At 41.7% G+C, this 279,114-nt stretch overlaps 1 protein-coding gene across 19 annotated transcripts; it reads left to right on the top strand.

Annotated features, from left to right (window-relative positions):
• Positions 1–45,019: 45,019 nt before the first annotated feature.
• DTNA (dystrobrevin alpha) lies at positions 45,020–278,891 on the top strand. Of its 19 annotated transcripts, none has more exons than XM_080381478.1 (24): positions 89,200–89,489; positions 176,619–176,686; positions 181,649–181,729; positions 206,959–207,172; positions 214,958–215,043; positions 216,602–216,756; positions 221,180–221,285; positions 223,756–223,922; positions 226,415–226,539; positions 231,843–231,923; positions 233,828–233,917; positions 239,479–239,556; positions 240,184–240,276; positions 247,320–247,407; positions 249,892–249,989; positions 251,342–251,455; positions 254,732–254,828; positions 256,332–256,352; positions 260,387–260,546; positions 263,395–263,484; positions 263,995–264,163; positions 264,916–265,048; positions 268,326–268,372; positions 275,345–275,484. In XM_080381478.1, the coding sequence occupies exons 1-23, from the start codon at positions 89,473–89,475 to the stop codon at positions 268,341–268,343; spliced, it is 2,349 nt and encodes a 782-aa protein (XP_080237604.1). In that variant the 5' UTR covers positions 89,200–89,472; the 3' UTR covers positions 268,344–268,372; positions 275,345–275,484. The 19 variants fall into 19 exon arrangements, with proteins under 19 accessions (XP_080237616.1, XP_080237611.1, XP_080237612.1 ...); XM_080381489.1 differs by lacking the exon at positions 268,326–268,372 and adding an exon at positions 167,139–167,182 and having other exon boundaries at positions 89,201–89,489; positions 275,345–278,891; XM_080381488.1 differs by lacking the exon at positions 268,326–268,372 and adding an exon at positions 136,039–136,745 and having other exon boundaries at positions 89,201–89,489; positions 275,345–278,891.
• The last annotated feature ends 223 nt before the right edge of the window (positions 278,892–279,114 follow it).

Genomic DNA, 279,114 nt, shown 5'->3' with positions numbered 1-279,114 from the left:
ATGAAGTCTTCTTCATTGACTTCGAGGGTGTAAGAAGGAAAGGGAATGGCTCTTCTGGAGGCTGGAAATGTACACACTGGAAGGGTAGATAGCATGCAGATTTGCAGAGTGTATGTTTTCCTCTATGCTACTGTACAACAGAGCTTCTGCTGTTGCAGTGAAGTAGTAGTTTCTGACAGGGAACATGGAAGAATTCAAGCCCGTATATGCCTGAAGTTACCAATAGCTTAACTGTACTTTGGTTATAGTAACTTTAAACTTGAAAATGTGGATGAAGAACTTTTCTTCTTTGCTCTCAACATATATACACCCATTTTGTTATTTGTAGTTCTCTCACCAGCATTCATTCACAAGGCACATGGGTCGAACAGCCCAGACCCAGACACGGAGATTTCATGCTTACTGCAAATGCCTGTTTCAGCTTTATAACCTTATTTTTGAGTGCAGACCAAGCTGAGTTTTGCCCTTTTCATTATCCTAAACTCCTCAGCATCTCAAAATAGCTATATCCTATTAGAAAAGCAAACATCACCTTGTATCATCCACCAATTGCCCCAGTTCAAAGCCCCTAGCTACCCAGAACTGATCCCTCTCCTCCAACGAACGCGTCATTAACCTCAGTCCCTTCTAAAGCCCACCAAGTCCCCTGCCACTGAGCCAGTGTACTCAGCCCACGGCCAAGGACGGCCAGGAAGGTTAATGGTGTTTCTCGCTTTCTTCAGCTCCCTTGCTGGCACGGTGGGATCCCCACAGCCTCTCACACCACTTGTTCTTGTGCCAAAGCTGCCCTTTAGCTTAACTTAAATAGCCCTTTTCCCTTTCTGCTACTAATTCTTCTGAATTACTTCTGAAGAACAATCATATAAGCTCTACAGCCTTTTGCTGAGATAATTAATCTTGTGCGTATTCCCTCATAGGAGAGTGACTGTCCCCAGACATCACCTTTGCCTCTGCTCCAGGCTGGCCATGTCTTTCCTGACAAAGAGCTACTGGTTTAAAGCAGCAGGGATGAGATCCCTCCAGAGACTTCTGTGATAGCATTAATAAGTCTTGCTCTCTGTAGGTAGTACCTTGCCTAATAGATTTTGTGGTCACCTTTTTTCTTTTTCACAGCCAACACATCTCAGTGGCTCATTGTCACCTTGTGACTAATAAAACACAGACTTACTCCTCCTCTGTCATTCACAGCTGATGAACTCAAAGAAATTTCCATGATTAATCCTGAAACACTGAGACTATTACTTTGCTGTTAGATAGATTTCCATTGCTACCCCACTGGTCCTCATGCTCATGCATTACGCCTTCACATATTATTCCAACCCTTGCTTTGTTGGCAATGCCTCCCAGTCTGGTGTCAGCAGTGTGTTGCTTTACCTCCTGCCTTGCACTTCTGCCACTAGAGCAGAACAAGGGCAGCGTTAAGTCTGATCCCAGAGCAGCCCCACCACTGTTTTCCTTCTTCGCTGATAGCTTTTTCTCCAAGAGCATGCATGGCCATCAGCCTTTCTGAAGCCAGAGGAACAACTGGCCCCAAAACCATGAACCTTTTCTTTCATACACAACAGCATGGACATGACATGTTCTGTGGGTGAAAAAATCAGGCAAATGCCAGACCAGGTGCTGAGGCTCCCTAGCTGGACTCCAGCGCTGGCTCACCGCTTGCCTTGCCTGGGGCCATCAACGGACCCGGCTCTGCCTGCCACGGCCAGACCCTGGGGGCCTGTGCCCCACTGCTGAGGGCACGGCTCATGCTGTGGTTGCCCTCACCATGGAGGCACCAGCCCTTGCTGTGCCCTGGCCTCTCTGCCATGAGCTGAGTTGCTCCTCCTCAGCTTTGAAATACACATGGCACCAGGAGAGCCTGAGATTAGCTTGGTGCCAGCTTCTGCTTCACCTGCCTTCCTTCCTATGTGCAGAAAAGAGGGATCAAAGGTTTTATCTCAGCCCCAGTAAATTTATCCCTTGGTTTCAAAGAGTGATTTTCAGTGATAGGGAGAATATCTTTCAAGCAGCCAAGTGAGAAATCTGCATGGGCGTCCACGTTTCTAAAACATCAATTAAATTAGATGTTGGGAGAGAGGGTAGGTTAAAGTCAGAGAGGCTTTACACTGACTATACATTTTATGAATGTATGGGTGTTGAGCATTACCACAAATTTTTCTGCAGCTTGCTTTCTTTAGTCTGTCCTTAGTAGAAGCACCTCCCATTTTAAGTATCACAGTAATCTGTGATAACTGGATGCAAGTCATACTCTCTCATTGTCCACAAAGCTAGAAAAATTACCTCTGTGCATTTATGCATTTTGCATTTTCTAAACACCAGTGCCTTTCCTTGCTCTATTTAAAATGTCTAGCAGCATATTTTTGGCCATTGTTTTACCCCCCTGCTCTGTGTTATTTCAAGGTTGATGTGATGACAAAAGCCGCTTAAGGATGGCAGCTAATAAGACATCTGCTTTCCCCTAGTGAGTGTGAGGGGAGGCTTGCAAGGCAGCGGTCAGATGTGGATCAGTAATAGGATGCATTATCTTCTGACTCCAGGTCACTGCTTCACCTCTGATCCTTGTCAAAAGTGACCATAACTTGTTACCCGTCTGTAAATCACTAACCTAGGAAAATGAGTTGATGCTTTTGCTTTAAGTCCTGCTGACAACTATCTATACCACAATTAGCCAAAGTAGCAAAGACAGGCCGGAGTGAGTTGCCTTCTCAGCCTGTGACAGGGGGTCTGGCAGGTCAGGAGTAAGGCAGCTTGCGGGGCCAAGGCTGGGCAGGCATGCTGGCTGCAGAGCTGCAGTGCTGCCAGTTCTGCAAGTGCAAACCACATTATGATAGAAATAAAAGTAACAGTAAAGCAAGGCAAACTGGCACAGTTTAACTTTCCTGTTGTTTTCTGGAGTGCCAATAATAAGAGAAGTCAGTGCCCATTTAGTAGAGTGTACTTTAAGGGTGGGCTAAAGAAAGGAAACTGTAGGATAAAATATGGCAATTTTTTTTGGAGTCACAACATAAAGTGATGGTTAACTGTTTGTCTGCAGTGTATGCAACCCTGGGCTTTGTGTTGATTTTGGCTGCTTTGTGATGTGACTCCACATATATCATGTCAAAAATGCCAGCCAGTTGTGTTACATTTGCGATATAAAACATCATACATTTCATTTTTACTTACTCTCTGTATCTTAAGATAAGGCATAGGTAAGATTAAAGTCAGCAGGAGTTTTATTAACTAGTGCTGTTAATCAGTGAAATGTGCAATGCTATCAGGTGGTCAACATCAGCCATTTTCACTACATATAATTATCAGTATCTTTCTCAATTTCAAGTCATCACAATTGCCATATTATGCATATAGATCACTTTTTTTTTTTTTTAAGTCTTTATGGATGTCAAAATGTAACCAGAACTTAATCCAAATAAAAGGGCATACTGAAGACCTCCATTTGTGGTGATTAAATCATACATTAACCCAAGAGAACAGAAGGTCTGACATCACTGCCAGGTAGTCAATGATTATGGCTCCTAGTGTCTCCTAATATTATCTTGAAAATGGCCATATCAGGAGGCCTAGGTATCCCTCAGTGCACCTTATGCTCTTCTATTTTCAAGCGTCCAGTTGTAGTATATGATCAGAGAGAGAGACAGACATATGAATTAGCTAAATGATCTGTTAGATGTAAAAAATGAGGGCCAAAATATGCTTTTTTTTTAGTCCATTCTCACTCAGGCAAATCTCCAAGTACTTTTAAGGTGAGCATTTGCTGGAGAAGTTATTTCAGAGCAAAGCAGGAGCGAGCAGACTGAAATATGCCACAACTAGTAGAAAGATATTTGTTTCAAGAAGGTATCCCATGGGTTTTGGTGGGAAGAGCACAGGGAGAACCACTCAGGCTTTCCCCTGCTCGCTGCTGTGACGGGGGTCACAGCAGATGCTCAGGGAGGGACAGCAGCAAGAGGCAGGCACAGCGAGAGCCTTTCTGCTCCCTTAGTGACTGAGGCCTCCAGAAAAAAAAAGGCTCCTGTAGTCAACCTGTATGTGAATGTTACTCAGTCTTACTGGTGCTACACAAAAGGGCATTTGGGTTTTTTTTGCCCACACCTGATCCGGTGTAATGGCTATTCTAGGTCAGGCACTGGCCATCTGTGTGTGCGTGCCCATGCCATAGCCCAGCTCCTTGGGGCTTTATCCCAACAACAGGCTTAAGCACATGCTTCACTGTTCATGGTGGTGGTAAATAAATGCTGAGGGACTGGAAACTTGGGTCTTAAGACAGTGCTTACCAGCCAAACCGTTTACAGGGAAACCTGGAGAATTGTGTGTTTCACACCCAGTAAGGCTATTTGTAAGAATGAACAGAAATGGCCTTTTGAAGATTTTATGGACTGGGAATTTTGAGCTTGGGAATCAACCCGTCTTCTTAAACCAGGGTAGTTTTTTAGCTTGTAGCTCCCATACATACTTGTTTTTACAAAACACTCTTTGGGGTGGGGAGCTAACTGCTGGGTGCCCTGGCTGCAGCAAGTCTCTGCTGGGATGTGGGAGTGTGGCTGGAGCCTTCCTCACCCCAGGAGGATGCCCACAATGTGAAATAAAGACAGCAGAGAGGCTGGGGGGGGGGGGGGGGTGGCGAGCTGGAACACCTGTAATGCAATGCAACAGGGCTGGGCAGCCACGGACACAGGTGAAGCAAGGAGAAGGCAGGGGCTCTCAGGGAAGAGAAGACACCAGCACGTCGCTGTGGCACATCTCTGACTTGGCCAGTTCTACAGAATTTAAGCTGTTGTTTAATCAAGGTGCTTGAAAAAATGGATACAGTTTGATAAAGTGATGTTTAATCTTCATTATACTGCTCTGTGATCATCACAGCAAAGAGCTACACTTGTATGTCTGCTTATCATCTCCTCTGCAAATTTTACTGGTAAAGAAAGACTTGATTGGGGATTAGATTTTTGTCATCAGATCCCATTTTTGTTCACATGCAGCAAAAAGGAAGAACTCGCTTTTGAGGGAGAAAGGAAGTAAAAGGAAAGGACAATTGCTGGGCAGTTATCTCTGACATTCATATAATGTAGTGTATGTCGTTATGTGACATTTCTGTAAGAGGAAAAGAAAAGCATTGGCTGAAAAAGGTTACAGAAGTTCTTCAGGCATGAAGTCATGTCCAGGCAGCAGAGTCACTGCAGTTTATAAACAGGTTCTGCTCTCACCCAGCTGCATCCTTGGAGTTAGGGCACCATGTAACCATTTGCTGGCTGACACTTTAATACCCAGCTTCAGTTTTCCTTTCCAGGAAATTAGGAATTAAACCAGGAAATTAGGCCAACTTCTGGGTTTAGGAAAGACATTTGCAGCCACTGCCCTTGCCACCGTGTCTTCCATGAAGGAGAAGGGCACTGCACGGAGGAGGTGGGAATTGGTGTGGGGAACTTTCTTTTCTGTCTGCTGGGAAAGAGTGGCTGGTGCTTACAAGGGGCTGTCTTCTCCCATCCCTGGGCATGACTTTCTGTGAAACTGGGAAGTCAGGCAGATGGGCACAGGATGCAGATGCAGGCAGAAATGGCAGAGTGAGGACCACCACCTGAACTCTGTTTCATTTTAACTTTTTGAAGAAGAAAATCCAAAGCCTTCCCTCAAACAACCATTGCATCATCTATTTCAGTAGCAGTCACTTTACTTTCTGTTTATCTCCGGTTTCTAAGCATTGGGACTGACTGAGGACACATCTTCAGATTCTTTTTATTTCTACAGGCATGGCACCTACAATATTATTTCTATTGGTCTCAGAGCACATCATCCTGGAAAAAGCTGTGCAGACGTCCTCACAGTCCCTAGGCCTGGTGGATCTTGCACAGCCAAGGTTTCTGAAGATGGAGATCCAGATACAGAAGTGTAACCAAAGACCTGTGGAAGAACTGGCATTATATTGATAGGAAATGGTGGCGTAGAGGCGGAAGCCTCTTTGTTTCCCTACCCTTGCAGTGCTGTCTAGTTTCCTGAGGTGGCCTGGGGCATCAGGCAGTTCTGCCTCATCGCTTGCTGTGGAAAACAGCTGTTTTTTAGAGAATGCAACACTCCTGGGCAAGGGTGGCCATTTAGCAGTGCTGGAGCTGCTCCTGCAGTTTCTGGGTGTTGGCATGAACTTACCAATAGCACAAAAGTTCTGGAAGCAGAGCTGCCTCCTCTTTGGACTCCGAGGCGTAGTCTGCCCTGTAATACATGCGGATGAAATTGTCTTTGTCACAAGATATAAAAGACGTGTAATAACACGAGCATCTTCCAGCATTTTGAATTGATTATGAATGTAAAAGAAATGGTAACCATGTAAACACAGACTGGATGCTTTTACATGGCACATAGGCAATGCAGAGACATCTTACTCCCCAGGGCAGGTAACGATGAAGTGCAGTTGTCATGGGCTCATGGAGTGGTCTAAGTTCATATGATCTTTAGTGTCTTTCACAATGTTGCTTTGCAGTGTGTGATAAAGCATTACTTGACCAGGGTGACCGCTGTCCTGCCTGAACGTATGTGAGCACTGCCAGCCACAACAGCTTCCCTTTCAGAGATTGTGTGTTCTGTGCAATTTTATTTTAATTAGAATCTAGAACAAGAAAAGCTTTATATCCCTCACATCACAAAAGAGAATAATATAATGTGCATTGTGTAAAGCTGTGTTTAATTGGGGTTGTACAACATAGCATTTGCTACTGCAGACAGCAGCACAGGTATTTGTTGCTGCATTGTTACTTGAACCCAGCTGTCCTCACATTTTTCTTGAAAAATCTTATTTCCTCTTGCAGGTGCTGTTTTTCCATGATCTTTCAAATACATTCCCATTTCTCTTTTCGCCCTTCATTCCTGAATTCTGTGCATTACCTTCCGCTTGCTGAAACTAAAGATGTGTAACACTTCTCCTTCACATACTCCGGACAGCCGATCCCTGACTTCTTTAATTTCAGGAATTCTTTTTTGAAAAGGGAACACCCAGGTTCCAAGGAAATTCTTTGTGCAACTCGGGATTACGAGTAAGGGTGGCAGGACTGTGTCTAATGGCTCACAGGTGCAAAAGCGCACAGCCACTGGAGAGCTGCTTAAAAGCCACTTGTGTGCCTGCGTGAGAAAGTCTCTCGCTAACACGCATCCGACTCCGCAGTTAGGAAAACCTGGAGCTTTGCGAGGCTGTTGAGAGGTTGAACAACAGCTCCGGGGGATGTGCAGGTACCTGCTCCCTCTCCTGGCAAAAAGGGCAAAGCACCAGCGAAGGGCCCCCTGCCCTGCGCATCCCTCCCGCTCCGCAGCCTGCGCAGCCCGCCGGGGCCGGCCGGGGCTGGGGAGGGGGGGTGGTTCTGCTCCCCTTTGTCCTCCTGCCAGGCTTGGTGGCGAAGGGAGATGGTGGCAGAAGCAGAGATGAGGGGACTTGGGTTAAGATCCAATGGGTACCTCCACAAAGCTGCAGCGCTGAGCAGCCTGAGGCAGCAGGAGCACCTGAGGGATGGAGGGGGCACGGGAAGAGGGGTTGTATCCTTGCTGTGAACCCACGCAGAGGCAGTGGGAAGCAAGAATTCATATTGGGGATATTATTCTCAGTGGTCTGATAAAGGAGATCAACCAGAGTTCGTAGTGGAATGGTATTGCATCCCTAATGTGCATAGGTGGGTTTGCTGCTGGTTCCTCCCTCTTTATAAGGCTTTCTCCTTACAGGGCTTTTGAAGGCTTGTGAGTTTGGGAGCCCTTGCCAGTCTAGGTGTCTGCATACAGGCTCTCGGGTGTCTCAGGAGCTGAATAAACCGATTTCATTGTCCTACATGTGATAAGCTTACGCTGCTGAGCACTGGAATGAACAATTCCATATATACATAACCATCACAAGTATTCACAGTCATTTCTAGAACACCTGCTGCTTTAGTATCTGAATTTGAGGGGGGAAACTAGCAACTAGGCAATGATTTATTACCACCAACACTCCAAGGAATAGTTTAGATAAATTCCAAAGATTAATCAAAGCTGGGAAGATAAAGGTAACTGCAGAAACAACAAGGAAATGTTCAGTACTCTAGCTGTAATGCTAGAATGGATACAAAGATTCAAGTTAAATGAAAGAGAAACCAAACACTAAAAATAATAATTCAAACCAAAAATTTAAAGGGCGTATTTGGGGGAAGATACACTTGGCTGTATAAATCTTCTGGTCAATGCCACAGCAGTCTTTAGGAGATTATCTGGTAGGAGTGCCCTTGTGCTCGTTAGGCATGCTCGCACCCCTGGGCACCTCCTAACGGGCACCTCCTTGAGTGTAATATTGCCTTCTCCACACATGGGCAAAACATCTGTCTGGAAGCCTGTGCACCCGGTCTCTTCACTGGCTCCCTAACTCCTAGTTTGACCTCCTTTGGAAACGTACAGGCAAAAAGAGTTCTTGGGAAATAAGGGCATTGCACTTGTAATTTTAAAATGGGTGTAGCTGATTTTCAGAAATACCACTCAAAGGTTATTCTTATTCATGAATTTCAGTACAGCAGGCTGACTTCTCTCTTGGTTGTAACGTGTTAAAGAAGATAAGACTGACTTGGTACCATAACAGTGTGTCAGAATATGTTATCATGGTAAGAAATAGAAAACAGTTTCATGTTGAGACCCATGTTCAGCAGTCTAGCTGCATTTGGCAAAGTACTTAAATGCTTGTTTAAAATTATATTTATGTCCCACTGCTTTCAATGGGACTTAAATAAATCCCAAATGCTTCACTTAGCTGAGAATTCAGGTTTAGTCTCATAAAGATCCCCCATCACTACTGAATTCAGTGGAAGCTGAGGGAACTTGTCATCCAGTAGGAAAACTATCATTTCATGAGGTGTTTTCTTAGTGAAGCAAATGATGTATCTTTTCCAATGTGAGTGGGAGAAGCACAAGTCCATAATGTGCTTAGTTGAATAAAAGAGCAGCACACTGGAATGCAGGGGTTGTATTAGGAAAGCCCCTAAATTTTGCATGTCACTAATACACAGTGTTATTGTAAGATGCAATTTCTGGAGGCTGGGAGCTGATCTAAGTTAAAAGAGGTAAATTAGTGAATAGAGCAAAGAAATCATGAATGTTGGTTTGGTATAATACATCTAGTAGTAGTTGCATGTTACGCAGTACATAAATTCAGAAACAATTCAGTAATACTTACGTTTCTGAGAGCAAAGGGACTGGAAGTCCAATGCTTCTGTTTGTTCAGCAGCTTAGCAGGCTGCAGCCAGTGGTATAATGTGTATTTGTCTTACAGGTGACCTTCTTTTCGAATGGAGTTAACCATCATGCTTGTTCAGCCCTGGTCATTTCATCCCCAGTCTGGTTCTGCTGGATAGTTTTTGCACACTGACCTAAGGTGTGGAAGGAACTCGGCTGAAACCACAGCTTTTATTATAGTGATGGCATCAGGGTGGACAGGAACCACAACACCAGTGTTAGCCCTGAGCCATCCTGAGGCACATACTTTCTATTTTGGACTGACCTGTTATGACTGTGCCCATGCCCTTCCCAGTTTGGAATGGAGAATTCAATGTGACAAGATATCAGGAAGATATTCTGAGTGTGATCCCACCGCTAAGCATTTCTATTGTCTCAATTTGTATAATTTGTGCTGCAGAGCTATGAGAAAGTGTGGACCAGAGCCTTAACTCACGTGTGAAAGATACATTATGAAACAGAGTGAATTATGGATTCGAGGAATAGTAACTGCTCACCTCTACAGATCACTAGATAAAGGTAACCAAAAGAAAACAGCAAGACTTTATTCAGTTTTTTTCTTTCTTTTTTTTTTTTTTTTTTACTGTTCTCATGCCAGTTTATTGCTGGGCCACTGCCTTGTTTCTGTTCCTGTCTCTCTGTAAAATTAATTGAAAACATCACCTGGATCGAGCATACCAGGTGAGCCTCAGACCACAAAACAAGTCTGTGTTGTGAGAAAGGGGAGTGAGTTCAAGTGGCCATGAGTTTATGGGAAATGAGCTGTCACCTACTCAGGTCCCTAGGACTGCAGATTTATATGGTGTAAAACTGCCATTGAGACTGGCCCTTAAAGGCTAGCCTGATTTTGACAGTTGGATGAACTGGTGGAGATGTGAAGAAGGGAGTGCCATGAGTTACATTTCACTTGGTGCCTTCGTCTTAAACAACGGCCAAAACCCTTGGGGCTAGCTCTCCTTTCATGTGTGAGTGCTTGGGGCAGGACGAGCTTCCCTGCAGTCACCCAGGACTCACCAGAGTAAAATCTGCCGTAGGTCTGCTGAGCCAGAGGAGGAGGGTGACCGAAGGGGGCTTTAGCCCGTACATTAGCACCACCTGATACAGTATATCTCCTCTGGGGCAGGATGAGGAAGATGCCACAGACCGTGACCATCACAGCTGTATCCAGCCGTATCCAGCTGTATCCATCCAACAAACCCCAGTGAAGAACAGGGCCACAGGGAAACACAAATCCTTCAACAACCTGAGCCACGCATTCTCTGTGCACAGTCACTGAGCAATTCATTTCCCGGTGCTATCGGTCACAAAAATTGTCATCCTGATTAAAAAAGCTGCTATCTATGGCTATATATAGGCTGTTCTGTGTGTGGTTCAGCACCCAGCTCTTCACACACTTTAATGTCTCATTGTGTTATGCAGGGAAGTGTTAGCATTACCCATCGGTTAAAGAGTACAGCACACAACTTAGGGCCACAGTCGTGCAAATGGGGATACACCTGCTTCTCTGTCTTAGAAGAACAGTCCCGTGAAATCAGTGGGACTTGTCATGGTTGTCTCCCGGGTGCCTCTGTGTCTGCAGGACTGCAGCCTGTGCGCTGTGCCAGGAGAGGAGCCGTCGTGCTGCATGCAGGTGAAAACTACAGTCACCGACGGAGAGGAATTGGATGAAGCTTGGATGTGTTTTTGTGAATGAAGTATGTCCTGGTGACCCACCTCAAGCAGAGGGGGAAGAGAGGGAATGTTACCAAACATGCATTCCTGGAGGCAAAGAGAGTGCAAACTCATCTTTCTCTACAGAACACACATGCGTAGAGTGGCCTGGAAAGCACCAGACGCTGCCTGTTAAAAATTGGCATCTCTTCAACACAGCTACCAGTGATTTTTCCATAAAACACATTAAGATTCAGTATAAATGCCTTTATGGATTTCACACCACATTAAAAGGAGTGAGTGATTGACTACATTCCCAGTAGCTTATTTTTCATCCTTTGACAGCTGTTAACCAGACAGAGGCATTATTAGTTTAATTTCTCATGCTGTAAAAATATTTGGATATAGGAATTTGGCCAAATTTTTCCTTCTTGTTTCTGGTTTCCTATCAGAGTTGGTTAGATTGTTTTGACAAATCTAGAGTGTAACTAGCACAGCATCTTAACACGAATGCTGGTTTTAGAGCCAAGCCTCCAGGTTTGCTAAGCAGATTTGAAGCTCAAAGTAAAGAGACGCAAGCTCTAATTACAGCACTCCTAAGCAAAGTTTCAGGGTTGTCAGGGCTTGAATATGTTTTTGCTCTTCACAAAAATAAGAGCTGCTTGTGGGTTGTGGGGTATCTGGTTCAAAAGTAGGATCTCCCTGCCACGGTCAACAGATGGCATATGAAAAATAGATATTGAGTGCTAATGCTAAGTCAAATCTGTTTTTTCCTTGTGTAGACTACAGACAAGAGAATATCATTCCTGTTCACCAGTCCCTTCAGTCTTTATTATTAATTGTCTGAGAAAACTTCGGTGCTATCTGTGCGTCTTCTGGAATTAGCAGTCTCTTAACACAAACTCTTTTGCAATCAAGTGTCGAAGTTCTTGAAGCACAAAGTGTGGAAATAAAAGAATTTCCCAGATGCCTCAATGTCACTGGCATTTGATAGCATCTGCCACAGCCCCTGGGGAATTTACACTACCCAGGCATTATTCATTGTTTCAAGCAAAATGATTGTGCAAAATCAGCAAGGTGATGGTTACACAGAACCAAGTCATGCTCTCAGTCATTCAGGGGCAATGCAAGGCAGCAGCATCAAAGTCAATGAGTTGCTTTGCATTTAATCCAGGGGACCTAAGAGCAAAGCCTGAGCATTTCTGAGACATCAGGTGTTACAAACAGTGCTGCTTCCCTCCCGTGGGCTCTGGGCCCCACCAACCCTGTGATGAGAAACTGAGGGACTTGGTGAATACCAGCTGTATCTGAAAGAATTTCTGATGTTGTGGGAAGCAAAAACCTGAACACTTCTCAGTGTATTCATCTGAATATGAATTACACAAGCTTGTAGAGCATACAGAGAGAGACAGTTTTGGACCGAACACAGAAGCAATTTTAACACCTACTTTCCTGGAATATGGTTATTTTCAAATCAGGTTGGAGTTTTGAAATGTAAATGTTACTGGTCATAGCTAAATTACAAAGTGAGTTCTGTTTTTCAACGTTTAAATGTGTGTGGGGGGTTTCTTACTTAATAGGCACACTGGAAATAGGCACATTGCAGGAGCATAAAGCGTTCACTGGTGAGCAGCGTAAAATAGCCATTGCAACTATTAAGTTCGCAATTTTAGCATTCTTAAACAATACTAAGTACTCATTTCTTGTTCCAGCTAAATATTTATGATTTTATATGTAGTTATATAATTTTCTAAGTAAGCTAATAGCAGAGAAAATGTACATTTACTTTTCCCTCAGCTTAGAGCCAAGTTAAGCTAATACGATTCAGGTGCTTGTGTCAACAGGGAAGTCCGTAGCTAAAAACAAAACAAAGCTGTCGTGTCCATCTCAACGATAAAGAACATGTTAGCACTGCAGAGCATTCACAGTTCCATTTGCTGGATCAGAAAAGGGGTCCTGTTTATCCAGGAGTTTCAAAAAAAGCATCATCTCAGACTCTGAGGCTCCCCGCTTGTCCAAAGGCTCTCTGCTGGGCTCTGGTATGTGTGGGACATAGCTACATCAGGCAGGGCAGGGCAGACGTCCCCAAATGATCACCTAGTGAGTGAGCTCTCAGCAGAAAGCAAGGTAGCAACATATACTTCACTAAGCCTGGTCTAACTGACTCCTGCAAAGCTAGGCTGAACTAACTCCAGAGCAGCACTGCACGAAGAGGGTGGCGCTGCGGCCAGGACCTGAGAGGGTACGTGTGCCCACCACAGCAGCGCTCCCTGTGCAGCACTCGCCAGGAGCCAGCTGTGGTGTCCCACCATGCACGTGCCTCACCGCCCTGTGCAGCTCAGTTTCTTCTCTGCATCTGCCCCCACCAGCTAGGGCACTACGGAGCAGTGGACCAGGTCACACAGCACAGTGACCACTGGCAAGCTCCACATATGATGCATTAGCCCCCATTACTTACATGAATTAAGACAGAAACCTACTTTTATTTTCCTAGGCTTATTCGTATAATTAATTAATATCTCAATCAGCCAAGAACAGGCAAAGACATAACAGTATTTCAGTGCGTTCCTTGGGGAAACACTACACAGAGACAGCACAATTAATTTAGACAAGATCCATTTAGATAGCGAGTTAATTTTAAGGGATAGAAGCAGGCAGAAGAACCATTTTTCAGAAGAGTATGAGAAAATCAAATTTCTTTTCCCTTTACCTGTTGTCTATCTCCATTGAACACACTTTTGTTTAAAGGTGAAGACATGCAGAAAACATAGCAAAACCTGTGTTGAATTTCTACAGGTTTCTGGGGCATTCAGGCCAGGTAACAGTTATGACTGAGAAACTCATTGGTGCTTTACCTGGTAAGGGAATTTGTCCCCCAGCTCATCTACACAATGAAACTGTATCAAAACCTGAAACAACGCAACAATGTCTGGCTTAGCTATATTAAAATCAGTTCTCTTAAGCCTTGTCAGCATTAGAAATACAGCTTCACAGAGCTAAGTCAATCAATTAATTAATTAATTTTAGCAAGCCTTGCAATGATCTGACTGAAGATGGGGGGGGGGGGGGGGGAGGCGGGGGGAGGAAGTGGCCCCTCTTATAAACTATCCAGTTTATAAGCTATAAACTGGATAACTGTAAAACTAACCAGTTCATAAGTGAGCTAGGTTACCGTACGGGTGTCCTTGACACCGAGTGCCAAAGTGCAGTATGCAGTTCTTGCCTCCTTGTGGGTTGCCATCTGCCATTACATCTCCCTCTACTCCCTCTGTCTCCCTGTTGGGGTAAAGTTGGACTGCCAGGGGCTTTGGCAGGCGGTGGTAAAAAATCCTCACCACTGAGTCTCCTACAGGCCAGTGCAGTCTGCTTCTAATATTACTTCAGTCTCTGCCTGCAAAAAATGAGGTTAAACAGACCTTATGCTGATCTTGGGCTCAATCCTCAAATTGCCGTAAAACAAGTGCACTGGAGAGCCTCTGTTCTGCCCAGGAGATGGGGTTTTTGCAGTGAAATGTTCTGTGCTCTCGCACAGCACTGCAACAGTGAGTGACTGTACCACATCGTAGCACAACAGGGCTTTTAAAGTTTGAATAATGCATCTTTGAGCACTTAAAAATTACTTCCAGTGTTTGTTTTCAACAACTGCATCTCTTAACAGCTCATGGGAGGCTCTTTTTTGCAGCACGAAATTCTGCCTGTGTTTGCACAGGTCATTATACCCAAGCACAGATTAGGCTCCACTCAAGGAGAATTTCACTTGGAAATCATAAGGCAAAATGGGATCTACTAATTGCCATGCAACAACCAATAAATCAGAAACAGAGAAAATACTTGCGTTCTGCTTCAACAGTCCACTTGCATCCCAGGCTGCTTTTGCAGCACACAGTAAAAGAAAGTCCCAAGTGTTTCCGACCAAGATCATGCATTCTCTGAAATACAAAGCACATTTTAATAACTGTTTTCTGCTATAGCTGGCCCCAGCTATGGGGCTTATACAAGAGGAAAATTCACCGACCATGAATAAGGAGCCTGTCTCTGCCCAGAAAATCTCTCCTGTAGCCATTTCAAACCCTTTTTATGTCCAGATGGGTATTTGCGTTCCTGGCTTTTCAGGAAAATGAAGCAGGACACAGTGTAAGCTTAATAGTTTATGAAGTGTTAGTTATAATTTGGTTTTATGCTTATGCAAGACAATTTGGTTTTATGCTTATGCAAGACAAAGCTTGAACTTTTTGGGGAAGATCTGTTCTGCGAAGACCATGATGTTCATGTGAAATATAAGGCCAGAATGTTGGGCAAAGGGAATGTTCAAGAGAGGCTCTTTTATACATGTGACTCCATATCTGCCATCGTTGCATTCTCTCATCACACTACAACACAGAGAAATGGAGTCTAATGAGTTTTTAGGCAACTCTTGCTATAACCTATATTTTATTCTATTTTAAGTCGTAAGTTTAAACAAAATAGCCATGTCCAGCTCTTTTGGAGTTAAGTAGGCAATTAATAGAAACCAGTGCAATCTAAGCACCCAGACTCATTCCCTGAGGCGAAGAGCTGCTGCTGCGGCTTAGGATGCTCTGTTTTGCAGATTAGTTCTCTCACAGCAGTGCCAGCAATAAAAGGCTTGCACCTCAGCCACTGCAATTCCAGAGCATACATATCACTGTAAATTTATCTTCATCAAAGGTTTAAAACAGTATGCCCACACCAGACCATGAACAAATGTTTTCTTCTTCCAGCTTCTCTATACAAAATATTATTTATAGTCACTGGGGAAGAGGTTGACATCTGGGGAGGACAGGACTGGATTTGCCAGAGCTTCTGTGTAGGTGCTGTGAGGCCAATAGGTGTCCTGGGTGTCCTCCTGCATGGCGGGATGTTTCTCCAGGTACCTGCTCAGTATTTCTGGCAGAGCAGGGATTAGCAAAGGAAAGGCAGGTTTTTCTCTGAAGTCCACTGAACAACTGTCCATTTTTGCCTCACAAAAGGCAGCACTTAGCCCTATCAGTGCATTGAATGTGAATATTCTTGCATCAACACTCCCACAAAAGTGGTTTATTTTATGTGAGGTGTAAAAAGATTTCACGCTAAGATGAATTAACAATTATTTGCCATGATGTGATGCAACAGCCTTCTCCTTTCAGAGTCATTCATGCAGTTTTATCCTGGACAACATATATAGATCTACCTGTCCTGTGGCCATAAGACTTCACACAAATCTGCTAGGCATTCAGCTGTAATACCCTTCACATGAGGTTACTCGTTCAGCTTGTATCTATTGCTTAATCAATGAGAAATAAAACTCCAGTCACTGCCAAACTGGTGCTTCAGCTAATAAAGGCTTGGTCTGTTTTGCCTGAGTATCCTAATTAATAATAATGAAATAATGTAAGTAGACCTGATATATATATTGGAAGTTTTTGTTGTGGTGTTTTTTCTTTTTTCTTTCTTTCACCAAAATAGGAATTCAGTAATGCCTGGAGTTTTATTTGTCACTGAACTACTCTTTAATTGGAACTGATTGCCTGAGCTGCTATATGTAACTGCAGCTCTCCCTCCACTCTAGTTTAGGGAGAAACTTTTAACATCACCACCGACAGGGCCGCAGTGTTTGCTGTGACAGGGTGTAAGATACTCTAAAGCATCCCTGGGTAGAGACAGATTTAATATGCATCCTTTTGCCCTAGTGGGTTAGAAACACTGACTGGTGGTGCTGCACCTTCTGATGAAGATAACAGCGGCAGGCTTGGTTTGTGAGAGTTAGCAGGCTGTACAGGGGTGGGCAGCAGCCTCGTAAACTCAATACCAAGTAACTATCAGCAATTTGCCATGTGTTTCTGTTCCCTGTACTTCTGCCCCGTGGAGGGCACTGAGCTGCTGTGTGCTACAGAACTGTCTGCCTGGGCTGTAAAAGATCCTTGGACCTTAACACACAATAGTAAGATTAACAGAGACAATTAGGGGAATCTGCTCTGAAACGTTTGGATGCATGTCCTCTAGGGGCCTGAAGATTCAACAGCTACTGGACAGCCAGAAATGCTGGAGGTCTGTTGAGACAGGTGAGCATACTTCTACCTGCTCTGCAAGCAGTGTTTTCTAAATTAGCTTCCAGAAGGGGTTACATGGAAAGAACTGCAGTGACACAGTTGTAAGAGCTCTTACAGAAGCATCGCTTAGTGGCTGAGGTGAGAAGATCGATCTCCAAATGAGCCAGCAGTGAAAAATCCTATGTTGCTTTATGTTCCTATGATCTGAAAATATGCAAGAATCTATAATGCTTTATGAAAAAAAACAGTTACCCAGAGTAACACCATTGGTGGTTATAGTGTAGGAAACATGCTAGCGAGAATTTTCCTGTATCATATCATATAGCATTTTTTCCTTCTATACTTTGGGGGAGAAATCTCTTTGCAGCGTGCAAAACATGCACCTCCTTTAAAAGCCTGATAAGATCCTTTCTGATTGGTGGCTGAATTATGTCCTTTGTAATGTGGTGTGCAAATGTTAGGACACATTTAATGTGATTTCCAGTCACGCTCGTGAGAAATACTTTATTCAGGAATGCCTGTTTTGTCCTCTGCAGAGCTCTGCTTCCCATTGCTGATGGGGTAAATGGAGAAGTAGCTGCTGTCCTCTAGTTTGGGTGAGACCTGGATCTCAGTGCAAGGTATGCAGGAAATACCAAAGATGGAATCATAAGGAAAAGTGCATACATTGCATATACGTAGGTCAAAGATGATCTTCCAGACTATGTTCTTCGTAGAATCATAGAATGGACTGGGTTGGAAGGGACCTTCAAAGGCCATCTAGTCCAACCCCCCACAATAAGCAAGGACATCTTCAACTAGATCAGGCTGCCCAGAGCCCCATCCAGCCTGGCCTTGAATGTTTCTAGGGCTGGGGCATCTACCACCTCTCTGGGCAACCTGTTCCAGTGTTTCACCACCCTCACTGTGAAAAATTTCTTCCCTGTATCTGGTCTGAATCTGCCCTCTTTTAGGCTTTTGCTTCACCTGTTAAACTGCTTTTATCTCAACCCATGAGTTTTCTCACTTTTCCTCTTCCAATTCTCTCCCCCATCCCACCAGGGGGGAGTGAGCGAGCGGCTGTGGGGGGCTGAGACGCTGGCTGGGCTTAAACCACAACAGCCTGGAAAATAAGTTGTACTGCATGGGGAATGTATAAGGTAAATCTTGTATTGTCTAGCGCAGTGAAAACTCAAGGGAGAAACAAGCAGGGTTTGTAAATACTATCAAGCCAACAGCATAAATGAAAGAAGGGAATTATTTAGTCTCAGAAAATAGCAGGTCGAGAAGAAAGGGCCTCAAGCTAAGAACAGGAAAGCTTAGATTACTAAAAGCTCTTCATGGAGCAATTAGATGGTCATATATGTACCTAAAAAAAAGTTGGGAAAGATGTGTTTCAATTTTTAAAGATTTCCCATTAGAATAACTGTGTCAGAGCAAATCCCTGTTGAAAATCAGCCACGCTAGCACAGAATCGGACTTGCTCTTGGTTCATTGAATTAGTAAAGGCAGCTAATCGGGAAATATCTCTGGTGCCCGCGTCACCCTGTACCAGCTATATTACAACTTTTGCAAAATAGATATAAAAATGCTAATATTCAGTTAGAATAAAATGCCATTATTCTGGCTGCAGTGAACTTTGCACCTATTATATTGTAATTTCTGCATATGGCAATATCAAATCCACTTCTTTTGCTGTAGATATTTAAGTACAGGTTAAAGAAATCAGAAAAATTATGGCTTTGTCAGAAGGCAAGACTGTCCTTTAAATATGTGGGAAAAGACTAATCTAACACTGTTGATCTATTCTTTCAAGTACCTAATTCCTCTACCTGGTAAAGTCAATAGGAATAACTTTTTCTCCCTTCTAAACATTTTATGGATTATATGCCAAAAGCATGAGATGTGGTTATTTTGGGTTTTGGTTTTGTTTTTTATTAATATCTGCAGTGTAATCAGTAAAGTCAACAGTACTCTGGAGACAGGATATACAGTCTCATCTAAGTATCTTTACTCATCCATAGAATAAAGAACTGGACTGGAATACCATTTCTTAATTCATTTTCTCCACATGGACAACTCTTCTTTTGCAACACCACTTCAAATATCATGCATCTAAATTGTTACTCTGTTAAAGCTTAATCATTTTTCAGAGAAAAAGTAGTAGATGTTCATTTTCTTAAAATAAGAAAAAGGTTAAAATGTGATTTTAAGATGAAAACCACATTTCTTGTCATAGCAAAATAATTTTAAGGCAGGTCAAGCTTTGAGTTCAAACTAATTGGTAATATCCCTTCAAATTGGTTATGGACTGTCACTGTCAAAATCTGTTTCTTTAGATTAGCATGACATTTTTCATCCCTTAAATTCTCATGGGAACATATGTAAATTTTGATGACAGCATTTTTCAGAAAACCTGTAAAATACACAGCTGAAATGTGGATATAGTCTTAAACTATTTTTTAGAACTAGAAAATAAAAAATGTAACATTAGGCTATTTCAAGTTAGCAAAGCCAATTGCTCTAACTTGTCCCTTAAAAGTCTCAGAACTGGGAGCGATAAGGACTGGTGAACTTAACTGGTTCCAGAAAACTCCCAAAGGTTTCTCATGAGAAAGAAATAAATCTCGCATCTATTCCTACTGTCCTACATTCATGGAAAAAAAAGTATATCTAGAGTTCCTTCTGCTCTGGAAATGTTACTGGAGAGTGTATTCTACAGTTGGAAACATAAAGTACCTGATACTGCACTTACTCCAAGTTTATGCTGATGTAAATAAAATCTGGAGAATCTCCTCAGCATAAAGCCTGTCTAAATGAAACCCAGAGTAAGGCTTTAAGAAAGTCCTTCCTCCCATTTAACTTACTAGGACAATTTTCTATTAACTTTCAGTTCAGATTAGTCAGTGCCTTGTTCTAATAAATAATTTCTTAATTGCACTCATTAAAAATCAACATGACTTTACAACATTATATGAAAGACTGAAAGTTAATATATATTTCAGTCACGTGGAGTTCAAAAGAAGGAACAGCCTAGGGACACCATGGGCATCCATGAGACAAGTGAAAAAAGACAAAGGATGGTATGTAACTATCCATTTAAGTGCCACACCCCCATCTATAAACTAACGAGAATTCATTACAGAGATACTAGAGAAAAGCAGATTACCTTGGATTTATGGTGAGGTAAATCTGGATTTGCTTATTGTCTGTTTGTTTAATGTCCTTACAAATGAACATCCATTATCTTCTTTATTGTGCTTTTATAGTTTTCCCCTCTCTGTGAAGTTGAAAAGATTAGTATTAGAAACCTGATTCAGATCTGATCCAGTCTATTGATCTGCTTTTTGAAACACCTGAGCTTGAAGCAGGAATGCTTCTTCATCTGCATTCTCACACAACCTTTAGCAAGCATCAGCCAGTCACACAGGAGAAGATTTTCAAGTAGCCATTCATTATATATTTCTTTTAACATGTATGATTTTTCTGGAAGTCTTTAGCATCGACCTTCTGAAAATTACAAAGGGCTGGAAGAGACTGTGGTAGGGGAAACCGACTACTGGGATAACCAGCAACAATAGTCTGGAGAAGGAGAGGAGGGGGAAAATGTACTGCATCTAGAGAAGAGGTGCAAACAGAAATGAGTGAAGAGTCCAGTGTGAGATGGCATACAGTACCAGCACTTCTCAGAGCAGCCAGCCCACGTGCCAGCATGTCTTAGACCAGGTTAGATAACAAGTGGTTTCGCAGTGAAGATTCTAACTCTTCGTTTGATCAGATGTTGTAAAGTACAAATAAACATACAACGTAAGGATACAGGAGAAAGTGTGTGAGTGAGGAGGGGAGGTGCAGGGAAAGGTATTTCCATCCTCTTCCTGCCCCCGCAGGTCTCACATCTTTACATTGATCATTATCATGAAAAATGAGTTTCTTTTGAGAGAGACTTGCTGAACTTTGTGGATTGTTTTGGTGGCTCAGGCCAGGAAGAGGAATGTGATGTCCTCTGAGGCAGGTGTTTCTATGGGAAACTGGGAGCCTACAGACAGCTTCTGAAGTCAGAAAGCCTGAGTGCTGACCTCTGTGCTGGTAAGGCATACGTAGCTTGTGTGTTCATACAAAAACTCCCCGCTAGACAGGAGCTCCTTACTTTTGTTAGCATTCTACCATCTAGATGCGTAAGGTGTCCATCAAGGGCCATCGGAGTAGACCTCATTTCAGTAATCCCTGCTGATGCACAGTTAAGAACTTTAATGCAATGCTGTAAATTACAGCAGTCTGGCAGCTGCTGCAAATTGTATCTCAGTTGTGTTGGATCGATAAAATCCAAAGTCTCCTCATATTCTGCTCTTTCTTCCACCCGGAAGAGGCTCTAATACTCATTATTATTTTTCTGTCTTAAATAGAGACATCATGGCACAGAGAAATAGGACATTATCCCTTCCATGTAAAGCATGGAAACGCTCACCCGCAGCATATTTATCCCATCAGGTCTAAGCCTGTACATGTTTCCTGCTTGGTTATGACTGCGGTCAGTCCCTTCATCTCCACCCCATACCGAGGTGTCCTGCTAAGAAAGAGGACAGCTCAGCGGTCTAAGTCCTCTTAGACAAAAACATAGACATTTTTGCTGTTCCCTGTTAAGGTTTGTTGTACACAAGGAATAAATTCTCTTGCCTGTAATGTTCTGGCAATGAGTACTTTCTGGAGATTGATTAAATGCTTCAGCTTTGCTCAGTCTATTAATCTCAGCAGCCATTTATTGCTTCATATACTACAGTGCATTGGGGATTATCCCTTAAGCACTGTGTGTAGAAAGCATGTAGCGGCGAGATACAGATCTTGTGTCTTGGAAATGCTTCTCTGGAAATGAAGAAAAGGAGCTGTTGGTAAAAGCCGGGATAGCTTATATTGGCACTGGATGCCTCAAGCTTTTGTTGTCACTACTGCAAGTCCCATTTCCTACATCAAGTAAATGATACTAACCCAGAATCTGTGGTGTAACCTAGTGTATCACTGCTGCTACACCCTCACTTGTCTGTTACTTCCCAGTGATACCTGAGCCAGTGGAAAGGGGACTTAAAACACTGCAAGCTTCTGAGAACAATATAAGCAATTGCTGCTGTGTATTGGCTGGAACATTCAGCCTCTTAATCCAGTGAACTGTTACAGCTGCCATTGCAAGTATTATTATTCTGCATATTAAGCATATAGTTAAAGGTAATACATGCACCCTAGTGGATGAAGCAAACGTATATCAACTATGTTAGCACTCGGGCTACCAACATGAATAAACTATACTAAGAAGTCTCTTACTTTATCCTGGGTCTTTGACTACTTCTTTTTCTTTGTCTTGCACAAGTTGTTGGCTAGCTAACATTAGCTTCAGTGGAGCTATGGCCAGTTTGCAGCAGCAGAGGGATGGGCTCTTCGCTGCTCAGCCACTGTTACTTCGAGAAGTCATGTCAGGGCTGTCACTGTCTAAATCCTTTTCTTGGCTGATTGCTTGTCTTTCATTTCAATAATGTAAAAACAAACAGGCACATGCATCAGGATGAATTCCCTCTGCACTGAGTTTACAGTATAGTTAACCAGGTTGTGTCTTCCCTTCTCGTTATTTGAATGGGTTTGTATAGTACTTACTTTCAAGAGTTTGATAGCTAATGAGTAATGAGGCACAGAGAAAGAAAAGACAATGTGACCAGAATGTTTTGATGCTTCTTGCTTTCTGGCTTCTCTGTTTATCCTGCTCTAAGACATCAGCATTTAGATGTGTCTCTGTTTATGGTTATCTGTTCTCCCTTTGTGCACTCCTAAGTCCTTGAATCATTGCCTTGCCAGCTCAGCAGTGTTTTTTCCTACCGTGCCTCTAGACCATATTTCTGATGGGACACATTTTCCAGACTTGAACCCCTTGACTTATGGAAAAAAGTGGTGTAAAAGATAGAGAATAGTTTTGAAGCTGAACATCGCATGAGAAGGATGATTTACAGGGCCGTATGGAGTCATGGGATTTGAAGTCCTCTGGAAACAACACAGACAAGACCAGTGATTCTCAGGGCACCTGGCCAGGCTGCAGAGACAGCTTCCTGACATGCTACTCTGGCAGTGACATGGCAAGAGTTTAGGACATCAAGGAGGCTGTGATGCCTTCCAAAAGCGCATACAGGAACTGTCTCCCAGAACAGTGACCCGGTTTCCTCTCACACCAGCCTGGGCACTCAGCCCTGCATCTCTGTTGCCTGAGCATTCAGGTCACCAACAGCCCAGGTGAGAATTTTGCTCCTCTCCAGCTACTTGCCACCCTCATGTTACTGCTTCCCTCTGAGTCTTCCAAATGCTTCTTGACAACAGTCAAGAACCACCCCCACCCCCGCTTGCTCCTATTTTCCTGACCAAATAAGCCCCAAATCCATATTCCATCACATATGTATTTACCACTCAGCTGACTTCTCTTTCTCAGCAGTGGAGGCTGTCCTTGGTCTCAGTCCCTTATGCCAATTATTCTGGTCCTTGTCATATTTATCATCAAAATTATTTTCTAGGTTCCTTAACTAAAATTCTAGTTTATCAAGAGAAACCCATGTAGGATTATTGCACGTATGATTTGATGAGGAGGATACGAATACAAAAAAATTACTGCTGTCTTCTTACAGCATCATGTTAATTTTCAGTAATGTTTTAAGAGCAATTTTATAGAAACAGAAATCAGTCTTACATTTTAGCATCATTCATTTCCTTGCTTTTGCACGCATTAGTTCAGCGATGACAAAGGTCCAAGTTATTTTTTTTCAGGAGCTTTCTTCCTTGTACCAAATTTATGATTTGATTTGTTTTAAAATTGTTTTGTTCTTTTAACTGGGAACAGCGAAAATGAATTTTGCTTCCTTTTCCCTTCTTAGATGAGCAGGAGTCTTAAGTGGCTACTTCTGGTTTCTGCCTTCACCAGTGCATTTTAGAGTTTTACGTGGTGGTCACATCCACAATAGAAACAAGCAATCAACTGCACAAGTGCAAAGCACAAACCTCCCATGATCATTCCCAAGTGCAAAACAGTCAGAGTGGCACACCAAAGAGCAAGTGCTGCAGTAAATTCCTCATGATAAGGTAGGGTCACTTTTTCTCTGTTCCCATGCCGGTGACCCAGCATGAACCTCAGTAGTTTCATGGGTCAGAGAAGAATATCTGTGTTAAGAAATCTCAGAGGGAATCTGGAGAAAGACAGCTCTCAAAAATTTCCCAAGATTTTGAGCAGAACCATAGATCATTGACAACTATAGGATGAAAAAAGACCTACAAAAAAAACCACACCCCAAACTCCAAACCCCAAATACATGAACCAGCCTTCTTATTTTTGCCAATTCAGCACCTGTAACATCCCTCAGAGGCATCAGACTGAACCACCACACAGTTTTGAGTGAACCGAAAAGTAAAAAGTGAAACAAAGGTCAGGGACCTCATGGGAGTCTCCAGCTCTGTGGTACACATAGAGTTTCTCAGACTACAGAAAGTGAAACACAAGCAGAAGTAAAAGGGGTGAGAGCAAAGAAAGGAACGTAGAGATGTTCTAGAGAAAGAAAGAGGGTCTTACCCTGGCAGCTGCCACAAAACAGCCTCAAGATAGTGGACCACAGTTTGGCCATAACAGGGAAACCAACTAGTGGCTATGGAGGTTGCCCGGCAGCACAGGGGCATTATTACTACTGTAAAGAATGTAATCTTCAATCAAATGTAATCAAAGCTGCCATCTCTTTGCCTCCCCTTACCTCTGGCATCTCTAAACTGAGACGTATCACAAAACTTTGCAAGCCTAGACGCTACCAGTCCCTAGTACTCATTCTACCAGGAGAAGGCATTTGGCACTTGGCTTTCCCAGCCACCGTATAGCTCAGTCTGACAGAGACCAAACTGCTCCCAAAGATGCCATGAATCTGATATAGACCTTCAATATATGGGTGATCCCCAACAAGAAAGGCTGTTCGCCAAGACCCTATGCCTTTCTAGAAAAAGTTCTTATCTTAAATTTATAATTTATAAATATATATTATTTTATAAACATATATAAATGTAATTTATAGTATAATAAATTAAATCCTTAACTACAACACTATATTCCTTCCACTTACTCCCTTCATTTCCCTCTTTGCAAAGTTCAAAATGGTCTCAAAAATGTGTGCATGCACCTTTGGTGATACGTGTTTTGATGCACATCAAGGACAGCAGTGTCTTATTTTATTTACTTGGCGAAGCCACATCTTGTTTACTGATTAAGCATCTTCTACTTTTTTCTTATCAGCTGTTTCTAAAATTCACAACAAATCCATATAGATAATGAAGCTGCTAATTCTGAAAGGTGAAGCATTCGCACCAAGTACACAGTTTGAAATAAAAGAGTAAAATCTTATTGAGGGAAAAATTCTGGACAATACACAGAAAACTGTTCTGGGCCTGTTGGTGAAGGCTCTCACATAGATCATCCACTCTGTGCTACAGGTAAACAACAATCAACATTCATGAAAGCACATGCTGGCTGCAAAATGGTCCCTCTGATCCACCATGCAGAGCCCCTCGCACCTGATGGACTGGTGTGCACTATTCCATTTTAACACTCGCGTGGACATGCAAAGCACACAAAAGGAATGCTTCGCATCTTAAAATTTCCAAGCAGTATTTCAAAAACAGTGTGCTCCCTCTTCCTGGGAGGTATGCCAGGCATTTCAGATTGCGTGCTGCTAGCAGCTGTTGTTCAGGAGGCATCTTGAGGGCTGCTCAACCTGTCCTGAAAGTCTTCGAACCTCTGTTGAGCGACCTTGAGCTGTAGCCTTTGGTCTCAGTGTGTAGAGGAATGAAGCTGGGTTTGTTATCATTGATAATATACAGCTGTGGGCTGGCTTCAGGGGCGGCGGGTTGGCTGATGTAGATAAGGTGCAGCTGTGGCTGGTTAAGTGGTTGGGCAGCCAAGGAAGATAGAGGAGGAAGAAACAGAGAAGAAAGAGCATGTGCCCTGGGTGAATAGGGAGTGATAGGGAGAAGGCAGCAGAGGGACTGGCATGAAGGGTATGTTGGTATGAGCTGGTAAAAGACCTCGTTGCAGCTGGCTAGTTTGGAGAGTGCTGTAACATCAGTGCATATGAGGTTGCATTCTCACTGCAGGGCATAGCACTCAATTATAATTCCTAAAGAGAAAAGCTACTGTCGTGCTGCAGGCACTTCAATAATAGTGACATAGGGTTATTTTTTTCTGTCCAAGGAAAGGTTTCCTTAGCCATGGTTGTAGAGGGCTAAGAAGACAAATGCTAATAGCATTCATCTTCAGACTAGTAACCATGTTGGAAAACTTCTTGTTTTTAAGTTTTTAAAGGAAAACTTTTAGAGTGGGTTTATTTTAGTTTTCATTAAGGAAAATAGAAAACAGTTTATGAATATTTACTCAGAATCTTTCCCAAAAAGATTCACCAGATTGAGTTAGCAGAGAAATATTCCTTTTGTTTCTAAACTCAGTGGCTTGGTATGGAGACAAACAGTATGTGCTGAAAACAGGGAACAGCATTTTTGCAGAGGTGTGTTTGCTTTCCGTGGCTGGACAACCCTTATGATAGACAGAGAAGATTCTTCTTCATGGCAGCATGCAACACAGCCACACTAGTCCATTCAGAGTCTTTGTAAAAGTAAATGAGCATGTAAATAAAAGTGATTTATTTGGTAAGCATACATTGATTGGCAAAGTTTTGCCAAGCTTCTCAAAGAAGCTAAGCCTCTTGAGAAGAGAGGAAGTGTCCTAATAAACTGTCACACACATGCACACACACACAGAGTTAAAATGTGGGAAATAAAAGACAGGAATAAACTGCCAGGGTCTGCAGCAAGAGGTTGATTACCAGATACTACTATGGAAATCTATGCTATGGCTTGTACCAGATGTTTACAAGTTACATAGCAAAAGGGCAGAGAGTGAAGTTGCAATGTCTGCAGATGGCACAGATGTTCAGAGTAAAGCTGACTGCAAAGATGTACGAAAAGGATTCTTGCTGTATTTTATTAATTGGTGGCAAAATAGCAGATGAAACTCAGTGTGAATACATACAATGTAACACACATGGGAAAAGTCATATGAATTATATGTACGTAGTGATGGGAGATAAGTTAGCTATTACCACTCAAGAAAGTGGACTCGGAGCAATTTTTGGTGGTAAAAAAAAGAAACAAATTGCATATCAAGCATTGTTAGGAAAGAAGCAGAGAAAAATAACAGTAAAAATGATCATACCACTGTAAAAATCTATCATCCATTCCCATCTTGAATATGGCAGATATTTCTGATCACCTGCTTTCACAAAGAGCACAGGAAGGAAGGAGAAAGATGTCAAAATGATAAATGCATACAGTGGCTCCCATATGATAGCAGACTGTGAGAATCTTCAGCTTCCAGACGGTTTGTGAAAGGTGAGCAGGGAACAGTCTTTCACGATTTTTCACAATTCAATAGTCAAAGGGCTTCAGGGATTTAATTTCAAAAAAAGAAAATGAAGGGTTTTTTTCCATTTGGAATTGAATGATCAACCTTAATGGCACAGGATATTGTGCAGGTTAAAAGCATAAACAGTTTTAAAAAGGAATTACAAAGTTAAAACCAAACAGACATATTGATGTTACTAAGCAAGGTAGTCTGAATACAGTCTTCATCAGAAGAAAAATTCCTTATAAGGCCTTTTTCAACATATGTGCCCTATTTCAACATTTCAGATACACAGTACTGAGCTAGCCAGACCTTTGATGTGATCTACCACAGAAGTGCTTCTGGTTTTGCATTCCCGCATCCTGTAAAGAGCCATACCCAACGTGAAGTTTTTCAGAGATAAGTGACGCTTCTTACTCTTTGCTTTCTTATTCTGCTGCTATGGAGTTTTCCCCAGTGCTCATCTCTAGAAGGCCTGAGCTAAAACTGAAATAGGACAGTTGAACCTGGGTGCAGGGGGTAGCTTGGATGAAGTTTGAGGTCTCTTCCAAACTTTTGATTTGGTAAGCTCCACTGCAGATAAGCTAGGAAATGCTGTCATTGTCTTCCCACTTCTCAGGAACAGGGTGCCTAGGAGAAATATGTCCTGTCATTATTTTGTCCTTAGCCACAAATTCAGAGTCAGACAGAAATGAAATCTTATGGCAAAAGACAAATCATGGTATTTTTACAGTTATATGAGAGGACATGAAAAATGCAGATTTACAGTGTCCACCAACAAAACATGCTGCACATGTTGCAGTGGCACAGTCCCAAATTGCACTGTTGTCCCCCATCAGCCCCAAGGAGCACAAAATTCTAGTTCACAGCACTAAGGGAGTAATCACCACCACAACAAAACAATTATTTACAGCAAGATGAAAGCCCACTCCTTCTTTACTTATTCCAGAGCAGATAATGTGAAGCAGTTAAAAAAGAAGCATGTAATTTCTGTGGAAATTCTCTCATGTGGAGAAATTCTGAGTGTGAAATTAACCTGTGGAGGTTTTTTAATTCCAAAATTTTCCCTTCTGAAAGTCTGCCATGAAGCTTAAGGCTATCTAGCTGCTTTTATTATCATCATACAGTTAGGATAATACTGTAGAGTCAACTTAGAGATCCCCATTAGGAAAGATATCCCCTACATAGGTGGCAGGACTGTACAAAACCAGGGTCTATACTGTGCTAAACTTGTAAGCTAGGAAGACGTGAGGCAGAGGTTTTTATCCAGGATGGCAAATCTAGTCCGGTCTTCAAAGACAGACATATCATACTGCAGAAAAAGGGGACAATCTAAAAAAAAGCCATCAAATTACTGCAGGGGAGTTTCTAAACGTTCTTCTGCATGAATGAAGTGATCATGCTCTTGCTATTTGCCCTCGTATCCCAGTAGCCGTTGTGGCTGCTAACTACATTTTGTTCTTCATTAAAATGGCACCCCTTTGCTAAAATCTTTGCTGGGTTAGTGGGTCAGATGATCAACATTTGGTGGGATTAATCACTCCAGGGTATTCAAAAGCATCTTCAGTATTGCCCAAGGACTCTGTTTTGGGATAGAAAAGCAAGAGATAGGGAGAAAGATTTTGTGGAATCCAAGCTGGAGATTGTCTCTCCGCTGGCATTATCTGAGCTGCTCTGTTATAAACCCAGAGAACATGGCTAAAGTTACTTACCTCCATACCATTACATTCACGTCCCTCAGGTGACATGACCGTATATATTCATGCCAATAATGCCAACTCAACAAACCACCCTGTAACTGAAAGCACAAACCCCCTCTTATTTACCAGTGGGCTCCATTTTACTGCCTTAAATCCACAAGGTAATATAATAGCTGCTGATTTACTGTAAACAAAACAGCTTAAAAGTGGTTAATCTGATGAATGTGGTACAAACCCTAATAACCTTTTGCCAGCTGTTTACTGCACTTACAGTTATTTAAAGTAATAGCTGATAGGAAAGCTTGGATAGCTAAAGAACAGGAAACCAAAATTGATTTAAGCATGTATCTTTACACAGTAGATGCGTGCATAGATACAGTGTCACTACTCAGGCTGAGAGCACTGGCAGCAGCATTCTTCTGGCCCCAGCTTTGTCACCTGAAGATGTTATTGTGGCTCCCTATGTGTAACCACTCACTGTCACGAGGGTCCCATCCAGCCTGGCGCCAGGCACAGTCAAATACGTGAGCATTTCTCAGTCGGCTTTTATGTAACATCACCAAGGTTAGCACCGTCCAGCTTCAAAACAGCTGCACGTAGGTGCCTTTGCACGGGTGAGTCTGAGGAGCCCTTTTGCTAGCTTTGCTGTCAGGTGGAAACCTCCAGCACAGGAGTAGTGGTGTCTTGGTGAAAGGAGTCACCTGCAAAGGCCGTGTCCTCAAATCCTGTGGCCTCCGAAAGACGCTGCAGTAGCACACTACCTTCATTTAGGTACAAAGGTGTTTAGGAGCAAGCAAGCATGACCAAACAGGTGCATCGCGTCAGTGCACAAACTGGCCAAATCCCTGAAAAACTGTGCATGCACAAGAAGATGATTCTCACAGCTTTCTATGAGGTCTGCCTTTTCTGCCAAGTCTGTCACTCTCCGTTATTCATGATTTAAGTCAGCAGTGTTTATTCAATTACAAAAGCGCTGGAGGGGGTGAGGAAGGGTATGCTTTGCATGGACACTAAATGCAATCTACCTGTACTCAAGAATTAACATTCATATGTAAGCAGGTCAGTCTTTAAATCAATTTTGTTAGTCTGTTTGAGTTCTGACACTTTAGAAAGTACCTTATTTGTGTTAGACTGCTGCAGACTCTAACAGTTACGTTTTTAATGGAGAGATCACAGAGCAATGTGACTTAATGTTCTGAAATCTGTGCTCCCATGTAGTTCGACTTATTCAAGTAAGCCATGCTAAGGTTTTGTCTTTGTGTTAATATGATTCTAATAAGAGGTGGACTAATACTAGCTTAGGCCTAATGTTATTAAAGCCTGTTATTTCTTTGCTTTTCCTATTACCAAATTTGTAACTCACGCTGGGTAGTAACCACAGTGCCTGCTGGGAGACTTTTTAAGTAGGTTTTCTTTGCTTTCTCATTTTTGCTTTCTCATAATTGAACGAGGTGGGGCTGAATCTGCCAGACAGTTTTGAAAGGCTTTTTGTAAGAATGTTATGAGCTACCACCTCATGTTTAGAGCTGTGATTGCTTTTGAAAATGACTTTCTTTTCAAAAGAGGTCTCACCTTGTCAAACGTTGGAAAAGTTTACTTGTTTTCTTGAAATACAATTATCCCTGCAGTCCTAGAAGTGGTAATGGTGAAAAGGCTAAGTGAAGCTGAAATCATTTATATCATTTATGTCAATTGATCAGCTGAGACGAAGAGTCTCAGCCTTATTTTACCACATCAGAGTATTGAAACTACTGTGCCCAAATTCTGTTGTGATTTCTGGTGGGCTGTTATGTACTCATTTGTTAAGGTTACTCAAGCTGTTCGTTGTCTGTAAGGCTCTGGTTCCATGTTAATAATATTGGACCACTACAGCACTTGGGAAAAGAAAGCTGATCAGGATCAGGAAGGAAATTACATTTCTGCCCAGTTAGCTGGAGCACCCAAAATAAGACTCACGCTGATGATGCTTTATACTGCCTCTCTGAGTTATTCCTCACCCAGTACCAGCACTAAGAGGACAGTAAATACCTGATCTGGCATACAGTCTGTGAAAACAAAGTTATCCCTTCAAAATTTCTAGAACAAATCTGAAGCAGCCAGGCAAATTGTACTGCTTCAGTGCCTTTCATCATCCAGCTGCAGCACTTCAGTTCCCCATTGCTAGGTACCTAAAGCCTTGTGTGATTTCACAACTTAAGACAATTAGTCCCCAATTCTTTACAGTCCATCTGCGTTACTATTAAACTGATAAACTGTGAAGTCTTACGCTGTGCGTACAATCTGTGTCCTTCAGAGCAGCTCAGCTGAGGCACCAGGGAGGCTGCCCAGCAGCAGGCTGTCCATGCTCCTGCTGCGCAGTACAAGATGTGTGTCCTCCGCAACTTGCTGCTGCTGGACCTGACCCTGGCTGCTGTGGAAGTGTGAATAATATAGGAGTCTGCAGATAAGAAGGGCTTTGTAAATAACATAAGGCCACTGCTGGTGGTGATAATGTTCTCCCAGTAGAAGCAAAACTGTGTACCACAGGTCTGGTATCTCAAGTGGTATCTCTCTGTTGAGACATGACAATAATAGGGGTTGTTTTGTAAGTTTTAGCAAACAAGTTTAAATATTAGCTAAAAAACCTGGGTCTTACTTTCATATCATCACTGGGACTGGTAAAAGCAGGTATCTCACTGGTGACACTGTTTTCTAGCTGAACACACCACATATCACTGGACTGCTACAAAACTCATTACCAGTCATGTTTGAACTGATGGCTTAGATAGCCAACACATCTGGAGCTTGGTAATGCATAATTATAACAGTAGCTGAAGATATCTTTCTCCTGTTGCATGGTGCTAAGTGTCCATGGTGTCTTCTCCACACAAGAGGCAGTAGTCCCTGTAGAGCATAGCGTCACCTATTCAGTCTGTCCCAAAACTGTTTAGGAAAAGGAACCCCGATCCAGCTGGAAGGCTGTCAGCACAGTTTAATCACAGCTACTTGCTCCCTTACCATTAAATGGGATTCTCTCTTTAGTTCTCCCCCCTGTCAACAACGCACAGAATATTTATGGTTCTACTTTAGTGTCCTGTGAACACCTGAGGGCTGAAATGAAATGTATTTTTTATTGCCTCAAAAATATGCACAGATTGGTGGACAATTTTTCATGAATATGTGTTTTTTTCTTTCTTCTATTGCTATCTCCCAAGTTTTTTGTTGACATTATTTGCTGATTGTACTTTGGGGCCTGCTTTTAACAGCATTACATGGCCAGGACAGGTGCTAGGACAAGTTCAGGGAAGATTTTCCTGTAAGTGATCTCACTGCCGTATAAACACCCAGATGATATCATCTCAGCAGCATGGATGCCACAGTGAAAGACCTTTTACAATCTAGATGCTATCAATGCGGTACATAAACCTTTGACATCCACACGTATGCTGCTAATTCTTCACCACCCAGGCACTGTGAGGTTAGGAAACTTCAGAAAATGGAAGAATCCAACCCCTATGTCTTTGGCTGATAACAATGGAGATAATACTGCTGCTTCCAAATCTAACCTTTACTATAGCAGGTCCAGCTCAGCAGTCTAGGCAACATCTCCACCATTCCTCCTTTTTCAAGAGCAACGTATTAGCCCCCATAGCAGGGCAAGTGAATGAAGCTGGCTCAGCTCTAGAACAAGGATAACCATCCTTTCACAGGCCTCCAGCCAAGCCAATTAAGACCTGTAGTAGCTGGCAGTACAAGGAATGAACATCTGAGTGGCTGCAGAACATGCAGCTAGATTCTAGCAAAGTTTGTTCACTTGGCCCAGTAGTGCATAAACATGGCTATTGTCACTCTAGAGAGAAGCTGGCTCTGGGCGCAATCCAGTAATGTGTATATTTGTCCCCACTTTTCCACTAATGAACTCTTGAACGATAGTAAAGGAGGAATAGAGGGGTCTTGGAACACAGTACTTGGAAAACTGTGTAATCTAGTAAGGGAGAGCTGAGTGTTGGCAGTAAATGAAGAGTTTCAAGGTGCAACATTTTGAGGGGGGGTTCATTGGGTGATAGTGTAAATCCAAAATTTCAGGTGTGATTTCACTGAATAGAAAAATATCATCCAAAAGGAAAAGAAAAAAAGGGAGTGGAGGTAGATATGCTGACTTGCAAAAAATACAAAGGGGAGAGTGTGAGAAGAGTCCACAGGGGCCTCTCTTCTTGTACCAATCTTTGATCTTCTTTCTGCCTGGTAGAAGATATGAAAAGGTTAAAACGCTACTATCAAGGAATAAACATTTTGTGTATTTGCTTCTCATGCTGCTCCCCTGCTATCAGATATCCTATTTGATTTGTTGTTGCTAATTCCTTAAAGTGCAATTATTATTTGACTTTATTTTGTACTTTGTAATTTCTGTTCAATTCTCAGAAAAGTAGCCTATGACTGGCAGTTGAATGTTACACGACTTTCTGGACTACATTATAATTTGAGCAAAATCTGCCTTTGGGGAAAATTCTTCCCCACAGGATGAAAGAAAAAGAATGATATTTACCATAATTTGTCACTGGACTGGTACAGAGTTCAACAGAATACATGCACTGTATACTAAGTATTTGAACTAGTTGCTGAGTAATTGAAAAAAAAAAAAAAAAGGGATATCATAAACATTTTTTAAACAGAACTCTAACATTCTTCAATTTAGTTAGCTTTTCAAATGCTTCTGTCCCGCAAACTGAATAGCTCAACAGAAGTCTTGCAGATGGAAGGCACAGATACAAATACAGAAGAGATATAAAAAACAATGTATTTGATTCATAGTCTCTTCCTACTTCTTTGTCTTCCTGTAGCTTGAGAAACACTTCGCTGGGTGAAGTTCTACAGTTCTTTATTTTGGAGAAATCAGGGCCTTCCCATTGCCTTCATAAATCAAGGAAGTGAAGAAATCCTATTACTTTTCTTCCATGTACAGCCAGATGATGGAGTCTCCACTTGTCTGAGCGTTATGACTAGAGTCACCAGTATTATCCATAAAAAGTTGCTCTTTCAGATGAGCCTGAAGACCGGTTCTCTTCTGTGGCCAAGCCGGTGTGCACTTGGTGTCACACAGCAAAGCAGGAGAGGCTGGAATCGCTGCTCTCCGCCGAAGCTGCAGAGGGCAGCTGGAGCTATTCACTGGGCTAATACTGACCAGCTCCTGTGTGACTAGGTGTTAACCTCTGTGCTTGCTCCTTCTGCTGGCAGGCATCAATGAGAACCAGTCCCAGAGCTCTCTTTTTGTTTCTGTCTCTGTTTCACAAGAGGAAATAGGAAATGCTGTGCACCTCAGCTGACCTTAACTTTGTAAGATACTGAATGTATCCTGTGCCGTTCACCCCATTCTGTCGTAATTTTAATGCCATTTGTTAGAGAAAATAGAGCCGCCTTTCCACTACCAACTGTACCGCACACTGGCACTAGCACTGGATGGGGAATACCCTAACCATGACTCAGAGCAGATATCACTATCCAGTCTTTCCCCCAGTCAACAGTTCTGTGTTTCTATCAGAAGCAATCTCTTCATAAAATTAAATGCACTTTGTTCGGTCACCGAGACAACTGCTGTCCAAAGCCAAATAGATGTTGATACTAGACTCTGATATCTTGCTGCTGTTCTCTTTCTTTCACAGTTTCAGAGTTCAGATGACTTTTATCTTAAGTACTTTATGATTGTAACGGACATAAACGTTGGTTAGAAGATTGGATAAGTAGATCTACAGCAGCATTTACCACCTGCACTTAGCCGGAGCTGTCTTTCAAGACTACCGTAAGCAAGAAGGTCAGAATGAAGGAAGAGAAGCAGAAGACTGAAGAGGCAGAGGCAGGGTTGAAGGTAGCCCCAAGGTACCACCCCCAGGCTGTATAACTGTTTGGGGTGGAGGTTTGCTGTGGGGCTAGAAGAGACATGAGAAGAGGAAGCTGAGATGAGAGCTGGGCTCCAAAAGAGCCAGCACCTTGTCTGTCCTTTTCGCTCATGTCTGCACAGCCCTCTCTGCCAGCCTCTGTTGTCAGGGTTAGAGAAACAGTGCAGGGCAGAGCCCAGGTTCCTGCAGGATTTTGAGTAACCTTTGGAGCTAACTGCAGGCTTCTGCTTAGAAGGGACTGGTCATTCCTCCTTTGCAGAGCCCCCGTGGCCACCTTACCCCACCCCCAAACCCCACCCCATGAGGCTGGGAGAAGCTCAAGCCCGAGCTCTGGGCTCTTTCCAGCCGCTCTCACATTACTACTTCTTCCCAGTCAATCAGCTTTGTCCCAAGAAGCTGGGTTCTGGTGTGCACCCTCTCCTGAAGACCAGCCCCAGCCCTCCCAGAGCACTCTAGGGCTAGGTTTAGCTGTGCCCCAGACAATAAATTCCTCGGCAGAGAACTCTTTGCAGCCCTCATCTTCCTTTGGTAGCTGCCTGCCCACCCCACCTCAACTATGACTCTGCTGCTCCTTTTCTTCTCTTACCCTAACCTGAACTCTAACCCATCACAGCCCCAGCCTGGCTTCCCCCACAGCAGTAGGTATCTCTGTGCTTTCCCCTGCCTGAACCTGGAACCTAAAACCCTAACCCCAACCCCAGAGTCACCCTTCAGCCGGGCACCCAGCCATGGCTCAGACTACCGCAAAGGAGAATTGATTTTGCAGCTCTCAGTTTCTGTCCCTAAATTAAAATCTTTCTCATTCCCTATACCTACTCACAGGCAACGCTTTCCCACCTGAAACTTTCCCAGGAGACAAGAAAGGGTAAAAATTAAATTTAGAGTAAGAACAAGGCTTCATACTGACCCAAGAGTGCAGATCCTCTGGGCTTGTCCCTAGCCCAGTACTCTACATAACTGACTGGACAGCTCAAACCTCTGCAGAGGTCTCCAGAGACCTCAAGTATCTCTTGGTACACATACTTGGTCTCCAAAACCAAACAGCTGGTAATAGAAAAAGGAGAAACCAACAAGTGAATGAATAAGCAGCATCTCATTGCAGGTTGCTTGATAGCACAGCATTTCTTCTACCCTAAAGTCAAAGACTCTGGGAATACAAGGAGGCAAAATGCTAGAACAGAATGTACATGGCAAAAATAAGTTATGTCCTTTCTGATGCTATTTCCAGAGCTGCAAAACAGTACTCTAGAGATGCTGCAGGCCAGATCCTCAGCTGCTACAACCTGAGCGAGTCCTGCACCCAGCCCAGCTGTGCAGAGCAGGGTGAGCTGCCCACCCAGGCTGCCCTCCCTGTGCGCAGCCAGCACCGTGCCGTTCTGCACAGCAGCAGCCAGCGTGAATTACACGAGTACAAAAGCAAGTGTTCATACTATTTCTTGTCACACAGGGAATTGGATCAAGATTTCATTTTAGATGGACTCAGTCCACAAATACCAATGAAAAAAAGCCAATGACATATATCATCAGGCTGATAAATGTTTTTGCACTGTGCATACCAGTAATACATAAAGAAGCCCAAACCTTCAATTTCATACAGACCTGAGTAGCTTTTTTTCACCCGAGTAAAGGTAACTTAATTGTACAAAGAAATTTGTGAAGATTCTTAGGGCTGATCCCTTTAGTAGAAGAAACTGTGCCATAACAAAATATTATGGTGTATGGCTTTTTGGTTCTGTACACCGCTATCTTGCAAGAGCTCAGAACTAATTGACTGGTATTGACCACACACTTTAATACTGAACTGCAGAATTAGATTATTAAGACTACATGCTTTAATACTGAACTGCAGAATTAGATTATTAAGAACTATGTTATCTCTCGTGATTTAAGCTGTTAGACAAAAATCTCAGATACATAAGGTTGGAAGAAACATGTAAGTCCTATCTCCTTTGAGAAAGAATCAACTCTGTGTAGCATATTCCTGAAAGAAGTTTGACTGTCTTGTTCTTCTAAAATGTTGACAATGGGAATTCTTGAAGAAACCTGTTCAAATGCTGAGGAAATTATGATCTAACATATGTCTCTCTTGCTGCAAATCAATTCTCATTTTAGCATGGAGAAGGCTTGATTTTCTCTACAAGTCTTTTACATAGGTGAAGAATGCTACCAGGTAATTGCTCAGTTTCTATTTTTTCTCGATTAAATGAATTCCATCACTCTTTTTCCTCTTCTCTAGTCATTCTTGATTTATTTTTTTATTATAGTATTGTGGGCACATAACTGTAGTAATTAGTGCTGAGTAGCACAGAGTAATTATCCTTACATTCATCAGAATTGCATTTGTTCAGCTGATGCAGCAGTGAAGTCGTTGCAGGAGTGAGTGTGTTTTCAGCAGTATTATACTGCTGACTCGTCCACAGTTCATGACTGACTGTGGGACCCAGAGCCTTGCCTCCAGCACCACTGCCTAGCCAGCTGTTCTCCACTTTGCACCTCTGCATTTGACTTCTCCTCCTTAGGAGGGGTCCTTTGCATTCTTTATTGAATTTGATCTTATTGATTTCAGAGCATTTCACCAGGGCAGCAAGATCATTTTAAATTCTAATCCTGTTCGCCAAAGTGCTCACAAACCCTTCCATCTTGATGTCATCCACAAATTTACTCTCTATACAAATCATTACTCTCATCCAAGTCATTAATGAAAGCATTGAGTAAAACTGACCCCAGACAAACCCTTGTGGGACCTCACTTCAACATTCTCTCGGTTTGACAGTGAATCATTGATAATTACTCTGGACAAGTGGTATTTCAAGCACTTGTGCACCTACCAGACTGCCGAGTGATTTTAGCCTGGCCTCATGGTTTGTTTTAGTTCAGCACATAACATCATGTGGGACTACATCAAAAGCTTTTAAAAAGCCTTGCTCACATCTGATGCTTACCATACACCAGCTAGGTCAGGGATGCCCAGTGTACACAGCTTACAGACTCTACCTTCCAAGTCAATTCATGCAGCCCATACCCAACTGCCAGGCATCTGCCTTACCTATGTAGGCAGCAAATTACCTTGTCCTAACAAAACAGCAGCAGGGTTTCAGCTGACCACCTTCCCTCAGACACAGTCAGAGGGTATGGAGGGATTAACTTGTATGCAGGATCTTTGCAGCTCTTGCCCAGTAAATCCAGCACCCACAGAAAGGGATGGACTTCTGCAGACATGAAGTGTTTTGTGGGTGCAGAGTTTCCATAACAGAAGGGGAAAGAAAGGCACCTCCTGAATGCTTCCCAGAGTTATCATATCATCAGCAGCAATAGGGGTAGGTGCCTATGGCACTAGGCTGCTTGTCCTAAAGAAGAGATTAGATCCATTTAACAGTATTTGTTCTTCAAAAGTCTTCGTTGCCTGACTGTATTCTACATGTTTAGAAACAAACTGTATTTGTTGTAAAATGTTTCTCAACGACAGTCCTAGCCTCACTCCCCTGAAAGTCCCTATTTTCTTCATTTCCCCCTTTTTAATGACAGGTACTATGTTTATCCACTGGGATTTTTCTTCTAGTAGAAATTCTACATTTCTTAAATTCTACATTTCTTAAACATTTAGAATGTAGTCTGTTCTTGAGTTTGGACTTCTCTACACACCTGTTAAAATAAAGCATGCTAAGTTTCTGGGTACCAGCACCTTGTTTGTGACTAAAATCCATTGAATATGTCAGTCTTGGTGTCACCTGCTTCTCTTCTCGTTCTGCACTAAGTAAGTTCTGCACCTTCCTTCAGCCTTCCCCCATTTCTAACATCCTTTCAAATTTGTCATTACAATTTGTCCCTTGTGACTCATTTTGTCCCTTTCTGCATCCTCCTTGGTCAGGCCCCCTTTGTCCCTGTATCCCTTTCTGTACAGCTGCTTTTGTGTGATCCCGGTGCTGTTTGCAAGGTGAACTGGGAAGTGCAGAAGGATATTTCTATGGTCCAGGGCTCATTGAGGTCACAAGGGCAGAAGGGAGGCTGTGCGGTCACACAGTAGCTCCCTGTCAGGCAATATGGTGTGTATACAACTGACAAAGCACCTTTGGCTTCTCTAGAGTAGTAGAGCCAACATTCATGGACATGTTATCCTCTCAAGACCATACAGCTTTATATTCACATCCTGTATGTGCCCATGTTTGAAGCGTGGGACTCTGTTCTTTCAAGTGTCTGCTTCTATAAACTTTCCTTATAACTATTTTAGATGGAGGGTGTGGATATACCTAGTTACCATAAGGATAGCTCCCATTTTTCCTTTGCAGATCTTAAGGCATTTACAAGGGACCCCTCCTTTTCCTTCTGCAGGTGGAAGAATGGAAAGGCAAGGGCTGTGCCCAGGGCAACACTGGGCTCAGGCTGGGCTGGCAAGGGAAACCCAGTTGCCGAATCCCCACCCTGTGTTCCTGCAGCAGCATCACATTATCTCCACAGATACACCACTGACTTCCTCAATATTTGTAAAGGTCTTGATGATACACATGTTAAACTTCACTTTCCATTTTAAAATGCTGCATACTATTTAGCTGTTTGGCACAGACAGCAGTGATATGCTAATAAATTAAAGTCTCTGTAAAGCCCTACATTGTTCCAAAGTACCGTTACAATATCCAGCTTCCAAACTCTTTAAAGTTAAAGCTTTTGCATTTGCAAGATGTAGAGCACAGCAGCACAGTAATACACTATATACTACATTAATGCAAATAACAGTCATAAACTTGCATATATCAGCTGACGATAATTTTGTAGCATAAAGTTTTCACTCTCTCATAAGATGACTGCCACTGCTAGAGTGTATTATTTAATGAAGGAAAAAAATTAGAGGGAATTAAATCTTCTACTGTTGTAACTGGCGACCTTTACAGTTTCATCCTCTCAGACAACCTGAAATCTGTTTGTTTGAAAGAATAGCATTTGGTGAAAAATCGCTCTGCTTCCTTGCAGCCTCCTGTGGTATGCATTTGTCCGCCTTTCTAAAACAGTTGTGCTCCTCTCAGATTCCCTTCAAGCCCATTATTTTCTCTGGTAGACAGACCAGACTCGTACGGAGAGGGTGGGAACGCATCAGAGCTCAGCTGAAAAGCAGTCACACCATGGCAGCATCAAACCAAGGGAAGGCAGATGTCTCCTGGTTTCACCAGTGCCAAGTAATGGCTAGTAACAATTGCCACTAAAAAGGTTTTAAACTCCCCTTGGAGTAGGTAAGCAATACTCCCAGAAGGTGCTTTAGAAGTGTTAGATGTGAATAGTCCCCTCATTTTGCAAGCAAATAAACGTCTGTTGCAATGTATTTCTGGTACAGCGTGACCTCTCTGGGACTACCATCCTATTCTGAATAAAATTCACACAGTTACCACAAAGCTACTAATTTAGTAACAGACTTAGTCACAATTTTAACTTCCAGGTCATTAAGAAAGCTCAGAGTTACACACATAATTTGATGCTGAGTAGTCAACACCATTTCCTTCTTCTAAGGAGTGAATAAATAAAATTATTAATGAAAAAATTACAATAATACAGCATACAAAGTGTTTTGTAGTTTTCTGCCAGCATATTTCCCACTAAATTATTTTATTTCTATGTACTAGAAATCCTGTTTCTCTCTGTGACATCTCAGTGTCAAGCACGGCATTTTTCCAGAGTGCAGTATGAACTTTATTCTCTGTCCTGTAATGAGTCAAGGCAACGACTAACATACAGTGTCCGTATTTTTACTATTATTATCTGTATTCTGGCATTTCCGACAAGTCAAATATCATAGTAATGATGATGTATCCAACAGTCCAGTTTGGATAATATACCCAAATGGAACATATTAAGTTTATTATTTGATTTCACAGGCACTTAATCGTACAAAAGGATGCCTGCTTGGCACAGTGATAGATGAACTAGGGAAAGATTAGATTTGTTAACAGTGACATTAAGATCAGCACTGTCTAGTGTGATTCCTGCTCTCCTCACACTCTCTTAGATGTAGGAGGTGTGATCTTCTCTCATTTTTCAGCAGCGGGTGGAGCAGGGAGATGTCAAATTAGGAACTCCAGAAGCTGACACCAAATGGTGGGAGAGCTGCTTGGTCAAAATGTGTCGTTCTCATGTCTGTCATCTTCAATGTTAGAGAACCATTTCTGTTACCCAAGAGGAAATTGGCTACGTATGGAAAACTTGAGAGGGCTGTTACAGAGCTCATAGCTTTTAATGTTATTATTAAACGTAAAATGCAGGAAAGCTAGTAAAGGGTTTGTAAACTCCCTTATGAATTGCTGGCTGGAAAGAGCAGCTGGTCAATGTGTGATAGGACAGCTTGCTTAGATGGTGCAGCAGAAAGGTCAGGAGTGCAGGAACTACTTTGAACTTCAAACAAAACCACAGCTGGTCACACTCTTGTGCATGGAGGGAACAAGCCAAGCCACACAGTACAGGTGCAAATTAGGCTCCTGTGTTTTTTCTGGATGAGACATCTTACAAAACTCAAGGTGCAATATAATAGGGCAGCAAAGGAAGAACCTGTTGTTACATTTGCCCTAGAATGACGTTTTTAGTTTAAATGACTCCCAGTCATTCTTGTTTTCCAGCCTTGTGATCTGGAGCTTGACCTTGCACCTGGCTAGAATGAACCTTTAATTTGATTAATGCTTGCACTTGACTAGAGTTGATGACAAACCCAGGTGAAGCTAACAAACTTCAGAGTATTTTCTATCTTGTGACATTATTCAAATGCTTCCCCATAAAGGGACATGAAGAGGCAGCTCCTAGAGGAACTGCTCTAGATCTGTATAAAGGATCAGCAAATGGAGTGTGTTGCTTTGCAGGTACAAGAAGGGACAAAAGTTTTCAGGTGTGTGATTGCAGAGAGAAGCCTGCTCTGGTAGACACAAGCCAATGCCTCTCCTGCAAGGAAAAGATGTCTGAAATAGATCTTAGAGTTGCAGGCAACCCTCAGACTGCCCCGTAACAAATCTGCATTTGCATTTGTACCATCAGCATCTCCATGAGACTGGCTAAGAAGCTGGATTTTTTTAGCAGAGCCTTTCACTTTTGGTTTGGTTTTCATTCATTTCAAGCAAACCAAATAATCACATTGCTTTCCTACAAACTGGACATTTGAGGAAAACTCTTAGAATACATTGATGTATGGTGCACCCTGAACAAAATAACTTTCCTTATGTGGCAGCAGCTCCATCATGCAGGCACAAATGTCTGTTAGCAGTCCCAAGACTTCTAACAACACCTAGAGGAGCATAAAGCCCTAATGTCCTGCTTCTGCTGTGCTCTGCCAGGAATCAAAGCACTTCTCTATGGGAATTCTGCCTTCTAGGCAATGCCAGTTTGTTGAAAAGCAGTCTGCTAACTCTGGTCTTGATCCCCCTTGAAAATATTACCTCTCCTGCCACGCAAAGACCATCACAGCTGGGTCTGTGAGCCATAGAATCGGGCATCCTTTGGCCACTTAGCCTTGGAAGGGCATGTTGTAGCAAATGAAAGATTATGGTGGAACTGCCCGTAAGTGCAAATAATTTAGTGCCATGTTAAAACAGTGATGAGTTTAGTCCGTAATTTCAAGAAATGAAGCGACACTCCCTGACAAAGCCTCAGAAGCTATAATTTACAGCAGCTTTTCCTGGGTTAGCAGCCCAGAAAGCTATGAACGTCCTCAGCCCCGTTAATGTCTTAACTGGATCCCTACTGAGCATCATGGTCTGCTAGCATATTCTCTGGTGAGCTGGAAACCGAGATTTTAAGGACAGATTCTCCTGTGCTCTGATCCTCTTCATGTGTCACTCTTCCTTTCCAGTAATGTTACTGTTGTTTAAATGTCTCTGTTGAAACGCAAGTCTTCCCTTACCTCATCACTACAGTGACAGAATCCCTTGCTGCAGGCTCACTCACTTCATCCTCTGTGATGCTGCCTTTTCCCTGCATTTTTCTACTATACTCTGGTAATAATAATCAGCTTCCACAACTGATACACTCTGCAGGTACACAGACTTCCCTGCCGGCTTTCCATCACCCACTGCGCTTCATTTCAAGCTCCCATTTCAATCCCCTTGTTCTCCCCGACCTCACACCTTACTTCAGCAGCTGTGTCACCTTACGCACTCCATCCCTACCACATTCCTGGTGTGTCTTACCAAGACAGAGGGTACCATCGGGCCACTCTGTAGTAGCTACTACACCTCAATCGCATTCTCATCCTCTTCTCACTGCTTCTTCCCACTATGTCAGCAGCGTGAGGGGGGCAGTTACTGCAAGTGGTGTAACAAGGCATCGGTGTGAGAATGCAGCGTTGCCTGCACAATGCCCTTCTGTGCTCAACCCCTCACACTGCTTTTTAAATGAGGATTATCACGTTCTTAAGTACTTGCACGCAGCTGGGTAATGCAGTGCCCTAGCTATCTTAACAAGGCACACTGGGGCCTCCAGCATGATCAGACCTCCCCCCTTTTCCCTTTTCTGCTTCTCCAGACAAATCTGGGGTCTCCTCCTGTTGCCTTCCAACTAGTCAAAGCATCAGTCCCGACACAGGACTGATGTTGTAGCGCCTCAAAAGCCTTCAGTCCTCCTGACACCATGTGATGAGCAGGATCCAGACCCTTAAGCGTTACCTGAGCTCAAGGTTAAGTATTGTAGCTAAACAGTTGTACATACAGTTAGTTGTCTCTGTGAGTGGGTCGGAAAATCTGTGAAAGCTGAAGAGAAAACCCCCCACCCAACTCCTAAATATCATTGTTTTAAAGACTGTACATCGCATTTCTAATGCGGATAGCTGTGTTTTATTTTCAGGTAATACATGATGGAGGAAAGAAAACATGGGGCTGCTTTTCTGAAAGGTTCCCAATTTTCTCCTCGGGTACCTGCGCGTTACAGCTCTATGGTTAATCCCGACGGTTTACGCGACCAGCGAGGGGAACCCCCCCTCCCCCCCCCCCCGGGCGGGTCAGAGAACTTCAGCAGCAGAGACAGTTCGATTCCTTCGCCAAGCCTGAACGTGCTGGTTTCGAGACCGGCAGCTCTCGCTGCTCATCCCTTTCCCAGCCGGACGCGCTGGGAAGGCGCCCACACACTCGCGCGCCAGCCTCGCGGCCGTGCCCGCGCCGAGCGCCCGCAGCGCCGCGCGCCCCGCACAGCCCCCCCACCCCCCGCACGGCCCCCGGCCGGGGGAGCGGCCGGCTTCGGCCGCGGCTTGGACACAACGTGCGTTCCCCGGTACGTCACCGCGCCGCGCGTGGCGGTGCGAAAGCGGCGGTCTGCCCGGCGCCCTGCGGCCTCGGGAACCAGGGACCGGGCGCGGAAGGTTCCTCCCCCCCCCCGCCAGGGCACACGGCTGGGCGGCGCACCACCCGCGGGGACGGTGCCGCCCGGCCCGAACGCACCCGCTGCAGCACGGCCGGAGCCACCGCGCGCCCCGTACCGCTTTCACACCGCCGGAGGGCCGCAACCAGCCAGTACCCCCCGCCCGGCCCCAGGGGAGGCGCCACCGCGTCGCGCCCCCCTTCCCCGCTCCGCTCCGTCCCGCCCCGCGCCGGGAGAAGCGCCGTCCCCGCCCCGCCCCGCCCCTCCCCTCCCCAGGAGAAGAGGATGACATCATCCCTCCCGACCCGACCGCCGCGCCGCTCCCCCGGCCCGCCCGCCGCCCCGGGACCGAGGGGGCCTCGCGCCCGCACCCCCCGGGCAGAGCCGCGCCCCAGCGGGGGGCTCGGGAGGGCTGGCGGCGCCCCCCGGCCCCGGCCCGCCGCCCGCCGCCCGGCCTCGCCCCTGCCCCACGCCCCACTACGTCATCCCTCCCGCCGCCCCCTCTCCCCCGCGCGAGCGGCGGTGCTGGCGGGGAAGCGTCCCCCGAGGGGAGCGCCGGGCCGGGCAGAGGCTTCGCGGCGGCTTCAGCCGGCGAAGGGCGCAGGCGCAGAAGCGCCGCGCCGGCGCGGTGTGGCGGGCGCGCATGCGCAGCGGGGGGGGTCGGGCGCGGCGGGCGGGCGGCGGGGCAGCTCCTGCGCTGACACCTGCAGCATGTGCCAGGAGCTGCAGCGGCAGCGGCCGCCTCTGCCTCTGCGCGGCGCGGCCGCCCCGCTCCGGCGCCGTGCGCGGCGGCGGCGGCGGAGAAGCAACTCCCGCTCCCGGCGTCCCTCCTGCCTGGCACCGTGTGCCGGCGGGTGCACGGTGACCTTACGGAGCGTGCATTACCTCACAGGTAAATATCAGCTGATCCGCCCCGGCGGCGGCAGCGGCGGGAGCAGGCGGCGGCGGGAGCTCACAGAGCCTGCCTGAGGTAGCGATCCCGGCCGGGGCAGCCGGTGCGTGGTGCCGGGCGGGGGGCGCCGCCTGTTGCCGTTTACCTGTGTGGGGCAGCGGGCGGGGGGCGCCCGGGGTTTTCTCCCCCTCAGCGCCGCGGGGGCGCCGTGTGCGGGGCGGGGGCGGGGAGGCCTCGGCGGGAGGGGGAGGGCGAGGAGTGGGGTCGGCGGCCCGTGCCCCCCGGTCCCGCCGGGGCCGCCCGGGTGGGTCGTGCCGCGCTCCCGCTTGTTCTCGGGGCGGGTTCGCGCCGCCTGCTGAGGCGCTCCGGGCCCCAGCAGGTGTGTGAGTGTGCGCTGCCGTGCGGCACGGCCGGGCTATCTCCTAGTGACCCACCCAGCCGCTCCGTGCGGCAGGTCCTTGGTCCCTCGGCAAGGCGAGGGGACCCGGTGGGCCGCCGGGCGTCCCTGCGCGGCTGCTGTCACGTCTTACGGCCAGCTGAGGTAAAAGGAAAGAAAGGATGGCACCCCATAACGCAGCAGCCCTGCCTTTACCTGTGCGTTCACTGACTCGTTGGCAAAGTTTGGTAACTGGCGGTGAAAATCTTAAGTCATTGCAGCCAGACTAGCTTGTACTACGCTCCCATGCTAAAGAGTAGCTGCTTCCTAAAATTAACTATTGCTGGCGACTGCAGCGGTCAGCTGAATCCGGTAGTTATTCACTGGATCCGCTTGCCAGCATGGGTGATGTTTTAGATAGTACTTTAAACGTTGGTAGGAATCAGTGTTGTCTGATAATCCTTGCTAGTTACTGGTGACCCAGAAGATGTTAAAATGAGAGTTTCACCAATCAAAAAGCAGTATCACAAACTTGGTGCTTGTCGGCTGTCAATATATTGTGTTGCGTTCGAAGTTTTGTAACTTACTGTTCACTTCTGAATGCTGCATCTCTGCTCCCCCCCTTGTTGTTGGGATATAAAAGTAGTTTAATAATAATGGGAGGTAAAGGCATGGATTCTGTGGTTTAACCCTAACATAGCTGTGGAGCCGTTTCCATAACTTTTACCTGAACACCAGGTTGTCTCTCGCACCTGTGAACGCACACATGACTGGACACCTCTTTACTAAAAAAATGATGGTAACTAGAGTGTAGTGAGTGCTAGATTTTGGAAGTCATACTGGTTTCTGGTTGTCAAAGGGTAAATGGGCAAGAGATAAAAGCCAGTGCCATGTCCATTTTAAGTTCATGTCTTTATGTTGCTCCTCAAGAGTATGATCCTACCAACACATTTTTGGGTTTCACCCTCCTGTTGCAGTCACCAGTCAAGTTCTTATATATATTCAAAGTTGGTATTTAGTGCACTAGATGTTTTTGTGGTTTTATGTGAGTTCTGGTTTTTGGTTTTGTTTGTTTGTTTTGTTTTGTTTTGTTTTGTTTTTTTAATCACAAGACAGAGTTGAAATTCAAGGAACCGTATGCTTACAAAGAAATCTTTCCTTCCTATAAAAAGTCACACATAAAATATCAGCTCCTGGCTTGACCTCTTAATAAGTTATAACTTTAATCGAATGAGGTGCTGTAGTCTTGTAGCGGTAGTAGTAAATACGAAATTACAAATGTGTGCACGCTGTGATTGCAAGCAAGTGGATAATTCATGCATGTAATACTCTGTGTATGTGGCTTCCCAATGGTGTGTTATCATTTCCACTAGCAGTTCTTGGTGTGTTACTGATTGTGTGCACCAATGCTCAGGATGGCTAAACTATGCAGGCTCAGCCATGGCAGGTTCAGTGCTCTCTGGGAAGCACCTCAGGACTCAGTCCTGAAAACAAACATGTGGCTGTGATGTCTGTGTGCTAGGGTAACCTACAGATCCCACAACGGAAAAGAGGAGAAAAAGCACAAAGTACGTTATGGTAAGCTGCTGGATAGCGATCTATTAAGGTTTAGAGGAAGGTGATGGATGGATTTTCTTGTTTTGTTTGGCTTTTGAAGATTTTGTCCTTTATTAATGATTTCCTTGATTTCTACAGTTGTACATTGTCAGACACTGTAGAATAGATTATCTCTTCCTATCCATTTTGCCCAGCGTAAGTCTATTCAGAATTGCCTATAAGGGTCAGCACTGATCTGTCTTAATTTCCATGCCAGGCAAATAATCAGATATAATTGCACTGAAATGAATGAATATATACTGACATGAAACTGTGAGAAGAAAATCGGCCTCCTGATGTTTTATATTTGTGTAACTGAAAGCCAAAAATAGCTGTCATAAACACAGCATGTCCTTTCAGAAGAAATAGTCAATGCCTATCTTACAGTTGTCCAGAAAGTTTCTTCTGTTTCAGGAGCTTTGGGTTAGGAAAGTGAAGGCAGCGGTCTTTGAATAAGAACTGTTCTGGAGAAACTTTTTGTTCGAGTGACTAATCTCCTTCTCATTTAATTCTGTGCTGTTAATCTTAGCCTGCACATAGCCACACTGTTAACATTTGGCAAGGACTGTTTTATTAAACAGGGCTTCTTAAGTGTGTTGCCATGTGTCACAGGGTTAATTCTAATGACTATGTTTTAAACTGCTGCTCTTTATAGTAATTATGTATGTTCCTATCTCTAGGCATAATAGCAAAATGTAAGTGCTATGGAATGTTACATTCCAATTAATTTTGCCATACAAATGGGCATTATAGTTGATGGCTAAGTCTGACATGTACTGCATGACTTGTGATGTTTTTCCTGGAGAGAGGAGAGTCCTGGGACTGAGTCACCATGGAAGAACATGGAGCCCGGTAGGCACAAAACTGGTGCAATGGAGTGATGAGTCAGACCTCTTATCTTTAAATTTGGTATTATGAGGTATTCATGCATGGGGTGTATTGCATTCGTTGTGCACCTAGGCAAGTAACTAGCAGGTGAAAAACTCATTTAATCAGTCCTCTGACTCTGGGAAGCCTTTTCTTTGCAGAGTTGCTCCTGTTTTTATTGAAATGAAAGGATGTTGGTTAGGGTCATGTAGGAAATCATGGTGCATTAACTTGCTGAACAAATCAGGTCTGCCAGGCTATACACATTCATTTCTTACATTGTTTCAAATCCAATAGTAGTACGACCTAATGCTTACATTTTCACTTTCTGCATTGTAGATTTGCACCAGGTTTTTCAGACTTCTGAAACTGGATAAACAGTAGAGGAGTAAGAGCAGTGTTGCATCTTCATAGGCCCCAATATTTGTCTAAGCTAAGTGACTTTTGAGTGTTGCTGTGGAATGACAGTATTGTTTCAGATTCCAGAGGAAGCTGGTGTTATTGCTAAGCTAATGAAAATAATTGAAATTTCTTAGGGGTGGTAACCTCAGAAATATGTTAAACAGTGAGAGTGAAGACTGCTCACTCGGCTGTTTTCAGAAACAAAACAAATCTCAACATCAGAGATGTCTTCACGTAGTTATTCTGAACTTCCTTGAATAGTGATCATTAATAGCACCATCTTTTCAAGCTAACTGAGCATGAAAGTTACTTGATTTATAATCATTTTGAAGCAGATGCTCAAAATTCTTTCTGATTACACAAACAGCACAAGAATGACGCTTTTGCTGAAAATGGGGGCGAGGGGCAGGGGGACAATTGTGTCTGGGGCAGTCGGAATGGCTTGAAGGAGTGTTATACCATGGCTCCTTCTCCTACTTCATTACAATGGCTACTAGAGGGACTGTAGAAGAAAGTACATGAGGTTTTTATTTGAAAGTCATAGCAGGACATTATTGATCTGTATATTTTTAAATCTTGTTAATGTAACTAGTCACCATTTTGTGATCATCACAGACATTAGCACTGTTTTGGGGTGGTGTGTGTGTGGTAATGATCTTGCAAAGATAGCTTCTGTCTTCTCACATTATCTTAAATTGGGAAACTGTTACAATCAATACACATTGGAAAACAGGCAGGAGAGATGTGCCAGCCTAAGATCTAAATCAGACCAATTCCAATTAAAGCATAAATGCTTTATCTGTTTTTAAGTTAGATGCACCTATGGTATTCTCTAGATGTATAGACGTTTAGAATGTCACATGTGGAGAAATCAATGCAGGGAGGGTTTAGCAGTCTCAGCAACTAAGATGAAATGCCATGCCTCTTGCAAGAGCTTGGGAATTTCAGTGGTCTTTGTGTCCTGGTGTGGAGATCAACAAACCTGAAGACTAGTTGCGCTGATGAAGAAAGTGATACCAGAACTCGAAATCTCCAGATAAACTCATCTCAACTCTATAAAGAGATGAAGATCTAAGAAAAGCCTTCAAATACCTCTTTTTTGGGTTTAGTTACCATAGAATTGGAATGCTGTGAAGTTGTGAGGTGGTATCGCCCCCCAGAAATCAATAGCATTTTGCTATTGACTTCAGCAGAGCCAGGGTTTTGCCCTGCTACTTAAGATACCCAGGACTGAAATGTGTGGGGCTAAATCCTCTCATTTGTGATGACGTAAATCCAGTCGTAGTGTATTTTCTTCAGAGAAAAAGAGATCACAACTGTGCTACTATCCATAGCATATCCACAACTGCTGCTAAGGTATATTGCTGTTCCTATATGCTATGCAAAACCTTTACCATTAAATCTGTGGCGTCATCTTCTCCTCCTGTAACCACTATATTTATACTGATTATGTGAGTAGTACCACTGACAGTTCACATACCTGAGCATATGCCACAAGGACCCAGAGGGAAATCCCAAGCTGTATTTTTTATTTTACAGAGACTACATTTATGCTTTGTGTAACCAGAACAGCCTACAAAGGGGAATACAGAGATTTTTATAATTGTTCAAAAGAGATTACAACTTTAACACAATTCCATCCTATAATGCGCACAGTACAAAAATAAAGGCTCTTTTCAGTTAAATCCTCTACCAGATTGATGTCAAGAAGCAATGCAATATCTCAAATGATTTGGGCTTTTTTAATCTTCTTAGCTGGAAGAGATGTCAGAAGAGCCAAGGGTGAAGAGCTACAAAAATGAAGTAGAAGATTCGTGTGGAATTTCCTCACATAGTGGTCTGGATGCCTCTGCTTATTTTGCTTAAAATGAAATTCAAACTTCAGAAGCACACTTGATTTTCTTTTCTCTTGGTGCTGACAAGCTCTGCCTTGGCTTTGTTGACTGAAAAGGTAACAGCAATTAAAATGTCATGTGATAGCAACTTCTGTAAACTGTTACGTTATGATTCTTACATCACAAAAGATTTTTTATGACATGATGGAAGTTAACAGAGGAAAGGAAATCTTTCAGTGTTATCCGCAGCTTTTCAAAAGTTCAGCCGGAACTTCCTCCTGATCGCCAGCTCCTCACACAGAGGGTGTGATTGGAGGCTCATTTAACTGGTGAAACTCCTCTGTACTGCAGTTTGACTGCACTGGTTTAAATAAAAGGCTGATATAATTTTGCCCTTGGGGCCTTCCTGGGGAACTGAAGAGCTGCTGGTTTAGTGCCAAAATTTGCTTGTCATACTTACAGATGAATAGATCCGTTGAACAGTGAGACCATGCTAAGCTGTTCATCTTGGCTTGTGCAGGATGGTGGAACTGTGTTTGCACCATGCTTGGCACCAGGCAGGGCTGGTGAGCTGCTTCCATCCAACAAGAAGAGCCATGTGGACTGGTCCTAAAGCAGCTTCCTCGTGGCTAAGTCCACAGGTGACTGAAGGAAAAGAAAAGTAGAAGATAATGCAGCATTTTCTGAAATGTAATTATTACCATTAAAAGATTAAATCCCCAAAGTAAACTACGAGCCCTCTATCTTCAAGTGATAAAGATGAAACATAGTGCAAGTAGAAAAGTAAAGATTGGCTTTAATTAGAAATGTAAGAGGGAGCAGTTGCACAAGATGGTAGCATGATCCTCCTGGAAAGATTTGAGCTGAATTGAAGATCTGATGCACCTTGTTCTGATAGTGACCCCTGGTTCCTGGGCAGCTGTAGTTACCAAGTCTGCCCACTTGTGAAAGGAGCTGCCTTTTGTAGGCTATTTGTGTATGCCCTTATGCCTCGCAGAATTGCCCTATATAGTGGTTATTTACATCTATTGAGTTTTCTCACAATTGCCCTGTTGTACTTGATTGGTGCCAGAGTTAAAGTTAAATGATGGTTGGCCTGTGCTTAGCCACAGAAGCATTGTCCATGGTAATCACTGCCACAAAGTAGGTCTTGATCACAGTCTGAAGTACCAGCCAGCTCTCCTCTTTTCTTTCCTCTTTGAAATCTTCTTTGCTTTGGCATGCGTGTCAATGAGCATGGTCATGTGGTGTGCAACACAAACTTGAGTTGCTCTGGGAGGCTTGCCTCCCTGGAGAAAGAAGGGCTCTTGGCTGCCCACCAAAGCGCATCACAGCTTGACAGTTACGCTTTAGTGAAATGGACCGACCAACTTCTTGGTGGGCAGAGTGCCAGCCTAACAGATGGGCCTGAATGTGGGCAGCCAGCAAAGCACATACATACGTGTAGATGTAGATAATTGTATGTATAAGCATAATAAATAGGGATCTTTGCAATTTGAAAAAAGTTGCCAAAGCAAAAGGCTGAGTACTAAAGCGAAGAGCCTGAAAAGAGACTTCTTTTGGGGAGGGGCCATGTCAGAAATTGCAGAGGAAGAATCGGTGCTTTCCTTGTCGCTCTGCTTGCAGTTTTGCAGATTATATAATAAACAAAGGACGCTATTTAATCTTTTGAATCCAGGCACTCTTGTTACTACAACTGGGAATGTGGAAAATGACACTTTACTGCAGTGAATCCCCTTACAAACCACTTGAAGCTTGCTACCAGATCAGATTCTACCAACACGTTTACTAGTACTGCTTGAGATCAGTGGAAATCTGTGGGTGCCACACTTTTTGTTTTGAATTACCTTTTGAAGTATGAAGTACTTCACTGAGCAAGAGTTGCATGGAAATCTGTTACCAGTACAGAATGTATGTAGATTATAGCTTCCAAAATCTTTGTGTGTTGTTAGCTAGCAAGTAAACGCTAAGCTCCTTCCATGGATGGCAGTCAGCTAACATATGTGTGCAGATCATATAATAATTGATAATTAAATGCTTGTAAGTCTTTTGAAGACCTAAACATTAGCTACATCTCTACAGAAGGGACATAGAAAAGCTAGGTGACTTGAACTTGTCTGCAGAGGGATTTGATTGCAGAAGCCTGTCTCCCTTGAGCCCAGTTCCCTAATTTTAGCAATGTGATGCTGGAGAATTGCCTGGCCTTGCTGTCTTAGGGCACACAGGTACTTTGCTTGAAGGTCCCTCTTTCCTTACTATAGAAGAGAGCACTAGTGGATTGCAGGATGAATAGCATGATTTACCCAGCTGGAAATTGCCTCGGGCTCCTCTTTAAATTCTGGAATGTCTGTGGATGCAGTTTTCCTTGAGCTGATAGGGCAAACCAAGGATCTAAGATTTTTGGCAAAATCTGTAATGGGCTCTGGATACCTTCAGAATAAAAGTGGAGGTTCGGCTTTATGTTTCTAGGACCCTTCAGTTAGATTAACAGGAATTATTGGGATAAGAAATTTTTTTTTCAAATCATGGAAATAAATTAATTTACCAGATCTAATCTAATACCTTTACACTTAACCTGAAGACATGGCAGCTGTCCCTGTGACTCCCAAATTAAGTACTGCAGTCGCTGGCTTCTAAGTGCACATAGTACACAGAAATTTTGCAGGCCAGCATGTTACGTGCTCCAGCAGGCCTATAGAGTATGTTTCGGCTTCAAGGATGGGGCCAGGCTTTTGGTGGGGGCTGACCTACTGGCAAGGTGTCCAGAATGAATACAATGGAAAGACTATTTTGAAGAAGGGGAATAATGATGTAGTATCTTAGGGCCCAGATTTCAAAAGATGATTAAAAAATCCTGTAGGTTTCAGAGGCAAGTATTTGCTCCCATACTGGAAATGATAACAGTATGCCTGATGTGTTCTGAATATTGAATGGGTCTAGTCTGAATATGATGTCTGATGTGCACACACTTCTTTTTATTCTTCTTTTGGTCTGTCAGATGTATTTATCATGTGACTCTGCTCATTTTTTCCTTTCTTAAATAATAACCAGAACAAGCAGTTTAATGGTGGTATGCACTAGTTAATGGGAGCTACAGAAATTTAAATCCTCTGTGTGGAAATTCAGCAAGTTTTGACTCATTTAATCCCTGTCTCCGTAGCCCACATCAACCATTCATTCCCCTTTGTGCAGGCTAGGGGGGAACACAGCCCTTAAGTCTCAGGTGTTTTTTATCAGTTTTCTTATCACTAGCATTCAGCTGCTTCTGGTGGGACTGTTAGAAAAACACAGGTGCCGTCCTCCAAAGGACTGGGAGAGGGCAAAGGGAAAGAAAAATAGGGTGGAAGAGAAGGATTGTTAAAAGGGGAAGGTGGGATGGAGAAAAATGGTACATGAAAAGAGAAGGAAAATGGCACAAAAGGGAAGTGTAGAAAGAAAGAAGACAGAAAGAAAACCCTGAAATTAGTAGAAAGGAAAGAGGGAGAGGAAAAGAGTTAAAAACCGCAGATCATCAGATGAGAAGAACTGTACTGTGTTAATGAAAATTAGTACATGCTCCAGCTAAGTTCCTTTTCTCTTAACATGACAGAGGAGGACTCGTCTTGCAAAGGCTTCTGTGGGAAAAGGATCTCATTTGACCTTATGGGACCACTTACATGAGGAACTCGCTTGAGAAGATCTTTATAGGGTGAAGACCGATGTTAGTGGTAGCAGGGTCAGGCTGTATCTGTTTATGCCAATAGACAGGACCCTGATTTCCTTTTTATTACTGAGTATGCTGAGGTGGGAATATACATGTCCTCAATTTAGTGCTGGCACTGAAACAAGGAAAGTAAGTTGCTGTGTGTTTTAAGCCTGTAGACAGGCATATTGGAAGCTGAACTGCATCACATTGTGCTCTGTATAACCTTCTGCAGAGAAAGGTGATACTGTCAAATACTGTAATATTAGAGGTATTACTTTTGTAGTCCCTGTTTCTCTAGACAGAATCAGAAGATTTAAAAGCAATCAGTGTTCGTGAATGCTGCATCAGTCTACCCTAAAAAGCACTCCGTTAGTTTTTCCTTCCTGACCCCTGTTTATCTAGTCATACGAAGACCAAAATTATTATGGACAACTGCAAGAAACTTTTTTGCACCGAAAAGATAAATAATAACTGTTGTACAAGATTAGTGACTTAAAATGCAACTTAGTACATTTCTCTGTGCCAGGGATTAGGCAGTCATCCTTCTTAGGTAGAAGAATAGGTAGAATACCTTCATGTTTTGTTGAGGGGTATTTTTCATTTGTCCCATTGTAACACTTTTCTGTATTTCCACAGGGAATGCTACATTTCTGATACTAGGAACCCCGTGTCATCATTGCTGTTTGCATTTACACTTAAATATTACCTATCTTACTTTTAAAAATAATCTAGCAGAAAGATGATTATTCCTGCACAATTTGTTGCTTTAATTTTTTTTATTTCAATACATGAAAGCATGTGGTAGGGCATTATAAAACTCTTGATTTGTTGTAAGCAATCGGACTTTTGATGATATGCTTGACTATTGGAACATAGCAACCATGACTTCTTTACCATAAGCTCTGTTCCAAATAATTAATGTAATGTTAGTGGGCTTAGTGAAGCAGTGGGCTATATTAGAGTGACTGCAAAGCATGGAAACCTACTGTGTCTTTCTGTCATAAAAAGGCCCTGCCTGTGCTGTAGATCCTATGAAGAATTTGTAGAGATACTTGAAAGGATAAAACACTGTATAAATTCCTAAAGTTCAAAGAGAAAATACCACTCAGGATAAAAAAGGGAGCTTAGCCCAGTAGCAGCTTAACCATATATGACAGATCTAGTGCTAAGTCCTGTGCCATCAATGCAAATGCCTCTGGAGTTCACCGAGTAACCAGATGGAAGGACTAGAAGAAAGGCTTTGAGGATACTGACTGGGAGAGGGGGGTGAGTAGAGAGAAAAGGCATGTGCTTTGCAATAAATAACTGGCTCTCTGGGCGGGATACAAACAGGGATGGTTTAAGAAGTGTACAGCTAGATCTGTTTGCATTTCCTGTGAAAACTACTTTTAAAGGCATTAATATGTATTTGTCTGTATTTCTATGCAAGTATTATGCCATAAATAGACTTGAGGACTATGCAAGTTGGCAGCCCTGTTATTCTAACATAGGTCTGAATGACGCTTTTGAGAGCGGAGACTTATAAAAATCATTAGCTATGTTCTCCTTCCTGTGTCATATAATGACATGAACATTGGATCAAAGTTGATCACCTTCAGGCCATTGAGGGTAATAAAAAATTCAGTAAAAAGGCTGGTTTTGATATGATACTTCCTTCTAGGTAGCTTTCTATGACCTTTAATCATCTCTACACATGTCCTGGACCCAACTGTTTTCTCATCTCGCCAGCTCCCGACAGAAACACCCCATGGAACAGTGAGCCCAACTACGCCTCATGCTGGCCTCCCTCCCTCCCTCGCTCCCCAGCACAGAGCCGCTCTTGTGTGCACTTTCCTCTACAAACCTGAGCATCTTCTCTTCCCTTGTGCCAGTGGTGCTTGGATTTATTAAACAGCTCTGTCTTATCTCAGCCACTGCTCCACATTGACCATGGATGGCATATGAACATGCAAATTATCTCAGTAAATAATTTGCACTAGTTGCCACATAGAACAATGCAAACCTTGGTGGCTTTGGCAGACTGCTGTTGCCGTAGGAGATGTGCAGGGACAGCTTGTATGAAAGCCTGAGGGAAAGAACGACGCAACAGCATTTTAGCAGCTGTATTGATAGCAGGTGCTCTTTTAGGCTTCTTACCCAGTGCTCGGAGTCTTTGTTTCAAGTAGTGTGAACGTTTGGTAGGTGGGAGGTTATGTGGTATCTGGAAGACCTTAATGCTCAGTAAAATTAACATGGACACATAGCAGTAAGTGAAGTCCTAGGAAAGAATGTGTGAGATTGCTGTCACTGCCAAGAGATGTATGCTTGTTGGCCATATGGTGGCTTTTTGGCCCTTGCTGATGACCACAGGCACAGAAATGGTTCATTTGCTTTTGTTTATTTGTAGAAAAAGGAAGAAACATGGAGCTGCATCTCTGTTCTGGAGCTAAAGTATAGATTAAAGGTACTATTTTTCCCCCTATGGTTTTGTTTTTTAGGAAACTGCAGCAATGTATTCTAAGCAGTCACAGGAGTTTTAATGACAGCTGTTTTGCTTGAAAGCCTGTATCTGTCAGTGTCTGTACCATGATTTGATGTAATCCTTTGGATTTCCTCATGTTTAAAAAAGCTGCAAAGTCTTCTTTGCCTACCAAAACACATTTAACAGTTGAAATTTTAGCAGGGAATATTTCTAAAATCTACCATTTTACACATACTCTGATGATCTTACTGTTCATGTATTTTTAATACATCTTTCACCTTAGTCTGAGCATCCAGTGAAGAACATAAGAAATATGGGAATTTGGGGGAAAAAAGAAGAAGCAGAAATAAAATTACACTAGCAGAAACCTTATTAGTCCCATATCCCTATGGTGTTTGCTGCTCAAAACTGAGGAAAAATATTTAAAAATGAAGTTGGCTTTCACAGCAGACTTTATGCCTATGAGTCAATCTCATTTTACTACTCAGCTGTCGAGAAGATTTGTCCTTGAAACCCAGATTTCCCTTACATATACTTACACGTGTTTTGCAAGACCTTGAAATCACACAATGGAAGGAGAGCTGAAAACTGCTGCCAAATCTACTAGATGGTCACGGTTACCCGGAGCTGACCAGAAGCTTTGAGTTTCCAGCACTACAGTACTGCAGGTTGAAAGCTGCGGTGTGCAGGCAGGTAGTCGGCACTGCGCGGGTGGCTGCGCCTTTGGCCAGGTGGGGAAATGCAGATTTACCACAAGGGGCAGGATGTGGGTGTATTGTTTCTTTGACCTCAGCAGGCGGGCTGTCACTTTTCCTCTGTGTTTGCCCAGAACACTTTTTCTCAAGCAGTGATTCTTGAAAGGAGAAGGTATCAATGGACACAGGGGGTCCTGTGGCACGCTGCCCTCGCTCAGAGTGCGGAGGAGAAGAGTGGGGATATGGGACCTGATTTTAGCACTCCTGACTTAGCTGTTTGAAAACCAACCAAGTCCAGAGCACTTGAATTGGATACTGTTTTTTTTTCCAGGGGACTCCCTATGGCCCTTACTAACAGAGAGAAAAAAAGATGGTCGTCCCATAGGTATTATGATATACATCCCAATTTGTTGATACCAACATGCTTGTCTTTGCTAGGCTACAAACATAGAAACACAGAATCATTTAGGTTGGAAAAGACCTTTAAGATCATCAAGTCCAACCGTTAACCCAGGACTGCCAAGCCCACCACTAACCCTAAGATTAAACTAAACTAAACTTGTTTTGTCAGATGCAGTTATCCAAAATAACCAGCATCCAGTTGGATGACTCTGGTGGGACCTTGGGAGGGGGGGAAAGGGTTTTTTGTTTTTCATGGTGGTATTTTTCCTTTCCTTGCTTTTCTTCTTATCAACTTCTTTTCACTGAAATGACAGCAAAGTTTGCTGTTGTTGTAGTTAGCTCTTAGCATCTATTTTTATTTAAGGACTACAAGATACTGGGCCAATCTACATTTTTCTAGTAGTCTTCAAATGCAGTAATTAAGAACAATTGATTGCTTTGTTTGCAAAGCCCCAAACCAAAAGGAGAGGTGTTGCTTTTATCACTTCCTTGTCTTTGTCAGCCTCACAGCTGTGAAACTTCTGGGCCTCTGGCTCTCTGCTTGGCTAAGTCCAATGAATCTTTTGTTAACAAGGGCGTTAAAAATTCATTAAGAATATTTTTGCTCTTTATGCTTTACCTCATACTTCTACTTGTGTTTGGGTAGAACATACCAGTGATTGGAACATAAGTTATGAAATGTTATTATGTGTTGTTAATGCATTTAATTTGAAGCTCCAGCATACACTCATACAGTCCTTGAGTATCAAAACATTTGTTAGCATATATTAGTGAGCAGCAACGCTAAAAGTTCAGACCCTGAGAGGGCCTTTACTTTTTTCTTTTCACATCTTATTTTTCACAGTTTATTAGTTTATTCCTTTTTTCCTTTTTTTTTGTTTTTAAATTAGACAAATCTCCCCAATCTTTCAAGAGTTGAATGTATGATGTGACTTTGGTTTGGGCAGTGGTAACACCCACTTGCACACTATTTGTTAATTGTCAATGTCATTAGATACTAAGGTGTTCAGCTGGATTTTAATATATAAGGCTCTGCTCCCTGTTGTCTGTGCGTCTGTATTAACTAGCTTCTTAATTATTGTGGTTTTCTACTTGACAAATATTCTCAGCAGAAGCACCTACAGCAGTTGCTTCTAAAACTGCAGCATTTGTAACTGGTTACTGTACTGTTACCATTGTTTTTTTAATATTCTATTTTAAAATCTTCCTTTTAAAAAGCAAATACATGGAACAGTTATCAAGAAATGTAGCAAAAAACTTCCCCAGTCCAGAAGGATTTACAGGAAAATACAAAGCAGTACAGCTAATCTGTGCCTTCTCATACAAAAGGAGTGTGTAACATACAATCTAGGCAATAGATCCTTAGCTGCACAAATTTGTGTAGCTCCACTGAAGTAATTTTTGAAGGCATCTGCCCTGGCTCTGAGTGTGTTTCCTGTGAAGCTGTTGATAGTAAAGCAGGCAGCACATATGCTGGGGCAGGATCAAACTACATGTGCATCAGAGAAGGGAAATAAATGCTTGAATATATACAAACGTGTGTCTGCAAAGGTGAGGTGACTGGATTTCTTAGCATATTGATTGAGGTGTGGAGGAGACAATGATAATACCCCCCCCCCAAAAAAAAAAAAAAAAAAGGTAGAGAATGAACACCCAGGAGGCTTTTTTAATTATTTGTAGTTTATCACAAAAACATAGCAAGGAAGAGAAGGTCAAAGTCCTAAGAAGATGAATGGCAACAGTCAGAGGCCCTTTCATGTTTCAGTAAGAGGGAATGTTCTGAACACAAAGAATTGTTCTTTCTTCTCAGTGACTTGACTGAAGATGAACACATTTCTCACTTGTTACAAGAGTAGTGTTAAAAGAAAGGGCCTGTTTCTCACTGTGGGGCTTCAAGTCCTAAATAGGTAGGAGTTCACCATCGTTTTATGTACCAGCCACATGAATTTGCTTCCTTTTGATATTTAACTACTGCATCCCTGATAACACTGGTCTTTGCTAAAAGTAATCATAGAATCACAGAACGGTTTGGGTTGGAAGAGAGCTTAAAGATCATCTAGTTCCAACCGCTGCCGTGGGCAGGGACACCTTCCACTACACCAGGTTGCTTGAAGCCCCATCCAACCTGACCTTGAGCACTTCCAGGGATGAGGCATCCACAGCTTCTCTGGACAAACTGTTCCAGTGTCTTGCCACCCTTACAGTAAAGAATTCCAGCAATGATGTGGTTTTGTCAGATTTAGATCTATTGAATAACATTGTCAAATAAAAAAAACCACTTCTGTCAGTACACTTCTTTTATAACTTTTTCAATGTAAGTAGGAAAAAATGACATCATGAAAACTTTGGGAGCTGATACTAGAGCTGACTTCCCATGGCAATCTCTGTGTGTAATTCCAGGTGGTTTAGCATGGTCCAAGTGCCAAGTTATCCCCTGGTCGCAGAGGGAAGGCTTCTCAAGGCTGAATAATAGTAAGCTATGACCTTCCATGCTTTGTAAAATTATTTCCTCTTTTATTTTCCTATCTGAGCACTTAAGATGATCAAAAATAACTGGCAAACAGTTTTTGCTAGTTTGTTCTTTAAGTAGTCTTTTGAATTGACAAGACATGAAATCCTTAGACCAAAGGACAGTATTTGTCAGTAGGTTACAAATATCTGAAAGTAGAGATGCTGAATATATTTACCTCAGCCATGATTTTACTGCCATAATAAGATTTTTTTGCTTTGCTGCATATACCAGGACTTCAAGATTATGTTAGTTTACGCTGAGCTAAATCCAGATACAGGATTTGGTTGTAAAATGCACAAGGGGAGGTTTGTGGCTGCATAAAGTCTCTACAATCCCCTTTCCATGAGAAGGTACTAGCAGGGTTGAAAGGAATCTGTTGCGTAGTGCTTTCATGCAGTCTTAGCTAAAGTGATGGTGACGTTGCTGTTCACACCCCTGCAAGGCTCCTGAGGAGCCAGGGGGTAACTTCACTGGGCCTCTTCCAGATGGCAGTGTCTTTTTGGTCACTGGGCTTCTTGCAGATGGCAGTGGGCATTTTGGATTTGATTGCTCTGCCAAAGCTTGTGTTGACCAAACAGTATATGAACTTGATGAGCTCACCTGTGCTCTGTGCTCTTCCACACAACGCTCTTAATGTGCGGTAACTGTAGAAGAGGCACCTCCTGAGCGTGTACAGCCTGTACCAAAGGTCACCCACCCATACGGTATGAGTGCCTGAGTAAATCCTTGTGCTCCCCCTCAGTAAGAGCATCCACAATGGCTGGAGCTTAACTACTATCATTTGATGATTCATTTGCAATGCTTATTTTCTAAAAATTGCATAGCCTGTTCTCAAAAGCAAGGCAAAGAAAAAAGCAGCTGTTATGAAAAGAGAGAAGAAAAACTCACACATACAAAACGTAGAGCCACACAAAACCAAACCACATTGTTAGGGTAGGGGGAAAAATCCAATTTGCTGTATCTTACCTTTGAAAAAGATCAGAAATAGAATTATATTTCTGAGGTACTATTAATATTTTAGGCAATTAACAGTGAAACTTGTGAGTCTAAGAACGTATGGATTTTAATTGAGTCCTGACTTGCATTTCTTACTTTTGTGGGTTTTCACAGAGAATACACCAGGGAATTTTTCCCTGTTGTGAAAAGGCATGTTTTTGTATTCAGTACTAGTGAATTTTAGGCATGTGATATTGATACTGAAATAAACGCTGCTTTTTAAGTGTAAAAAGCATCAGAACCAACCAGTCCAAATTTTACTCTGTCATATCATTGAATACAAGAGTGGATTTCATTGTGCTTCTCTTTATTCTAGCATAGCTTATATAGAATTTGACTCAAAAAGCAGAAAATTGGCATGACTGAAGAAAAGAAAAAAATAATTTTCAGTGCTCTCTAATGTTTTGTATAAAGTATTTTCTTTCTGTGGAAGCAACTGATCAACAAAAAACTGTAGCTGAAACTGAAACTTCACAATCCAAAATTTCATAGGTTTTCATTTAAAAATTCATGATTGAAGTGAAATATTGTGACATATCTGATGTCATTGTTTTCTTTCACCTCAGTCTGAACTTTAATTTTTTTCTTCCTGAGCTACAGCAGCACTTACTTGCTTCCCCCATGTCTCCCAGTAAGTCAGGCCGTCCAGCCCAGAGAGACATCTTTCATGGCATGTTACTACTATGCAGCTGCTGTGCCCAGTGGGGAGATTGTATTTACTGCTTAGATGATGTTTTGTCCAAAAGGAACCCCACAGTCCAGTTCTACAAGGCTCCAAAATTAGAAGTCCAGTGAGGTACTCCAGCAGCCCAGAGAGATGCAACATATCCTGAAACAACACCATTCAGTCTGCTTTGGAAGTGATGCATTTTTTTCTGCATGAATTAAACTTGGCTTTTGATGAGTACTTCACTTGGATTTTTGCTGATGGAAGATTTCAGTTTTCAGCTCAACTTAAAGCACTTCTGTGCTAAAACTGTTCAATATTGTTCTGCTGGCCAACCCTCTTCTGAGGTTCTCTTATTCTTTGTTTGCATGGGTTGTAACTCGGAAATATCCTTGTGAAGGCTTCTCTTCTGCGATGCATTCCCTGTTCTTACAGGTGGGGAACTATGAAACCAGTACTCTTTCTCAAAGTGGAAGAAACATGTCAAGGACAGATGATAAATTTTTTTGCAGACTGATACACACATTCATGTTGAAGGTCCTGACCAACTTGGAACCCAGAGAAAAAAAAAAATCCTATCTCTCTGTGTGTATTTCAGAGAGTAACACACAGATGAGTCATGAAGGCAGCATCACTAATGACACAGCACAGCTGCTGAACCTTTCTGCAACACAGAATGAGCTCTAGACCTCCCCCAGATGCTAAGAACATCTTATCAGACTCCCTGGAGCTGATGGTCTCTGACAGGCTTTCAAACCTGGCCCCCACCTTCTAGCTGAGGAGCCTGTGAAGACACACCCCCCCCCCCCCAGTTCTTTTCCCTGCCCACATGATGTGACCCACCCACATCCTTTCCTTGGCCTCACCTCCTGTAGGATGAAATCTACACCCCACCCCCCCCCCCCCAGTAATCTTTGTAGCACTGAATTTACCTTTAAGTCATGAAGCTGCAGTGGAGAATCACACTGCATCAGTGAATGCATGCAAATAAATGTAAACCACAGAGAATGTGGTAATTTCTGCAATCTTAATATTCTGGCTATATGCCTATTAGCATTTTCTTTGATGGACTAGCTTTTCTTTGACGTTGGACATATATTTTTTTTAATGACCTTTATAAAGGAAATTAATGAAAAAAAAGGTAGATATAGTGCAGTGTTGGTTTAGAATAGGCTAAAAATCCTTTTGTGGCTCTTCTTGTTAAGCAAGCAATGCTTCTTTCAGGGCAACACAAAATGTGAGTTGAAAGTAGGATGAGAGCAATTAAGATCCAAGAAATGGCATGTAGAAAGCTGAAAAGCAGAATTTCAGCTGAAAAAGAAGAGACTGATAAATATATTGAAAGCTTTTGGTGGCTGAGAAATACATAGAAAGGCAGTTCATTTCATTTTGGCTTTTGCTTTTAACTGTCAGTTTACTACAAGTGAGTTTTTGTTTTCATCCAAAATAACATTCTGGGGAATGGCCTTTCTTCTGCTCCTGACTCTGATCTGCAAAATAAATTTGAAAGATTTGCCATATGAATGTGAGTTCTCTCAGTGTTTTCATTAAATCTAGGTTTAATGGATTTTTCTTTTTCCGATTGAAATCTATAATTCTTTTTTTTTTCCCTTTGTATTTTGCTTTTCTGGTTTGCTACTGTTCTGTCTTCTTCTGGGCCAGTGCAAGCCTGTGTATTACAAATAAGCTGTTTTCATGAGAGTCCTGCCTCTTCCCATTTGGAAACCTATTTATGAGTGCTGCTGTCTTTTTAAGCACTGTGCTGTCTTGTGTAGAGGCAGAGTAAGAGCTTGCTGTTTGATTGCTCCCAGTTCCCCACTCCTGCAAGCTACTCACCTGTCTGAATGCAAGGTACGTGAACCTTTCTGAGAGTTGCCTCTCCATGGTTGTTCTTGTGGATACTTGACCTAACAGATGCTTCTTAGAGTTGCTCAGTCTGCTATTGCGTATTTGGAAATTTGTTTGTTTTTTGACAAAACTAATTTGTTATATTTGCAGGCTTTAGCAAGCCTTTTTTACAGTCATTCCTACCATCTTATGGTTTCTGTGAACCCAGGTGCTGTTGCTAGTCTTAAGTTGTAAGAAGAATGGTGATCCTGGTTCCAACACAAGCATTGCCAAGCAGATGGACTGCTTTTGTGCATGGCTCTGTTCCTCTTTTCATTCTCAGAGTCAGCTGTAAGAAAGACTACTGCTTTACGCACTTTGAAGACAAGACATTCACTAGCTCTTGGTCCTGGACTGTCACCTTGGAGGAATGTTCAGAGTAAGAGAGCAGCCACACACCTCACTTGATGTTCTTGGTGCTGGAGGAATATGAGTTGCTGTGAAGACTGTTCTCCCGAGTGGCCAGATCCAAAAGCCTTTGAGCTTCAAATCAAGGAAAAAGGCTGCATGGCAATGCTGGTAATAGTTTCCAGCCTGCTGAGATGTGGTTTGGGAGTGATTGTGAGGTTTTTCAGGGTCTAGGAAGACCATTTGGGATAGCATGGTCCTTTGTTGCATTGCTGCCATGTTAATAAACAGTTTCTGCTAAAGTTGTGGTGAATTGCAGGTATGAATTCAGAAGCATTGGGCTTTAGTCTCTTGCTTGCTTATTCACAGAGGAGATGGAGTTCTTAGGCCCTGTTGCAACACTACCAACCCTCAGAATACTGGACTTTATTTTAACATGCAGCTTCTAGATGGTACAAGATTTCCAACTAAAACAATGTTATCCTTTATGGTATTACAGAAAACTTTGGAAATAAAGTGTATTAAAAAATGATAAAAACTGGAAAACACAATTTTTGAGCCAGTACTATGATTTCAGGGTGATTTGTTTTGGTATTCTCCATTTTCTTTTGAAAATAAAATTAGAATCAAGCACAGTTTTCCACCTGGAATTAGATCATGCACCAAACAAGCTCATCTGGAACATTTCAATACTGCTATGCCACAGATATCTTTGAAGTCTAGGGCTTAATAAAGTAATTTTTACCAATTAGGAATAGCAGTTTGGATTAGAGTTGCATATGTAGCAATATCCCTTAATCTGAATTAGTTGGTTCTAGGAAGTGAAAGTCAAGTGCACAAATCTACTTTATGAGCAAAGGTAATGGATTTTCAGTTGGGGCGTAGGAGATATGAGCCAATTTACATCAGCATATGTTTATTGGTATTTTTCATACTTTTGTTGAGGAAATTATTGTGTGATTTTATTCTTTTCTTCTAGCTTGTGTATCTGAAAATGGGAATCACGTTGGTTTTCAAGCATCATTGGATGTTCACTGAGCATCTAAAATCAAAAAGTAATAATCATATTTTAGAAGGCAAGTGAAAATCACTGCTGACTCTTGTGAGTTGTGTTGTGAATAGGATGGTTTGCATTGCAGAGAATTGTGATACAACTGTGTTTGAGAAATTTATTCAAGAAAGAAAAGCTAAAAACAGGCTCAGTCAACTGATGTGCTAGGTTTCATTCTGCTTTTATCTCCCAAAGCAGGAGGAATAATATTTCTGATTAATTATATTCTTCAATATTTGACAAAATATGAATCTACTGTGACTTCCAGACTTTGCTGAGGATGGATTAGGAGTCAGGGAACAGGGAGAGCTGTTGTGCATGGTCAGAGTAGTGTGGAAGAGTTTGTGCTAAACTTGACCCATATCACTGCTACCAGGCTATCATTATTCACAAACATGAGTTAAAAATATAACAGATTTATCAACAGGATGTCCTAGCAATCCTAGCAGAAGCTTTCAATTTTTAAAAACATTTTTTCAAATTCCTTTTGGAAATAGTTATAAGATTTGACCTTTCAACTGTAAATAATTATAATTTTTAGAATAGTAGAAATGTGTGCTTGAAGAATACGTGCGAGTAGGACAAATGATCTACGGCAGCAATAACTTTGTGCGAAGAGCCATGCTATGCAACCCAGTAGAGTTTCTTGCTGTGTATGGAGTTCAGTGCATGTGTGTATCCTCCATGGCTCAGAGCCTGGGATAAACACCTTGATCTTCCTTTTGGGCAGATAAAGTGGAGTTGAGAAGTGTTTATCCTGAGACCTTTTAGGTGAAAATCTAATACCAAATTGTTTCTGTTGTGCTTCATTAGAGGTGCTTGCAACTGGATTGCTGTTGATTGGCTTTTAAGCCTGATTCTATATTTTAAAAAGTTGTAACAGAAAAATGACAAGTGTGATATATATATATATACACACCTTAGTAGCCCTGTGTCAGATGTGAAGAAAACTGCACTTTATCAACGGCCTGTTAATGGCAGAGGAGCCAATGACTATTCACAACCAAAGGCCCTGATCCTTTTTAATGTAAGTAACTGCACTGAATATCATGGGATTACTCACGTCAATAAAATTAAGTGAGTTTCAGTGATCTTGGAATCAGTACCTTGGAAGCTGTTCATGTAGGAAAAAACTATGATCAAATAATCAAAATCAGAAATGCAAGTGTTCAGAAAGGTACCAGTGGTCCTGACACTAATAGTTTCTTTGTGCTTTCCAGCTCACAATAGCAAATTATACAAGGTTAATAATGTAATCACTAGAAATTGTTTTGCCACTTTTATGACCAGCTTATGTGACTGGTTGAAGTTGGTGGGTTATGCCACTTAGGTCACTTTCAGATTTCACTAATTTTCACCTATCCTGTACTTTCTCTTTGCTTTGTGCAGGCCTGATTTTTTTAGGCAACGTTGTTAATACATGTGACATTTCCCTATCTTCTTTAGCATGATTATGACATCAGACACAGTACTAGGAAATGCTGAGGCATCTTCAGGTCCTGCTATGGCAAAAGAGTTGAAGGGGTATTTAGATCTTGTAGAGATCCTCAGCATCTTACTTGGCTGAAGTCTTGATACACTTGGTGTGTACAGCAGAAGTCCACAGCTCAAGTGAAGGTGGGCCCTTTAAGGACTCCACCAGCTAGCGTGAGAGCCTCCAATGATCACACCTCCTCATCCTCACCCTTTTCTTCCAACCTACTCCACCCTGCCTTCCCCCTCATTTCCCCTTCAGGACACTATGGATTTGGTCACCAGCCCAGCGTCCCAGGGCCCCAGCTGCCTGTGCTGTAGGAAAATGACAAAACACTCTCTTCTGCAGTTACTGCCAGTCAGCCATAGTTTTTATTCTGTGATGAAGGTTATTTTGAGAGTTCAGCAGTCCTCACTTGGGGGGGATAGGACATAAAGAAATGTGGTGGGTTTTTTTCAGTTTACGTCTTTCCAGATTTTTTACCTTTTGTTTTACCTTCTGTCTTCCTTTATTTTAACTCTACTTTTTCTTCAGTCACAGTAGTTAAAAAGAGAAGAAACACGAAGTATGTTTTGAAGGCAAATATTTTGAAAACTGGAAAAAATAGTAACAATTTATACAGCTTTTGCTGAAAATAAAAGTATTTTCAGACAGTAGTAATATTTATACTTTCATTGACTGTGCTATGCACACGTTGAAAATGGTCCTTTGGCTGACTATCTCCAAAGGTAGGTAGTTACATCAAACCTAAATTCTCTACTCTATGACTTTTTGTTGTAATTAGATGAAAGGACCAGATCCATTTTGGCTAGCACCCTAAGAGAGAAATCATTGTGTTCCCCAGTTCCAGGGACTGGAAGTGTTTGGGTTATGAATCTAGATCCACTGACCAAAATGGTTTGAAAGTCCTCTAATGGATTTTACTGCTAAATGTTAACAAACATAATTTTTTTGAGACTTATAAATACAGTCCCATCATGGCACTGTCCTAACTCTGATGATGTGTCTGTTCTCTGTTAATCTCAAATCAATAGCCATTCTATTTTCTTTTTGCTTTCCTGGTAGCAGTATGAAGTGATTAAAAAAAACCCAAACCAACCACAAAGAAGTATATAAAAAAAGAGCCAGATGGGAGATCCACACCAAGGTGAATTACTTTTTCACAGCTACCTGGCTAAGCTATTATCCCTATTTGCATTGTGGTGAATTTCCACCAAAATCTTAAATAAAAAAATGTAGGTAAATATCCTTGACATAGTAGTGATTTTCATATTATTTCAGTTTTCTTTTGTTACTGTGAGAGCACAAGGAGGAAAAGACTATTATTTAGTTACTATACGCTAATATATGTTTTCCTGTGATAAAGAAAACAAAAATTCTGTAGTTCATCCTATACTGCATCCACAGTGATGTCTGTGTGTTACTGTCTAGCTGAATTCAGTACCAGACTTGAATGTATCATTTTCTGATCATGAAATTGTTTGAACAGTGGCATCCAGGCACAGCCAGTCAAAGTGGTTGAAAAATAATATCGCATAGAGAGCTCAGATTCTTTGGGAAGAGACTTGAAAGACAAAATAACCTGCCTGTGAAGGAAACAGATTGTTTCTGAAGTGCAACAAGCAGCACTTGTTCCTCTTCTCCTGAGTGTTAAGCTGCTTTCTATCAAGACATCAGGTGTGATGCACCATTTTCAGCCTGCTTCAATGAAAATACCTTTGGAGAAGCATGGAAGTTTTTTTTGCATGAACGTAGTTTTTCCAAAAATAGTGAGATGCAAGACTTAAAAATACTTGAACACATTGTCCTACTCTGCCTAATTTCCGGACATTTTGAGGAAAATTGCTACCTTGATTTTTTTGTATGTTGTTTGCAAATTTGTAGTTGGAGGTGATTATTCTACCAAAAAAACCCAAAAAATGCACCACAGTAAGTTTTTCTTTTGATGGTCCTTAACAAAAAGTGCTTTACAGTAGCCTTTGTTGTGGACAGTCTTGCTTTGCAACAAAATTAAGGCATATCATGTTCAGATTTATCTGAGATACTATCCTGTATATAGTTAAAACTCTTACTCTTCCCTTCTTTTTATTTGCAAACTGCTGCTGTAGTGGTCAATGTTTTAACACCTGGTCTGTACCCTGAGTAGCATGTTATGATTTTTAATGGCTGAATGTCATGTAGCTGCAACAAAGTGCTTGGGTCAGACAGCTTGGCCTGGACAGATTAGTTCAAATAACATTTACCTGTCTATAGTACTAGAGAAAATACTGGAAACCAGAAGAATCAAAAAAGAAATCTGTGTTTGTTTCTTTTTCTTCAACTTCTGTGTGGAAATACTGAACTCATACTCAAAAGATGAAATGCTTGTCCTAAATATGTTTTTGAACAGAGAATAAATTAAACTCAAGTAAAACATGGAATAACCTGTGACCAGTAATTCTTACCTTTGGTTATACATAAAACAGTTTGTAAATTAGCTCCAATATATTCTCTTATCTAAGGAAGTTCTGTCCCAGCAAAATGTCTGTGCATGCAATAATGAAACCAGCATTCCTTTTATTGTTTGGGGGAGAGGGGTTTTTAAATAAAGCATCATTACATGAAATCTCTGTAGAGTTTAGACAGGCACTCTACCAACATGTGTATTTATGGTTTATTGCATATGAAGAATTGGTTCCTGCAGCCATTACCAACTAGTACCATGTGAGAACCTATCTGTCTGCGTTACCATCCATGCATAGAAACTCCAATGTCAAGCTACAACTGCACTTGTGTGATTCATAGCTGTTAGAAAGAAAGGCTTATTAGTCATCTACTTCATTGCCCTTCCTGTATAGAATTATTCTATATTCTATATATTCTATATATCTGTATAATGCTGTACATTTACTACTTTTTTGTCAGTCTAACTTTAAATTATTGAAGTAATGGAGCTCCCACCACTTCCCTCAGGAAAATGTTCCAGAGCATAATAGATCTACTGTCAAATATACTATTTTTCTGATATTAATTTTTCCTTTGTTAACTTCATTTCATTGCGCTAACTACTGTCTTCTGTGCATTTTCCCATGATCTCACTCTGAAACCTAGGCTTTGCACCCTGCAAACGTGTCTTGTTTATTTTCAGCTACTGTACGTGCATATGAAGGGGTAAAATTTAACCTCTGCAGGCTTATAAATCTGGCCTGTGTTTAGTAGGAGTAAGGCAATAAAACTGCTAAAATTAATTGGTTCATTTTAGAGCAGCACATCTTTGCAAGAACTCCAGAAGTAATTACAAACAACAGCTAAAAACTTCATGTTGATTTCCTAGGCCACTTTTTACAAAGGATGAGTGCACTATCTGAATGTAAGCAGGCAGAGTTAAATTAAGGGTAAAAACTTGTGTAGACATTGATTTTGATTTGAGTTTTCTAATTTATGTAGAGGACCAGTGGGACAGTTCAGACAGCTGAAGAATTCAGTTTCCCAGTGGAGGTACACTCCTGTGTGAACTTCCCTAGGCTGTTTCACGGCAAACTTTACTTTAAGCCAAGTCAGTGTTTGCTTGTGCTGTTATTTCTGCCCTGAAATGGATGAAGAACACTTACTGCACATCACAAATGTGTGGTACAAGATGGTCATTTAAGATATGCCTTTCTGCTTTGCATTCAGATGATCTTTGTTACCTCAGACAAGAGACAGTAGCTTAGCACAAGATATGTCAAAATTCATCACTCACTTACTCACCTGACTACACTTTAAACCTATTTTCAATGGGTATCATCAGCTGAATGAAATAAATCATTCTTGAGTGGAAATAACTCACATTAGGTTTTCCGTAGCTGGATTCTGTGTGCAGGAGTAAAACTGACTTAAACTGTGCAACTTTACAGTGTCTTGTAAATACGTATGTCCTTAAGTGACTCTACTTGACAGAATGGTGAGCAAGTCTTGTTTCCTTCCTTCTGCTTTGAAATTTGCCATCATTGGAAACTTCAGATTATGTGAACGGTGTTCAGGTGGCTTGCGTCCTTCTAGCATCCACCTGCTTTCTCTCTCTCTCCTGGTCTTGGACAAGTCTGTGTTGTGCTGACCTTGTCCTAACTGCTAGCCCTCTTTCTGCGGAGTTTTCCTGTATAATTTCAGATTGCACACTCCAGCTTCTGCTTTGGACAAAGATTCAGCCATGATGTCTTACCCTGGATGTGAGCTGGTATAGCAGGTTAAAATAGAGACCTTGTTTTAAAAGCTTTAGAGTTCATCAGTTTTATTAAGGATATGTCTGTCATTCTTTTGCCAGGAAGTGACCATGTTTTATATGATACTATTTCCCTTGGAAACGCTTCCAGTAGGACTCAAAGATTTTGAAAAGTAAATGTTTCCTAACTGAGGCTAAATGTGGGCAAGAGCATAAATAGAACTTGATTTTACAGAATACGTTCTGTGTCACGGTGTCTGCTTTATGGAGGACAAAAATACCTGCAATGCAGAGAGTAAGATGGTAAACATGACTCTGCCCTTTTGCTCAACAGTATCTCTCACTTGAAGTACTTGAATCTTAAATGGCCAGCTTATCAGTCCTTTGAAGTTGGTGAGAAGACTGCAAATGTTTCAGTGTATTCAGTCTTCCTGTCTAAATATCCAGGGAAGCCATATGAGGGCAACAAGACAAAAAAAGATCATGCAGATCATAGAGTTAAGAAAAACTGGGTATCCTAACTTCTTCAGTCTTTTCCAGGTTGCTTGTGAAAGCTGGATAATAGAAGGGATACACTGTCTTCTGAGATAACAAATCTTAATGTACTTTCTTAGCTCCTTTTCAAGAGCCAGTGTGCCGTTTTATTCTGAAAAATGGAATAAAATGAAAGTCAAAACCAAATCAGTCTTTTGGGTTTTGTCCCAATATTTGCTGTAATTGACATGGCTGACATGGCTAAGGTTACTGTGAATATATCAGAAGAACTACAATCAAATGTTGAGTGTTTGAACAGGCTTTCCCATACCTTGGCTGCTAAGGCTGTCTTTACCTAGAATTTTATTGTCACTGAATGATCAGACAGTCCCTTTTGTTAACTCAAACTGTTTTTTAAAAGATAATTGGTCTTTTTAAGTTTTAATTGGATCTTCAGATTTTATACGATAAAGCTGACTGTGCAAAATGCATGAAATGGCATTAGGTTTATTTTATGTACTATAACTGACCATGCATAAAATTCATGTAATAAATTAAACCTTGACAAATTAATATTTTGTCCCCTTCACCTCAGTGCAGTCTGGGTGAGCAGAACATATGGATATTCCATATATTTAGCAGTCTTAACAGGATTTTAGGTGTTTTGGGAGTATTTGGTTCTACCTTAATGTTGTCCACTCTGATCTGTAGACTTCTTGCCAAGAGGTAGGTCCAGGTTAAATGCCTTTGAAAATACCAAATATGATGTAGCTGCTTTGCATTGGGAGCAAAGATTAGTGGAGAAAGTAAGTTTTCTAAGGCACTGTAACAGATATATTTGTTGAGATGAACCTCACTTTTGGAATTGTATCAATTGAGGCAAAGAGCAGGAATTAGCTTTGCAAATCAAAATGGAAGCCTTACCATGAAAAGGAACCTAAGCAGAAAGTAGGCTGGAATACTGCTCTATTTAGCATTTACATTCAACATAAGTCCTACCATATACTACCACCCTTTTGGTATATTGTGTATTTTGCTATGCAGGTTTAATTATCTATATAAAGCCTTTATATTAATTTGTCTTTGAATGTATGCTCTGAAAATGGTGACTTTGCAGATTTATACGATGAACTCTGCATTTGTGGTGGTGGATGAATGATTTAATAGCTCAGAGAAAGCAAAAAGTCATCAAAGGCAGCAGAAATATGTCTTTAAGAGTGTACAGAGCTAAGATTTCAATCAAGGAACATAGCTATCATGTTCTGATGTCATGTCTCGATCCTCAGGTAGATCCTGTGGTGAAGTGAGGCGATAAAAAATTTGTGACCTCACAGCAGTAAGAAATTAAAATATAGGACAACGACATTACTGGAGCCGTAAGGGAAAAAAAGGTTCAAGTTGAGAACAGCAGTTGTGAAGGCACGTTTATCTCCAATCTAAAGTACAAAATGGTTCAAGGAGAAGTTCCTTATAAAGTAATTTGATCTCCTAGTTTGCCCCTGAAAAATTCTTAAGATACTGTAGAGCAGCTTAGTGGAACAATAAAAGCAATTGCCAACCTGAGTGTATACAGAAAAGCAAGTCCTTGTTAGCAAAGGGAGAAATTAATTCTGTCACATACTAATGAGGTGTAAGTTTTCAAACAAAAAAAAACCAATTTCCTTACTCATCTGTCTTTTATAAACTTTTAAGAGTTTGAAAACTATTCTGAAATCTTACTGGCTAATTAATGTGCAAGTTCTTGTGTGGCAGTGTATGGACTACGGATACTGAATTTGGCAATCTATTTTAGTTTGACCATTTGGTTATTCTATGTGCAAATAGCCTATACAATTAAGTGTATGTGACTTCTTTTGCTGGTACTTCTGTCACGTCATAAATGCAGTGACCCTCACAGAAGAGGTTAATGGCTTTCGTGTCCTGATGCCATTTGTCCAGCACAGATGTAAAACAGAGCACGAAAGGTCTGGATCTGCAGTGTTCTTTGGCTTGTCCGAAATATTTTTTTAATAAATGGCAACGGAGGTTTTAGAATATAGGATAGAAATAAATCTCTAATTGCCATCTTCGTTCCCTTTCAAGTGAAAAATACTTGTGTTCTAGTGAAAAGGGCCTTGTTTAATCATACAAAAAGTATTTTCAGAGTAATTTATGGGTAAGTAAATATTTATTACTGGTGCAGAATCGTAGTAAGCCACAGCAGAGTTTTATTAAGAAATGACCTTATACTTAATGATTATGTTATAAATTTAAACTGCAATAATCTGCTTTCAAAATACGGGTCGGTGACTCTCATCACACTGTAGTAAAGGATGTCATATAGGAGGATGTGGAGCAGGCTAAAGGGAAGGCTCCTGGGACCAGGCAATTAAAACATCCTGAGCACACAGCTTTCACAACAGTGCTTACTCTGCATGTGGCAGAAGCGTTAGGAAAACTTGTATTGTTTCATGTTTTTTTTTTTTCCAATAGCAAAATTCACAGTTACTGAAGTTTAATTTATGTATGCGTTAGCTGGAAAAGCTTTAGGCATTTGTGCATAGAACTATAGGAAGTATGATAACTGTTTTTCCTACTCTTAGCACGAAATGTTCAGAGAGGGTCACCACTCCTGTGTGAGAAACGTGTGCATAGTATGACTGAGAAGATCACTGACCAAGGGCTAGAAGAGATTAAACACTTCAAGTTAGCTCTCCCACTGCTGCTTTTCAGGGTTGGAGTCAGCTGCTGTGTGAATGCTGTGTGCTCAGGACCTGTGAACGGCTGGGTCCCACGATCCTTTCCCCTAGCCTCCTCCTGAATCTTCCTATATGACAGCCTCTTCGCAGAGGGCAAACATCTCCTCTGAGTGCTGTGTGAAAGACTGCAGAGAAGTACCTTTGGGTAGCTCCTCTGTCCTTGATGCTCCTTTGCACATTTACTGTCTTCTGTGAAGCAAAGGGCCTTTGTGCTGGAGGGGTGAATCTCATGTCCCCTATAAATCCAGTAACATTGATGCAAATGGCACACATACATTTCTAGGATTTACTGCCATTGTTATATGAGTGTTCTCATATAAAAGAAACCCCTTAAATACCAGGGGCCAAATATATTCCTAAGTATAAAGTGTTCAAATAAAATGAGCCAAAATACCAAATTCCCATCCAGATTGTCACCATCCTTTTTTTTTATCCCCAGTTGCCTGCACCTCAGGTCTGACAGTGATTTAAGATATGCAGGTAAATATTGTGTATTTTGGAAGTCCCAGAGTGAGCACAGTTTCATGCATCTTGGGGGCCAGCTGAGGAGTCTTGTTAGCTGAGTATTACTTGTATACCATACCACAGACAAAATGTTTCCTTCTGCTAGTATTATTACAGGATTTGCTTAAAAGGAATTGTTGCACAGAGATATTAGTATGACATCTTTAGTTCTTTGGGTTTTTAAAGCTCAGATTAATGTTTGCAGTTTTGCAGGGACCTGATTCATGTCCACTGGTTTTGAAAAAATTTAGATGTATCAAATGAATGTCAGCAGTACAAGTCATGTCCTGCTAGTTTGCTAGTCCCTCGGTGTCCTGAGGTGCAGATTTGCAATGTCTTGTATGGTAGGAAAGGAGTGGGCAAACTGTGGATGTTGGTACCACTGTCCACCCATGTGAGAGTCAAAACAGAAAAATAACTACCTGTATTAGCTTTACAGTATAGCTATAAATTGAGGAGCCTTCTCAACAAAATGGACCCCCATGATGCTTGGCTGGCAAGTGTCTCTAGAAGAGCATCACAATGGAAAAGGGCTGCCAGCAAGATGGAACAGCAAAGCTTCTCCAACCAAATGGCCTGAGGACTGAGAGGACAGGCATGCATTTTGGCGCTTATCCCATGGTGACTTCCCTCTCAATAAACCTTTTCTCAGGGCAAAATCCAGTAGAAGGATCCCAAGCAGAGCTGCAGCCTCCCTCCAATTGCAAGATTTGCTATAGGAGGGAAGCAGTGAGCCTGTTGTCATTATGGTTCTACTTTACTGCCCTGTTAAATGTGGTGCCTTATTGCTATTTTTAATTTAATTCTTTTGTGAGATTGGAGGCGATAAAACAAATTGTTTCTATGCTTCATTCACACACCTAATGGGAGAACAGTGCAAGGGAGCTGCAAACTGTAATTCACATGAGGTACAGCAACAGGAATTTCCAAATGCACATGCTTGGAGTATGCTGAAAAGCTGACATTTGCTAATGAGTCCACTTTCATCCCCATTTCTGGTTGTACCTAAGTATAATTTATAATATCAGTGCCTTACATCATGAACCCTAGATTCATTTGTGCTATCCAGTGGTTTTCATTGTAAGTCAAAGGACGCCTGCCTAAGGGTATATATGTGACCTTGTAAAAGGCTTTTTGCTGTTTCAGCAGATGTAGGAGAGACCACAAGTGAGAGCAAAGTTTCTTATCAGGGACTAGAACAAGAGACCAGGGGTTGGGCAAATTGTGGTGATACCTGCCCATTGGTGTCTAGATCGAAAGTTAAAGGATTAAAGAGTCCTGCAAGTAGAAAGCTGGAGTTGCAGGGCCACGGGGAGTGATGTACAGTGTGAGAGAGATTTAATAAGCCAAGTGGAGGATTGATGGGTTTTATTTCCCTTCTGATTTTTGCATTGAGTGTAGAAGGCACCATGGGTAATATGAGACTGCTCCAAGAGAAGGAGAAAGCAAACTATCAAAAGGCATAAAGGGTGGACGATTGATGAACCTCCTCATAGGCAACAAAAGAAATTACATATGCTTGCTGTGGATGCCTGATACTCCAGTTTGTGTGCAGATGATACCAGTGAGCCATGTGAGTGTCCACTGCTGTTCCAAGAGGCAAAACTAAAGCAAGAGATAGGTGATCTCTCAATGTAAATTGATCTTTCTACATACTATGTTTATGTTTGTTCATATAGCTGCTTTGTAATTAGTTCTGCCAGCTCTTGGTTTCCATATTTCTTGAGGAATGACAGTACACTCTTAGATTTACTTCTGTTTATACTAATTACTAGTGAACCTGTCCATCTAAAGGACAAATTATAAATCATATTTTCCTCAGCTCTGTGCTGGACTTACCCATATTCCTAACTATTAAAGCTGCTTTATTTTATATGTTCTTCTGTCTTACAAACAGTTACATAAGTTTATAGTCCTGCGTAATTTAGCTATACACTTCTTACACTGAACTCATACAGAGGAAATCATGACAAGTTATGTAGGAGGAGGATTTCCAGTTATTCAAGGCCTGAAGTGATGAAATTATATAGAGATTTATATTTTTATTAAGCAAAATCATGGTGTCTCTAGAACATCTCCATCGCATACTAGCTTGAATATACATGAGAAGCATCATTATCAAGGTTATATACCTGAAGTTCTTTTAAAAAAAAATTATACAGGGTTGAAAAATAACATTTAACGCCATAGCTCTTAGGAAGGAGAAACCTGTAGTAGCCAGGTGATTCCTGACAGTGTGGAAAGTTCTCAAAGCAGACTGTATATTATCCAGTGCCAGTGTAACAGGAAAGAAAACCGTTTTTCAAGTAAAGAAAATGCCTGGGATATTGTCATTAACAATTTGGAGCAAGAGAATTTCTAGTTTGGTGGGGTGTTTGTTATTTGTTAATGTGCTTAGTGGCTGCAGCCTGGGCCCAGACCAGCTGCATCCCCTGTCCTTGCTGCACTACCCTTGTTCACCAGCTGACTTGTTTTATGATCAAGGCAGAAAGTGTTATCAGCCCATGGATTGCGATCCAAGTTTTGTAGTTGAGCAGTGGTGTACACTGAACAATTGTCTTCCTCTCCTTTCCAAACCTATTTACTGAATCAAATTTATAGTATGATGCTATTCCAACTGAGCAGGGAGAGGACTCCTTCTGAGGCTCTGTGGGCAAAGACCTTCTGTGGTGGAGCAGGGGTCTAGCTATTACCTAACTAGTGCAACTACGAATGGAGTTGCTTTTCTTGTAAGTATACAGATTAATCCAGGGAGGGCATCTGTGAGGTCAGCCATGCCACAGAAAGTTAGGGATAATGCTAACAAAGAAATGGGCCATCAGGTACTGAGATGGTACACGGTTATGTGCCCATTCATCTTGTGCCACTGAGGCTTCCAGCTGGCTCTGGCAGAGACAAAATAGATGCACGCTTAGAACCGTGTCTGAAGGTGGAACACAGCACATTTTGTAGGTCTGGCTTTAAGGTAGAATGTAAGAAGCAGTATTACCTGCTTGGTTATGTCTCTGCAGCAATGATACAGACATGGAAATTTGGCAGAGGGGATTGCCATGTCCTATGTCCTCATTGCCCTTCGTGCTAAGGAATCCTCAGTCTCTTGGAAGAGAGTTATGGCTTATCCTATGAAGTTGTGTGAACGGTGCTGTAGAAATGTGATTTTAACATACTGTGTCCACAAAGGGCTTGGCATCATCACCAGTTAGGTTTCAGTTACCTCATAGTGCAAGGCAAGATGTCCCTACATGCCTGTTGGGGGGAGCCATGAGGCTGTTTTTGCCCTGGATAGGCAAAAATCAAAAAGTCCAAATCAGAAATGTGGGTGAATGTCTTTAAATACAGGGTACATTTTAAAACCCCTCATTATCTTTAAAAGATCTTCACTTCTGCCTCGCTCATGTAGTCTTATTTCAGACTCTCCTGGTAGCTCAGTTCTATTCCCAGAGGCCTGAAATTAATAAATCCAAACATGCTCTGTTTAGACTTCTACCCCATGGCCAGCACACCCGATATGGCATTTCAGAGACTGAGGGAAGTGAGCCCCATTTGCTTATGGAAAAAAGAAAGAACTGCAGCAATACAATGACGTAAGGTTTATCCTGCAGGTTCACCTCAGGTTACAACCGGATCTAATTCAGCATGCTGTTGTCAGTACAGCTTAGTTCAGCTAAACCAAGAAAACACAGTTCAATTCTGCATACAGCTAACTCCCACATAAAGCATCAAAACCTTTCCAATCTAATTTTTATTGCAGGCTTTTTTTTTTTTTTTTTTTTTTTTTATTTGAAGAGCTGTTGGGCCTGAATAATGTGGGTTTATTTATCTGTCTTGTACCAAATGAAAGTAATTTTATGAATTTGATTAAAGAACCATCTCAAAGTACGCAGGAGAAACACACATTTAAAGACGTTCCCACACATCAGATGCTAATGAGGTCACCCAGGAGAACATTGCTCTTTGGGGCTTCTACTTGTCCCCAGGGTGCATTTTCTCACTGGCAAAAGCTCCTGCTATGCAGTCTTAATCTAGAGCATGTTTTGAAATAGCTCTTTCAGCTAGTGATGTGCTAAACTGCTTCTTTGTTTTCATCTTAGTAGACTCTGAGAAATGAATTGCATAAATTTCATAGCAGTGAGATATTTTTGATATCTGTAATAATTTTACAATTTGACTTTTGTATCACAGTGTAGTGGCAAGCTTCATCAGCCAGAAGACCCTGTAACTCCTAGAACTGCAAATACTCTGAATGTAGTGGCAGACCAGAAGTCAAGTTTCCACTGAACATATCAAGCAGCTCAAAGAAGTGAAATAATGTATCTTGACCCAAATCTAGGCCAAAGTATTTTTACACACCAAAGCAAGTAGAGTTGATGTATGCTTGCTGCCTTCATCTTCAAGTGCTGCTAGCTACTGGCAGGCAGAGCAAAAAAATGGTTTTAAAAGCTAAGTTTTATGGTACACTCCCAAGGCTGTAATCTTTTTTTCTTAAACGCTAAGTTTTAGACAGAAATTTCTTGATTGAACTCTAGTGTTAACCAGACATTGGTGTGTTGGATCTGACCCAGTACATTGTTCCTGACAGTGCTCAGGAGCTGGTCAGTTGACAGTTACAGAATAATGTGACAAAAGAGGGATTTTCTTAATCCTTGGGGATTCCCCTTAAGGGGAATGTCTTAATCCCTGACATTTAATCATTGCTTGTGTCAGGAAGTATAAATGTTTGTATTCTGTTGCTTAACAAAAGCAAGGTTCATTAAGGATTATATTATTTTTTTAAAAAACAAATGAGTTTCTAATGGGAACATACAGGAATTCATTAACAATCTAATGAATATTTTTTTTAATCCTTTTTGGTCCCGATTATATTATGCTGCAGACAGCTCCACAGGGTAAACTGTGCTTTACGTTTAAAAAGGTAGAATTTTCTTTAATCTCTTTTAAATTTGCCTGTCAGTTTTAAACTCCCAGTTTAACTTTTCTTCCATATTTCCTTGATTATGTTGTCTTTTGGCTGCAACATGTTATTTTTCTTCTGTTATGAGAAAATAAATAAGAATGTTTCAATTCCCTTCTTTTACTATTTATAATTTTTATACAGCTATCCTGCATTCATCATCTCTCTCCTCATTTGCCTCCTCTCCAAACAGAAATCGGTCTTTCTTCATACAGCCGATTTCCTGAGACTCCTGGTGGTTTATGTTCCTGGGGTCTGAACCCTTTCTGTGGCTGCTCTTTTTGCAACCCCATCCATCTGTAGTACTCCTGATGCCAGTTCTTTCATTTTGTTTGCTTGTGGGGAGAGAGCTTCTGCACATCCCCTTGAATTTTGAGTGGTATGCTTGACATTGCAAGTGTCACCAGAAGTGGTGCAAGCTGGAGTTCAAACAAGTGGTAGGTACCATTGGGCTGCTGTCACGGGGGATGAGATCGTACGTTCATTCTGTCTCTGTGATGGATTTGTCTAACTCTCTCCAACTCAGGCTGACTTTGATCCCATATAATGAAAAGCCTTAAAATAGAAAGTGGAAGGGAACAGAGAGGAGCTTTAATTATTTACTGGCTGGGTTGAATCCATACCTTTTGTAAAGACACTTCTTTTGTTGTTTTTTGGTCTATTCAGTTTTCATTAAGCCAAATTTAAATCTTTGTGCTCAGCATTGATTCAGATTCTAGGGCTGATTAAAGAGGCTTTTGAAGGATGATGCATTTTTTTCTTCTTTGACTTAGTTATTTTTTTCCATCTACTAAATGGAATAAAAATGCTTCCTAAATAATTTTCAATATTTTAGTCACAGTAGTGCTAGGAGGTTCCAGCTCAAAGTTTTAGTTGCTCTGAGCACCTAGAAACGTGACACCCATCCTAAAGCCACTGAAGGCTATGTAAGTAAAACAGATAGGCAGTGGGAGGAAGTAAGTTTGTAAATTCCCAAATTCACAAAACAAATTTGTGGCAAAGCTGAGACCTGATGAGGTCTCCTACCACTGATACTGTGGTGTTTAACTGCAAGCCCATGGTGGCCCTGCTGTATTCACCCCTTAAGTAACACCTGAGTAGCACAGCATGGTGTGGTGGTCTGTGACACAAGTACCCCGTGACTGACTGCGTTTCAGAGTGGTATTCCCAGATACAAAAGTGGTTCCCATCATCCTGAACGTTTTAATAATGTGTTTTTGCCCTCCTCTGGAAACAGTAGAGGTGTCATCTCCCTCATTGCGCAGGAGGAGTTAATGCAGGGTGTGAGTACAGCTCCTTTGTGAGCATCTTGTCCTGCCAGGTTGTGCAGAAGGAGGCAGGGTATCATCCCCAATCCTTCCCCTTCTCTGGAGGCTGCTTGAGGGAAGGGGGAGAAAGGGCAGGGGAGAAAGGTTTTTGGTGTGCCAGTTCTTCACATCATTTCACTTACAACGAGAAACACCCTTGCAGTTACCTCTGTAGTCTTAAGCCAAAAGCTCACCGGATTTATTTTGGAAGCTAGCATCTTCATAGTGTTCATGGCTGTAAAATCTGCATGCTTGAGTTGAGGCTTGAGGAACCTCAGTGCCTATCAGTATCACTACATCCATGGCTCCTTCACAAAAATAGACAGTAATGTGAAAGATAGTGATAGTTCAGAGAAATGTCCTTGCTTTATCCTCACCCTCTTGGTGCATGTTGATACGTTAACGGACTACTGTACATAAGGGAAAACATGCCTTTAATAGTTCTGTCTCTGCTGCTGTTAATTTGATTTCCCTCAGGTAGTCTGTGTTCAGTCACAAAGTCCTGGAGCAAGACTTTTTGTAGGAAGAAGTACAAATAATTTACACTGTAATGTCTGAGGCTCTTAGATAAAGCATACACTGCTCTGAACAAAGCAAAAAAAAATATATTTTATTGGGGATAAACATGGTGAATTCAGAGAGATGGGAGGAGGTGCTATAATAAGGAGCATGTTTTTTCAAAGCAGCTTTGTGGTATCTGACAGTGAGTAGATTATGTCCAGAGCTGTGCTCTGTCTCTGTGCCATACATGTTGTATATTTGCGGGCTGTTTGTTATGACACTTCACAGGAAAATGTCAAAATAATTTGTAATTATTACTGGATTACTACAGGTAAAATATTTTTCAGTATCTCAGTTTTCCTGTGGAAATTGTTTACTTTATATTTTCAGCTCCATTCCAGCTTCTGTGTAAACTGGGCAAGTGTAAATTAAGTACATTGTGTCAGTCCTGAGGCCAAACCGCATTTGTTTGCGTTTATGTAAATCTGGAGTACTGCCTTTGACAAGAACACCGCATTCTGCCCTGAATTGTCATGTCCCATTCCATTGCTGGAGCCCCTCATTTAGGGGCGGGATTTTTCAGCAGGACTTAATGCTACTGCAACATTTGTTCTAATACTACTGTAGTATTGCATGGCTCATGCAGCTTTGCAAAAACTAAAATTGAAGAATTTAGAGCAGAACTAGGTCATGGCAAAATGCACTTGAAAATGCCATGCTAATTGTTCACAACTTTAAAATTACTGAATTAGTTTCTTCTGAATTTGCTCTGTTCCATAGATCCCATTGACATTTCAATGTAATTCACTTTATCACTGTGTTATATCATAAAGTCCTATTTCCAGTATTTTCATTAGCTGGTAGATGTTCTGTAATATAAAAGGAAATAATACTTGGGGCATGGAGAAAAAAAGGGAATGCAGTTAGTCTGTTAACCTTGCCTTTCTGGAATTCACAGATTAATTATTTTAATCTCATACGGGTATTAGGAAGGTTTTTTGTTTTTTTTTCTAGTTAAAGTTGTGTAAAGTTCCTGAAATTCTCTGGAAGGTTTAAGATGAGTGTATGACTGGTCTTGATTTCTATAAATCAGTGCTAAAAGGGAAGTGTGGACTAACTTAAATACTGCTCTGGAGATCACAGAAAGCATATTGTAATGTTTGAACATTTGAAAAAAAGCACTTTTCTTGGGGTGCGGGTTTTCCCTATGTTCAGATAAATGCTGCAGATGTCTTTTACAGGTGGTATCCAGTGTTGCCAATTTCTTAGCTCTCAGAAATAAGTGTACAGGATGGAATTATTGAGTGGAGTCGTGTTCAGGTGGTCACAGGTTGAAAAAACCATTCTCTACAACAGTCAGATTGGGAATTCCCACATGATTAATTGACTCCATTTCCATAAGCCATTCTTCCCCTTGCTGCCTTTTTTGCCTGCGCTTCGAGTTGTCTAAAGGTGGCATGGCAGTAACAGGACTGACAGGCGGGGGGTGTTTGGTGGGGGGCTGTTTGCCCACCCGGCTGCAGCTGCCAGCCGGCTCGGGGAGCCTCATGGGCCTTTCTCTGCAGCTGATCCTGACATCCATCCATCTCGTAAGATGAGATCATTATCTAAATATGTGTGCTAGAGTGAGATGATTGTGCCCAAGGAGAGGCATGATTTTCCTGTGCCTCTCTGGAAGTGTAAGGATAACACTGGCAGGTACAGAGCAAAAGAGATTTGATGGGTTAAACGGGCAAAAACAAAAATGTGCCATCTCCTGAGTGTGGTGGTGGTTTCTTCCTCATCAGCCGTGACTTCATCCCTTTCCCAAGTCTGTCCAGGTCTGTGTTACCTGCAGATAGCTTGCTGAAGGCTGCCGTGCCTTATCCCAGCTTTTTGTGCTGACATTTGGGATTTCTCCACAGGGTGGGTACAGCAGAGGGAGCAGTAGGATAAGGTTCTCCCAGGCCGTCTCACCCTGTGTGCTGCCGCCCCAGCCCAGCCCCTCCGGCTGATCAGAGCTCCTCTTCTCTCCGTTTACCCCCAGCAGCACCGAGACCCCCGAGCCTGAAGGGTCTGTGCGTGCCTTGGGTCCAGAACCGAGAGGGAGAGAGAGAGGGCTGTGTGGTAGGGACACCTCCCCAGCCCCTGCAGAGCAGATATATTTCAGAGAGCAAGTCAGACTCTTCTTGCTTTTACATAACTGATCGGATGGGATTCTTGTTGTTGGCCTATATATTAATGCTCCAGCTCTCATTAGCAGTTTCTGAGACTTCCAGGCTTCCTTCTGTGTTATTGCTATATATTCGTTCCTTAAAAAAAAAAAAGGTAATTTCCTCTTTTTCCCCAAGTTTTTTGTCTGAAGGGTGGAATAAAGTGAGTTTATTTTAGAGCAGGAGGGTTTTTCAGTGGTATGTGGGATGAAATGAACAGTCCCTGTTCCTACCCTTGGCTTAACTGAACAGAGAATCTGTTTCATGGATTATCCTCTTCCAGTTCTGAAAAAAGTGTGTGTCACTCTATCCACATGCGTGTCTGCCTGCACGCACACTTTAAGCATTGGCTGATTTTCCACAAAAGGCCTGTGGTTGTCTGTCCAGGCATATATAAATACATAATTTGTGGCATTTTTATGAAATAACTTTCTGGAAACCTTTTCCAATGCAGAATACAGTGCTGCAATGAAAGCAAGGTGCTGGATTGACACAGGATAACAGGGCCATTTCCATAAGAAAAATATTTGCTTAACTTCATAATCTCAGCAATAATAAGAAAGTTGTGACAACAAATTTTGGTGCTGTGATCTTTCACAAACATTCTGATTATTCTTTTCAGGAACAGGTTGCAATGAGCTCTCCTAATTAGCAGTCTTCACTACCTTTTGTATACTTTGTTAGATCAGACATGAAGCCTTCAAAGCAGTAGAGGATTCTTACTATCGAGGAGACAAAGAGCATCTCATGCTGGAGCAAAGGCTGTGTCATGAATATTTGTAGCTGGCATGTGGGGTATTTTGTTTTCCGAGTTTGGCTTTCTAAGGGGACACAATAACGCTATGTTTGTTTGTCTCACTTCTGGTCATAGCCAGCAGTTTTGAACTCATTAGACACCTTTGCTAAATTTAACAGAAAAAAATCTCAACTATACTGATTCGCCTTGACTCTCATGAAGTGGGATTCAAGATAGCACCCCAATAAGGACAGGGCAGGTAACATTCGCCTCTTGAAACAGCTCCCACGTGTGCTAGCTGGTCAGTCTGAGCACACACAGCTCTGAAGCAGCTGCATGACTTGGTCGCTGCTTTTTGCCCAGGTAGGGAGAAGGTACAAAAGGGCACGTGGAAGGAAGCTGGAGTGCCGATTAGGGCTGGACCTTGGAGGCCTGGGGAAATTAAAAGGATTATTGTGGAGGTGGGGGCAAAGTTTGCATAGTATGTTAAAAGGAGCTGAAAGTGTAGGTGGGCAACACTCATGCCTGAGGGGTAGGGGTGGTTGTGAAAGTTTAGAGGAAAGGGGGTTACTGTGTTTGGGAGCAATACATAACAAAGTAGCTTGAATCTTTAGGAAAATAGTCTTCATTAGATGCTCTGCTAACCAATCAACTTTAATGAACTATAGCTGTGACTTCAAACCTTTCAAGTTCAGTGTTTTCAGGTGGAGAACCTATAGTGGATGATACAGCTTTTTTATTTATCCATGAATGCCATCGTGCCACAGGAGACTTTTCCAGGGCTCAGCACTGTGTGGGTTTAGGTTTACCTGGCTTTTTATTTTTAGAAAACTATTTTTCCTTTCAGTGTGGTAAAATTAAACCATTTACTTACAAACCCCAATTTTTTTTTTAAGTTCTCTTCATTTTATTATATCTCAGAGATCTTTATGCTGATCAATTCGGACATCTAATGAAAAGAGTAGTCTTTTTCCTGTATTTTCTGTTTGGATTAAAGATAAATGGAAGCAGAATTGTTCTAGTCCTCCTCTTAGGTATTTTTCAAGTAAACTTAAATTGCTTAATTCTTCCTAATTAACATTCATAATTTGTTCTTGTGTATAAAAATAAACCCAAAGCCTTTATATCCTGGCTCTTGTAGATGTGACATGCTTGTATATGATGATAAACACTGGTTTAAACCACAGGTTTGTCCAAAAACCTTTACCAAACTGTAAATAGAAGATGTGGAAAAAAGGAAAGAAATGTTTAAAAGTAAATCACAGATATTTTTTTTATTCAGTAAAATGGATTGACTCAAAATATGATTTGTTCCTGAAGCTTAGATGCATGACCATGGACGATCTCCCTTCTTCCCACATAGTTTGAATCACAGAAACACGGAAATCAAGAACAGAAAAGCCAGCACAGAAAATCCTTTCGTGCTGCAAAACTGCTCACAGAGTATGTACCAAGTGCATTCCCCATTTATCTTACTAATGCTTACTGAGAATTGAAGCAATTTGAGTATGTTTTGCAAATAGCAGAGCTAACCCATCTGAACATTTTTTGTGACTGAGTTTCCTCCCATCATCCAGTGAGTCTCCTGGAAATGGTAGGATTATACTTAGAGCAGTCAGACTCCACACTGGGAGGCCAGGGCAGTGTTTTTTCCTGTGGGAGCCCTTCTCAGTCCCCTGGATTGCTTCCAGAGCAAATGTACCCTGCTGTGCCGGAGGCTGTGTTGTAGGCAGCAGCAAGAGAGCAGGTGTTCAGGGGCTGCCACCAAGAGCCCTCTGTCCCCACCAGCTCCAATAGCTGTTCCCCATCTCTTTCAGTAAAAAAAGTGGTAGGTGGGAGAGAAGCAACTCATGGGTCAACACTTGGCCAAACCGTGCCTGTTGGACCATGTTGGAGAGGGCTCTTGGTGTAACCACATAGCTGAGTAGCCAAGGCTGGAGGTAGGCTGGGGGAGTGAGGGGTGTGGAGATTGAGCGATGCTGAATGAAGTCAGTGTGCTGGGTCCACTGTGACAGGCAGGAACTGCATACCTGTCAATGTAGTGGCAGCCCCCTACTCAAAGCTCTTGCTCTCCAACAAACCCATGCTGAAATCATCTGCAGAGGTTTACAAGATTATTCCTAAGAGCAAGAAGTAGTCTGAGTAAGACCTAGAAGGGCTGAACCCGTAGGGTAGAAGATGTTGCTTGTCCCAGTAAGCCCAAGTCTTAAGACTGCCAAGACAGATGAATTCAAGACACTGACAGACAAGGGAAGACAAAGAGCAAATTCTGTACACATTAAAAATAGCTAAATGTGAAGGGACAGATCATGCCTCTTAGGCACTGGGCTAAATTGGGAATGGGTAGGAAGTCACATGGCTCCAAACATGTTACCTATTTACACTTGTCACTGGTACCAAATTACTTTCTCCTCCCTGCCGCTCCCTTGTCTGCTCCCACGCCAGCTCCAGCTCCCACTCCTCCATAAGAATTCGCTATTAATATGTATCCACATATCTCAAATCTAATGCCACAGAGGTCCCTGATCTGTCACATTTGGTGATGGCTATAAGCAACAGACCCTGCTGAGAGAGAAAGAGTAGTATCCCTTCTCACAGGTGTGGTAAATCTGTCCCAGACACTGGTATTACTGCATCTCTTCATCTGAGGAAACTGGACACCTGTCTTTTCCCTTAGCTTACGTGATACAGTTTTTGGACATATGACCTCTGACTGTCCCATTCATGGGATTGGGGTCGTGCTGTCCACATTGACATCCAAGGTTTCTCAGTATTTTCCAGCATCCTGTTTTACAAAGCTCCACCCACCACATACTCTTAGGTTTATAAATAACTTCTTAAGAGGCAAGGGAAGTAAACACATTAAGTGTTCTTTTTAGAGGATCCAAAACCCAATCTCTTCCACCCCCACCACCACCCCCCTCCCCGTATCTAGTAAGGGAAATACACAAGTTTAGATAAAAGTGTGGTGCTTCTGTTGATTTCCCTGCCTTTGTTTTTCCCCACACTTAAGCACTCTCTAGAGGTAGGCTAGAGTCCTAGAAACAGCTCAGTCTTAATCCTTCCTGTTCACGACTTTGCTTCTGAATCACCAGATTTGTCTATCACACCTTCTTCCATGGGGAGCTTCTTTCTTCCTTCCTTGTTGCCCTAATTAAAAAGGAGCTCTCAGCCACAAAGACATGACTGACTTGTTTGCCTCTCTCAGCATCTAAAGCACTGTGCTTTTTAAACCTAATGTTAGCACTTGGTCTCTGATTCTAGTGATTATCTGCCCTTGGAGTCTCACGTCCTTACAAACAATTGGAAAAAAACCCTGTTCTGAGGTACGATACTGCATTATATGAAGTTGCTCTGTTTGAATGGGGGACACTGTGGCTTATCCGAGGGATTTGTAAGCTGGCAGTGTTAGAGGTGGCTCTGTTGGAAAGCAGTGCCAGGCAGCCTTCCTGCACTTCACTGCAGCTCCTAAACCTCAGTGATCGACACCTTCCCTGAACCCTTTCATCAGCAGTCAGAGAGTTTTAGGACCTGAGGCAAAGAAGTGACTTCTTCCTGTCTGGCAGGGAGTCCCTGGCATGTTTTCCTCTTGCTGGAGGTTGTAAGGCACTCTGGAAGGCATGCATTAAACATACTGAGGTCTGGCTTTGCTAATAGTAACGAAGGTTAGGAATTCAAAATACATCTTTTGACTTTTCAGGAGTTGTCAGCTAGTTTATTCTTTAACATTTATATGTTGCTGGCAACTTTTCCAGGCCCACAAACCTGAGCCAACTCCAGGTTAAGAGGAGCTCTTGCCTTACTGCCTGTGGGACTGATCATGAAAATGGCTGTGAAGCTACTGTTTGGTATATGTTCTATATATACAGTTATCAAAAAGCATCATGAAAAGTAGCTGGCAGGAGATGAAGTGCAGGCTTACTTAATGTGCGCTAAGATACATCCCTTTGGATGATTTTTTCACCCTTCTTTAGGCCTTTCCAAGTCTGAGTTGTTTCCCTCATTAGCCTGAAGTAATGTGTGATTACTTTCACTACGAAATCAGTCCAGCCCCTCAACACTGGTGCTCTGAAAAGTGCATCATCAAACAGGACACTGGCAAGGTATTTATAATCTGTGGGGTTTTTAGCTAAGTGATTCTGGGCACAGCTTGGCCTTGCCCCGCTCCCTGCCCCGACCTGTCCTTGCTGCTTGCTTGGCTGCATCCCTGAGTACCGACCCCTCTCAGCAGCAGCTCAGACTGTAAACCAGAGACATTTACCATGTTATTCTGTTTGAATTGGTGTGACTGTCAATTGATATTTTCCAGTTGCAACTGAAAGTGTTCAATAATTCATATGTTTTACATAGAGTCTTGTGGCTTATTCCATTCCCACCCCTGAGATAAGACAGTCTTGATGGCAAGCAGTATTCAACTGGATGCGCATTTACAAATTAAAAACTGCTGCTTCAAAAGGCTGATAGTAGGAGCCAGGGGGTTGTGTCAACGCTAACGCCGCCTGAAGCCTTTGGTAGGGATACTGACTTTCTGGGTTAGGTGGAAGGACTTTATTTTCCCTCCCGACTTCAATCACCTCAAATGCTTCCATTAATCAGTAGTCTAGTTACTTCTGAGTCTGACTGCTGACAGCATTGCAATGCATTGTTACTGGAAGGAGCCACAGATTTTCCAAGACTGGAAGTTTAGATGCTTTGTGTTTCAGATCTGGTAAAATATCTTTTTGTTTGTTTTGTTTATAAGCCGTTCCTCAGTAAAGCTGTGCCCAGGCAGAAATGCCGTAAACGTCCCAATCTGAGTTTCTGCAGAAGCTCCATACAACGGAGGGTGAATCACTGCCTTCCCCCAGCCCTGGTGCCCCGCCAGCCGGTCGCCTTTGGAGTCCCCTGCAGAGACGGCTTGCTCGCCGTCCTGTTCCTGACCGAGATTCGGTCGGTGGGCACACGCCGTACCTCCAGGTACCCGGCGCCGAGCGCAGGAGGCCGGGGTTTCGGGCGCGGTGCCGGGCCGCCGGCGGGGAGCCGAGGGCTGCGGGGAGCTGCGGGGCGGCCGGCGGTGCCCGGCGGCTCGGGCAGGCTGGCGGGGGGCGCGGCGGTGGGAAGCGGTGAAATCCTGCCTGCCAGCCCCTCCGAGTGCGAGCGGGTGTGCCAGGAGGAGAGGTGGGGATGGGGGCGATGGGGGCGGAGTGGCAGCCTTGGCAGGGAGGGAGGGAGGGAGGGAGGGAGGGGAAGGGGGGGCGGGTGATTGCGATTGGTAAAGCTCCGCAAAGGCATCTGCCTGCAGGACTTCAGAGGAATGTGAAACCAAATCATTTAGAAGTTAAAGATAGAGGCAGAATACACAGCATCTTGTGCCAGGGTTTAAATTCATCCCTCTCTGCCTGGCTTCTCGCAAAGCTCTGCTTGTCAGCTTGCCTCTGTCAGCTCAAACGACTCTAATATTCCCTTAAAAATAACATCATTCTGGATTCTTTGGAATTACTAAGGTGGCAAAAGAGATCATGGTGCATACTGTAGGGTAAGTAGGAAACTTGCCTTTGCATACATTTGCTAGAGTCGTTCCTCCTGGCTTTGCTTCTGCTCTCAGAGCAGTCGGCAGTTCCTGTAGGATGAGACAGATATTTAAGTAATGCCTTCCCCACACGATTTATTCCCCTGTTTTCCCCATACAGATTTAACTTTATTCCTCAGTGAAGTGTTAACTCATGAGGTTACTTGTCTTGAGGAACCTAGGGAGCCTTGGGCTTTAATAATTTTGCCATTACAGTTTTGAGTGCTGTTTTCCTATCAGCTGAATTTTGTTATATACTTTTGCTCTGTGTTAGTGGGATATGCTGTTTGAAATGCTGCTTATTATTACAAAGTTGAAAAGCAAGTTGTTTTCTGCTTTACAGAGGGTGTAATCAATGTTTGCTTGCTTGTTTGGCCATGGTTTCACATACCTACTATTTCCTCATGTGTGAATTTGATCACAACACAGGGTTAATTAAATTTAACCTTTTTGTTTATTTCTTTCCAAATAATGTTTTTACTTGGTGTTTGGGTTTGGGTGTTGTTTTTTTTTTAACATTTTGACCCTTGTTTTCTCTGAACAGAGTCCTTCTAGTAGTAATTTTAAAAGGTGTGCACATTCCTCTGACAGTCCTCACTGAAATAGTGAGTTTGTGAGTAAAAAGAAGATTCAGGAGATCATGTTCTTTCTGTAGCTTATCAGAAGTAATTTCAGTATCTAGCAGTTACTTCATTGATCAATGTTTTTCTCAGGCTATTTTTTTAATATTTGTGATGAATCTGTGTTGTTCTGTGGCTGAAAGGATTTTAAAATGTCAGTAACTCAGTAGGAAGTTAGATGTAAGTTACGTTACAGAATGAGAACTTGTGTTCTGAAAGTTTCATCTGAATCTGTGCTGTGAATGAGAATTAGCTACATGCTAACATCATTTTTAGCATTTATCCCAGACATGTGTGTTTTACACTCGTAGTAGAGGAGGTCTTAACTTTGGATTTGGTGGCAGTTCACCCAAACATAGTCAGAATTCCTGACATGTTAGTACTGCCAGTAATAACCGTAGGAAGTAGGTGCTGTCTGCGGATAACTGAAACGCCTAACATTTTTGGTTATATATACCAGTGCCGAAGAGACTCACATAATGGCAGTCTGCGCCTTGTGAAATATGTGGAACTGGGTGAACTAAAATAGAAATGTTTCCTCTGTTTAAAGGAAAGTTGATATATCTGGTATGTTTTATTATCTTCCATTTGATCGAGTTCATCCCTATTGATCAGTTTACCCAAATTTTGCAAAACATCTGGGTATATTTGGGTGAGTACATCTGCTGTCAAGTGTTTTCTGTGTGGTTAAATGTCAGGGATGGAGAAGAAGGAAATCGATAATCTTTAAGGTAAATGTTAAGGAAGGAAAGGAAAAAACTAACTGTGGGGGTGAGAAAAGACATTTAAACCAGTTCTCTTATAGCTTGTACTATTTGGGAGTTGTTTTAACTAGCTCAGACTAGCTGAACACTTCAGTCCCATGCTAAATTTCCAGGTCAACAGTTACTTACATTAAGGTATCACTGCAATATTTGTTTTGGTATTGAAGTGAAAGAGCTTTAAGACAAAATTTGTCAAGATGAGTAAAAACTTGCAGTGGGGCTTGGTAAAGCTGTGGTTAGTTTCTGCCTCTTGTACAGGATCCTGCACAGCTTCGGGCAAGTCCTCTGAGCTGTCAGAGCTCCTGCACACCTGAAGGGTATGGAAATACCTTTATTACTGTTCTGTGTTAGGTATGTGGATAGCAGTTCCTCAGGCTAGGCATTGTCTCTGATAAGGCTTGGCACAATTGGCTTCTGTTTTCAGATGCACCTCCCCAGAGCTATGGCAAAAGGCAAGAGGCAGGGAGAATCCACAGATTTGGAAGTAGAGGTTCACTGTACCTTTTATAAGCTTCCTAAACTGAAAGAGAAAAATAGACTGACATTCAGAGGTGAGCAGAAAATAGAACTAATGTTCCATGGGAAATTCCTGAGTCAGTTCAAAATTAAATTGCATTTCCCTAACACAGTGTATTGCTTTTCAGAAGTTACAGTTCAGGAGCATGATGTTCCCATTTCATTATCTGAGACCCTTCTCCCATAATTAAATGTCCAAGAGGCACTGGAGAGCTTCATCACAAGGAAACCTGCTTTGTATTCTGGGAAGTGAAGCTGCCTGAAGAACCTCATTCCTGGAAGGGAATGAGCATCTGACCCAGGAACAGGGAGTTCCCAGGCTAAAGTGCAGGACTGACTTTAAAAAAATGTATTCTGGTGTATCTAATCCACCCAAAATAACATCTTCCAATTGTCATAGCAGTAAATGAAAAATCTTCAATAAACTGATATTTTCCCGTAGAAAACATTGCTGTGTTTGATATAGTTTATATATTATTATAATGTTGGCATATTTTCTGAAATGAAAAATCCTTGAACAGCTGTTAGGGTGAATGGTTGCATGGTTAGAGTGAATGTGGTACTGCACGTGTTCAGCAGCTCAGTATTTGGGTCAGGGTGTGGTAGCTTTATCAGAGCAGGATGTAGGGACTGGGACATCTCTCCACTACCTGTCCCCTTCTTTCCCACTAGCCCTCAGGTGCTGCTCAGGTGACTAGGATTTGTTGGGAAGCAGGGAACAAGAGAAAGGGAGACATCTTTTTCTTAAAGACTTTTCTAACAAGGTGTTGCTGGAGGTGGTAACACCCTCTTCTCCTTGATCACCTGGACCAGGGGTCCTCACACTTTTTAACCAGGGGGCCGGCGCGTGGATGCAGTGGCAGGCAGTCATCTGCGGCTGCTTGGTTTCCCCCCCAACCCCCGGCGGGGGGTGGGGTGGGGGGGTTCTGTAAATACCAGGGGCCGGATTGAGGACCCTGGGGGACCGTATCTGGCCCGCGGGCCGTAGTTTGAGGACCCCTGACCTGGACTAACTCTTGCCTCACTGCAGCCTTTGATTATCCTGCCCTCCCCTTTCCCAGGACTCCCACTAACCCCACACAGGGGGAGATGGAGAAGTGCTGCTGGGACAGAGTGGATGGAAGGGTGAGAGAGTGCCTGCTCCCAGCCCCTGCCTCTTGCTACTGCAGGTAGACAAGAGAGATCATGGAGGCCTCAGTTTTCAGGAGGATCAAGCAGGGGACAGAACATTAACGAGAGGAGCCCAGGCCTACAGCTGAAGCATTGATGCCTCCTGGTTTTGGTACTGTTTGAGTGGTTGAGGTGTTACTCTGATGCTGGTACGGTGTTCATCATTAGCATGTGCCATGCTTTTCTGCTCCAAGGAGCTGACTCTTTGGTGTTACCTAGGGACAAGCCCTGCTTCATCATGACTAGTAACATGTCTTCTGGAACAGGCAGGACATGGTCCCTCTCTTTCCATTACCATTAAGTTGTAAGTGACTTTGTCAATGAGAGTTCAGAAAAATCATGCTTTCTGAGGTGAAAATGGGTTTGCAGATTTTTTTCCTTTAATACATCCTCTGCTTCTTTCTTTGTAAACCCTGGTGTTAAAATGGGTGTTAAAATCCTTCCTTGCTAGACTTTACAGTATACAATTCCTGTTTTCTTTCTTTCTGTTGTGATCTTTTTTCCCTTTGTAAATCTTTGTTTCTAGCCTCATCTTCAAGCTTTTTGCAGTGATCGTTTGGCCATAAATAAGAAAACAGGCGTGTCACCAGGGACCAGTTGCTAAAGAGTTTAAGGACTGTTTCACCAAGGCATTTTTCTGAGCTTAGAAGTACCTAGAAGCAGCTCACTGTGATAATGATTCTGCTCCCAGTGACAGCAGCTAATTTGCTTTGGCAGAGTATGACAGTCAATGCTTTGTACAATGCAGCACAGTGTAGAAAGCCTCAATTCTGTAATTTTGTAATTCTGTAAAAAAAGAACCCCCAAAACACTCACAACCAAAACTAATGCAATTATGATTTCCTATACAGCCATGTTATCACTTCTGAGTCCGTGAGTGGAAACCCAGAGAAATCACCAGTCTGAGCTGTGTCAGACTGCCTGCACTTACTATTGATTCCAGCTCCTGGTGTATCAGGGAATAAAGTACTTCCTGAGCTAATTATTACTGTATGAAGTGACTTTACCTGGAAACACAGTGAATACTTCCCACTAATAGGATGCTTAAAAATGCATCTAATTGCAGCTGTGGTAGTTGAAAGAATGCCTAATACCCAATAGTCTCAAGAAAACCATCCTCCCTGCAGGGGGCTATTACAGGAAGCCAATTTTTACCACAGCTTTCCTGTGTCTGAACCAATTGCATGGCCTTGCTGCATTTGGCTGTAAAACCTGAATTGGGGATTATACTCTGGGTAATAAAGAAGAGATAGGAAAGCAGTAGAACTAATGAATCTTTATTTATTAATTTATTTGTTGGCGTGGTGGTAGCTGTTTGCTGAACATAACCTTCCCTAGGGCAGTGGAGGAAACAAGTCAGCTTCTGTGCCTGTGATCTTTGACAAGTCATGTAAGGGGCTTGGTGTATCCTTTTCTGAGAGCAGTGACAGTAGTGCTTGCCCAGTTCTGTGAAGGTCAGGGGATGAAAAGTGGTAGCGAAGTGCTGCATTCTTATTTTCTTTTATATCTTTTTGTAAGGATAAGACTACTCTGGTATGAAATGCCTCCTTGTAAACTTGTAAGAACATTTGCACTCAGTGGAACCTCAGAGAAAAATGAAGCAGACAGAAAAGTCTGTGAGCAACTAGGCTTTAAAAAAAATTTATTGACAATTTGTGACTAATTCGTTTAAACACAATGGAAGTAAGCACGGGCAAAGCACAGAACATGCTTGGAGTGAAGTTGTCCTTGAGTACTCATTACCAAATAACAGCTGCAGATAGAATTAGTTGGTAATCTTAGGCTTTCTTGCTACATTTTTTAAAATATATTGTGTAACAAGAGTATATGCTTTCTAGTAATTACTACCATTTCAGTCCGTGTTCATTCCTAACATGACATTGTCCTTGGAATAAGATCAGGAAACCCTTTTGATTCCTTCCAGATTTATAAAGCAATGATAGTTTGGCCATCGCATGTTTCTGTGCCCTCCTTTTTTGTTATACACAGCTCATTTATATTGGATTAAGAGAGCTACTGTATCATTTGTGTGGTATGGAACTATAATCCATTCCCTGGTTTTAGATCATTCTTTTTTCCTATAAATTGACTTCAGAATGACGGACTTTACAGCTAAAAAAATGCATTAAATTATAAAGTCAAGACATTGATTTAAATGTTTTCTAAATTTTGAGTTAATAATTCTGAAATTTTACCACTCTTTCAACATGGCATCCTAATCTGTAAAAAAAAAAAAATTAAGCTAGGAGAGCTGGCCAGTCTTTTGCAGACTAGAACCCAAGGAAAAAGGCGCATCATAGATCCAAGTTTGAAAGCATTTATCTTGGTACTTGATGTGTATTTTTAATTGCTATTACAATTACAAATATTTCACTTTTCTTTGAATATACACAAACAAAATGTGTTTCCAAACAGATCAAACAGAATTCCAAACAGATCAAACAAAAATTTTATGTTTTATTTTTGTCCTTAAAAGTTTGATCAATTTGCATGTCTTATTAGGGAAAATAAGTAATCAGTTTAATGCAGGTACAAATTATATTATGCTGGTACAGGAATGCAAGGAGATCTTAATGGAGTTGAGAGTCAAGCCATTTACTCTGCCAGGCTATTCTGTAAACAGGTCATGTTTTTCTTTTGAAAAAACCCACTTCTGATAATGCCATCTATCATATTACTTCCCCTACAACCTGTTCTGCCTCCTGGCTTCCCACCTCTCTTGCCACCTGTCAAGCCATTGGTAATCCTCTTCATCCCAACCTCCAAGTCGTCTTCCCTCTAATTCCAGCTGTAGAGTTGGATGAATTTTTGGCTGACTCATTGAACACATAGTCACAGCAGCCAGGGCAGGCTGGCAGCACATCCAGAAGTGGTAATTCAGTGCAAATCCTTGCTCCATCTCCTCGTCTTGCCTACAGAGCCACAGTTAGGGAGGAAATTTCTGGAGGAGACACATCTTCAAATACAAGAATTTGTGCATGGCTTGCAAGAAGCCCCCTGAGCACATCTCCCATAGACCCATGTCAGTTCAAAACAGAAGTTGTCAGCAAGGTTCAGACCTTCAGCTGGCAGAGCAATCACTTGCACTCACAAGCTTTGAAGCTCCCTGTGAACCATCATTGGACAGGGATGAAATATGCCTTTTGTTAATAAGTTAATTTAATCAAATCATCAAATAAGGCTGTTTGATGATAGTGGCAGAAAGACAGCAGAAAGAAACCTGCCTGCCAGGTTTCAAGTTTTTGTGTGAAAGCATGGAGGAATGAATGCTTCTCAGCAAAAGAATGATAAAAGATTTCTTTTAGCACAAGGAAAACTATTTCTTTTCATTAATTTTAGCTTTGAAAATTGCTGAAAATGCATAAATAATACATTCAGCTTGACTAATATCTGGTATATAAAATTTCAGGTCAAGCATAACATTTAGCAGAACAACTGAAAAAAGTTTTATAGTAGGAAGTGGGTGTAAGCAGAGGAAACTTGCTAAAGTGTTGATGGCAAGAAGCAATTATGTGAGTCTAAGAGACAGTAAATACAATTTCAGAGATTGTACAGCTAAATAAGTAATTTAGGTGGTGAATGGTTGAAAAGGATCCAAGCAAATGTAGGTTCTTTGTCTACATTAAAACTGGTGATGTATTCCTCAATAGAATTAAAAGTGCTGGAGTTCAGAGGCTTTTTTTTTTTTTTTTTTTTTTTAAAAAAAAATCACTCTCCAGGCTTAGGTGAACTCTTCACAGTGCACTTTCACTGAAAGGTGAATAGGTGTCTGCTGAGAGCCATGCAGTTACTCATAATCTGGTGGCAGCTTGGGAGGAATGGGCCTAATCTTTGCTGTTACACTGTTTAATATTCACCCACATTGAAACAATGTATTCTCTGTGAAAAAGACATAAAGTAAGGAGATAGACTGGCAATTTTTCAGGCCACTCATTTTTCCTCAAGGTGGAAATAAATTCCTTGTGCACAAAGCCTCAGCTTTTGTAAGTGGGCATGTAATGTACTAAAGAAGTCATTCATTGTGTTATGTCCAAGAGAAACCAAGCTTTGCCAGAAAGCAACCTCAGCCTGGCCAGGTCTGGCCATACCTATTTCAAAGGTCATTAGTCCTATACTTTTTTTGTTGTACACCATCGTAGATGACTGCTTGGGCTTGTATTAGGCATGACTATATGTATATATATATATACACACACATAACAGACTCAGTATAGAGCATAGAAATAAAATTGGATATCTCTGCCTTGGAAGAAATAGTCCTAATTGTTCTACCCTGCCCTGGTGGATTGAGCAGGCAGATAAAAAGAGGGAAGGTTTATGCAAATATTGCCCTGGTCCTTGCTGGATTTGCAGTATTTTTCACTGTGTGCTAATTAAGAGCTACACGCAACTCAATGCCTTTTGTGAGGCAGCATCGCAAGGGCACGCTTGGCTCACCGGGCGCACAGAGGCTAGCAGTGGTGGTGTGTAGCTCCAGAGGCGTCACTGAACTGTGTGCTGGCAGCTCTTGATACCAGTACAGGCTGGGGAACAACTGGTGAGACAGCAGCTCTTCAGGAAAGGATATAGGGATTACTGTGGATCTCTAGTTGAACATGAATTGGCAATGTCAAGCTGTTGCACAATAGAAAAGGAAAAAAAAGAAAGGCATGATGTTGGGAAGCATGTGGGAGTACAGCCCGTAGGAGCAATGTCCGTGTTGGTGAGTGCTTAGCTGGATTCCTGTGTTTGGTTTGGAGCACTGCTCTTCAAGAAAGTGCTGGCCACTTTGGAAGTGGAGAGGAAGGCAGTAAAAATGACCAGAGATCCAGACAACATGCACCAGGAGAGAAACCTGAAAGATCTACATTGTCTGTGCCTAAAGAAGAGCAGCCTGCTGGAGAGCAAGTAGGAGGCAGGCAGTTTTCCAAGCACAGATAGCAGAGAACCAGCTATTGTGAGAAGGCCAGTCATCTCTAGTCTGTGCCATAGACAAAGAGAAATGGGTCTAAAGTGAAGCAAGAAAGGTGAGGTAAACCCTAGGAAGACATTATGTCTGAAATACACTGCCAGTGGAACTTGAGGAGTCTCCATCACTGGAGGTTTTAGACATGGCTTTAATAAGTACGAATGAAGTGTATCTGACTTTATCTCACAGTGGGAGGTGGATTACATATCTTTTCTACCATCCTTAATGAGTTGGTGATACTGGTGATAATATTGCACATGGAATTCTTGTCTTAATGAAAGACATGCTATCTAAATTCTGTTTGGAAAAGTCTGCCTGCAGAGTGGAATGCATTTTGCTGAGGTGCAGAGGCACTTACTCATCATATAATTTTCTCATTTGAAATGTTCCTTTAGGTAAGTGGTTAAGGCATAAACAGCTGGCTTTGCATTTCAGCTCAAATATCATTGTCCTGAAATACTTGGGAACATCATTTTGTCAGCTGGGACTTGACAGTCCATCCTAAATTTGAAACACGTAATTGGATTCTTAGGATGAAATCTGAGTCCCCTTTGAAGTCATGGGTTTATATTGGGTAAAAATTTCACACTGAAGACAGAGTGGTGCCCACTTGTATGTGCTTTAGCTTTACTGTCCTAGGCTGGCCTGTTGTTTTCAGGACAAGGATACAAGGAGTGGGTTGTAAGAGCGTGTAACCTTTGCTATGGCAAACATTTTGGTGCAGGAGGTGGCCTTTGTAGTGCTTGTGTGGGTGAGTGAGAGTTTACAACAGGCATTACGTGAGATGAATTAATTAATTTTTACTTTTTTCAGGTCATGTCAACAAAACCAATTTACGCCATCTGTTCTAAAATAGAGGCAGTCAGTAAAAAAGCAACACCCATTTTCATTTTTTAAATTACATTTGATAAGACTTCAGGCATTTTATATTCTCTTTAGTGTAATGTAATTTTTTTCCTTTTTCTGTTTGGGGGTGTGTGTTCTCCCCCCAGATGTATTTTTTTGTTGCCCATGGCCTTTAATTTGCATTTAGTATTCAGATAGCTATAACTGCAAGTTAAATGTTTCTCCAGTTACTGGTTAATCCCTCCCAATGAAATGCATACAGAGAAGTCTCCAGGTGCTATGAACTGGAATAGTTCCACTGAAAATACTTTGTCTTTGTTTATGCCAGTATTAATTCAGAGCAAGTTCACTGTTCACAATGTAGCTACTTTAGTTTTAGAGTAGGTGATGGTCAGAATTTCATCCCCCAAAAGAGATCACATTGATGCAAAAGCTCAGTGTAAATCTCAGAGGTGAGAGCTAAAGTTTTGTGCCTCTTAATGTATTGTTGCATTTCACATCCAAATTTCTTTGCCAGCTTTTCTTAACTGTGCAATGACATGCCCTGTGTAGGAATTCCGTATGTATACCTGAGGCTAGAATAAGCCTGCAGGGAAGCACAAACTCCAGACTTTAGGACCACCGATATATCAGTTGTTAATAACCTTACAATGATGTTATAGTTAACACTAGAAACATAGTTAAATTTAAATGATTTGAAACTGCCATTAGAGGGAAGAGGACAGAGGAAAACAGTTTCGTCCTTACAACGTCATGTATTCGTTGACCTACTTATGGTAGAGAAGAAAATACGTCCCTTCCCATTACAGCAGAATAGGTTTGTTCAGCAATTTTATAATGTAGCTGCGCAAAAAAAGACTGGCTTTCCTAACCACTCCAGGAGGATTTGGAAAGGAGAGTAACATTATTTCACACACTACTAAGACGTGTAAGTTCCAGTCCAAGCTAAAACGTTATTAATCTAATCAATTTGGCAGCAAATGCTTTGAGAAAAAAAAAAAAAAGGAAAAAAAGAAAGACTTGTATTCAGAGGTGAGTGGAAAAGGGCTGTGCCTGGGCTGCAGCTGTGCAGAGGAAGGTTTTGTGGGCAGTCACTTTTCCTTCATCTTGATCTTCCTTGATGCAAAATCCCTGACATCCCTGAGTCTCCTAGACCCCCTGCCTGGCATCCCTTGCAGCTGAGCAGCCCTGCCTTTCAGACACTGAAGGGAATCTCTGCAGCATGCGTTCACTTCAGCAGGAGTTCCCTGGCATGCTTCATGTCAGGGAATTACTGAAATGCACGAAGAGATGGCGTAGGTCCCGGTCCTGTTGGGATGCACAAACTTGCACTGACACCGAGCCTTTGGAACTGCGTAAGTGTGAGCATGCAGCCTTTGGGACCACCAGGCTGGAAGTGGAGGAGTCCTGAACATCGGTGCCTGCTACAGCACCACCTGTGCATGTCCAGTGTCCCTACCTAAGTCACCAAGCAGGGGGCCAGAGCTGTAGAGCCCACAGCATGTGAAGCACTGCTGGAGAGCAAACCTGAGTGCTCACACTTCTTCACATCTGTATCATGAGCAAACAGCGTGACACGCAGGTGTCCGGGTTACTTCAGCCACAGGGCATGGTGGTGCCCATGGAGTAGGCAGCACGTGGGGCTTGGGGCGCAGCCTTCCTCCTCAGGACTTGTGCGTGTGGTATTTAATGTTTATTGTCTTATACCTGGGTTAATAAACCATCTTTATCTGAAAATAAACACCTGCAGCTAGTCCTTTCTAGGCCACTCAGGTCACATTCCTGCACAAGTTGTTGTTGGTAATTTAGTGTTGTCAGAGGCATTAGTCACGGCCATAGTAGCTTAATAATGTGTGGTAGGAGCCAGCTGGTAATTAACAAATTAAAGATATCATATACATTTTCCTCAAATATTTCATATGTAGCAAAAATAATTAGAAGCAGAGCACTTTGGGTGTTTAAAGCTGTTCGTATATTTAAAACATCTCTCTGTGTTAGGAAATTATTCATTCTTTCAAAGGTCAGCTAGGCCTAATTTTGATGTTGTCCCAGGATTCATAAATATGCACATAGGAGCTGTGAAGCAGGCAGCCTGCCAGAGTCCTTTCTTTTTCTAACCCTTTAATTCTGCCTTGTTTAACATATTCATCCCAATGTCTGTCTTCTGTGCTTGTTTTTAAGAACGGCAGAACTTTGTAGGTCTTAGCTGCTCTCTTTTGCACTTTCATGTCAGAAGTGTCTTGAATTGGAAGGTTACATGCACGTGTGTGTGAACTGCAATCTGTTCAAAAGATGAAATCGTCTTGTAATTGAAGCGAAGGAGAGACAAAGCTAACACAAATTGTATTAAACTGCTAAACTGGGAAAGACGCGACAGTATGAATGGAGGTGATGATGGGTTTCATTATGTAGTGCAAGTAAAATATCCAGGTATGGACAAGCTTGCTTTAACTCACTTGGTGCCTCCTTATTTTATCACCAGATGGTGACCAGCCGTTTCAAATTAAGATGCTCTAAATTACCTGTGTGTGATGGTTGAACAATAGTGCACCTTGATATGTCTGCCTTCCATGCTGCTTCAGCCCAGCAATCTTTGATCCTCCCACTGCCTGACTCCAGGACTTGGCTCTGAGTATCCCAAGCCTTTGACTCTGCTTTTTCTCTGGGGCAGGATCTGGCCTGAGCGCTCTGAGGCAGAAGAGGCAGGGAATAGAGCAATCGATTGGAGGAACATCATTTCTACGGGTAGGGTACAGTTAACTCTTCGTGGGGAGCACTTGGGTACTGGCAGTGGCTTTGAGAAATATGATTTATGTTTGAAAACTTTCTTCCTAGAGAGGAAAAAATACTGTAGAAAATGTGAATGGTTACTTTTTGATATAGAGTGCAAAGTCTTTGTCAGACAGTGACAGAGTTTCTATTCCAGCTTTGAACTCATGGTACAGATGCAAGCAGCTGTAACAATGCAATGAAAGGCAGGGAAGAATCTGCTCCATAGTACCTTTGCTCTTTGCTACATTTATTCACCTCCACATTGTTTGATGGAAGAGCACTGGGGATTTAAAAGAATGCATTTCTGAAGCTTATGAAAGAAAAGGAATTCCATGTGCAATTTCTGTTAAGATTTTTAGCCTCTTAGGGTTGGGGTCAGGCATTTGGAGTGCTTCTTAAAACCCTATGGTAACTACTGCACACAGGGTAGAGGTAGAAAAGGTCTGTTAAGTTATTCACACGATGCTGTTAACAGCATAGACTTGTCTTGTGAGCCCTGAATTCTCTTTTATTGTTGGGGGTGGCTTTTGCTTGGGGGTTTTCTGGTAGTGCTTTGTACTGACTGTTGTCTCAGCAGAAATCTGTCACTGTTTTTACTGTGTAACAGTAGAACATGAAAGGCCAGGCAACACTGGAGTCACATAGTGTGCAGACGTGGTGAGAGAGTGATCCTGCTGACCGCATTCGGGATGGGTGAGAGCGGACATCTGAGAGGCCAGACAGAAATACAGGAACGTGCTGCCCTTTACCTGCAATCCCACAGCAGTGGTGAGAACAGGCCCTTGCATCTCCCAGCCTGGGTGCAAGCAGCACAGCAGGTACTTTTTACAGTGCTGCCAACAATCCTTGTCCCTCTGCTGCCCAGACTGAGGAGCCTGTTGAATGCACCGGGCTTCTCTTATTGCTGGTGTTTCTGGATTTCCCCCCAGTACAGCCCAAGGGCAGGGTATGGGGATGGTCTCACCTGGTTCTGCCCATGGCACGCCGTTGGTGGCAGCTGGGCATAGACGGCAAGACCTGGCAGTGCTCCTGACATCCACAACTGAGGCGTAGCTGGAGAGTCTCGCCTGTGTATCTCTCCCAGTGACAGAGTAGTGTTTCCTAGCAGGGGAGCTGGTCCCACAGGCAGGGCCTTGCACAACATCCACTTTTACTACAATCAGCATCAGAGAAAATCTTTCACATTTTCCATCCCCTTGAAGCCCTTCATATACACAAACAGTTACACAGGCTTCATAATGATTATGTTTAAACTGCTGTATTGATATTGGTAGTAGATTTTTAAAATAATTTTTTAGCCTTTGAGTCATGACCTTCATACTAAAGGTTTTCAAGTGCCATTACATCCCATGGAAGACTAGATTGCTGTTGAGGGGAATGGAAATAAATACCATAGCAGGGGGAAAGAAGGAAGCTGGCTTTCTTCAATCTGATAATTCATGTAATTGGGGAAGGTTGGGGGGTGTCTTTAATACCCGTCACTCTCTTGTACTGATGCTTTTCAAATATTTGGACACAAGTCATGGAGCTTTCTGTTCACCTGGGAATGAAGGCAGACATTCAGTCTGAATCTCCTTAGTTGCTACTTTTCTCACATTACATTGCAGGTTAGTATTTCTGCAATGAGGCTATACAGAAATCTCAGAGTAATTTAAGCTGCAAAGATTTCTCGGTTCTCTAGTTTATTTTGGCAAAATAAGGTCCATATAGCTCTGTATTAAAGGAGGATTTGGATATTGCCTTTAAAGCATTGCCTTTCAGTGCAATTACTAAAAAATAAGCTGTGCATAGCTAAAATATTTTACTTGCTGCATTTCTTATATTCTGAACAAATATGTAATATTAATTCTGGTTGTATAATTTTCTGGAAGAAACCTTTACTTCTGACATGTTTTGTTCTGTGCTCATTGCCTCAATTGTGTAAGTCAGACTTAGGCTGTCCTCTTCAGTTTTTAATTTTTATTTGATATTTGGGAAGCAGTAAGCTAACCTGTGTGTTCTGTCATCAGTCTGGATGACCAAGTAATTCCAGGAAGACTGCAGTTCACCAGCTGATCACTACACTTGCAATTTACTTTTACTAAGATAAATGCCAAAGTCCCACAGCTTAACAATTTGATTCCAAATGCAGATGGCTACATTGATACTCATTTATTTTGTAGTTTTTAGCACTGACAGGTGAGGTTCAGAGTCCCCACCGGGGCTGCATGAGCAGTAGTAGAAGTGCTGCAGTCATTATGAGGAATTTTCCTTGAACTTGGGGGTGATCAGCTGTTAGAGTTGTTCAGCACTCTGCTTACCACATGCTTAGAGAAAGTATTTCCTTTAATTTCAAACAGCCAAGCAAAATGTCATTCCCAGCCATTACCTCAATGTCTTCCCTCACTAAAGTGACACAACAGGTAACTAGATCCTGCTGTGCCATATCTGGCATATTTTGCAGTTGTTTTCTGCTTCTTGGTAATGCTGGGATCTGAACTTCAGGTCATTCCAGCTGCTCTGGCCACTTCTCTGCTCACTGAAATGAAGACTGCTGGGTTTAATCGTTGCTATTTGCTGAGGCTACGTTTACGTGCATTTACTCTGTTTATAGGATCCCAAACACTACGTGTAAAGATCTGTGCTGGCATTTGTAGTGAGAGTTTCTGTGCTGATGGGAACCCAGGCACGTACATGTATATGTTTTTGAATCAAGTGGTTATGGCGATACGTGCAAGCTTATCTCCTTAGCCTGTTCATTTGAATGTAGTCTTCTGCAATTAATTGCTAGGATGAAAAATTCAATCCATCCTGTTGAGAATTACGTGCGTTTATTCTGTTCATTGTTAAAGCTGGTGCCATTAGGCATGCATCATTTTTGCTTCCCATGTAAGTTTTATTATACTTTGATATTCTCCTGTAGCACCCAACATACTTTTAAAAACCACTTCCCCAGAAACTGTCATTTCACTGTAATTATAAAAGAACACGCATATGAATCACAAATGAGAATATTACCCAACTAGATGTTCCTAGAAACAGGAGGGCACTTACGTGCAATACAATATATTAATCATTTATAAGGAGTCAGCTATTAAAATGATATTTTTTTAAATACTGTACACTGAGTACAAAGATGATGTGAAAAGCCTTTTTACTGAAGATGTTTGTGGGCTTTTGAAACCTGAAGTTTCCATCATCACACTCTTGTCACAGATTTTGAAAAGGAAAAGCTCAAATATACTAGTTTGGGTGACTCCAGGTTAAGGCACCTCTAGCGTGTGAGTAAACATGCATACATGTGTATATACATATGTACATACATGTATCTGCATGCATATGAGAGTGTATATTTTGGCCCCATTTCTACAAGCTTTTGTCTTTAAAGGAAGTCCACAGTGTGCTTGGTGGTTCTTCATTTAAACAGAACTCCTTATGGGCAAGAGGTTTGCCTGCTTAGACATTTTCACTGTCAGGATCTGTGGTCACTGTAAGCAGATTTCTCAAATGGAAAAAACTCGTGATAAATCTAGCTGAGCTATCATTTCTTCACAAGGCTTTATTCCTGGGCTGGCTTCAGACTTACATAGTTGTAAATGTTACTGATAACAGAGGAAGAGAAAGGAAAAAAAGGAATGAAAAAAGCTTCAAACAATCTTGTTTTGAATTGCTTGTGTGAAGACGTGGTGTCCCCACTCCACGTTTGGATGCAGGGCATGTATCTGCAAGATGGCCACATGAGCTCCCCTCTGTCCTTTCCCCAGGCTGGTGAGATGTGTTCCCACACCAGCCAGGAGCTGCAGAGCTCACTTACCACCGCGCTGTGTGCAGTGATGATGCATGTTGTTTTAGCAGCTGCTGAAGCTGAAAACAGCTTAGAGCTGCCTTGTACCTGGGCAGCTCAAGGAGGAAGCAGGAACATTCCCTGGGTGGTGCACATTCGTGATGGAGATGGTAGGGCAGGAGACCTTTCCAGGAGGGTGTCTGGTCTGACTCTTGCTTTTGCAGCAGAATTATTGTTATTAAGAGCCCTGTCACCACTGGGCAGTGATGCAGAGCACTGTTCTGCTGCCCTGGATATCTCACCCTCAGCTCCCTTGATTTGGAGTGGAAACTGGGCAAGGGAAAGGACCAGCTGCACGCCTGCAGTCGTTTTGAGGCAAATGCACTGCATTAAGAATGGAGGTACAGTCTGGGCCACTTTAAATTCCCTTGTTGATGTAAGCCAAAAATAGGAAAAAGCGGGATGGTTTGGGGAATTAATAGCCACACCTGATAACTTAGCTTTTAAATAAAGAACAAGATTTTCCAAATATTGCAGGAAGTAGCAAAAGCAGCAGGAGAGAACAGATTTAACACTTGTAAATTATCTTATTTTTTAAGTGCTAAAGTTTGGGCAAAAGAGATTGCAGTTCTCCAGGGAAGAAAAGTCTTTGTAATGAATAGTTGGTTCCCACCTAAATCCCTTGCACTCATTATACTGGAAAATACAGCAGTTGTGATTCCCGTAGCAGTATTTAAAATGACAGGCGTATTTAAATCTGAGTTTGTCTAGTGAAACTTTGCTAAAGCTATCACACCAGCATGATGATAGCATGAGTGCTTTACGGTTTCAACCAAATCTGTTTTGCCTCTGATGCCACCCTGAGGCCCATTGTAGTGAAAAAAATCTGTGGTTCATGCTCTGTGCTTCCAGATTGGTTGCATGTCATTGTGGGGCAGGGAAGGAAGGTGGTCTTTGATGGAGACCAAAGTGAAGGTATCCAAGACTACTTTGTGCTTTAGTCTCCCTCATGGGGTCAAACCCCAAAAGAGATCAGACTGTCTGAGGCTTAGGAAAAGAACCTCCCACCTTCCTGATGCCCTAATGACTTTTTGGGAAAGGTCGTCCATTCATTCATAAATCAGTTAATTTTTCATTCATGAAATAACCCTGTTTCATGCTCTAGAAATATTGGTAGTGGAAGACGGTGTGTTACACACATAGTTTCCATAGTTTTAAATGCAATATTACCCTTTGTGTCTGACTTTCAGAGATTCTGAGCAGCTGTAATTCTGAATGAAGTCCATGGAGAAGTATGCATGACAATCACACTATTAAAGTAGCTCTCTCTACCAAGTTTCTCCTGTTTTGCTTTCAGTGCCAGACCTTAGTACTTGCAGTTCAGCTGTTTATTAAAGGAGAACTCATTATCTTTTGTACCCTATTTATCAAACGTTGTACTTGTAATTTATCCTTCTTATGTGCTGTCATATGCAATTCATGAGCCAGACCCTATTGAAAATTCATGGAAAAATGCTTGGAAAAGAATGTCCGCTGGAAAACTTATTCAAAGTAAAATTCAACTAGTTGTTAGAAAATTGACAGTCTGATTCATTCACCTGTCCAGGGCAGAATGGAAGGTCAAATAAAATTTGAACCTTGGTAAAGGAGTATCACTTCATACTAGTGTAACAGTCATTCCAAAGATAGGATCACACATTACTAAAGGTAAGTGGTGCAAAAACCCACTTAGAAATTTAAAAGCAACATCCTGTACAAGTGTGATTGTTGAGTAGGACATTGGTATTATAATCTTCCAAATGACAGATCTATCTGACTGTAATTCATTGTGAAGTAAAGAGTTTCTAGTGTGCCGGGAGTTTTCTGGACCTGATGTGAGAACTTCATAGTTAACTTTATGACCCCAGGAAATTAAATACATTATTGCAATTCTGAATCTAGTCTTTCCCTGCCTGAAGGTACTAAAACTTCTGTAATACTATTTATTAAGCAATGGACACTTAAAAATTCTAAAACTTTGCCTTTCTTTTATAGTTCATGCACACACAACTGCATTGAAGCAGCTAAGAACACGTTGCAAGCTACCTGTTTGTTGTTTTTAATTTTGGAGTTAGCAGAAAATAAAAAGTCAAGCTGTTAAGCCTCCACCAGTTTTCAGTTCATTGGAGCTGTTCTGAGAACTGCAAACCGTACGTTCAGAAATGGGCTTCTAAGCAGGATCTTGTGTGCCCTACATGTGTCATTGCAGAAAGACTTTAAATTCGTCTGATGAATTAGGAGAGGAGACTTCAGAGCTGAGAGATCCTCATGGTCCCAGAGACAGATTTGAGGTACAGTCCTGACCACACTGTCATCATGTGGCTCTGGAAATGCTCATTTACTGCCTGGGAAGAAGGAATTGTTTTCCTCCTCTTTCTCTAAAGGTCAGTCTGTGTGAAACCTGCTCCAGTTTTCCTTTTGGCACACAAATAAAATTGCCTGTTGCTTTTCCAGTTATCCTTTTTCTTGTATCTAATCCAAGCACACATCTCAGGTTTCTTTTTCATCTGCTGAAATATGACTGTGATAATTTTATCTCAACAGCCTGTATGGCTCCACTCGCGTTTAAGTGGCAGTCTGACTGGCTGTGGGTTTCAGGCACATGACCTTGGTAGAGATGCAGGCTATCAATGTTACAAAAGCTTTCTGTGTTGGAGTGATGTGCATGTGCATGCATCTGATACAGCTTTGTAAGGCCATGGCAGACACAAGAAAATGTCCTTTGGTGTCTCTCACTTCCCAGACTGACCACGGAACAATCTTTCAGGCCTTGTCCAAGTTCAGCCAGCAGCTCTGCCCTCTGCTTCCTTTCTGCTTCCCTCCTCTTTATTTTTCTGCTCGTTTTCAGTTCACTAGAGAGTAGTTGATAATGTAATCTGCGATAAAAAAAAAAAAAGTAAAGTCCTGACTATGTAATAGGTTGGTAGCACCGCCAATTAGGAAAACTGCCCAGCAGTTCCCATTGTAGTACCCTGGTTTTCAGGGTATTTGTGAAACTTTCAACGTTTGAGCTGGAATTTTTCAGGTCAGCTGTTTTCCTCAGCCCAAGTATTTTTGGAATATCTCAGCTCAAGTGATTCAGTAAGACTGAGAACAAGGCTAGCATAAAAATAAGTTGTTTTCTTCACCTTAAAAGAAACGTCATTTTTTTTTCTTCAGTGTGCTTTAGTATTCTTGTACTTTGGAGTAGTGACGTAAACTTAAGCAGAGCACGTGACCTTTGCATGAGGAGTACTTCTGTTATTTGTCACTGTGCAAATCTGCCTACATTTGTCCTACACAGTAGCCCTCAGGGGAAAATAAATCCTGAGCAGCTTACCCATGCTAAGAACCAGCTGTTTTGAGTGAAGGTCTTTGATGGATCCAGCCCCTCTGCTGGAGAGTGTCCATGCCTGCTCATGACACCTGAGTTGCTCTTTGGGCCTTGAGCATCTGGCAAGCTTTCCGCTGTATTTGTCTTTGCAGGGCTTCAGGAGACACAGAGCTCTGGTATCTAGTTTACAAGAGCGGTGCACTGAGTGAGGAAGTGGTTGCGAAAAGAAATGTGTACCGAGGAGTCAAAAGACTGTACTCGTAAGTCTTACACACAATGAGGGCAATGCTGCAGTTTCCCCAGCAGCCTGAACTTTGGCACCTCCTGTCTCTTAAATGCTGAGGCTGCTAAAGCAAATAGACACGTAAAGTTCTTGTTACCTAATTCCTCTGGAATAATTCTGAATATAACGTGGCATGGTCCTCGTTTTATTGAATAAAGGTGACAAAGCCTCCAATTCTTTGTAGTAGTTATACTGCCTAGCATACAGAACAACCTTGATCAAGGATGCTATAGTACTTTTGGCTTTCACCTATTACCCCGTGAGGTACACGCAGCAAATACACTTCTGGCAGCTCTCCGGCAGGAGCGGGAAAAGGATCCTTCTTGTTCTCAGGCAGCACTGTCTCCGGGGAAAGGAAGTGGCTTACATTCAAAGTTCACTTCCATTTTGGTTTATGAAGAAGTGCTTTTCAAAACTTCTGGGTTTCTACCATACATCCACCCTTAGCTAAACAGATCTCAAAGGGAAAACAACAAACAGAAGGAAAGAAAATACATGAACATTTTGAAACCTTGGTTAAGCAGCATTGGCCAGTATTGAGTAGAAAATCATCCTGCTGTCATCAGTGTGTCTGATGTTAGGATTACATCTCGTCTCTCTGTTTTTTTGTTGTTGCTCTTCTCTTTTAACAATCTCCCTTTTCTTCAGGAACAGCCTTTTGATTCAGTTTCTGTTTTGTTCAGTGTGGTCAGATGAATGTTATTTTCCACTTATTATATGCCCCATGCTTACTGTATTTTACACACATGAATAGGTTTGCTTGAGAACAATGTGAATGTTGCATGGTAGGGGGAGCAGAGAGTTAATGTTGTTTACTGAGCAACATAATGCTTTTGGATACATTTCTCTATTGATCCCCCAATCCTCTTACGTCTGCCTAAATAAATTCTTTGTCATGGAAAATAACTTCACAGTTTATAACACTGTGAGATCACTTCCCCCTCAAAAGATCTTATTTATATAGTCCTTTATTGCTTTCAGACTCACTACTTCTGCTCCAGTTTCCTCTCTGGTAGTAATGGTTTAAGGATAACTAATAGGCAAAGTTTGCAAGAAATAGTGCTTTTTACAAAGCCAACTTGCACCTGTTGAAAATAAAAACAAAATTCTGGCAAATGTAGTGGTGGCATCTTAAAGAGATACACAAATCAACAAGTCCTCTCCCCAGTTATCTGTAGTAAAAAGGCTTTGGGATTTTTTTTCTCATCTCTTTCGCAAGATTTTCTGTGCTCGCTTCTCCTGCCGTTCACCTCACTGGACCTCATGTTTCTTGACTACTTGATGAAAAATATTTTGGCCAAGGCATAAAGAACATGGAGAGGCTATGAATACATCTTAGCGACTCTACCTCTACAAACAGTTTCCAAAGTTATAAAGTTATTAAACAACTGGACAACTGAAAAAAAGAAAACCCATAGTTAAGTGGTTTACTAAAGGCATGACCTTTTATTAATGCAAGGCAGATTTCCCACTATGGGGAAATACATATTTGGAAACAAACAAAAAGAAGAAATTCTGCATCCCAGCAATTTGCTGCAGACAAAGGTTGCCTTCCTGACTTCTTCAGGGACACAGTCCACTTCACATGCTGTCATTTGCATGTTAAACCACAAGTCTTGTTATAGCAATGTATTAAGGGGTTCAGAAAGTTATACTGGGTTCAGTCATTATTTAAATATGCTCTGGGCTTTCCTACCTGAATAAATGGATTTCCAGCTGCTCAGACAAAAATACTTTAATTAAGATGGGAGAGTAACTGGTAGGTTCCATGAACAAACATATTTCCCGGATTTTAGATAATGCAGGAAAATTGTGAACTTCATGTTACAAAAAGGAAAGATGCTGAATGGAATGAGCTGATGTGCAGATAAAAGCAACTGTGAGCTTATATTGCTGTTGCAAGTGGTTTCATGTGTACAGAAATAACTGCTGTGCAGGCCAGGCTGGGTGCCAGTGTCATCTCCTCTGCTTGTATGGTGCTGAGGTTGCCAGCGCTTACCCTAAAACTGACATAGCTGTTGGCACAAGCCTAGACTCCCAGTGGTCACTTTGATGTCTGAAATATAATACAGCGTATAGGCGACTTCTTTACAAAAAGAACAGCAGAGATACGAATCCCTCTGTGTCCGTGATGAGAAGTAACAGATGGGTGAGAAAGGCACCGTGTCTGCTGGAGGCCAGAGAGGGGAACAGGAGGGCAGAGCACAAGCACAATTTTGCTGTTGCTGTCTTGCCACTTACCAGAGCCCTACCACAGCATTTTGTTTGCAAACAAAATTCAGGTTTCTGTGTACAAATGGTGTTAGAAACAAAGGCTTAAAAGAAAGGGGAGGGGAAATCCTAGATTCCAAAGAGATTTAGAATCTTGGCTGTATAAAATCGCAAGTAAAATCCGTGACTGTTACTCTCCATACGAATTGAGTGGCCTTTAAACAACAAAACTGTTTCAGTGATCAGCTGGGAAGTGGATTTAGGATGTCAACTCAAATGGGCTTACCCTACTGACATTAAATGTAGCTTTGGAGATGAAACTTTACCTCTGGCTGCATGCTAATGGAAGTAAAACTCCCGCTCTCAGATGAAATATGTAGCTCGCAGGATATGTGATACCGTGAGATGTGCTGCTCGTCCCAGGAATTCGCACCTTACGCAGCAGAACAGAAAAAGCATTGTAGGCACTGCACGAAGAAATAGATACAGCTCATTCACAAAAAGCACCATTGCTAATGTCATCGGTTAATAGGCAGCACAACATATACCAAAACTACTACTTTGAAAAATGGTGGTGTTTGAGGTTTTTCTTTCTAGATAGAAGGATGTGGTATTGTCAGTCCTTCGATAGTCAAGAACAGAAGCTAGTATTTTTAAGAGCATCTCTGTTTTCATACTCTACTAGAATTTTTCCTACCTACTTTTTTTTCAGTACCACCTCTATTCATTTAATAACCTCTGTTTGGAATTAAGGATACTTTAATTTAAAATATTGATTCTTAAAGAAACTATTAAAACTGAAGTACCTTTTATGAGACACAGCAGCTTTTTACGAGTTCTGTTTACACGTTATCTAGGCTTGCCAAAGACTGTGCATATCCCAGAGCATATTTTCATTGCTAGACAAGAAGGCCAGAGTTTGCCCTAATCGTGTCAGATTCTGGCTGCTGAGAGCACCTTAGTGTGCATCTTGTTTGTAAAAAAATTATCACCGAAACAGTGAGTGTAAGGGATACGATCTTTATCAAAGTAGCTGTAGTTCTGAGCAACCTGTGTCAGGATTCTCGCTTACGGCTATGGAGAGCATGGACTGCAAGGAAAGCTGAAATTCTTTCAGATAAATCAGCTAGTCTGATTACCATTACTTTTATTTTAGAGGGAAAAGGCTGATTTTGAAACATGAGCTTTCCTAAGCAATGTGTCAGTTTTAAATCATTTTGGAAAGAGCTCTGGCATCCAGATTCATACATCAAGCTGAAGAGGTAGAGACCTCATACTAAATAGCTCACTGACTGAGACGCTGAGGCTATGTCTATTCTAGTAAACACACCACAGAGATGCCTCTGGCACTGAGACAAACTAGCACGGCACAGCTTGTGTCCATACCACTGAGCTCAGTCTCCAGAGCGGGGTGGCCACAAGCAAACAATCTGCTGGAAAGGTCTCTGGCCCCTACAAACTCCCAAACTGTGCCTAGGAGCCCTCGGGGGGAAGGAGGGCTGTCTAGGGCTAAAACTGTGCCAGGGACTGCTGTAATGCTCTAGTGGTAAAGGCAACAGCTTCAGCTCCCGGGAGTGCTTCCTTGCCCAGTTTCACTTACTAATATAGACAGTCTTATCAGGGAGATGGAACCACCTAAAGAAGAAGCAGTGGTTTGGTTGCCATCACTCGCCATTGTGTTGCAAGGCATCGGTTATGAACCCCATTGCACGCTGTAATAGATTATTCAATAACTCTGGGCAAGCTGCCTCCCTAACAGCTCCCAAGTTAAGTTGGAACAAATCTGCCTTGGGAAATGCCAGAGCCCAGCTTGACTGCGTGTCTTCTGCTGGGCAGGATCTTGCTATCAGCAGGGTTTTTCAAGAGACATTACACATTTGCTTTCAAAAACGATGAAAATATTTGTGGGAAAATCTTGCCATTGGATACAAAAAAGTTTGTCTCCTGGGCCCAGTGCTATAGTCAGTGTGTTTCAGTAAATCACCGATGCCCTAATTTCTGGCATTATTTTTTTTTTCCAGATACAGAGGAATTTGGAATTCTGTTATCTCTGTTTACAAAGAAGTATTTATATCAGTACCTTTTACTAGTACCTCAGTGCATGTAACATGGTGATGTCACTGTGGTTTAAGTAACAACATGTAGCACTGCTGTCCCGGACGTGCCAGATACTACTGCTGCACGTGTGCAAAAAGCTAAATGATCTGGATGGGAAAATTTGGTTTCAGAATGATACTGAGCTTCCAGGGATTGTGCCAGGGATCAGTCCTAGTTGATCCAAATTGTGTCGGGATGTGCTTGTATGTAGGTGCAAGAGGAATCACCGTCAAGAGGTAAACTAAAGGACCCGTACTGCACAGCACTCGTTCCTTTTCAGAGGAAAGTTTTCCGGAGTCATGGCTGTAAAGGAAACATATTCATGTGCACAATTCTAAACAGACAATTAATTCCACACAAACTCTTAAAATTAAGTGCATAAAGTTTGTATCCATTTCTGTTATGTGAAGATCTGTTTGCTGGTAGCCCATCTTGTTGAAATAGCTGTACTCAAATACCATAATAATGGGCATTGTGGGGAAGCTTAAATGTCGTAGAACTGCCCATCGTTCTGTTTCTGCCTAATTCACTGATGTTATCCACAATATCCAAAGGCATGAGGAAAAAAAACCCCACTGCTGCATAGGCCAGCTGAAACTGCTGAGCACTCTGCAGTTTAATAGTAAGAATAAAGAGAGTGACATTTTTGTGGAGGTAGATTTATTTCTTTTCTTAGAAATAAATTCTGTGCTGAGTAAGCAGGCAAGGTCTGTAGTTTCCTTAGTATAAATAAAAAATCTGATTTGACATATATATTAGATTCATGCTTTGGGCTAAAGTTTCTAGTTTAATTTGCAAATATTTTCGTTTTCCTTAGGGAGAAAAGTCCTTCTGCTCATCTTCTTCCGTCTTGTAACACGGGAGCTTTAGTTTCCAGTTTAGTGTTTGTAGTTTTATGCTTCTATAGTGAATACTTCTGTAGTGTGATCAAATGCGTTTTAGCATATTCTGATAGTGGTGATTTTGCATGTAAATTGCCATCATTGGGTTTTTGAAGTGTCGGGCAAAGCAGAACTTTCGAATCCAGCTCAGGACTTGATCCACAGCCTAATATGGATGTAGAATGTATCTGGCCTCAGCCTCTCCGAGCACGTTTGGAGCCTGCCAGGATCTCACTTTGGACGGTTTGCATGATGAATTCATCCTAAGCAGTAAACAAAATGTGGTTAATGCTCTAAATAGACTGCCCTGTTGCCTGGGTTCTGTGTGGTTCAACTGTTATTTAACTACAGTAACAAGATTTTTTTCAAAGCAGAGAATTAATGTTTCAGCTTTTTGTTGTGTCCGTGTAGAGCCATATAGCAGAACTGTGGCACAGTGAAGCGGCTGTTTTACTTAAAAAAACTTTAAACTTTGAAAATCAATTTAACTCTGTTTAATCTTGCTATTTGTCCTAGCATTTACAAATTCCCTGCTTTAAAGTTTACCCTGAGAATGATTTTGTAAATGTAGTACTACCATGCTAGGAAAAGGTGAGCACTTCCTGGGTAGGACATTGGTAGTCCCAGGTACGCGGCTTGGGGAGGCGCTGCTTGGGCAGGAGGCTGGAGCAGATGACATCCAGAGGTCCCTTCCAACCCTAACCACTGTGAATCTGTGACACAGTTCAGTTGCCATCTCTGTAAGGCTGCTCCCATTCCTGTGAGAGCAGCCACCTGAACATGGATGTTAACCACCAGAACCAAACTACTTAATTTTGCCATTGTTTATTGTCGCCAAGAAAGTTCATTAAAAATCAAAATCTCTCTTCATTGCCATTCCAGACATGCATGGTGGTGATTGCTCCTCAGGAAGCCTTAGGTCTGCATTCTCTGCCATGCGGTGTGTGGCTGTATGGGTGAGCTGGTACTGGGAGGAGATCTGCACGTTACAGAACAGCTTACCTGAGCGGTGTTAACAGATAATACTATCGGTAGGAAAAGTCCTTTGGCTCCTAGGAAATGAATCAGCGCTTTCTCCTTTCTATGAAATATAGTTCAAAAAGGGAAAAAAAAAAAAAGGCATCCCCTCTGGAATGTTACTTCTAGCCCTTGTTTGGTTGTTTTAAATGGAAGGTCTAGAGGGAGGAGCCTGGTTTTGCTTGTTTCATCCGATGCCCTTTGGTAGGAGGGACTCTCTTGCTAAGTTTTGTCTCTGACCTGCAGAGTTAGTAACCGGCTCACCTGTCTCCCCTGTTCTGCTCCAGCATATTGAACCTGAGAGCCCACCAGAGAATTACACAAGCTGCTTTTTCTGGAGGGATGACTTACCTCCAGGGAATTGCCAGACCTTCCCAGATAATGAGAAACTCTTCCATAATTTCATGTGAGTGATCTCTGACCACCATTAAACACATTAGTCGTGTTTAACCAGTGTAGTTGCTTTCCACCGTTGTCCCATGTCATGGAATTACTGACCACCAAGCCCTGTTGATGTCCTTAGCGTTTCATTTGTAACGGCAATGGAGTCATTGCCTAATCTGACTAATTGCTAGTAAGGCCAAATTGGGGGGTGGGGGACAGGGGTGAGGGCGGGGGCGGGCAGAAAAAGTGTGTGTACATTGTTATGATTGAGATAGAATTTGTGTTATTTCTGCTGCTATCCCAAACAGAATTAGCCAAATTAATTGTTTTGGAGTTGTGGGAATGTAGAGTTTTTTATATGAAACTTCATCATCATCTTTAAGGAAGCAGTTAATTAACTCTTGAAAACTAAATTATTTGGGGGGGTGTACTGCATTTAGGATTTGTGTGACACTTAATGGATCTTGGATAGATCTAACTTAATCTTAGACTGTTTCTCCTGTCATTTCATTCCTTTCCTGGTGTACCTTTAGCCCCAAACGCAACACCACTGAACAGACTACATTGCTAGCAGGTAAATACTTTGGAGAGGGACCTGGTTTACTGTGAAGACTGTGAGACACTCTGAAAAAAAACAGTACAAAATAAAAGGAGGGGAAAAAAGTATTAAAAAAAAAGTGGTGAAATATGTTTGTCTGTGTAGTCCTTGAAAATGGCAATGTAGTTCTTTATTTTGTCCAACCATTACTGAATTCTTCTGTAACACCCGGGGTACCCATAGTGTTGCTGTAGGTTAGTGTTTCATTTTTCTGTTGTTCTCACCAATGGTCTGTGTGTGCTTTACTCTGTCCAGGAAATTAACTCTGCCTAGTAAAGAAGTGTTCAAATGCATTTCATAAACATCATGTTTCGTCCTCAGTTTCTATGAATTAGAAGGTGTTTATTAGGTACCCTCATTCACCAATACCTTAGTGCGTGGTCCTCTATACATCTTTCAAGCTAACAAAGCAATTGATCAAAAATACTCCTCTGCTGATCTCATTCTTCACTGTGTTGCAATGGAAAGAATTGATGCAGAAGGACTAAAGATAAAGAAAAAAAGGTAAAACTGTAATTCTCATTTAACAGAAGTTATTAATGAGGAAATTTGGTAGAAAACTATTTTTATAGGTGATGAAATTCACAGTTGTTCTAATGCACCAGAAAAATGCCAAAGGTTGGCTGCAGAGTAAGTAATTACTGAGAAGATGGGAGAAGGTGGATATTCTGTGTCTCCTGTTACGATTTTGACTCTTGGTCCAGTTTAGTTTTCTGCAATATTTGCAAGTAGCTTTCAAGTTATGGCCAGTAAGCCCAAAGGTTTATTATTTTTGTTATGATGATGATGGTGAGTATCTTTGTCATTGTTACTGATAGGTGGTAAAATTAGAATCCAATTTTTTTTTCCAATTATTGACTAGTTGGAAATGAAAATAATTTATGTGTTCATTTTTAAAATCAACTTAAAGGATTTTTCAATAGGCTAGGGTTTGGGGCCGTAGCACGGCCTTGTATACGCTTAAGTGGTCTTAGGAGTTAAACAGACCAGGTTAGTTGCGTATTCAGAGTGAAAAGCTAAATTAACCAGTCCCTTAAGGAATCTGACATAGCTATGAAAAACAGATAAGGAGTTTTTGTAATTCAGGCTTTTGGCTTGAGAGAGTACTTTTAAGAGGCAAAATAGGTAGGTAAGGAAAATCACCTCTGACCCGGTGTTGCCCCAGAAAGCTTCTTACTACCTTGCTGGTGAATCAGGAGGGTACCAGGGTGTACCCCTGAGCACACCTGCGGCACCTCTGCTGGGCGCCTGGCACAGTGGTCCCCGAGTGCCCCGGCAGCTGCTGGTGGCTCCCCGCTTGCCTCGACCCCTTCCTCCATCCCACTGTGAGCAGAGGAGGTCTCCTCGTTCAGAGCACTTTGATTGCTGCTTGGTTTATTCACTTCCTTTCAGGCCAGATTCTGCTCCTTCGGTAGGTGTAAGCCAGGGCAAACCCGCAGCTGTCTCCAGCTTTGTTCACCACCCCGGGCCGGCAGGCAGGCAGATGCTCCTTGAATTGATGCAAGCAATGAGGAGACTCCCCTGCAGTATTTCAGCACAAAGAATCCACCCGCAGCTACATTGCCATGCTGGAAACCGCTTTAAAACACCATTTTGCATACAAATAAGAATTTACTCGTGGGAAAAAACATATCTGGTGTAGGTTAGTTGCAGTACTGAGCGGCAGGGCCAGTCTCACAGGGCAGTAGCTTGCTCTGGCCACAGCAAAATGTATCATGGGGACCTGCCCAATGCCTTTTTGGATGGGAGATGTGTTGGATCTCCTAGCAGCTCCTGTCCTGGATGTGCGTGGAGAGCAGGGTGGGCATGGTGTGGAGGGAGAGAAGCCTTGCCTGTGTAAGAGACTGGGACACTGGCAAAGTGTGTGCCTGAGGGTGGGAGCTGAGTGTCCTTTCTGTGTCCAGTAATATAACAAGTGTAGCAAGAGTTATTTGTTGACTTGAGAGGGATCATATTTTCCATAGAGCACCAATACCCAGGCCAGTCTTTTTTTGAACTTTCTGTAAAAATTGCCAAGGACAGAGAGAAAATAAATTGGAGGGAAGGATGGGTTGTAGCACATACCAGTGAAACACTGTTTCAAGTAACTCTTTGAAGGCTTGTTTTAGCCTCTTGAAAGGAAGCAGGAATTCACGTTTTTTATTTTTAGCTTGCAAGGGAAGAGTTATTTAATGTTCCTTTATATCTCATCTCTGAAAATGTTCTCACTGAGGCAGGATCTACAGTCTTGGAGCTAGTTAACCCAAGACTTGCCTGCCTGTGAAAATTTATTTTTTATAAAGGGGAGTTACTGAAATTGTTTTTCCCCTATAAAATTTTAAGTAGAACCAATTCCAAATTCCAGAATCAGTAGAGTGTTAAAATACTTTCTGCTGCTGGCAGTGATCTGTGATTCACAATATATAGTCAGGTGCGTTTTGCTTTCAGGAAGTCATAAGTTTTTTCAGAATTTTATTGCGGAGTTGCTTTTGTTGACATTTGCTTTGATTTTGGCTCCTGTAAATTATATGCAGTTCAATTACTTAAATTTTTCTAGAAGAATATTTTAATTTCAGGATTTGAATAGTAGTGCTGTGACTGGGCCTTCAATCTCTAAGCAGAGATGGGATGAGCTATAAATGAGTTCGTGCTGAAAAAAACTCTCTCACTTTTTTCTCTCCCCTCCTCCCTGGTCTCTGAAATTCAGTACCATGGCTTATGCTTTAGGTACCTGAAAATCAGTGAAATATTTATGATACTTCATTGTCCAGCAGTTGCGTCTTGAATGGGCTTGCAAGATGTTGCTGGTCAATACTCACACTGCTTGTCCAGCACTCTCGCGTCAACAAGCATCTCTGATGCATCTTAAACTCCTTGGGAGCCTGCTTTTATTTTCCTTGCTTTTCTTTCCCGTGAGGTAGCAGAACAGTGTCAGCAGCAATGAAATGAGAGCTATCATCTTCCCGAATGGGTAAGACAATCTGCAAAGCATGTATTAAAAATAAAACAGGAAGTCAGTGATTATCAATTTTTAGCAAACACATTTCTACCAATCTTCAGACTGATGCCTAATGATAACACAAGGAGAAGCTCTGCGTCTAGGCAGTGTAATTTCTAGTTATTTGTAGTATCTTTTCCCCTCATTAAGGCATGGGCTGTTTTTATTTTAAGGCATAAGACTTTTAAGAATAATAACAGAGGCCTAGTGTTGCTTGTAAACAGTGCGTGTTGAACAGCATGGCTGGGATAAATAGGTATCGGGTTAAAAAAAAAAAAGGAACGTCCTTTTATTGTGCATTTACAGTTTGCTGAAGTAAAATGCAGCATATGGCAACATTAGCAAGGAAGAAGTCACGCCTCTCAGAGACTCTTCCCTAGCTTAAGGAATTAGTAATTGCTTCCCACCCTCATAAAAGAAAATTACTGGCATCCCTGTGTTGAGCGGTGTGCATGTGGGTGATGGGAAATAAGGCTTCCTCCAGACCTGACCACCTGCTTGAGGAGCAGTGATGGTGGTGGGAGGGAAATCCACCCACCAGTGAGCGGTGTTGATTGATGTCTGTTTTCACTGCCGGAGGGGAACCAATGCTCTGCTGCATGGGGAGCTTCTCCTTTGTGCGTCTCTTTTCCCCTTGAGAAGAACCGAGAGTGTTTATTTGGACCCTGCTGCAGAGGAGAGGGAACAGCCTGCACACCTGCCAGGAAAGGGAATCCTAAACAACTGCTCCCGCTCGGAAGAGATTGGGAGCTGGGCCAGACATTTCATATGTGGATGATTAAAATTAGACTCCTGCATCCATATGTACGTTCTCATTTTGAAAACACTGCCTGGCTCTACTTCTTTTCTCCCCTGCCTTTTATGTAGTCCCCTAACGGGTGCATGCTTCCCTCTTTCCTGTAGCTCTGACAGTGGCCCTTGTACTCACTGAAAGTACATTTATCTTTCCTTTCTATAATCACACCTGATCACAGGCACAGGAACACAGCTTCTGTCTTTCATTTTCCACTAATATTCCCTTGACAAGTATCTTTCTGAAATGAGAAGAAATTATAATCACTCCTTTGGAAAAACAGCCAAGTGTGGAAGTAGACTTGGCTCTCTGCCTCTCCTCCTGTGCTTCTGCCTGAGCAAACTGAGACCTTCCTGCGCTTGCTGATCCAAAGACATCCAGGCCTGGCTGGAAAGGCATCCCATGGAGGAAGAGGAGAGGGTAGGCAGACCGGCACAGCATTTGGCTACAACGTGCTTGCCTGCAAGCCTGTTCTGTTCACAAGCTCAAACCACCAAAGGATAAAGAAGCAATAAGGGAGTGAGTGCATAGCTGCATGACCTCCAGTTGCGAAGAATGGAGACTTGCAATGAGCCGTGCAAAACTGTTGGTGCAGGAGGACTTTGTGCCAAATTTCAGCTTTCTGTATCCTTTCAGCTGGATAAGTGCACAGAGATGCTTATCATCATTAGACAGTGATTTGTTCCCAAGAGCTCTGAAGCATGCAAAGACCCTTTCTAAAGTACTTCTAGAAAGGAATCCTCATGTCTCGAAAGACTTCTTGACATTCCCCTCTTAAAAGCTCTTGGTAGGAAAACGAAGAGACTTCCTGGAATTAGCAACTGCTAGGAAATCCGTATTAATGCTGCTGTTTTATAAGCAGCCAGGTGTCGGCATCCTCCTGCTTCACAGTGTGTACCCACTGCAGAGTTTAAGCACCCACAGTGGGAGGAGAGAGTCAGCCCGGGGGGACCTGCACTTCCCTGAGGGGTGGTCGGTCAGGTCATGATTCTGCTCTGGGCAAGGAGACAGCACAGCCTCCACTGTGCCCTGTGTGTTTGCCTGGCATGGGCTTGCCCATCACCTTGCTGGTTGCAGGGCTGTCCTGGTCCTGACCCTTGCATGTGCACCGCTGTACAGGTGAGGAGCCACCCCTGTACCTTTCCTGGGGAAAAAACTGCTCACACAGAAGTGCTGAATTATTTTCCCTGTAGAAGTACATCTCGGATGGTAAATTGAGGCTTAAGTTTTCCCGCCATGGTCCCAGCTGGGGCCTGGTGAGGTTGCATGGGGACCCCTGCACTGGGTTTCCTTTCATCTGGAAAAACTGCAGGCTACTGGGTACAGGCCAAGGCAGAGAGAGGAGGCAGCTGATGCACACCCTGTTCTTGCCCTAACATGGAGTGAGGACATGGCTGCAGGGCACACAGAGATACAAAAGCTTTTTTTTCTTTTTTAATATCAAAACTAAGAACAAAGCACCTCCACTAGCAAAGTGGAGTTTATAGCTTGCTTCAGCCTGGAAAAAGGCATTTCAGAGCAAATAGTACTGGCACTGTCTCCTAACAACCCTGCAGTGTTTACTGGAGGTAGTTCATCTCAAGCTGTTTTTTCATTCCTGCGTATTTTAAATTGTCCTCCCAGACCCACAAAATTAAACAAACGCAGTGACTTCATAATGGAACATCCCAATAAAAAAACTCAAGTGAAATTTGTACATTTTTACAGAGCAGCTCCCAAAAGCCTGCCAGTCATTGTAGTTTTAAGAGGACTTGCAATTTATGCATAGCCTCTAAGCATCTCCTCCATCAATAAGAGTTTTCTGATGTTGTATGGAGAACAGGGATATATTCGAGGTATAGTAAATGGCATTCTTAACATTAAAGATGCAACTGTTCATTGCATACAAGCAAGAGGACAAGGTACATGTAAAAGAGATTTCCAGAATTATTAAACTCCTGTTACTGTCACAAAAATGCTGGCAGCCAAGCAGAGCGGAGAAGTCAAAATAGGTGCCTCAAAAGGGGAGCAGGACTGAGCAGTTACACAGTCGGCTGTGGGAGCTGAACCATCTGTACATGCGTAGCCCCCGACAAGCCCCTGTACTTGCTGGCTTTTGCCCGGGAAGGCTGTTGCAGCCTGTCTCCCCACAACCAAAGGTGTAAAAGTCATTACATTAATGAGAGAGGAAGCTGGAAATCATATACAAAGGAAGGAAGTCTTTTGAGAATCAGGTTTCACTGTTTCAACTACTCAAGGCAAAACTTGTTTATAATAATATACTGTCTATATTAGGTGTGTATCTGTATAGGTATGTGTATATATGCATGCAACATAGGTGTATGAAGAGAAGGAACTTTCACTGTGCTCTGTCAGCCTAAAGCACATTGCTTCTGTTTCTTCCTAAGCACTGCAACTTCATTTAAAAAAAAAAAAAAGGCATTAAGAAACTCCCAAGGTAGAGTGCGTGCAAGTGTGTGTGTGTGCGCGCGCGAGGGAGTATGAGTAACTTATCTTCACATTTAGCTGGAGCCTTGGTATTGTCAAAGCAGCTGAATCACTCACTGCCTGTGAGCTGCCATCTTTGCCATGGTGATAATTTGACAGCATGCCAACATTGCTGCCTACTGTCTCTGAAGAGCTGACCTTGTAACAACATCAACACTCTTTCTTTGGCTTTTGCTGACATCCTCTAGGCTCTGGAAACTGTTTTCAAAACAAATATATAATGAAGTATTGTGCTTGTAAAAGCAGTTGTGTTTCTGTCCATCAGATTATTTTAGGGTGTCTCACTTGCTGAAGAGCAAAACAAAGGAAAAGGCAGGGAGGACGGGACTCCAGATAAAGTGAAAGGCTCTCCGTGTACAGGAATGCTTGGAATCAAAACTAATCAAAGTAACCTTCTCAGAATTAGAAGTTAACGGTAAAGTGGCAACTTACTGACTCCTTGCACTGTTCCATTGTAAACCAAATTATTTCTCAAGGTCATGAACAAAGCAAGGGCAAGTGAGCAGAGCTCTATAAACAACGTGAAGAACTTGTAATGGCCAAAAGCAAGGAAACCTTGATTTAATGTTTGCTGTGTACTGTTGTGTGTCTTTCTTCATGCAGGCAGGAAGAAATTGCCATCTAAAATACTGATTGAGACTTTCCATCTAGATATTTGATATGGAGAAATAATAACTTGTCTTAGCAGGTGGGGTAAAAATGGCAGTACCTGAATATGCCAGTCTTCTTGGCGCTATGATTAGGCTACTTTATACTGGACGACCTGATACATTGAGACGTTCTCTAGTTGTGGGGGATTATCTAGGCACTTTGTATTCCCACTGCCCACTTACGCCTACCAAACTTTGTGTGCCCTCTGAGCATCCAGTATGTTTGCCAGGGCTCAGCTTGTAAAGGAAACAGAATAAACCAGACACAGAACTCACCCCACATTTGCTACTGTTTTGATCGTGGGGACCAGTGGTAGTGAAATGCTGTTACAGATTTTTTTCTTCTTGCTATCTTTACTAAAATAAATGAATATAGTAATTACTGGTACCCTAAATGTCATTTCACGGAGGGTGTTTGTGATATCAGAGACTGTATAGTGGATGCATGACAGGCTTTCCTTAAAAACTGCCATGCGGTGTGCAAAACCCGTACATATGGTTAGGTAACAGCAGTTTAAATTTTAGATATGGCATTGGAAAATGCAGTTAGCTTAAACTTAGGACTCCACAGGTTAAGATGAGAATGAAAGATGTAGCTAACAAAAGTCTGGAGGCAACATCTTCATGAGACACCCCAGTTTTCACTCCCCCTCAAAGATCTATTTTCAGATGTTGCCATAAAGAAGAACACTATAATTTATGCCAAGATGTTTCCCCTGGATCCTTCTTAAAATGCATTCCTTTAGATATGTTTAATTCAGGTGAATTTTATATAGCTGAAGTTAGGCTTTTAGTCCTGCATGTAGAAGTAAAAGTTACTCTTGATTTTGCATAGTGAAGATAAAAATTGTATTGTTTGCCTGCTTTCTAACTTACCTACTTAAAAAGCCTCCAACAGATAAAGCACTCTGACTTCAGCTCCTTTTGACACGTCTCAATGTATTGCTCTGACTTTATGTATAGTGTATATATGGCCAGCAAAACTTCAGCTACTGCAGAAAAATGTATTTGAGAGGAACAGCAAGCAAATTATATTTGAAAAAAAACCTTGGCATTGTTTTCCAGCTTGTTTCTTTTTGCAGTTCAGTGTTTGGTTTTAACCTGTTTGGGCTTCATTTTCTTTGGAGATTGTGTTTCTCCCTGTGTTGTTAGCACTTGAATTGTTGGGCCAAACTGACAAACAGGAAAAGACTGAAAATGGGATTTTCAACGTGAAAATAACTTGCCGTGGGACCTATTTTCAAACCTGTAGTCCCTTTGTAATGAGGAAGGCTGAGTCTGTTACTCTTCAGGACATCTGAATGATGTAGCATCTCAAACTGCAAAGAGGGGTGCTGAAATTGCTGGGCCTGTTGTATGTCATCTAGATGGGATGTTATGTTTAGCTTTGAAAGGAGTATTTGTGCCTAAAGAAAAAGAGGTTTTGTTGCCTTAACCAGTGGCATAGCTAGGAATGAAAGTTAAATGGTCTCCAAGCTGTGGTGGACAGGCAGTGACTAAATCTTTTTAAGTGTGGCCACTGTACCAGTTCAGATTTGGGAAGGCTTAAGAGCTAGTTGAGTGGGCCATGTCTAAAATGTTTGCCTGAACCAAGCTTATAACAGAAATTTGGTGCAAATTAGCTTCCTGAGATGCTCCTGATAGCTCAGTTGTCAATGCAATGGAAATACGCTTTTTTTTTCTGACAGTGAGAAAATTCAGTCTTTCAGTGCCTGAGAGTAGTTCACAAGCCACATGGTTTATCATTCATTCAGCTTTATACTAAAAGCAGGGACTAGTTTTTGGGGCATTGTTTTCATGTTAAATGTTAAACCCGTGTACAGCAGAAGCCTGCTTCTTACCGGCTTGGCTTCTTCTGGATGGATGGCAAGAAGGACTTTCAGAATGACTTTCCAGGGGACTGTGAGCTTTTACTGGCAGTGCATGATTTTAGCTAATGCATTTATTAGCTTATGCTAGTTTGTTCCTGTTTGTGAGAGTGGGATCACAAAGCAGGGACCCTCTCAGCGTGCAACTCAAAAATAGGTAAGGAAGACTTTTCTATCAAAGGACAAATGAGAAATTGTTCCTTATGAGAAAGCTAATTTGAGACTATCCAATGCAGACCTGTTAGGATGTCAACCAACTAGTGCCTAAACCATGCAAATTACTGTAAAAAAAATGAATATTGCTTGCTTGTTTGTTTCTGAAACCAAGGGTGCCATGCATTAGCTGCTCACTGAACAGAGTATCAAACTGGACCATAGAAGGAGAAGAGGAGAATGCCATGGAAAATAAGGCTGGAGGCTGAGCCAGATTTTTACTTGTTTTTGTGCATGAAGAGGTCTTGTTATAGCCATATCCTTTAAGCCCTGAGGAGACAAGATCCATTGCCAAGAAAGGCCTTTGCGTCTCTGATCACATGCTGCCTCCTCCACCAGCCTGTTTTTTTTCTAAAAATAATCCTGATTTCATGCCTTAGCTGATGGACCTCCTAGCAGCCACAATAGATGCAGCCTCCCTGGAAAACACACAGTAATACGTAAAAACATTGGTTCCAATCTCTAAGGGAGGTTGTACACAGCTTTTGAAGAGGCATCCTTTGTACTTTGAATTGTGCTAAAGCATAGTAAGCTTATCCCAAGCCATTTCTTCTTCCTCAGAACAAACAAGTCGTTTCTGAATACCAGGTATCTTATTCAGCAGAGGAACAAGAATTCCTTTTTCTCTTTCAAATAAAAAACCCCCAAGAAGTCACTTGGCAGACAGGAAAGAAAGGATTTGGTTTTCTAGTCCAGGGGGAAATTTGTCAGGCTGCACAGCCTGAAACGTCTGCTTGGGTTATGTGATGGTCACTAACAGCTGAGGGAGTGTCCTGAGACAGGTATTGTATTCTCCGTGTGATTAGCAGGGAGAAAAGCTTTGGAGGCTGTGGGTCTGTGTTACTGTGCTGTTGGTGGCAGATCCCTTGTCCACTCCACACTCCCCTTCCCTCCCCCTTGTGCCAGAGTCACCCTCCTCACAGCTGTGTCAGGTCCTTTATCTGTTTGGCTGCTGGGAAGCTCCTACACCAGATCTGCTGCTGGAGGAAACAGCTGCACCCTTTGTAGATGTAAAAGTTTGCAAACAGCCCTGGGTTGCCACATGTGTATCCATCACGGGGTACCAAAGTAGGGAAAATGCACCGATGGTAATCCAAAATATTTTACTGGCACAGAGATGTCTGTGGTTTGAGGACTTCCTGAGCCACAGGTGGAGTCTCCATGTTTAACAGCATTAGGGTATGATCAAATGGTGGTGCTTTGTGCCCTGAACTTGCTGGTCTATGTTGCAAGTGGTGCTTTTCCTCTCTGTTTCCTCTCCCCAGCAGAATACAAAGGAATTGGTGGAGTTTGATATCTACCTCATACTCACACTGCACCCAGGACTACCTAGGCCTGGCTGAGCAGAATTGGACCTTAAAATGCACTGTGGATATATCTGTACCTGTAACATTGCCCAGGCTATAGCCAGATGGCACCAGGGCTGGCTGCAGCCGTGCAGACACTGACATGGGAGGGGGTACCTCCATGTGCTGGGGTGACCCTGGCGGGATGCCAGGTGCCCCCCAAAGCCGCTCTGTCACTCCCCTCCTCAGCTGAATGGAGGAGAGAGAATATAACGAAAGGCTCCTCGGTTGAGATAAGGACAGGGAGATCACTCACCAATTACCATTACAGGCAAAACAGACTCAACTTAGAATAGAATCATAGGTTCGTTTAGGTTGGAAAAGATCTTTAAGATCGTCAAGTCCAACCATTAACCCAGGAATGCCAAATTCACCGCTAAGCCACGTCCCTAAGCATCACATCTACAAATTTTTTAAACACTTCCAGGGGTGGTGATTCCACCACCTCCTTAGGCAGCCTATTCCAATGCTTGACCGCCCTTTCAATGAAGAAATTTCTCCTGATATCCAATCTAAACCTCCCCTGGCACAACTTGAGACCCTTGAGACTGTTACCTCTTGTCCGTGTCACTTGAGGAAGATTAGTTTTCGCTTTCAGGGAAATTAGTTTAATTTATTACCAATCAAATCAGATTAGGATAATGAGAAATAAAAACTAAATCTTAAAAACACCTTCCCCCCACCCTTCCCTTCTTCCCGGGCACAACTTCACTCCCGAATTCTCTCCCCCCCCCAGCAGCGCAGGGGGACGGCACGGGGCTGGGTCAGTCCGTCACACGCTGCCTCTGCCGCTCCTGCCCCCTCGGGGGAGGCTCCTCACACTCGGGCCCTGCTCCAGCCTGGGGTCCCTCCCACGGACACGGTCCTCCGTGGACTTCTCCAACGCGAGCCCTGCCCAGGGCAGCAGCCCTTCCCAGCCCGCCCCAGCCGGGTCCCCCCCCGGGCGCAGCCCCTCGGGCACAGCGGCTCCAGCGCGGGTCCCCGCGGGGGCACAGGCCCGGCCAGCAAACCCGCTCCCGCCCGGGCTCCTCTGCACGGGGCCACAGGCCCTGCCAGGAGCTGCTCCAGCGCCGGCTGCCCGCGGGGCACAGCCTCCTCGGGGCATCGCCCTGCCCCGGCCTGGGGTCCCCGTGGGCTGCGGGTGGGGATCTGCTCCACCGCGGCCCTCCGCGGGCTGAGGAGCACAGCCTGCCTCGCCAGGGGCTGCACCGCGGGCTGCCGGGGAACCGCTGCGCTGGGGGCTGGGGCACCTCCTGCCTCCCTCTGCGCTGGCCTGGGGGTCTGCAGCGCTGTTGCTCTCACAGTCTCACTCCTCTCTGGCTGCAGGTTGCTGCTCAGTTTATCCCCCCCCTTGCTAAATACGCTGTCCCAGAGGCGCTGCCGCCATCACTGATGGGCTCGGCCTTGGCCAGCGGCGGGTCCATCTTGGAGCCGGCTGGCGCTGGCTCTGTCGGACATGGGGGAAGCTGCCGGCAGCTTGGCACAGAAGCCACCTCTGTAGTCGCCCGCTACCAAAACCTGGCAGAGCAAACTCAATACACTCCATCACAGAAACTTGTCCTCTGCCACTTCCTGCAATCGGGAAACAAGTAACAGAAAAGCCTCCCATTACTGGCCACAGACAATTTCTGTCACCAGGAGTATGTATTGGATGAAGAATAAAGGCAAAAAGCCACAGTTGCATGTGCCAAAGAAAGCAGGCGGCATTGATGGCATCCTTCTGCAGGTGCTGGCCACCTTCTTCCTGACTGCTGTCTGACAGTACACCACATCAAGCTTTCAGCTCCTGGAGCCAGCTTCGGGGCACCTAACACATAGCATCGGGGAGAAGGTGGCAAAACACCGATCCCTGTTCTGTAGGCTCAGAGCCGCTTAAAAAGCACTGACAGGGTGACCTCCTGTGCGTGGTGTCAAGCTAACATAAGCTGTGTGTTGTATGCTGAGGCGGATTTGACACCAATGTGCTTGTGTGACAGTCTCGGCTGCAGGTCAGGTTTGTGCTGCTGAGTGACCTGTCAGTCACAGGCTGCTTTCATGGCATCCTAGCTTCAGCTCAGGGGTGGAGGGAGTGGTTTGAGCACTGTGTGTACACACAACAGGAGTATCAAATGGGCTTCGGAGGGGAAAACCCACATCAAGTGAAAGACACTCCCTTCATCTTGTCCTGGATGCACAGGACAACTAGCACAGACATATGTGGCCTCCATTTAAAGATTTTTTTACTCCGAAACCTCATCTTCAGCATTATGCATAATTCAGTGTGTCTCAGCACTGCTCTCCTGATGGTACACGATTTTACAGTGTATCAGTTGTTTTTCTCTCTCTCCCTCATTTATAAAGGGTTTCCCAAAAAAAGTTCATTGTCCATTCTAATAAGCATAGACATGTTTAATCTGACTTACTTTATCTTGATAAAAAATTCACTTTGGAAGTTAGCAGCCAGTTGGCTCAGTTGTGCTGGTCCAGAACATCCAGCAGGAAAATCAGTAAAATCACCATGTTTAAACTGCTGTGAATAGAGCTGGGTCCCCTTGCCCCCTCTGGGTGTGCGTTGGCTCAGTAGGTCCTGCAGCCCAGTGCCCCCTGAGTTTTGGTGCAGAATCATAGTTTTGTTTTCACTTTGTGCCAGGGATTAGTGTAATTTTAAGGCCTTAGTGGAAATAATAAGAACGTAACAACAGGTTTCTGAACAGTATTTCTTTGAAACTCTGGGGGCTGGAGCAAGGGGAAGCCTGGTCTATAAAAACATCGGTGAGTGCTATTTGCTATACATTTGAAGTACTGAGTGGTAGCTAGTGAAGGATACATCATCCAGGAAGAGCCAAGTAAAACTATTGACAGCAAAGATTTTCCCAAGGGCTTTTGCAGCTGCTCAGTTTAGAAATCTAATCTGAAGGGCTCTGATTGGTGAAATGGGCTGTCAATTTGTGTCTTACCATTTTATTCTCAAAGTGGGTGGATTGGAAATTGTGATAAGATGCTGGAAATTGCTACAAAATCCTGTACTGTTTAGATGTCCTATGCAACAATGTCAGAGCTGTATTTATTGTCCTAGTAAATAAATTTTTCAAGCTGTCAAAATAAACAAGAAAGAGGTTCCCTCCACACATACACATTGTATCTGTAACTGGTGGTCATTGTGCATACCTGTGTGAATCCCTTGGGAAATCCTTGCCTTCCTCAGAAGATGATGCCTTTCATGTCACTGGGGTGAGGGTTAAGCACTATTAACCAGAAGGATGAAAGCTGATGCAGTTGCTTTAGGGAGCCGGAGGGATGTTTAGGCTTTTGGTTCACTTGATTTATTGCTCAATTATTAGACTGTGTCCTAACAATAGCGTGTGAGAGGCAGGGAGAGCTATACATTTCTGCCTGATTTCTATTAACAGCCTCCCAAATAACAGCCTGTGTTAGCAGCTGCTTTTTCCTTTTCATGTCCAGGGAAGAAATGTTTGAAAGCTTTTATACTGTCTGAGTGAGTTAGGGAGAGAAAGAAGGTACTCTCATCTCCAGTTCAGCCTTTATGTGCAGTCATTTATGTTTTCACAAAGAGCAGTGAAATCCAAGGCATGTTGCAATACTGGTTGCTATTTTCTTATCTCCTTATTTATGTGTTGGTTTAGAGAGAGGCTAACAGGCATATAACTGATGAAATATTAGGGGCTGAGTGTTCAGGACATCTGGTGTATCACATGAGTAATGAGTGAAAATCAACTGATCAATCAGTTTCCCTGACTTATGCTCTTCACAGCTAATCTTTATGTTGATCCTGGTGGAGGGAGTGATGCCTTTGGTTAAGAAGGAAAGGTATTTGACAATATGCAGCTACACGGCAGGGAGATATAGTGTGTGTGTTATGTGGGATAAGTTAATTGTCCTTTTGCTTGTTTGCATGTAGTGAAAAATGTGAAGTACTCAGGCTGCTTGGAGCTGACGCTACAGATGTTATAAGACATGAGGAACATATGAACTAAATTTCTGAGAAAACCTGCACTAAAACCTGGACCAATTCCAGCTAGGTTTCCTGAGCAGCTCCAGAAACTACTGATAGGTTCATATGAGCATCAATTAATTATCATTAATACAGTTATGATTCATAGGCAAGGTGCAACGTGCCTTGAGCAAGGAAGTTTCCTTTGTAGCTGCTTACACCTTCCCTTCTCTATTTTCACGATCATTTGCCTCCGCTGTGTCCCATTTCTCCTGCTCTGATCCTGTCTTTACCTGTTACTCTACCCTCTTCTTGCCTCCTCCTTCTCAGTGTCTTCTGGCTTCCTATGCCACCCTCCTCCTCAGGAGCCCCCCCTTTCTCCTGCCTGCCATTGTGTGCTCTGGCTTGCTTGCTCTCCTCCCCGGTGTAGTGAACACTGAGCCAGGGCTCTGAGGGACAGGTAGGTAGTCCTTCTCTTAATATCAGGCTGGTGCTGGGCCTGTTTGGTTATAGTCCAGAGAGTGCTAGCAGGAGTGGTCTGGCAAAGGTCTGTCTTGGATATTTCTAAGCTCCTTGTCTATATGATCATCTAATCACATCAGGCTCATAAACATCTGCGTCTCCAGAAAAACGCTGTGAGATAGGATGCGCTATTAATCCTGTTTTATAGATGGGAGACTGAGATCAGAACAAATGGGGAATTAAGCCAGAGTCTCCTGAATTACAAATTAGTATGACAATGTGATCTTTATGAATATGTTCTTTGTTTCAGTTTGTCTGGACAGTTTTTTAAAGTGTGATTGCAAAAGAATGTGGAAAGTGGAGAGAACCAGCACAGTTACAAGGATGTTCTAGTTTGGAGAGGGTGACTATAGCAGGAGGGAGAAAGGAGTTGAGGTTATTACATTGTTATCAGAACTGTACACAATATTGTCCTCTTCATGCTGAAATCTGTCGGTGTTGGTAATATTGGGGTTTTTTTCATTAACCATTGGTTTAAAGCTAGGTTGTTCTCAAAATATCAAATGGAGACGTATTCCTACAGGCATGCATTGTAGCAGCCCAGAAGTTAGGAGGATGGCTCTTCCTGGTGGCATTCCAATTTCAAGGCTCCTGAGCTACAGTGACAGAGCTAGGGACACAAGCATCTGTTTTCTCAGTCATCAATGGAGTCCTAACTACCAGATGTGCATGAGCCTCTTTTGGGCTTTGAGTAAAAATTCTACCTTAGACCTGAGAAACCTTTCCAACAAAACTATTGTCAAAACTAGGGTATGCAGATATGATGGGAGTTGTGTTTGATAAATCAGCATTTTCTTCTTACATATTGCTGGGATAGGGCAACCCCAATCCATCCCACTCCTGCCAGTTTGATGCCAGTGCCAGCAATAGATGCCCAGAGCCTGAAGAGGGACTGCAGGTCAGCGGGAGAGCACCTGAAGAGCAGCAGAAAGGAATTGCAGCCCCCCCGCCCCCAAGTCAGCTTCATTGAGGGCCCAGCCTTAAATGCCTCTGTGCAAATGCACTTAGCGTGGGGAATAAACAAGACAAGTTAGAGACTAAAGGTGTGCACACACCTGCAGGACTGTGGTTTTATTGACTTCACTGAGATGTGGTGGGATGGCTCCTGTGGCTGGGGTGTGGAGGTGGAAGGATACAGGCTCTTTAGGAAGGGCAGGCAGGGGAGACAAGGAAGGGGTGTTGCCCTCTGTGTCAAGGACCAGCTGGAGTGCATGGAGCTCCACCTGAGGATAGATGGATGAGGAGCTGACCAAGAGCTTATGGGCCATGGTTAAAGGGAGGGCAGGGACAGATGACATTATAGGGGGGGTCTGCTACAGGCCACCTGACCAGGAAGACCAAGTGGATGAGGCCCTCTATAGACAGATAGGAGCAGCCTCACATTCACGAGTGCTAGTCCTCATGGGGGACTTAAACCACCCTGATAATTGTTGGAGGGACAACACTGCAGGGCATAAGCAATCCAGGAGGTTCCTGGAATGTGTTGATTATAACTGCCTTCTCTGAGTGATAGAGGAGCCAAAAAGGAGAGGTGCTGTGTGGGACCTTGTTCTCACCAACAAGGAGAGGCTGGTTGCGAACATGAAACTCAAGGGCAGCCTTGGCTGCAGTGACCATGAAATGGTGGAATTCAAGATCCTTAGAGCAGCAAAAAGGGTGCACAGTAAGCTCACTAACCTGGACTTCAGCATAGCAGGCTTTGGCCTCTTCAGGGATCTGCTTGGTAGACTACCATGGGATAAAGCCCTGGAAGGGAGAGGAGCCTAAGAGCTGGTTAATATTCAAGGATCACCTCCTCCAAGCTCAGGAGTGATGTGTCCCAACAAAGACAAAGTCGGGCAGAAACACCAGGAGGCCTGCATGGATGAACAAGGAGCTCCTGGACAAACTCAAACACGAAAAGGAAGCCTACAGAGGGTGGAAGCAAGGACGGGCAGCTGGGAGGAATACAGAGAAATCGTCTGAGCAGCTAGGGATCAGGTTAGGAAAGCTGAAGCCCTGATAGAATTAACTCTGGCTGGGGATGTCAAGGGCAATAAGAACAGACTCTATAGGTACATCGATAGTAAAAGGAAGACTGGGGAAAATGTGGGCCCTCTCCAGAAGGAAACAGGACACCTGGTTACCTGGGACATACAGAAAGCTGAGGTACGCAATGACATTTTTGCCTTGGTCTTCACTGGCAGGTGCTCCAGCCACTCTGCCAAAGTCACAGAAGGCAAAGGCAGGGACTGGGAGAATGAAGAACCACCTGCTGTAGGACACGATCAGGTTCGAGAACACTTGAGGAACCTGAAGGCGCACAGGTCCATGGGACCTGATGAGATGCATCCGTGGGTGCTGAGGGAACTGGCAGATGAAGTGGCTAAGCCACTATCCGTCATACCTGAGAAGTTGTGGCAGTCCAGTGAAGTTCCCACTGACTGAAAGAGGGGAAACATAACCCCCATTTTTAAAAAGAGAAAAAAGTAAGGCCTGGGGAACTACAGGCCCATCAGTTTCACCTGTGTGCCCAGCAAGACCATGGAACAGATCCTCCTGGAAACTATGCTGAAGCACATGGAAAATATGCTTCACTAAGGGCAAATTGTACCTGACTAATTTTGTGGCCTTGTATGATGGGGTTGCAGCATTGGTGGATAAGGGAAGCACAACTGATGTCATCTACCTGGACTTGTGCAAAGCTTTTGACACTGCCTCGCATGACATCTTTGTCTCTAAACTGGAGAGCCATGGATTTGACAGATGGACTACTCAGTGCATAAGGAATTGGATGGATGGTCGTACTCAAAGAGTGGCGGTCAACAGCTTGATATCCAAGTGGAGACCAGTGACAAGTGGCATTCCTCAGGAGTCAGTATTGGCACCAGCACTGTTTAAAACCTTTGTTGGCAGCATGGACACTGGCATGAGTGCACCCTCGGCATGTTTGCAAATGACACCAAGCTGTGTGGTGCAGTTGACATGCTGGAGGGAAGGGATGCCATCCAGAGGGACCTTGATAGACTTGAGAGGTGGGCCCATGCAAAACTCATGAAGTTCAACAGAGCCAAGTGCAAGGTCCTGCACATGGGTCCTGCAGGGGGATTAGAACTAGATGATCTTTGAGGTCCCTTCCAACCCAAACCATTGTATGATTCTGTGAACTGGTGTTGGAGAACGTCACGGTGAGCTTGGCTTTTCACACTATAAGATGTTCTCGTCTTCCGTGTGCAACTTTTGAACTCTGTTAGCAATGCTTGCTGCAGTGTCTGAGCAGATAAGCTGATTTGAATTATCCTTCATTTTATTTCTTTGTATTTGTTTTTGGCTCAGTGTCATTAAAAAAAAAAACAACAACAAACCCAAAACATTTATTTGAGGTACCCATACAGGATTTAGCTGTAACAAAAGTAAGTGAAGTTAATCACTGCTGGGAAAAATAGAGCTCTAAACTCAGACCTCACAGGAGAATAAATCAGGAACTGAACAAAGATTTTGATACACTCTCAGGGGAAACAGAGGTTGCAGTACCGAGCTCAAAATAGTGCCAACAGTGGGTTGACTACACAATGGAGAGAGTAGTCCTGATTCCCCTTCTCTCATTTGATTCATTTTCCTTCCTCCCAACTATACTATGCAAGAAATTTGGACCAAACAGAAGAACTTCCAGTAGAGTCTCCAGTGTGGAAGATCAGACCTATATGGGCTTTCTGATGCACTATCTGAGGCATTTAATCTCTGCAGACTAGGTAAAGCACCTAGGCACCTAGCATGTGAAACTTGTCCTTATTTTATGACTGTGTGGTGAGAGTCAGGAGTCTGGAAACAAGTCCTAGGTGCACCTCCCTACTCACTTCTCCAGGCTCAAGAATTTGAGCCTTCTATTTATCTGGTAAAATTGTAGGTCAGTGCAAATAAAAGAATGGCACCAGATCTGGTAAAATTGTAGGTCAGTGCAAATAAAAGAATGGCACCAGAACTGGACAGTCTCCTCCACACTGAGCTACTAGTTTTAAGTATTTATTGCAAATATTGTTGCATACAAGTGATTTCTGTCATAAGTGTCCTTTTGCAATTTATTTTTTTAAAACCAATTTCCTGCTGTAAGCCAAAAGTAATGTGCCCAGTTATGAATGATGTTGCTTTTATTGTATCCTTAAGACTTTACAGTTTGCCTCTCATCCCTTTCTGGAACAGTTTTTAAAATAGAATGTTTAAGTGATATTAAATTACAAATAATTTACTTTAATTTTAAAGCCACATTTTATTTTGAAGTATTTATGCAAAGGGTCTGATATGTTTTACAATTAAAATAATTTCCATATGGAGACTGACCTTGATGCTCCTGAACTGAAGACAATGGTTTTGGTGTAAGGTGTGGCAAGTTCAGGAGCACAATATTCAAAAGAGAAAGTAAAAAAGAGAAATCCACAGGTTCTACTGACCATCAGTAGCTTTGCTTTTTAACTATTTAGGTGAACATGGTATTTTCGCGGTAAATGTGGACCCTACTCACACACGGATCCTTTGAAAACTAATTTTAGATTATTGCATCTCTAGAAAGTTTGTCATAGTTTATCTGAGTAGGAGCCCATTGTAGGCACAGCAAACAGGTCTGTTGGACTGATGCTAGCTGAGGACAGTCAGGATAGACCACAGATTGACTTTACTTACACTGTGGGGTAAACCAACTTGGTGCCCTTTGTATTTGTCTTATTCTACAGTATAATGAGATAAATGTATTGCTCTGTGTGGTCTGCATCTTGGGCGTTGCTTCCCCCACCCCAGAAAACTTTAATTTTAAAATGCAGGAGTCTGTATCTGTTTCATTATGCATCTTTTTGTCACAGTTGAATGACCTGGCATGCTCACATTAGCTGTGGTTGCTTTATGATCTGCAGGCATTTCAGCAGGGCTGCAGCTTCTGTAGTGACTGCTGCCCTGGCTGCACGGGCGGGATGCCCAGGAGACCCAGGAGTCCCAGCTCTCAGGCTTACTGGACAAGCAAATACTTAATTTGCATTCTTGCTTGCAAGTACTGACTGGCTCTCAGTACTAGTTAAAACGGTTTTAATCAGCTGCAGCTGTATTCAACTTGATTGTTTTGAATACGAATTCCTACCTATATTCCCTCAGCATTTATATGTGGATATATTAATAATATCTGTAAAGATAGATAAAGATAATGTCAAGATTATCTATATTTACGCAAGTGCTTCATTTGGAGGTCCACAGTGTAATTCATCAGTCATTTCTATGTGCTCAAATCCCAAGAGGGCAGAGTCACCTCTGTGTCCTGGGTCACAGTGCACTTAACTAACTCATCAGGTCAGAGGGTTTTCTACTGCAGTGTTTGATGTGGGGAATCATTCCTGAGAGTGGGTAGCTGTTAGTCACCTGAAAGGCTCTGTCTTTTTTGCTTGCAGCTCAAAATATAACATGATTCTTCTGCATCATGAACATACTCTCCTCCTTAATACACACATCCAGTGACTCAAGTTTTCTTTTGTCCAAAATTGCTGAAGAGGTGCTTTAGGAAGAAGAACAAGGTGCAGTTACACAATGGGATGAGGACAGATGCTGCATTTAAGATATTCAAAGCCACCTAGGGAGGACTGGATCCCAGAAAGGTCGGGATAAGTATGGGTCTTAGAGAGGGTCTTTTAGGGGCACTTCAGAGCTTCCCTTGCAGATGAGTAGTAGCAGAGAGAAATCCTTCCTGTCATACTAGGTGTTTTGTTGGTTTACATCTGGAAGAAAGGTAAGATTAGGGGTTCTTCCTTGAGCATGGGGAGGAATTTAAGAATGCAGCAATGCCCTGTGGGCAGAAATGCCACTGTGCCTTGTACATCTTTGTGCCAGGGTAGCAGGAGTCAGGCTGCTGGCTTCCATGGCAGTAGCCTGGGGACTGGAAGCTCCTCTGTCTTCAGAAAGGGCTGAATCTGGAAGGGAGTAGGTCAGCATGTGCTCAAGCTCGCATCCACGCTCAGGGACTTCCAGTGTCTCTCATGTGTGAGAAAGAGAGGCCAGTACCAGTGTGCTGGCCTCTCTTCCCACATGCAAGGCACACATGAAATAAAAGATGATTTCTCAGAGTAGAGGCAGAAGGGGAGAAGTTCCATGGGTTCTGGTAGTGCATGCAATGTTGCGGAGTTCTTCTCTTTTCCACAGGTTGACACTGGCATGCATCTTTTGGTAGAACTGGAGTGGGAAATTTGAGGATGCAGATGAGGTGAGACACCATTAGATATAGCTCATTTTCCAGACAATTGACAATCAGTGAAAGAAGATAGTAGCATGCAGTGTTATATTTCAGGACAGCTATAGGTGAAACATGTCATGGCAGCAGGATCTGGTTTCCCAGATGTCTCTGCTCATCTTTCATATGCAGTCAAATCAAAACTCTTTATTTTCTAATTTTTGTCCCGTTTCACCTTCTGTACTGTGGATGGCAGTCCTGTATATTTTTCTTGGCCTAAAATTTGAAGGCTGAGGGCACATGCTTCCTTTTGAATGCTGAGTTTTAGCTTGGTTGGGAGATCAGAGGAAGGGGCAAAGGGGACTGATCAGTTAAGTTTTGAACCTTATCCATAACTTAAGTCAGAAATTAGTTTTCAATTCTTTTTGTTTTCAGGAAAAAGTATGGGCAGGAGTATTGCAATATGTGACTTTTTATAAATTGTCAAACATTGTTTCTAGAACAATTTTGATAACACTCAGTTCCATTGAGTTTACAGTTACAGATACTTCCTTGCTATGGTGATCATCTGGTACAAATAATGTGTATTGCTATTGAAAGAAAACCAGCTGTAGTTAAATTCTTTTTAAAAAAATAAACATTGCCAAAACAAAGATGATAAGCTGATTTTAAGAGAATGTTTTTCAGCTTTTCAGCTGATAGTAAAATTAGAGCTTAAATTAACAACAGCGAAATTGCCAAAAAATATTTGACCACACCTTTTAAAGTAGAAATGTCTTTTTTCAGTGAAAATTAGTTAAAACTGCTGTTTCACTTAGCATGAATGCGGTTTGGGTTGATGCTGTATCTTTAAATGATCAGAAACCCCGTCCTGATTGTCACCGAGAGTCATCTGAACCACGAGGCAGTTTCAGTATGGCTGTTGTAAGAATTGTGCAGGTCTCCTCAGAAAGGCAGGGACTGTTTTGCCTCTTTTTTAATCATCATTCCTTTGCTTTCCCTCATTGGCCTCTCCAGAGCAAAAGGCTGCTTATCTACTCAAATGGAGCGGGAACTTCTTTTTTGTGGAAAAGCGCAGGGAGAAGATTTAATTTATTTTCATTTGTGATGTAAGGAGGAAATGAATCCAGCTTGCCAGAGGTAGAAACCAAATGTATTAACTCTTTACAGACTTTCCTGCCAGAACCCCTTATGCCAAAACTCTGTATGGGATGTTTTTAAGGGAAATCAGTTGGATAAATGTCAGGAGAAGGCAAATTAGACAGCTGGCTTCAGCTGCTTGTATTCCCCACAACCTTGACTCCATCCAGCAAGCCCAGACGGATTCCCCAGTGACCCAGTTCAGGGGTGATCCTGGGTACTTCAGTTCTTGCTCTCTCCCGTCCTCTTGTCCCTGTTTTCAAGCTGTTAGCTGGGGTTGACAGTCTTTCCATGCACTGACAAGGGGACAGCTGCAGGTGCTGCCTCTTACAGCCTTCGTGGGGACATCCCTCCCTTGCAGAGCCACCTGCAGGGAAAGAGGGTGGTCACAGGAAGGGGTCTTCCAGGTGTGCCCACTGCATACTAGTTGAAGTAAATGCCTGATACATGTGAAACCACTTGCCCATTTTCAGTTTGAGAACAGGGTTGCTGCAGTAATTCTGAAGTCTGTTTCACCCTTTGCATCTGAAGATTGTAGCAAACTGGTTCCCCAAGGAAGCTGGGAGTCAGCTCAACCATCAGAACTAATTTTAGCCAGGATGTACTTCCGTTCCTGGCACAACATTTCACATGTAAACAAGTCAAAGTGAGAGAAGGTGTGGATGTTATGAACAAGGTCCCAGCTCACAAACTTGGAGCACTTTGGACGTTGGTATGTGTAGTAATTAATCATATGGCCAGATGAAGGGATTGAGATGTCATATTGCAGTGCCCTTAGCTGGACACTGGACAGTGCTTCAGGTACTACACAATAACAGAGTTCACTGAAACACGAACGTTAGTTTACAATGCTTAACAATTTCAGATAGTCTGTGTCATTGTGTCTTCTTCCGTATTTCCTTTTGTTTCCTATGTAACCATGTACTTTGCCATACTCCCAACAGGAAAGTCAGGCTTGCTTTGGTTAAAAAGCCATGGAAAAAACAGTACTGTGGTTCCCCCACTATTTGTAATCACATTTTCCTTAAAGGTTTGTGTAGAAAGACTTTTGTATTCATCACAGTTCATTCCTCATGCTTTCATGCTAATAGCAGGCAGACCCAGTTATACTTACACATTGTTCTAATTGTTGCTGGTGGTGTCCTATTTAGTTAATATCACTTCTTTCTGAGTAATATTAGGTTTGCTGAATCTGTCTGTTTTTTACTTTTGCTAATTTGAAAAAAAAACAAAAAGACAAATTAACATGCTTTCAAAGAGATTTAGAGATAGGGAAACCACTACATCCCAGTGCATGAATTAAAAAAAAATGCAAGTAGGCCTATAAATGGAAGTCAGGAGTTGTTTTTATTTCATAGTTGTGTCTCTGTGAATGCAAGATTTATTGGCGTTCAGTCCTCCTAAAGCTTATGAATGTGCTTAGTTGGCCTCGTTGGATTCAAAGCAGGGTTTTTTCCACGCTGGGGAGCAGGGGTGCAGAAGCTGGCTAAGTTTCAGCACATCCTGTGAACTTCACTTGTGTTCACATCACCAGCTTTGGCTTCCCCTGTGTGCGGGCATGGTGACCTCTGGCAGTATGTCTGTTCAGAGGTACCTGCTTTGCTAGATGTGATGCAGGGTCTTTTAAAGAAGGAGTTTACATCTGATCAATCAGCTTGAAGCCAACCAGGTGATGGAGATGTACTCTTTAAAATATTATGGGTTAAATGGCAGAAGATTTAGGCTTGTACGCATGGTCTTACATGCACTTGGCATGTTCGTGATGCAGATGGAGACTGCCCTGAGCCACCACAAAGAGCAGGGTGGTGGACCAGGTAAGGCAGAGTCTGATCTGTGTTTCTCTAAAGTCCGTGCCAGAGTGTGGGTCTGGCTCCACTCTGAAATGCTGCGAGCAGTGAGGTCCTGTGAGCTCCATAGTCAGTGGGCTCTTGTCCCTGTGTTAGGGCAAACATACGGGGAAAGGGTTGGCTCAGCAAAAGCAGCAAGGAGATGGAAGCATTTCAGACATGTTAGTATCTCCTACTGATCTTCCACACTCATTAACACAAGTTGCTAAGAAGGACAGAAGATGGCTGTTGGCAAAGCACAATAAATAAAGGCATTTGGGGTAAGATAATAAAGCAATATGTAAAATTGCAGCAAGATCATACAAAAATGTAGATGGGCCATGAAGTGTAATCAAATATTAAAGTAAGAGTTAAAAATAGTTTCACTTAGTGCACTTCCCTTAATATCTTGTCCATGTTTTATTTCAAGATTACTTTTATTCTATTACTACTTTCACTCTCCTCTGTTATATTAAAAAGCTGCACAAAGTACCAAACCATAAAGCAAACAAAAGAGATAATTTATTTTTTTATACAATTGTTTTATTTGAAGTAATTTTAAGTATCACATAATAGTAACATTTTTGAAAGTCAGAAAATTGATTTTTTTTTTAAAAAGGTGGTTTGTATATTTTAAGGACTGTTCATATAAATACTGTGGTTCCTTATATAAGAAATGTAGTCAAACAAAATCCTGTGCGGATTTCTGTTGCTTGAGGGCAAAATGACTTTCATAGCATTCAGGGAGGCATGCTGTTGCAGCCCCATAGCAGAATACACATGCTGCCCGGCAGCACGGTAACATGGCAGCAAGCTTGAGAGGACATATATAAAAGCGGATAGGTAGGAATGTGTTCTCGTTGCCAAGGTGTTTGGATACTTCATTTCATCTATCAGCTGAGTCTGGTTCTTTCCCTCTCTTCTGGAAACCTGCAGCCCTAACCTGTAACCAGGTTCAGCCCCTGATAGGCAGTCAGGTCCCAGTAAAATATGGACAAAAAATTTATTGATTTTTTTTTCCCCCCCAATAGAGTTTCTGGCATTCATGGCTGAGGAGGAAAACTCCAGATGGTTGAGTGTGCATTATCTGTTCATTGGTGCTCCTAAAGCCCACCTAAGCATGCCTGTCAGCTGGCCACTGGGGCTTACAGCCCTGGGTTAGCAGCAGGAGCCCCCCAGAGATGGGTGCTGCTCCCTGCTCTGTCCTCAGCCACCAGGGAAGGTGCTGCCACTGCTGCTTCCTCTGTCCCCAGGGCCCGGGAGAGCTGAGAGCCAGCAGAGCTGCCCTGCCCTGTAATGAGATTTTCAGCTCCTGCAGGTCGGTGAGAAGAGGGTTTGGGAGAGATTAGGGGTGGCCCTGGAGCCTCACCTAGTGGGTGGCCCTGGAGCCTCACTTAGTGGGTGGCCTCTTTGCCCCAGTCCCACTCTACCTGCCAGACTGCAGAATTGCTCTCGGATAGAGATGCTTAGCTGTTCTAAAATTTGTGACAGCTTAATGATTATCTCAGATAAGGGGCGGGATGAGCTCTCCACATCAGTTTCCCTTGTAGTTTGTGCCAAGCTGTGAATATAAAATGTCAGGTTCTAGTTATACAAGCACTTTGTCTGATACATGCAGCACACTTCCCTTGATATCCTTAAACTAACTACAACAAAGTGGACCAGACATGCATATCAATTTTAGCTTTTCGACTGCTAATGTCATGGTACTATTTTCAGTGACTTTGGTTTTATCATGGTGGCATTACTGCCAGTGAACTACTGTAGTTGAAAGGTTGTTGGCATATCCCTCATAATTTTGAAAATAAAATATCCTTGTCTCCCTCTGGCTGAGTGGTGAAATCACACAACAGTGGCCCTACTTGATAATTTTCTCATGAAAGACTCAAATCCTAGAGTTAATTAAAGCATGGAATAAGTATCTAGGGAGGCATACATAAATGCTAACAGGATTCCTACCACATAGCTACAGAGGCAAAAATCAGCACGTATAGTCTATGCTAAGCTGAGGACAGAAAATCCTTAGATCTCTTACAAGGCAGAATTTTTGTATTTTGTGATAGATGTAGCCAAAAAGCCCCCAAATGATAACAAAACCACACAAAATTTGATAACGATGATACATAAATATATCCCTAATAATCACAGGGATTAAATGTTCTGGGAGATTGTATAAAGCTTTGTATTTACAGGAATCTTGAAACCCATTCCTATCAGAGGAACCGGGACCTGGGCTCTGAAAGCAAGGAAGAGTGCTGTGTCTGACTGAAACTGCCAGGGAAACTGTAGCAACCAGAATTATCTACTGATAACATAATCTGGCCAGTGCTGCAGGCCAGATCATTATGGAGAAGAACTGCATGATCCATAATGATAGGTGATCAGAAACATTGTAAAGCTTCTTGCCTAAAAGCCCCAGTTCTGAGAAATCCGTTGGCACTCACCATCTGCCCCCGGCATCAGTGGGGGCACCGGCTCAGAGAGAAGGGTGCCACCTCCTGACTTCTACCGTCCTCCTTGGCTGGCCTCCATTTTCACCCTGAGGTTTGTTTTTCTGTACTGGCTTGACCCTCTTTAGTTTATGCTGGTTAGCTGAGGTAAGAGGAAATAAATGGATGAAGTAACCCAGAGCTTTTGGCAGAAGTCCTCCTCGCTTTTCTGTCAGCAGCGGTTTGGACCGCTCTAGCATAAGGGAATTCTGTAGAGGGTCTCTCCAGGCCCTGGATCACCTAGATTTAGGTCCGCACTCCTGTAACTGAATTTGCTCATTTTTAAAGAGGTTAGGGTTTGTCTACTGGAAGCAGAGCCTTAGGAGATGGAATGATACCATCTGCTTTAAGCTTCCAACTTGGATGCAATTCAGAGGACAGCGTTAGGAGCAGCAATTCCCTGTAACTTCATGGTAGAGAGGCAGGTGTCTCTGTGCGGGCAATTGAGGTCATTCATGTTACATGCTTAAAATAGAAGATACGCAAATTCAGATTGTCTGCTCTCCTTACCGAGTCTATTGCTTACATCTGTTTATGTCTTATATGTGATTTACCATCGAGCCACTGAAAGAAACCTCGCACACTTTTAAACTTGCCTGCCCGATGTAAAAAAAAAAAAAAAAGCATATACATTAGATCCTGACTGCATGCCCATTACAACACACGTGCCCCCAGCATACGCACACGCCTCGCTCCGAAGTTGCCTGGGAGGTGGTACTGCGGCATTGCTGGGTAGCTGGGGAGGGGGAGGGGGAGAGAGAGAGCCTGAGGCTGCTGGGCAGGACCGGCAGCAGCCGCATTGCTTTCAGGTGAGTGGCAAGAGGCGGGTGGCTGAGCTGATTGAGCCCAGATGGGTTTTGAGGTGGTTTGAGCTATTGCCTTGTAGAAACATGTTAAAATATAAATGAAGAAATGTGTTTCAAATAAAACTGCCTTTGCAGGAGTGTAGAAGTGACCACAGTGGTAGGGAACCTAATTGCTAATGTATTTGCGAATTTTTTTTTAAAATGTGTCCTTTTGAGAACAATTAGAAAAAAGCTATTTCATCAAACCACTCCCTGGGCCCTTGTGCTTGCATGTTTGTTCCTTTGCTTTGGAAGTGCTTGAGCTGTCACTCTGCTATATAGATGTGCTCCAGTCTTCAAACATTTGCTCTCCCCAGTGTTACGGTGCTGCTTCATACAGTGTTTGCTGGCCTTGTGTTCAGTCCCATAGTAACCATTCCCTGGGAAGGGCAGCAGGACGAGGCGAGGAACATGTCAAGCACCCAAGATAGAAAATGCAAAGCCAGACCTGACAAAGTCTTGACATGGGTGGCAGATATTTGACAATGCTTTGTAGTGGCCAGTGAGTTCTCCCTAATGGAAGGACAATGCATTCAGAGTTTAATTGCAACCAGAGGCACGCACCGAGCAAGGAACTCTGCTCATCAAATAATCAAAATGATTTTTTTGGGGCTCTGTGGGTTCTTGCACCATAGGGCTTGTGTGGGCTTTTGTCTGCCAGTGGTGTGCACTGCCGGCTACCAGATACTTGAATCCTCAGGGAGGGGGAAGGAGAGGCTGTAAAGACTTTGGCTGACACAACCCTTTTTCAGCTATTTGGAGATTAAGGCTGCAGTTTCTTAACGCAAATTTTCTGCCTGCCTGCCTCAGTGCAAGGTTTCGCCCCCATGCCAAACCGTGGCTGCTTGCTCCTGTCGCTGCACGCTGCCTCCCCAGCAGTGCTGGAACCAAATACTTGTGCCGTGAAGTGGCTCAGCCACAGAGATTTTCCTGCATTGTATTTCCACTGATCTGGCCTGAAGCATTATTAATTTGAAAAGAGCACCCAAGTCAGCTTGAGTCCAGACAGGCTTGTTAGCACTGGTGCAGCCATGCCAGGTGGGGGGACTCACAGGCTCTCTGAAGCCATGCTGGACCAGTGCTGTTGGGGCTTGCAGGACCCACATCTCTGAGGAGCCCCTCAGAGTGGTGGTAACATCCGAGCAGCTCTGTGAGGACTTCCCTGGGTGCAGCATGGCAGGCTGGGAGCCAGAGCTGGCACAGCATCTTGCTGACCCCCTTTGGAGCCATCTGGGTGCCCCTGTGCCATGCCCACTAGCCCTGCCGAGACACAGGCTGGCTCAGCTGGGATGCAGCTTGTGTCAATGGGGCTTAACAGTTCTGGCTCTTTCTGAAAGCAATCTGAGTGCTGGCCTCTATTTGAAGGAAAGCCTAAACCTGATCATCTGTGGCTTAGAAATCTGACAGCTGAACAAACCCAACCACAGGCATTTGTTTGTAATATCTTGCAGTCTCCTGGGGTCTGCAGCCCAGCCTTCAGCCATCTGGGCAGCACTAGGGATGCCTTTCCTACCTGTCGATGCAGGCAGCTGCCCAGCACCAGGGCAGGGGTGCCGCAAAGGCAGCACAGAAGAAGTCAAGCTGTTTGTCAGGCGAGTGGGGGCAGTGAGAAGAGATGTGATTCCCTGTGCCGTATCCTGCTTGGCTTCAAAAGTGCTGGAGCAGTGCCGCTACTCCATCCCTTCTGCTCACGCCACATTTTAAAGGGAGAGTCAAGTCTTCACAGCTGCTGCAGACTGAGTTCCTCCAGAGAGAGTCGGTTCTCATAGGAGCCAGGCTTACCTTTATTTTGTGTGGCTTGAGTGTTGTGTGAGAGGATCAGTTATCCCATGGCAGTAGGAAGAGAGCCCTCTAAAAGTCTCAGTAACATGTCTGATGAGAAAATATTTTGATGGAAAAGCGGCCATTTGTCCTGCAAGTCCAAATGTTCTTGATGCCATCTGTGTAATGCAGCCCCTGGCCAACAGGTGTTTAAAGAAAAGCAGAGTAACCTTCCTTTGAGTGCATTTGACATTGGCTCAATCTCCTGTTGCATTTTCCAGGTAGTGTATTAACTGACTCTGTTCCAGAACAGTAAGCACACAATGATGCTTCAAGCCATGCCCAACCCTTTCCATACAAAAGGAAGTGCTGCCTGGAAGCTGGTTCCCACTTGTCTTAGGAGCATGGTCCAGGTGCCTAACTGTGTTAAAAAAAGTGAAAGAGTTCAGAGCTATCCCCCATTACTGACAAGCACAATTTCTGAAACGGGCTTGCTTTTCCTGCAGGTCTGCTGAAGTTTGCTACAAACCTGTAGGAGTGAAGGAGAACTGGGTTTGGGGGGGAAACACAGCAGACGAGGTAAAGACTGTTAAAGGGTGAAGTCGTGAGCGACACAAGAAGTTGCTTTTAGCCTTGGGACACCAGAGTAGACATGAATTATTGAAATTATGGCTCTGTTAATCTTTGTGTTGTCATTCCTTCTATGAACAGTGAGCAGGTGCTGTACGTCCGCCAACCCTGTTGAGTGGGAAAGCCCTCTGGTCAGGGAGCCTCTGCTGGGGATCCAGCCTGCAGCTTCAGCTGTCTGACCTGAATTATTTGTTGGTTCAGAGGGATATTACTCTTCAAAAGCCTGTGTTCCTTTCTTTAAAAACAGGTGATGATGTCCTTTAATAGTCCATTAGGCTCCCTCAATAGGTTTTCTTTTTTTGTTGTTTACTTTATACACAATTAGAGTGAAGTCACTGCAAGAATACAAGACAGACAGTAACCTTAATAGGATGTGCATGGAAGGTTTGCTTGCCTTTCAGCTTTTAGGGTTTTTTGCAGTTGTTTGTGTGTAAAGTACTTATCGCAGAGTTCACAAACGACTGTGTAAGAACTGAAACTCAATCACATTATACAACTTCAGGATGTGCTTTATGGGCTATCTGTTCTCCTAATAGTCAGTATTTGGGGAAGAAAATGCACCATGTCGTAACAATTAAGAGGATTATGCCTTGAGTAATTCTCTGAGGAGAATCCTCTTGCACTGTGTGTTTTGTCCCTGTATCCAGAATGCCAGACAGAATTTCAAAAGTGAATAAATACATACATACCTACTTCAAGGCAAAGTAAGGTGACTTTTCCAGGAGCCTCATTGCTCTTTTCTGTCTTCAGAGGTCTCTTAGAACATCTGCAACTCTTAACATGTACAAAAGTGGAGATCTGTGAACTCCAAACCCAGCCTTCACTGGCAGTTGTAGTAAGATACAGATTGCACAAACAGCTTTGGCAGGTCCTGTATGAAAATAGGGTAAAAAAATAATGAATTACCTTGGACAGAATTTGACTCTACTCATAAAGCAGCAAGAAAGAATGAATTAGTAGTTACTATTTTATTTTTATTTTTATTTTGGACTTTCTGACAGGGGTGGTGGTGAGATCCATGATAGTAGTAGCTGTTTTTTTCTGTGTGCTCCATCACATTCAAATGGAGAACTGAGTAGAAAAGTTGACCTTTTAATGGTATAGTTGCAAGGCTACATTATTACGTAAGACACTCCTGGAACAATAGTACCTTTCACACCTTGAACAGACTTTTTATCTTGGAAAGGAGAAGCAGTTACTCCAACTCAAAATGCTGTTTTGGGGAAGGCTGTTTGCTGGGAAAACCGTATTAGGGCCACTTCAGAAAAGCCTGGCCCTTCAGAGGTAATAATTCATGTACTCAAGTACACTTTGCAAGGCAGACTTTAAATGTATTACTAAGATGTCTCAGCAGTGCAAGAATTCATTTAAAACTGTAAATCATCAATGTTTAACTCAGAAGGCTCTGTATGGTCAGTACGCGTGCTTAATCCAGTAGGGCAGTGCTAATAATGATTATTTGGCATTTTCCAGTTAAATACAATTCTGTTCCACAAGCAAGTAATTTTGTAAAAGTTTTTTTTCCCAGGCCAAGGGGGTGGAGGTGCATGGATGTTTTGTATCTGAAGGTGTAAATCTGGTGTTTGCCACCTGTACTGGCTCTGCAGCTATGCCATCACGTTTCTGTCTGCCAAGCATGATTATGTGATTGCAATTCCTATGGAGATAGGGACCTAAATTTTGAAACCAGTGAATGGCAGGAGCAGAAAAAGAGGATCAGCTGTTTAAGGGATCAGTGGTGATTTCATACTATTGACTCATTGGTTCTCTTAAAAGTAAATCCGAAGTCCTCCTAAGAAAAGCCTATAGTTGTGTCTTTCTTTTTAGACTTTGCCACAATTTAGCTCTCACAGGTGGCATAAATCTATCTGGATTAGATTTGCTGCACAAGAAAACAACCCTGACTTTTACTGGGTGGGTGGACAGGAAAAAACCCACAACTTTTTGTCAGTCTTTTGTGTTGCAGCAGCTGGATTCATTGCTGCTATAGCAACACACCACATGATGAGGTGTATTAGATTGCTCTGCACAGAGCACGAGGGGGAAAAGGAGCACAGCTCCTTGCCGAAGGTAAAGGCTACGCTGGAGTTTCTGACGGAGAGCTGGGGAAGGTCAAATGCTACAGTTCCCAGCACATGTTGTTCTCCGCAGAAGGGAGTAGGGGTGCACGGTAATATTAAACTGCAGAACCAGGTAAGGTACGACTGCATCGATTAACTTGAGATCTTACCCTCCTCAGTGTGTCAGCACAACTTCCCAGAAAGTTTTCTCTTAGTTTTTCCAAGTGGGTGTTTTTTTGTAAGTTAATTTACTAATATGACATTGTGAATACATTGACAGTGATTTAAACTGTTAGAGACGCACCCTTACTGCAGGGAGACCATTCTTTCAGCTTAGGAGGTGATTCCCCTAAAATCAATGCAAAAGTGAAGTTTTTTGCTGTTGTTTCCACTTTACTTAAAGGTGTTGAACAGGTTTTGGTTTTGTTACTATCTGCACAGTGGTTCAGAACATCTCTCTTGTCAGTCAAAATCCAGAACTTTACCTACTTAGTGGTTTTTATTATCAGTACTTTTTAATGGTGTGCTGTCTTTAGTATTTATTAAGATTTCTTCCTCCCTCCCTCTGGATCAGCTGCATCAGGGTGCCTGAGTCTTCTTGGAAGTGAATTTTCATGTAATTTCCTCCTTCAGATTCTATGCTGCCTCCTTAAGTCCAGCAGTTTTCTTAACGCAGCTAACCAAACTTCAGTGCACCTGTAAAGATGTGGAAGTGGACACAGTGCCACAGGATATTATGTTTTTTACCCAGTTAACCATTCGTCCACATACAGGTAAATAGAAATAATGTCAGCACTGAGTTTATGCTTATTCAGATCCATATCAAACAAAAAAATACTTACTCTCCCATATTCTCTATGCACCTTTTTTTTGCTTTTACACATATCTAGGTTAAATGTGGCAGGCTTTCAGGTAGCATCTGTTCAGTGGAGGAAGACAACAGTACTTTAGAAAGGAAAAAATTGAGATCAAACCAGTAGTGGAGAGGGTGGAGAGCATGTCTGAAATTCAAGTTAGATGGTTCAGTACTTTTCCTGCTTCCCATGAGGCTTTTCCAACATTTTGAATACTTTCTATTATCTGCAACTTAGAACATATTTCTCCCTTACCATTGAGCTCCTCTTTATTTCAACAAATAGTTGCTTTTTTCTCCTGACCACATAAGAGATGTTTAAAAGCCTCAAACTTCCACTCCATAGATGATTCCGCTTACACAGATAACAAGAATCAGAGGCAGAAACCCAAGTGCTTTCATGCCAGTTTAGGAGCAGTGGTGAGGCTAAAGACTCATCCACTCCCTAGTTCTGTCAGAAAGCTGAAGAGACATGGCATGGATGTGTGTGTAAAGCCAGTCCATGGGAAAAGCTCCAGTGTGTTTCACAGTAGACAGATACAAAATGTAAGGAAAAAGTGTCCTGCCCCACTACTTTTACATAGGGCATAGCAAGGGTGTGCAGAAGTGCAGTCTTTCTCTACTGCTCTAATTAAAAGGTTTCAAGTGACCGTTGTGTTTCTCCAGATATTTATATCCATGGTGATCTAGTATTTAAAATCCTTCATCACCACTGCAGGCAAATTGGAAGCTTTCCTGTAGAAACTGAGGCCTGGTGTGAAAGTCAGCCTTCCCCTCACTCAGGCCTGTTAGTGGCAAGAAGCAACAGCCTGATTTACGGTATAAATAAACCAAGTCTGAGTGATAGGCAGCTTTGCCACGAGCAAAGAGTAAGTGTGCTTTGTGTGACACTGTAGGAACTGTGTGATCAGAGCTCAGATTTAAATGAGACTTTTCCAGCTGTAATGAGGTGACTTTAACAGAGGTGAAGAAAGAAGCAGCCGTCCTGCCCATCAGCTCCCAGGAGGGAATTTGTGAAATAAAGAAGTATATAAACAAGCAGCCTGTTAATGATCCCAGAACAAGACAGGTTTGCAAGGAGCTGAGTCCGGATTCTTGAAAATGAGGATTCAGAAAGGGTGGAAATCTTTGAAGGGGAAGATTAACTGTACAAGGAAAAACTCAAGTAGGACCTTGATTTAGCTCTGATTTCACCAGTTCAAACAGAGCAAGGAAAATCCAGATGAAATTATCTAAGCAATAGGAGCTTAATCTATCTAGATTTAGGGACCTTGTTCAATTGGGTGAATGAGAAATCTAATTCAAACACACAAGAGCTCTTTATCAATAATACAGCACATCCATTGTGGCCCAAAGCATAAAGCAAGTGATGCATAGTATCACTAACACACTATCTAACAGACTGTCACTAAGGGTGAAGTTCTCCAGGGAATTAAAAAATTAAGGAGGAGACAAAGCACCATCTAATAAGTACTTCCCTCTCCATGAGTTTGTCTTTCTAAAATCACAGCTACGATGGTTTATCACAAGGAAGGGAGAAATGGAAGTGAGAGTCATAGGTGCTCCATTATTAAGCAACAATAGCAAAACAAGATAGAAAAGAGTGTCTAGCTGGTCATCTTTGCTAGAGTAGCAAAAAGGGAAGAGGTTATGTAAATATGGGTATGGAAAATCATATTCATGGTGAAGCCTGGTGAATAGAAGGAACATGAGTACTGTCAGCAAAAGGCAGTTTCCTTCACCAAATGGTGTTCCTTTGCATGGGTTTACTAGGATTAGGTTAGATTCTACGCATGTTCTTAAAGATTGCAATCCTGGTCATGGTCTGGTGAAGAATACTGTATGTTCAAGTATTGCATTTTGTCCATTTTTTAGGATCTGTGAATACATATGAACCTTCCCCCTTGGACTTTTGTTCCATTTCCTTTCTACTGTCTCATTAATCCCATTGAATCTCTTGTAAAACCTTTGAAACAAGGGGCAGTGTCTTGTATATCTGTGTCTACAGACTGCACAATGTATTAAAACCCGGTGCTAAATGAAAGCTCTGAAAGGTGCAGTAAACCAGGTTATAATTCGTTATAACATATGGGTGCCTCTTGTATGTGAATCATCTGAGAAAGTCAGGGAAAACTGCTAGAACGTACTAATGTACCATTGGAATAATTTTACTGCAAAATTTTGCTTTTCAGATTTTACCCAGCATTAAAACTGTAACTCACTAATAATGTAAAAAAATTTATAAAATACGTCTCATCTGCCCCACTCCTGTAGATTAATATCACACAATTTATTAACAAAATAATCTTTTTTCTGGTTTTGGATTCATGGAAAAACCAAACTGACCCCACTGGAAAGAAAAAAATAAGCCACTGGACTGACATGACTGTGTGTCAGCCTCTGAGAAGAAAGAAATCTGGAATCTTGATTAGTAGGAATCAAAACAGACACAAATTTTTAGGGCTATGTAATATGATGTGTATATGCCTTGTATGCAAATAGTAACGTAGGCAAAATTCCAACACGGAACAACTTGCAGTGACTAATTGATGTAGGAATATGTGCAGTAGTAGGAGCAGGCCAGTCCCTCACTCAGCTGTCAGATGGCTGAGATATTTTTCTGGAGGTAAATATGTACAAGGATGATTACAGTAGCAGACACTATCTCTAGGAGCTTGGTCTCCACATCCAAATCTTCATCTGGCTCAAATCAAAATGGGAAAAACCTTTTCTAAAAGGAGAGCTAACATCTCCAGGGTCACATCTCAGATCAAAAGTGGATGTATTGATAGCAGTCCAGAGTGTCTTCCTCACATGCATGACCTGTGCTCTCAGGGCCAGTTACTTACAAAAGATCCAGTCACTTAGAGCATTCAACATGGAGAATTAAAGAAATTTGCTGTCCTTGGAAGGAAGTCTACTATGAAAACATCCCAGGAGAAACTGGTTCAATTCTTCATAGAGCACAAGAGCTTATGGCATCAGGATGTTTATCTTGGATGTCTGTAGAGCTAGCTCCAAAACCCATTTCAGCTTTAAGAGTGTGCTGAAAGAGGGCAAACGCACACACCACTTCTGGAAAATGAGGCTCTGGCTCCCAGGCTGCCATGGCCACTGAGCTAGGAGAGGAGGCTTGCATATGAACGCCTCAGGGAGAGATCCACATGGCCACATTTGCCTGGGGCCAAACTTCCTGTAATTCTTCCTCTGAGGAACTTGCCTTCAATATTGCTGAGTCCAAAGCGCTCACGGATCACGAGTCTGTGCCAGGGAACAGTCACGAGACGTTAGCGCTACCCTGCTTTCTGGCTCATTGCATGTTCTTTTCTGCAGCTGTGAACCATGGAGAACTTCAAAGTGCACTGCAGAGCAAAAGAGTTTGTTCAGTCTCCTGTTTCCAGTAATACAGTCTGTTAAGGAAGAAAATGCCAAATGCTGTGACACCCTGAGAAGAGATCCTCTTTTCCTGATGGAGCAGCAGAGGTACAGCCAAAAGAAAGCTCTCTGAGGTGAAGGTGAGCCTCTAGCGCAGAGACCCTAAACCTTAGAGGTTCACTTGGAAATATGGGCAGAAGGTTACTTTCAGTGAGGAATTAACTTCCTGTGAAAGAACGAGAGAAACAACCAACAGCTTCTTTAACCAACAGCTCAGAGTATCTGGTGGCTCTTACTGATGTTAGATCTTTGAGAGGAAAGGGAGCATAGCTTCCTCCCACAGATTCATCCACCAATAAACCTGTGCTGAGAGAGTTTCTGGCTCTGAACATCGAAGACTAAAGCTCCTATCTAGATCCTCTGCTAAGGAAAAGCTCCCCTCTGTGATTATACTACCTCCTTTGTCAGCTCAAGGCTGTGCTAACTGATTAATCTACAAGACTTCTCCCTCCCTGCCTGCCCCGTGTAAACCAGCCCTCGTACATATGCTTTTGTGTATGCATGTACGCATATACACACAGACGCACACACAGATGCACTTAAAGTGAGTCATGTATGTCATTAGACACAGATTACTGCGTTTGGGTTGAATTACTTCCGTTTTCATGGTTTCCAAAAAGGAAGATCACTGAAGAAAAGATTAAATGCCACAAGCTCTTTTATTAAAGATAAGTGACCTAAGAAGTGCTGTCACATTGGGTCAAGGAGAATAAAACAGGCACAAACTGCAAGCCTCCCCTTCCTTTTTTACTGAGCAGGTAGCCTGTTAATTGTGCCAAACTGCGTGCTGATCTGCGATGCTGAAGTAACTGGCTGCCTAGAGGCTGACCATCCCACATTCACTGTGCACTGCAGCAGCGCTGGACTGAAAGCAACGGGATTTACAGGGCTGAGAGGCACAGTGCCACCTACCTACTAACTGTAATTAAGAATATTATTTCTCACACATTTATGTCACGAGGGGAAGACTAAAAGCCTGTTAGCTGTCTTCAGTTAGGGATATTTTTGTGTGGAGTGCTGTTTAGAATGAAAAGTGGCAGATTAGAATTTCAAGCACCCTTCGACAGTGGCAGCGAAGGTGAGGGCACACTGAGGAATGCTAATACTGGAAAACTAGGAACATCTTGATTGTTAATTCTGCTGAAGTTAGCGGAGGAAAGCAGGGAAAAAAAAAAAAAAGGTGTGGGTTTTTTTCCTTTTTATAACCCCTAGGCTTCATACATCACACTTCCTTATTGTCAATTTGCTCAGGAAACCACTGCTGACATCTCCCCTACGGATTTAATATCATTCCAGTCAGGCTATCTTTCACTTATATTGAAGATTTCTTGGATTTTTACCAGCTTTAAATTATATTGAAAGTAGGCAGATGAACATTTAAATTAAAAGGTTAATTGAAACTGAAATATTGCACTGGCACACTTAATTTGTTTCAGTTAAATTGTTTATTAGCTTAATTAAGTATTTACAGAACCAAGGCAAAAAAAGTTGTGCATGTGTTTCCACACACAGAAAAGTAGATGTACTTGTATTCAAAAGGTAAATAACCACTAATAACTCTTAAAAACAGTAGCCTGTAAGAGTATTTCCAAAGCAAGGAATGTTCTTCTGTAGCCAAAGTCCTAATTTTTTATGGTTTCCTATCAGTCACCAGTTTCTTTTATGATTCTTCAGGGTTTATGAGCATCTTCAAAGGTGTCAAGAGAAAGAGCTTACGTTGTACAAATGCTTGGGCCAGGAAATGCTGGTAAGGTCTTCTGCCTGACAGAAGATGACCAAATACATGATTCTTTTTTCTTCTTAGTGGACTTTTTGAGACTGATGAGCAAGATCCTTGTGAGGAAGAGTTGTCAGAGAAATCTGTCTGCTTTTTCTTTTCCCTAATTGGAGAGGGCTCAGGCTCTGCTGGTGGCAGGAAAGGGAAGCAGTGATTCATTCTGGCTTTCCTGGAAGAAACCAGATTTTAGTTAGTTGGCTTTTGTAGGGTGCCTAATTTAACAGCACAGTCACAGGAAGATTTTTTTTCTTCCTTTGAGAGAACTGTATTTCCAGTCTAAGGGGCAAACTGAACACCAATAGTGACACCAAAATTAAACTAATCAGATTATGTCTGTATGAACATAAGTGGGTTTTTTGACAGAGCAAGTATGTTCCAAAATAAGGAGTAACACATGTGATTTGAAATATGTTTAAACATGAAAAATGTGCTTTAATTGGATTATTTTAAAGAAGTTTATGTTTGAAAACATCTAAGATTAATAAAAATGCTATTGTGCAATTTCCTATTCAAAGAAATATTACGGCTTTAAATAGCAACACAAATGGATTTATTTTGTTTTTCAATATCTAATAGATGGACTATTTGAAATTCTGCTTTATCCCCTGTATTAGTTTCCTGACAGGATTTCCATCATCAGGCTTTAGGGAATACACTTAAGCACTGAGGTCTTGAAGCTATGATAATTTTTAATCTTTAGCAAGTAACCAGTTAGACCTCACTGGCTTTGTAGCATTCAGACCTCTCCAGATTTTACGAGGTATTTTGCCCATTATAGCATCTGCCTCAATTACACAGATGGATATGCTGGAGCAGTATCATACCAAAACCTCCAGTTCGTGACAAGTGGGAAGGGTGCTTTTATCCCCCAGCATGATTTTGTGAGTTTGTGCATCTTAGCAGCACTGCAGGAGAGGAGACAGTAGGTAGTTTCGGGCAGTGAGGTAGATACAAAGGTCACAATGCCTCCTGTTTTGCTGGAAGTGTGGCTTTGGCTCTCTTCAAAGAGTATTATCCTACTCTGTAACTCTGTCAGTTCCGAGCAACTTAAATGTGCTGCCTTAGGTGGCTTGAGCAACAAAGCCTAGTCCTTTGGCCTTTAATCAAAACAGTTACTCTTTGATTTTGACAATCTTTTGCCAGCCATGTATTGTTTTCCTCATGCAGTGCACCCCAGCTCCCACGTGAGCAGTTACCCGCAGGTGCGAGGTGCTCAAATGCTTTTCTGGTGCACTGCTTCAGACTGATGTGTTGGTCATGAGTAGGCTGACCAAAAAATACCTGTTGTTTGGGGTTTATTCCATGAGCCTGGTGTGTTTGTTCCATGTTGAAACATAACTGTTGACCTCTGAAAACTCCGTGTGGAAAGGTACAATTAAGTGTCTTCAACGGGCTTTGAAAATACTTCCAACACCGTAGTGTGAAGGACACCGACTGGTACCCCTTAGCTTCCCAGCTATATGTTCATCGTATTTCCCTTCTCATTTGCTATTCTTACTGCCTTCCCTTGTCTGCATTGCCACTCTCTGCCGTTGGTCCTATTCCTCCTCCATGCTCACTACATATATGCACTTTTTTGCCTCTGTTCTGCTATTCCTTGGAGCAGACTGGCATTTTCTAATGACCAGATACTCTTCATTCAAATCTGTCCTTTAACATTTACACAAGGAATCTCTTTTTCTAGTTCTCCTCACTGATAATCCTTGCACTTTTTCATTGTCTTTAACTGTTTCCATATATCAAGGTTTCTCTTTGCCGTGTCTTTGGTCGCAAGTTTTTCCTGTGTTCGTTAAGCACTGGTTATCTGTGGATCCTTGGTGATTGTTGATTGTTATCAGCATTGTGGCTACAATTATGTTTACACTTGGTGTAGGTCAAATTTCTGATGTTATTCAGAGATATTAATTAAACTTCACCCACGCTATTTCATATTGTTGCCTTGTGCCTAATAAAACAACCTTATTTGGTGCCTTACTTGTCTGATCTCTATGAGGCATTGCCAGAGCCCAGCACTTGCTTGGTGTCTGTTAGGGTAAAAGTACTGAAAGCTTCTGGTAGACCTTTCCCATAATGAAGCCCGTGTCACTCCTGAAAAGAGCACCAGTTTCAGGAGGTAGAGGCATAACATAAAAATTTATAATGCTTATATCTGAAGTACCCCTATGTGCTTGTGTGCTAGAGACTTGGAAACACCTTCCCTAACTGCTGAGATAACATGAAACAAGTGCAGCTTCTGCACCTTGAACATGGAACAGCGCATGAATGAGAGAAGGTGATGGTGGCAGATTGTGAGCGGAGACAGGGAACCACCTGCTTGTGAAGGAAGAAACTTCTTACAGCTGCACCATGTGTAATGATACGAAACCAGCTTCTGCTTTGCCTTCTTTTTCATGTTGTTGCTTCACCTCACTGCTGAGTCTCTTTTTCAGAGTGATTTTATTACAGTGATACATTAAATGCAGGAAGATGGAGCAATCCTGAGCAATGATTAGAAGCTGAAGAAGGAGGATGTTTTAAGCCAGCCATTAGTAGTGTTTTTTTTTCTCCCAGTTGGTAATGTAAAATCTGTAAATCACATAAATAACCTAAAAGCAGAATGAAATAATTATTCATTTTGGGTCAGGTTTTGATTTTTAAGAGCCTAAGCATAATTATTCTTGCACAAGGGACCTTCTAATGGTTTTAAAGCAAACAGAATTGGCTGCAATGCAAAACCTTGTGCCTTCAAACCAGCAAGCGTGCTGGTCTGGGCAAAGCGGTGAGGCAGAGTCCCATGAGCCAGACCATCACCAGCTTAGACTTCTGCTGGGTCTGGGTGGCTGCAGGCTTGGGTAAGTGTAACAGCCTTCCAGCTGTCAGGGTGCAAAAAGAGTATTCGCTTCTGTTTTCTTTAAATGCTTGGGTTTGTGATGAGTATACACTAAACCACCATGTTTTACAAGAGAAATTAGAGTTCTAAGTCAAAAGCTCGAGAAGGTGGATCATCCTTGCAGGAGGAATTAAGAGTCAATACACCTGAGACTGTGTGCGGCCAGCACTGAAGCATGGTCTTTGTGGGGCTGCTTTTGCCAGCCTGCTCTCTGCTCTCTCTCACTTAAGCAAGGGGTACACCTCAGCACATTTAGTGGAGCTGCATGGAGAGAGAGAAGTGATTTAAAACTACTGGAATTGTAGGAGTCTTTTTTTTTTTTTTTTTCCTAAGGCAGAGAATGTATCAGGTAGGTGCAGAAATAGATTGTGCAGTTCAGAAATAGGTTTTGAATAGCAGAACATCCCAGGCCCTTAAGTTTTGGGTGAAGTTCAAAGAAATGCTTCCAGAAAGCCAATTCAGAATTTAGCCAGACCATTCTGTTCCCATTTGGCTCTCTAAAGCCTAGGAAATAAGAAGTTTAATCAGCATCTACCAGTGCAATTAGCTCAGAAAATTTTCCTCAGTTTGGGGTGTGACTTGGCAATGTAGAGAACAGCTACAGATCTGAAAATAGTGACACAAGGAGCAGAAAGTGCTTTGGCTCCCTTTTACTAAGCTCACATATGTATATTTTGAATTCTGACCAAAACCCAGGATAATATGAAGTTGCAAATAGTGGAAGGACAATGATCTCAACAGCTGGTAAAAAAAATAATTAAATTTTCTATTTACCTGAAATTTCCTACCTTTGTCCTTAAAACCAAAGTTTTATGTGTAAATTGTAATTTCTAATAGAAATAAAATACTTTACACAGTGTATTTTAAATTGAGGGCTACCACGAGAGAATATGTCTTGTCTTCATAATGCTGTCAATGCAGACATTAATTTTGTGCAATTGTAACTGTTGGAAGGGGGTAGTAAAAACCTGAAGTCCCATTCCAGTTTCTGAAATTCTTATCTTTTAGGAAAGTAATACTAGGGCTGTAAGTGCATTCTACCTGGGAAAATGCTAATCCATGTTCCCCTCCACTACAGGTGGTCAGATGCAAACAGAAAGGTCCCACTAGTGTGCTGGAGGCAGAACAGACCGTGACTCTGCCATCTTCAACGTATTCCATCTGGCTTTTGCAGCTTCTTGCAAAGGGCAGGACCGCATGAGCTACTGCTAATTAGAGTCCTGTTCCTTTAAATTCCTGTTGTATCCGATGAAAAACTGGTATGTGAAAACACCTGCAGGCCAGGAAGAGGAGTATAAGTGGTTATGTTTGCATTTTAAAATAACTGCCCCTGCCCCCACCCCTGCCCCAATTTATTGCATAAAAATAGCCAATATTTTAAACCTTTCTTCTGGGAGTGTCCCATGCAACCTCTGTGTCTTTTTATCATCTCTTTCCTGTAGTCACTTTGGTAGTTACGCTTTTCCTATCAAAATTCTGGACAGCTAAGAGATAGATTACTTTCACAGGAATCAGTGACTGAAATTATTACATCAAGGTCATTAGGTTAATTTCCTGTCTTTGTAAAACAGCATATAATTCTAAATCCAAAATTATCTAAAGTGGATAAAGATGTGGAAAAAATGAGCTGATGTAATGGTGCGTAAAATCTCCCATCAGCGAGTATTTCACATCTGCCACTTAAGGATGAACAAGATTGTGTCGTTTATAACAAATGCCACCTTTTCCATTGAGAATCTTACAGTAATTAAAGAACAGAAGTGACTGTTGATCCACACATTGCCATCATTCATTGCTTATCAATTGTTATTTCTGATGTTGCTGTTCTGTTGTCTTGGCTCCCCCTTGATTGGGAATCTGTTCACATCACAATTTAACCTTGCAGCATTCTAATTTTAACACTGCAACACTACAAAATAGACAAACATACAGGCTAGACTCTGTTTTCAGAAGATGATGTTTATTTTCACTGCCCTGCTTGATTTTTGAGCAGAGAATGAGAACTTCTTGTTTGTGAAAAACAGACATCTAATGGAGCTTTTACAATATATCCAGAAATAGAGGTATCCTACATCACAAGTTACTTTTGAAAACACAAGCCATTATGGCTAAAATTAAACAGAAGTAAAATCCTGGCAAAATGGACTCTGTTGTCATTGAAGTCAATGAGAGCCTTTCCATTGATTTAAGTGGAACTGGGATTAAACTCGGTATTTTATATAGAAGAGCCTTTACTTTTTTCACATGCAGACATATGCATGCCTTCTCTTCCCTTTTCTGCTATAAATGTACTGTGCTGGACAAGAGCCACTTGAAAGTTCACAACCTTTAGGACAGATGGGATGCCAGCAGCAGAGGAGCATTAGTCGGTGCAGGCTAAGCATGGCTGTGTACATCAGCCAGTGCCTGTAGTTCTCAAACAAGAGAGTATTTCACTTGACAGGTCTGCAGCAAAAAACTGCAGGTAGATTTCAACAGGCTTCAATTCCCACTGTTGAAAGGAGAAACTTTAGACATACTTACTGAGGCTTTCAGGTTCAGATCAAGACAATTTCCGTGAGACAGTGTGCAGGCTGCGTTTGTGAAAGTACGTTGTTATAGCAACTTAAAACAATGTATTGGATGTCAACTCAAGGGAGTAAGCCTGCAGCGAAGCTAAGCCTTAGCAGTACTCAGGGTAAATGGCTTCTGACCTGTAAAAGTGTACATTTCCACAGACGGTTGTTAGCTTTGCCCTTTCTCTGTGTGGCAGACATGGAGGAGCAGGGACCAGTATCTGGTCTGGTTTGTTCCAGGCATTGATCCTGAGGGAGATTGCCTGGGGGCCTGCAAGCAGTGGAGCAGATACTATTGCATTTTACAGTGGATGTCTTTAAAGGAGAAGCAGGGGTTTTACCAGGGTGCCGTATTTTCAAAATAAAATTTGCAGTGTTTGTTCCAGCCAAGAGAAGTTTGCCACAATATTTTGCTCCAGTACTCACGGTCATGGTAATTCTGGCCAGGAGCCCTCAAACGCAAATCTCACTAAGTGTTTGCTCTTCGTAGTTCAGGGCAAAACTTTGGCTCAGCCTCTGAAAAAGCCTAAAACCTTTCTTTTAAAGAACAAACATTTACTTTCCCATGTGATTATCTGCCTGGAATACAAGAGAACTGTTTACTGAGAAAAAAAGGAAAAAGACATTTTTCTTTTGTTACAGTCACCCTGTAAAAAGAATGTGAAGTGTGCACTAAAGCCTAAATCTAAATCTGTATTTTTTCCTCATAAATATCACCATAAACTGATGTATATACCGAAGTTTGCATTTGTTGCAAAAAGATCCATGACTTCAAGAGCAAGTAAAAGGCCTTTGTACCAGGACAGAGAGGGTCCAGATGCTGTATCTTGCCTGGAAGGAGAGGAAATCTGTGCAGAATTATTTTCATGGACAGGGATATAGCAGAAAAGATTATTCTGAGTAGCTGTTGCCCATGGGAAGCTTAGAAAGTTTAATTTTAAAAGGTTTTCTATCCCATATACATTCAGGTGTTACCTATTTTGCCGTCAGTGTTTGTAGTACTAGGGAAACATATAAAACCAACTCGCTTTTATCCTGATAGAACCAAATGTGTGCAGATGTGATCTGTTTGTTTGGTGTGCATGAGGAGAATGGGAACATTCTTCTTTGGACATTTGAGAGAGTACTGTATTTGTTCTTTTTCTAATCCTTTGCCATACTAAAAACTGAGCAGTCAGGACGAAGATTACATGATGTGTCTTTTTGATCCTAGCAAATAACATTATTCGAGTCTGATAAGGTGCCTTTTTTAAAAAAAAATTGTTTGGACCTAGCTTTTCTGTTAAAATTTTAGAGGTGAACAGAAAGCATTCACATATGAAGCATTGGATTTGGTGCTTGGTATTCTTCCTCTTCAGAGTAGCTCATGTAAAACTGTCCCAGGGTCTGAGTTTTTGGCACTGTTCAAGAATTCAGCTGATGTCATGAACTGTTGCTGGCAGATGCAGCAACTTCTAAGGGCTTAAAATGTTGATCCTCCAACACTTTTCTAAGTGCATTATTTTATAATTTTTATGTGTATGTATTTTTACAGTTTTCTAAATTTAGAAACTTACAGGTTTCTAAAGCTTTGTAATGATTTCTAGTTTCCCCCTCAAGACAGTGACACCATTTCAGTCAGTACAATTTCAGCAGATCATCCCAAAATTATATGATGAAATTTATCTATTTGTTGTTTCAACCTTGAGTATTTTTCTTATACAACTAACACGATTATAAAAAACGTGTATTAGTTCTCTTCCTAATGCGAGATCTTGGATGAAAATGAAGTTTGAAGGGATCCTGTTATGTTTGCCCTCATTATTTTGACCTTATTAATGCTGCAGGTTATTTATAGCTCCATGACTGCTATGTTAAAATCTTTGCAGGCAGTCTGACTCTTATCAGAAACTGCATATTTGAACGTCTTCCAGGGTTGCTGCTACTTTGGAGTAGGATCTGCTCCATTCTAGCTTCTCATGCACCAGGATCTGCTCTACCCTGGCTTCTCATGGACCCTTTGGGGCTTCTGCTCTGGGAAACCCTGCTGGTGTAGCCAGCCCATACAGCTGACATACAAATGCTACCTCCAGAAGTGCTACCCTGTAGTATTTTCCTACGTCACCCAAATCTCTGTGATGTTGTGCATTAGGCGATACAATCTTAATTATCCCATTGCTGATACAGTGAGAAATGACTGGCACTTGATATAAATGAATCTCCTGGCATTGGAGATCGCCAGTGGAAATCCTTTCAGTGCTTCTCCTCAGCTGAAGAAAAATGAGGTGTATGCAAGGAACGCCACCAAAAGGCTTTTCTTTGCCAAATATTTCAACATTTGACAGCATGTAGGTCTGTTCCAGGCAGAGGTATTTGTCCTCTCTAGCTGCTCTGCAAATAGGATTGAGTGGCAAATTTGTAAATAAAATAAAAAAGTAAAATAAAACTGTGAGCAACAGGAAAAAAAAAAAACTCTCTGACGCTTTCAAGTTGCCTTTTCAACTCATTTGTTGTAAAACCACACTTCCGCAGGCTTGCTTAGAACCAAGCCTGCAGCTAAATATTTACCCAATAGATTTTGTTAAATCTGTTTCGGTGCCTCTGGAAATGAATTCACACCTCTAATTCCTAAGTACTCTTTGCCTCTGGGCATCTGTAGTGAAATGCAGGTATTAGAAGAGCTGAAATCGAGCTGAGCTAACTGATAACCTGAGTCAATAAGCAATGAACTAAGAAGAGAGAATGATCTCTCGTCTCTCCAGGGTTTGGAAATGGAAATGGAAATTTTCAAGGTGAAAAGCCAAGCTGGACTGGGGTGTTTCAGGTCCTTCAGATGATGTTTGAGAAGTATTTTCAGTGCCTGTTGCCAGGCTTCTTGTGCTCTCCAGGTCAGCTCCAGTGCTTCCCAAGTTGAATCTCCTGGAGAGAAAGCCATGTAGGTGGGGAGGTGCCACCACCCCCTGCAGCAGTGGGACAGGTGAAGAGTAAAGGCAAGTTCTTTCATGGGAAAGCAGAAGGAGCAGCACATGGTGACAGCCTGCATGGCTGCGTCTAGAACTGGAGCATGAAGGAACTGTCTTCCTGGAAGTGCCTTGGTCAGGGGACAAGGAAAGGCCCTGGTCAGCTCAGACAGCCTCTCCAAGACCCTCAGCCCTGCAATGGGTTGTATTCAGTCTCCTTGGCCGAACAGTCCCCTACAGGCCAGACACAGGTCAGGAGGAGCTAAAGACTGGCCATTCACGCCACCAGAAGGTATAATAATAATCCCACCAGTTTTCTTGGCTGCTCAGTGTATTATGCTGTTAATTCATCTCACCTGTTAATCTTGCCCCTTAGAAAAGGGGCATAGTCTTCTGCTGAAAAGTTTTTGCTGTTCCTACTGACTTTGCTGCAGTTCTGTCTTGCTGGAGCTTGCTACACAGGATGCACCTGGTTTTCTGATGTGGAGCCCCACCTCTGACCGTGTCTGCCCCTAGACCTGGGCTTGTTACAGTCTTGCTTCTCAGGTTTCTGATCCTGAATGGTTTTGACTTGGCTACCTGGCACTTAATTTGGGTGGGGCAGCTTCCTCACAACACTAGCACCTCCTGGTCACCATGTATCTTTAACACACTTCACTGATGTATGAGCAGGAACGGTGCATCACCATCAAATCAACAGCTATTTCCCTATTTTATAAGCTTTCTGAGAATGATTTGGCCTGTGATGACTGTGTTACTGTCATCTTTCTCACAGGTAAAAGCGGAGTTTGTCAATTCTTCCGTCATTTTCATGTTTCGGCTTTTGACGGCTGTTCAACACAAGGTAGAGATCTGAGCCCGGTGCCCAAAATCCAGCTGTGTGGTTTGCTCCCTTCCTTTGCTCTCGTATTTACGCTGGAAGCTAAGGCAAGAAGCAAAGTGGTTAGCTGTCACTGAGCAGTCTGCTGTAGGACATCACAACTCTGTGATGCAACACAGGGGAAGTCTGAGAAATCAGGTGGTAGAGGCAAATGGATGGTTTGGGGGAGAAGGGACAAAAGAAAGGTAATAGCGAAAGAAGAAAGAGCAATGGGGCAATAGGACGTGGCTGCTGAGCTAGTCTGTTTTGAAAGCTGTATGTTTAAGAAACTAAATTATGAACTATGTAAGAGGAAAAAACATATCTACAACTGGGGAATGGAAGATGACCCTCTGCTGATAAAAGTCTACACGCTATTTTATACCGTAGAGAGTCTTGTCCAGAAACACTTCTGGAGTCTCCATTTCACCTCATTGAAAATACAGTGTTAGGCCTACAATATATATTTCAAAGATTTATTGAGATAGTTTTAAAAACCACAGACTATAGGGCATTTACCACATCTCTTGAGAGACTGTCCACAGCCTCATACATCTTTCACTTCAGAGTTTTCCTGTCAAGATCGGATATTTTCTGTGTTTAAATATCATTCCTTTTATTCCTAATCAAACCCTTTGTATCACACCTGATAATTTTCTCTTCAACATGAACAGCAGATAGCTGTTTTATTCCCAGCACATGAGCGTTTAACAAAACTGTATAGATTTTATGTTATTCTCTTCCCAGAAATTGTCTCTGCCCTCTGAGTATTCCCCCATCTCTTCTCCTCGCTCCTTCCACTCTGTCAATGGCTTCCAGACAACTCGGTGCCTGAAACAGAATGTAATAGTTGAGTGCGGTTGAACCAGAGCCAGACAGAGGGAGAAGGTCTCTTGATTCCTGCTCTGATGTGATGCACTTGATAAGGCGGACCAAAAATGCACTGCTGCTTTTTTGCCAGAATGCTCAGAAGAATATTAGACATGGTCACAGAATTAAGTGAGTGATACCTGAGCTGTGAATGCACTTACTCTTGTTTGCAAATATCATTAAACAGCTTAGCTCAAATCTGCTTATTACCAGCTTAAACAACTTCAATTTAGATGCCTCTAGACTGGTTTAAGGATCGGCTTCATGTAACAGTAGGGTTCAAGCTGGACATGGTTTTGTTAAGGCAGTGGTGTGGTGCTTCTAACAGGAACTTCTCCGTTTCAGTTTCTGTTGTTCTCTGAAGTAAACTAGTCACCACTTTGAAAGCGAGCGTTCAATATGTGGCCAGAGCATCACACCAGCGAGCCGCTGCTGAGTCAGCGGAGAGCTGCTTTTGCGCAGGGGCCCTGATGGTGGAAGTGGTCTGTAGCTACCTGCTGCTCCTAATTACCCGGCTGAAAGTGCTTCTCGCCTGTGGCAGTCAATTCAAGTACATTTTCCTGTCAAAATCCAAGCCCAGAGAGGGTTGCTGCTCTCTTGAGAGGATGCATGTAATATTCTCACTCTTGTGCCCCAATTTTCAGTGCCCCTGCAGTAGCCACAAATACTCCGGCAGCTCTGGCTCGGATGCAGCTGCTGGGCTGCTGTGGTGCATCGTTACAGGTGGTCAGTACCTGATACTGAAAGTATCTGTACAGCGTTCTATCTGCTCAGAACCAAGGCATTTCACATAAAAACTAGCTTGAACAGTTCGCATTGCTACTCTCTCTCCCAGAATGTGTCATGCCCTGCAAACTGCTGGAGATCTTCATTCCCCATGCTTTTCTGTAGGCTGTCTTTGTTTTCACACTGACCATCCATTCCTCTTCTTCCACCAGCTGTGAGGCTTTCTCGTAGTTGATGGCTGATGATTTCTGGTGACCAGTCTTTGTGAAATACATCTGTAAGTGTGGTGGATCTTGGAAGCGGCACCTTCACAGCTGGGAGTTCAGTGACTAGGGTTGCTCCACGGAGTTGTTTTTGAGACAGTTCTCTTAGAAACTGCCGTGGTTTTTGAAAAAAACGTAATAAATGCAACTGTGAAGTAAAGACCAGAAAGTCTTTATTCATTCATTGAACAGCCTCACTGAAGTCCACAGTAGTTCTCCCAGGGTAAAAAACTATCCTGCACAGGTGAAAATGTTGGCTTGAGACCAGTAATTCCTCCTGGCAATGGGAGAAATACAGCATGTAAAACATTTTTCTGTTACAGCTTTATGTGTGCATTTAAATGTAAACTGTTGGGTTTGTACTAAATTATGTAGAACAATGGACCTCAGCAGAAACAGAAGGAAAATGAGATCTTTTCAAAGGAAGGAGGTACTGAAAAATTAGTTTGAGGAAGATTAGTCTCTGGTGGAATATGTGGAACTTGACAGAAGCACATACAGATATAAAGTGCTGTGTGACTGGGTCTTCGCTGTTTTGGTGTCTCTTGTAACCTGTCATTAATGTTACAAAAGTCCCTTTTCCACAAAATTTGATGTATTCTGTGCATCCTAGAGCAATGCTTTTGTAGGAACATGTCTTCTGTCTTGACTTCCCTTAGCTGAGTGTTTCTAAGAATGTACTTCATTTTACATAAACAAAAGCTTCTTTTAACAACCATCTGGGTATTTCAAAGCACATCAGAAATCTTTAGAGCCATAGGTGCCAGTTTGATTAGTTGCACTTCTTCTGGGCTTTCTTGTCCTCCCCTTGGCTTTCTTCACATTCCCTCCTTGACCTGGGAAAGGTAAACTCAGGACACTGAAATTTCTCCAGGGGAAAAAAAAAAAAAAAGCATATTTCTAACAGCTGAAATGTTTATGCTGCACTGGAGGGATTTTTATAACCTAAATGTTCTTTCACAATATAATTAATAGTTCTATTAAAAATGTTCCTCTTCAAGCGTACTTTGCATAACCAGCAGTAATTTGAGTTTAGCAGGGTCCAACCAGTGTTAGAGGTAATGTATGTAAATGAGAGGAAAGAACAGGGTCAGTCAGTCACACATAGCAGCCTGTTTCTGCTGTGTCCATTTACAACAATCACCAGCCATTATCTTTGCATTCAATATTTGAAGCATTAGCTTTATGTTCTGGCTTAGTGTATGAGACTATTTACTACATACTTATATTTTATTTCATTTTCTTCTGTACACTATTGTATTAATGATATTGCCTAATAAAATAATGTCAGATTTTAATTAGGTTAAAAGTAATTTGGTATATTAGGTTTTTTATTTGAGAAAATAAAGTAGGCGACAGTGCATATCAAGCTGTCCATTTTTTGTGTTTGTATTTGCTTTCATTTCCTGTCATACTTCACCTGTTGAAATAAGGGTGGTTTTTTTCTTGAATTGCCTTAAGTTATTACAGCCCTTCACATCCATATGTCTATATATTGATGTAGCAAGGTGTCATGGTTTAACCCCAACTGGCAACTAATAACCACACAGCCGCTTGCTCGCTCCCATCCCCATCACCTGCCCCAGTGGGATGGGGAGGAGAATCGGGAAAAGGTAAAACTTGTGGGTTGAGATAAGAACAATTTAATAATTATAATAACAACAACAACAACAACAACAATTGTAATGAAGAGGAGAGAGAAAGAGAGGAATAAAACCCAAGGGGAAAAAAACCCAAGTGATGCACAATACAATTGCTCACCACCTGCTGACCGCTGCCCAGCCAGTCCCCAGGCAGCGATTGGCAGCCCGTGGCGAACCTCCCCAGTTTATATACGGAACAAAACGTCATATGGTATGGAATACCTCTTTGGCTAGTTCGGGTCAGCTGTCCTGGCTCTGCTCCCTCCCTGCTCCTTGTGCACCTGCTCACTGGCAGAGCATGGGAAACTGAAAAGTCCTTGATTTAGGTAAGCGCTACTGAGCAACAACTAAAACATCAGTGTGTACCGACATTATTCTCATACTGAATCCAGAACACAGCACTGTACCAGCTACTAAGAAGAAAATTAACTCCTATCCTAGCTGAAATCAGGACATAAGGACATAGGATGCCTAATTTAGTATATCTTGAATGGATAGTTTTGCAAAAATTCCTGCTCCTAATAGCTGCACCTTATTAATCACTGAAATGAATCAGCTAGACTAATATGAAAGGGTATGGTAATACTATATGAGAGTAGTCCAGCAACAGGAGGCCAAAATTTACTAGGAGGCACAGACAGGATACATTTGCATCAAAAACATTTTTGCAACAGAAAACCTTATGCTAGCCCTCTGTGGTGGGATACTTTACAAATAACCAGTGATGTATGAACTGACATAAATTTGCAGTTCACTTTTATAAGAGTGTCCTGAATAGCATCTCAGCATACAACCAAATAAAGAAGAGGAGCAGGAGGAAAGGGGGAAATATTCTTCCGCTTCTTACACACTTCTCGTTAATTCTTTAATTATTTTTGCTTTCCAGGTGACCTCAGTACTCAGTAAACTTCCACATCACATGCAGAGGAGGTATGTTCTGTGTTAGATACATCTCTGCATGTGACTAAAGCTTATCTGGTGTTGGGAGATACTCTGACTCCTTCTTGAAGTGTCGTTTCCAAGTACATTCCCTGTTACATACACTGTAGGCTGTCCTTTTTGTTAGATGTTTATTAAGGACTAAATAGAAAAACCTTTGAGCCCGGTTCAGAAGTCCATTCCTCTTTAGCTAAGTACTCAGTCAGCACAATGGAATTCAAGCATATGCTTTGAATTCAGTGTGTGTGTAAAGGCTTTGCAGAATAAGGACAGATTAAAGAAAGCTTTTGTTGAGCTGGAGCCAATCTGTGTTTGCCTTTCCGATGTGTTCACCATTAGAAGACTCAGAAATGTTTGTATGGGCCTGTAATTTCTTGTCACTTAAATTTTTACAAATTTAGACATCTCATTGCTTGGAATTTTTTCTGCTGTTTCTTCTGTTATCACATGGTACTCCCAGCCTACCTCTTCTGTTTCTGTTGGGTATAATGACTGTATTGCTTGTGTGGTTATTTGTGGGTATGCAGGCAGGCAATTAATGGAACGGGAACATACAGACACTGATTTTAATCATACTGACTTTGGGATAGTTAATATCTTAACTGAGTATCTTGAGGACTGAACCATTATAGCTAAGGCTGCCAAGTGAAATCATTTTAACAATGCATGCAGAATTTGTTTTCCCACCACAAGCTTAGAGACTTAGATGTGTGTCTTTCAATGTGATCTGGTACTTGAAAACAGAATTAAGAGGAACAAGTTGGCATCTGCTTTGAAAGATTCTTCAGCTGAATGCAGCCACTGAAATGATCAAGCTCTGTCACTTTTACCCAAGTCATCAGGCCACTCACAGAAGGGATATGGACAAGTAAAAAAGAGAAGATCTCCCATTTGCTTATTCCCTGACAACAGCTAATTGCTAAAAATGCCTTCTTCAGATATTAATTAGTTCAGCCTGTAGGCTGCTCTTACTTGGATTAAGGATCTGATTTCTCTCTGCATGAGGTTCATACAGACTCAGTAATCAAAGCTTTTTTGGTCTCAGAAGGTATACTTAACCGAATATGCTCTTAAATTCATTAATTCCCATCCTAGTGCCATTCTTCTGTCCTAGTGCCTGCTCTGACTGAATCTCAAGACAAATTAACAGCTACCACTATGAAAGAATATGTGTGAATAATTTCATCACTGCCTCATCATGCTTTCATTTGTAATTTATTTTCTGTCTTTTCCCCAATTAGATCTGGAGAGACGGGATTTCCATGGGAATGTTTTTAATTATTTTTTTAGCTGTGTTTAGATACAATTCAGACTACTTTTTCATCCATCTATTCATTATAATATTTCAGAAAATTAAAAAGTGAAAAAAGGCCAAAGGTGTCTATTTCAGGCATAAAGATGAAAAAGTTTAAATTTTTCTTGGTTGTCAGTTGAATAATGAGAAACTATTCTTAGCTGATAAGGTTTTTTCAACTTCTCTGTATCAATGGCTATCCAGTTAATTGTTTGGATGCTGAAACTTTTGATCAGGTAAGGTGGCAAAAGTCAACAGCCTCTCTATTAACTAGTTTGCTTGACTACCCAACAATACTTAATTTTAGTGAAAGACTTTCACAGTATACTGAAGGGATCTCAATAATTTCAACTGCCTAGGAGTGTATCTTCTCCCACAGCTACCATTTGGTTTATTTAGATGTTTTTATAATTCTAAGGAGATGAAAGTACCTGCCATCCTACAGCAAATAATCATCAAATCCCTGTTTCCAAAAACTGACAACTTGTATTATTAAAATTGGCAGAAGCCAGGAAATGCTTCCCAACACAATTGTATCAGTGACAGCTTACTCAAATGAATTTGGGTTTAGTTATGGCAGCACAAGAAGAGCTGAAAGGTCCTTTTGACTAAGTAGAAGTTTAATTACATGAGAAATCCTGCAACCTCCTTTGTGTCTCTACAATGGCAAATAAAAAGACCTGAGAGAAGACCAGGGTACCAAAGTATCAGAGTATCAATTACATGCTTCCTGTGATAAAGACCTTGTAACTTTTTATCCCTTGAGTTTCATTATGGTTTTCCCTATGAATTATTCCTTGCCTAACCAACTGAAAGAAGTAGAACTGCAAATTTGAGTGTTTAAAGGTGATCAATACTTTATTGATCTTGTTTTTTAGAAAAATAGTTTTTAAAAAGCATACATTGAGGGAAAAACTACAGTTTGGGTGAAATCCAGCTCCATGTTGAGGGCATGGCAAAACTCCATTAAAAGATTAACACATCAGACAACCAGATTTGGCATTGTATATTGTCAGGTTTTGTTTCTGAGCTTTCTTTTTCTGGACTGTGTTTTGAGTGCAACGAAATTGAAATTACTGTTAGCGGAGGTTATTTCTGAATACCCCTCCATCAAACTAAGGCTCTGAAACATCATGCATGAGTGTAAAGGAAATCAATATTCTGCTTTATTTCTTTTAAAATATTTAATAAGACTTAGACAAAATATAATTTTAAAATAGCATTTGAATAGAACTTTGAAAAGGTATATTTAAATCTATACCAGTTAGCTAAAATCAATCCTTACTGTTTGTCAGAACTCTTTATCAGAAGTGATGGCAATGAAACACTGGGGAAAAGCTTTTTGGAGCTGGCCAAAATGATTTTATTAGATAATTTTGTACTCTCAAAGGATGAAAACTTATTTGAAGCACTGAACATTAGTATTCTTTCTGTGTTTCATCCAATAGAGTAGTTTCTTATAGTACCAGGAAAGCTAACTCTAAAAAAGCATGGTTGAAAAAATATATCTAAGCAACTCCTGTAAGACAGTTTTCTAAAGTTTCACAGATATATTGTAAGTCTCAATAATTTCACAATATATTGTAAGTATTGTAAGTGCTGGTTTTCTTAAATGTCTTTCATGTCTGGAGTAGTAAGGTTCTCTAAGAGAAGTCCTCCTTTGTGTTGCAGATAAAAGCTGAAAACTGTACTCTACGCACACATAAAAAGCATAAACCCAAAGATTCTGGGTTATATTTTGGCCTGGTGAATAATATTTTGAATTCCTAAATTTGATAATGCCTAGTGCACATGGAAAATGACTGGTGGTTCCTTTGTTCCCTGAAGCCAAACAGTTACAGCATCCTCTGTTGAAGTTCTGATTCTGTACAATATTAAATATGGAATTAGTCTATTTTGACTCTCATGTTTTCTATTTTCAAATTGCCCTTTTTTTCTTTAGTGATTAACCTCTTCACAATTCAGTTTTTAGACCTCACAGGGAAGATGTGCATAGCATTTGGTCTTCCTTGAAGACTAAGTGTTATGAAAATGAGTTGCATTGGGTGCCTTATTAGGCATTTTTGACAGTTTCCTACTAAGGATACGAAGCTACCAAATGGGAAACTGATGAAAATCTGTTAGAAAATTCTTTATTAAAAACAAAGTACACATTTTGCTAAAGGAATAAATCAAGATAGAATTGCATATTTTTTTTTTTTTTGTAATATTAAAATTGCAAAATGTGACGAAAATAAAAGAGGCAGACTTACTGAGGCTCATGTTGGAGATGAGCTTAGCAACAGCTTTTATTTTCCTTCTTCGCTGTAAAAAGCTCATCTAGATAAAATACAAACAAGCATTGCAAGCGCAGTGCAATTATACCTAGCCTCAGGAAACAGCATTGACCAATTTTATTATTGTGCCAAAGATTAGTCCTGGAGTGTAAAGCTGAGAGAGACCTATTAGGGACCTGCTTCATTAAAAGATGTGGAACAAGACCTTCATAAGGCACCAATAAATCCCTTTAAGGGGAAGAGGGCTCTGAAATGGCCTTTTGGGGTTCTCATTATTAACTTCAAGGATTGCTGAGGTTGGTGACTTTGCAAATATGGTTTTAGCTAGCACTCACTGTCCTTTTAACTCTCTGTTCTCCAGTCCAAATTCACTTTGAAAGAAGCAGCCATAACTCTGCTCTAGTTAGCTGAGCAGCATCCACCTACTGGGGCTGAATTTGGAGAAAACGAGAGAAGAGGAAAAATCTGTGGAAAATCTTCTCTCTGATATTGCTATGAATCTTGCATGAACGGCACTCCAAACCTAGCTGTTGACTACAGCTTTAAGTTCCTCATAAAGTCCCTGTAAGCTGTGATTTTTCATAATTTTTCATAAATCAAAATTTCTGATGCCAGTAAATCCCAAAAAGAAATAGCAGTTTGTTATGTATGGAGGGCATTTTGATAAAACTATCCCAAGCAATGGCAGACAAGAAGCCTATGCTGCTGGCAAATGTTAGTGTTTTCTGCTCAAAGCTGGGTTTAAATGTTGACCAGCGGCATGGAAAATAACATCAGATTTGTCAACAGCAGGAAGAATAGCCACAGAGAAACAGCACATTTCTCTGCATCCTAATGCTTCCAATTCCTAGAGATACCAAAGCAAATATCTAGCATTTGACATTTCAGGGAAGAAAAAATAAATAGCTGTTTATATCAGGAGTTCGAGATTTCCTTGCTAGGGAACTACAGACTGCTCAGATAAGTGATGCTTGAGCATGGTTGATATTTTCTACAAAACGATGGTACTCTTTCCAAATGTGATCTCGAGATACTCACTGTGGGTTTTACCCATCTTCTGGAGCAAAATCTCCAGCTAGAAGTTGCATGCCAGTACACTCCCAAGCTCTTCAGAGCAGCAGCAAGCACAACCAGGCAAAACTGGGGCAGAAATGAGTGTTTCTCTTTTTCCTCTGTGCCTGCTGCAATGGAGAACCCAATTTTTAATCCAGCCTAAAAGACCATCAGGAATGTCACCAGACGGGATTCGGAGCCTCTTTTGTCAAACACAGGGCTGCATCACAGCCATCACATGGGACTCGATAAATGTTTCTTGCCACATTTAATCTGTTTCAGCAGACAGTTTTCCTCACTGGCATGCTTCCTGCCGCCCTGGGGCACTTCACCATCACTGCTGAACAGGATGGGGATTTGTGGAAGTGTTCGTGGGGTGGCTTTTCTCAGAGCCATCAAACTGCGTGTGCACGTGTGCGTTAGGTCAGGAATTTTTTACAGTCTCCTGGGAAGTGTCTGGAACTCTCCAGACGGGAGCTCCTTCTCCAGGTATACAGGCAATTACTTCTTTTGATCGTTTTTTTTGGAGCTAATGTTTTAATTTTGGCAGGCATTGCTTTTACCATGCATAGAGATAGCTCAAGAAATGGAAATATACCAATAACAAGAATAATGACATAAACCAGGGGTTAATAAAATACACTATTTACCCTATAAATACTAAAACAAGAAAAACAGTTATGTGTGAGAGAGATTATTACAGTACTCACAAATCAAAGCAGCACAACAGCAAAAAAAAGGAAAGAAAAATTAGGCGTTTATTTCTCACCTTAGGTATACTATATGATATTTCCTCCCAGGTTTTATAAACAAATAAAGTGAATAAATAAACAAATAGGTTTTTTAAATATAAATAAATAAAGTGAATAAATAAACAACGTGAAAAAAAAACCAAATAAAATAAAAAGTAGACCAGCTATGCTTTGGGTACAGGATAAGCATGAAGATGAAATTGCAATTCAAATCAAACAAAGTATTACTTTTTTCTTTTCCTTCAAGCACCACTAACATCATAAAAGTTTTCAGCTTGAAACACTGATAGAAATGAAACATTCATGGTATCTTTTTCAGAGGTTGGAAACCTTATGCTTGGAATGATTTCTGCTCTGGAATGTCTGTAATATGTTGAGGCCTTAATACCTTGCTAATTGGTACCTTACTAATTAGCCCATGACAGGAATTTTAATTAGAGGCCCAGCAGGTGTTCTCCCTACCTGCAGTGGAGAAGCTGTTTCCTGGGGAGAAAAGTGAAGGGAAAAAGATAGTGGAAGGGGTCAATAGAAGACAAATATAATCTAATCCCAACTCTGGGAAGAGTGTACGTTAATTAATATTTTTCAAAATTATGTCTCTGATAATATATTCTGCTTTGGAAAGTCCATTAAAGTTCACTTTGTAATTTGCTCTTCTCCCCTGTAGAACAAATTGTACTTTTTTTTTCTGTGACTTGACATGTGTTATAAAGCAAAATGAGAAATACTGGGACATGACTGTAATTATGCTCACGACCAGCCCAGAGGCTGTGCTGAGCATCCCAGGCTCAAAGAAGCATGAGCCTCTGTAATCTGAGATAAAGGGCAGAGCTGTGTACATGTGGGCTGGATCAAGGGGAGCAAGGCTGAGAATGGAGATGCCCCACACCAATGACCAATGGCATTAGCTGCGCCTGTAGCACATTCTGGAGTTAAAAATGCACACAAAAAACTTGGAAGACACAGTTGAGTGAATTACTATGAATGGCAACTCAAAAATAACAATATTGATGAGCATCATCTATCAGTTTCCTTCTGTCAGGAAAAGATGTGAAGGAGGGATAGAAGATATCTATCTGAAAATACTGCCGCCACTGATGCTCTCATTAGCTTAATGTCCTGTACCCTGTTGCAGAGGATTTTAGTGTTGTCATTTGGTATGAAGCCTGTTTTAAAAACTGCAAAATATCTAGTGCATTGAGAGTCTTAAAAATATAAAACCAAAGTTTCTTCCCTCTCAAAGGAAGCCTGAGTTGTGTGTGTATAAATATAAAAGTTATTTGTCAGGCCTGGTAATCCCCATAAGCCCCAGCAGTAAAAAGGGTGATTCAGTTTCAGTAGATAATGGGACATTCTGAAAAATTATGATCAAGTCTGGGGAACGTTTTATGTAAGGAGATACAAACATCAGTAAAAGTAAGGGGAGGATGAATTGCAGGAAAGGGAAAAGCAGTTAATGATTTTTACCCCACTGAAAGGACCTTGTAGGAATGGGCTCTCTGGGGGAAGTGGAGAACTTGCTGTACAATTTGCATTATTTGAAAAATTCCTTTTTTTACTTAATTTTGACTGGGAAAATTCTTACAGGTGGTGAATAAGGTCACAGGTGAGCCACATTCCAGTGGATGCTCTGTAGATATTTAAAAGCAATAGCTAAGGAATGTTTTTCTCCAAGAGGTAGTATGAGGGAAGGGCAAATAAAGTTGCACCCTTTCTGTTTTCAATAAAGTTTGCAGCAGTCACTGTGAGACCAGTGATTATTTCACGTATGTTAGAGAACATTGATGGAATTTAAACAGCAAATTAATAAATGGAGAAAAATCTGTAAGAATTAAGTGTAAATTGTATCAAGAAACTGAAAGAAGATGATGTGATCCTTGTGCCAAAATCACAATAACCCAATCTTAATCAATTAATATGAACACTATATAGTCTGAAAAACAGTTGCATATTGTTTGTAGAATAATTCTGAGGGCAGGAGAAGTCAGGGAAAATTATGGTGGCCTGTGTCCCGCTCTACAAATAATAAAACAATCTAAAATTGTATTTGCTCTGAATTATTCACTCAGCTGTCTGCTATCTTTTCAAAGGGTTTTATTAAGCCACCTGTCCTATGAGATATGGTCATTTACCATGGCAAATTTGTTTCCTACTATGAGTTTGATTAGAAACAGGAAGGAGTGGGGAACTCAAGCTGGAGTTAGTGGGATTACATCATTTTTCATCTTTGATGGGCAGAGATTTAAGGCTAATCCAGGCACAAAAGGTATTACTATCTGCTGTCTAAGTAGGATGCAGGCTGGGTCTGGCATATCTTGAGATATATCTCATTTTGCAGGTGGGTATGAGTCTTCCCTGACACATTTAAGCTAACAATCCACCAGCTACCTCTAGATCAGAGGCTGTGTGGCCACTTCTGTAAAGCACTATACTGAAAGCTGGTATCTCTGCACAAAGGCAGGATACGTTAGCTGAGACTTAACGTCATGCTACACACATCTGTATCGCTCCCAGCCAAGTTAGAGCATAAGGTGAACTTGAATGTCCCTGCAAACAGGCTGCAGCTGTACTCTTTGTCCACTTCCTAGTGGTACTGCTGCTCACATCACAAAATGTCCACCATAGACAGCACTTTAGCAGAACCTTTATCAGTACTCTGAGAACTGAATAGGCTGTTTGGAAAAGGCAGTTATAATGTGCCACCACTTCATTTGAACAGTGCATTTTGAAAGGAAAAAAACCCACAGACAACAAAACACCTCTTACATGATTGCCTTTCTTTCCTCAAGAAGTAAAAGGAAACTGGGTTTCTATCCTAAGTCCTTTGGTGATGGTAGACTGCAGCATCCAGTACTTTTACCCTTCCCGTTATATACATATGCGGGTTTGCTATGGGATACAGTAGAATATTTTGAATTGCAGGTCTCTGCAGATCATCTCCTTTATATATATCCCGGATGATCCAATGTCTTGTTACACAGTCTAGTTGAGATAAGCATGCAGATTAAAATGCAGGTCAGAAGCCCTAACCAGACTTGTCAGGGAGGAAAGGATGTTGGTTTGCTAGGAGTTATCCATAGGAAGTAGTGATGCTGACACTGGTTTCATTTTTTGAGTGCTGCTGAAGTTTAAATAGTTTAAAGTTGTTAAAGCCTTTCACAGCCTTATGTCTAACATATTGACGTTGTAGTGAGCTGCCGTGGTTTAATCCCAGCTGGCAAATAGGTACCATGCAGCTGCTTGCTCACTCCCCTGGTGGGAAGGGGAGGAGAAACAGGAAAAGGTAAAACCCGTGCGTTTAGATGAGAACAGTTTAATAATTCAAATAAAGTAATAATAATAACAACAACAACAATAACCATCTGTCACGGTTTGAATGCTGGCTTTGAAGGAAGTTGTCTCTTCTCTGTGCTCTATCCAGCAGTAGTGCTCTTCAAAATATTCTGAAGATTTTTATATCTCAAAACTGAAGGAAAATATATTCTTACTTCTGAGCTTTTTACTCATGTAATCAGAGTCGTACTGTCCTGAATTTGAATGAATATTTGGAGTATATTTGCTTGAGTAAATAGAGGGTGTTATGTTGTGGAGTAGAGATTTAGTTGCTGTTGTGTTATTTTTTTGTCTCCTCCACCCAGAATTGGCTAGAAAGGTATTTTCTAAATTACAAAATAACGTCTGAATCTTGAGTGATTTCCTCTTTCTTACATAGTTTAAACAGAAGATTCCTTATTTGACAAAACCTAAAATGAATTTCAGAGCTTGTGTTATGTAAGTCAGTTAGTTACATCAAGCAGAAAAACTGAACATTGCCTTTGGGGGAGAGAGAGAGAGGGAAAACAAATGCTTGTAAGCAGAGTCTAGGGAATGGAGGACAACTTGGGGACCAGCTCCCTTGCAAACCATGCCACAGAGAGGCTGGCCAAAGGTATTGGGTACACATGGAGCACCAGCCAGCCTCAAAGGTTCTCTAGGATCAATTGTGGATGCTTATGTACTTATGTTCAGTCTGGGAATAATACTCAGTATTTTAACATGATTTTGTCTTCCAGAATGATTGAAGATTGTGGGAAAAGAGGAAATACCATGGCAGAAAGAAGGCAGCTGTTTGCAGAAATGCGTAAGTACTAGAAATGTTTCACAGAGATAAATGAAGCCGGTTGCAATGCAGTGTCAGTAAAATTTATGCAAGCTTTCCACCTCAAGTAACTGATATCTCCATTTCACAAATGGTTTATTATGAGTCCAAAACTACAGGAAAATGGGCTGATTTGACCAAAAAGCAGAAGAGAGGGATTTTCTACATCAGATTTTGTAATTGTATTATTTAATCAGTAGCTTCTTGAGACACAAATGCTGCAATGCACAGGTAGCAATGAAGAGGGATAAAGGTCTCCGAAAGGCTACATCTTTTAGTGGGGGTATCTGTAGTGAGTTGTCCCCAGCTGGCTGCTAAGCACCCACACAACCACTTGCTTAATCCCGAACCAGCCCTCAGTGGGGTGGGAGAGAATACAGGGAGAGCAAAAGCAAGAAAACTCATGGCTTGAGATAAAGATAGATGGGTAAGTGACATAAAGAGAGAAAAAAAATTACCACAAGAAACAAGTGATGCAAAGGTGGTCACTCATTCATTGATGCATAGACTGTCTCCGAGCAATGTCTACCTTGGAAGACAAAACTTCCCACCCCCTGCTTTTGCTACCCCAGTTTTATTGCTGAGCATGACGTGATATATTATGGACTGTCCTTTTGGCCAGGTGGGGTCATCTGTCCTGGCTGTGTCTCTCCTAACCTCTTGCCCACGCCCAGCTGACTCTGGGGGGAACAGAGTAGGAAACAAAAAGGCCTGGATGCTCTGCAAGGACTGTTCAGCAATAGCTAAAACATCAGTGTGTGATAAACACTTTTTTAGCAGCGTGCAATAAAGGAAGTTAACTCCATCCCAGCCAGGCACAGTACAGGGACTCCATCATACTCCACTTGAGCACATTTTTTATAGTTTCTAGTGAAGCTTTGTGTTCCCTGCAGAATAGTGTGTCAGGGATGTACTATAACAATGATCCTGCAGTTCTCGACAGTCATCTCTCAATTCTCTTACAAACAATGCACCATTTGTCAAGGAATTTCTGTTACGTATGAAGTTTGGGACTGTCACCTTGTTACTAGGTTTACCTAAGTTCTGTCTGTAATAGACAATACAATACTAATACAATACTAAGCTTCCTATTATTTGTCCCCTGCAACATAGTAAACAACGACAGAACATCTCCCCCATCGTTGGGGGAAGACTAAGATGAGCATTGCTGGGACTTGAGCAGCTGTGCACACTGAAAGGCTGGGTCCACGCTGGTGAATTAGGTGTGCTTAGGACTGTTCTCCAGGGGTGAGTCCGGGGGTGACTGAATGCCCTACACCTGTTCTCCTGAGTCTCCAAATTAAGGACTTCTCATTCAGATTGCGTGCTGAGGACAATCTTGGCCTGTTCCACTGTGTCCACTAGCTCTGTTGTGCCCTGTAATTATTTCAGTATCATACAAGGCTTGCTGTTGTAACTCAGGTGGGTATTTCTCTTGTCCCTTGCATACAATATCTCAGACCAGTGGAGAGAGGGGTTGTTCTTTGGCTAGAAGGAAAAGAAAAAAAGCAAGAAAAAAGGATGATGCATTTATCCATTATTAGAACATACTATACTTTTATTTAGAACTACAGAGAGAACTTGAGTTTGTATCAGCTAAAGTCGATAGCACAACTTCCATTAACTTCAGTGAGTTTGAAATATTCCTAAAATGGAAGATAATTGCTTAAGACTTTGCTGGAGGATTTATGGCTTGTTCCCACAGTTTTGAAGGCTGTTTTGCTGTCGGGTTGTTTTGGAGGAGTTAAGGAGGTATTGGGAAAATTTACACTCAGCAATTGAAGGGAGAGAAGGGACTATTTTCCCTGCACTGTACACAAATAGTTATTGTCTACTATTTTTTCTTTCACATTTTAGTATTATGACATATTTACTTGAGTCAGTTTATCTCACGTGTGCTTTCCTTTTTCTATTTGCCAGCCTCCCTTCCTCCTCATACTACACATGCACACAGAGAACTGGGTTCCAACTAGGTAAAAACGGGGAAATATTAAGTCTTTGTGAAAAACTAAATATGTTTTAGGCAAATAAATGTCCATATTAATAAAACACTGAATTTTGCATTTTGAAAGTTGCTTGGAATCCTGTGTGTGTAAAGGGTGTGCTTCACTGAAACAGAAGCTCATCCTGGCATTACATTGAGGTGCCCTCAGCTGTGTGCGAGCCCACATGATCCATGTTTAACAAAAAACATGTGCTCCACATGCCCTACATGCTGTGGGCCATGTGAAACTTCTTAACGTAACAGGCATAAACTTATGGTAAAAAGTTAAACTCCATAACCTGCAGATGTAAGAGGAAGAAAATTCATAACACAGAGGACTCTGCCAGTGTTTTAGGTTCTTGCAGTCATATCTGCAAGTCTGATTAAAACCCCACAATACTTGTATGAAGTGGGTCATGTTCCAGACTACACAAGACAGCAAGAAATATTCCAACTTTTCCTGCCTTTTTTAGTAGGAAATTTGTTCTAAACAAGCAATAGATGGATTTGACTCTCACTTTAGATTTGTGCCAATATGTGGTTTTCCCAATGTTTTAAAGAAGTTTAGTTTGACTTTTTTGTTTCCTTTCTTCAGCAGAGGCATCTTTCTAGTTCCAGATTACAAACCTTTGTGAATTAGTATCATAGTCAATATCATCTTCTTTAAAGTCCTGTGGTTAAAACTTAAATTGTATCTTATATCTCAAAATGCACCATTGGATGTCAAATCACTGGGCTTCTCTTAGTCTTACCTGACATGCTCAGGTATATCTGGCCTGATGAAGAGAGTTCAAAACATATATCACTGTTGTGCTGCAAGCACATATAATCCAGCAAGAAAACAGCAGCCAAAGCTTGAAATGTATCCCTTTATTATTTTTGCAAACTGCAAACAGTGTTACATGAGGTGATCATGTTCAAAGGAAACAGCGAATCACTGGCAGCAAGCAAAAGGAGGGAGGGGCCACTGACAATCCTGTAGGCAAGTTACAAATTCATAGTCTCATTTACCGTGCTCAGTCCTGCACATATTTCCACTTGCTTTTCAGGACTCTCCGTGTAAGTAAATTCACTTTTCTACAGAAATTGACAAATGGATCTCTGACTGTGGCAAAATATGAATGATGATAAGATTAAATTGTCTGTTCCAGGGATTTTATCAGCAAAAACACGTGCTCCCAAAATAGTATCAAAGTAATACCATCCACTGTGTGTGCAAATAGAAAAGAAAAAAAAGCAACACTATTGCCTACAAATTTGTTTGTTTAGGATTAACACTGCAACCTTGGGAGCTCAACGAGCCAGTCTTTCTTCGCTTTGAATCTTTACATTAAAAGGCTGAAGTTTTGTAAAGGAGCATTGGAAGATTTTATTAGTGGCTTTCACTAAAGAAGGAGAAAGTTAAATTCATATTACTCATCAGTCCTATTAAAAATGTTAAGACTTAGTGTTACAAGCGTTGCCAGTAAAGAAGTTTTCCAAAAGCTGTCAATGAGATCCTAATAGAGGAGAGAAAAACCTGTCTAATTTAACAATAAAGCACATGATGAAAAGAATAAAAAATCTTTCCAGACCTGATGTTAAGTAGTTACGGGTAGCTTCTCCCAGGAGCAGATGGTGTTAAGACAGCCAACTGGCAAAAGGGAGTAGCTGGGATCCCTGGGAACTCGGTGTGGGGGAATCCAGTCAGGAAAAGAGCAGAGTTTGGGGAGAGGGGAGAGAGGAGAGTATCATTCTCATTTGCAACTTGCAGGTCAGAGCACACTTGAAAAATTTGGGTCCGGGAGGTTTTTTAAGAAAGTGTGAGTGAACAATGCTGACATAGCCATATGTACAAACAGTGCAGCTGAGCAGCCGATCTAATAACGTCAGGAGGAATCTTAAAGAAAGCATTTGGGAAACATATGTAAAAGCAGGGATATACTCCACTCCTCTTCCAGCCCGATTGTACCTTGCTTGGATGTGTTTCATGCAGACAGTTCCTTAAGAAGCTCTGTTTTTTGTAACTTGGTACCTTGCCTAACTGAATAGAACAGGTTTTACTGCTGTTACAGGGCCAACTAATTTAATACGTTTCCATTAAATGTGTGGTAAAATTAATAACCAGTCATGTATTTCATAGTCCACGTTGTAGCTATGAGGCAACCCTTTTTTTATGTAAGACATACCAGCCAGGAAGGAGAAAGATTTAAATCACAATCTCTTCATCTACATTTTGAGGATTTGGGGAAGTGTTATGAGTGGTACACAGCAGCAGGAGCCCTAAAGACACTGTGCCAGGTTCTGCCCCCATCCTGGTCCCTCTGTACTGCACTTGTATGTGAAGTAGCTACCAGTCAGTTTATACCCATCTCCTCAACAGCTGCTTTGGAAATGTTGCCAGATCTTTTAAGTTGCAGCAGCCAGGGCCAAGCTATGTGTGAAGCATAAAGCTGACCCTTTGAGGTCTCTGTTGCAGAGGACATAGCTCTGCAAAATGGAGAAAGGCCTCACACCCTCTGCATTATTTTTGTCCCCTTCTGCAGATTGGCATGTCTTTTTGTGATGGCATGATATTTTTTCTCATTTGGCTTGCTGGCAATACCTTGTTCTGATCTGGCATGTCAGCCAAAGATATTTGATATGAGCTTTGTTGTTAAATATTAAAATTAGATGGAGGTTTTCCCTGCTGTTGGAGCCTGGCCAGTGTGTCTTTTAGCCTGCAGCTTGACCAGATTGTTCTTCAAAGTGACAGACACAGTGGGCTGACTATTCCTTGCCTTCCTTTATAAAAGTCTTTTAACACTGTAGCTCCTACCATTCCCCTTCTTTCTCCTCACCCCTCTCTACTCCCTGCAAAGGGGAGTGCCTTGAAAATTGTTGAACAGAGTCCGCTCATGTGTCCTCTTTGGCTTCCCTGCTAGCAAAGATAGGCACAGGTCATATTCCATACAAATGTTGCTGTTATTCTCTTGCACTAGGGGCTCAAGATCTGGATCGCATTCGTTTGTCCACCTACCGAACAGCATGCAAGCTTAGATTTGTTCAGAAGAAATGCAACTGTAAGTATGTCAGCGCTTTTTAATATACCATTGTTACTAGCTTTCCACCACACTCCCCAGTCTGTCCTTCACATCAGTCACAAACTGGGGCTGTTTGATCCAGCACTGTGAAGGACACTAATCAGAGTGCCTAGGCACATTTTAAATATTAACCTGTTTACATAAGGAACTTGTCTCAAGCATGCCAGTGATTCAGTCACAGAAGGGTGAGTTGTGATGCAGGCCACAGCTTTAATTAATAAGTACATTAACTACATTCTCCAGTTTTCTTGTAAAATAACATCTGTGGGTTCCAGCAAGATCCTGAAAATTAAATACTTTTGTAGGAACTCCATGAGAAGGAATGGTGGTTTTAGTCCTTGTCTATCTGGGGTGCAGCAAGTGAAGTGCAATGTCAGTCAGCCCTGTTTTCTCCAGAAGGCCAGCTAGAGACATCTTCTAAGAGGGTGAACTTGCTTCTGATCTCTGCATGTCTGTCTTCCACCTTCTAGACTTCATTCTTGAGAGGTTTCCCACTTGATTAGTGACTTTTTAAATGTTTCTTCTGAGATTAAGTCTTTCTTCCTTTACAGCTGCAGTTTCTATTATCACAGTCACCTGCTGTGAACTTTAAAGGGGAAATACATATAAAATCTGTAATGGAGTGTATCCTTTTTTCTCCATCCAAAACAGTATGCAAATACTTAGAATGGTAGGTTTTGGTCTATGTGTTTTACTGGACCTTTCCACACCAAGACAAAAAAAAAATTCTAACCAAGGGAACGCTTGTCATCAGTAGCAGTAGGGAGACAACTAATGCAGAGAAAACAAGTTTTTTTAGTCTTCGTATCTAAACTAGAATGACAGTCTGTCTACGTTTATGCTATGCGCAGTGGTAAGTATGTTAAGACCGTTCACTGCAGATAGAGATTAACCACCCTGGAGAGAGTTCCTAGTTTTGGGGTTACATCTAGCTGCGTTATGGAAGTGTTTAGCTTATGCTGTCCAAACCTACTGGAGAGGCCAAGTTGTGGTGGAAAAGACTTTGGAGAATAATTTTTGGCTTATTAACTACAGAGCAGGTCGTTCAATTATTTCTGCAGAACATTTATCATGTTTTTAATATGTGTTTAGCTGAAGTAGAATTGAAGGATTAGTATCACATTATAAGCAGGCTGCGGGACACAAAACCCAGGAGGGATTTAGTACCTGCCCAGCAGCTGGCTTCTCCCATTCAAGAGGAAGTGTGTTGAAAGACACTATGATGTTGCATTCAGTTGTTTATTTTATTTTTATAAATTTTATATTTAAGAGGATGAAATTCTCACTTCATTTTCATGGTAACAGAATACAACAGTCTGAGGTCACAAAAGTATCCAATTAGGTTGACAGTGATAGCAAAATCTTAACAGTAATTGCTTTGATAACTGTATATAAAAGCAAATGAAAAAACCTACGGGTGCAATAGCTTCATTCTTGGGAGTGGCTGGCTGGCTAAAAATATTGGTTGTTAATCTTAACTTTGTTCTTCTTATTTATCAACTGCGATCTGCTTTTGTGGAACTGTTGTTTCTCTTCATAGGGAACAAATACACATACCCTTCAGTTTACCAGCTCGTGCCAAGTTGCTCATGGACAGTGCTTGCCTTCTAGTTGCCCTTGATAACCTAGGAGAAATGATTTGCTGGTCTCGTATCAAGACTTATACTATATCAATCTCCGCTGAAGAAAAAAAAAATGGAGGAACTTAAAATGTCACCCTAAGAATTGGTTTCTGCGCAACTTAAGCAATAATGCCTGTTGCTCTGGAATGGGCTCAAGTACATGCATCTTTTCACCATCAAGTACAGATTCTTCTGGTTGTTTCTGGTCGACTACTGCTCTCCCAGATGGCTTTCTCTTATTAGTGGGAAAAGAAGTCATTCATTCACATGATGTGATTTCAGGCAATGGCTGTGCAAGGCAGAGCTTCTAGGCAAGAGCTTCAAGGCAGAGAATAGATAAATCTGAAAAAGCTCTAATATTATCTTTCAAAGAGTTCCTGCAAATTTAAGATTCCCCTATGCCTATGTTAACGTTACACATAAATAACAGTATTTTAAAATTGTTGTTGGCACACATCTGAATCTACCAAGTGCCCAAACATGGGAAAAAATCCCAAAAGCAAGAGACCCACAAAATTCTACATGCAGAAATCCTAAAAGCTGGGAAGTTATATTAGTGCACCATGAATATAGACTCATTTTATGCTTCTGTGTTTCTCCTGATAATTTCTGAAACTGGAAGTAATGAAAAGAGAAACTGTCAGTAATGTAGGTACCTTCAAGGATGTGGTGGATATAGAAAGAGATGATTGCAGGCTACTTGCTTATTACTTTGCAGAACTCATATAGCAATAGTCTTTACCTTAGTTATACATACTAACACAGGATCACAGAATGGTCAAGGTTGGAAGGGACCTCTGGAGATCATCTAGTGCAACCCCTTGCTAAAGCAGGTTCTCCTGCAGCAGGTTGCACAAAATGATGTCCAGGCGGGTTTTGAATGTCTCCAGAGAAGGAGACTCCACAGCCTCTCTGGGCAGCCTGTGCCAGCGCTCGGTCACCCTCAAAGAAAAGAAGTTCTTCCTCATATTCAGAAGGAGGAACTACTTGTGTTTCAGTTTGTGCTCATTGCCCCCTGTCCTGTCACTGGACACCACTGAAAAGAGCCTGGCCCCATCCTCTTGACACTCACCCTTAAAATATTTATATGCATTGCTAAGTTTCCCTCTCAGTTTTCTCCAGGCTGAACAGCCCCAGCTCCCTCAGCCTTTCCTCACAAGGGAGATGCTCCAGCCCCCTCATCATCTTTGTAGCTCTCCGCTGGGCCCTCTCTAGTTGTTCCCTGTCTCTCCTGAACTGGGGAGCCCAGAACTGGACACAGCACTGCAGATGGGGCCTCACCAGGGCAGAGCAGAGGGGGAGGACAGCCTCCCTCCACCTGCTGGCCACGCTTCTCCTGATGCACCCCAGGATCCCATTGGCCCTCTTGGCCACCAGGGCACACTGCTGGCTTTGGCTTGCTGTCCAAGATGTAGATGACTCTTCTGTAAAAAAAAAGGAAAAAAATCAAATTCTAAAGAATTTTTGAGAAGATCTTGAGATTTGGGTATAAATAATTCCAAATGAATGCAGAGTCTTGGACAGACAAACCCCAGAGGAAGCACTGCTCATGGTTACGTCATCTTCAAATCTCAGAATGTAAAGCAAGTGTGAGCTGACTGTGGCTGCTCTACTGGGTATAGTCTTGGAAATAGCAGCACCCTAATCATTTGAGGTTTAATTTCATTATCTGGGATAATAAAAGCAGATAGGAAACAGGTGCAGAAATCTGATCAAACATGCTACGTCTTTATAGAAACATGTAATAGAATCATAGACTAGAATCACAGAATCTCTTAGGTTAGAAAAGACCTTTGAGATCATCAAGTTCAACCATTAACGCAGGACTGCCAGGTCCATCGCTAAACCATGTTGCTAAGCACCACATCTACGCATTTTTAAAACACCTCCAGGGATGGTGATTCCACCACTTCCCTGGGCAGCTGTTCCAATGCTTGACCACTCTTTCAGTGAAGAATTTTTTCCTAATACACAATCTAAACCTCTCCTGGTGCAACTTCAGGCTGTTTTCTCTTGTCCTGTCACTAGTTATCTGGGAGAAGAGACCGACCCCCACGCGGCTACAACCTCCTGTGAGGGAGCTGCAGAGAGCAATGAGGTCTCCCTCAGCCTCCTCCTCTCCAGGCTAAACAGCCCCAGTTCCCTCAGCTGCTCCTCATAAGCCTTGTGCTCCAGCCCCTTCCCCAGCCCCGCTGCCCTTCCCTGGACACGCTCCAGCCCCTCAGTGTCCCCCTCGCAGTGAGGGGCCCAAACCTGAACACAGTGTTCGAGGCGCGGCCTCACCAGTGCCCAGTGCAGGGGGACGGTCACTGCCCTGGTCCTGCTGGCCACACTGGTTCTGACACAAGCCAGGATGCTGTTGGCCTTCTCGGCCCCCTGGGCACACTGCTGGCACATCCAGCTGACTGTCCACCAGCACCCCCAGGCCCTTTCCCACCAGGCACTTCCCAGCCGCTCTGCCCCAGCCTGTGGCGCTGCGTGGGGCTGGTGTGACCCAGGGGCAGGGCCCGGTGCTTCTTGTTGAACCTCATACAACTGGCCTCACCCTATCAATCCAGCCTGTCCAATTACTCCAGCCTGTACGGTACAAATTGTGAATAGCTGACTTCATCATCTAAATTTTCTAAATGTGCTTTAAAGATGGCCCTAAATAGTCCACACTGCAAGAATCAGTCAGGGAGATGGAAAAACTTCAGGTGAGCACTACGACTTCTGCAACAGTAGCAGAACTTGGGAATTCTACAAACCAATATTGCTCAAAGTCAAACATCAGGGTATTGTCATTCACTTCACCTCCAGTGCACTGGAGCACTCAGCACACATTCCCACCATACAGGCTCCTGCTCATCTCCCCTTACTGCCAGGAAAATGCCATCTTGACAAGGCTGATTTACAGCTGTTTATTCATAGCCTTCACACATGGAAACATAATAGGTTTTCCTAAAACAAGGCATGAAGAACCAATGACAGCAGTTGCACATCTCTGCAACATTCACCAGTATTCAGGAACCACCAAAAAGCACAATTTATAGTTATCCCCAGTGATCATTGTGCAGTTGGTTTATTTTAATACTTGGTTTTCAGTGAATTGATTAACAAGCAGAGATGAAATATCATGTTCACATGCAGATTCCCTCTGGGGTATGGTGGCAGCAGGAGCAGAAAATAACAACATACCGTAATCAAAACTGTTGTGCTGTTAAACATCACTCACCAATACAGAACTGTGCAGCTGGAAAACTACTGCTGTCCTTGACAAACTTTCCTGAATGTGTTGTGAGATTATTCTATGACTCTGGCTGAAAAAAAACATGTTTTGCTGCTGTCCGGAGATCAGAATAAATCATTGGCAACTGAAAGTTTGAATCTAAAGCATGCTGGTCATAGTAATAAGTGACTTAATGCAGATAAAAAAAGGGAGCTTGTTTCTCTGGCAATTTAGTCCCAGCACCTTAGGGCTTCAGTGTCTGTTTCTTTCTTCAGTATTCTTCTGGTGAGTGACAATTTTTTTGTTGGTTTAGGTTTTTCGGGGGGGGGGGGAGGGTTTTTTGGTTTTTTTTTGGTTTTTTGCATTGTCTTATCCAAGTTATAGTACAGCTGTTGCCACGTAGGGAGTGCAGCTACCATGTCTATGATGGAGACCTCATGAACTTCCAAAACAGTCTCCTCTTCCTCCACCCCACTCTTCCTCCTGCCTCCACTGGGCTTTAAGTAGTCACAGCTGAGGCATGTGGGTGTGTCAGCTTAATTTGCACAGATTCTTTTGGGTGCCTCCCTGATCTGATCTGCCTTTTTATATTCATTTTAAGTTAGAATAATTTCTCACCCTCCTGAAATATAATAATTTCCCACTGGAAGTGAGTGACAGTTATTGTAAACACACTATTTTTAGATGCTTTTCTTAAAGCTTTTTTCCGTCTGTACTCTTATACCTCCTGTAACGCTACAGCAAGCTGCTGAAACTGGTTTTGTCCTAGAAACTGACAATTTGGATATCAAATGGTGAGATCAGCCTGTGTGAGTGACTGACTGACATCAGGACAGCAAGCACTTTCTGAAAATTATTTGATTAAACCTAAATAAAATACTAGGGTTTGGGGTTTGGGGTTTGGGTTGGTTTTGGTTTTTTTTTCTATACTGGGATGACAATTAAAATATCATTTTATCCCATCCCATTCAACATGGCATTCACCACAAAATGAAAAGTCACAGTGTCTGGTACTTGTAGGAAAAGGAAAGGGTATGAAAAGTCTTGATTCCACACTGGAAATGGTGCTGTGATCTTTGTGTTATCTAGTGGCAGAGGAAGTCAACAGGAGATCCAGGTTCAACTTTCACTACTACATGACAAAATCTGTGCTGATCATACACATCCAAAAAGTTCCCTAAACACAAATCTAGAGGATGTTCAGAAGTGTTCTAATCTGTCCTGTTGATGCTTAACCACCAAATGTTTTATCTTTGTATGTTAACTGGTTTAGGAACTGGCAACTGCTGCTCTTTACTTAAAGTAAACAAGACCTCTTGCCACTGTTGTATAAAACCATTCTTTCTTTGACTCAGTATTTTCTCTAAAGTGAAGCAGTGCACAAGAAAGACTCAATGGTGGTATCCTCAGTGTGCAAGAATCTCATGAAGATCCCTGCCATGGCAGGAGGCATTCATTCTCAGTATCCTGCCTTTTACCTCTGAAGGACTGTATAGCCTGCACAGTTTTGTACTTGCCCTTCATCCTTTTATTCTGATGACCATCAGAACAGAGCCACCAAATTATCACAATTACAGAATTGTTTAGATTAAATAACTTAATCCTTCATCACTGTAGGTTTCCATGGTTAGTGCTCTGTTCTCATTGTTGATTTTTATCATGTTTTTCCCTCCATCTTGGAAGCAATAAAGCAGAGGATAGATTCAGGCTGGGTCACAGAGCAATCAAACTGAATGACAAGCAATGTTGCCTACTCAAGAAGTGCAAAAGGTCTGCTTGGCTGCAGTTTGAAGCAATCTGCCTCTTGAATTTGTGATCATGGCATTCTCATATTTTTCTAAACCCTCAGTGATCAGTCTCCCGTGTGATTGGCTTAAAAATCATATAATTTGCAAAGAAAACCTGCCATTTTGAATTCTTATTTTTATTCCTCTGTTGACTGTCTTGGATATTCTGTGGTCTGCCTACTATTGTTACAGAAAGACAGAGGCTGGAAATGCTAACTGTATTCTTTGTTTTCGATTTTAATGGAAGCTGAGTCTTACAGTTGACTAATAGTGAATTACATTATTCACATGGCTCCAACAGGTATAGCTTTAAAAAAAGAAAAAGCACTCTATATTACAAGACTCATGATACCATTGTGTAAGTTACTAATTCTGGTATCCTGCAGTACCTGAATAATGGAAAGAAAGATGAGTTAATGATTTTTAAAACTTTTTTTGTTCCATTGTCTTTACCAGCAACTTAGAGACTAAATGCTCCTGGAACTGCTAGTACCGTTCCATATGGGTTTCCAGGCAACTATGGGGAAAAGATGCATATATTATACATTCTGCATTATGCATCAATTATTTAATCAAAAGTTCAAAAGGGCTTGATTTAGCATATTCCCTGCAGACAAATCCATTATAAGGGTTTTAGCCTGTAAATGTTCACTCACAGCACAATATCCTGAAAATGGGTTCGGATTTTCTTTTCCTTTTGACTGTAAAAGTTTATTAATATACTCAAAAGATCATAATAGCTGCTAGCGACCCGACATATAACCCGTATATTTGGCATGTTTATTGAGGGACTGCTATTCAGCCTTTTCTTCAACGTTAGCACGAAGTGTACTGTTATTATGTAAAAGGGTTGTGGTATCTCAGATGTCACCGAGTATTTGCTCTTAAAGGCTGCCACTACAAGTCTGCCTTGTACAAGGCTGATAGAAGAACTATCAGTGGATATTTGGAATTATTTTAATGGCAAAAAAGAGTGAACCGAACAAGGTTATGTATCTTAAACTTTAACATTTTCATTTGCTTAGAGATAGATTTTTCAAACATACTCATGATTCCAAGTGGCTCCTGTTACAAACTGAGCTGCAGAAGATTGTCAGCTGGTATTATTTTGTCCTTTACAGAGGAAAATGACTGAATTGGCTTCCTTTGAGTCAGAAGCTGACAGACACGTAGGCTAGGCCACGTCCCAAGTATACCTGCACGCTGCTCTCTGCTACACAGGTGGCTCAGCCCTGCCTTGATGGAGACAGCTTTTGTAATTGGATCATAGCTGAAAATCTCTTCTTTCTGACTTCCTGAACTCTGTGAAAACTGCCATTCACAGTGCTATTTCTGATGGCTTTCCTGATGCAGGTTTAAGGTTGGACAGTCTGTTGAGTTCCCCACTGATGTCTCTGAACATCTGCTACTGGTAAGAGGTGTTCAGTCACCTTTGTCTGGCAGGCTTGGCATTAGTTACCCAAACCCAGAAAGTTTCTGCGTTTTATTTCACATTGGTCCTCCTAATGAATGCTTCAAACTAAAGAAAATAAACCATTATTATTAGCCTTAGTACTCTCCTAGGCAGTCTAAAAATTGCAAAATATATGCAGACATACAAACTGATACGTTGGCAATCACAGGATGACCGTTATCTTCTGAGGTATGCTGCTGCTTCATGTGAGAGCTTTTTCTTCTTTCACCTTTTTGTTTTTCCCCTCAAACTGTAACTGTGTTTTTAAGTCTCCTTCATAATTTTCTTGTCCCTTCTTCAGCTTCATGTCATCATCTGTGGCATTTGCTTTATCTCTGACTACTCTGGAACCCTCGTTCTCTTAGCTGCTCTCTCCTCTCCTGTTACCCTCTTGGCTCCAAGCACCTTCCTTCAGGCTAACGTTCTTTTACACTTGAGCCTTTTTTCCCTTGCCCTGGGCTGTTCTGGTCTGTCCCATTTGGGTATTTTGCTGAGCCTGTCCTGATGTTACACAAGCACCTCTTTAATGTGCCAGAGTGCATTAAGCAGTGTGACTTAATGCCTGTCACATGTTGTTGGTCATTCTCAGTTTTTGCCATGTGACAACGTATTTATGTGAAAAAGGAGAAAGAAGTTAAAAAGTCATCCTTGGAGCAGATCTCAGTGAATTTGGTGATCACAGTCCTTTGTTCTTAGGGAGCTTCAGTCCATCATCTTGGACCATCCCTGCCTCTCTAGTCTGGACTCAAAGCAGTAAGTCTTGAGCAATACTACATGAGCTCAGTCCATACGTGTTTTCTGTAGAGAGTAAAGGACAGGTTTTATGTCTGTGCAGGAAATTGTTTTCCTCAGAAGATAAGCTGCAGCATTTTGCCCTGTCTTTCTGTTGGGGCATTGCATTCAAAGTGTCCTTCTTCAGTACATCCGCTGACTTGGGATTTTTGCTGAGGTTTTTTTGCCCTGTGGTGTTTTTTACAGTGTCACGCAGCTCTGGAAAATTCGTAGGCACTACAGAGCTTTCTTCCACCTTAACCACACAATCTGCACCATCTTTGTGCCTAAACAGTGATTTCTGTCACAGCCTCACATAGACAGTCTGATCTGTCCTCAGCCCTTCCTCATTCCCTTTCAGCCTCTGTCTCCAATAACTTTTACAAATAAACCAGCTGTGGAGCCAGCAGGGACACTGGCTGTCTGTGGTGCATGTTCTCAGCAGTTATGGGCTTCTTCAGGGTGAGGACAGCAAATAGTTCACAGAAGGAAAGTCAGCGTGTGGAACATGACATAATTTTTACTATAATTCTCTTCTCTAATTCCGAAAGAGTGGGTTTTTTCCATGTTCATTTGTTTCCAGAGCTACATCAAAAGTAATTTTGTGTACCTCTAACAATATAGATCAAGCTCCTAACACCCAGAATATTCAAAGCGAAGCTTGAGCTTAACGTCTATCTCCTATTTTTACCCACCAGCTGCACCTACTATTATTTTCTGTAAGTTTTAGTGGAAGATTTCATACAGCATATATCTGGTAGGCTAGGACAAATTGTGAGAACAGAAGATGTTGGCCATAAAAATAATTTCCTGCTTTTATAAGTGTGAAGAGACTGCACAATATAATGTTCTCAGTGTGCATTGTTATTACTACAGTTCTGAGACTACACAATGAACATTCAGCTTCCTGGTGTTAATGGTTGTGATATACAATGGCTTTACAGAGGCAGTTTTCCTTGTGCTGAATTAAGGCATTCCTAGGCTGAATTCAGACTGAATTATATCTGTGATATTGCTGTTGGCTGCAATGGATTTCAATTTCACAGTATTTCTGAGCAGTCTTCGATCCTTTACTGAGCAAAGTGTGGGCTAATTCCAGGAGAAGTTGTGTGTGTGCTATCGTGGTTTAACCCCAGCTGGTAATTAATTACCACGCAGCCCCTCGTTCACTCCCCTCTCACCCAGAGGGATGGGGAGAAGAACTGCCAAGGAATGTAAAACTCAAGAGCTGAGGTAAGAACAATTTAGTAATTGAAACAGAATAAAAATGAAAGAACAATACTAACAGTTATGACAATAACAGTTATCATGAAAAAGGGAAGGGAAAGAATAAAATCCAGAGGGAAAGGAAGAAGGAACACGTGGTGCACAATGCAGCTGCTCACCACCCCCTGACTGATGCCCAGCCAGTGCCCGAGCAACGACCTGCCTGCCCCGGCCAGCCCCCAGGTATATACACCAGGCAGGGCGTCCCATGGTATGGAATGCCGCCTTGGCTAGGTCAGGTCAGCTGTCCTGGCTGTGTCCCCTCCCCATTCCTTGTGCCTCTCCAGCCTCTTTGCTAGCAAGGCCTGAGGAGCTGAAAAGTCTCACATCAAAGCCAAAACACAGTACTGCACTAGCTCCTAAGAAGATAATTAACTCCATCCCAGCTGAAACCAGGACAATGCTCAGCCTTTTCTTCAGTACATGCAGATGGATAGATGGATGTCTCCTTTCGTGACAGAAAGTATATTGAAAGTAACTATTGAACTCCCTGACATTACTATGGCATGAAGGAAGGAGTGGCTCAGTCTCTCGTGCATATTGTTTAAGGAGATTGGACTCAATTTCAGATAAATTGACACTCTAGTATCATACTGTATCTCTTGTAAAGGTGCTGATCTTCCCCGAGTTTAATTTTCCACATTTCATTCATCCTTATTTGCCTTGATACTCTTATCTTGTCTTGGATTTGCAAGATACCTTTAAGGATTGCATGTGTAAAATAAAGGGTGACAGATAAAGTGGTCATGTACATTGAGACTCTTACTCCATCTAGGGGCCCTGACAACATCATTAAAGAGCTTCTGTCACACAGAGGTGGAAGGATAGATGTGTGGGACTTCACCTAAATCCCATTTACCTGTCATTTCACATTCTGCAGTCTTGTTTCCTTTCTCATTGTTGCTGATTGTCAAACTATGTTTGTATGAACTGGAGCTTTTCTCCTTTTCTTGGCCTATTTGTCATACCTGTTTCCTTAAGAGATGTGAAGTTTTAGTGCATCGTATCGCACATTGCTGCAATGAGAGCCACTGCAGTTTCCTCCTGGTATGGGTGGCCTGGTGACTGAGCACATCAGCTGAGGAGCTGGAGCACTGAGTGGCTCTTGCAGAAGACATTGCTTTGAATATGAGTAATGGCAGGAGGGCAAATGCGGGAAGATTGTGTGAACACAAAGCCAGAGTTCAGTCAAATATTCTCTACAGTTTCTCTGAATGAGATATTATCTACTCAAATGAATTTGATGCAAAAAAAATGGATCTTTTAGGTGCCAGGATCCATCTCTTTATCTCGAAGCTAATTATAGCTCAGATCCCAAAAGGTTTTTGCGCAAATAAATCCCATTGTTTTCAAATTTAATAGGTGTTTAAATACCTGTGAAAATGTGAGCCTGTGGCAGTAATTATCACCTACATTACCAATCTCAGCAAAAGGTTAAATAAGATTTAAGAGTCTGAACTGTCCTTATGACTTTGGGCATAAGATGCTTTTTCAATGAAGTCCTGTGTATTACATGAATGTTCTACTTCATAGTAATGCTCTCCGTTTTACCAGCTGGGGTTGATACTGGGATTTTGTGCCAGAAACTGTCTGGACTGACCCAAACTCTTCAGAAGAGAGAAGCATATGCCATCACTCTTTCGTATGTCTCTTCTATCCTGGAGGTAAAAAATGCAATTCTGCTATCAGGCAGTTTACGCAAGCATCATATTCATCTTAAGTATTTCTCTAATTATTTTTAAGAGATGAAAACGATATGGGCCAAATTCAGTCCACATTACATATAAATTATTTGAATTAATAAGTATCAGCTTAAGAATATGCTTATTTATAAAATATTGCATCTCTTATATTCAAGGATATACACAATTCATATTTCATTAGTATTCTCTACATTGTGTTGCTGGTTACAGTCTTGCCAACCCTAAACGGTTAAAAAAAATTTACAGAAGACAGTGACAGCTGACCACGGATCGAAGTCTGAAAAACAGGAGATGGGCCAAGGAAGGTTTTGGTCTTCAAGCTGTTCTAAATGAGTAATAGATGCTCTTTCTTTTTCATTGACCTTTGTGATATGACTGAACCTTAAGGGTTGACAATGTAATCTCAACCTGTTTTCTCTAAGAACCATTACAATGCATATTCTCTTTTCATCACCAGCTAATTTTTAAAGAAAACAGCAGTTTATATGAGATTGGGGATAATACCCTGTATCCTTAAAGTTGGTAACATATACTGCTTCAAAATTAATGGAAAATATAAATAAATATAATAATCATAAGTGTAAAGTGAATGTGTATGTTTAAAAAATAGCATACACGTTCACTTTACACTTGCTTTTTGCTGGCAACGGTGCCAAAGGAAGCTGTAGTCCTCTTGAGGCATGGACAGTTTTTAGAGGGGATAGCCGGAGCTGGGAACAGTTGTATCACAGGAAAAAACCTGAAGTTATTTGAGAGAGGAAGATGTCAGATTTGGCATTAGAAGAAAGACTTCTGGAGGAGATTTTATCACTGTAATAGGGACACTCAACATGAAGACGTTCTGCCCTGTCCACCTCATGGATTTGGTATCATCTGCCTATCACGTATGATCACCTGCCCAGGGCTTCCACACCACCCAGTCTCCAACCACATAGTCTTGATTCAACCGAGCGGATAGGTAAGGCCATTTTCTGCAGACAGCGGTGGGGATGCACAGCCTTTGATTTGTGTCGGTTCGCTTGACATTATGCCAGCAGAGAGTTAAAATGTTACAGCAAATGTATGCTGCATTTACTAAAATACACCCAGTAGTGCCATCCTGTGGTCATGACCGCGGCTGCCAGGAGGCTTGTGCACCCAGTCCTGCCTGTTTTCTAAAAGCTGGTGTGTCTTGGGTTCTTGCACACAGTCCGAGTTGTGCCAGGCTCTAAAATTAGGGTTTCCTTCTCACATGTTCAGTAATTTCTGAACTTCTAGTTGAATCTCCTAAGTAGGAGGGCTGGGATATGGCTTTTTTCTTTTCTCTGAAGGCATTTTTTGAAAGTCTCCATAATTCAGTTTCTGTGATCAGATGCATAACAGAGAAAACTTTGAAAATCAACTCCAGATACGGTATCACCCAACCTTGGAGATGTTTTTTGCCACCTTTCAGGAGCGCACAAACTTTTCCCTGATATATGCTTTGCTGTAATATAATACAGAAGAGTTATATTTCATTAAAATTTTGAAGCGCCGTAATTTTACTAATTGAAATATGAACACAGATGTAAGGCAAATTGACTTTATTTTAAGAGAAATGAGAGATCTGTTGTGTATCATACATATTTACTGACCAAGTTTTGTTACCTCACGTCCCCATGAATTTTTTGGCTAATTTAAAGCTGACACTTGCAAAACCCATTTGAAGGGAATAATTAGCCACACTGAGGACTGATCACACAATGCCTCAAATAAAGCCTTTCTCATTAAAATAGTATTATGGTGGGATAGCAAGAATAATAGAGATGCATAATCTAGGAATACCATTGTCTTGGAGGGGAGTGATTTCTAAAGTTTCTGGCTATGTAATAAACATAATGACACGTCTGCTATTTACACATTGGTCTGTAATTCATAAATATGTTTAAGTCTCAAAACAAGAAAATTATGTATAATGGATGATTTAAGCTATGTGACTTACTAGCAACAGTGCAGAGTTTAAATTGAGTGGTCTTTCCTGGTTGTCATCAAAAGATTAAGCAGCTTAGAGTTAGACTTTGTTATTATTTTATTTTATTTTATATATGTCATACTTCATTCAGCATTCTGAATAAATGATTTCAAAGTGTGTTTGAAAAAAAGGAAACACTTTCCCAGCAGCTGGGTGACAAGCAGATGACAGCAGTTTCCCAGCCCAGCACTCAGGGTGCATTGCCCACCGTTCCCTTTCACAGAATCAGTTGTCATTAGTGCTGCTCCTTGGGGAGACTGACGGCCTCTTCTGCCATCCCTGGAGAGCCCTTCAGGCTTTGGTTCAATATAGGTGAGACAAAATAGGCAGGAATTGACAGCAGAGGGAGAAGGAACTTTTATTGCAAATTAAATTAATGTAAAGAATTTTACTGGTGATCTTTACATACTCTTACACCTTGGTGGATTAAAAATGACACGTTTCAGTGTATCGTTAGCCTGATGGTTATTCCTCAGTAGTAGCACTTGGCCAAGTTGACAGACTCTTCCAACAGGCCATGTTGGTTTGATGTGCTGTAGCGATCAGAATCTCAGAAGGTTTTAAAATACCTGATTTTTCTTCTGGGCAGAACAGGTGAGGGTACAAGGATGCAAGCTCAGGTATGCGGACAGCAGAACCTTTAAGATTTTTACCCAGAGTTTTCCGTGCCTCAGTTGTACTTACCATGTCCTGCAGATTTCCAGACACCCAGCAGCCAGGTTTGGCAGCCACTCAGAAGTTTCTCCTGTCTATGCTGTGTGCAGCTGGCCAGCGTGTGCACAGAGAACCCAGCTCCTGGTGGCTGGGACATCGCTTGTCCCATGTGGTATTTCACAGACAGGTGATCTGAATGAATTCAGTGAGTCCAAATGCAACCAACTTACTCCATGTGTACAGTAGTTCAGAAGAAAAGATGTTTCTGTTGGCTGCTCTGAATGTTTAGTTCCTTATCCAAGGATGACTCCTCACTCTGGGTATCCACCATTGAGATGGGCAGGTAGAATCAGATAGCCTTGCTCCTGCTTCCCACTGAGCCAGTGTGTACCACACACCTGCCCACTCACAGCACAGGCAAAGAGGTAAGGAGGAGAAGGAATGCTTACAGGGAACTAAGTGAAACCATGATTTCCCGCTTGGCATTCAAGGGAAACCTTGAGAGAAAGACTGAATACGCGGAGTGCTGAGAAGGCCCTCAGTACACCTCACACAAAACCTCTTGACAAACTGGAGAGCTCTTTCCCAAGCATCCCAAAGGGCCTCAGGGCAGGCTCTGTGGTTTTGTTTGCTCATTGCACGTGTCAGAAAAGGAACTTGGAGCCCATCTTACTTGAGCAATGGCTTCAGAGAAAAATCAGTGGGGCAGCAGTGATTCTTCTCTGTTAATATATAGGTTTGCAGTATAAATTCATGATTAGACAAGGGCATCACAGAATCACAGAATTGCTGATGTTGGCAGGGACCTCTGAAGAGAGCAGGGTCAGCTAGAGCAGATTGCTCGGGGCTGTGCCCAGTTTGGGTTTGAATATCTTCAGGGATGGAGACACCACAGCCTTGCTGGACAACCTGTCACAATGAGTGACAACCCTTACAGAGACATTTTTTTGCCTATGTTTAAATGCTTTCCTGTGTTTTAATTTGTGCCCATTTCCTTCTGTCCTTTCACTATGCTTTCTCTGAGAAGAGTCTGGCTCCATCTTCTTTGCTGCTTTGCATCAGATATTTGTACAGACTTATACAGTCCCCCCTGCGCCTTCCCTCCTGTAGACTGAGCAGTCCCAGCTCTCTCGGCTCCTCCCCAAATGACAGTTGCTCTAGTCCCCTCATCATCTTCGTGGCCCTTGCTGGACTTTGGACCCAGTACTGCAGATGTGTTACCAGTGCTGAGAGGAAGGTTCACCACTGGAAGGATCTCCGCCTGCTGGCCACGCACTGCCCAGTGCAGCCCAAGGGGATGTTGGCTGCCTTTGCTGAAAAGGCATATTCCAGTGAGCACCCAGCCAGTACTGGTACACGGGGTTCCACGTCGAGGAACTTCTATTTCCATTTATTGTGCTTCATGAAGTTCCTGTTTGTATATTTCTCCAGCCTGTTGAGGTCCCTCTGCATGGCAGCCCGGCCCTCTGGTGGGTGTTATCAGTCACTCTTCCCAGTTTTGAATCAGCTGCAAACTTGCTGAGGGTACCCTCTGTCCCATCATGCAGGTCATTAATGAAGGTGTTAAACAGTATCAGGCCTGGGGGTATACCATTAGGGACTGGCCTCCAACTGGATTTGGTGCCACTGAGCACAAGATTTTCAGCTAATCTGTTCAGCCAGTTTTCAGTCTACCTCACTGTTCACTTTGGCCCACAGTTACTAGTTTGCCAGTGAGCACGGTATGGGACACTGTGCTGAAAACCTTGCTAAAGTCAGAGTAAAGAACATCGACTGCTGTCCTTTTTCCCCATGAACTAGTCATTTCATTGTGGGAAGGCAAATAGGTGGGTCAGGCATGATTTTTCCATCATAAATCCGTACTGACTGCTTCCAGTCACCTTTTTGTCTTTAATATGCTTGAATATGGTTTCCAGGAGGGTTTGCTCCATCCCCTTTCCAGGGACTGAGGTGAGGTTTTAGTTCGCTGGATACTTCTTGCTCTTCTTGGAAACTGGAGTGACAGTGAGTTTCTGCCCACCCTCAGGAACCTTCCCCAATTGCCACAGCTTTTTAAAGACCACCAAGTGGCCTTGCATTAGCATCATCCAGCTCCCTCAGCACTCGTGGGTGTGTTCCCCATCAGGTCCTATGGACTTGACTATGCCGGTCTGTTTAAACATCCCCTAACTGGACCCTCCTCCACCGAGGTTGCCTTCCTTGTTCCAGGCTGTCCCACTTGTTGTAGGGGCCTTCATCATGAAGGCAAGGAGGCTTACCAGTAAGTCTTACCAAATTCAATTCTAGGTGGGCAGTCTTTTGTAGAGGAATGAAGGCAGTGGGGTGATTGACATGGATGATGTGCAGCTGTAGCTGGTTCCCACGAGGTGGTTGAATAGCCCTGAGGATTGTGGAATAGGGGTGGATGGAGGAGCAGCAGCAGCATGGATAGTAGAATCTACCTGACAGTAAAGGCTTTGTTGCAGCCTACTAGCTTGTTTGTGCTGCAACAGCTGGTGCCCCGTGTGAGGCTGAGTTGGACTCAGACTACAACAACTGGTGCCCAATGTAGCTAAGTGGGAGAACTTACGACCCATAACAGACATGGTGAGAGGTGAGCTGTTGACAACTAATTGATATGGGTGTATTGGAATATTTATTGTCCATCTTAACTCGGATTGCAACTTCTGGTGCCCACTGTAGATGGGAATTTAACGATATGGGTGCAGAGGAAGAAAATTCTATGTTAACAATGCTTACAGGTATATTTGAGAAAAGAAGCATAAAGTATAACAAGAAGGCAATAAGAACTTTGCTAGAATGGTGCAAAGTAAATGATGTGCTGGTTATGCTGAAAAATGTTTCCAGCATTCAGATATGGCAAAGTATTGGAATGTTACTTTTTGGGGCTGCTACAAGAGGGGATGAAATTGCTACAGCCTCGTTAACGACATGGAGATTGATCATAGATTTGCTAGAACAATCAAAGTGGACAGAGAGACAAACCCTATAACAATGCTAGTCAACCCACTGTCTTCATTCCTCTACAGTCTTTGACAATACTTTGATTTTTATGAAAAAGTGAATGTTGTCTATGTTTGGTCTTGGTTATCAATATATCATTCTCTTACAACTTCTCATACTATTGGATGGGTCTAATACACACATCTCTAAAATCAAAGCATTTTGGGATCAGAATAACATGGCAGTAAATATTCTGAATATTTTGTTAATTTTTTCTTGAAGCTTGCGGTATTTACTCACCCGTGACTGCATCTGCAAAACCTAGAAATGAAGTGAAATGGCAAGAAGGTGCAATGAAATGCATTTTGACATTAACACGTTCAAGTATGTGATGACAAGCTAGAAGTCCACCAGTCTTGCTTTTGGAAGAGCAGTGGTCACCAGCCTGAGAGCGGCTGGTGGCCTGTGGAATGTTCAGAAGTGGCCCAATGCACACCAAGCTCTGGGAACAGCTGCTTAACGGGTACCCAACTATGTGAGAAATGACTGGGCTGTGTGAACTGGCCCTGGCAGCAGAAGTCAACCAGGGAGGTAAAGGAGGAGCCCAAGAGACATGGGAGTGGGAATGGGAACTTGCAGGACATTTCCAGGTACAGACTGAGTGCAGGTTCAGATATTTGGGCAATGAGTAGCCTGGGTGTTTCAGGCCATATAGGGTGACAGCTGTCACCAGACGTGCCCAGCCAAAGAACTGGGTACTTCATTTTAGCCCCAAGCAGAAGCAACACCCTGGCACATTTTCCTTTCCATTTAGTTTGGCACCCAGAGAGTGTAAAAGACTGTAAGCCATGGTAGCTGGCACGTTGACCTGCATAGTGGTGAGATGTGCAGATAAAAGTTTTTGGTGATCATGATGCAGCTGGCTGATTTGAGGGGCAGCTTGGCCACAAACGGGTGTAGCTTAGAGGAAAAACACACCCCACTCAGTCCTCAGTTACCCGCCTAGCAGCAGGAGAGAGGGAGCCAAACAGAAAGCATGAGTAACTTCCCAGGGCTTCATAGCAATGACAATGACAAATGGCTCTAATACCCTGATTTGTGATGGGTTCATAGATTGTAATCAAAAAAAGAAGAATTGCCTAACATATTCTAAAATATTTTTAGGATTGTTAGACAAGGAAGCATAAATCTTTCCCTTTTAATGAAATCTGCCTGAAATACCTGACATATGTTCAAGTGCCGTTGATGCCAAATGACAGTATTAGTATGCTTAAACTCAAGCATGTCCATAAGAGCTTTGCTAGACTAAAATCTTAATGAAAGATATACTAAAGTTTTGGAAATAATATAAATTACTACTTCTTTAAAGGTGTTTTTTTCTGTATTCACCAACAAAGGAACATCTATCGAGGAGGAGTTCTGTCCTAACTATCAATTAGGCATGTTTAACCTAGAGTTAGTTAAACCTACTGTATGTTAAGTAAATTTGAATTGATTATTAAAGCCTTAATCTATTCGTTTCTGTTGTTTGATTAAATGTAATCTTCTCTTCCATGTTCATTTAGTAATAAATGGAAAGATAACATGGAGTTCATGGTTCAGATGGAATACAAAAAAATGCAGTAGAACAGATGAGGGGTTTTGCATACATAGATCTGTTTAATGGTAAGAAAGCTTAAGCATGCAGGCTGTTTCTAATATATTTATTTTTTTTACTACTTGAAACATAAACTTCCACTGCAGTTTTCTTTTCTTACGTTTGCTTAGGGCAACATCATTTCTTGAGAACTGATGTTTGAAGTAATCTGCCTCCTTTGAGATTAGTGATATATCCAAGATTATCTATATCTCACAACCTTTCCATAATTCTAAGTAAACTGCATGCTGGAAAGAAGACTTCATTTTTTCTGTATAAATAAATTTTAATTTCTTTGCTTAGAGTTGAAAAAACATGAGTGTAGTCCATCTTGTCTCTTGCATTTTGGCTATTAAGATAATGTTATCTACCAAACAGAAAATTACTAGTTGCAAGTAAATTAAAGTTGCTAGTTACAATAAATTAAAAATACATTGGTTTTTTGCTAATGAAGAGACTAAAAAAAACACTTGAAGAAAAGAGGATCAAGATCAATAAAATTGACATATGCATTTATAGTAAGCAACATAATCTTGTCCTTAATTCTGCTTTCTCCAAATGTATCCAGAGTACACCTTTTCCACAAATTAACCTGTTGACAGAGTTGTAGGTGGTGGAATTCTGCACTCTAACAACTAACTAGTCTTTTCTGTCATCATAGTAAAAGGAAATAGGGAAAGATGTTCTGAACACAGGTAAAGGGAGAAGGGCAGGATGTAAAACCTTAAGGGTGTCTGAAAACTTTTGGGGAAAATGTAAAACTTTCAAACTGAGCCAGCTGTCTTTCACTCATCCTTACATCCTGCGGAGAGAGACTGATCAACTGAGTTAAAACATGCTGGCAACAGGCATTCTCCAAATGTTGTTTTAACAGCTGAAGGAGTCCACTGAAGGAAATAACATTTTTTATTTGGAGTGTATTTTCACGCATTAATCTTCATTCTCTGCAGTTCAGCCGGGGTCTCCTCAAAGTGTGCATCTTCTGGTAACGATTGTTGTGGAGTGAATGGTGGCCATCTGTAATGCTGCTCATCTGCATTGTCCCGCTGCTGTCTGGATACTGAACTTTATTTACATTCAGTAATCACTGTCTGTTACAGAATGTGCTCAAGTATGAAATCCTCTATGACAGTGTTTAAATATCACTTGGTCTCATAAAAGTTAAATTACCAGACACTGTTTGCCATAGAAGGTTTAATAATGCAGATGTTTAGCTTAGCTGTGACTTTAGAAATCACTTAACAAAATCTGAAAGGAAATATATAGTTTGGCAATTGCTTGTGGAAATCATCTACATTTTTTTTTAGACATTAGGCAAATGAGGGAGGAGATCTGTGCCTGAATAGGTATGCTGCTTACAGAGTGCAAGGCCTTTCCGAAGGGTCACTGAAGATTGGCTGAGCTGCATGATTGTGGATTGCCTTATGCTACACAGATGCTAGATACAAGCAGCTTTTTACTCCTACTGCCTAGTGATCATCTGCTGACACTGAAGAAATCCTGACAGCTTTCTATAGTTTTACAGATCCACTTCTGAAAAGCTACCTTTCTCATGCTGAGGGATGATTCCCTTTTCAGAGGGAACTGCAAGTAAGGCAACAAAAGCAGCAACAGCAATGAGAAGCTGAAAACATACTTGTGGAGTTTTACTTTGTTGAGGGAATTTAAGGCAGATTTGGGGAAACAGAAAGCTCCCCTACACCTGTAAGCTAGTTTGTTACACTGCAAACTCTTCTTGTTAGCATCACAGTGTACGTAGAAATCAAATTCAGGTTTTATTGCAATACTGTGCAAACAAAGTAAGGAGATATGCTTTCTTCAGTGAGATTAAAACATTCTCAGTGATGGATAAATAAATAACTGAGCATAACAGGTATTACAGAAAATGAGTAACAGAAGATGAAAATTAAAATGAGAGGAATGTTAAGCTTATGCAAGGTTTGCAAGGTTGATGTTCTGTTATTACACTGAAAAGACTACAGATATATTGCTTGTTGACGTGAATTTCTAGTGGTACAAAGGAATAGAGTGGAGTTTGCAGAGAAGCCTGTGTTTTACTCTGCCTTTTCCCAATGTTGATAGGTTAACTTGACAGCATGATATAATAGTAAGAGTTTGCTTACTATGTGAGTAAACCTTTAAAAAAATAGGATTTGAAGTGATCAGGAGGTCATTACGCCCAGATGCAATCTGCCCAAGGTTAAGCAATTCGGTGTAAGAGGCTGTGGCTTTGACAGGATCTAGTAGCTGTTCCTACAGATTAAAGTATTTATTATTCATATTTTATATAAAACCTAAATTATTCTAGGGCATGTAGTAGTCGGAACAGGAAAGACATCTTTTATTAATGTTTAAAGAGCAAGGTGTGGGTTCATCTCGGTTAACTTGAGTTAACATCTCACCTCTGAGGTTACATGTCTCGTGTAAACTCATTGCTTTAGGCTTTGTCTGTAGTCAGTGAAGAAGTATGGGGACCTTCAAAGCACTGTTCACCCACCTGTCTCCAGACAGCTGCTTTAAGGTGCCTTTTTCTTTTGCTGACATTAGAGGAAGCCTTGATCACCAGCTGACAGTAGACACCTAACTTTTGACATTTAAATTGAGGTGGGTGAATTCTTGTCCATAACGACTGACTTAAATAAAAGCCAGAGACTTCATTCCTCTGTGTAGCAGTTGAACGAGCTCCCCTTGTGATTTTGAGCTAGTCATATCAGCAGATATTTTCAAAAGTAGTAGATCTTGTATAATGGCTGGCTTTTGTCCATCTTCCATTACCTCCTCCAGGAATTACTACTTTCCAGCCTTTGCAGAGAGATTTGAAATTCATTAATAAGAAGCAAAATAAAATAGTGCAATAGAATTGTTTATTCAGCTTCGAGTGGAACTAAAGTGTTTCTTGAAAAAAAGCCCAAGTAAAATTATTTACAGTACAAATGCACAGCAGTTCCTTGAGACTAATATTTTATGGTGGGCTGGGGACTTTTACTGCTGTGTAATTTCCAATAAGTCATTTTCTTAGTCTTGTGCCCTACCTTTCTGGCATACCAATGAATATCAGGATAGCTTATGAGGCTTTCGGGTTACAGTTAACACTGAAACCAGTATTTTTTTTCAGATATCTTAGTGTACTGATATTATTAGACCCATGTCTGCTAGCCTCTGGATATTTCCCTTCCCAGGACCATCATCGAACTTAACTCTAGATATGACTAGGCTATGAAAAATATAGTATCAGTGGGAAAAGATAGAAAAAACATGAAAATCTGACAGCCACATAGTATCAGTACTGAATCTTGTGAAGAATAGAGACACCAACACCCATTTCAGCCTCATTCATTATGACAACTGTTTTCCTCCATGCTTTCTTATTCAAGTTTTCCACTACTAGGCTATGGCAATTAAAGTTAAATTGCTGCGTGAAATTCTCACTGTCAGGGAGTCTGGATGTCTGGTTCATCCTCCCCGGATGTCCTTTTATCAGTGGTAGGGAAACCATCCCAGTTGCCTGTAACTGCAGAAGTAAACACGTATGGTCAAAACAGTGGGCTTCCGGCTGTGTTCATTCCTTCACGCTGGTCAGGTGCAGGGCTGCTTGAAAGGTACCCTGGGCAACTCTGATGACACGATTTGTTACCCTTCAAATTCCCCTTTTCCGCTCCCATGCTTTTTTCCTCTACCACAGGCATGCACCCCCAGATGAACAGCCTGTCCATATTTATTCTTTCCCCACTAGCTCTAATGTTGCTGACTTTACGTCCTTATTCAGTATTTATGATGGAGTTGCCATAGTAATTTCTTCCTTGGTCAGCAGTGCTGTTAAGCTAGTACCCCTGTTTGTGCTGTTCCTCAGGTTGCTGTCTTGTTAGTGTAGCCTCAAGTCAAGGTCAGCCATCTGCATATGCATTAATCCCTTTTTGCTGTTTGTCATGCCTGGTAATTTCTCACGTTGTTATCTTGTTAGTGTAGTTGCAGTTTGGGTCTGACAGTTTGCACACATACCCTCACACCCAGAAGCCAACCTGGTAAAACTGCTAGTGGAAGCACCTTCTCCTTCGTCTTCTTGGTCTGAATTACCAGAGAGACAGCCCTCAGGGCCAGCGACAGCTAGACCTTGAGAGAAACATCACACTTAACCTTCTCCTTTCTGCCTGCCTTTCCCCTCTTAATAAGGCCACAAAATACATGCGCATGGTCCAGCCTGTTGCTGCATCTTCTGGCGTGTTGCTCTGTATTTCTTCCTTGGCTGCTTTACAGTGGTGACCCAGAGTGGGCAAAGCTCATTAACCCTTCTCCCCTGGACCAGACAGTGGCTTGCTTTCTGGTGTCTTCTTCCATTCTCTGCCTGGTCTGGCCTCTGAGCCGTGTGGCGTAGGTGCCCGGAAGGGGACAGTTCTGTGCAGGCTGTCTTCCTGGAGGCTGTTCATTTCCCATTTACCCACGTTACCTCTGTGGGAACTTGACAGTGAAAACTGATTGAATGGGAATGCCTGCATTAAAAGGATCTGAGACCTATGCCAGATATTTTTACAGGGAGGCTGCTCTTCCACCAGCTAGAAGATAAAAAGGAAGAGTTCCGAGAGGGTGTATGTTCCACCCACATGTCTTAATTCAGGATGACACTCTGAAGACAACTTGCCAGTATATGAGGTCACCTATAGAAGTTTCCTTGTATTACAAAGGCCAAATAAATACTTAGGTGTCACAATGGGACTGCATCTTTCAGTTTTTCCCAGTTGTTTGCTAGGGAACAGCAAGAAGTGAAGTGCCTTGTCTAGTGCCTGAAGTAGTTGTTGCTGCTGTTGCTGCTCACCTGTATGATGTATCTTCCTCCTTGGGCTTACACATGCCACCACAGGGCATTAGAGGTTGGGGTTTTTTTCCTGAAGCAGAAAAAAGGAAACCTAATCATAGGGGAAAACTCTAGACTAAGTAAAATGACTATATCTGGTTTCATTATCTGTCTGGTTTCAGCTTACATTTCCCTGCCATCAGACCATCATGTCACATTGCAGTCTGAGACAGCACCTGCAAAACAAGCAAGTAAAAATATAATGATGAGGGTTAGAATAAAATTTCTCTTTCCACAAAAAAATGCATCTCCTTCCGCATACAGATGGCTCTTGACATGTCATAAGAAATATTGCTATGCTAAGTAATAAAAAGTACACAGTAGTTTCTCTGGTAAAAAAAAACCAAAATTTGTTCCCTGAACCTCATGATTTGTTTCTTATTGACAGTTTAGTAGGACAGTGAGTAATGCTTAAGATAAAAAAAATAAAAATGATTCTTTGAGTTCAGGCTTGAACAAAATCCAAATCTTGAATGACTGTAGGGTTTTTTTATTTTTGGCATGGTCCACCACTTTTAGAAATGCCAATCTGCGGCAAACTGATCATTCTGCCACAATAACAGTGCTATGCAAACAAGATTTCTGTTTGGGTACAATCTGAAGGGTGAGCAGAGATTGTCCTTCAAGCTGTCCTTGTAGGTAAAACCAGCCCCCATCAAATTCAGCTTAGACCACGGCTTTATCAAAGAGAAAGATTTAACAAATCATTTAGTGAATATATTTAGAAGATACAAAATATGACTTTGGGGTCAGTTCATTGCATGTTCTTTGTTTAAATGTAGCTTGTCTACCCTGACTCAGTTACAATTCTGTTTCTGTAAAATATTTTGCTTTCCGTACAAATTGCTGAAAAGAATTTTCAAAATGTCAGTACGTGATAAGCACTTAGCATTCATAGAATCTTCTGAAAAGCCCATCTGCTACGCAAATTAATATCTAAGAGTAATTTCTGAATGGAGGTTCATAGAGGCATGATTTAGAAAAACAATTAGCATATGTTTACCTTCCAGCAATTTCAATAAAATAGGGATTTTTACTTGAATACTTTATGCAGTGAGGAATGATTTCCCAAGCTGAAGTTGTACTCATTGCAACTAATAATATCAATATATTGTTTGCTTATTAACGGATTTGAATTTTATCTGCCCATTCCTCCACCAAGTTCAAATCTCAGTGATGGAAAGTACATTCATTTGCTTTATTATTCATGAAGCATATCCTGTGTGGTTGTGTTATTCCGCACCCTGTGGGATAAGGTGACTTTTTTTTCTCAGTTGCTTTCAGGAGCACGTGCTCCTGCCGACTCTTGTCTGTCCTGTCCCGTAGTGCACCTGGTGGACATCTGGAATGTAATAGAAGCCTTGCGGGAAAACGCACTGAACAACCTGGACCCCAGCATCGAACTGAACGTGGCTCGGCTGGAAGCTGTGATTTCAACAATCTTCTACCAGCTCAACAAACGGATGCCGACAACACACCAGATCAACGTGGAGCAATCCATCAGCTTACTGCTCAACTTCTTGCTAGCGGCCTTTGATCCGTAAGTCTGCCTTTCTTCCCTCTTCTCCCAACTGGTGAAAGGATTATACTTACTCCAGAAATATCTTTGGAAAACAATTAAACAAGCTCAATTCTGACCCAAATAATGAGCGTGTGAATAGTGCTAACAAGGGAGAAAACCTAAATTAAAGACCTCTGCTTTCCTTTCTGTCAAGCCAAATTCAGCACAACTGTGTTTTCATCCAGTTACTCAGACTCGTTCCAGTTTATATCAAAGAAGAATTATCTACAGAAACAAATTTACATCCACTTCTAATTTGCCTTGTTATTTATTGATGCACCAGTGGCTGACACCACTGCAATGCCTCTGCAGCAGTGCCATGGGTTAATAGCTCATTATTTTGAAAGAGCTCATTTTCCGGCAAGTTCTTGCAGCTGTAAGCAATTTTTTTTTTCTGGCTCATGCCAGTGCAGCATGATTTTGAGACCATGACAGAAATAGGATAAAGACCTGGAGGTGATAAAATTAATGTTGTTTATTACTGCATGGGACCCATATTAAAAAAAGGGCAAGTTTGAGATAGAGCGAGCCAATTACCTCAATGCATATACTGTATATGTGTATTACAGTTTCTGAATATATGGTTATCAACCTGTACAATGTTTGCAATCCTCAAAACCGAATTACTGGAGAACAGTGGTTAAGTCTGACAGATGCAGATGACCTATTGTCTCTTTATGGTTTATATCTTGAAAATTCACCAGTGAAAACAGGACGCTGCGCCTCTCCCCCTCCCTCGTTTCCATCCTTTTGCTGAGGGCCCCAGTGCTGGGTGTCATCAAGCACCTTTTGGAGCTAGACCAGCCAGCAGCTCTGTCACCATGGCAACAGGGAGAAAAAGTAGATGTTCCACATGAAGAGGCTGCACTCTACCTCCCCTCCAGCCCCTTAGAGGGGAAGAAAAAGAAGCCAATCCGTTGTGCAACCATAGCCTTCAGGAATATATTTCTCCCCTCAAGGGCAATAAAAGAAGGAACAGGCATTTTAATTTATACCATTGTGGCTGTGACAAGAACACTAAAGGACGATGAAAATGGCCAGATGCATGCATTGCTGCATGCCGCAAGCAAACTGCTTCCCAGCTGATAAACACAGGGAAAGACCCAGGACTGTGGAAGCAAGACCTGCAATAACGTGCTTGTTTTGTACCTTGCTGTAAAGGGGCAAAGATCTCAGCTAGACATTGAGGCTACTTGCAGCAAAATGGAGGAGAGGAATTTTCTCCCCTGTAGGGAAACAGAGTATGCTTAAAAGGGTAAGGTTTTGCTTTCCCTGAAAATGTCCCACGTGCTGTGGGTCGTGACCTGTTTCTGGGCTCCCGTCAGGCCGTCCCAGGGTGAGGAGGCTGGGACCCTCGCTCCCTTTGCCAAGCAGCAGCTCAGCCTGTCGTGCTGCCCCTGAGCGGGGTGCACAGATGCACTTCCCATACAGGGGGAGCAGAGGTGGGACTGTGAGGCAGGATGGAGTCTTTTTCTCACTCTCCCCCCATTTGTAGGAACTGGACAGTTAAACTAAATTGCCTGCAGTCTTCTCTGATGAAAGAAGGGGTTTACTAGGTGCATGAATCATACTGAAATCACGATGGTCACCCCTAAAATAATGTTATCTTTGATCTGGGTTCACTCCTGTATTTCTTAGTCTTGTGTTTCAAGGAAACAGTTGGCCTGCAGAAATGCTATCCAAATTTCTAGGTAGCTACTAAGGAATTATTTTTCATGTTTATTAATGAACGTTAATATGATCACTTTTGATCATATGAATGCAGGCAATAAAAAAAAACAAAACCCAAACCCCTAAAAACCCGAGAACAGCTTTCTAAGATCAAAAGCCAGTAGACCAAGGCCAAATAGCTCTGTATTATAAATGAGAAGGCTGTTCTTAAGTAATCATGGATGGGTTTTGGTGTTTGTGGCTACACAGATTGATGGCTGCTCTTGCTGTACTGAGGGCAGGTCCAGAAAAGGTGGTGCAGTTTCTCATATCCCATTTGAAGTGCAAAGAAAGAGAATGGAGAAATGGAGTCAACAACTTAACATGTATGAAAGGACCACAAGGGACAAGTTAATGTGTGATTTAAAATTGAGTAAGACTTCCACTGTCTCACTTATTTAGTTCTAGTTAATATATCCTACCCCATGTGTACTGTGCTGGCTGAAGATCCTCCAAGCTTTAAACAGAGCTTCTTCCTTCATTTATAGCCTGCTGAAAACCTGGCAGGTTTCTCTGCCTTCTGGCAAGGAGTATTTCCCTAGGCCTGCAATAAGATGTCTTCTCAGGAACTAGAACCTGGCTAGCAAAACTTAAGAGGAACCACAGTAGAATGCTGTGGCATGTGGGCCAGCTTGCCCCACTGCCTGTGCTGAACTTTCATTCCAGATTTTTTGTTTTTGCATGGCGTTGAGGATTCATTAGGACTACAGATAATTATACTTCCTTTCTGCTCAACCCTGATGGGAGGAAAACGTGGGGTAAAATACTGTGTATAAGATTTCACATGATGCTGAGTGTGACGTGTATTCACGGTAAGCCAAAACTAAAGTGCAATCTTATAAAACTGCAAGTCAACAAAATCAAAATTCACCAACAGAAATGCTGCTTCAATTAATTTGCCATTAGTTTGTGAAAAGCAGCATCATGGGGTAGAGGGCCCTGACAGACCAAAACCAGTGAGCAGAATGAGGTGGTCACACTTTAAAATATCTGTACAAAAACATGCCTGATGTGCGTTTTTAACTGCACATTAAAACTGGCCAATAGCTTTTCCTTCAAGATCTAAGGTGATTAACTGGCTTTATGAAATAATAGCATACTTTCATCACTGGCACACAAGGGCTGTATCAAAACACGACAAGTTCAAACCTCTCTGAAAAATCCATCCCAGGCCGGTGTCAAAGCTTAGACAGCTAGGTGGGATGTCAGCCTCATTCAATCAAATCAAATCTCATTCCCAAAAAGACACTTTTAAACAGACTGTAAAATATTCTGTGCTAGATCATCTTCAGCACTGACTCAGTATTGCAATACAGCTATTCCCTTGCTGCACAGTTTAACTGACAAGAAAATACCTGAATTTTTGCTGTCCCTTGACATACCTGTATTACAAATGGAGCTGTGAGCTCTGGGCTATGAAACAGACCCAATCTGGCTGGAGGGGCTTGACTTCTACAAAGAAAAGAGGAAATATGTGTGCCCTTGTTTAATCAAATGCACATTTGAGTCATATGAGTTCAATACATAAAGATGTTCAGTATCTGTTTTGGAAGTGTAACTTCTTGCTCATCCATTTATTCAGTGCTGTAAAGTGTTTATTTCTCTCTCTTCTCCACCTTCACTAATCTTTGAAAGCCATACAGGCCAGCTAGATTTTACAAAGGAAGTCCAGCAAAACATGCATTTCAGAGATTTGGTCATTATGCATTTTGCTCTTCTAAATGAAAGAATTTTGCTTGATTCCAATAAAATTTCCTCTCTGAAACCTGTTTGTGAAAATAGGAATTTTTAATTACAGCCTCTGACATTTCAGAATTGGCTGCTCTGATTAAGGTGGGCAGTAGGAGGCCCGCAAGACCAAAGGAGTTTCATTACTTTTGGAAAAGATAATTTAAAGTGTTAGGGGAACATCACTTCATTTCTAGTTAATGAGAAGAATCCTATTTTCTCGATGTCCATTTCATGGGACACATTTGCTATTTCGAAAGATGTGATGTAATTTCTTTATAGCTTTCCCCACCATATGGCTGTCTCAGTGTGAGTACTACTGCAGATCCTGACAAAAGTCGGCATCATCCATTTGGTACTGCTCTTCTTGCTGACCTGAAAGGCAAATTCAGCCCTGGAGCTGTACTTAGCCCCTTACGGTGTGTGGATTTTACCAGGCAGTCTGTGGGGCTTCCTTGCTCTGGGGAAGAGTCTGTCTGTCTCAGCAGCCACACATTTGAGGAAGAAACCCTCTGCTCTGGTGTCTAAAATAATGTATTATTTTTCGCCCTTTTTTCCCCAAGCCATAGGAGATAACCTTAAGCCCTGGACTTCATTCCCTTTCCTAGGTACTCCATCCTGTGTTGTCGCTAAGTGCACATCAGCTTCAAGGTTTGCTTTTAGCATCACCAATAAACAGAATCACAGAATGGTTTGGGTTGGAAGGGACCTTTGAAGATCATCTAGTCCAACCCCCCTGTTATGGGCAGCGACAACTTAGTGCTTCTTACCAGAAGTACAATATATGATGAATTTCCACCCTAGTGTTGTTGAGAACCCCTGAGTTGTTTAGCATATTTTACTCTGTATATGGCACCATCAACAACAACGTAATACTGCAGACGTAAGAAGTTTATCCTCCTTCATATCATGCTTTTAGTGCTTTTCTGTAGGGATCTGAAAAGTAATCTCAGTAAGAGAGGTGCTATATAAAATCAAAATATTTTCTGTCCTCTCCTGTTCCCACTCTTTGCATTAGCCAGCCTAAAGCTTGAGGGAGCACTGACTTTACAATAGAGATCTTCATGCTGCTGTGAGCCACTGCTTCAGCATTTGCTTTTACCAGGCAAACACTGTGATGCCCCAGTGCTGCCAGTCAAGGGCATCTGTAGTGCTTAGACATGGCTTAGGGCACTTCTGGATCCAAATGATATTGGCAGGTCTTGGGCCCCATTATCCTGTCAGTTCATCAGTCATGTATATTTATATATGCACGTGTGTATATGTACACACACAAATACACAGAGACATATATATTTGGAGGGCAAACTGAATTTGTACTGGCTGTAGTGATGCCTTTATGAATACAAATGACCGATACAAAGTACAGTGTCAAAACTAATCAATTCAAATGGAGAGACTGAAAAGATAAATGAAATCTTTTCTTTTTTCCATTCCATAACTGAGTATGGGAAAAGCTGATAGCTCTGGGGTAGAAAGCTGAAGGCGATTTGATATGTGTCTGCCATTCAAGAATATAATCCTATTAGTAAATGTAACTAAACCTACTGGGAAGAATAATGTAAATCTGAAGCACTTCCACATGGGCTTTAGTTTTTCCTCTGATTCTTCCATAGCTTCTTCATAATGCCATTGCTTCCACTTAGCATTTACTTTTCTTAAGTATAACAGCTCTTTTAAAGGCAGGTGAAAAACTCGTGATGAAGCAGTGCAGGAGAATCCCAAAGGTTTAAAGGGTAGCAGCCACAAAAAGACCACAAAGTGACCAATTTTTGTAGCAATGCTAGGTCCTGTTTTACTCAAATTAGAATCCAATCGACAAAGGACAGAAATACAGAAGACTGGAAATTCCTATACTGTGATTTTAATCTTATAAAGCCAGTCAAAGAGAACACAATGTAGTGAAAAAGAAAATGCACAAAAGCCAGCATGTAACATCTTTAATGTACTGATACACCATTCATGTCTACTGTATATGTATATATGACTGTATTAGTCTGGTTTGGGGTTAGCAGAGAGACATGGTCAAAGGCTCTGTGTCTTTCCAGGATCAGCTTATCTTTTAATTCTGATCAAACACAATTTTCTTCATTTGAGTTATGAGTGATAATCAACAGGGTGAAACAGAAATATTGATGAAGAGCTAGATTTCTATATATTGCTATTGCAGTTGGGCTATCTTATGTAAGACGTAATTACATATATTTTAACAGGAAATCTCTTATAAACATAATATTCCCTGACAGAGTAAAGACTGAAGGTCATAGAAACCCCACTTTCAAAAAATGATGCAAATTTTTTATTATCTGGTACCATTACTAGCCCTGTCAGTAGAATTTAGAAGGAGGAATGGGTGCCATTTTGCTCAGCTCACAAATACTGGCTGACTGTCTCTGTTTTTAAATCATGATGACAATGTGTTCCCGCTGATGTCATTAAACAGGCATATGGGAAGCTATTAAGTAATGCTAAGGTGTTTGGATGACAGATAAAAGTTGCTCCGGGGCAACTGTGGACTCTTACTGACTTATAGTAAGACTGAGAATTCCAAGAAAAAACACATTTCACCATTTGGACATTGTCCTGATTTTGTCTGGGACAGAGTTAATTTTCTTTTTAGTAGCTGGTGCAGTGTCGTGTGTTAGATTTAGTGTGAGAATAATGCTGATAACACACAATGGTTTTAGTTGTTGCCAGGTAATGTTTATACCGAGTCAAGGACTTTTCCGTTCCTTGGGCCCTGCCAGCGGGAGGGCTGGAGGGGCACGGGAAACTGGGAGGGGACAGAGCCAGGACAGGTGTCCCAAACTGGCCAAAGGGATATTCCATACCATATAACGTCATGCTCAGTATATAAACTGGCAGAGTCAGCCAGGAGCTGCTGATCACTGCTCAGGGACTGTCTGGGGATCGGTCAGCAGGTGGTGAGCAGTTATATTGTGTGTCACTTGTTTTTTTTCCCTTGGGTTGTATTTCTCTCTCTCCTCTTCATTACAGTTATTATTGTTGTTGTTATTAGTTTTACTTCAGTTCTTAAACTGTTCAATCTCAACCCACAGGATTTACCTTTTTCTGGTTCTCCTCCCCATCCCACTTGGGTGTGGATGGGGGGCAGAGTGAGCAAGCAGCGGTGTGGTACTTAGTTGCCAGCTGGGGTTAAACCACGACAGATGCCAAAAAAACAAACATTAAAAAGCAGATGAACTTAGAAGAGCATGTTCATGCTCGTCTTTGGAAAGGGACTGAACATTGCAGCATTTTTGTTCAGCCATTCCTGTCAATGCTGGACTTGGTTTTGCCTAAAGTGGAGGGATTGGGCTTTTAGGAGCTAAGAGTGCCTTGCAGTGTGTGAAGTCATGTATTACTCATGCAGCTCAAAGACACCAAGGTTTATATAATGGCAGGTAATCAATGGGAACCATCATGACTGTAGAAGGAGAATGAGGACAGCAAGAGGAGCAATAAAGTTAAGCCATTGTGTGCTTCAAGGCAGTTGAAGGAAGAGCTGACAACGGCTAAAGGTGAACACAGCGTCCTGAAAGTGCAGTATACGGTCTGACCCTTCCAGGAAGAAAAAAAAAGTCTTTTGTTTTTACCTGAAAGTGACTGGATTTACAGAAAAAAATATGTCTTTTTGCCCCAAGGCATACTCCTGTGTGCATTTGGGGTTTAATATCATTATGCATTTCAAGTTGAAAATAGAGCGCCAGACATGGCCTCCACTTGAACAAACCAGGGACAGAACTCTTCCACATATCACAACAAATGTCCTGCGCTTGCTGTGGATGCCGGTGTATTCCCCATTTTTCAGCAGGGTCATTCTTAAAGGTTCATAGGGTTCTGGTGAATCATTTAAAAGGCAATTGTCAGGACTTGCTAATAGGTATAATATGAAGCTTATGCAATCATGTGAGCCCTTTCTGCTTTTACACATGCATTCCCTGCGTTGATTTTTGCACTTACTCGCAGTCTTCTGGGGACAGAAGATGCACAGTGCACTTAGGGTATAGGGAGATCACGAGTGTGATAGGTGTTTTCCAGTGCTACTGTAGCACAAATAGCAGTAATAATCATTGCCATAGTCTATAATGAGATAAACAGTTTAATACTGACCTTCATATACACAATAAATCTGTTCTGAGATCTTTACAGACCAATGTACTGATGTGTGTTCCAGCAACACAAACTTTGATTTTAAAGTTTGTTATTTCTTTGTTTGTCAATTCTCATATACTGTGCATGTCATGTCCATGATATACATTTTAAATGGAAAGAGGTCCGTATTCTAAAATGGATATAAAATGTCTACTTTCTACTTTTGAACAGGGAAGGACATGGTAAAATTTCCGTTTTTGCTGTAAAAATGGCCTTGGCAACCCTTTGTGGAGGAAAGATCATGGACAAATTAAGATGTAAGTCTTTTGGGTGTTAATTTACCTGTTAATCATTGTTGTACTTGGAAGGATAACAGTGCACATAGAAGAAGAGGGAATTAGGATAAGTTATGGTTTCATGGCTGGGTTTGGGATTTGCACTATATATCTCTCCAAGTAAGTCCCGCTAAACATTTGGCTGAACCTCACACTGGACTTTGTTATTTTTGAAGCCAGATTGCATATATTGAAGTTCTGATTGGTGGGTTATTCTTTTTTTCCTTTGGGATGATTGAATTCAGAGTACAGCTAAGTGTCTCAAGTGTTCAACATCATGAAACATCATTTAGCAATTTCTTCAAACTTCATTTTAGTGACATCTCTCTCTTCACATGTAGAAGTACAATATATTTATGCACTATTTTTATTTCTTCCCATAGGGTACATACTAATGCATTCTACTTTGAAGAATAGATTCTCATTTCACAGGATTTATTCCCAGTTCCCCAATAGCCAAGGCATAGTTTACTTGTAGCTGCAATGAAAGGCATTCTGTTTAGTGCTATGATGTCGGTAGTTCAGGTTAAAAACACTATTTTCCAGACTTTTTGACCAAAAGATTAATGTCAACCTTCAGTTTCCTCTGAGCCTTCTACCACAGCCAAAGAAAACTGAGTTTAAAAATTGTTGTTGATAAGAGCAGACAAGTGGAAATCCCAGGTGCTAATTTAGTCTTCTGGATTTGGTGCCATTTTTAATATATTATTTCTATGTAGAAACTCAAATGCAAACTGATTTTAAGTTATAAATTATATATGAACACTGTTATAAATTGAACACTGTTTGTTCCCTAGGATGCTTTAAAGAATATCAGCAGGATCCATCCAGTGGAAGGTTGGAGTACGATGCTGATTTTTTGGGTCAGCAGTCCCAGGGTCCTGTTGTCAGAATTTCCCTTCCAGGTTCCTGGAAATGAAGCAGCTGACGTGACAGCCTGAAAAATGAGAGATTTTCCTTGGTCTATTATCCATTGCTAAGCTTAGGATAATTTTAAACAAGGGGGAAAGTAAAGGCATAGAAACATGCAGCTCTGCAATAATAAGACTACAATATTTTTATACATGAACAAAAAAGAGAAAAAAGAAGAGTGAAAAGTTATGCATTTGAAAGACCTTCAGTGCTTTGTGTGTCCAAAACAATAATAACTGACTTAATGAACTCATTGTCAAGATACAGATCTGACATGGTAAGCTGGCAGCAGGGAAAAAGCTGATGTTGCACATCTTGTCAAATCAGATCCTTCTTATCTGATTAAATTACCACCTCATGCCATCCATCAGACTTCACTTTAAAAAATGACCACACACAATGAAAAAAAAGCAGGAATATTTTAGTAATAAATTCGGCTACTTTTAAATATGTAAATGATTCACTTTGTTTTCTGTTGAGAAAGATTATAATTAAGGATGCAGTAACAGTGGAGGTTTCCGTAAGAAGAACATGTTGTTTAGCACTTCAAGTTCAAGTCAGACGATGCTGAATTCAGACCATATCTGTAGCTCTTTACTGAAGCTTTTCTTGTCTTTTCCCCCCTCAGATATTTTCTCAATGATTTCTGACTCCAGTGGAGTGATGGTTTATGGCAGATATGACATGTTTCTGCGGGAGGTTCTCAAGCTGCCCACAGCCGTTTTCGAAGGGCCTTCATTTGGTTATACTGAGCAATCAGCAAAATCCTGTTTCTCACAACAGGTAAATGAAGAGTGAGCATCCTAGACACAGGATCTCAATAACCCCTCTGAACAGGCTAAGACTTCATTCCTTTCTTACATATATGTGCGTATTTGCCCAGGAAGCACATGGCTGTGTGGAGGAGGGGTCCACTTTGCTAATTTCTGGCATGTAGGTTAGCTGCATTCAATAGGAAGCTAGTCTTTATAGGTTCTCCGTAAAACCATGGAGGAGTAAGAGAGTTAGTCAAAAAGTAATAGAGAGCAGGGTCTTAATTTACATGTTCCTAAATTAGGGAACCTGAGGAGACTAGCTTCGTAATTTAAGCACCTAAGTTAGATACTTACATTTAGGTGATATTAATACCCCAAGACATGCAATTCTCCACTCCAGTTAGTTCTTGTTGCTATAAGCATATATGAGACTTTAACTTCTCCATGCAAAGCTCAACTCCCACCAAAAAATCAAGCTACATGTTTTCCAAGTGATGGTGTAAACAAGAAGTGTACGAGTGAGAAGAAAACTGCTTTAAACCTTTTTTGAAAATGGGAGTCAGTAGGTATTAGGAGATTCCTAGTCTCTTACGGATAACGTCAATGAGATAGGGTCAGGAAAGCAATGAATTTATCATAAAGAAAATATGAGATTTTTGCACAACTCACCAGACTCTAGGTGCACTGAGTACAGTACGTTGGCTGCCACTATCACCTAGCACTTCAAAAGATCCCATAACTGGGGCTGGTGGTTGACTTCTCCAATGGAGAAAGAGAATTCTTCTGGCTCTTGCCCCACATCACACTGTATAATTCTGTAAATATAAAGTAGGGGAAGATGCAGAAACCAGGAAAATGTTGCAAATAAAGTGGTATTTTCCTGCTGTTTATCTTTCCGTACGCTAACTGAATACCATTGAACAAATAAATTGAATGGAGCAGGAATAGTGTCATTTTCATGTAAAACAGAGTCTCATTTTTTGTTTTCCCTTAGTTTCATCACTAATCAATAGGGACTCCAGTCAACTGAAAGGCACTGTTGAAATTAATCTATTGAATCATCTCCCAGATCATTTTACATGACAATGTTTGCATGTGTCAACTAGTCTTGCTTCACAGAGGAAGGCTTAAGACAGCACTTCATCTTATAAGAATTTACAGTGAAGTGACTTTTGGTAGTTTGGTGTTGAAGTAATAAACTGAGTGCTCTTGCATGGCAACAGGGCATTCAAGCTTTGCATGTTGGACATGCTGTTATTAAAGATGAAAAAAGCAATTTCCTTTCATGAAAAAATGCCATTCAGGCCTCATTTTCTATTTGAGAAGGCATCAGAAATGGCGCTTTCATTGACATTGCATCCAAATGAGTGGACCAGATGTACTAAGGTACTTGAAGAAGCAATGTCTCCAAACAGGCATGAGATGGTTTAGTTCACAATCTCCACTTACAGCTAATGAGGGTTAGCTCTCTGAGTGACGCAGGTACAGAGCAGATTTACAAAGCTGCTGTTTTGCATCCATAGGCAGCCAAGTGCTCTTGTAATCTGGTCTAATATTTCACTTAAATTTACTTTATGTAATTCTCATTATGTCCTCACTAGGGATGAACTGGAGTTTTGAAATAAGGCTCAAAACAACATATCCCTATGATATTATGATAAATAATGTTTACAGTCTTAGTTACACTACAGGTTGTTCTTCCACTCTCTTAGGCTGCACTTAGTGTTACCAAAAGTCGATACCTTGGGATGTTGGGCACACTCTGTTGTTCTCAGTATGGATCACTTTTACTTACCAGAAGCCTTTCAGCCCCCTGATATATAGATTTCTCAATTTCAGAGAAAGAAAAAATTCTGGGAATGATCTTCTGCTCACGGTGTCAAATCCATTTCAACTTGCATCTGAAAGGATTTTTCCTATTGTAGAAATGTTTTATTATTCCCCATTGTACTGGTTTACTTGATCAAACCATGTATTTTCCTCTGTCTGTGAACCACTGCTAGATTGAATGACTGTTCAAAATAGAAACAACAGTATTTCCTCAGCAGCAAACTTATGGAACAGAAATGCCAGAACAAGTGACTTAATATTGCAGAATACAAATCTGTGGCTCAAAAAGGAGTTTTATCGCCACCGCTTTCCCCCATAGGTAGGATTAATGTTAAGTTATACTATTGCTATTATTACAAAAAACACTTTTCAGTTCTCTTTCTTTTATCCCAAACTAAAAAGATAGGCACTAACTTCATTTTCTTAGCACTTAGCTAAGTGTTATTCCACAAACCTAGACTCCATCTGCATGTAGTATATATTTAGAAAACAGTTTTCGGTTTCAACTTTCCCAGCAGCTGAAAAAAAAAAAAAAAAAAAAAAAAAGTGAGAGGAAAATACGCCTTTTAAAATGTATGTAAGTTGCTCTGTTGGTGTCCTTTTAAGGGACACTGCTCTCTCTAATCCATAAAATCAGTAGCCACCAGAGGAGTTTGGCCATAAAGCTGTCAGTGAAGCTGAGTTGCTTTATTTGGTGCAAATCAGGTTTTAAATTATACCTGCATTCAAAAGCCTACTGCATTGTGGAAGAGCTGTTCTTGTCTCCCCATCTATTCGCTTGTTTAGACCAGTTGTGTATTTGCTGCCAACTTATCTGCCTTCAAGAGCAGAGAGAAGACTTAAGGCTACTCAGCTCTGCAGTATGGGGCACTGGAAGACCCTTCTTTTCCTAGGTTTCATTCTCCCTTTTTTCTTCCTGTTCTCAGTTCTGCTGCAGACAGCACAGACATCTGCTGGTGGCATTGGTCAGCAAAGCCATGCCAAACATACACAGCAGATCTCCAAAAAAAGGTCCTTTTCTGTGAGCTGATGCTTATAGCATAGGATGCCTATTTGGGAGGTAGTTATCCGTTCTCCGTGGGTGGGAAGATCATTCGTGCAACAAGCAGGTGGCAGCTGTTTGATTGGACTTTCATACTGCAGGTATTGTGGGAAAAGATAGTATTTTAATGAGATTTAGAGCTCATAATCTGGCTATTTCTGTTCATTAAAGAATCAAGACCATTTTCACAACTAGTCTGAAGTATATTCTCTTCTCCTAGGGACAAATATCTTTATATATTTCCCAATATCTTGCAATATTTCAGCCCTGAGACTGTTACAGAGTGAGGTGTTTTCCATTGATCACTCAGTATATAAGAGAAATAATGATTTTCTTTACATCTGGTGGCAATTGTATATAAATGCAGCACAGACACTCCATCTGGAAATCTCAGCTCTTAAAAGCATTCCACAACACGCAGAGATGATACATGTCACTGCATAGCTGCTGTTTTGCTTCCTCATGGGGTAACCACAGTTATTTAGCAAGTTAAAGCAGTAGCTTATGCAATCAGATATGAAAATTTAGCAATCCCTTTGGATATGGGGATGCTACTTAAATATGTAAGTCTGTAAATTGTATCGGCACACGTTCTCAACAGGGCTCAATATTTTCGCATCTTAATTTTAGTCTAAAGGAAGGTTCAGTTGCTGATTTCTTAAGGACTCTCTGTCCTTGACCACCCAGTAGGTACTTCAGTGAACACTTACGTAGCTGGTATACTATGCAGGAAAGAGCAGGTATTTATGGTGGAGATATCTCAGCCTGAAATATCACCTGCAGGTCTGAAGAAACAAGTGAACTAAGATTTGTGATGACTTTTTCCAGACGCCTAAGAAACAGAAGGCCCTAAGTTGTGTTTTTAAAATCAACAAGGATATTTTAGAATTTAAATCCCTTTGAAAATAAAGGGACACAAATCTTTAAGTGCTTGCAGGTGTTGAGGGTTTAGGAACAGTTGCAGACCCTGAGTGTATGCAAACACAACACCCCACAATCAGAGCTCACCCATAACTAGTTGCCATCACTCAACAGACAGGCATAGGTCCTTAAATCACAGTAACACAATTGCCTGTGATGGTCTGTCCTTACCCTCTATTTATTTTGAAAGTATACTCCCTTGTCATTATTTTCTTTCATTTTCTTTGTTGGAGTACTGTCAGTCATTCTCTGCAGTGACTTCTCATGTGGAAATTGATAATACAGGGTGATACCCTACATGCACTTCTGCTCATTATGCAGTACTCAAAACACATGAAAACACGAAGAGCTGAATACCAACCTTATTCACAGATCATCTTCAGGCAATGACTTTAGAAGAGAGTTTTGAAGTGAGTGGGAGCTAGGTGTCTCCAACCCAGCCTTGTGAGAAGGACTGCTAGTCATCCGTAGTATACACTGTCACTGTCAAAAATAGTCCAGAAAAGCTTTGCTAGTATCACTTCTTTTTAGCAAACCCAGGCTACAAGCAAACAGTGTCTGAAACTTACTCCCAGTGTTTCTGTAAGGACAAGATAAAATCATTTTGATGTGTCTAATTACGGATTCTTTGTGCTTGTTTGTTTGCTTGTTTGAGCAGAAAAAAGTCACATTAAACACTTTCTTGGATACTCTCATGTCTGATCCCCCGCCACAGTGTCTAGTGTGGTTACCACTTCTGCATCGACTGGCAAACGTTGAAAATGGTAAGTAAGAGCTTCGGCCAAAATCCAGTTACAAAAGTAAACTTTTGTGTGATAATTTTCTCCCTCTGTAGATGGTTTTGTAGGAGTTACTGTACTGGGTTCATTGACTCCCTGTGCTATTTTTACAGTCCTGGGTAAAATCTTTAAAGAATCATGTTGGTCATTTGGCCAGGAACGTGGCTTAATTTTTGCTAGGTTCAGGAAATGTCCACTCCTCCTGTGCTCTGGATAAGCAGAGAGCGATAGGACTTGATCCATTCACACACATTTGGTAAACTATTGATGCCACAACTTCTATTAGCTATGACATACGGCAGCAGAGAAGAAACAGCTTGGCATTTTCCGTTCATGCAATATTCTTGGCAGAAGATGTCCAGTGCAGTGCAAAATACCAGCCAAAAGGTCCATATGAAGGATCTCTTCCTAAGCCTACGCTGCCAGAGGGTATACACTGAAAAGAAAGTTCCGGATTTGTCCTTTATCATTTGTTTGTGTGGAAGATCAGGGTTGAACTGTGAGATGCCTCTTTCTCTTCCAAGGGTGGTCTATCCCCCAAATGAGTAGATCACAGATTTTAAGACAGGAAGGGACCATGAAGATCAGCTCAATTTGATTATTGTACAGTGGATGTTGCTTGTCCCTGGACAGTAATATCTTCGTCAGCCTTCCAGCTTCCAGCCTGCAGAAGAGATCACAGACTCACAGATGTGGTCCTCCAGCTAAACCCTTCATACACTGTTTTTGTAGAAGGTGCTGCCACACTGAAGGTGCAGGAGCAGAGCTAGAAAGTTTGTGCATCTCATCTCACTGTGTGTACCAACAAATTGCCTCCAACAAACTCTGTACAGTTCCTCATGTAGTTCTGGAGGAGTTCACCGGCTCCAATGCAGCCAGTTTCTGCTGTCCAGAACGACCAGCACTGACAACAGAAAAAAACATGAGACAAGAAATGCCTTTTTACTGTCTACTTGTTCCTAATGTGGCGTGTCTTGCTTGTGATCAGCAGGAAGCAATGATGCTGACGGTCATTATTCCAACACTTTAAATCTAGAAAAAGGAAGATTTAAAAATGGAGAAAGTTTATACCAAAAAAAATTAATTATTAATTTAGCCAGATAAATAGACTTTTTGAAAACAATTTTCCAACCCAGTAGTATGCTTCAGAGGTTATTGTGTAAGGGACTTGTTGAATATTCCTAATTTGTTGCTCCTTTGAAAGTTTACCTCTAGCGCAACTGAAGCTTTGGGATGCTGCAGGGAAAAAGAAGGGGGCAGGGCAGGTGGAAGAAAAGATCATATGTACTTATTTTGTTAGGCAATAAAAGTATTTATACCATATTTCCTACAAGAAAATGGTGAGGGGGGGGGCGTGGAAGGAGAGGTGTGCAGACATTTTTTGGTGATAAAAGGAGAAAGAGGAAGTGGTACATATTCTTGTACTAAATAAATCCCTTTTTGCACTGAAAGGCACCAAGGTGGGTAGGGTGGTGTTCCCAAGTCCTTTTTGGCTACAGAGCCACCTGTCTACCCCACCTTCCTCAAGCTCTTGTCATCCATCCCTGTCCCTCACCAGTTTCTCACTGTTTCCCAGCCTAGAGTGCTAGCCCTTCCTCCTGCAAAATTCTGGCAAGGAACTAAAACCCTGATACACTCAGCACTGATCCAAATCTTCCCAGACTGAACCTTATGACAGAAAAGCAGAAGGTGCCTGGGAACAGGGAGATGTTCAGTACTCCGTGGTAAATCGGGTACGTGCTGTAGTGAGGAGAGAGGAACAGAAATAGCAGTATTGCTGGAAAGGGGCTTCAGAATGTCTTGATTGGTGCCTTAGCGTGCTCAGTGATTTGCATCCTCGTTACTATCTGCTTCTGAGTGGAACAGAAAACAGGACCACATGGGTCCCTTCGATGGCCAGCTTTCCAAATCTGGGCATCCAAAGCTAAGTGTTCAACTCCATTTATAGGTATCTAAATGATGCCAGTGGTACAGATGAGACAGCAGTAATTAAGAGACAATGACATGCCTAAGTACACTTTTGTGCTTCCAGTAATGAGACAGCTGAATGTGACATTTCCTCCAAGACACATCTACTTTAGCTCCTCACAGCACAGCAAAACATTCAGCTTCCCCCAGTAACCAGTAACGCAGCTGAAGGGTGCAGTGGCTTTTTCCCGTGTATGAATTTACTCTTATCATGTATTGTGTTAGACACTGAGCACGTTTTTTGCTGCTGCGAGGAGGAGGTGCAGACATCAGCTCAGAGGTTGTGAAGGGTTTGGTGCCCAAGTAGGAGGCGTTGCCCATGGCTTAGCATGGGTTGCTGCATGGCTACTTGAGTTGTCACAGGTCAAAGCTGCAGATGGCTAGAAACAAAGAAGGGACTTGCCCTTCAGTTCAGGGCTTTGTCCATGTTCTTTTGCTGGGGGTTTCTTTGCTTTGGTTTATGGCTCAGTGTGTCTTTCTCCTGCAGTCTTCCACCCCGTCGAGTGTTCCTACTGCCACAGCGAGAGCATGATGGGGTTTCGCTACCGCTGCCAGCAGTGTCACAATTACCAGCTCTGTCAGGACTGCTTCTGGAGGGGCCATGCCAGCGGTTCCCACAGCAACCAGCACCAAATGAAAGAGTACACGTCATGGGTAAGGGAAAGCTCACGCCTCGCCTCGCTGCAGACTGCTTTGCCCTCCAGCTGGTGGAGAAGCCCCCGGCCACAGCTCGGGGCAGCCATCTGGCACAGGGAGGCTGGGAGCTGTGCCGACGGTTCGGATTGGCAACCCTGTCAGGGAGGCTCTGGTCTTGGGAGCCATCGGGAGAGCACAGAGGTGGGAATGGCCTTTTCTGGGTGAGGATCTGGGGTGCCTGTGACGGTGCGTGCTGCAGCGAGGGCAGCGCAGGAGGGGCTGGCAGCAGAGCACCAGGCTCACGGCAGCTTCTCCTGTTCCCACAGGACTTACGGTAAAATCATCATTGGCTTGTTCTGTTTGGCTATGTGTAAATGAAATGACGAATACTTGAGGCTCATTCATCAATATTTTCAGTTGAGTGGCTGCAGCATATGCGTAGCATTTGGGATGGTCCTGGCACTGTAGATATAAGCATGGTCACAGGCTTAGATCCACAGTAGTGTTTACGATAGAGAAAAACACACTTCAGCCTTTTTGTTCTTAAACAAAATAATTCAGTGCTTTTTCTAAGCTGAAAGAGAAGTATCAACAGCTACATTAACCTTCTCTGAAGGGCATCAGACCTGGGGGCTAAGCTCTCCATGGACAGGAGCAAAGCCCCAAGAGAATCTGTTGGTCACGGAGCACCCCAGTCCTTCAGGGTTCAAATCCAGAGACCAGCAGAAAAATCCTAATTAATCTTAATTACAAAAATATATTGTTACAAGAAAAAGAAAATTATGCATATAGCAAATGCTCATGTTTGTGAAGCACTTTGTGCGTATTTTTTAACAAAGTTATGAAGCTTAACACTTTTTAAATGTCTGTTTTTCTGTTGATGGAGCAGGCAAGGGTTAAATTTGACATGGTTTGCTCTGTATGCCAGTCACAGGGGCCTGTGCTACATCCCGGCAGATCTGGATCTGCAGTTGTTTTTGTGGGTCCTAATTGCTGCTTGTTGTATAGATAGGAATGCCTTAGATTTTAGTCTCTGAATAGGAGGGTGCCCGGTATGTAGCTCTGACTCCATTGCTAACAGCAACTTGTGCTATAAAATAATATCTGCTGTAGCCAGGGTACTGTAATTATAGGTAGGAAGTAATTGGAAAACTTAATATTTCTGTTCAGGAGAAGACAAAAACATGACTATGTGTCTAGTGGTTTCAAATGTTTCCTTGTCAGAAACAAATGTTTTGCTTCAAGTTTGAAATAGCCTTTCTGTAGCGTTCATTAGCATTTATTCAAACCTGGTTAGCATTCTCAATAATGCATCCATATCGAGCTCCGTATGCAGACTGGAGGAGTTCACGGGTGCAGCGGATGTCAGCTGCTCTCAATTCAGAGTGAAATCGCGTTTATAATGAAAGAGAGAAAGCCTGAACTTCACATACTTATGTTGGATTTCTGCAATAAAAATACTTCATTATTATCTTGATTACAGTCTTAAGTCAACGCAGCATGTGTGTGCACAAATACAATGCCACTGCTGTTAATTTTCAAAAGGCTTTTTAAATTTCAGCATGCAGAGCTGTGATTTGGGGGGAGGGGACAGTGTAAGGATCCCTACCCCTGTTTCACTGGCAGAAAAGCTGAATCACAGAGAGGTGAGTTGGATTCCCTGAGAATCTCTCACACAGCCTAAAAGACACCTTTGAACTCCAAGCCCTTCCTTCCTTAGAAACGTGTTCAACTGCAGCGAGCGTCTGAACAAAACTAGAAAGCAGAAAATACTGGTGGGTTTATTTTTTTAGAGTCACTGGTGGGATTTCAGGGTGACAAGCATGCTTTCCGTGCAGAGCCTTTCCATCTTTTCATGACAGTAGGTCAGCCTCTTCTGGCATGCGGTCACCGTGGCATGGTGGGGCAGTTCTCACCACCCACATCTCAAATTTCCCATTCCCTGGTGTGACAGGGGCTGCAGCAGCCACAGGAGGTGGAAGGGGAGCTTTATGACAGTACCTAAACAGTACAGGGTGCTGGAGCTGAGGAGGGAAATACTAGCAAGGCAAAAGAATACAGCAGCCTTGTGCCTGGCCCACAGCTAGGAAGGAAAAGGTGTCCCATACATGTATCTATACGGGCAGGCATGCACAGATTCGCTCCGCTTGCACGCCCAAGATGGCGAGTTACAAGCCAGCTCCAGTCCAGAAGACACTACTTTTGTGCTGTCCTTCATTCAGTACTGCCTGAGCGCAGCGTTGCAAAGAAGCTATTGCAACTGCATCTGTCCATATAGATAGACCCGCTGAGCCTACTCTGAAGGCCCCTGAAGGTAAGGGTAATCTTTCCTCCAAACCGAGCAGTAAAGCAGACTTCCCCTTACCAGATTCTCAGGGTGGGAGTGGGGTAAGGGGGCTGTCAGTCAATAGGTATATAAGCTGTAGAGCTTCCTGTTTTGTGCTTCCTATAGCAGAAACAGTATGTACCTTACTTGTCCAGATTACCTCTACCTTCCTTGTTCCTCCCAGAAATCACCTGCTAAGAAGCTAACTAATGCACTTAGCAAGTCTTTAAGCTGTGCTTCCAGCCGTGAACCTTTGCACCCAATGTTCCCTGACCAGCCTGAAAAACCTCTAAACCTGGCTCATATTGTGTAAGTATCTGTGTGCTGTAGAGAAAGTAAGCTTTGTTGTAGGAGTTGCTTGCACCAAGCGTAGATGCTGTAGCTCTGAACAAAACGGGAGGCAGCTGTGGCATATCAAACTAAATGCATCACCAGTGCAAATTTGCTGATAGGGGTATTTAGTATAAAAATGTTCTTTTGGCGTGACTTCACTTGAAGAGACAGCGGGATATGTACATATAGCCAAATACTGGGATGCAATTTTGTGATGTCCCCATTCTCCTCAAAAGCTATCCATGCAATTTCATAGTTTCAGCACTTTGGGATGTATTCATGCTGAGAACATTAGTTTTGTCATCTAGAGACTCTCAGCTTCAGTGTATCACAGGTATGCCTTTACACGAGGCAAGACAAGTGAAGTCTGACCAATTTTGTTGAAATCAGTGTCAGTTCTCGCTGACTTTAGTGCAACCGTGGCTTCACCCGGCCCTAAAGAGTTGTATGAGTCTGCATAAGAAGTGTGTTTTTAATTGCCAAGTCACTGGAAGACAGGCTATTATTTTTACATTCTGATATTTTGGGAAAGCAAAATTATTTTTTGGTATAGTAGTTTGTGTCATTACTTTTTCTCTGCAGGAGTCAAGAAGCTCCAAGCAGAGAGAAAACGTATTTGTGCAGGGTGGGGAAATTATCACTGGATTATTTTTTTTTCTGAAGCATGTCCACCGTCCATAGTGGGAGTCGCTCAGATTTTCTCATGTATCAATGTGGTTTACCTTTGCTTCCTGAGTCCTGAAAAGAAAAATAAAGTTAGGTTTTCCATAGAATTCAGGAAAAATCAAGGCATTGGTTGGAGGAAAGTTAAAAAGAAATTAACTTGGAAAAATTATTCCAAAAACCGTGTCTTTAAAGTACTTATCTTATTCTGATACATTTCTTAAGAAAATATCTTTCTTAATGATCTTCCCAGGGGCCCTGACTGAAGCACTTAAGGCAGCAGTCATTAAAATTGCATTTGCCTGCTGCCTATCTGTGTTACTGGCTGAAGGAACTGTTCTTTTCTGTAATTATTATACATACTTACTTTTGTCAGTACCAAATGTTTGCACGTAGCGTCCTTAAGGGCAAGTGCACACTGACCATCGTGGGCTGTGTGACACCTGGAAAATTCATCTAACCTACCTGACATTTTAAGGGTAAATTATCCTCATGGTCCTCCTCATGTGGTTACAGCAGAACTTTCTCAAGGCATAAAAGAGTGCTCTGGTCTTCAGACACAAGGTGCCTCTGACAAAAACGTCGTGCCAAATCCCTGTTACACTCAACTGTCAGTTAAAACCCCTGCACCTCTTCATGGGGGTGTAATGCGAGGATGTTGTTCTTTGGAAGAAATCATGTGGAGTTGGATCTGCTGAGCTGCCCTACTGCTCTGCGTGGTATAAAAGCCTGGCCCTGCTGGCAAGTCAGTGGTAATTCCACAAGGCAGAATTTGGCCATCCTTAAGAGAAATGGAAAGAGGCAGGGAGCATGACACTGAAAGAGAAGCCTATGTTCCCTGTTGGCTGGAGGCCTTCAAATGCCGGGGGTTATGTCAGAAGATAATGGATAATGAAAACCAGGCTACTGTGAATGGATTAAATGCATTTGGGCAAGGCAAGGGGAAGGTACCATAGTTAAGCAGGATCTGTTTTAAATCTTTGCTGTGAAATTAACACCTTCCCTTCTTCCTAACTATACAGACATAATTTAGAGTGATTACTTGTGAGAACAAACCACCGTCTATTTTGATTTATTATAGAGTTTCTCTTTATTCATAGATTGAAGGCAATATAACTTAACAATATATATTGGCTATAATGATACATGAGTGAAAAACCTGTAAGTGTGGAGGTAGCATGATCTACGGCATAAATCACATAAATTAACTGAGGGGAGAGATATGCTACAGTACATCATTGAGAATATCTTCTCACTGATGTGATTTTTATTTTTAAACATAATGGAAGTTGAGAGAAACAGCTCTGGGCAGGCATCCAGGCAAAAAGAGTTTTATATGTGCATTAAATGGAAGAATTTTGGCAACAAAACAGTATCCTTTTCTTAGCTTCTAGCTTAAATGGGGGCAAGAGCTCTGCATTACTATACAGCCTTTCCTTTTCATCATTCTTCCACCTTTGAGTGGTAACAGACAGAAAGACTGCATGTTTCTTTTCTTTTAATGGTGCCACACAAAATTGTCAATTGAAAAAGAAACACATCTAAGGCTTATCTAGGAAAATGGTTATCGAGGTGTCATTAACCTGATGAGGAACTCCCCCCACTGATGGAGGGGTCATTTTTCCTTTTTATACATAAAATTGGCAACAAAAAAGAAAATCCGGACTGCAGAGATGACAAGTGGCATGGCCAGTGCATCATGGAGGTATCTTTCAAATGCATTCTGCACTGGCCTGACTTTGTGTCCACCTAAGCCTGTGGGGGCGTTATTTTTGACATCAGTGTGAGGAGGTTAGACCAGCATAGAGCACTTTGGAAAATTCCTCTTATTTAACGTGGTTTATTACTGTAAGTATGAGTTATGCCATAACATGCATTTATTACATGGCATATTTCAATAGTATTAAGTGTTTTCTGCCTCCTTGAAGAAAGCTGATTGTCATCAGCTCACTTTTATCAAAAAGCTTAATTGCTCACTTCCAGAAGCTTAGAAATAACCTCAAAAAATGTACATTCATAGTCAATAGCTGCGTTTTGCTTTGCTTTACCATAAAGTCTGCTGTTCTTGTCTTACCACATCACACAACTGTATATGTATGTTTGAACATCTATTCATGCTGAACCTGAGGAATGCGACAGTGGGCATCAGCCTTTAAGTAACTTGCCTTGGGAAAGCTCAGATTAGTATAGTTTTCTATATTATATCCTATATCTATAACAATTGACAAACGAATGCTAATCACAAAACTTGAGCAAAGCCTTGGAGTTTATAGACATTGGTACACAAGAGAGACTGCATATGTAAACAGATCAGTGACCTTTTATGCATAGAGACTCTCATGCTTTTTGCAGAATCAGGGTCATAAGAATGGAGTATGTCCAATGCACTACTTAGACCACAAACATATTAAACTGACAATTTAATTAATGATATCTTTTCCATTTCATTTTGGCTGCAAAAGAGATACTTGGTGAGTATTTTTCTTCTTTAGTACACTTATTAAAGGAAGAAGCTTGCAAAAAAATCCTATAATCTCATTATTACCAATCCTTAATTTATCAGAGTCCAGAGCCAAATAAATAATTGTCTTTAAATACAGAGACAGTGAAAGGGATGATCTCTTTTGAGGGTTAGAAACTTTCTTTTCCATCTCTATTTTGAGAAAAAGCTCAGAGAAGACATTAACCTGAAGCGTGTGTGTGGTGATCTGCTGAAGTCCATGGGTGCCACATACCCACTTCCTACTCAGCACAGGTGGACTGGGTGCAAGGCAAAGCAGAGCCCAAGCTCTGCAAAGGGAGCACTCCCCCACCTCCTTCTCTGGGACAGTGTTGAGAACCAGCCTCTCCTCCCTTCTCCCCTGCTGTTTAGAGCTCCACAGCCCAGGGCTGGACACATCTATCAGAAACCTCAGCCTGTGCCCAATTAGTTTTTGAATTGTGTTCACTGGCCAGTGATTGTATTGAGAAAAGGGAAAATGCAGCAGTTGCACGTCGTTGGTGCGAACTATTTCCCCTACACCAATTACTGGTTTACAATTCCCAGGCCGCAAAATACTGGTTGATTACCCATTAAATAAAATCAGTTTCTAAAAATTGTCTTGAAGTTTTATTTTCAAACCTCTGTATTTCAAGACTGATACCACAGTGACCTTCCCAGCACATTGGCTCTGATTATGGCTGCATCCAAGCTCTTCCTAGCTCTGATGAAGGAGTCCATGAAAAATGATATTAAACACTTCCCCATAAGTACACAGAGCACAAAGTGTTGCTTCTCAAATTCATGACTGACCAGCACTGGAGTTTTTTACATGGGTCTGAAGAGGCAGGGTTAGGCTAAAACTATATTTTCATATAAATAAATAACATGCCAAATCCTACATCTTTCTATTCCCAGTTTTAAACTTCTTAAAGTCGGTGTAGTATTGACATGCTGAGAAATCCATTCGGACTTGTCAGAGACCACATTTATGCTTGTTTTCTAACAGTTACAAAATAAGGAAGAAAATGTATAGAAATAGTTCACTTCTGTGCAGAACTGGTTTTCTTCTTTTCTTACAAACGGTTTGGATGACTGGTTGTCTGGCTCAATTAGAGCCCAGTGACTGTTTTGCAGATGGCTACTATATTTTGATTTGCTCATCTGCAGAATTCAGAAGCAAGACAGATCTTTCACAGAGCTTAAAGGGGATATTAACCCACTTGAAATCCAGGCAATTTGAAGCCTGAATTATATATGGCTTCAGGTTCTGCTCATATCTGATTGAATACCCTGTGATTTTAATAACCTATTTTTTAGTTTTTCCAGAATGTCTATATCTTTTGCCCAGTGTTGCATAAGAAGTCCATTAAGAAGTGGAAATTTGTTCTTAATGGACACAGAAGGAAAAATTATGCACAAAATATTTTTTAAGAGCAGACAATAAAAGAAAGCGGCGGAAATATTCCTTCTCATTTCATCTTCAGTAAGAGCAGGAAATAAAGAATGTAATAATAAAACCATCATTATTAATGGGTACTCTTAAACTGGATACTTATTTTAAATTTTGATTTGGGGGGTTGATATACCAGCTGAAAGCTTTGCAATTAAACCAGTTTAGTTCTGCATATATTTTATGGGACACTGACAGCTGTAGGTACACTGTGGTCACTATGTAGCATGAAGCTTTGTGCGAGGGATAACCTCATGAAAAGATGTGTAATTTATTGGCAGTTACCTCTTGCAGACATCCGTGCTGCCACAGAACCTGCTGTCGGTGCTCAGCCTAGCTGGTTGAAAGCAGTGACTGCACCCTGGACTACAGGCTGTAGAAAGGAAAAATGGCATAGTGGTTATTTCACTGAAGCAGGGGAAAAAGAAATCAAGCAAGTTGCTTAAATCTCACCTTAGAACACACAAAAGCATTATTTCCTTCCAGACCCAAGTAACAGCTTGCTTTATCAGCTTCTGCTTAAAAACACAGCATCTTTAATTTGGAACTATTGCTACTTAAAGCAGAAGATGCCAGTAGTAATGTTACTTTAAACAAGAAGCCCATTTAATTATCTGTAAATACTGTTGCTGATGAAGTGAGGTTTTGTGCAAAATTAATGCAACTGGATACTTTGCCTTCTAGGCCCCCTCGACCTGTAACCAGCATGAACGACACGCTCTTCTCCCACTCTGTTCCCTCAGGAAGTCCTTTTGCAAACAGAAGGTGAGTTCTTATCCTTATTTATATTAAACCATTATATGATACTGGTGGAGGTTTCAATTTTCAATTCCTCCCCAGGAAACAAAAAAAAAAAACCAAACCACCCACAATATAAAATTAACAGACACGAGCAGAGAAATGCCTTCGTTATTTTGGACTAATGCCCAGATACCTGGATGGAGAATTGGGGTTAGGGCACTGCAAGCTCCCACAGCGGAACACAGAAAATCAGCTCTCATTTGAACCATTACGTCCCACTAAAATGTGCTCACATGCAACCGAGGCACCCTCCCATCGGGGCCGAAAGGGAGCTGTTGGTGAGAAGCCATTTTGTAGCAGCATTGTGGGAACAGGAACTGGGACATGCCGTTGCCTACTGGTATACTGGGAGTGCCTGCATTGTACTGCAAGGTATGAACAGAGAAAATGTGTTCATATTGCAAGATATAGCAAGATATCCTTACTCCTTTAAAACCATTCAGATTGTCATTAAAGGCTACAAGAGAGCAGGAGTAGTCTTGGACTATGGTGACCCTTCAGTGAGCACATGAGAAAAAGAGTGGTCAGAAACATTAATCCCAAAGAGGGGGTGCTTGCAGCTGACTATGTACATTTTGGCCATTTTGTACATTGTACAATGTACGATGTACATTTTGCCAAACGTGTGTAGCGTTTGCTAGCTGTCTCACCCATCTGTATAAACCTACCAATGCACATAGATAAGAAAGTAGCAGAAAAAGAACTTCCAGCTTCACTGGGGAAGGTGAGCGCTATGTCTTCCTTAGGTGCATTTTATTGCTTGGTTCCTGCTGTATGTGTCAGTGCTTCCACGTTCCCAAATAACCAAAAATAATCTCTGGGTGTGCATGGCTACATATTTTAACACCAAAACCAAACCTGAGTGTACTGCATTGCGAGGTCACAGTAAAGATGGTCTACTACTACTTTGAGTTATGAACTTTGTTACCAGGAGCTATAAAATGTACATTCTCAGTGTTATCTTAGTGCAAGTAGCTGCTGGGTGTGACTGAGATGCTTTTTGAAGGCCAGTCCCAAAGCAGCCCCCAAGACTAGATCTGCTGCCTATACAGACAGTGAGACAGCAAATGCAAATTCGTTTCTGTGCTTGGAATATATGGGATCTTATGTGCAAGGCAGGATAATCTATGTGTGGCCTCTCTGGGATAGGTCATTAAGAGCAACGCTCTTTAAGAGTGTAGCTATTGCTTCTATTTATCCCCAAGAAGTCCCTGTGCTCATTCAACAAAGGTATGCTTTGCCGTTTAGGCCAGGGACATGCAGTAATAACCTCAGCACTATCTACTGTGCTGCTTGTTTATCTTTACATATGAAAAAATCCCAATTATTTTACTTTTGTGTTCTTTAACAATTCAAATGAGTGTCTTTAACTGTCAGGATTAAATGTACACAATTCCTGAGCATTAAAATATCTTTTCTCCTTGATGGAGAATCCCGTGAGGGCAGGAGACAATAAACACCCACCCACCCATAGGTATCCAGGCTTCCTTATAAGTGGATAGTGTGACATCCTTATACAGCAGAGCATTTCCATGATGCAGCAGTCAGTTCTGGCTTTTTTAGAGTAAACAGTACCCTGATATGTGAAGCAGTAACACTGCTTGTATATGGAAAGTTTTGTAACTTTTGTTTCATTGATTTAGCAGGATTTTAAGTGTTTGACAGCTTATTCTCATTATTTTGAATTTCATCTCTTATAAATCAAATTTGCATCTTTTTATTTGAATGAAAAAGCACACTATAAACTGTCAAGTCAGTATCCTTTTTAAATGGTTACAGATTATGTTTATTGTAACAAACCCACTCTGAACACACTGCTCTCTGCATACTTTTTGTAGTATTAACAAGGTTTTGTTTGAATCATTCAGGTTACTTGGGGGTATAAATGCAGCCAGTCCTGTGGCTGATGAGCATTCTCTTATAAAGCTGTATGTAAATCAGCTTCACAACAATTCACGGTCAGTATGAGAGCACTAACCCACTAATCGCCATAGTTCTGTAGCTCATGCACTAAATCATTAGCGGTTCTGCTAAACTACTAAAGATACTCTTCAAGGAAGGCTCTGGTGGGCTAGAGGGTTTCTGTGGCTCTAATTAGTCTTTTGAATAGACTTCCTGCTGGCTGTGGGCTCTGCCAATCTGTCTTGCTTATGCAGAGCACAAATCTTTCATTTTACCCTTTCCTGTAGGATTAATGTTAATGTATCTAGTGGAAGTTGGAAATATCATTTTGGAAAACCAAAAATGCTACACCTTTATGGTTTCATCATCAATGTATGGCTTGCCTGTTGCATTCTTGACTGAGGAACAAAAGAGGCTTGCGTGAGAGCCTGGAAACATCTCCCACGCTCACAGCCAGCCTCCTCTTCCTCTTCCACAGCTTTTGCTGCTGGTGGTTACTGTTCTGCAGTTGGCTCTGCTTGCCAGTGACCTTCCCCAGACACTTTTTCTTTGCTTTGCAAAATGGCCACAGAAAAGGCAGATCTAAATTCTGCTGAAGCTAATGAAGACTTCCCATTTACATAGTGAGCCTTGGATTCGGATGGATGCCTCTGGTTGCTGCACCCTTTTCCCAGCATTTCCTCTCATCTTTCGGTCACTAAAGGAAAAGCCTGTTTCATTCTGCATAAAAGAAATATGCAACTGAGTAAGAACCGTTCCCCAGTTTTTTTACTGTGGAGTGCAATGACCTTTCTTCTTTCTTTTTTTTGATTAATCCACGAACATTAGCTATAATTCAGTAAGCAAGTACTGAGACCAAGGTACTTTTCTGTTAAATGCCAAGTTCTTCAATCTGTATTAGGCTAATAACAGTATCTTCATTCATTCTTTTAGGTTTTACTATTATTATTGCCCTGGGAAAGTCAGGCCTCAGTAGTGGAAGCTCATCCTCTCGTACATCAGAGAAACAGACTTTGACAGCTCTGTTTGCAGTTGTGCTGATTTTATATTAAATGCTCTGTGATTCATATTATAATACAAATTGTACAAACTCAGGGTAAAATATCTAGCTGAATGTAATCAATGCTAAAAGCTCTGCTGGCTGTGTTTTCACCGCAGATAACTTATGGTTACTATAATTTGTGTTGCAATCTAGTCCAGAGGTTTCAGATAGCTTTACAGAAAGTTTTTATGTAATTACAATGTTTATTCAAAGGAGAATTGGCACAGGCTGCCATTTGTAGCATTCCAATGGTATTTATTTCAGCTACTTGTGTTCATATAAGGACATAAGCATTTGCAGCCAGTTTCTCCTTGTAGCAGCAAATGCTGAATTCAGCACACCGACTCATTTTGCTGCTGGAAATGGATATAATCTCGTAAGTTCAGCACAATATCATAATTTCTGGATTCATGAGTGAAAAAAGGAAATTAACTGGGAAGAAGAAGAATTTTATTAGAGGAAATCTCTTTGATAACTGGTAAACACAATGACAAATTGTAGGGAACAGCTGAAAGGGGATTGAACATTATATGTTATTTGCAGCTTAATTGCATCTGAAGCACCAGTTTTGGGTGGGTACACAATTATTCCAAAGCTCAAAGGCTGTTAGATTCAGGCTTTCCCTGAGGTGCTTCTCTAGTTTTTTCAAGCCACTTCAGAATCAAAGTCCACTTAAAATTTCTCTGCTTACTTTGCTTAGTTTGAGCAACCAAGTCCATAAGAGAGCTTTAACGAGGAGGTTGGCATAACAATTATAAGCACCTTTCTTCTAAATATATAGTGTGAAAATTGATATCAACAATATGCTCCATACAGTTAAAGAGCAACTTTAAAGCACATTAGAAAAGAAGAAACAAAAAAATCTCTGATCTTCTCCCAAATACCAAATCACAGTCATTTGTTGCAATAACAGCTGCTTTGTGATTAAAACCAAAAGTTCTGTAATTTTTTCACTGTCACTAATATTTAGGTTTTAACCTCACATTTATTTTTGTGATCTCCAATTACCTAGAGGGCAGCAGAACAAGGGAATATTGCTGCAGAGTAGGTAATGCCCTTGCAAACCCCATGAATTGGATATGTGATGTCAAAACAGGTAAACTGAGCATTATAGAAACTTCTGTGTAGTCAAGAGGAATAAGTCTGTACCCTGAACTAATGTTTTCTTCCTTATTTGGGTTCTCTTGTTTCCCAGCTGCTGGCTCAGTGCTGCCTTCAAGTACATAGCTACCATAGTAATGGATACAGTCTCTTTCTTAATAAATGTCTTCTTTAAGCTATCAAATTATAGGGCTAGCATGGGGTAAGATGAAACAGGACATTTTTTCTTGCATTTTTCTCAGTGCCACTCCCCCACTCCCCCCACTAATGCATTTAGTTCTTCTAAAGGAGTAATAAACTGGAATAAATGGAGTGATGCAGCACATTTTGCTGAGCTTGAAATTACTTTGCAATTCTGTGGTAGATAAAAAAAAATGCACTATGGTATCAAATGCCCACAGCCAAGGAGAAACTGAGTCTTACTTAACAATGAATCAGAGTAGCTGGTGCCTTTTTTGAACTCCACATAAAAGCTAAAAAAAAAATGGGATATTCTACCTAGGCACTGCAAGAGGTTAGGCCAGATTTCTGGACAATAGTTTTGGAACAAAACATACTGGTTGCTGATGTCAGTTTTTCTATCTCTAAGGAGTGTGGTAGACTTGAACTGCAAGTTGCCTTTGTATGTTATTTTCAGAATAATATGAGAATCCTGCTTATTTCATCAGCAATGTTCTACCTGCTAAAACAAATGTTTGTATGTGTGATTGTTTAGTGTAGTCACTAAAGAGGGTATAACATTTAGAACAGTATTGCTAGGTCTGCATGTTTGTAGACATCTATTTGGAGCTGGAGGTTTTGTCTGTTAATTTGCATGGGTAAGCATTCTTTGGCATCTTGCAAAATGTTCCATTTTAACAGGAAAATATATTTAAAATTTATGCTCCAGTTGGTAAGACCCAGAGAAACTCACTGTGGCCAAAATGATCTCTGAAGTATTAGCTATATTTTGGGGAATATGTGGAGGATGTAGGAAGATGTGGAAGAATAAGAAGGACAAATGTCAGCTCTTCCAAATGAAGGAATGTTGAAGGCAGAAACAGGGACAAAGCCCAAAGGGATTATACAAGAGACAGCCTAACCTTGGTATCCAAAGAAATGGTGAAAGAATTAGTAAGCACCTGGAGTATAATAAACCAATGAGAAATAACCAGCACGGGTTTGTCAAGAACAAATTATATCAAACCAAACTAATTTATTTCATTGACAGGATAACTGGTCCAGTGGGTAAAAAAGCAGCAGCACATACGATAGGTTGACCTTAAAAGGACTTTTGACAAAGTCCTGGATGATACAGAGGTGCTCAAAGGAAATATGGGCATGGGGAAATCATTATAAAAGCAACACTGAAAATCAGTAGTTAAATTTTCAAAAGTTTGCCATCATTCTAGGAGGAGAAAAGCTGGAATTCTTGAAGGCTATAAGTCAGACACTGTGCATTATTTCTTGTAATGACCTAGTGGGAGTGTGTGCAACTTGTAGATGGTACAAAGGTTGAAATAGTTATGGGAAGGAGTGCTTGGAGAGCAGTTTCTAAATTAAAAAATAGATCAGTTGCAATGGTAGTAATTGATGCCCAAATGATCTGAAATCAGTTAGAGGGAACTCAGTAATGATAAGTGAAAAGTGCTGCAGCAAGGAAGCAAATAATCAAATGAAAGATTAAGCATAATTGCATGGACAGAAATATTTTAACAGAGGACCTAGCAGTTGCAGCGAACCACAAACTAATTGAAGTCAGCAATACGATTGTTAGATTGCATCTGACCCTGGGACATCATGTGGAAAGATACTAAAGCTCTTTCCCTGGAGGAGGAGAAATCTTCCTGGAGGATTGCACCCAGTGTAGGGCAGCAGCATGAGGACAAATACACTGACTAGCGTGACAGTGTCCAGAAGAGACACCCAAACATCAGAAAAGCTTAGAAAACATAACTCATAAAAAGAAGTTGGGAGATAGAAGTTTGCATAATCCACCAAGAAGGAAATGAACATTGATAGATGTGACATCCATTGCTCAATGAGTTGTTTGCTTGCTGGTCACTCCACCCTAACTGTGTTTCTTCTGGAGCATAGGAGAGGAGAACTTAGGGTTGATAGAGGGGGCATCGCACTGCACTGTTAGAAAGTAAAGCACAAAATCTGCCCTGGGGTCATTGGTCGCCCACTGCAGCAACATACTTATCTTTACTTTAAGAACCGACAACTGTATATTTTGGCGGAAATGGCACACCCTGTACCCCTTGAATGCATTTTCCTTCTGTAACTGGGAGGAAAATGTGGGTGGAAAACATACCTTTCTAGATGGCATGGAGCATGTTAACCTGCATGGGTATCACTTCGGTGGAAGCACAACAGACATAAGTAGCATGTTGATGCTTCACATAGAAATGTGAAGCAAGCATTTTTTCTTGCTGTGCAGTACAGCATTTCCTTTAGCTATCTTCCAGATCTATTATATATCAGCAGGGCTTTGATTGTTAGGACACCCTTCAGTATCATCCTTATCAGAACCCTGCTGCCAACCTTGACCTTCTAAAAGGAGGGGAATGGCACACACCTCATCTTACTGAATTCCTTCTTTGTCCTAACATTAAAGATTTTGATTTCTAGTCAGTCAAAGCCACATCTGCACAGATTTATCATGCGTCATATTTGTGCAACATCATCTGCCTATACACACACACACCCCCGCACGCATGCAGCTGGAGGCAGAGGTGCATGCATGCTCACACACCTGTCTTTTGATCAGGCATTTACAGTATCAGTAGCCAAACCAAAAATTAAAGGTGAATAATTTTAAAAAGAAGAAGTTAAAGTATATTTTCATTTTGCTTTGTTGTTTTACAAACAAAAAATACTGCAGCATGAAAGAAAACCTAACATTTCAATCTGCATTTTTAGCCAGTTACCTTATTAACATTGATATTTTAGCATTGGGAAAGATGCAGTTAGCGCCATCCATTAAATACTGTAATTAGGAAGAAAAAAAGTGGGTTTGATGAACTATATATTTTTTTTTAATCAACAGAACAGTACTTCTGAAAATTGAACTGGTGTATCCCATCACTGGATCTAAATAAGCACATTTCCACAGATTATTGAAACCATCTTATGGCAAATGTGGAGAAAAGCAATTCAGCTGTTATGGTGAAGCTTTCCCTGCTTGAAAGCTGCATTTAGGATGATGTTTATCGCAGACTCCACCTTGAAACTACACAAGCTTTCAGCTCTCCATTTGTGAGAGAAGCACATTTTGTCTGTCTTTTCTGTAGTGAAGTCTTTATAGTTTGCTTTTGGAGAACAGGAGGGAAAACTCTAGTTTACTTCACATTTACTGAATTTTTCAAAAAATTTTTTAAAGCTTCTGTTGTTATTTTTATTCAGTCCAGCGTGGTTGAATGAGTTTCTCCAAACTCTGTTCTGTAATGAATTTCAGACATCACTTCTTAGTTTTCCTGTCTTATTAACTAGCTCTCCTTCCAAGAATACTGAAGTAGAGCAGAGCAAACTGCTGGCTAGGGCTGCTCCAGCTTTCTTGAAAGGCAAAGGGTAAGTTAAAGAGAGAGAGTATGTTCGTAGCTTGCACTAACACAGCTAAACTAAAACCTTTTCCTCTATTCCTCCCCTTTTTAATGTATTCTGTAAACATATATCTTTCCTGAGAAAATTGTGATAACCAATTAACCCAGTGAGCTAAGTAGGGCATGTTTAAATGTATTTATGTATACCTGGATGCGTGAGGTCTTGATCAGACACTTCCAAACAAATCCAACTTGTGATTTTAGTATGTTAATAGTGTGTATAACATATGTATATTTAGTGTATATATGCAATATGTAGTATATTAAAGCAAATACTGCCGACCTCACAATCTGTTGTATTTTGAAGTAAATGGTACAGTGCAGCTCCAGTCCCTGGCCCAATCTGGCATCTCACTGATTTCTGAGGCTGCCTCTGTAATCAAGTGGGATTCTACATCCTAAACCATGAAATATTTAACATATAAATCACAGTAGTAACAAAATAATTTCTGCACTTGGTGATTGTTTTTTTTTCTAAGAGCACTTAGTGTTCGTTCCTAAATTCCCATTTCACGCTCTCACTTGCTCCTGCTTTCTCTGTTTATGTCCCTCTGTCTGTCCGGCCTGCACCGTCTCTCCCCTGACCCTGTTCCAGGTTACAGTACAGCCTCGATGTTGCAGACAGGCTGGCCGATGAACATGTACTCATCGGGTTGTATGTCAACATGCTGCAGAGCAACCCCGCACGGTTAGTGCAGGTTTGGCACCTTTGGGGAACCCAGGAAAGGGACGGTGGTTGGTCACGTGCTGTCACTGTTTCCTCCTGGCTACAAGCTGAAGTAGCTCTTAATGAGCAGTAAGCTAAAGAGAATGTGCATCAGCATGGGGTATGTCCTCCCGAAGTTGGTGGATTGTGGCAATTGCTGTTATTTTCTCTAGTGATGGTAAATAGCAAGGTATTGCAAGTAAGTGCTTGCTTGAGAATGGCTATGCAAATTGATTTGGGATACCGTGCTCTAGTCAGGGCAGGGCTTGGTGGTGGTACGGAAATCTTCATACAATGGTGACTTGGAAGTCCACGTTTTCAAGGTAATAATTTTTGAGGTGCTACATAATTTGCAGCTTCACCTTGTCGTGAAAGTAAGAAATGGTAATAGTACATAAATAATTATAATAGGAATTTGCTTGTTACCCTAGTGAAGAAAATTCATTTCAATTTTTACATGTCAGGCGTTGTTCTGAAATCTGCCTGATTTCTGCATTGTTTGAATCTTGTATATAAATTTGCCTTTATCTTATTCAACCTGAAGAACGACAGGTTTTTAAAACGGCTGTCTGGAGCATAGTTCATTGTTTCTGCTTGAGCGAATGTAGAACTTTGTCTACTAAACCCCCTCCTGACGCAGCACTCGTGGATGGTGGCATTGCAGTGGGCCACCCTGGGGAGGGGAAACGCTGTCTCCCCTCCCCATGTGAACAAAACTCAAGAATCTACAGCCCTGTACCAGCAAGGCGGTGAGTGCTGTAGTATACGGCCCTAGAAAGTATGGTGCTAAACAGAAAACTCTACAGTGTTTCTAACAAAACTACACTCATGAGGTTTCTTTTGCTCATAATGAACCCTTCGGTTGCTTGTACTGCCATTGCAGAGTGTTTCCCAGACTGGGAGAAACTTCATTTACCCTTACATGTAGAAGGCAACAAGCAACTTCATTTGGGAGAGTGAACGCAATGATTCTCTGCAGTCTTACAAAATTCACTTCTGTGTTTAGCTCCGGTTGAAAATGGGACTAATTTGCCATGCCCAGTGAAAAAAAAAAGTCTGCCTTCATTGTTCTGGATCTGCTTCTCTACTCTATAGCCCACTGGAAAGTGCCAGTGGGGGAAAAAAAGGCAAATCAGTTTTTAGTGAGGAAAATTAAAACCATTTCTTCAAAATAAAAACATTGTGAAGGGGAATTTCATTCCTGGAGAAGCATTTCCAGAGAGCAGGCTTGCTGAGTAATATCTATGCTGTGGCTGTGAAGACAAGCTGTTGGGGGCCTGTGTGTAATGGCTGTGTCCATGGCTAAGGACAGGAGCATGCTCTACCCCTTAGTCTGGCTTGACAGGGAGAAGGAGATGTGGCCTTGCCTACCACAAGTGACTTATTTGGTACAGTTGTTCAAAAGGCAAGCAAATAACGGATATGGTTTAGAATAATTTTGTTGCTAGGCTGGTTTGCCAGGCATGGCATTTTGGATGCCATGTCTGTGGTTCGTTTAGCTTCAGCGAGGACCACCAGCTAGATCCCCTTGTGAGTGCCTAATCTCATCTTTACCATCTTCATCCTCTAAAATTTATCCGATAAATTCGACCTGTTCTTTCAAGGTTGAATATATTTTTTTGAGCCAACCTTACCAAGTCATAGTATATTCACATCCAAATAAGCACATACAAATTATGTGCCATAACAACCTTCAAGTTTAATGTTTTTGAGGGATGGAGAGTGACTGATAATGATCTTAATTGTTGAGTAACTTATGCAAAGCATATTACATAACATCTGATTACTGACATTAAATCACTGCAAAAGAAACAACCTCAGTTATTTATACAAGATACCCATTAGATTTTGACAGAAACATAACCAAGAGGGACAGCAGTCTTAGTCACACACAAAACCATGCCGCATTGCCAGTTTCTGCTTTGTTGCAATGAGGCTGCTAGTAGAGAAAGAGAATGGTTATATTTTGATAAAGACAGTACAAATGAAGTGTTGCCATCCCACAGCTCCTGTGTGAAGCCAGTTTCCAGGAGAGGTAGGTGAGGTCTCTGCAGGATGCTCAGCTGCTGCATCTCATATAGGCTGGGTTAGCATCTTCTGGCAAAGGTGAACTCCTTCTGCCTGTTCCCCAAAGTGGCTGGATATTGTCTGCTCAAAACCCACACAGCTGTATTAAGATGGTGCTGACTTCAAGTTATTTCACCCTGCAGCTTAACAAGATTTGGTAACCTGAGTAAGGGGTGTGTAGATGCAGTGCTTAGAGACATGGTTTAGTGGTGGACTTGGCAGTCCTGGGTTATCGGTTGGACTTAATGATCTTAAAGGTCTTCTGCAACCTAAATGATTCTATGTAATTAACCATAATCAGGTAGCTTCTGATTTAGGAGAGGCTAGCTGTTGTATCTGCCTGCAAAATACCATGTGTACACACCCATATGTGCCATCACCTATTACAAGTGCTACTGGCAGCCAAAGATGAGAAGAGCGTTGATGGTAGCTGGACCTTCATCTGCAAGAAAAATCTGCAGAAACACTTTGTGAGCATAATGCATAAAAGTATTTTCAGAGGTATATAGTAGCGTTTCAAAACAAGGGAGGGTTTTTTTAGGTATTGAGTCAGGCCAATTTATAGTAGCTAATGATAAATCCAGTATAGCCCAGTATACCTTTTTCCTGGTTTAAGTGTAGCTAGTATTTAGGGTGGGGACGGTGGAGAAATGTAATTAATTTGGTTAATTTTCACTGCTTATCTTTGGTTTTCATCTGCAGTTATTTGATACCGCAACTAGAAGTACAAGTTTTTCTTTCCATCCCCCGCAGGCTAATAACCTACTTGAGGATTTTTTAGAATTCAGTACTCCAGGGCAAATTACGAAACAAAAGAAAGACTGAATTCGTTATTTATAGTAACTGTATGGGTAGAAAAAGTATCCCTTAGCCAGATGTTTTGGTTAGTTTAAACATAAAGCATGTTTTAGCATGTAAAACCAACAGTTGATATTCAATTTAGTTCATTTTTAGTGTCTGATTTGAAAAAAAGAACTTTTAACTGCAAATAGTTCTCCTTTTTATTTGTATAAGTTAGAGACTTTACCTGGTTTTGAAGATTAATTCCACATATTTCAGTCTTTTTCTTTTCAGGTGCAGAAGAAAATAAGATGAAATATTTTATATGTAGGAGGTTATTTTTGTTCCACAGAAAGTTATTTTCCAATTTTTTTATGTTATACTGTGTAGTACTGTGGTGAGTCATATTTCTGTACTATAAAAGTGCCGTGCTATTCTATGGTATTTTTAAAAATGTTTATTAAGGGGGTGTGCCCAACAGCTTAACTCCAGCTAGGAAGGCTGGACTATTTTTGCCTTGAAAGAGGAAAAACAGAGACCTACTGATTACAGAGGAAATGTGTAGATACTTGGCTCCCTTGAACAGAGTCATTTTATGATTATACCCCCCTACCTGAGTGTTAACATTTTGATGGTAAAATCTTGGTGATTCTAAAGTAAATGGCAAGTTAACAGTAGCAGAGAGCTCAGGTGATGTGTCTCAGTTTAAAGTGCCTTAAAACCAAGCCAGTTTTGAAAGGGTCACGGGTAAACAATCCTCAGAATACATTTGGTGAGTTGCTGTTAGGGCATTTGTTCTTACAGTCCTGAGGTTTAGAAACATACCCTTTAATTTGTAAGCATTTTTGATAGTAAATTATTTATTAAGTGAATGTTTGGAGAGTAAAGAGTATGTCGTGAAGACCACACTGATACCTATTGCTAAAATTTCACTAAGGACTGACATTTCTGAGACTTTTCTAAGCAGTGGTAACATTAAGACCACCAGGGGACATCCATATCACCCATTGCAGGGTGCCTACTGCAAAACAGGCTGATTTGACGCATCTAAAGCTTGAGAAGTAGCAAAGATCCTCCAGTGTCACTCCTTTGTTCCCAGGCTATCATATTTTTCATCCTTTGCCTGCAGTTTTGAGATCCTTTTTTTATTAATCTTCCTTAGACCATAGAATATTACACAGATCAACTGAAGCCTGAAAAAGAAATCCTGTTGTACAGGTGATAATACTAGATATTCACTGTACATATGAATTAAGGTAATTCTGCTGACCAATTATTGCTAAAAATTAAAATCTTTAAAGAAACGATCACTAATGGAGAAGCAGTGTTAAAAATGTCATTTAACTATTTTAGAAAAGAAGGATCAGCAGCAGGATCTTTGTATGCAAAATGTTTGTTTTCTTTCAAAAGGTTGCCCGAATCATTCTCTTGAGGGTCTCAGATTTTGCACACATATTCATAATATTTTAAAGCTTGTATGTATTTCACTGTATCATTGTCCATGAAGTTGCTGAAGTAAAACAAAAGTGAATTACGGCAAATCAGAACTCTGAGACATAAAAGTCTTGGCAGTCAAGGTTAATGCTGCTGTGCATACCTCTGTGCTTAATGATCACATAGAACAGGTACATTTCAGAACTAAATTTATCTCATCCATTGAAATTTAATTTACAGAGCTTTGTGGCTAGTCATTTGTGGCATTCATAGACCAAATTTGACGTGCTGCTACCGGTTATTTTATGACATCCACCTACACACAAATATATATCAAAGACATTAAATAGCAAGTAAGAATCAAAAAGCTGCAGTGGCTTGGTTCATTCATTAAAGCCATTGTCTCAGGGGTTAATTCACATTTCGGAACTGCGTTGCAGATTGTGTTATGCCAACAAGTGAAACCATAATCCATTATTTTTCCAGGGTGGATAATATGGTTGCACACTGCTGTAAAGAGGAGAATTGATGCTGAATGCCTTCTGTTTTCACAGCCATCTGTTAGGACATGATGGTTTAGTCCTTATGGAAAAATTAAAAATTAATTATACTGTCATGAAAGTAACCCTTATTACCTGGTTTGCATAATTTCATGTGTCTGCAAGAGTTGCTTGCTCTTTCTTTCTCTGGATGACGTATCAGGACAGTAAGCATGAGTATGTAAGAAGCAGAACTGTGTAAATTTAGAAAAATAACCTTTAGCTTGGGTCTTTTGAGAAAGTAGATCAGTTATCCCACAAGAATCTGAGTAAGCATAGAGTTAAGCTATATATGTAAAAAAATAAATTAAACATCACCAACACCAAACAGTCAGTGCTCATCTGCCACCCGAAGTCTTGTGTGCAGTCTGCAGCATAAGCTTAGCTTACACAGAACCCCTCTGGGTCTGACTTTTCATAGCTTTACTGGTTTTCTAAACTTCATGTTTGTGGTCTCTCAGGTTATTGTCAGAATGAGAAAAAGATGATGTTTGTCTCTTTTCCTTTACTTCAGCAAGCCATAACAAATCCACATGACTCCCAGCTTTAGTTTAACGATTAATGGATATCAACCACTACTCATCGTTCAAACATAACGTTAAAATCCCAGTGGACTTAATCAAGCCAACCAAATGATGCACATTGTAGCTCCCTGAGGAACCTGGGGGTATGAACGCACGGAGAAATTTTGGAGAAATACTTCCTTTTCCTTTTAAAGATGCCAATTCTTCAAAAGCAGAACTTACTGCACAAGTGCCATTTTCATCTGGAGGGCTTTTCAAGTTCAAGATATAATTTCTAACAAAAATCAGAATATGATGCCCACAAAATAACCCTTGTTTGCACATTCTTTTGAAACGTGAAGCTCATTCACCAGCAACCAGTTGCATGCCCTGAAGAGCCCATCGGTAGGACAGTGTTTGCCTGTCTCCCTTCTGCCAAAACACCACACAGACAGTTGCCAAGGCATAAAAAAAGAGGTCAGACTTACCTCTGCCTGGGATGGTTTGCAGGCTGTCTTGTATTCCACACAGCAAAACAGTCTTCTCACCTCTTAGGAGCTTCGTTTTTTCCTTGTATATGTACTAAAACTTACACAGTGTAGGTTTCCAAATCCCAGGATTATCCAGGGTCAGCTAAGTCCTCTTCAGATTTCATTTTTTGACAGTTTGTTAGTTTTGATGGTTCTCTGCAAACTTCTAAATGCTTAGAAATAGTAAAGGTTCTCACTATATTGCCCTTTTCCTGGTCATCTAAGTAATAGCCTCCATTTAAAATAAGAACAGCTGGCAAGGGATTAACCCAAGAGAAATATTTGCCTTTGATAGTCTGGGAGTGGGGGTGAGGGGGAAGTAATAAGGTGCAGTATTTGAAAGGAGTTTACTCTTTAGTTCTTATGCTTTTTGAGTGATTTTTATGGAGATCCTGCACATGTGACCAAAGCTCTTCATAGTTGTCACTGGTAGACTCCTGCACCCTGGCAGCAGGCGTTGACTCCAAGTTAAAGCGAGACCAAGTCTGGAATCAGTGGTGATATATAATAATAAGTTGCAATATTTTAAAGGAATTCAGCATATTTGCTGTTTAGTTCTTATGCTTTCTCATCACCATTATGTGATTCTCGGAAATCTTACTCCCAAATACCAAGAAACCAAGAATAAAAGAGAAAGTCCAACTGTAAATTCCCAGATCAGTGGTTCCAGACTGTGGCCCGTGAGGCCTTGGTAAGTGCCCTGCAAAACTGTCCTAAGTACTGTTTTCTGTTGCAAGTCTGACAAAGCTTCTGAAATTTTTCTGAGCAAACACTGAGCTTCCCGCCAATCCATTGTCCAAAAAGTAATCACTCTTCTAGGTGATACGACAAGGCTGAGAAGTAAAAACAAATGCTGACTGGTGGTCTTAACCACGCCTGTTTGGACAGAGTAGCCTGCAAGTTGTATCTTGCACAGCCTTGGCCAGGGGTTGCAGACCGCTGCTGTTTCCCCCTAAGGGAAGGTGCTGCCTGGCCCCTAGAGCTGATCATTCCAGGGAAATTACCCTCTCACTTTGCTCCTTTGCTCAATTAACATTTGCCATTGTTAATTTGTCAACATTTTGCTTCTAAATTCTGTAACAAGGGTGTGTGAGTTGACAATGTGACAGAGCAATGGTCATTTTTACCGTGTATTAACATGTCTTCCCTCCTTCCCCTCCAACCCTGAGCAGCGTGCTTGACAGTGCAAGTCGCCTGGATGAAGAACATAAGCTGATCGCCAGGTATGCAGCAAGGCTGGCAGCAGAAACTTCTTCATCAGTAAGTGTTTTAATTAAAGGAAGGTACTTTCCTTCTGTCATGTTCCAGGGGCTTGGCAAGATCAGGGAAATTACATCTGACAGTCTTAATGATTAATGGATTATTTTTCCCTATCCTTTTCATCAGATGCTTTTACGCTTTAGCAATAACAGTTTTAAGCAGTCCATTTAAACCAAAGAATCCACATACTAATGCATATAATCTATATACTAATGCAAGGGTGTTTAAACAATTACAGCAAAGGGAATCTGACATCTTGAACCCGGGAAAGACTAAAAAATACTGTCTGGACCAGCTTTGGTTAAAGGTTAATGATTTACTGCAGTGGGAAAATGGGGTGGTGAATCCATTTTACTCTTTAGTTCAAATATGATGGCCACTAGGGCCCTAAGTGCTGAGGATTTTAAAAAAATGGTCTTCAGCAGGATGACTGTAATGACCCCCTGCATTAGCCCTGGCTCCCATTTTCATTTCAGAGCAATGATTATTCTGTTCTGTGTATCCCAAGACAGAAGGTGATGACAGGCTAAAACCTCACTAACTACATTCAGGAACAAGAGGGAGTGAAACAGGAACCTAATCAAAGTATATAAAATCTTAAATGGCACAAATAAGGTCAGCCTAGTTACGTCTTTTTTCCGTCTCAGCACATTTGATAGAACCATAAATGATGGTTAAGTGAAAAGCAGGCAGTCCAGAGTGCCTGGAAACATATTTTCACACTGAGATTTACGCTGCGGGGTCAATTGAAAGGGTGAAATCAGGCACCAGTCTTCATATAAAAACATTGAGTCACGTTCCTCCCGAGCAAAGGCAGTGAAGATGAACCTGCTACCCCCGTGCAGCCATCTGTCCCGGAGGATTTCGCACTACCTGCAGCTGCAGGGGCAAAGAGGGGTGTTCCTGGTCTGCCAGCCCAGCCCAAATCAATCCCTTCCAGAAGTGTGACACTGTTTCAAATTTCAGGCAACCTGTAGGTGATGGTCCTGTTTCTGAAGGATGGTAATTCTTTATGGGAACAAGTTTTCCCATTAATAATGTCTCTGGGTAGAAACGGGTAGAAATCAGTTGTATATAACGTGTCTGTGATATGGGGGAAAACTTAGGAAACAATATTTAAGTAGCTTTTAAATAGAGGTGGTTTGAAGGGAAATACTTTCTCGTTGTCATCCACCTGTGCTATTTGAACAAAAGAGATGGAAAAGGGAAGGTTTCTGTATACAGAAATCTTTCTGAGCACGCAAGTGGCACCACATTAGGAGTGCAGTGGAAATTTTCAGAGCTTTGCTCATGGTCATTCTGTTTTTTAAGGAACAAAATGTATTAATAATACTGGGCATTCAGGATAAAGATCCCTCGTTTCCCCTGTATCAGTCATGACATCCACCAGCGTGTATCAGTTTTTCTTTACACACTGCTCTGCTTCGCCATGGTTGGAGTGTTAAATGGGAAAAGGTAGCCGTAGCAGAAGAAATAGTGAATGATCGCAGGTGTAAGGTGCTGTCCTTTCCCCATAGACAGTGCTGACGAAGGTTGGCACTGAGATGTATCTTCACCCTTTTCGAGGGTCCAGCCTCTGGAGGAAGAGGTGCCTGGCATCAGCTAAAATGAGGCTCCAGAGTTAGTCTTCACAGGGCTTTTACAGTGAGAAACACTCAGATCACAGCAGTAACTCAGCAGAGTATTTTTTAATGTGATTCTTTCAGGTTGGAGTTAGAACTACATGGGTGTCTTTGCTGTGAACCTTTAAATGTCTTGTTCTGTGTTGTCATCAGTACAGTACTGAAATACAGGAGTGTGAACAAGGAAAAAATACTTGGTTATTGCTGATGAATATGAAAAAAGAGCATAGTCCAATGAAGCTGTTGCGAGCACTGCCTAGTTTAATAAGAAATAGTTTAATCCCCACCTCATTTTATTGGGGAAAAAAGGTTCTGTTGCACCTGAAGGAGTGGGGAAAGAGGTTTTCTGAAGTACCATCAGAGTGTATAGGAAAATTTGGCCAAATGGGCCACACAGCCAGACTGAAAACTGAGTACAGCTTTCAAACTGTAAGTAAACCGTACTTTCAAGAGAATGAAGCATCAAAGCATCACTGCACTGGAAACACTTCCCCTTCTTTTTGGCGTTGCTGATTTTTGCTTCAGTGTATTCCTCTTTTTGGTATCAAAATTAAGAGCCATATTACAGCAACTGCCTGCAGCAGTGCTGTTGCCTTTTACGTTTGGTTCAGAGGAAGCTCCTTGAAGAAGCAATGAATGACAGGATTGCAAACACTGAGTCTTATTTACTGTAGCACATACCCTGCTTTTACTAGCAATGGAGCCATACCGGTTTGAACTCAACATGTATGCTCTTTTTTCAGTGTAGTCAAGCCTTGTACTCATTTTCTGTAAGCAGATTTCACAGTACATATCTGTGTTGAACTCATGGGTGCATGCTGGCTAATCGTCCTTCAATGCAGCCTTCTCTTTTGTACAACAGCAGCAGGGTCAGCAGAGAGGGGCATCAGATATCTCTTTCACCATTGATGCAAACAAGCAACAAAGGCAGCTGATTGCAGAGCTGGAAAATAAAAACCGGTAAGCATCCACAAAGTACCTGGTTTTGTTCAGTCCCATATATTATGTATGTTTGTTTGTTTCTTAACATTTTTTACCACCTACTTCTGTGCAATGTGCTCATTATACATGCACATACACCTCCCCCTACAAAAAGCACACGGCACAGAAAGGTCCACAGAGTATGACAAAGGCTTTGAAATCCATAGCCACTCTCTTTTAATGAGTGTACTGTTCAATGACATGATATAATCATTGATACTTTACTGTTTGTTAAGAGTTAAAAAAAAAAAGCCTGTTCTCTTTCAAAACCAGATTAACTTTCAGTTGGGTCCTCTGTAGCACTGTAACATGAAATAATAAAAGGATCAGTCATACTGGCAATGTTATGCTCCCCTGCTTTTATTTATTAAAAAAGTGATTAAAGCTCACCAGAACTACTTCTGCCTGGGAAAGGTTTGCAGAAAGATTAGCAGCAAGTTAGGCTGCTGATCAAATGAGACACCAGGTACGGATGTGACCGAGAGTGTCAAGGAGAAATGGGCTCGCCAGCCCCAAAAAGGAGCGATGCCCATTTGTCAGCAGCAGAGACTCTGGCCCTGGGTATCAGACTGCCTGATGCCATGAAATGTATGGCAGCAGAAGTCTGCTTTTACTGCCGGACTGTAAAACAGAGGCCAGACCAGACCAGATGGTTTCCTATTCCAAACTCGGCACTGCCTTCTGTCACCATGTGATGAGCCACCAGCTCCAGCCTCGATTTGTCTTTCATAGTTTGAGGCCTGCCTCCTGACCGTCTGCTATCCAGCACATTGCAAAGAAGAGATTCAATTCACAAAGGTTTCAACCTTCTGCTGCGAAGCTTTGTATTAGCCTTTTGAGACCGCTCCAGGTCTGGCAAGCCAGTCGTAACAAGTCCTATTGAAAGTCCTTCTTCATGAATTGTTGACCGCTTTCACATCTCTGCTTACACTGGAAGTATTTTTGAAGTGCTAAACATTTTCTCTGATACTCAGGAAGGGCCAGATAGGTTATTTTCAGTTTTGTGAAGTTCATGCAGTGCTTGAAATGTTCATGGGAAAGAATTAGGAGGGAGCAATTTAAGTAAGCATAGAGCTATTTCATATCTACCTCTGATTTTGAGGGGTCATGAAGAAATATTTCCCTTTATGATGAAATCTTAGAAGTGTATTTAAAAAATACCCAGAGCCCTCTCCCATTGCTGAGGGCTTCTTTTGTTGGCTGGAGCCAATTATATCTACGTTGATGAAGAGCTACATACAATCATACTTTTTCTCCTCTTGCAAGATCCAGTGAGCTGGTTGTGTGGAAAATTATTGACTTATAGTCTTCTGCTTATTCTCCTCCCCAAGGGAAATCCTACAGGAGATCCAGAGGCTGCGACTTGAACATGAGCAAGCATCTCAGCCCACGCCAGAGAAGGCACAACAAAATCCCACTCTCCTTGCAGAGCTCCGGCTCCTGAGGTAAGTCCGCAGTGATAAAACCTCCAGCCATGACAGCCCAGCTAGTCATTCTCAGCGAGAGAAGAAATAAGAGGTCAGCCTGGCTTACAGTTTGGGGGGCTTTTTTAAGTAAAGAACACAATGTGTATTTTTTCTCCATTTTCAGTGCAGGCTGTAGTCCTAGAAGTAATTAAGCCTATGCTTTAAACAGCGTGCATGAGGAATCTCACATATTACTCATGTACATTAAATTAAGCATTTGCATTAGTGTTTGCAGAGTTAAGCCTTTAGGTCATTTGGAATAGGTCCCTACAGCCCTGTCCAAATGCCATTAATTATATGGGGAAAAAAGTTCTGTCAGAACAAATGCTTCTACAAAGACTTCTCATTTTTGCTAAAGTAAATACAGAGCCACATGAAAATGCAGCCAAATTTAGACATTAATTTTTGGAAATTTCCCCCATGTGTTGAACTCCAAGGAGAGGTCAGTTCCCTTCACCCTGCGAAACCAGGCTGTGGAACGAACCTCCTTGTCACGTGGAAAGTCAGAAGTAGCTGAAGATTTAGAGGATCATTTCTCAATTATCCCACCCAGCTAAAAACATCGACATGGATGTGTCCACATGTTAATTAGGATGCTCTGCGTGGATTTACTAATTGCCATGTATCTCACATTGAAGAGGTACAATTGTCGTTGGGCCAGATCCTTAGGCTCCCTGCAAGCCCTGAAGTTCCTGTTTGGTTTTATGAGATCCAGACAGAGAATCCAATAAGAACTGTTTAAAACACTTCACATGAATAGAGAATAGAGTGTAAACACTTTCTTTCTAGTTAATCAATGCTAGATTTTTTCCCCACCCCCACAGAGCCATTCTCTTATGAGGAGACTAAAGAACGTTTTTGGCCACTTAGCTGCTTCTCACACAAGTAACATTTTAGTGGTCTGATTCATAACCAAAGGAAGTTACTGTAAGAAATTGTGCTAAATTTGTTCTTTACAAATACTGTATAGTTTTATTATTGAGTTTTCCACACGAAAATATTTTTCTGTTTCACAAATAATTACATTTGCTTTCCAATCTGAAGACAAATTAGCTTCTTCATTTCTATGAGTGACTTTACTGTGTAATTACTTCTAGATACCTACAGGCTAGTAACATTCTGTGAGACATATGAAACTGTGATGAAAATTTGTACTCTACATAAAATACACCAGTAATGTAACTCCTGTGCATCAAGCCTGAAGTCTGTTCTAAGCAGGTTTAGGAGATCAGCTTTCTAAGTAGTTGACAAATAAAATTCATTATCCTTAAAAAAAAAATCATATCGGACAGTGTTAGCTAACCGACTACTTAATTTTTCCCTCTTTCTGGTTCTGCTACACATACTAAAAGCATAATATCCTTATTTGAATTTCCTGACATGGGATGTCCCTAGGGCAGCGATGCTGAGTTCCTCAATTACGATACCTTTTCTGATTTAATTCAGATTCTGTCAGAGTCAGAAAATAACTTTTAATCTGTGGGTCTGTACTGCTTTGCATACCTTCTAAAATGTTCACCATTTGAAAGGCAAAAGATTGGCTTTGATTTACTTTGGAATTTCAACACTTCCTAGATACTTAAGATGTCACAAGGCCGTTCTTGTAATGTGTAAAACAGCAGGACTCGGAGCAGCAGCACTGATTTACATCTGTTACCCCACAGATTTTGGGGGCTTGAATCGATTAGGGCAAATTAGTTCATATAATATTAAAAAGTGCTGGAATCTGTAACAATGTTGTGGCAACTTGTCCCAGCATCTTTTACTAGCTGCTGTAGTGTTGCAGACTTGCTGAAAGGTGGTTCCGAACACAGCATTCCTTTCCAGTGCTGTCTTGGAGACAGGCTGGAGAGCCCATTACTTCCAGGAACTTGCTCTGGAGTACAGCAGGAGAAAAAAGTCAGAGGAGCCGTCTGTACATTGCATGCTGCTTAGATCTCTCTCCCCGCAGAAAGAATCTAAAATCCAGCAGAGGTCTGTGCTAGGACCTGCCACTTTGAATTACATGGATAGTGTATCTTATTTTTATAAGCGGTTTCTTAAACTCAATTGCCTTTGCTTTGTACAGTTCATAGCATTTCCAACCATTACATGCCTGGAAAAGAAAAGCCAGCACAGGCAGTTTTTAGCAGAGAATAGATTAATCCTCCAGAAGAGTAAATACAACCTGGCAGCGTTACTGTATGATCCCATTACACAGGTGAGAGCGAGCACACATGAGAAATCCTGTAGAAGTCAGTGTTGCTTATATCGGTAACCGCTCTCTTACAGAAAAGGCTCAAAATAAGGGTTTCATATTTCTCTAAATCAGGAAATGTACTTAGTCTTGTTGGCTCTGACGCTTTTCCATTTAGGAGGAAATTGTCATATGTTGTAGGTAGTACAAGGCTAACAACATAGTGGTTTTATGTTATCTGCAACACAGTAGTGAATAAAACATACCTAATATGTATATTTTTCAGCAGTAATGTTGTTAATTGCATCATAGCTTCCAGGAGGCAACAATTTTATTTTGTGTTTATGCAGGGACTTCTTACACAATTTAGTGATCGAACATGTGCAAGTGCTGAACCCCCACCCCGTGCAGTGGAGCTGTGCAGAAGCAAAGCTGTTCCCATTTATGTGGGCACAAGCTGGCTGTCACACTTGGAGTGGCTCGGTCTCCACACTGTCACAGGACCAGCACTGGACTCCGAGTTCCAAGAGCTATTTTCAAGCAGTTATATCTCCACTACATGATGGTCTTACTCTCGCTTTCAGAAAAAAAAATAGAAACAAAAGCAGATTGCTGTGGTTTTCTGGCTGAATTTCTGAACTCTCTTAGCTTCTGTCACATCTCGCTGTGTTTAGTGCCCCTGCTGTAATTTCCTGGCCTGCAGGGCACGGCTTTAATTTCTCCTGACAGCTAGTGAGCTTATTGACTAGAGAGATCTGAAGACAAAGATTACCAGGTATCCCCAAAAGGGAATATAACACAAATTTGTTTGAACCTCTTTTGTTCTTTCGAGAACAGTGTGTGTTAGTGTCTGTCTTTTTCCTAATCACTGTATTCAGTCCCATGAATATTCTCAGGTTGAGGGAACTCCCTAGCTTTCATCTAGCGCCATTTCTAAGCACTATACTGAATTCATGCGGTGTGTTTGCTTTCCTGCGGTCTATAGGCATATACCTCATAGTTGGGCTGGGGAAACAATGCAGCTAAAAGCTCCTGACGGTGTGAGGGGTCAGCTCTGATCGGATCTGCTTGTTTCCCAGACAGCGGAAGGATGAGCTGGAACAGAGGATGTCAGCTCTCCAGGAAAGCCGGCGGGAGCTTATGGTTCAGTTAGAAGGCCTCATGAAACTGCTGAAGGTAAGGAGCTCCACCTGATACTACCAAGGAGAACAGGCAGAGTGAAACAAAAGAGTAGAGGGAGGAGATATGACCACAGAATTCTGCAGAACTTGACTATTTCCACCCATAAAATCTGGCTTTCTTCCCTTCCCTTTTTATTTTTTGCCTTGGTCTTTCAGTTCAGGGGTTTCAGATGATGCTCAGATGATGTTGTTCCTGTAGTAACACTGCATCATCAGTGTCATCTACTGCTAAGTAGATGGAACATCAGAGACAAGCTCTAAACTATCGAAGAATTAATACAATCCTTTAAATAATACTGCAGCATGTTGCGTTACAGTCCTGTTTTTGTTCTTTTGTAGAAGGATTCAGCAGCATCTCTGGTTTTCAGGGTAGCAATCTCTGGATCAGCCATTTGGCAATGTCCAAACACAAAATATTTTGTGGTCCAGTTTCAGGTGGTTTTAGGGTTTCCTCTGTTGAGGACATCAAATAATAATAATAAAAAAGAGTGAGAAAAGAAACAAAGCAACACATAAAATGAGTTAACTAATAACCGAGAAAAGCAACTCAGCACCATACACTATTACCTACTCCAGCTGAAAGTATAGAATTACTTTTGCTAGTTCCTTTAACTTTGCCCATTCAGTTGTTAGTTCTGTCAGACATGCCATTTGACAAGCAGATCTAACTCTCTGATCTCAGAGATGCCTCCCCACCAACACTTGGTCATTTTCATAAAAACAGAAGCAAACCCTTGTTAAACAGATGAAATGCCTCAAGAAAGGATCTCAGTTAAAAATGAAGGTATCAGAAAGCATGTGCATTTTTAAGACAGACTAGGGTAAGATGGAAAATGTGGGGTTTTTTTGCAAAGTCCAGCCCTATTTTACCTGTTGTGCCTCAGGACAGATGATGTCAGAAATTCACATTGGAAGAAAGTGCTCTGAATAACGTAAAAGTCCGTTTTATTGCTGGCCATGCCAGATAAAATGAGTGCATTGAAATTTAGAGCAGCTTAGGTTGAATATGGCTCTGATAAGAGCAGAAAGAATTTCAATGAAATACATTTAGCAACATGTATTTGCATCAAAGGATGAGTTTGACCCCTTATGTCATTTGCATCTCCTCAGTCACAGCCTTCTGCAGCTACAGTGCTGGAACTGGTGGCACCTGAGCCGCAGAGCCCACCAAGTAGCCAACAGATTTTGGGGAGCTGGAAGTAGACAGGGTACTTTTCTCTCTACCTATAAAATGTTGCAGTGCTACAACTAGCAGTCAGGTCAGCCTGCTATTGCACTGCCTGGACAAAGAGAATTTGGGGTAGGAAATGGTAGTAGCTTTCTGCACACTTTGCGCTATTCTGGTGTTTCAAAGCGTGCAGAGGTGGGACTGTAACCTGGTCACATACCTTCAACTATCTCAACAGTACCTTTAACCCTGCACTCCAAATTTGGCTTTATTTTCTGTTCTTCACTTACATCCTAGCTAATCTCATGTGCTGATCCTCTTTTTCTTTAGGAAGAAGAATTGAAACAGGTAGTAAGTTACCTCCTTATTGTAGGCCTCACTAATTCCTAAATGTGTTTGTGTTCCTGTGATTTACTTCCTTTGCTTGAAACGTGTGCATGTTCTTTTGACCAAAATTAATATTTTGCAATTCTTTCACACATTATTTTCAAGTATCTTGGAGTAATTTTCACAATTAAAACATCTTAGCCCTCTAGAAAGCAAGTCATGGCTAGAAGGAGTCTCGATCTTTTTTTCAGTCCTCTAAATAAAAACACCTAAGATATGGAAATCACCACCCAAATGTAGTGAAACCAACCTAGAATATGCATTTAAGAACACTTCTACTATAGATAACATTTTGAAAATGTAATGAGAATTCTGGAACTAAGAGAAACGTTTAAATTAGACCAGAGCAATGAGTTTGAAATCCCACTTTATCCAGAAGAAGTCAGGGCATTGTGTGCACATCTTTTAAAGTTGGCACTAATGCTAACAGTCTTGTGAGTCTTCAGGAAAATAACACGGTTTCTGAACAGCGTCTGCAACCTAGATCAAAAAGGGCAAGTGTTTGTATTACTAGTGGTAAATTTTAGAAGATTTAATTGGTTTGATGCTTTTTAGTATTGAAATAGATCTTAGACTAAAAAAAAGCACTTTCCAGACAGCAGTCTGATTTATGAGTCCAATAAAAATGTCTCATTTCAACAAAACACGCTGCCTCTTGCTTTCATCAGCAGAAGTACAGTCACAAGTCTGATGTGTTCTGTCTATGGTAGAGCATATGGAGTCTGTAGGTAGTCCTCACTTTCATAAAACTAACATTGTGCCTAATCTTTGTAAAGCATCAGTCTGTCACATACAAAAAAATAAATCTGACCAAACATTGCCTCCATGTAAGGGCTGTCCTTTTTGATTCTGCAGTATTAAAAGATCTTCCATTCGCAAAAGAGGAAGTTTCTGATGTGACGAGAGTTTCCCTATCATATAAAATGTTCACTGGACAGTATAAGTCAAAGCACATTTTCAGGCTGTTAGGAGATGTGATTTTTTTCTTCCAAGAGTAATAACCTCACTGAATACCAGGTGGTGACACTAAGGAATTACTCTTACAATTTCTATTAAACAATCCCCATTACACTATGCCATTTCATGATCTGTTGAGAGAAACAGGATTAAATTAATTTCTGGAGGAATTCAACTGGAATGAGCAGCCTGGCAATTTATCTAATGCGTATGAACTTCATCTTTCTCGGCTGCCCTTCCTTGAGAAAGGATAATGAGTTCTTCACGTCTGTGTCACTTGAGGCGGCGAGATGGGCTTTCCCCGTGTGTCATCCCAGCTCAGTTCCAGCAGGGGGAGCAATGCGCTTGAAGTGCCTGTAAAGCCAGTTTCGTTTCAAGCATTCTCTCCTAAGCATGTGTGACACTTGACAGTGGGAAATCTTTTCCTGCCTAGCAAGGGTTAACTTAAAATCCCTAGCAGGTTGGTTGGGCATGGTGAACTAAATAAAACACATAGAAGTTTTCCTAAAAGGCACCAGAACATTGATAGCTGCAACCAAGTGCGACATAAAAGCTGAAGCCATGTGCCTAGCTGTGGTAGCTCCTGTCTCAGCACACCTTGGTCCTCAGCTGGGAGGCTGCCGAGGTCTGGGAGCAATTCGGTGCTCTGTGTCTTTGCTGAGATTACTGAAAAGTCACTGCTGATGATCATAGCAGGTTTCAGGCCGTTGTCTCTAGCCTGTGAAAACCACGTTTCTCCTGATAACCCCTAACCAGGAATCCAATCCTAATAGCACTCCATTCCCACAAACCTGGGCTGAGGTGGATCTTGATGAATAAAATAGAATGCAAGTTTTCACCTCTCTGATATCAGGCATTCCCTAATACCCTCCCGTTTCAACTTGCTGTTCATCAGTTCTGTCTGGTACTGCCCAAATAGTGTAAAGAGAGAGTTTTTTACTGGGCAGGGGACTCCAAATGTTTCATCTCCCTGTGCTTCCCAAACCGTTCGTTCCAACACTGAAAGCTACAGATAAGAAAGTACTGTTTATCAGAAACACAAGATCTCGGTCATAGCTGCAAAGCAGGCGCAAGGGTGAGCGCTGGTGTGCAGCAGCTTTTACATTTCTCTGGTGGGAAAATTCCAGTGAAGAAGTACTGGCAGGCATCTGTTATTTATAGTATAATAAAATGCGTATTCTCAAGTTTATTCCTTGAATGTGACTTGACTGTAGGAAGCAAATTTTGTCCATTTTTTTCCCCATCTTCTCTGAAAGTTCCCACTGTTGTTGGTGTTCCCCAGAACTGAGATCAAAGGCAGAGAGGAGCTGAGGAAAAAGGGCAAGCGAAAGAGGGAGCTGGGAACCAGAAACCCTTTTGGAAATTTCTTTCACAGAGGATAAAATGTGCCCCATGAAAGGAGATAGCTGGAGATCCCAGATCCCCTGCCTGATGTGCAGGGGGTGCAAACTCCAGGGACTCTGAAACATCTCCAGGTTGCTCTGTGCCCTGCCTCTGGAGGACTAGAGATCTGCATTTTTGCTGGAGTGGGTACAGACAATTCCAGAAACAGGAGAGCATCTGGCCTTTATATATTCAACTTCCCTTTCATCCATCATTTAAATGTTCTAAAACCGATCATTAAAGAAATTATAAGTATTAAATGCTCAGTTCTCCTATCAGTAATGTGCCTCATAAACCTAATATGCCCTTGATGTCTCTCTGGTGATAATGTCTCTTAGAAAGGGGTGATAGGAGAAAAGAACAAATAGCTTAGTATTCTGATACATTATTTATGGTCCAGGGCAGGAATTTATAAAATTCTCAAGGGCAACGCTGCATTCCTCCTGCAATGGGCAGCTGTTGTCTTTTTTACAACATATTTGCCAAACTCTATCAGGGCTGCAGTGGCACCCACTACAGAAGTCAAAATAAATGCCGCGGGAAGAATTAAGAAATCCTCCTGAATTCTCAAAATAAAGCCAGGGTGAGGGAAACACCAGCCCTCAGGTTACTTTCTGCTGTAAACAGCCAGGGGTATGTGTTGCAGTTCCTCTTTAACAGCACTCCAGCCATCTGCATCCTTGGCATCTATGAAACACAGGTTTTCAGTCAAAAGCCATGTGCAGTTTGGTGTGGGCCCTAGCATTTGTTTTTCCTTAGGTGGATGCATGTTCCCAGGGGTTTTGAAACAGTGGATGAAAAGGACACTGTGTCTCTTGGTACCAGTCACCCAGCTGCGTTTGTAAAAATTGCTGTTTTGTAAAGTCTGCTTGAATTTCAGCTAAATGATACTAACTGTGAGGTGCCAACAGCATGACATTTTATATGTCTAGTGTTAAAACGTTTTCACTTCCAGCAGCTGAACCCAGAGCAGGAATTTATATTGCCCTATCCCCACAGTGTTTTGGGAGTGCCTGAGTATATCCTGTAGAGCGAACAATTTAATAGTGTATGATTTAATAGCGCCTTAAAATAGTTCTCTAGCTTCGAATAAAAAGGAGAAAGCTGTATTATTTAGTGTCAATGTCAGACTTTATGTGACTGAGAGGTTGCATGTACTGTGAACTCCTGCAGGGAGGCAGAGGGCAGGGCTGTGCTCAGCTCTCACAGCAGCTCTCTGATGAAAGGGGCTGTTTCGGTCCCTTGCCCAGGCTGAAAGCCATGTCAGTGCCAGCATCTTTCCCCTTTTCACACCCTGAGTGGGTTGTGTTTTATCACACACGTATGCGAACGGGGGGAGTGAGAGAGCGAAGAGGGCAGAGAGAAGGACTGTACTTTGGTGTTTATTAACTTGGATTTTTTTTTTAATGTAGCTGCCTGACATTTTCCCATGCTTAAAGGAAGTCAGACTTTGACTCATATTTTCCTACTTACTATTTTTCTACACGGAAGTGTTGCTGTCTGCTAACAACTGACTTCAGTATATTTCTTTTAGCAAAATTAACATTACCCAACTGATCTACGAACAGCATGGTGCCTTTAAGCTGAGGGATGGGTGGCAAGGACAGCAGGCAGGAGTCTTGCGGAGACCTGTTTAACCCCTTGTGATTGTTTTTCAGACCCAAGGGGCAGGCTCCCCACGTTCCTCACCCAGCCACACTATCAGTCGACCGATTCCAATGCCCATCAGGTCTGCCTCTGCCTGCTCCACCCCAACCCACGCACCTCAGGATTCTCTGACCGGAGTGGGTGGAGATGTGCAGGAAGCCTTTGCACAAAGTAAGTCTCATTAACAGCTGGTCTGAGGTACTCAGAGACTGTTTGAAGAATCGTTATTTCTCATGGTTAACGACTAAATGAACTTCTGAGTTGCATGCAATGAAACAAAATGAAAAAAATCCCCAGCTCTGCAACAACTGTGTTTTGCCATTGAGAATCAACTTTGTCAGCCATCAGCCTTTGCCGTCAAAGGGAGCAGGTAAGCAGAAACTGGACAGTGATGGCAGTTAATGGATTTTGTGGTGGTAAGAGGGAATTTTGATGCAGAATGGTCAGACCAGTTACCAGTGCTCTGTTAACCAGGAGAAGAACTGCTATTGACTTCAGCAAGGCATTGTCAGTGTGTTTGGTTTTAAATAAAGACTTTGCTAGGAATAGATGATACAATCATAGAATTACTTCAGGTGGAAAGGGCTCTTGTAAGTCCCCGTGTCCTCATGCTCCAAGAAAGAGGGCTTTAAAGTGAGATCAGACTGCTCGGGACCTGAACCAGTTGAGTTCTGGATAGGTCCTAGCACACGTTTTCCACACCCTCTGTTCCACTCTTTGGCCATGCTCACTGTGTAAATTTTTTGTCCTTGTATGTGAACAAGGAACATCCCCCTTGATGCAACCTGTGACTGTTGTCCCTTGTCTTTTTGCTTTGGGCCTTTGAGAAGGCTCCAGCTAGACTGGACAGGAATGGAGTCTGGAAGTCTAGGTGAACCCTTCCTTTGCATCTCCAGAAAACTGCCGCAGGCTGCACCATGTTTCTCACTCCTCTTTCCACTCTTTTGTCAAGTAACAATAAATTTTAAACTATTTTGAATTTCTAAGGCCACAGATTAAATTATTATGTTGAATACCAAAGAAAGTAATTAGTTTATGTCATCTAAATGAAGAAATATTCCTTTTTTTTTTCTGATCTGCTCTCTCCTAAAATATTTACATCACTGAAGTTCTTCTGTTTGAATAAAATCCCTGTTTCCCTAGTGTAAATCAAATGTAAGTGGAGCTCTGGAGTCCCTCAGCTACAGTGGAAGTGTGTTTGTTCCCAGGAGCCCATTCCAGCCATCTCATGCACCCTTCCCCTTGATTTTTATGGGAATTGTGTCTGTCTGTGTATCTTAAGACAAGGTTGAAAATGCAATCAAAAACTTTGTACTAAACTTTTTACTAAAGTGCTAGTCAATTCACGTGTTGAACATAGGCATAATTCCTGATCCCAGCATAACAGGTTGCTGGATATCTCATTTTCTGTGTCAAAAGAAACAGGCGAGATATATTTTTCTTCTTTCTGCTGTGAAGAAAATCAAGACAGGCAAAAATGTGGACCACTAACCCCTATGCTGTTACAGGGCTGTTTCTTCCAGAGCTAAGAGTAAGAGAAATAATGTAGTGGCCACAATAAAATATCCATAAATAATACTAAGGCCGCCTCAGGCAAATGCTTTTTAAGTACATAAATGTGTTTTGTTCAAAATAAAAAGTAATATAAAATGGTAAGCGATCACATTTAAAAAACTGTTGCGTTTGATAAATACCTAGCTTTATGTCATTATTTACCATATTCTCTAGGTGGGAAGGTCAGACCCAAAGAATTTCAAGCCAGCTATTCTGACACATCCTGACATACAGCTTTGTGAGGGAGGGAGCGGGCTGAGATTTTACGGCTCCATTCTGTGCTGTGCCAGCAGAGATCTGCCAATATATATGTAATGCAGACAAGCCACGGTTAAAGCATGGTTTCTCTTGTTTGTTTTTTTTCTCTTTCATAGTGTTTGCAATAGTTCAGGGAATCAAAATCAAGAAGTCTTTAGAGAGGGAGTGGCTGTCTGAGCATTGTGTGTGTATGTGCGTAAGAGAGATGTTAACTACATTCCAGTAACCCTTTGCTAATAGATATATTTTAAAAAAACGCTTTAGGATTTGGGGAACTTTTTAAAATGTGTTGGTTTACATTCAGTCACTTGTAAAGAATCTACAGCAGTAAAATCTTGCCAGTTTCTGTGAATAATCCAGTTTGGAAGATTAGAGATTCTGTGGGATATATTGATTATTCAGCTACAATAGGATCTGTGTTTGGGATTTGGGGAAGTTAAGGATGCGTTTACCCACAGCCTGCTCCTAGGGAAGGAGTATTTCATGCAGCTCACAAGAATCTTTCATGATTGATGGTTAAGGGAATATTGCCAGGTTCAGCAGGGAAGCACTTGATCTAAAGCACTTGATCTAAAGATCCTTTATTAGAAAGAGTTTAAAAGCAGCCTGGGGCTGTTTAGAGAGGCAGTAGTGCTTCCTTTATTAAAGAGAGAGAGAGAAAGAGAGTAAATTGTGGAATATACAGGAAAGTCCTTGAGCTACAGGAGAGGCTGAGAGGGAGCAGAGAAGAAAAATCCCTATCAGTCTTGATGAGCTCAAGTATGTTTCTTCAACATTTGCCATAATTATCTGGCAAATACCTGGCAGTAATGGTGTCATTAAGCAGAGCTGTGGGAACTTAGAGAAAACACTTCATTTCTTCCCTCCTCCCCCACAGACATTGTAAATGAGTTCACGCTGGATTTAATCTTCCAGGCTTGGTCTGCTGGTGTCACCACACAAATGCAAGCTTGATGGCAATGAATAATCTCCACCTATCTGGCATTGTGATTAAATGAAGCATGAGGGTAGGCTTCTGCTCTTGCATACAGCACAAGTAAATGAGGCCATTCTGCAGAAAACTCTTCTGCACGTGTCCATCGTAAGGACTTTGATACCCTGAATTATCACAATGGCAGCTTTCAACAGGGTTAAAACTGCTTTCAATAGGAAAACATATGTCTTGTAAAGAATAGTAACACTGTGCTTTGTCTGTCTCTTGCTTCAGGTGCAAGACGAAACTTGAGAAATGATTTGCTGGTGGCAGCAGATTCAATCACCAACACCATGTCTTCTTTAGTAAAAGAATTGAATTCTGGTGAGTGAGGCTGGTGAGAGTGGATAGTCACCACGCTGACATTTCACATGTATTTGAAAAAATGGGAGGTAAGAAAATATAAACCAACAAAGAACCAGTGTAACGCATCTTCAAAGCTTTTTATGCTTTTAGAAAAATATACCTAAACAACGCTTCAGGAATACAGCAGTTCTGAAAGCCACAAACGTAGAGGTGTGGCATTGGATTTTGCTCTTTAGAAATTTCAGTCACTATAGAACATGTAAGACCTCTTATAAAATGCAGTCTGTGGTATCCTCATAAAAACATCCTACCTAGTAACTGAGATAAGCAAAAGCTTCACTATTGTGCCCCTCACCACAGGAAGAAAACTATTAGCTCTGCAGGTATATGTAGAATAACATACTATTACTCACTATGAGGAAGGTGGCATTCTAAGTCAGAAAGGTTGAGGAAGGCTTAGAGAAATAGGCAAGTATACTTAGTCTTGTGAAAGTCAAATGGAACCATGTGTCACCTTTTGCTTCACAGAAGTGGGGAGCGAGACAGAAAGCAACGTGGATTCTGAATTTGGACGGACTCATTTTGATGACCTTGTTCCGTCCCCAACATCCGAGAAGGCTTTCCTCGCGCAGATCCATGCCCGGAAGCCTGGGTACATCCACAGCGCTGCCGCCACCGGCTCCATCCGCAGTGACATGTGGGTACCTGCTCGATTCGCCTTCTTAATCTCATTCTGTTTCTGTTGAAAACAATATGCAGCATGTAATATTTTCTCTGCCTCTCAGCTATTTGATTACCAAAAAAAATGCCTAGATCCAAGTGAGGACAGCTTCACAGCTGGACGGTAGTGAGCTCTGTAAACGATAAAGGCCAGAACTTAGGGTGCCCTCAGGAGTGAGCTGTCTCGCATGCGGTCCGGTACACTCGGGCAGTGTGGAGGCTGTGGGACAGCTGTGCTCCCCAGTATGCCCTGTCGAGTAGGACTGTACTCACTGCTTATCCAGATTGAGGGGCCTGTTGGAGCCCACTGGAAAAAAACACTTTTTAAATGGAAAAGACAGAATGCTTTTTATTGACCAACTCAATTGACCAACAAACCAATTTATTTTAGAGGCAGAATCTTACTAGAAGGACAATAGGCATCTTTCCAGTTATTTTTAGTTTAAACCTCTTTGTAGCATATTATTGAGAACTGTTTGTTACTCATTTCTGTAGGGCTGTACCCCCAAAATGCCTTCAGCAGAATATGCCCTTTGGTCTACTTCTTCAATACCAAGACTACTGGAGAGGGGAAGTAGCAGAAGTGTTTTCCACTGCCAGGAAAATACTAACTAATGGAGCATGTGCTTGGACTAAAAGTATCCCGTTCTCCTCATAGCTTACGATAAAGTTTTATTGACTCTGAATGTCATTCATCTCAGGAGGCTATTTTTTTATAATTGTTTTTAGGGTTACAGAAGATGCAGACCCCTATGTCAGAGCAGAAGATGAAAATTATGAGAATGACTCTGTCCGCCAGCTGGAGAACGAGCTGAAAATGGAGGAGTACCTGAAGCAGAAGCTGCAGGATGAGGCATACCAGGTGGGAGGACACCAGCTGCCCATATATCTCCATAAGTGAGAAACAATGCACCATAGCTGCCCAGTGCCCTTGTTGGCCTGTCCTGGGCCCTGAGGCATGATCTCTTCTCAGTTACTAGAGCAGCCACATTCCAAAACGTGCTGTGGTTCTCTTGCACAGGCTGGCATGCACCTGCCCTTTGTGCATGTCCAGGAAGACCACACTGCCTGGGGCACACACCAGTGGTCCTTAAGCTCACCAGAGCATCAGTGGGACAGAATTGCCTCTGAGCTTGTTCTCTGCCAGTGCCTACCAAGTCACTTCGACCTCATTCCCCTGTGCCATAGAGGACTGCTGGTGGTATCAAGCTTGAGTTCTTGCTATATTTAGATTTTTTTTCTCCAGTAGTGAAAACCATTCATAATGGTTTCTCCAGTGTGAACTGAAGCTCAGGTGCACTCTGTGTATTATTGTCATTGTCAGAATCTGAAAGGAGAGGAAAAGGTCTGAAATGAATTGTATTCCAGAGGACAAAGTATTCAGCAAGCATCTAGTATAGAGAAGCCTGGGGATTTGTCATTAAACACCCCTGAGGAAGTTTTCAAAGGGCAAGTTTAAGAGTCTTAAGTAAAGCAAATTTGCCAGAGCGAGCTAGAATTCTGTAGATACTCTGTCCTGTGCATAATGGTCTCCATTTCTAGCTGGTGTAATGCACTGGTTTTTAAGTTATTCTGACTTGGATCATCCTAATACAAAATTCATTACTTCCTGTATTGTTGGTAGTAGTATCAGTAGGAGGGTACACCCAGTTCAGTTATTTGGGAGCAGAGCTGAAGTAAGTAAAAATAACTATTTTTCCACATGGCAATCAATTAAAACTCAGAACTCACCACTACAGAGCATAACAGAGACCAAAAGTATAAATGAGCTAAAAAAAAGGATTAAGCAGGTACCGGGAGATCAGGTGCATGGAAATGAGGTTCAAAAGCACCTTTGGGGCAGGAATTCTTTAAACTGCTGACTGCTGGGAGCTAACAAAATCTAGCCTTTTTATCTGGTAGTTTTTCGGTAGTGTCCACTGCCAGTCACTTCAGAGACAAGAATCTGGGACTGACAGGCTCATGACAGGCTAATGAAGAATGGCTGCTGTTTTGGTCTTCTTTTCTCTCCAGTTGCTATGATAACTTCGCATTGTAAAAGTTCATTGACTCGTATCAAAGTTGCAGGTAGTTTTGAGGTTGATGTGAGCATCTTGTTGTTGTTGTTTACCTAGGTCCGTTACATGCCTGCGGTAGCCTGACAAAAGTAATTTCATGTCTTTAACGACATGATGACAGGAGCAGAATTGTTACAGACTATCCTACTAAGGCAACAGTGGGTGACATGGGGGTTTTTGTCACAATTTTTTATCCAAAATAGGAAATGGCAAAAATGGGAGCCTTTACACTTCTGAACAGGATAAGCAGCTACTGCTGATGTAATGGAAAATAATTGTCAGTTATAAAGAAGGAGTACCTCAATGGTGACAGCTGTCAAGCATCAAATAATAAATGTTATTATTACTGGTAAAAATTGCATTTTCTTCAGAAAGAACGATAGACCAATTTGACTGTACTTTTGATTACAGTATGGAAATGCAATATATGGCAACAGTGTTACGTGAATGTCACAAGTTACAGTGGGATTTTATACATGCACAAAATTGAGTGTGCACTGCAAAATAAGGGCATTCACTGTGCAGTAGAAATTATACATGGTGGTCAATGGAACTGGGTGTTACTCTTGCTTCAGTCAAAAAGGGCATTTCTGCTGCCCTCCAACAACATTACCGGAAGAAAGGGAGGAAATCTTCTCCCTATCGATGTCAGAATAAAACTTCTTTCACATTCAGGTCAGCCAAGACTACACCCAGATGAACTTTATTCCCCATGGTTTTACAAGATTTGTTTCCACTTGAAGTGGGGGTGGGGGGCAAGGGGGACACAATGACAAGACACAACAGAGAAAAAAGAAGGCTTTTTTCTTTCAAAAATGTATTCACTGAGGGAACAGAAAGTCCTCTTTCCAGACAAGCTGTGTTTAATAGCATTTTTCCAAAAGAAATTTATTTATGTACTTCACTGTCCGTGAGATCGTCGGTTCCTCTCAGGCAATGATTTGACAGTAGTGACTTGTAAGTAGAAGCTATTTGTAGTTGATGACCACAGACCCAAAGCATGCAACACACAAGAAGTCCTTCTCAGCGTGGCTGATGCACTTTCTATTAGGGAACAAATTTAAAAGGAAGCAAGAAAAGTTATTAATTTAGGAGGGACCACTAGGATAATTAGGAGTTGGTTGGATAGTGTCATGTATTGATCCTGAAACATGTGCTTTGGCTTTGGCTTGTTCTCTGCACAATGCAGTTAATTTGTAGCATTTTGCTTTTCTGTTCTATTCCTTTTTCCTACTAGTATCACTGAGTACTCTAAAAATAAACACACAACTTTCTACTTGCAAAACCAAAGGAAAATTGGGGAAGTTCTGTTGAAGGTATCCTACTGAACAGTGGCAGGTCAACTATTCTCATTTTGCATCAAACCACTGGAATTTATTACAGACTATTTTACAATTTGTGCTCACATGAACACTGCATTCATCTGGATAGCCAAAAAAGCTGGTGGCTGTAGCTATCGTAAAATGCAATTGTCAGCTGAAAAAATCTGCCAGGATGAACTCCTACTAAGGTTACAAACTGATAACCTCAGTAACAATATGGTAGCCATTTTTATGTTATTAAATGTCTTGCTTTGTGTAAAAGCAGCACAGTTAAAAAACATGTAGATGTAGTGTAGCATGGAAGATTGTTGGTCAAAACCCACTCTTGTTATTTCGTGTCACCATGTCTCCAAGTAAGATTCTCATGCTAAACTCTAAATTGGTATTAATTTATGAGCAGAAAACCCAGTAAGCACAAGGAAATCTGGGACAGAGAAACTCAAAGGAGGCTTCTTTCTCTCTCTTTTTTGGAAGCATGTTGTAAATAACAAGTATTGGTACCAGAAAACAACACATTTAATGCACTAGTGTATATGCTAACAGTGCTTACCCTCCCACATCTGCTACCCGCTGTGTTCTTGTTACAGTCTTTTGCTGGATGTGTTGTGCAAGACATTTTTCATTGGGTTTATTTTCTGGGTCCATAATTGTTCCCTTTATTTCTACGCTTGTGCATGGCTTTCTTCAGAATAATACACTGCCTGGCTGCTCACTGGCTTAATTTGTCATCTTCTTGTTTTCTATCCTTTGTTGTCTGCAGGTCAGTTTGCAAAGTTGAGTGCAATATCCTTCTCTCTCTCCTCTCAAGTAAGTATCACTACAATTTAGAAGAATGTTTGGAATTAATCCTCGTAATGTGTATTTCAGTTGCAGTGCACCTTGTGCTGCCTGAATGTATGTGACAAGGCTCTTTCTTTCTTCTTTTAACCTGTGTTAGGATGCCTAGGAATCTCTAAATCATTTTGGACTTTTTGAAATGTGGTCCTAGTCCTGAGGATTCCTGCTAAGCCACCACCCTTGTTATCTTCTTCCTTTGTTGACCCTAAGAGTAAGAACATGGGCTTTTTGTCCCTGAGGACGATGACAAATACATTACCCAGTACAGAGAAACTTTATCCAGAAGATAAGGAACCAAATTACATTTCAGGAAGCCTGAGCTCAATTCCTTAGAATGCTTTCATCTTCCTAGGATAACTGAAATAAATCATTTCTGATGACACGAAAACATCTAGTCTGGTGTGTGAAACAGGAGTTAGGCAAACATTAAAGAAAGCAATCCACCAGCTGCTTAACCACAGAGGTGTCTTCAGATGTGTTGTAGAAGTTTAAAATGCCCCAATCCAAAGTGTAGCATACTCAGCTACTAGCTAGAGTCTGGCAATTCAGAGATACAGCAAGAAGGTCTATAAATACCCTGCTGGCCCATAATCAGGTCATGTTCCTCACACATGCCAACCTCACAGTTGCAGCACCGAGTTTAATGCCAAGTTCAGCAATTGTGTTTTTCTTCAGGAGCACAGACAAAGGCTATTTTTATGAAGTAGCCTGTTATTCTGAACATTTGCCCAGGAAATTGGAGACTACACATTTCCTTCTTGCATCATCTGAAGCTATGGGCTCTACATTTCTGACTTCCGGGGGGGGTACGGTGCCCTGCTGTGAAGATGGCAGTGAGACAATGCTGTCCATCCTACAGTGGCACTGACCCATGGGGTAACAGGGCCAGAACGGGAGGAGAAACCAGGTTAGGGGTCAGGCTGGTCACAAACTGAGTCTCTTCCTCAAAGCCAGAACTAAAGGCAACCAAAGGTCAATTATCAAATGGGCACTTCAAGCTGGGAGCGGGGTCATGTTCAGATAAGCAAAACCAGTGACCTAGCCTGCACCACCTTTAGCAGGAATTTGTGTTGCTAGATTTTATGCCGTGTTTTATGCTAGAATTCCTTATTTATGTGGCAACGTTAATGGTAAAATTTGATCCTGGTTCAAGGTATTTGCAACTTCTGATGACAGTAGAATTTGGATGTTAACATGTGGACCTTGTGTAAGCAGCTGCCAGTCTTCAGTGTTAAAAGCTGTTAGGTATTTCTGAAGCATCTGTCTCGGTGTCTCTGGCAGCTAAAGCAGAATAAATGGATGTGAAAAGCAAATAAACGGCGATACACAGAGTACTATAAACACCAAATAACTGCTCATAAAAATTCTTCTAACATTGGCCCTCAGGTTACGTTCATTTTCCCGGTAGCCTTGTTAAAAACATGAGCCTTGTAGAGTTTCCTAAACATTGACAACCAGAAAAACAAATTTTCTTCTTTTATTTTGTTGCAGTTGTCAGTTACAGATCAGGTCACATTAGAAGGAAAATAGATCTTTCAACAACAATGTATGTGTGTGTAACTACCTATCTAGTGGAAATGTTAAAGTTAATTACAATCATGAATAACTATGACTTTAGAGCAGGGGTCCTCAAACTACGGCCCGCGGGCCGCATACGGCCCCCCAGGGCCCTCAATCCGGCCCCTGGTATTTACAGACCCCCCCGCCGGGGGTTGGGGGGGAACCAAGCAGCCGCAGATGACTGCCTGCCACTGCATCCGCGTGCCAGCCCCCTGGTTAAAAAGTGTGAGGACCCCTGGTATAGAGGGTAGTAGCATTCAGAGAAACCATTTGCAATATTAAGTGGAAAAAAATCCTTTTCATTAGAATTATAAATCTCAGGCAATCCCATTTAAAGTTTCCTTTTTTGTTAAGAAGCAGTGTTAACATAGTGTGATGTGGGGAAAAGCATACTCCTGTAGCTTTCTTAAAAATGTGTGTCCTTGTCTCAAGTTAGCAGAGATCTGAGACTGAGCTACTCTCTCTTCTCCTGTATACTTCTGAAACTTTTTGAAACCATGTCAAGAAGAAACTTTTTAAAGCACTGTGCTCTGGTTAATTCCATAGCAAAACTGCTTTTGGCTCCCAGGGGAGCCCTTCAGCCAGCACCAAAGACTGAAATGTTCCCACCAGTTGTAAAAGCCTGGCCCTGCAGAAATTACCAACAAAAACTGGTGAACTTGGTGCTTCACCTACGCCCACAAGAAGAAACTCTGTATTATAGTACGTTGTGATAAATACATCTACTCAGATAAGCGTGGCTTAGTCTTCTCAAGATTCACTCTCTTGTGAATATGGAAGACTACATATCTTGTGTAATTTATTTGGTGCTAATATTTCATAGCACTGGAAAAATACATCCAAAATAGTTCATACCAGTCACAATGTCTGAAGTGCTTTTGCTGTTTATGTTGGGTTCTTGCTTGAAGCTTAGCGACTGCATTTACTTCTAAGACAGTATTATTCAATCAGTGGTGATGCAAATAAAGTCAGTATGGCCCTAGATGGCCATATGAGGTTGAAAGCCAACATACTTTCTTACCTCAACAGTATTACATTTGTGCTTATTTAAAAAACAGGTGGGAAAAATGAGATCAGTTTATTGTAGTTTCAAATGAGTGATACTGCTGCTGATGGCCAGCCACAGTGTTTTGTTCTTTTCCTCGTTCATCAGTCACGGACAAGTGGTGTTGGTGTCATTTGATTAAGGCTTTTTTGCATTCTATTTGCATTTGCATTTTTAAAAGTGCTATGTACAAAATCTCTAGAATTGATTTGGAAATAACATGTAGCATAACAATTTCCCAAGACAGCGAATGATGCCAGTAATATATAAAACATAATTTAATCATGTTTTCAGTTTACTTTTTATGTTAAATGTACTTTAACACCACTTGTTTTATTTTTAATAGAGTAACAGAGTGAATTTGAGCTTGTTTTCAGCAGGCTCTAGGCAGATCTTGCAATTAAGGGAACATGCAAGTTTGACATTATTTTGCCTCTATGCTCCTGATAGCGGGTTTTTTTTGCCAAGGATGGCAAATGGGAGCAGAAAGCCTCCATCTCTGGAAGTGGTTAAAAAGTTGTCATTTTCAATTAAGAGCCATCTACTTGTGCAGTGGACATGTTCCCACAAGACCTACAATTTCCTAGATTTTCTAAAGCAATGGTTTCTTATTGCTGGCATGGCAACGTTTTAGTTGGTCATGTCCAGTTCATTTAGATGCATTATTATAACAGAAAAGGAGGTGTGAAACGCTAGTAAAATCAGACCTGAAGCATGCACTGAGAGGGAGTACAGGGAGGAGTCTTTATCAGAGGTTTTGTCCTCTGTTTTAACTGTGATCACATTTTCCGTATCTTGACAAAAGCATGTACTAATTTCAGTTGAAGACTCCATTCCATTCCCACTCCAAGCCCTTTCACTCACTTGAAACCTTGTCACATAAATTGTTGTGAGGTCTGGGGCTTTGGGTGGCTATGGGTGACATTTTCCATTGCAAAACTGACTGAATGCTTTGCATTGAAACAGGTGGAATTTTTTCAAACACAAAAACTCCATATCCCCTCAATTTATTTATATGAATGCATTGTTAACAAAATATTATTTATTCAATATGACTGGTTTTTTCAGGACAAAAGTCTTATTCAACACGTTTATGTTTTTCTCATCTTTTCTCTTTTTCTCCAAACTCAGTTTTCATGTTTACCAGCAGAGATTAGGAATATTGCCAAAATGTCAGGTGATAAAACCCATGGGCCAAGTGGTCAGTCCAGTCCACCTGGTGTGCCACTGCGAGAAAGACTGTTGGCTAAGCTGACAGGCACAGACAATTCGTCTCAGTGCTGTGCAAATACAACTGCCCTGCATATCTCTTTTTTTTTTTTTTTTTCTGGGAAGGAAATAAAAGATTTTACAGCTAGTGTGTGTTGCACTGGCCACTGACATTTTCAGCCCTTTGCAATATGGACCTGGCCATTTACTCTTGGGGAAAGACGGGACACAGGATCTGTAGCCCAGGGTCCAAGTCAGATTACTGTCCTACTGTCCCACAGTTGAGGAATGTGTGGGTTTCAGATTTGCTGCACCCGCTGCCTGAGGTCACTTTTCCAAGCTGTGCCCTGGCCTCTGTTTGGCTGTAGGTCCCCAAACACCACGAGGCAGAGCTGACTGGCTGCATTTAAAGTTCATGCACTGCATGTTCATGTTCGTGTTCCTTGCATGAGCTTCATGCCAGGAGCTCAGGAGATCACAGAGGTGTAGGTGCATTGGTTGACTGGACCTTCAGGAGGCCATTTGGTCCAGTCTCCCACCTGACGCAGGTCTGGCTCCAAGACAAGACCGTGTCAGCCATGGCTTTCTCTAGAAAAGAATTTTAAACCTCCACAGATGGAAATTTCAACACCTTTCTGGGCATCCCCCCCCGCCCCGTGCAGTGCCACCCTCCTCATGGTTTTTATTTTTTCCTGATGTCCAACCTGAACCTCCTAAACTGTGATCTGTCCTTTTTGTGTGTTTCAACCCTGCCAAGAAGATTTTTAGCTTGGTTATCCTTGTAACTCCCCTCAAACAGCTGCTGACATCCTCCCTCACCACCTCTGCCCCAGCCTCTGTAAGCCCAGGTTCTGTAGCCTCTTCCTCCCATGTCAGTGATGCAGAGGTGAAGAAGCAGGATACAGGCACTGGATGAGCTGCTTACATATATAAGTCATACTCTGCTAGCACAACCAAATGATTCAGCATCTCTTTTGGGGTTTTCCTGAACAAATACATAAAAAACAGCATTACATGGACCATTCCATTTGAAAATAACAGCAGGCTGACAGCACAGTAATTTTCAAAAATATCTGCTACATTCACTCAGCCATATTTTGGTTTTCCTCTTTATTTTTCTGCTTAAGTAGGCATAAAAAAAGCTGTACAAGAACTGTGACCAAGTTGACAGGGAAGAAGTATCTTTAGTTCTGTGAATTTAATTCTAAAATTACACAAGTGATAGGCATGGTTTTTGAAAACCACTGAATGATAAGGAACAGAAAGGGACCTGTGGACTAAGTTACAAAAAAAGCTAAGAAACAGATTTATAACATGATAAATCATATGAGTCTTAACTTGGAATTAATTCTGGCATTTCCAAAACACTGCAATGAATTTAGAACTCTGAGGTTCATTAGTACTCATTATCTCCTGTATGAAAATCTCTCTATCCCAATGCTGGCTGTGGAGCAGAGATAAGCCTTGAGAGAATTTAGAATAACCCTCTCCACACTCCACCAAAAAGAAGTAATCTACCCAGAAAATTTGAAGCAAACCCAAATACTTGGCAGTACTATCAATGCATCTTAATGCATCCAGTGTTTCACAAGCCACTCTTAACTTTACTGTCCCAGTTTACAACGATACCATCAAGAAATACGAGATGAACTTATATTTACATAACCCTGAAACTGATTCAATAAAAATCAGTCTCAGGCAGCTGAGAACTGACCTCTTCCATGCCTTTCATTTGTACTTTTTAGCTGAATCACAAAGAGCAAAATGTGCCTTTACTAAGATACCCAGATGAGTTTGTGTACTTGAGCAGTACAGATACACATCTGATTTTTAAAAAATCCTCATTGAAGATGTACCTTGGAATTTTTTTATGAACACCTCATTAGACTTGGCGGTGCAGTTTACCTTTCAATTTATCAACAAAATGTTAATGCTAAGTCTTCTGTAACTGCTTGAGACAAGGAGATACTAAATTAAGATCATACCATTTGGCATGCTTAGGTATTAAGGAATTTGGTGGAAGTGTTTGTGCTTGAATATTTAATACAATCAAATGGTGTCAAGGAAAGAAGCAAGCTAAACTACCTGACCTTTCTTCACTCATAAGCTTTAATTTAACTCTTTGTTGCTGATGTAATTTGCATTTCATCTCTCACCTTATAGACCAGCTTCTTGCCTGAAATCAGTAGAAAAGAATTCATGTCATTAATAAGTTTGGTCTTTTGTGCTGTTGTTATTATTATATCTCATGCAATGAGAATTAGTTTTCTGTCTGAGGTAGGTCAAAAGAAGAAAGGTGAGCTCCTTTAACTTTGAAGGGGTCAAGCATGTAAACAGTGCCTTCATGATAAACATGCCGAAAGCAGAAGTTTGCGGTATTACCTGACTGTAGATCCTGACGTACTTCTGAGAAATAGCAGCAGTCGTCTACCAAGCATTTTCCATTACCAGCTAAAACTTTTATGCCTCCAATATAGGAATTTAAGATACTTACTGATGCTTCAGGATTCAGGGGAGCACCAAGAAGAAACTGGTGTACCAGCAGATTAGGGTGCTCATGAGCTATAGCACCCAGAATCATGCTTTTAAGTAATCACATTTCTTTTTAGACACAGTAAAACATACTCAGGCATGTAAGCCGAGGGTGAGGCATTTACATGTGAGGCGAGGCTCATGGTGGTGAGTGACTCTTAACTGAGTGGCTGAACGCTGTGCACAAAGGGAATAATCCATGGGTTTGCGACCAGTAATGTATTTATAGAGCACCCTGGAAGGGTAAAATGGAAGGGAAGATGGCAACATCCGCAAATCTGTGTCAGTGCAGACTGAGTTACACCTGGGTTCCCCAGCAGAGCAGGCAACAGTTTTCTTCCCCACAGCGAGAAGATTTTCCAACTTCCCACGTGCCCTGTAAGTTTCTGTTTACAGCTCCACTACCTGTGGCTCATCTGGGTAGAATGGCTTTTCCACTTCTGTAACTTTTTCAGGAATCACTGCAGGAACTGGCCAGCTCCTCCTTTTTATTCTCAATGAAGCAGCAGGCAAAGGCTTTACTTGCTCCTGCCTGTGTGGGTGCAGCATCTTAAACCAGCACGCTTTATAAACCTTCCCTAAACATTTCTCAACAGGCAAGCTGTAGTCAGACAGACAACGAAAGCTACGTAAGAACTGATGATGAGGAGAGCTGCTTTCAGACAGATGATGAAGAAAACTCAGCTGCCAACTTCACGGAAGAGTGGAACCAAGAGGTGCAGCGTCTCTTGACAAAAAAATCACATAACTAAGTTCTGAGGACTGTAGCACAGTACTTTTGTTCTAAGAGTTGTAGTTTGTAGATGTGTGTTTTTGACAAGACTTTTGTTTAAAGCTAACTTATATTAGCTACATCTTCTGTAACATGGCTCATTACCAGTGAAGAAAACAGACTGACATATGTACTGCTGTTACAAGTATGGCGGTATTAATAACTCACGTAAACCCTTTGCACATGATATTGAACCTGTTCAGTTTACAATAATACTGTTTATAGATAGGAATTTGATTTCTGAATACTTTGAGATTTTAGTAGATCGGTTTACTATACACTGTACATTTTTTCCACAGAAGAAATAAAAAGCTACAATTATGCATTTAACACTGAATGATTATACTCCTGAGTGTATATATCTAGTAGCCCAAAAAACAAAGTACCAGACTATATTTGCAATTTGTTTGCAAGTCTTTAATTTAAGACTTATACAAAAATGTACTAAAATAATAATAATAATAATATAATTAATAATAGTAATTTAAAACTTCTCTAATTTAGGGCTAATGTGTAACTTAGGAATGTTTCTTTCAAAATAATCTAACAAATCAGCCATAGAAGTTAGTGTAAATATTTTTTTTCCAAATAGATATCATATACAAAAGGTGACATTCAAATGATATAGAATCTAGTTTTTAAATCAGCACAGATCTTCTTAAAACTGTGAACTATGTTTTGAAATACTCGTTGCTAAAGCTGTTTATAAACCACAGGTGCCATAAGATCCCTGAACTGACTGATGTTACGTATAATCCTCCATGGTATTGTTTCATTGATGTTTTAGCTTTAGTAAGCATGTGTTAAACAAACCGGCTCTTTCCATCTCTCTGCCCCTCCTTCTCCCCCCCCTCTGTTATGTTATTTTCGAGGCCTTCAGCTTTAAATGTACAGGCTTAAAAGTGCGCTTGCAACTGTTTTCTTTTTATTTCCAAATGTGTATTGCCTTAGCCAGCCACCAGATGTTCTGCATGCACTCTTGGAAATGTGTAGTGAGACTTTCAGAGCTGGATGGAGAAATAGCTATCAGTGAAAAGCACAAGAAAAGCAGTAGATTATTTTTTGAAAGGACAGGCATACAGTTACAGAATTGGAGTTTTGTCCAGTTTAGTATTTTTCAAGTATAAAGGCATTTCAGGAGAAAGGGAACTTACCTGGCCATTTTGGATTAGGCAATGGGACTGCTAGCTAAAAAGTGTTTGCTCTGCTGTGACTACAAACCTACAGACACTCCTGAGCAGGGACTGACACAAACTGGCTATAATGTCCTCCCCACAGCATATTTGCTTGGAAATACAGACTACACCCGTATGGCACATAGCACTGCCATGCAGAGACATGAGAGCCAGGCCAGGATCAGCTAGACCAGGAGCCAGGCAGTGACACGGTGCGGTGTTACATGCTGGCCACACAGCCCTACGTGTCACTGAGTGCAGTGTGACCTGCAGTGTGTCACTGCAGCTCAGGGTGACCTCTGTGCTAATGTAATTTTACTGCCCTAATACAATATTAGGCTTCCAGTATCTGGCTGACCTGAAGTGACACTGTCTAACAGCCCTGAAAACAGTATTGTTTCATACAGATATTTCACACCAGCACAGTTTGCCTACAGCAAGTGATGAGATACCCATCTAAAGCAGGTTAACGTGGTTTGGCTGTCCTTGCTTTCATGGTGACACGGATGTGCGCTGCTGTATTTACGTGAGATTGCTATGTAGCTCAACCCAGTAAGTCCACTTGTTTGCATGCACACTATAGGCTCGTGGCTGTTTCCCTGGGCACTATCTGTTAGGGAATGAGTATCTGTATGAAAAAGCTGCTTCCATCTTTCACTTTCATGTTGTTTTATTGCATATGCAGGTCTCTTGTCTACATCTCCTTGCATATCTGGGCTTGGTCTCAGACATCCAAGTGCATACTAAGACATCCAGGTATCTCCATGTAAGCTTTTCATTTTTGCAATCACTGGTCTTTGCTCCTGGGGTATGTGCCATCCTGGCAAGGCAGGCACCATATCCTCCAATGCCCCTTCCTCCAACCTCCTCTCAGGAATGGGTGAGCCTCCACTAGTGCCTAGCACTCCACATTTAAAGCTACTCTGGTGAAGCTGTAGACATTGCTGTCAGCTCAGGATTCCGGGCAAACATTTCCTGAATAGAGAGAAAACAAGCTAGAACACAGCTACATGCAGTGGCTGACTAATTCAACCCATGTCAAGTTTAACTGTACCCAGACTAATAGATCCCTCCCATCATCTCAATGTCTGTGTGCTTGTTATCACTATGCTTAAAATAGATGCAATAGAATAAATCCATTGCAAGGGCTTCTGGCTAGGAGTAAGGAAAAAAGTTGACGGATCAAGCGCCTTTCATTCAGACTGGTGTCAACAAGGTGATCCCCAGTGGAGCGCTGGGTCCCTTAAGCCTTGGAGCTCTGAGATGAAGCACCTCTTGCTTGGCTCTCCAAATATCTATTTTAAGCATTTTCCAACTGTTAAGCTGGCTGCGTTTTTGCCCAGCTGGTCTTTGTCTGCTTGTTGAATATTATTTTGGTTGTGGTTTGCGGTCATTAAAACAGAGTTACAGAAGAGGTCCCTGGCGGGGGCCTTTTCTTAACTACCAATGGCCCACCACAACAGTCAAAACTCCGGGTGGTTTTACTGTCACTGGGGGGAAACCAGTGGTTTGGAATCAGGAGACAGGGATGTGAAGATGTATAGGGTCCTTGAATGTCCAAAGCGAAGGTGGAGAATGGGTTGTCTGTAAGTAGTAATGTTAACTAAACTGCATAAAAAGGTGTGTGGCCTTTGTTGTGATATAATATGTATTTTCTTATATGCATGAGCCAAATTGTTGCATCATAATTTATCATAAGTGTGTCCACCTTTACTTTCAGTCATCTTCTCCCATCCTTATTGGTTCTCAGCAATTACTGTAGATAGACCTTGTAAATATTGCAACCGCAGGTTGCTGTAATCACGTTGGTTCAATTCAGCAGACGGAGCTGTGAACAACAAGCACTCCACTGTGTCCTGAAGACAAAAGGGCATTTTTACCTTTGAACCAAAAAGAAAAGAAAAAGTATGAAGAGTTACATCTTGAGGCTACTAAACTGTAAGACATTTTTAAAACTACTGTACTTGACACCACTTGAGACAGACACAGAGACACTAAAGATGTCACAATATTCATTGGTATTGTAACAGAACTGCTATTGTATGGGTTTTTTGTATTGCTGTTAAGTATTGTTTTGTGTGTGTGTGTTGGAACCTACTGGGGACATGTTATATTTTGAAGTGATTAAACTATTTAATTGTGTGTCTATATTTTGGAATGGAATTATTTCTTCATTAAAAAGATTTTTAAAAGTAATTATGTTTGTGGCTTTTTTTGGTTTTGGAAGTCCTGTTCCATAGAGCGCAAGCAGTGGATGTTTTCAGTAGGGAAGCAAAATGTGTCCCCGTGGTGCAGCAAGCAGTCTTTGCTTCACCCACACTGTCTCCACTTCTGTGTGAAGTTCCACCACTTTCCCCAGCACTGTGAGCATGGCACTGAGCAGCACCTGCTTTTGGTGGCCCAGGCAGTTTCTTCTTTC

This window comes from Falco punctatus, assembly GCF_963210335.1.
Source record: "Falco punctatus genome assembly, chromosome: 3".
In the NCBI taxonomy this organism is placed as follows: domain Eukaryota; kingdom Metazoa; phylum Chordata; class Aves; order Falconiformes; family Falconidae; genus Falco; species Falco punctatus.
This window is presented reverse-complemented; position numbering and strand designations above follow the sequence as displayed.

Bases quoted from the DNA above. Each gene is read 5' to 3' on its own strand.
- DTNA (XM_080381476.1), top strand. The intron at 256,353-260,386 runs GTAAGTTACCTC...ATTGTTTTTCAG, and splicing joins AAGAAGAATTGAAACAGGTA to ACCCAAGGGGCAGGCTCCCC. The intron at 264,164-264,915 runs GTGGGTACCTGC...AATTGTTTTTAG, and splicing joins GGCTCCATCCGCAGTGACAT to GGTTACAGAAGATGCAGACC.